We start from the raw sequence: 288358 nt of genomic DNA on the forward strand, positions 1-288358 counted from the left end.
GACTAGATAAAGAAAATGTGGCACATATACACCATGGAATACTATGCAGCCATAAAAAAGAATGAGTTCATGTCCTTTACAGGGACATGGATGCAGCTGGAAACCATCATTCTCAGCAAAGTAACACAGGAACAGGAAACCAAACACCACATGTTCTCACTCATAAGTGGGAGTTGAACAATGAGAACACATGGACACAGGGAGGGGAACATCACACACCGGGGCCTGTCGGGGGTGGTGGGGAGCAAGGGGAGGGAGAGCATTAGGACAAATACCTAATGCATGCAGGGCTTAAATCCTAGATGACGGGTTGGTAGGTGCAGCAAACCACCTTGGCACATGTATACCTATGTAACAAACCTGCACGTTCTGCACATGTATCCCAGAACTTAAAGTAAAATAATAATAATATTCCATAGCACGGACACACCACATTTAGTTTATCCATTCGTTCATCAACAGACACTTGTGTTGTTTCCACCTCTGCCATTGTGCATAGTGCTGGCAATAAACAGTCATGGACAAGGACTTGAGTCTCTTATTTCAAATCCCTTGGGTATATACCAAGGAGTGGAACTGCTGGGGTCATATGGCAGCTCTGTATTGAAGCTTTAGAGGAAGCACCTGAACCCTGGTTTCTCGATGTCCTCTGGACACACTGTGCCCTTTTGCCCTCAGTGTCTTCACACATGCTGCTCCTCCTGCATTTTATGCTTGTCCTTCCTTCCCTACCCGACAAACTTCTATTCCTCTTCCCAGACTCTGCTGGAGTGTTAGCCCCTTTTTGAATCCTTCTCACCCTGTGTGCAAACTTAGTGCAGGTGCTCTAGGCTCTGCGGCGGCTCTGCTGCAGCTCTTGGAATAGATTGCAGCTGCCTGTCTGTGTGCTCTCCCCTCCAGGCTGAACTGGGCATTCTTTGAGCATGGAGACCCTGCCTGGATCATGTTTACCTCCTCAGTGCCAAGGCAGGTGCTTATGAGCTTATGAGATGCTTTTATGGGGACTGAGTAAATGGGGGGCCCATGTGTGTGGCATGGGACTGGGATTGCTGGGCTCTTCAACACACAGTTTCTGGGAGCCTGTGGCTGTTGAGGACCCCAAGTGCCCCAGAATGGCCTCGCTTGGCTCCAGGGCAGTGCTCACATTTGTTCTCCTCCCTCTCAGTATGCGGTGGCCGGCTGTCGGCCCTGCGCAGGCATTGTCATGCTTCATTAGGCTTGCTTTTGTTGCTGCGTGCTGAGGTTTTCACTGTTGCTAGGTTGTCTTCTGTTTCATATACATTTCCCCATTTTTTTTCCTTTGGCAAATAATCAGCACCCAATTAATTCTGAATTTCCCATTGTTTGCTCCAGCTGTCGAGCTCCTTGCACGAGCAAAGAATGATTGTTCAATGTTTTCCTTGTAATGAACTGTGAGAGTCGGCTGGGTCACTTCTGGTTTTGAGGAGAAGAGCGGGTGAGAGACAGAGGCACATGGAGAGCTTGAGAAACAGAGACAAAGAAAGAAAGAGAGGGACAGAGAGATACAGAGGGAGGAAAGAAAAGAAAAATAGAGATGGAGAGAAAGAGAGGGCTGGGTGAAGACACAGAAACAAGCACAAAGAGACAAGAATATTTGGAAATAGATACACACTCAGAAGTGGACAGTCCCACAGATGCACAGAGGGAAATGCACTTACAAAGACACACGGAGAGAGAGAGACAGAGATCCTTTAACACACACAGACCAACAGGGAAAACACAGTGGGATACATAGAGACACACAAAGAGATAAGGAGAGACACAGGACAGTGATAGAGGGGCCAAGGGAGACAGAGAGAGGAAGAAACAGACCCCGGATGATTGAATGATGCCTGTGTGAGTCTGTGTAGCAGCAGACTCTGGTGTCAGCATAACAGTGATCAGATTGGACATTACTGAGTGCCCACCACATATCTGACGCTGTAACAGGATCCACTCACAATCTCTCTGGAATGCAGGCACTGGCATCCCTATTCTCCAGGTGAGGAAACTGAAGCTCAGAACTCAATAAACATACACACGGCCACACAGCTAGCAAAAGGCAAGAGGAAATTTGAAACAAGCGTGTCTGCCTCTAAAGCCCAAGTTCTTAACGCTCATACCCTGTTGCTTCCCAGAAGACCTGCTCTTGGGTCTCAGTTCTGCTACTGAATAGCCAGCTGTGCAGCTGAGAGGTGACAGCCTGCTGGCAGTCCTCACAGCCCTCGCTCGCTCTCGGCGCCTCCTCTGCCTGGGCTCTCACTTTGGTGGCACTTGAGGAGCCCTTCATCCCGCTGCTGCACTGTGGGAGTTCCTTTCCGGGCTGGCCAAGGCCGGAGCCGGCTCCCTCAGCTTGTGGGGAGGTGTAGAGGGAGAGGCGCGGGCGGGAACTGGGGCTGCGCGCGGCGCTTGCGGGCCAGCGCGAATTCCGGGTGGGCGTGGGCTCGGCGGGCCCCGCACGCTGAGCGGCCGGCCCACGCCGCCAGCCCCCGGCAGTGAGGGGCTTAGCACCTGGGCCAGCAGCTGCTGTGCTCAATTTCTCGCCGGGCCTTAGGGCCTTCCCACGGGGCAGGGCTCGGGACCTGCAGCCCGCCGTGCCTGAGCTTCCCCCTCCCCCCGCCCGCCCCGACCTCCGTGGGCTCCTGCGCTGCCGGAGCCTCCCCGACGAGCGCCGCCCCCTGCTCCAAGGCGCCCAGTCCCATCGACCACCCAGGGGCTGAGGAGTGCGGGCGCATGGCGCGGGACTGGCAGGCAGCTCCACGTGCGGCCCCGGTGCGGGATCCACTGGGTGAAGCCAGCTGGGCTCCTGAGTCTGGTGGGGACTTGGAGGACCTTTATGTCTAGCTAAGGGATGGTAAATACACCAATCAGCACTCTGTATCTAGCTCAAGGTTTGTAAACACACCAATCAGCACCCTGTGTCTAGCTCAGGGTTTGTGAATGCACCAATCCACACTCTGTATCTAGCTACTCTGGTGGGGCCTTGGAGAACCTTTATGTCTAGCTCAGGGATTGTGAATACACCAATCAGCACTCTGTATCTAGCTCAAGATTTGTAAACACACCAATCAGCACCCTGTGTCTAGCTCAGGGTTTGTGAATGCACCAATCCACACTCTGTATCTAGCTACTCTGGTGGGGACTTGGAGAACCTTTGTGTCCACACTCTGTATCTAGCTAATCTAGTGGGGACGTGGAGAACCTTTGAGTCTAGCTCAGGGATTGTAAACGCACCAATCAGCGCCCTGTCAAAACAGACCACTGGGCTCTCTGTAAAATGACCAATCAGTGGATGTGGGTGGGGCCAGATAAGAATAAAAGCAGGCTGCCCAAGCTAGCAATAGCAACCCGTTGGAGTCCCTTTCCACACTGTGGAAGGTTTGTTCTTTTGCTCTTTGCAATAACTCTTGCTGCTGCTCACTGTTTGGGTCCACATTGCTTTTATGAGCTGTAACACTCGCCGCGAAGGTCTACAGCTTCAGTCCTGAAGCCGGCGAGACCACCAACCCACCAGGAGGAACAAACAACTTCAGACGCGCTGCCTTAAGAGCTGTAACACTCACCGCGAAGGTCTGCAGCTTCACTCCTGAAGCCAGCGAGACCACGAACCCATCAGGAGGAACGAACAACTCCAGACGCGCCGCCTTAAGAGCTGCAACACTCACCGCGAAGGTCCGTAGCTTCACTCCTGAGCCAGCGAGACCACGAACCCACCAAAAGGAAGAAACTCCGGACACATCCTAACATCAGAAGGAACAAACTCCGGACACGCCACCTTTAAGAACTGTAACACTCACCGCGAAGGTCCACGGCTTCATTCTTTAAGTCAGTGAGACTGAGAACCCGCCAATTCCGGACACACAGCTACAGCCAAGCCTCTTTGCTTCTCTGGGCCAGCCTCTCTGGAGCTGAATCGTGGCTGGCTGGATTTGAGGAGCCTGCATGGGCGCACTCTCTCTTTCTGAATCCCAGCTAGGGCTCTCCTGGCTGTAATTACTAAGACTCAGCTGCTGGGAATTTCCACGCCTCCTACCTCTCTACAGGGCAGTCCCTCCATATTAGGAAACCCACTGGCACGCTCCGCCGTTATCTTCGCAAGACTTCCGTTGTTGCCTCAAGTTGCAGATTGCCTTTTAACAGAGAAGAAAGTGACAGGTTTGTTTCTGGGAAGGGATGTGTTTGCGATCAGGGAGGACGGGACGGTTGTAGCTTGGGTTGAGATGCACAGACAAGCATCTTCGAACCCACATCAGGTGGGACACCCCGTTTGCTCCCAGGAGGGCTACTGCGGGGTAGGATTAAGTGCTTGTTAAAGAGAAGAGCTGTGGTTGGTGCGGTGGCTCACGCCTGTAATCCCGGCACTTTGGGAGACTGAGGTTGGTGGATCATGAGGTCAGGAGATCGAGACCATCCTGGCCACCATGGTGAAACCCTGTCTCCACTAAGAATACAAAAATTATTCGGGCGTGGTGGCGTGCGCCTGTAGTCCCAGCTACTCAGCTACTCAGCTACTCAGGAGGCTGAGACAGGAGAATCACTTGAACCTGGGAAGTAGAGGTTGCAGTGAGCCGAGATCGCACCACTGCACTCCAGCCTGGGTGACAAAGTGAGACTCCGTCTCAAGAAAAACAAAAACCAAAAACCCCATGTGGAAGGCCTTGGGGTGGGGTGTGTGCGTGGGGGGATTTGCTTCCATCATCCGGCTCATCCAGCACATAATGTTTGTTATATCACTATCTAATGTACAATATATCTTATTTATCTGATTTGTCTGTCTCTCTCTCTGTCTAGAATATAAACCCCATGAAGGCAGAGATTTTTGCCTGTTTTTTTCATATATAATATGCACTTAAATGTTTGTTGAATGAATGAATGCGAGTGTGTATCTATCATGAATCTCAGGCCGTCGATAGTACCCAAATTTTCTTCCCTCTGGCTGAGGTGGGTTGGGGGATTCCGGAGAAGCTGGAGAACTGTTGTAGTTTCTTTCAAGAGTAACACCCCAGAAGCTGCAGCAAGGTTTTGAGCAGTAACATTCCATTTGTGTTTTAGAAAGATGTCTCTGCTGGCAGCGTGGGGGGCAGGCTGGCTTGGGGATGCTGGAGGCTGGAGCTCTAAGTAGAGGATGGTGTTATCCAAGACCCGGAGGCATCAGGACCTGCAAAAGTGCTGTCAAAACAGGAAAATGCTGTGAACTTTAACAAAATTGTCAAGTTCACCAACTTTTTTTTTTCTCTGTTAAAGATCTTGCTTGCTTGACTGGTTTTTCCAAATTCCCAGAGCTTCTCTGAAGTCAGTCAATATGGCATTATTGTCATTTGGGGAACAGTAAACCTTTGAAAAATGCCTTTTGCGTTCTGGATTTGTGGAAACCGTTTGAACCGTGGTGAGTCCTTCGAAACACAGTGTTTTGATTTTCTCAATAATTTCTTGAGGATCATTAGAAATGGGAATTCAAGAGTTAGGATGGATTTTTCCCATAGGCTGCATACATGTCACAAAGCATGATTTATTGTGGCACTTCAATAAGAACTTATGGAACAGGCAAAGGTGTCCACTCAGCAGCCCTTAGGAAGCTCATTTTTGAGGCTTACGGGTCCGCTGTTTTCCAGACGCCAGGAGGTGTGGGCAAGAGCCTGTCTCAGGGTGGGAAGATTGCTCTTGGTAACTCATGAGTCCTTCACACCTGGGGTTGAGCCACCTCCACCCCCCAGCCTCCACCTCCACCCCCCAGCCTCCACCTCCACCCCCCAGCCTCCACCTCCACCCCCCAGCCTCCACCTCCACCCCCAGCCTCCACCTCCACCCCCCAGCCTCCACCTCCCACTGCTGCATGGAGCCCTATCAGACCAGGTGACCCTCAAGCATCCTTCAAAGCCTGCAAGGTTTTGGGATTTGGAGTTCAAGTGCAAACTCATTTAGTTCATGCCTTACTAGTCAGTGCCCAGGGAGATAGGGAGTAGGTGGGGTTGGTCGTGCCAGGGTCTGGGATGGTACAGGCTGGTCTGGAGTAGGAGGGAGTAGAAAGAGAATAAACTTGTTTCCTCCTTTTTTATCCCTTCCAAGGAAGGATTGAAAGGGTATGTCCAAGGGCATTATGGAAACTATGGCTTTGCCAGAAGGTGTTGATGAGAGAGACAGTCACGGGTGACTGAGGCCCTGGCTGTGGTCTTCACTGCCATCCCTAAGAATCTGTTTTGGTATTTTATGTGTGGCAGGAAAGAAATCCTATGTTCTCACCAGCCTCACTAGACCCTGATGTCTAGTGTGGTTCTGCACACATGCTGCCAGTCCCTTCTCCGAGCTCCTGCCCATGCTGCGCCTTCTGCCTCAAATGTACTTCCTCGTGCACGTGGCTCGAATCTACTAGTGTTTTAATACTCAGCATGGGAGAACCCCCTCTGTGCTTCCTAGGACTTGCCCCAGCAGAGTTAATGGCTCTGAGTGCCCTTTATACAGCCCGTATCACATTGCAATGTTGCCTGTTTGCCCTCCCAAGAATGCCTGAGGGTGGAGAAAGGTCTCATACATTCTTGCAGCTCCGAAGGCCAGCACAGGGGCAGGCACATAGTAAATGGTGGTTGAATTTTACTAATCTGTCCGGGCTCAGAGTCCTGCAGACCTGAGTTTGAATCTTCTCTCCTGACATTTGTTAGCTCTGTGACCTTGCGCGAATCAACTGGCAAGCTCATCAGCCTGTTTCCTCACCTCTGTACCTGACCAGGGGAAGGTTAAGTAGATGGAATGGGTTCTATAAACTGAAAAAACAAAAACAAAAAAACACACATATAATACTTATTGAGCCACCTGTTATGTGCCAGAAACAGCCCTGAGCTCTTTACATGTATAAACTCTCTAAATTTTCACAACAACCCTACGAGCTAGGTACTATTGTCATCTAATAATAATGTGAGGAAACTGAGGTGCAGGTGTTAAGTCACTGGCCTACGACCACACAGCTAGAAAGTAGCATGATTGGGATTTGAACCTGGAGAAGGTAGCTCCAAAGTCCATGTGCCTAACCATAATCCCAGCTCCCCGAGGACATCGCTATTAATATTTATTGAGTACCTACTATTGGCTGAGCACTTTATTTCAACTCATCCTCACAGAAACTCAATCAGGTATTATTACTCTTATATGAGAGATGAGAAAATTGAGGCTCAGAGAGGTTAAGGAGCTTGTCTAAGGTCACACCGGTAGTGACAGAGTTAAGATGCTAGCTGATGAGCCCTAAAGCCTGTGATTCTTTTCTATTCCTTTCTCATTTCTTACTCCCTTAATTGTATTGCAGAAGAAACAGAAGACCAGGGAACAAAGGTGTTTTGCCTGGAGCCATGCAGTGGCTTCTTGGTGGAGCAGGAATTAAGACTTAGCCTTGGTTAACCACAGCTTTGCAACAACCACCTCCTGCCAAACCTTAGTGACTCAGAACTATAGTAACATCTTATTTTCCTTGATTTGTGATTGGCTGGCTGTTCTGCTGCTGGTATTTCTGGGCTCACTGTGTTCCCTGGATGGTTGGGCGGGCTGGCCTCACTGTACATGTCTGGCTGTTGGCTGGGTTCCTCAGTTAACCTCCATGTGGCCCCTCAAGATCAGTTTTCTTACATAGCGGTCTCAGGGGAGAAAGAGGGAGAAAGCAGAAACAGCAGGACCCCTCAAGGTCTGGCCCAGAAGATCCTGGCATCACTTGGACTGAATTTTATTGGTCAGTGCAAGTCACAGGTGAGCTCAGATATAAGGAGAGGGAAAATAGACTCTGCCTCCTGGAGGGAGGAGCTGCAAAGCCGTCTTGTGGTAAATACATAGGAATGGTTGAGGCCATCCTGAAAATTCTTCCTAGAGGCCAGGCATGGTGGCTCACGCCTGTAATCCCAGCACTTTGGGAGGCAGAGGCGGGCAGATCACCTGAGGTCAGGAGTTTGAGACCAGCCCGGCCAACATGGTGAAACCCCCTCTCCACTAAAAATACAAAAATTAGCCGGGCGCTGTGGTGCATGCCTGTAATCCCAGCTACTCGGGAGGTTGAGGCAGGAGAATCGCTTGAACTGGGGAGATGGAGGTTGCAGTGAGCCAAGATTGCATCAGTGCACTCCAGCCTGGGTGACAGAGTGAGATTCTGTCAAAAAAAAAAAAAAAAAAATTCCTAGAGTTCCTGACTCCCAGCCTGGTGCTCTTTCCCCTCCCGTGTAGTTGGGACATTTTGCTCTTCTTCAGCCCATGCCTGGTATCGGTTTATTGTACTAAAAGACTCGGTTTAGCTTGGCCTAGACTTTTTTTCCTGAGTCAAGTAGTGCAGGGCTCAGGGAGGCCTCAGGCTCCTGCAACTTGCCTCTCCATTCCGAATCCCTTGGTGATGGCCACATTTGGCTTTGAGTGTCCTTGTGGTTTGGGCCACCCCCTGATCTCTGCCCTCTCCACAGCTGGTCTGGGAGGGTACTGCTCATTCTAATGGCCTGGGTCAAGCCAGCTTCACCCCATGGGCTTCTGACCTCCTTTCTGGCCCTTGCTGTCCTGCCCTGCCAAAAGGGCACTTTATTAGTAAGTGAGATTTCCTGGAAAACCTCCAAGGGCCTGGAATGACTGAATATTTCAGGCTAAGTGGGAAAAACTACCTGAAAGCACAGAGGATGGGAATGAGTGTCCAGGGCAATTAAGAAAAAATGTGCAAATCTTGGTTCCCTTTTGCATTTCAGGCCAAGAGGGGGAACTCTGGCCTCAGAAGAATGGCCAGGAAAAAACATACACCTTGAGCTGGGTTCAAATCAGCAAAACTTCAGCAACTGCTTACTTCTGGCCAACTCAGGTCACCTGCAGCCAGGTGCAAAGGTGTGTGCCAGAATGAGAGAGACTGTATTTCAGGAAAGATTTGTGCTATGTGAGGCGCTGCTGTTTTAGGGATGGAGGGTGATGACAGAAGATTTGTAACCCTTTAACTGTGATGCAAAACAGAATAGTGAAAGAAATCCCCCTTCTGGGTGTATATCCAAGAGGAGCAAAAGCAGGGGCTTGGACAGAGATTTGCACACCCATGTTCATAGTAGCGTTATTCACAAGAGCCAAAAGGTGGAAGCTTAAACATGATAAAGTTGCTAAATTATATATGTATGTTTTTACCTCAAATGCTTTAAAAAAAAAGTGAAAACAATCCAAAGTGTCTATTAATGGGTAAACAAAAGGTGGTATTCAGGCTTCAAAAGAAGTGAGATCCTGACACATGCTACACCATGGATGAACCTTGAAGACATTATATGCTGAGTGAAATAAGCCAGATACCAAAAGACTGTATGATTCCACTCATACGTGGTTCCTAGAGTGGCCAAAATCAGGGACAGAAAGTAGAATGGTGATGGCTGGGGTGGGGGAAGCGGGGCAAGGGGGAGTTGGTTAATGGGTACAGAGTTTCAATTTTGCAAAATGAAAAGAGTTCTGGAGGTGGTGGTGATGGCTGCACAGTGTGAATGTGTGAATGCCACTGAGCCGTACACTTAAAAATGGTCAAGATGGTAAATTTGATGTTGTGTATATTTTTCTGCCCAAAAAAAAAAAAAGATCCTTAGAAGTGCAATAGAAAAAAAATGTGGGAAGTGGCTGGTTACATTTCCAGGCCACGTGCCATGTGCAGAGCGGGACTGGGAAAGTTTCGGGGACATCAGGAGGGAGACCCTGGACAAAGGAGGGGAGTGCACAGAGCAGGTTCATTCTCCAAAGCCAAGGTCAAGGTCACACTCCTCTCCACAGACCCAACTGTGAGTCCTGAGATGCCCCAGACAATTAAATAAGGCTTGAATCAAAATGATATTTTACTTTGAAAAAAGAAAAAGCAAGAATCACAGGTGTTTTCTTTCCACCCTTTGGATATATGGCATCTGACTGTGAATGGTATGTAACCACTTTTTAAGGGAAAAATAGGCATGTATGTTTACTAGTGAATCAAGCAAAATAAAAATCAACTGGCCACATTGGCCCTGACCTTTTACTTACCACCTTCTTCCCGTAGGAATTCTTGCTCTTGGAGTGTGTGCCGTCCGAGAGTCTCCACACTGAAATGTTCTTTAATCCAGGGCCTCTTTGACATTGTTCTGCACAGGTTCTACTATGGGAATGCAGGAGGTTCATCTTTAGGATCTGTTTGCCTTCATCAACATGACTTATAACCCTCGTGCTTCCTCCACAGATGGCACAGCCACCTTTTGCTGTTTCTTAATCCAGAGCTTTCATTTAAAGATGATAAAAGAAAACATCTGCCGGGCACGGTGGCTCACACCTGTAATCTCAGCACTTTGGGAGGCCAAGGTGGGTGGATCACCTGAGGTCAGGAGTTCGAGGCCAGCCTGGCCAACATGGTGAAACCCCAGCTCTACTAAAAATACAAAAGATTAGCTGGGCGTGGTGGCAGGTGCCTGTAATCCCAGCTACTTGGGAGGCCGAGGCAGGGGAATTGCTTGAACCTGGGAGGCGGAGGTTATAGTGAGCCGAGTTCATGCCGTTGCACTCCAGCCTGGGCAACAAGGGTGAGACTCTATCACAAAAAAAAAAAAAAAAAAAAAACTTGGGCAGTAAAAGAGCTCATGAAGCACCATGGCCAGCCCCCCAGAGAGGGGAACACTGCTTTGGGAAACATTTTCTAGTGATGCTGCAAATAGCATGTGCCCTGTGACTGGCCTTCCCGTGGTGCTGTGAGTCTGTGCCTGCTCAGGCCTCCAGCATGGTGACAGGCAGTTGAAACCACCACTTTGTTTCCAAAAGCATAAAAGGATTATGCATAAACTGAGAGGTGGGTGGATAAGCAGAGACACAGAAACTCCAGAGTGTGAATGGTCTGGTTGGGGTTGAGGATGAACGTGGGGAGGTGAGGAGTAAAGAGGGACAGGGACCCACCTACTGTGTGCTGAAACCCCAGTAGGCACTTTCTAAAGTCTGTTCACTTCTCACCACAGTCTTGTGAGTTAGGAGTTTATGACAATAAAATAGTTGAGGGCCGGTTGCAGTGGCTCATGCCTGTAATCCCAGCACTTTGGGAGGCCAAGGTGGGTGGATCACCTGAGGTCAGGAGTTCGAGAGCAGCCTGGCCAATATGGTGAAACCCAGTTTCTACTAAAAAAAAAAAAAAAAATTAGCCAGGCATGGTGGCGGGTGCCTGTAATCCCAGCCACTCTGGAGGCTGAGGTGGGAGAATTGCTTGAACCTGGGAGGCGGAGGTTGCAGTGAGCCGAGATTGCATCATGGCACTCCAGCCTGGGCGACAGAGTGAGACTGTGTCTGAACAAACACACAAAAAATAGTTGAGGAAAGTGAGGCCCAAAGTGTAAACAACTAATTAGTTGGGGATGAGGATCTGAAATGTCTGGATGGCCCCATAGTCAACTGGTTCTCACTCCCATCACATTGACACAGCTTCTGCTTTGAACTTTAACCTGTGAGCCACAGGCAACCACCAAAGGGTTCTAAATAGGGGAGTGATGGGTTCAGAACTAAGTTTTAGCAAAAGCCCTCTGGCAGAAAGGTGGATGATGGATGGGAGGGAGTACTGGGGCTAGGGGGCAGAGACCAGTTCTGAGATTTACTGTAGACTCAGTAAAAGCATTGGAAGTAGGGCAGGAAATGGAGGTGGGGTGGGGAAGATGTGTTAACCATAATCGTATATTGTATAACTTGGTTCTTAAAAAACATATTGGGAGGTAAGAATTTTCCTTGCTGTTTTATAAATAAGGACACCAAAGTCATATGACCGGAAGGCTCCCAGCCTGGATCTGAACTTGAGTGCCTATGACTCAAAGGCTCCTGTAATTTCCTCTAAGCCACCTCATGAGCGCTCCCGCGTGGGCGGTGTCAGATTGGATCCAGACGTGAGGAGAAAGGCAAGGTAGAGTGGCTTTAGAGATATAGAAGTAAGCCGCGGTGGTGGAGTTCTTACCTGGAGAAAGAGAAATCAGGAGGGCGTGGGTTTGGACGCAGCAGGGTATCCAGTGGAAACACTAAGCCAGCAGCTGGAAGTGGAAGTTAGAGGCCTGAAGTCTGGAGATCGCAGATGGGCTGTGGGTTTGAGAGTCTGAAGGGTAGACCTGCTGTCTGAAGGAATGGGAGTGAAGAGGAGAGAGGAGATGTGAGAGAGAAAAAGGAGAGACGGGGAGGAAAGAAGAAAGAGAAGAGAGATGCTGATAGGGCCTCAGGGATGCTGGTGCCCAGGGGGTGGTGAAAGGGAGGAGGGGAGAGAGATACAAAGGAGACTGAGGGTGGGGTGAGGCATAGGGAAGTCAAACCAGGGAAGAGTGTGAAGAGGGAGGTGACCGCCAGTCAAATGCTGCAGAGAGGGGAAGAGGATAAGGCAGAGTGGGTGCCTGGGAATTGAGCCTCGGTGGTTGGGGGTCAGGGGTGGGGTTGGAAAGCTAGTGAGGAAGGTGGACCACAGTACTGTGTAGATGCCTGGACGGGGGCTGCCTGGGATCCTCCTCTGAGGGTCTTGCCTGGGGACTCAAACCAGGATTCTATAGACAACGTCTTCACGTGGCAAGTTATTTTTGCTGTGAACCCACGTGGTCGCGCCTGGTAATTATAGGGTAAAAGGAATTAAGCAAGACATAATTTCTCCCCATCAAACCTGACTGTTTTACGTCTCCACCTCGCACCGGCAGGCAGGCTTTCTCCCTTCACAGGTGCCACTTTGATTTCAGTCACGTTGGAAAGGAATTTGAAACATCTTCAAAGTGATTAAAGAGAGGAAGTCATTGCAAATGTGGGCTAAATGTAATAATCACATAAACTGTTTATGGCCATGGAGCTTTCAGGAGGGAAGGCCTTGTGGTAGCTGACAGTCGGGGTGGGGCTGGGGCTGGTGAGAACAGTGGTGGCAGAGGTGGCGACGGCACTGCAGGTACAGGTGGAGGATGGCTCAGGTGCAGGTGGAGGATGGCTCAGGTGCAGATGCAGGTGCAGGTGGAGGATGGCTCAGGTGCAGATGCAGGTGCAGGTGGAGGATGGCTCAGGTGCAGATGCAGGTACAGGTGGAGGATGGCTCAGGTGCAGGTGGAGGATGGCTCAGGTGCAGATGCAGGTGCAGGTGGAGGATGGCTCAGGTGCAGATGCAGGTACAGGTGGAGGATGGCTCAGGTGCAGGTGGAGGATGGCTCAGGTGCAGTGCAGGTGCAGGCACAGATGCAAGTGGGGATGGATCTAATTGTAATATTAATTATTATTATTACAGCTACTGTTTTTTGAGCATTACTACTCCCTTAGTGCTGTCTCCTTTAACCTTCATTAGAGCCTCATGAAGTGAGCATGATGGTCCTTATAATAAGGGGAGCAAGGTCCAGAGAAGTTCAGTCATTTGTTGAAGACACACACCTAGGAAGGGGCAGGGTTTGGATGTGGAGATAGTCCCATCCCAATTCAAAACCACTCAGCCTCAGCTTCACTGTGTGGGGTCCATGGTCCACGTCTGCTCCCTATGGCATCCCAAGGGGACTCTTTCATGTTCAGGGAATTTGACCTTTGAGTCTAGACCTGGGACTGAGTGGGTGAAACCCTGGCTAATAATTCACCAAAGACTCCAAGACATAAGGGTACTCCTGTGACTCCCTCCCTCCATGCAGGCAAGGTCTTGCTCTGTTGCCAGGCTGGAGTGCAGTGGTGCAATCTCGGCTCACTACAACCTCCACCTCCTGGGTTCAAGCAATCCTCCTGCCTCAGTCCCCCGAGTAGCTGGGATTACAGGCGTGCACCACCATGCCCAGCTAATTTTTGTATTTTTAGTAGAGATGGGGTTTCACCATGTTGACCAGGCTGGTCTTGAACTCCTGACCTCAGGTGATCTGCCTGCCTCAGCCTCCCAAAATGCTGAGATTACAGGCGTGAGCCACTGTGCCTGGCCTCAGATGCCTTTATAAAGCAACTTTAGTTTTGCCTCTTTAAACTCACTTTGTAGGACTTGTTTTCCCCTGATCCTAATGAGATCTCCAGAAGGCCCTGCACTTCTCTGACCACATTTAGATCATAAAATGTTATCTGGTTGCCTCAGCCCCTTGGACAGTCTCAGTTCAGTAATTAGTATGTCTAATCTGGGGCAATACCCAAGGCTCCAAACTTCATTTAAAGCTTGCAATCAGGAAAGGGAGTTGGGGGAGATTTTTCTCTCTTTACTCCCTGCAATAGGTTCCTATTGAAGCTGCATCAAATTATCATGAACTTAGAGGCTTAAACAACACAGATTTACTGTCTTATAATTCTTGATTTATTATCTTGTGGTTCAAAAGTCCAAAATGGGTTGTCAGGACAGTATTCCTGTGGAGGGTTCTAGGGGAGAATCTACTTCTTTGCCTTTTCCAGGTCTCAGTGGCTGCCTGCATTCCTTGGCTTGTGGTCCCGCATTGGTCTGACACCACTTCCAGTTTCGTACCTCCTTTCCAGTGCATGCTTTCTTGACAACGAATCCCCTAATTTTGTATTATTTGCAAAATTGTGGATAGGCTGAGAATCTCCCAATTCCTTTTTCTTGACAGTTCTCTCCTCGATTTACCTCTTTCCTCTCATGTTTTACTATAAGCAGCATGAAGAAAACAGGCTGCACCTTCAACACTTTGCTTGGAAATCTCCTCAACTAAACATTCAAGTTCATCATGTATAAGTTTTGCTTTCCACATGACTGTAGGACACAGTTCAGCTAAGCTTTCTGCTTCTATGTAACAAAGGTCCACTTTCGTCCAGTTTCTAATAACACGCTCCTCATTTCCTTCTGAGCCCTCATTAGAAGCATCTTTAAACTTCTATTTCTGCCAATGGGCTGTTCACAATGATTTGGGTGTTTAGTAAAATGCTACATGTTTTATTATTGTGCTCCTTATTTCCTTCTGGTCATTCATGGTGGAGGCTTTAACATCCATCTTCCTATTGGCAGTATGTTCAAGACAATCTCTGCTTTCTCTATTGTGCCCCTCAATATTCTTTCATCCTCTGCCAACTGCCCAGTTCCAAAGCCATTTCAACATTTTTGTGTATTTGTTATAGCAGCACCTCACTTCTAGGTTCCAGAAATCTCTATCAGTCAGAGTTCAACCAGAGTAACAAGGCCAATGGGAGATAAATATTAAGAGATTTATTGCCTGAAATTGGCTTATGTGATTGTAGGGGCTGCCTAGGCAAGCCTGAAACTTGTAGGGAAGGCTTCCAGGAAGGGCAGGATGGAACTTGCAGGCGCGAGCTGATTCTGCTATCTGCAGGTGGAATTTCTTCTTCTTTAGGGAAGTCTCAGTTCTGGTCTTAAGGCTTTCAACTTATTGAATCAGGACCACTCGGATTATCTGGAATAACCTCCCTTCCTTAACATCAACTGATTATGGACTTTAATCACATCTACAAAATACCTTCACAGCAACACATGGATTCATGTTTGTTTGAATACGTGGGGATTGTAACCTAACCAACTTGACACATAAAACTGACCATCACCCTCGCCCATTCTCCTCTCCTCATCCCACTAGCTAATGAGGGATGAGTGAGGCTAGGAGGTGTGGACTAGGGTAAGGAAAGAAGAAAAGGGCAGGGATGGTTTTCATAACTGTGTGTATGGGGTGAGGGGAATCTGGCAATTATTTCCTCTGACATCAGCTGCTGTTTAGAGCCAAGCCTTTCTCTCATAGGTGCTGCTGAGAGTTTTTCAGACCCCTGGTATTATCAACCTCTGCTGGATAATGCTGCATAACAAACAGCTCCAGAACTCAGTGGCTTAAAACCAGCATTTATTCTCATGGTCATGGGTTTGCAGCTGTTTGGCTGGTTCAGACTGTTTGGCTGGTGGGTCTGCTTCAAGCTATGGGTTCAGGTGGCTGTGGCTCCAGGTTGTGGGTTTGGTTCTTGGCCCCTCTGTGTTCCCTGTAGGGCTCAGGCCCAGGTTCATCTTCTCAAGATGGATCACTGGGACACCAGAGGGCTAGCCCTGCCACATGCAAGCATATTTGCAGCCCTGCCTTGCTCACCTTTTCCCTGCTTTCAGAATACCCCTTTGGCCATAGCAAGTCACAGGCCTAGCTCAAAGTAAAGGAGCAAGGCACCTGTGAGCAGTCACCTGTGCTCACCAGGAGTCCATAGCCAAACTGTGACTATTATAAAGGAGTGAATCATCGTGACCTATGATGCCATATACTACCCTCATCCCTATTCTGGGATCTCTTTTACTTGCCCACTCTCTGTGGGCAGTTTATGACATTCTCTGTTGACTTCTGATTCCTGGGGATGCTCTTCCTCACGCAGACTGTCTTCTGGGGTCCTGATGCCCCTCCAGGCAGCCCTCTGGGTAAATTTCTTTTAAGACCACTCTGAACCATCTCACCTCTGCTCTCTACAATGCTGCCACAGGCTACTTCAGCCAACCTTCTGTCCTTTAAAATTTTCAGACACAAGTCAGACACCCATCCACTCCATCCCCCAAGCTCCACGGGAATTTGCAGCAAAACCCCTTGAAGCCCCTTTCACTAGCAACCCTCAACCTCCCCCAAGAGATTCCTGGAGTCTCCATGCCTGGCCAGGTTCCATTTGTGCAAGAAGGATCAATTGCCAAATTTGAAGTAATTGGAATTTTTTTCCCTCTAGTCACAGTCATTTTTCTCATTCCCAGTCAAGCATGTCCCCTGTGCTGCCTGCTTTTTGCCGGACCCTGCATTTGTGTTTGGAGATGAGACATTTCCTGTCAGCCCCGTTGTGCTCCACTGAGCTGGGTGCTGTGTGAGCTGTTCATTAAGACTGCCTATTATCTCGGATTCCCTTCGGTTGCTCAGAGCAATTTATTTTCTTCCTGAAGGAAAAGAACTTTGGCTCCCCCAGGCCTCAAACCCAGAGGCTTTGGACACATGGGCACCAAAAGTTTAGGGTGGAAAGTTCTGGCTGGTGGCTGGATGCACAGATGACACCCAGTCACATAGAGGATTACTTGGGACAATCACAGGGCAGATGTGAACACCGGTTACATCTGCAGGTACCAGCCAAATGAAATGAAGTGTAACTATACAGTGTTAGGGAAATTTAAAGGATTGCTATTTCTACTGGGCCAGATCGCTACTTCCCAGCATAGAAGAATAACCTCTGATGTCAAATTTAAATAGCCTGTTTTATGCTTCTGTGAATCTAAGTACGAAGCAAGAACATTTAGGCTGAGGAACCCAGTCCTGCCGGCCAGCCATCTGTGTTTCTTGACTGTTCCCCACCATCAGGCCCTCTCAGAGTGGTGGCCTGGCATGGTCCCGTTGGGTAACTGGTATCTTTTATCCACGACACGGGGAGAAGCTGGGTACCCCCTACAGGAAGGGAGGGAGCTCACGTGGCTTCCCACGCTGTTTCTGTGCTGGAAAGTTCCATGGTTCAGCAGTTCTGCTGGCCTCCATAGGGGACAGTCTACTGGTGGCCTCATCTTGCCCTAACCAGTCGACTCATCGTTCAAGTCCCCAGGGAAAATCCTGGCTGAAGCCTCCTCAAGAAAGCAGGTGTTTCTTTCTTGGTGCTGACATGGTATGAGTTCCCCTATTTGCTGTGACACTTACCACATAGTGCTGTAGTGACTCGTGTGTTTATCTGTTTCTCCTTCCAAGCTGTGAGCAACTGCAGGCCTGGCTTTGATGTATCTCTGCATCCCCTGACACACAGCTGAAGCTCAGTAAACCCTGGCTGAAGAGCCGGAGACAAGAGGAGAGGAAAGGGAAACATTGTCTTTCTCCCTCAGCATCTAAGGGGCCTAACTTGGACTTCTAAGTGAGGCTGAAATGCAGCCTTGTCCAGGTTTCAGTGGAGTTGCCAGATGGCTTGGTGTTTGTCAGTGGCTTTGAGGTGATTAATTGGACGTTGTTCTTCTCTCCCGGTGGGTGCCTGAGCCTCAGCCATCTCATCACAGCTGCACTTACCTGGTGGTAAAGCCAAGGTCCAGAAGAAGCGAGCAGCAGTTGACTGCCTCAGGCAACCCAGGCTGCTGGGTGGAATAAACTGGAGAAAAAGAACGGTCAAGTTATCCGAATGATGAGCTGACTGTTTTCAAAAATTAATTGTTTCACCTCCCTCGAGAAGTTTATTTGGAGGGGCCACCTTCCTCCACTGGGGAGCTGGGTCTCGATGCATGAGAGGCAGGATCAAACACTACAGTGTGTTTTGGGGAAAAGTCAGAAAGTAGGAGTCTCTGTATTGCTTAGTTGTGTGACCTTGAGCAATTCTTTTCCTTTTCTGGGAAATTCGGTTTCCCTCTCTGTAGAGTGGAGTGGTTAAGAGTAGTACAGGCTCCTTAGATTCCATCTTGCTACTTTCTACTGGTGAGAACTTGGGAAAATTACTTTTTCTGCAAAATGGGGCCACGATTAGAACTACTTCATTGGGTGATAGTGCATGTTAAATGAGTTAGTAGATAGAAAGTGCTCAGGACAGTGCCTCCGATGTACTGATTGCAGTGTAAATGTTTACTGTTGCTATCATCATCGTCACCACCATCATCATCATTCTCAGATTAGGTCATCAGTCCCTACCACTGTGGGTCTCTGGACTGGGGTGGTCTGTGAGGGGAGCTTTCACCAGCTAGTCAAAGTGAGACACGAATGTCCGCATCATGTACATGGAAGGTGGTCAACATTTCTTTTTGGGAAAAGTTGTTATTTTATTCTGAAACAATGTCCTTTCTACGCTTTAAGTGCTAAAATATCATTTTTAAATGAAATAATAATTATAATTTAAAAAATGTCCTATCTGGCAAAACAAGAAGCTGGTGGTACCCACCTTGGGGGTTTGAGGCATCACATGGTCCAATTTCCTCATTATTTATATGACGCTTCTTTGAGGGCAAGAGAGTTGGCCAAGGTCATGAGACAGTCTCAACCCACCAGATATCGGAGAAGTAGACCCTGGTCCTTGTTAGGTTTGTTTATGTATTTATTTGAGTCTTGGTCTGTCACCCAGGTTGGTGTGCAGTGGCATGATCATGGCTCACTGCAGCCTCCAACTCCTGAGCTCAAGGAATTTTCCCCCTTCAGCCTCTGGAGTAGCTGGGACTACAGGTGTGCACCACCATGTCCGGCTTATTACTATTATTATTACTATTATTGACTATTAGTTTATAGAGACAGGGTCTCATTATGTTGCCCAGGCTGGTGTCCAACTCCTGGGCTCAAATGATCCTCCCACCTCGGCCTCCCAAAGTGCTGAGATTACAAGTGTGAGCCACTGCACCTCGTCCCACTTGTTGGTTTGAAATGGCTGTTTCTGTGTCTGGTTTCCTTCCTCCAAAGGAAAGGAAGAAAGTGACTATGATATCCTAGTGAAATTCTCCTCAAATCAGTAGTATGATAGAAAATGTAACTAGGAGAAATTGTAGAAGTCAAGTTCAATTCCATCGAAACTTCACTGAGCACCTACGAATGCCATGTTGCATGACAACCAACTCCTATTAATGCCATGTTGTATGACAACCAACTCCAGTCCTGCCACCACAGCCTCTCTCCAACATTTACTGTACACATAGGAAGCACCAGACATGGTGATAATGCCTCACGTGGATTATCTCACTGTCTTCTGAGGAGTATGAGGTATGTATGGTTGGCCCCATTTCACAGAGGAAGAAACTGAGACTTGGAATAGTGCAGGACCTTGCCCAGGGTTTCACAGTCAGAAGTGGGACCAAGAGAAGTCTGTTTGACACCAAGGTTGGGCTTCCAGCCCCCATATCATGCTGTCATTGTGGGCACCACGCATGGCTCCGGCCGTACCCAGAGTTGGTGACTAAGTCTGAGCTCACATGTGTGATTATGTGATTCGTGTCTGTCCTCAGCAGCTGCTCCAGGGAAAATAGAGTGAGAATGCCTTTTGCTCACCCCTTATCTTCAGCACCCAGCATGGGGCCTGCCTGGCACAGATTAACTGATCACTGAATACTCGCTGATTGGATGAATGAGTGAATGAATGAATTTGTTGAGAATCACCCAGGAAAGAATTCTGCCCCCACCCTGCCTCCAAGATTCTCATTCAAGAACTTGGGAGGGAGCATATAAGTCTACCTTTTAGGCCAGGCGCGGTGCCTCACACCTGTAATCCCAGCATGTTGGGAGGCCGAGGTGGGCGGATCACCTAAGGTCAGGAGTTCGAGACCAGCCTGACCAACATGGCGAAACTCTGTCTCTACTAAAAATACAAAAATTAGCCTGGCGTGGTGGTGGGTGCCTGCAATCCCAGCTACTCGGGAGGCTGAGGCAGGAGAATCGCTTGAACCTGGGAGGCAGAGGTTGCAGTGAGCTGAGATCATGCCACTGCACTCCAGCCTGGGTGACAGAGCAACACTCCCTCCATCTCAAAAACAACAAACAAAAAAACCCAAATCTACCTTTTAAGTTCTGCTCATGCCCCAGAAACTGCCCTCTAAGACACCTGGCTGTAGGGAAATGGGTTTTTCTAAAGATCAGGCAGGGAGACCTTGGTATTTTATTCTGCAGGCAATGGGGAATCACTAAAGAGGGATTTGATGAGGGGATGGGAAGTCCTCCAGAGCTGCGCTTTACAAAAATTGCCGAATGACTTTGCTTGTCCCCTTGCCTAGTGATGCCCCCTCCCTTTTTTTTTTTTTTTCTGTCAAGACTGATTCTGAACAAGAGAGATTCAGGACAAACATCTCCGTGCTGCCGCTGTGGAGCAGTCGGTTCACTTTCAGCCTTTTGCTGCCTCTCTGACAGCAGGCGGCCCGTTAGGGGCTCCCTGACCTTCCGCAATGGATTGTTAGCGCATTTGAGCCCTTTGTAGGAGGATTTCCTCTGCCGTAATTGGACCTTCACTCTGTTGCGCTTCCTGACCACAGAGCTTGTTAGCTGTCAGGCAAGACTGTGAATTTGCACAATGGCCAGCGAGGCTCATTTTTCATAGGCTACCCTGCCACGGGAGCACCCTATGGAAGGACGCCCATAATGCAGGAATACGCCGTATTGTGGGGGAGGAGAGAAGAATTAGGGCCCAACTTGGGAATGGGGAGCATGACAAAATGAAATCTCCCCGCTGGGTTCCCATAGAACTCCGTTCAGTCAGGTGCATGTCTGCCGAGCGTCTGTGTTTAAGGCTATCGTGCTGGGTTTGCTGTCAACCCAGTTACTCCAAGGGAACAATGACAGCTTCTTCCAGTTCTCTGACTCCTTCCCAGGATTTCTTTTAGAAGGAGGTTCATTTGAGCAGTCTGTAAGCATGAGGGGAATCACTGGGCTGAATGGGAGCTAGTGACAGGGCCAGAAGTGGAACTCAGCTTGTTGCTGCCCAGCGGAGAAAACCTGTGCTTCTACAGTCCTGGCTCACTTGCAGAGGGGACATTGCGGAATCCTGCGTCTATCCTAGGCTCTTAGATCCTGAATTTTAGGAGAGGATCCTACGTGTTTTTCCCCCTGCTTCTTTGCCTGACATCACTGAAGTGACCCTAGGCTCTGCAGAGCTGCCTTGGACCCAGGGACTTAGTAAAAACTGTATTTGGGGGAATGAGAGGAAGCTTTGTGAAAAGAGAATAGAAAGGAAATACGGGGAAGACGGAGGGAAAACAGGAAGATTCTGCATCCTCAGGTTTGCCAGTGGCCTTGTAGACCTGAGCTATGAGAGACGAATAGAGATCGTGAAACCAGGACCATGAGTGATGGGCGTTGGGTGGGCACCAGCTTCGGGGAGGGCGAGGCAGGGGCAGGAGAGTAGATGTTTATAACCAGACTTTGCTGGTGCTTGCTATTCTCTGTGCACCCCTGTCCTATACCCTCGAATCCTGTCTGCCCTTTTTGCCTCCCTGACCTGTGCTGTGCCCCAGGAGGACATCACCCAGGGTTTCCTTGCTGACTATCTGTTGGGTTTGGCCAGTGAGGCACTAATAGAAGATTGGAGAGGGGAGAGAGAAAGAGAGAGAGAGGATGAGGCGGGGCTTTCTCTGACCCTCCTTGCTCTGGGCCATGTTCTGGAAGTTGCTGGACCCGTCCATGTCCTGTCTGGTGTCATCTTCAGTGGCTCTAGCTCTCACTGGGTCCCAGTCATATTTCTTTCCTCTTCTCCTTTATGCCTATGGGTGGTGATGCCTCACAATTCCTGCCGCAACACTGAGAGGAGTTCCTTAATTTGAGTTTCTTCCTTTGCATCATCCCTGTTGGATTCTGTGTCCTCATGGGGTCTGATTGATGTAGGGCTTCTGTTTCCTGGGCCTCCTCATCTTGGGCATGGCTTTGTTCCCTAGATAGTGAGCTGAGTATGGCTTGCTCTAACTTTGAAGAAGTTCTTGGCACAATGAAGGGTAGGATAGAGGCTGTGAGGAGAAAGAGAGGCTTCTGGAGGAGGTTGTAAGAAAAGCCTTGGGGCCAGCCCTCAGGGCTAGGTCCAGTGGGCTATTCGGTCAGTGCACTTCTCAGGAGGAGTCTGTGTGGTACCCAGCTCTTGGGCTCTTGGCAGGTCTGGTGGTCATAATTGAAAGTCCTTTTGCTGGAGAGAGGCCAGATCAAAGCTACCTTATGGAGAAGACTCCGTTGGTATTTAAAATGTCAGAATGACATTTCTGATAAGAAAATCAGAGGCCTGTTGAATAATGTTGACGTGGGAAACATTTCCTTTGAGGTGAGAAGCACAATACAAGCAATTAAGGCTGAAGCTGAGAAATAGCAGGTATGTGAGGCCTGCGAAGTGAGAATGCCTGTGGAAAGGTGTGGCTGGGACGACCACTGGAGAGCTGACTCTCCCGCCTGGATGAAAATTCTGGGGAGGGACTCAATGTGGAAGCCAAACAAATGAAAGATCCATACAGCTCTTGGGCGAGAAGGATAGAAGGTTTGTCACCCATGAGATGTGGCAGCATTTACTTGGGGGGAGAAGAAGGAATCCAGGAATGGAAGAAACCTCCTTCTTTGTCTCTTCCCACCTGCCCTCATAATTAGTGTGGCCAGGTACTGGCACACATGCTCCAGTTTCAGCCACTGACTCTGGAGGTTCAGTTGGAAGATCTAGTCCAGAATCCGATGGATCTGATAAGCTTGGTCTTGACTTGGCCAACTTAGACTGGAGTTTCCAAAAGAAGGTGTTGCATCTTGAAGTACCTTTCTTCTGTCTCATGAACACAATATCAGCCACATTCAAGAGTTAATCTTGTTGGTCTCCATGTGGATTCCAGTCTTAACTGTTAAAAAAATCTTCTGTGTTACCAAGTTTCCAAATATTTTCTCTTTAGCTATCTGAAATGATACAGAATAGACTGATTGGGACTGATGACAGCAAATTCAGATGACGGTTGCATTATAGAATGAGCTCTATTTTAGCCAAGTTGATAGCAAAGCAAATCCTAGTTCTCCATTAACTTCTATTATTAAGCCAGAGATGTGTTTTCATGAGGATTTAATGACTTTCTTGTGTGAACACAAAGAACAATACAATAAATGTGTAACAATATAATAAATGTGGGGCACTGACAAATGCTCCACAGACTACCTCAGAGTTCTCAGGGCCTGTGGACACTAACTTCTAAAGTCTTAGGTTGCACTTATGGCCTCTTTGCTGGGTTTTTTTTTTCCCATGAAAGGAGAGCAAGACATACTCTGTCCACCACAGACATGGATCAGTCGTTTCCTGGGCTTCACCAGAATGTCTCTTCTGGTTTTCATTAGTGAAGCGTGTTCACCATTGAAGACCAGAAGGGGCATTTAGGGAAGGACAATGGCAGCACTCATTACCCGGGTGAATCCGTGATTTCTGGACTGTGGGCCTCTTTTCTCACAGGGACCCTTGTCAATGCTCAGCTGAGAAAAGTCTTCACAGCACAGCTTACAACAAATCTATTAGAAGTGCAGAAATCTCCTAAAAGTGCTGTCATTAAGTCACATCACAGTCTTTTTCTCTCTAGTGATTCAACACATACTTTTTGAGTGACTATTATGTTCATATATTAGGTGCTAGGGATAAAATTGAGAACAATGAAGACATCTACTCTCAGGGAATTTATATTCAGGAGACAAAGAAAAAAATTGAATACATATGTACAAGATAATGGCAGGTAATAAGTGCATTAAAGAAAAACAAGAAAGTGCATTGAAGAAATGCAAGAATGACAGGAATTGTTACCATTTTAAATGCAGTGGTCAGAGAAGTCTCTTCTGAGGAGGTGACATTTGAGTAGGGACCACAAAGCAAGCCATGAGAATATATGAGAAGGTGTTTTTGGGCAGAGAAAACAGCAAGGCCAAAGGCCTGAGGCGGGAGACTGCAGGGTATACTTGGGTAGGAAGGCATTGTGGATGGAATGGAGTGAGCAAGTGGTACAGTGGGAGACAACAAAGCCAGAGATGACATCTTTTTCCTTTTCTTTGCCATTTAACTAAATTCCGAACATTGGCATATATTCTTTTTCTTTCCCTGGAAACTCTTTGATTCCACACTGGCAGCTTCCAAAGATGTACTCACTTCTGGGCATGTATAGGGTCTCATAGAGCTGAATTGCAATACCACCTCTCACCAGCAGTTGCCACTAGGGCACCCAATTCCTACAGTTTTGTAATTCTATTTCAAATCTGCAACACATTGAGTGCATGCCAGGGGTCAAGTACTGCGCAGGCTGCTGGGTTACAACAATAAGTTAGATACAGTCTGGTAGGCATAAATTCAAGGCTTCAGTGAAATGACCCATGTGGAGACTGACTTCTGGCTTTGACGAAACAGAATAGGCCGATGCTCATTCTACTTTGGTTCTGTTGCTGGGGACAATGAAGGCTCTATCCCTCTGTCTTCCTCCCGCATCAGCCTGAACTTCAGGTCACCTCCTAACCCAAGACCTTTCTGAAACCTCAGCTACATGACATCATTTTCTGGTGTCATCTGAAAGAAGGAGAGTCTCCAGTCTGGAAAAGCTCCCTTGGGATTTTTCTGACAGGTGGTGGAAAAGAACAATTCCAATTCCTCTCACCTTTAGATTGTACCCTCCAAACCCTGCAATTAGGTCTCTGTCTTGCTGGATTTTCTCCACAACCCTGAGACTTGGGTATTATTATCTACATTTTACAGTTGAGAAAGCTAAAGGTCAAAAGGGCAAGGGGATGTTCCCAAGTTTTTGTTGGTTACTAAGCTACTGCCTCTCACCTTCAGACTTGCCTTTCCACACTCAGCTCTGCAACTTGCAGCTGAGAGTGGGAACAGCATTTTTACTTAGCCAGCGGGTTTCCTATTGGGTTTTGTCATTAGGGGGCACTAGAGGGATGCTGGAGGCAGGAGAAGGGAGAAGAGCTGTGGAGCTTCCTGTTTTGCTTGTTGCCCCTGTAAGTGGTCTGGCCTGAGATCCCAGTCTCTTGGGACCTTACAGTTTCTATGATGTGGTCACCGTTTGGTCCAGCTGCCCAGACTTGCTAAACATCCCTTGGGCTGGTCCTCCAGGCCCTGAGATACCCTCCAAAGGATTAGGGGTGCCCTCTTCTCCCACAGCAGCTTGGAAAGTACCATAAATTCACTTGTTCTCTTAATTTGTGAAACCTCCTGGACTTGTCTATGAAGAGCTCCTCAGAAACACCCTCTTCATTACAATGTTAAATTAAAATTTAGTAGACGAGGCACATAGCAGAATAAACTTTCAATTAAAATATACACACTGCGATGGTGAAGGGAGACTGGAGAGAACTTGCCGGCATCTTTGCCGTGAATGTGCTCGAGATTTAATTTTACTATGACATCTCCTTGGAATTACACAGCTAATTGATCACATTGTGTCTGTCTGTTATTGAAACTTTCAATAAAACTGAGATTAATGGAAGGTGTAATCCTCCCGGGCAGAACAAATATTCCCATTGCTCATGTCAGGTACAGAAATGGAAATGCTCTGCTAACAGCTTTTTGCATTCAATCTGCGCACATGAAGTTAATCATGAAAAATGCAGTGATTCTTTAATGGCTTGAATGAAATTTTTTCTGCCTGCCCCATTTCTCACCCAAAATAGCTGCCCTTGTCAGAGACTCGAGTGAAGTGGCTGAGAGGCAGAGCCAGGTTCCAGGGGCTGGGGCTCAGGACGGGCTGGTGATATGGCTGGTGCCTATATCTGAGGACAGGGTCCACCACCCTTGAGAATCAGTGTGCCTGTCAGATGGCATAGAACCGGGAAGGAACGAAACCCAGCTACTACAGGGGCCAAGGGCACCCCCCATCAAATTGTAATTTTGGCAAGAGTTTCTGTGGTAAGCCATGGGGAAAAGGGCTTGTCTCTGAGACTCCCATGTGGGGAGTAACAGGTGCTGAATCTAGAAGCCACCAAAAAAGAGAAACCTCCTAGTTCTAGCTCAGGTGGGAGGCAGGGTAGTATAGCAGTTAAGAGCATCCCAGCTCTACTATTAACCAGTGACCTTGGACAAGTTACTTAAATTTGCCTTGCTTGTTTCCCCTCCTGTAGATTAAAATGATGTCTTAAAGTGTTGTGATTTATGTTGCTGACATATGCAAAACACCCAGAATGGGGCCCAGCCCATGCCGTGCAAGCGTTGGCTATTATCATTACTATGCTCTCAGCTGAAGCTTTGTCTTCTCCACCAGCATCTCCTGTTCAACGGTATTTAAGGACAGGCTTTGGAGTCAGTTCCTAGGGCCTTGATTACTAGATCTTCCCGGATTCCTATATCTCCAAGCTGCAGTTTTCTTTACTGTAACTTAGAGATGCTATTACTTGCCTCCTAGGGTTGTTGTAAAGATGAAATATGTGTAGAGTCCTCAGCATGCAGAAAACACTTAATAAGTAGCTATTACAATCCCGACCATTGTTTCCATCCAGGCCCTGCAGAACCGATCCAACTCCCAGTATGAGCATGGGAAAACCCTGCCTCAGGTTTAGTTGTGATTGATCTTCCAGTAGCTTCTATCCATTTGAGTTCCTTGAACTAGGTCTGGATAACTGGGCCACGCTGAAGTCAGTTCCCTCTAACCCATGACAGCCCTTCTGATTCTTGAAATTGGTCCTCCTGTTTCCCCAAATCTTCCCTTTCACAGGAGGAGCACTCGTAGCTCCAACGAATGTCCTTCCAACACAGTGGATTCTGGTTGTTCATTTACCTGAGGCTACCCTTCTTTGATCAAGCCTGGTTGACCACATATGTCCCTTTGAGAGTGTGGGGGACTCAGTACCTCGGATGAGTCTGTAGCAGTGTAAAGGAGAGTGATGTGGCCATCACCCATATTCTGGACCCCATGCTTCTATTGATGTGGTCCAGGTAGCATTTATTTCTTGGTAACCATATCACACTACTAATTTCATGAAATTAGAGTTCACTATTATTTTCTAAATTATTTTCTATGCCTGTTGATGCAGAATCATGTTCTTTGCATCCCGTGCCAACACAGCCAGATTTCTGCACTCAAGGATAGGTCTTTACTTTGCTCTTCATAGACTTCCTTTTTTTTTTTTTTTTTTTTTTTTTTTGAGACTGGGTCTTGCTCTGTCGCCCAAGCTGGAGTGCAGTGTTGCCATCTCAGCTCACTGCAACCTCTGTCTCCCGGGTTCAAGTGCATCAGCCTCCCAAATATCTGAGACTACAGGCGCCCACCACCATGCCCAGCTAATTTTTGTATTTTTAGTAGAGATGGAGTTTCACTATGTTGGCCAGGTTGGTCTTGAACTTCTGACTTCAGGTTATCCACCTGCCTTGGCCTCCCAAAGTGCTGAGATTATAGGCGTGAGCCACTGTGCCTGGCCAACTTCCTTACATTCTCACCTGGTGTTATTACTTGGGCTCTGGGTTCTGACATCTGTCATGTGAACTTCATGTTTTTCAAATTTTCAACAAGCAAGACATTAAACCTCTTTCTATACAGATGAGAAAAACAAGACCTACATTTGAAGGCGGGTGCTTGCTTAGGGGTACACAGCAAGGTGGCCAGAGAATCAGGGTAGAAAACCCAGTTTTTCTGAATGTAAGTTCAGGAATCAGGGAAGTTCAGAGTCAGGTGGGGAGGGAGGAACTGTAGAGGGCACCCAAATAGCTCTCCCAAGTCCTCAAGCGTGGGAGCACATCCTCTGCCATATTTCTTTTTCTTTTCTTTTTTTTTTTTTTTGAGACAGTCTTGCTCTGTCACCCAGGCTGTCACCCAGTTATAGCTCACTGTAACCACAAACTGCTAGGCTCGAGTGATCCACCCACCTCAGCCTCCCGAGTAGCTGGGATTATAGGTGTGCATCACCATACCTGGCTAATTTTAAAATTTTGTGCAGAGATGGGGCCTCGCTATAACGCCCAGGCTGGTCTCGAATTCCTAGGCTCAAACAATCCTCCTGCCTTGGCCTCCCAAAGTGCTGGGATTACAGGTGTGAGCCACCATGCCTGACTGCTCTGCCATGTTTCTGACGGGAGGCTGGCTGTCCACTCCCTTTGGGAATGAGCCCAATGAGGGAGGGGAAGCGCATTGTCCCTTGTCCTGCACCTCCCCATTCCAAAAGAGAACGTCTTTAATTGTTAAAATGTTATTCCTTAAATTGGGCTGAAATGAGCTTTGTATGAGCTCTGTGGGAAATTAGGGTGTTTCCAAAAGTTTCAGTGGTTCTGTTATTGTAAGCGATAGAGACCCACTTAAGCTAACTCAAGCACAGGGTTTTCCATGAGGGTTTAAGAGGAATCCCTGTTCCTTCCCACGCTTGCTCCCACTCTCTCAGCGGGTCTGCTCTGTGCTTCTGTCCTGTTCTCTTTCTTGCAGACTTATTCCACCTTGTGCTCACTCCTGTCTCCTGTACTCCTCTATTCAGCCCCAGCACGACGGTTCCTTCCAGCTGCAGCCTCCACCACTGCGTGGCAACGTTCCTCTGGGTCTCTTAGTTCACATTCTTGCGATGAAATCTAATTAGCAAGTGTCTTAGCCCAGGTTCTCTAGAAAACAGAACTGGAGAAAAAGCTTACATGTTATTGGGAAGTGTAGTTTCAGGGAGGCAGGGGTGAGAGAAAGGGGGAGTGAGGCGGAAACAGGGGAGAGCAAATGCAGGAGAGTGTGTCGCTAAGCTGGCTGCAGCTGCCTAACAGCTGATTTCTCGGCGTTGCAGGACATCTTCAGAGAGGCCACGTGAAACTGCAGCATCTCTGGTCTGTCCAGGCTAATGATTCTCAGTCAGGGGTGATTTTGCTCCTCAGGGAACACTGAACAACATCTAGAGACATTTTTTGATGGCCATGTCCAGGAGGATGACAATGGCATTTGGTGATATTGTGGGCAGAGGCCAGAGATGCTACTAAACATCCTCCAAGGCACAGCATCTCCTGCTCTGAACAAAGAATCATCTGGTTCACGATGTCAGCAGTGCTGAGACTGAGAAGCACTGATCTAGGCTGGACTCTTAGGGGAGGAAGGGTAAGAATTTATCTGTGGGCTCCCATATCCTTTTGGTTAGAATTTGCTTCAAGGGATGCTAATTCCTCACATTTCTGGGTTGTTTGTAATGTGAGCTTCAATTGGGTCCCCTGGTGTCTCTTGTCTCTGCAGCAACAAGGACGTCCTGAGGTGGGAGGCAAGAGGCTTGGAGCAGGCATGGGGTGAGGTGGCGATGAGGGTTTTGAGCAAGTCCCCCAGGCTGCTGCAGGGGTAGAGTCCACAGCAACCTGACTCTGACTGTGACTTGACTGTAAGACCACAGGAATGGGACAAGCCACGGCTCCAGCCATTCCAGATAGAAATCAAATGTGCAGATCTGGGGTAGCTCATACACTGAGTGCTATATAGCCTCATCTTTTTGAGCCAAGGTCTCCAAGGCATGGTTTTCTGGCCCTCCTAGGGACTGTCTTCTATTGCGCCGGGTGCCCACCACAGGCCAGTTAGCCAGGGCTACATGTGGGCTAAGGTGGGGAGGGTCGTCGGGTAGAAAACATAGCTGCTTATTCAGCAGAAACTCTGAGTAGAAAAAATCTAATTAGAGTGAGAATGAGTGGGACTGGCAGTGATTAACATCTCAGACACACCGCACTTGGAAAATCTACCTGAAGTCCTTTGTGGAATGAGGTGGGTATGAGCAGTTGTGTGCTAGTAAATGTTAACAACTGGCTCTTTTGGAGGTAGGTCAGGAGATGCCTGGCTTTGTATGTTCATCACTTTTTGTGGTATAAATGCTCCTATTGTGGCCAATTTCAAGCTACCAATGGTTTAACAACCAGCTTGGAACTTTTCTGAAAATTCAACAATTGGCTCTTGAGAGCCAATATAAGCTGGCTGTATAGTAAGCCTGGTATAAGTAAATAAGTTAATTACAAATGAACAGCTTAGCATGATGGAAAAATAGTTGTGAAATATCGCAGACCTTTCTCTCCTCCAGCATGGCCTTCTCTCCAATTTTAAGCAGTCTGATCATTCTGTACTGATTCCTTCAGAGAAAAGGGGTATGTCAGAAAGGAAAGGGTTGTGAATTCTTTTCCTGAATTTTATGTTCTAAAATAACAGTATTAGACAGAACAAAAAGCTCCTTTGAACAGTCAGACAAAAATATTTAAGACCGGGAGACTGAGAAGAGTAACCACCATCTGGTCTCTGGAAGAGCAAAGATTCCAAACGCTAAGGGAAGAAAAGAACACAGGAGTGGAGGAGAAGCTGAGAGTATAGTTCCCTGTGTGTCCCGGGGGGAGCAATCTGGTCCCTACCTCCTGGGCAGAGCCCTGGGGAGGCAGCATGACCCCAAGAGAAGTTTGTGGGATCTGGGAACAGAGAGGACCTGTGCCCCACTCTCTGAGGGGGACCCCAGGGAAGCTTAGAGAAAGAAGTTATCGACAAGGTGGGACCATATGGTCTATCTGTAAAAATCCTGTTCCCTGTTGCGGTGCAGGAGCAGCTGAATGATTGCTGGGTTTTCAGACAAGCCGCAGAAATACAGGCCGGAGCTTGCAGACCTGAAAGAGCCAGATGAGAGACCTGCGAGGGGCAGAGAGGATGATGGGCATCTCAGAAGATGCTCGTGCGGATGGACGACATTGAACACCCAATTGACTTCGAGCTATATAGGAATGTGGCCACAACCCCAGGGAAAGGAGGGGGTCCCCTGAGATTGGTTTATGCACCGTAGCAGAAGCTTGAAATAAAGTTACAAAGAATTTTTTTGTTCACAGTGAAATTTGTGGACCATGATTGAAATTCAAGCCCTTTGCTTTAGACTAGGGATCAGTAAAGTTTTTCTGTAAAGGATCAGAGTAAATATTTTAGGCTTTGAGGGTCATATATGACCTTCTTCCTCTTTTTTTCCCCCTCTCCTTCCTCCTTCTCCTCCACCTTCTTCCTTTTGTTGCAACCATTTAAAAATGTAAAAACCATTCTTAGCTGGAAAAAGTCCCCTCAAAGTTTGTCCTCCTCCCGCTGCTCCCAGTCCACAGAGCTGCTGTCTGAATGAGGTTTTCCACCGGCAACACTACTAGATTTTAGAAAGCCAGGAAGATTCTCCTGCAACGAGATTCAGTTAGTACAAAATGTATTCGCTGACCAGGAGGATGACACTCTTCTCTGGCCACAGGCCACATGATGAAGCCTGCATCTGGCTGTGGAAGGAATCTTCAGCATGGCCGAAGTCTGCTGTTTCTTCCATCTTTGATCAAAACGGGGGCACATTTCCCTCACCCCCAGGGGACCAAATCCTCTCCCCAGGCGCACTTGCTCCACTCAATGCCTTCTCTCTCCCCGTCCCTGCCTTTGGAAGATCATCTTCCGGGACCCAGCAGCCCTGAGAATTCACGACAGGGTGTGGCTAGGGCTGGATGAAGGGTTACTTACAGTTTCTCATAAATGGACTTCTAGGCGGCTGGTTTCAGAAGCCCTCAGTGGGAAAAACCAGTCGGCCCAGTGATTTTTTATTCATTTTCCTTAGTTTCTGATTTAATTTTGAAAGACAACCCATGGACCCAGATGGAGAGATAGACCACACAGTGGAGGAGCTGTCTGGGTTGCCGCGTCATTGTCATGGTGATGTGAGCCACCGCTGTCTCCAGCACACCCTCAGAGCACTCCCTGGGAGAAGGTGCCAGAGCAGGATATAAAACCGACTTCTGAGAGGGAGGCGGGGCTGGCCAGGCTGCTCTGTAGTGCGGACTCAGAGGCAGGTCCAGTGACAGGCGGGTCTGTTCTGCACATGAACAACTGAGGAGCTGAGAACATCTGACCTGGACTGGGCCTCCTGAGTCTGTGGTAAGATTCTGGGGCTGAGGATGCCCAGATTGCTGCTTCTGAGGACTGGGCAGCTGCATCATGCTGCAGGCTGAGCCCTGACCCTGGCCTCAATGAGGACCTTGGTCCTGGCTATCTTTTAAAAAAATTTTTTTAAATTAATTATTATTATTATTATTATTATTATTATTATTTGAGAGATGGAGTCTCGCTCTGTCACCCAGGCTGGAGTGTAGCAGCGCGATCTTGGCTCACTGCAACCTCCACCTCCCAGGTTCAAGCCATTCTCCTGCCTCAGCCTCCTGAGTTAGCTGGGATTACAGGCACCTGCCACCATGCCTGGCTAATTTTTGTATTTTTAGTAGAGATGGGGGTTTCATCATTGCCCAGGGTAGTCTCGAACTCCCGACCTCAGGTGATCCACCTGCCTCAGCCTCCCAAAGTGCTGGGATTACAAGCCTGAGCCACTGCGCCTGGCCCGGTCCTGATTATCAGAGGAGCCCCAGTCTATCCAGACATCCCCGAGATATCCTCTGACCCCTAGTGACCCCTGCAGGTTAGGTCACAAACGTGTGAGAGCTCAGATGACTGTATGGGGCCAAGTTATCTGCTTTGAACAGAACTCAGAGCTGTTTCCTTCATTTTGAGAAAAGGGACAGGTTGGGAGCATTGTCTTTATATGCAAAAGACAATGTATTGGAAGGAAGCTAAGAATTTTCTTCTCAAATTGGGAGGACGGCAGTCCTGGCATCTTAATTTTATTTTTAGGATATTTTCTGCAAAAGAGGGGAGCGGGGAGTGAGGGGGAAAGCCCAATTCGTGCCCTCTTCAATTTTGAAACCATTAAACCTCAGGCAACTTGAGTGATAATCAGTCAATCCACAAGCAGCCTGTCAACTCATCAGTGCTTATGTACTTAACACCAGTGGGTTGGAGCGCGATTCCAGCTCTTCAGGAGGAACATGGATGGCCAAGTTGGGGCCCTGCTTTGGGGGAGTTTCAGTGAAGTTGGGCAGTGCAGTGCAGGATGTGGACATGCTTACAAAAGTCTGTAACCATAGGCTGGGCATTTCAGGGGGTGATCCAAGTGCTAGACTGGAATGGTCAGTGAAGGCTGCAGGGCGTGACTGCTGAGCTAACCTTGCCTCAGGTGGATAAACACATTGGACACTGGTAAGCCCTATTTGTCCACAGCTGCTGTGGATGCTCCGGGCTCGTGGACTCTGGAGCTTGCTAGCAAAGGCCTTGGGGACACTTACACCGAGCTGCTTGTCCTCACCACACTCTGGTGACCCAGCTTTCTAGCCCTCCCACCGCGAGCTGCCTTGCAAGGGTTCATGTGCCTTTGTAAATGCATCCTTTTTTGGAGTGAACCCCCAACCTCAGACTCCTGTGTTGATGATATCCTCCCCCCAAGGGATCTTTCTAAAATAGATTTGACCATGTCGTTCTACTGCTTAAAAGCCTTCAATGAATCCCAGTTGGGTTTAGTGTAAATCAGATCTCTTTATCTTTGTTCTTCCTGCCAAGCTGCCCTCCACCCCAGCATGGGCATGCACGCATACACACACACACACACACACACACACACACACACACACACACACACTCCAAATGCTTTAGCAAATTCTCTTGCATACACACACACACACACACACACACACACACACTCCAAATGCTTTAGCAGACAGAGTCTCTTGCATTTCTCCTTACCTTTATGTGTTCCCTCCACTTGGAGCACCCTGGCATATCCTTCCCTTGGCCTGTCTGGTCAACCCCTGTCCCTCTGATCAGCAGTGATGGTCTTCTCCAGGCCACACTCCTCCCACACTTACCTCTCATCATCTGGCAAACATCCACTCCTCTCTCAGGCTCCAAATCAAATGCCACTTTCTCTGTGACTCTGCCACGTTGCCCTAGGTCTTTTTTTGATGTCCCTCTAAATTCTGGATACAACTCCCAAATAGAAACTTTTAAACAATTAAACATTAAATTGACTGATTTTTCCCATTGTTACCAGAAAAGTTCACATACCCTTTGACCCAGCATCCCCTTTTGGGTACTCTATTCTGTAAAAGTAAAAATGCCAGTACTTAAGGACAGTAGAACAAGAACTTTTTTTTCCTCCAAAAAAAGTTGGCACAGTATTGCCAACTTTGAAGTGGCACAGTATTGGAATGTACAAAATAAGAGTGCAGTTGACTAAATTATGACACATCCATGGTATGGAATACTACGCAGCTGTTAAAAAGAATGAGTTAGATTTCTATGAAAGGATTGTAGCATATTGTTAAGTATAACAGTTTGCTAAGTAAGGTGAGTGGTATAATCATATATTTGTAAAAAGCAAAACAAAATAAAGCCAAAACTCGAACCTATCTTTGTGTGTTTGCCTATGAACAGAGAAAGGGAAGTGAGGATGCACATCAGACTTAGCATTGGCAACCTTGGGGGATGAGTTGTAAAACTGATAGGAAAGAATGATTCTTTCTTTATATAACTCTGTATTCTTTGACTGTGCCCTATTTGGTGCTCATTCAGCTTCTCATACCTGGAGGTTTACATCTTTTGCCAAATTTGGCAAGTTTTCAGCCATTTTAAAAGTTATTTTTCAGCCTGTCCTTTTTCGCCTATTCTTCTGGGACTCTGATGACATGCATGTTGGTTCTTTTGTTATAGTTCCACAGGCCCCTGAAGTTCTGTTAATTTTTTTTTTTTTCAGTCTATCTCCGTTATTTAGATTGGGTAATTTATATTGTTCTGTATTCACGTCCTGATGATTTCCTCTATCTCCTTCATTCTGTTATTGATTCCGTCCATTGAGTCTTTTATTTTGATTACTCTATTTTCAATTCTAAACTTTCCATTTGGTTCTTACTTATATCTTCTATATCTTTTTTGAGACTTTCTATTTCTTTGCTGAGACTTTCTATTTTTTTCATTTGTTTCCATTGTGTGTGTATTTTAAAAAGCTTTATTTTTGAGATATAGTTCATGTATCATACAATTTGCCCATTTAAAAGTGTATGAGTCAATGGTTCTTAGTAGGTTCACCGAGCTTTGCAACTGTCACAACAATTTTAGAATATTCTCATCACGCAAAAAAGAAACTCCCATAACCATCAGCAGTCCCTCCCCAATTCTCTTCTCCCCGTCTCACCTGTCCTCTTCGCAACTCCAGGCAATCACTTACCTAATTTCTGTCTCTATGTATCTGCCTATTCTATTTCCAGTGTGTTTGTAATTGTTCACTGAAGTATTGTTATGATGACTGATTTGAAATATTGGTCAGCTAGTTCCAGCATATCTGTTATATCAGTGTTGCCATCTGTATTTGTTTCCTAAGGCTGTTGTTGCAAAGTATCACAAACTGGGTAGCTAAACACGACAGGAATTCTCTCATGGTTCTGGAGGCTAGAAGTCTGAGATCAGGGTATTGGCAAGGTTGGGTCCTTCTGAGGGCTCTGAGGGAGCCTCTGTTCTAGGCGTCTCTGCTAGCTTCTGGTGACAGCTGGCAACCCTTGGCATTCCTTGGTTTGTACATGCACCGTTCCAACCTCTGCCTTTGTCTCCACACGACATTCTGTGTATCTGCCTGTCTCTGTGTCTGTTTTTATAAAGAAAATGTCATATTGGATTAAGGACCCACGCTACTCCACTATGACCTCATCTTGACTAATTACTTCTTCAAAGGCTTTATTTCTAAATAAGGTCACATTCTGTGGTACTGGAGGTTAGGACTTCAACAGATTTTTTGGGAGGAACACAATTCAATCCATAATGCTGATTATCGTTTTGGGTTTTTTTTTTTTTCATTCAGTTTGAGACCTTCCTATTTCTTAATAGATCGAGCAATTTTGATTGAAGCTTGGACTATTTGAGTGTTATGTTATGAGACTGTCTTGGTTTGTTCCATGCTGCTATAATAGAATACTACAGAATGGGTAATTTATAACGAATAGAAATTTATTTTCTCACATTTCAGGCTGAGAAGTCCAAGATTGAGGGGCTGGCATCTGCTGAGGGCCTTCTTGCTGTGTCATTCCATGGTGGAAGGCAGAAGGCAGAGAGAGAGAGAGGGAGAGAGACTCCTCTTTTTAAAAGGAACTTACTCCTGTAATGATGGCATTAATCCATTCACTCTACCCTCATGGCCTAACCACATCTCATGAGCCCCCACCTCCCATCATTGTTGAACTGGGGATTAAGTTCCCAACACATGCTTTTGGGAGGACATACTGAAACCATAGCTGAGACTCCAGATCTTATCTAAATCTTTGATTTTATCTGGATCTCTCCAATACCATTCCAGCAGTGGAGGGAGACCCTGCCTTGTTACTGCTAGGTGGGGGTTGAATTTCAGGTTTCATACTTGGCTTCCATTGACACCAGAGTTGGTAGAACTCTTTATTACTTGGGGGATAGGGTAGGATTTCTGGTTTCCCACTAGGACTCCACTGATATCTCCCTGGCTCTGTGGGTGTGTGTCGGGGGGTGGGAGGAGGTAGAAGTGCCTCTTTAGTGATCACCAGGTAGCTTCCAGTGACACCACGGGGGTGTTTGTCCTCGTTACTTTTGAGTGGTGGTGAAAGTCCTGATCTTCCCCTCAGCCTCCTCTGACTCCAGCTTCTTGGGGAGGAAGTCTAGGCTTACCATTTGGCCTTTGCTGATGTACATGGGTGGAGGGCACAGTATTTTTATGTGGTGTTTTGCTGGAGTAAAGCACTTGTTATCTTTCTTGGTAGGTTGCCTCTTTCCTGGTCCTTTGGCTTGAGACAGTAGGCTTTGTTCAGGCTTTTATTTATTTATTTAGTCTTCACCATTGGTGTTTACGTGGCTGGCTTCTTCAGCTCTAAGTCTGGGACACATGAGGCAGAACTGTAGCTCAGGAAACTCACCATCATGTTGTTCCTTGGGTCTGAAACTCCCAAGTCAGTTAACCTTCTTCTCTCCACCTTTCAGAGTCTTCTTATATCTATTTATGCCTGTATGCTCAGGGATTTTCGTTGTGCCTCACAGGAGGAATAGGCAAAAGCATGTCTACCCTCATTGTCCTAGAAGCAGTCCATCAGTAGAATTTTTTGTAACCTACGATTATAGTAAATTATGTTAATATTTTTGCTGGTGTTGGATAACCCTTGTATTGTTAGAATAAATCCTAGTTGTACATGCTGAAGGTTTCTTTTAATGCACTGCTAAATTTAATGTGCTAATATCTTATTTAGAATTGCTGCATCTGTATTCATAAGTGAACTGGTTTATAAATTCTTGGTGTGTGTGTGCCTGCAGGTATGCATGCTGTGTTTGCATGCTGTCATTTTCAGGATTTTGCTTATCTCCTAGAATAATTTGAGACTCTTTCCATGTTTCCCTGTCCTGTGGAACAGTTTAAATTACACTGGGTACATTCAGTCCTTGAATGTTTAATAGACATTCCCCATAAAGCCTTTGACTGTGCCACTATTTTTTTGTGGTGTTTTTTGGGCAATTCGATCAGTTTCTTCGGTGCTTCCCCAATCTTCTCAGACTCTTGCTTCATGCCAAGTCAAGTTCGAAATTTTTCTTTTCATTTTTTTTCTTTTTTTTTTTTTTGTGAGCATGGCCCAACGATGACCAGCTGGTACAAGTGCACTGGCTGGTTCTTCTTCTCTCTTTTTTTTAATTATACTTTAAGTTTTAGGGTATCGCAAGCACGAAATTTTTATTTTCCAGGAAAATCATTATTTCAAATTTATTGGCAATATTGTATCTAGTATTCTCTGGTAAACTTAAATCTCCTTTATAATCTCTATTCACTTTTAAAAAATATGAGGTATTTGTGTTTCCTTTCTTTTATCCTTTACATGCCAATTTTTGGTACATTTTACCAGAATTTCCAGATAACCAGGTTTTTAGTTTGTTGAGCTTCATAGATATTGTGTTTCTTTTTAATTCATTCTTTCTTGCTTTCAACTACAAAGATTAAATATTTCATCTACCTTAAAAAATCTCATGGTTTGTCATCTAACTTATTGAATTGAAAGCTTGGTTGATTTGTTTTCATTCTTTTTGTTTGAGAATAAAAGTATTTTGGGTGATCACTTTTTCTTTGAGCTGGGCTTTGGTCTTCATCCCCTGGGATTTTATATATAGTGATCTTTGTGTCTTTAATTTTTAAGTGACCTGTAATTTTAGTTACCTTTGAACAGTGCTTTTCAAATTTTTTTGTGGTTAGTTTTCTGATATTATTCTTTTGTTAAATGTTTCTAGTTTTATTCTTTTCTAGCCAGAGAAGATTCCTTGTTAATGTCCTACATTTTTTGGCATGTACTGAAATTTTCTTTATGCATTTATCCTGGTCAGTCTTTGTAAACATTCAATGCTTTCATTATAAGTTATGAAGTCCTCTACATATCTACTGAATCATATTTGTTAATTATAATTATAACTGAGTTCTCTCTCTCTTTGGGGGGCAGAGGTATGTTAATGTCAATAGGCTAGTAATTTTATCTCTTCATTTTTCTGAAAAGCTTTTTTTCCCTATGTTTTGATTCTTTACTGTTCAGTGATAAATATCTTTTTATCAATGGTATTCCTCCTTGTTTTACAAGGCAGTTATAAGCTATTCTTATATTTATTCTTCTTCTGTCATTTTATTGTGGTTTGGCAGAAAGGGGAGGTATGTACAGGAGAGGACAGGAGAGGGGAGAAGAGAGGAGCACATACTTCCCCTTCCTTCCAAATTATTTTACAAACTCAGTGCTGCAGTTCAATAATGAGCTATTTTTCCAAAAAAGTTCAGAGAGGTTTTCTGTCTGTGATCACATATCAGAAGAGTTTTTGGGGCCCTTTGTGGGGAAAAGTAGAAAATCTGTGTCACAAAATATGTCATGACTATAAGAGACTAAAAAGATGCTCCCTGAGGTATTGCTGAGTTGCAGATTTCTTTTTTTTTTTTTTTCTTTTTGAGATGGAGTCTTGCTCTGTCATGAGGCTGGAGTGCAGTGGCATGATCTCGGCTCACTGCAACCTCCGCCTTCTGGGTTCAAGCAATTCTTCTGCCTCAGCCTCCCGAGTAGCTGAGACTACAGGTGTGTACCACCATGACCAGCTAATTTTTGTATTTTTAGCAGAGACAGGCTTTCATCATGTTGGCCAGGATGGTCTCTATCTCTTACCCTTGTGATCCACCAGATGTTTTTTACATCCGCTCCTTGGATGTGGGGAGGAGGCACTGGCTGCCCGCAGGTTGCTGAGCAGGTGGGACTATGTATAGCCAGGTTAGACAGCAACTCTGTTTGAGAACCTTGGCAAGGTCAAAGCCAAAGCTGTCTCAGAGAGCTGGTCATGGGACTGATTCTAACTCTTTATGAGGACAGCCAGGGACTGCCCTCATAAATACTGAAATAGATGTAAACAGCATGGCTGTTGAGGCACAAGTAGCCCAGGAGTCCTTTTAAATGATATTTCTTTTATATTTCAAGCAGAACATTTACTCCTACTTCAGACAGTTGCATTATAATCAAATTGAATCAGCCTGTTTTATACTTTATATTTAAGGCTGATAAGTTTCATCTAATTTAGAGGTCTGGCGAGCAAAAGGAAAAGACCTGGTCACAAAGTGGTGAGTTTAGGGCACCTGGATCCCAGCAAACAACATTTCCTGGGGACTTCTATCAGTACATGGGTTCACACTTTGGTTCTACCACTTTCTACCTATGTGACCTTAAGCAACTTCACCTTCATAAGCTTATTTTCTCTTCTATAAAATAAAGGTAATAATAATGTCTACTTCAGAGGCTTTTTGTGAAGATTAAGTGCAATAATGCTTGTAAAGCGTTGAACACAATGCTTGACACATAGTAAGCACTCAATAAATATTAGCTATTACTGTTATTATCTTGCACAGTGATGAATAATGTTGCTGCAGTCCTGTGGTGGCAGCTGAGAGCCAGAATGGGTGCAGAAAGCCGCTAGTATTTGGAATTCCTTCAGCAGCCTGGTTTGTTGATGCAGTGTTAAATTAAAGCCTATTAATTCATTGTGAAAACAAGCCTTCAAAAGGGCCTGGAATTTGCAGCTTCTTCTCCTGAATTCATGCTGCATGGCACCACTTTATTTTAAGAGTAATAAATGCTAGCTCAACAGTGGAGAAAACTCCTGCTGCTGGGTTTGCTGGGTGGCCTTGCTGGGTGGTTGCTGTTGCCACCTGCTCCCTGGCTGGAAGCTGCCAAGCACTTTCCTGGCAGTGACTTGGCCCAAGGCCGCAGCCCCCAGCACTCACTGTGGATGTGAAGTGGCCACAAAAACTGGTGGTGAGCAGGTGGTGGAGACAAGACAGGTGCCTGATTAGATGGGTTCTAGGCCATCTTGAAGCAGAAGTTATAAAAAGAAAAACAAATTTTCCTGTACTAGGCTGACTCACTCCAAGGCCCAGAGATGGGCAGGGCTCTGTCAGGGCTCTGATAGCACTATCTGCAGAGCCAGGGCCCAGAAGGGATGGGCTCCAGAGCCTCTCCCTCCTGTCCTGGAGCAGGGATGAGAAAAACAAGTTTTTTCTCTTTCAGCTTCCCCGTTTCCCCTTACTATTCTCATAATTATTTTTGCAAGTTTTATAAGTTCATGTGTTTCCCTTCTGTGCAAGTTCACAAGGTATGTTTGAGTTGCAAAACTTGTCACTGTTTGACCCACTGCCTTTGTTCTGCTTCTGTAAGCTTGCTTGCCTGCCCTACGGGTTTTCTGCCATCAAACTGGCCAGTCCCCTTTTGGATGCATATATAAAAGTCAAGCCCTGTCTTTGTTCAGGGCTCAGCCTTTGGATGCTAATCCACTGGGCTGGTGCACACCTAATAAATCCTCCTGTCTCACCCATTGGTCTCTCTTGTCCCTTGATTCCTGCAACAATCTCTGGGAACATTCATTGCAGCCTCAGGAATATGCATAGTGGGTGATGGAGGAGGGGGCTAGGAGAGCCCCCAGCAAGGGGCATGAGCTGCCCTTGATTTGCTGGAGTCCAAGGCCTGTCTAGGGAAGGAGTTGGGGGTGACTGAGGGGCAGCTGATGTGCACCAGGATCTCATTAGTCCTGTGCTTTACATCGATTCACAGGGCTCAGTGGCAGGGACATGCCAAAACGCACCCAAACTCAATACACAGGGAATGTGACTCTGATCTATTTCTTCACTTAAGGGAGTCATTTCACAAACAGCAAGGGATGCCAGAAGACCTCAGAGTTCAAGAAAACTGCCTATTGTGTTTCCTAAAAATAAGAAATCACTTTGAGCCCTGCACTGTTATAGGTAAAGGCAATTTCAGAAAGCCTTTAGTTCCATTGCCCAAGTTAAAAAAGGGATAATTTGTTTTAGTTTTTATCCAATTTATACATATACCAAATTTGAAGACCCTGATAGGTCTATGAGGCTTGTTATTGGAAACCGTCCTCCCTCTTTCTCATCCCTGGAGGCAAGAACTTTCAAGATTTTAGCCCATTCTTGTGGTATTGATCTCTTTGCTTTATATAATAATCTTGCAGCTATTTCTATATTGTGTAGTGTTGGGCACTATCTCCTGGTTTCCTACTGTGAATAAGATGGATTTAGCTCTTTTTTCTTCTCACTGCTCTTCCCCCATTCTCTTTCCTCCCAAAACATGGTGAAGATTTTGGTGAGATCACCACCAGGTTTATGTTACAATCCCTATGTAAGTGCTTTTATAGCAGGAACGTGCAGTGTCCTATGATTACTTTTTCTTTCTTTTTTTTTCCCCTTGGGACAGGGTCTCACTCTGTCACCCAGGCTGGGTGCAATGGCATGATCTCAGCTCACTGCAACCTCCACTTCTCCAGTTCAAGTGATTCTCCTGCCTCAGCCTCCTAAGTAGCTGGGATTACAGGCATGCACCACCATGCCCAGTTAATTTTTGTATTTTTAGTGGAAACGGGGTTTTACCGTATTGGCCAGGCTGGTCTCAAACTCCTGACCTCAAATGATCCACTCACCTCAGCCTCCCAAAGTGTTGGGATTGCAGGCATGAGCCACTGCACCTGGCCACGATTACTTTTCTGCATACTATGATGGCCCAGCCTTTCATCTTCCATGCAATTCATAACTGTCCTGGGTCTTTCATTTCTCTCGTTTTCTGTGGATTTTCCAATAATCCAATGCCAAGCTCTCTGCCAATTGTCTAGATTTCCCCAGAAGGTGTTCAGACAGATATACTATATGTTTCATTTTCCTGAAGAAACCCCTAACCAGCCTGTCAGAGGTGGGTGTTCTCCCAGCCTGCTGCTTAGTTGACATCTGGGACCTTCCATCACATCATTGTGGAGATTCTCTTTGCCTGTCTCCTGGGTTGGATCTCCTGTGTACTCTGTCCCCTGTATCTCTTTCTCTGTTTACCCTGCTTATTGGGGACCAACCCATCTCTGCTGTTTTCATGAGAAACAGTGCCTGGAAGATAGACTTTTGACATCTTGCATGTCTGACAATATCTTCATTTGACCTTTACACATAATTGGTAGCTTTGCTGGGTAAAGACTTATAGGTTGGTAATTATTTTCCTTTCAATGTGGATCCTTCAGTTTTGGGATTTTTAGTCAATTGTTCCTTTCATCATTTTCTCAGGTCCCCTTTCTGAAATTCCTTTTGTTTAAATATTATACCTTCTGGACATGTCTGCTAACATATTTTTCTCCTTTCCACCTTTTTGTCTTTTGGGAGATATCTCTTCACTCTATCGTCTATCCTAATGAGTTTTTCATTTCTGCATAATTTTAGAAGCTATTTGATAATTTTAGAAGTTTTTTGATGTTTATGTTATTTCATTCTTTTTTTTTAATCGGTGCCATTTTCTGTTTTTTTGAGATAGAATCTCACTTTGTCACCAGGTTGGAGTGCAGTGGCATGATCTCGGCTCACTGCAACCTCTGCTTCCTGGGTTCAAGTGGTTCTCCTGCCTCAGCCTCCCGAGTAGCTGGACTACAGGCGTGAGCCACCATGCCTGGCTAATTTTTTATATTTTTAGTAGAGATGGGGTTTCACCATGTTGGCCAGGATGGTCTTGATCTCTTGACCTCATAATCTGCCTGCTTCAGCCTCCCAAAAGGCTGGAATTACAAGCGTGAGCCACTGCGCCTGGCCTCATTATTTTTTTACAGCAATCTTTCCTCTCTGCAAACCAAAAATAAAATTCTAAGACCCCCACAGCCATCTAAAGGGACCCCTCCTCTTGGCCAAGGGCATTCCAAAGTTAAGCTGAAAAACAAGTTCAGGCCATGATGGGAAGAGGGAGCTGGACATGCCTCATTATCCCCTCTGCCCTTTTGGAATTATGGATAGAACAGACTCTGTACATCTGAGAAGAAACATTTACAGTCTATTCTCTCTGTATCCTGCTACCTGGAGTCTTTGTCTGCATGATAAAGCCTTGGTCTCCACAACCCCTTATGGTTACCCAGACATTCCTTTCTAGTGATTTTTTTTTTTTTTTTTTTTTTTGAGACAGAGTCTTGCTCTATCACCCAGGCTGGAGTGCAGTGGTGCAATCTCGGCTTACTGCAAGCTCCACCTCCTGGGTTCATGCCATTCTCCTGCCTCAGCCTCCTGAGTAGCTGGGACTACAGGTGCCCGCCACCACTCCTGGCTAGTTTTTTTTATTTTGAGTAGAGATGGGGTTTCACCATGTTAGCCAGGATGGTCTCAATCTCCTGACCTCATGATCCGCCTGCCTGAGCCTCTCAAAGTGCTGGGATTACAGGCATGAGCCTCCGCACCCAGCCATTCCTCTCTATTGAGAATAACTCTTTTGACCAATTGCCAGTCAGAAAGTCTTTGAATCCATCTATGACTTGGAAGCCCCACCCTGGTTGTCCCACATTTCCAGATGGATCCAATGTACATATTATATGTAGTGATTAATGTCTCATGTCTCCCTAAATGAATAAAACGAAGCCGTTCCCTGCCCACCTTGGGCACACGTCCTCAGGATCTCCTGAGGCTGTGTCCTTAACCTTTGCAAAATAAGCTTCCTAAATTGATTGAGACCTGTCTCAGATACTTTTGGTTTACACTACTGTGATGGATAGTTTTCTCTCTCTTTAAGTTTCCCTTTTCCTGCAAGGTCTCTGCCTCCTCCAAGCTGCTCTTTTTCCCATGCTTATTTAAGTTTCTGTCTTTCACATTAAAGTTCTCCTCAACTGTCTGGGGAGCCTTAGTTCCAGCTCATATTTGAAAGCTAACTGGAAGCTGCGCTTATGGATACAGCTTGTCAATTGTGAGCTTCACGTAGCTGGTCTCTGGGCATCTCAATGTTGGTATCTCTAGGTTTTTCCTTTGGAGATTGTCAGATGACCTGGAGATCATTTCCATGTCCTGCCTAGCAATCTGGGAGCTGAGGGCGAGAAGAAGTCTGGGAGGTGGGGTTCCGCACTGAGTCTGCAAACCTTTACTAATTCTCCCTGCTCTCTGCTGTATCTGGGGTGCTTCAGTGCCTCTATTTTTTTTCCTTTCCCTAGAGAATAGACCTTCCAGAGACTAAAGCTTCAGTTCTCTGCAGGGGTGAGGAAAAAGGGACTTGCGATCTTCTTACACAGACTCTCAACTAATGGCTTTGTTTCTGTCACATGTTAATCTACATTTCCAGCAGACTATGGTAGTGGGGGCAGGTGGTCTGAGATGTAATCCAGGTTGCCTGTTGGCTTTTCTTACTCTTGATTGAGAAGCAGATTTCTTAGTTACAGCCCTTCCAACTGCTCCTCCAGCTGCTTTCCTGCTTCCAAAATTTTGTTGTAGTTATATCCTTTCACTTACCTTTTAAAACCTAATGGGCTTATGACTTAAAAGAAATCCTTTTATTGTTATTTTAGTGAGGCTTGAGATAGAGCAGTGCTAAATGCATGTGTTTAACCTGCGCCAACTTTAACTTTTTAAAATTACAAATAATACATGTTTACTGTAGCAAAATTAGAAAATATAATTAAGAAAATAACACATAATCCCAGCACTTTGAGAAGCTGAAGCGGGTGGATCACCTGAGGTCAGGAGTTTGAGACCAGCCTGGCCAATGTGGTAAAACCCTGTCTCTACTAAAAATACAAAAATTAGCCAGGTGTGGTGGTGTGCACCTGTAGTCCCAGATACTTGGGAGGCTGAGGCAGGAGAATCACTTGAACTCGGGAGGCGGAGGTTGCAGTGAGCCAAGATCATGCCATTGCACTCCAGCTTGGGTGACAGAGGGAGACTCTGTCTCAAAAAAAAAAAAAAGAAAGAAAGAAAGAAAGAAAATAAATGTAACCACAGTAATAATGCTCTTACTTAGGAAAAATGATTGTTAATATTACAGAGGTAGGTCCTTCCATTACTTCATATATATTAATTCTTTCTCACTATATTATATATGTATGCAATGATTGGAAATCAATAAACACACTATTTTTAATCTTAATGTGAACACCTTTCCAAGTCTCTAAACATATTTCTAAAATGATTTTAATGGGGCTGGGCATGGTGGCTCATGCCCGTAATCACAGCACTTTGGAAGGCTGAGGCAGGTGGATCACCTGAGGTCGGGAGTTTGAGACCAGCCTGGCCAACATGGAGAAACCCCGTCTGTACTAAAAATACAAAATTAGCCGGGCGTGATGGTGCATGCCTGTAATCCCAGCTACTCAGGAGGCTGAGGCAGGAGAATTGCTTGAACCCGGGAGGTGGAGGTTGCGGTGAGCCGAGATTGCGCCACTGCACTTTAGCCTGGGCAACAAGAGCGAAACTCCGTCTCAAAAAAAAAAAATTATTGTAATGGTTCATATTATTTCTTGAAATATTTTACAGTGTAGTGTATTTTTGTCCAGCCCTAAGTCATTGGCTATTTGGGTTTTGTCCACTGATTTTTCAGGATCATGATAGAAACTCTAATGGACAACCCTCTAACAGCACCCCAGAATTCAGAATTCCTGACGGCGGGTTCCAGGCATCTGTATATTTTTAAAGCTCCCAAAGTTTTCTGTGATTCTTGATTATTTCCTCAGGATCAATTCCTAGAATTGCTACACCAAAAGTATACTTAGAATTCTTTTAATTCTTATTACCCAGTTGTCCCTCAGAAAGATAACGTGCATTTCACCATCAATTTGTCAGAACCTGGCTTCTTTACCTTTGCTGATACAGGTATTAGATTTTAAAATGCCTCCCAGCCGAGAGGCCCAAATGGTGCATTGCCAGTGTTTTGATTTGTGTTTCTTGGATTACTGCTGAGGCTGAGCATCTCTTCCTATTCATTGGCCGTGTATATTTCTTCATTTCTGAATGGACCTCACAGTGGATTTAAGATTTATAGTTACACTCAGATGTGCAGCAGAAATGTAACTTTCTTCATTTTTTTTTTATAACCAAGCTTAGCTTGGTCCTGAATTTCTACCATTTCCACTCAGCAGAAACAAGCCAATTTTTTATTCAAAGTAACTTCTTGCTCAGTCACTTCCAGGTGACACGGTCTCACCTCCTGCACCCACTCCCATTCCTTTGGTCTCGATACTACTCTTTGGCACCTTGGTCCTTGGGGGCAGCCTCTGCACCGGCTGTGTCTGCTGCTGCTGCTGCTGCTGCTAGTAGTGTTCCCTGCTGTCCAGACCCCACCCTGGCTGGAATAGGAGCTGCAGAGGCCTGGGAGGTTGGACTGCAATAACAGTCTTTAGAGTCCAGCCCGGCCGGGTCTCTGAACCACACAGGAGGTGAGAACAACTCAGGAAGAGGGTTCCTCCACACCCCCTTCTCAGCTACCACTTGTACTCTCTTGATATCACCCCTCATTCCTCTCAGTGGCTGCCAGGGTTCTGGGTGGGAAGCAGACAAAAGACACTCTGCTCCCAGCCTTTTCTGGGGGCCAAGGAAAAATCTATGGCCACCTTGCTTGATCTTTCAAATTTCTCTCTTCCTTTTTTTTTGAGATGGAGTCTCACTCTGTTGCCCAGGCTGGAGTAGTGGCGTGATCTCGGCTCACTGCAAACTCTGCCTCCTGGGTTCAAGTGATCCTCCTTTCTCAGCCTCCTGAGTAGCTGGGACTACAGGTGCACGCCACCACGTCCAGCTAATTTTTGTATTTTTAGGAGAGATGGGGTTTCACCATGTTGGCCAGGCTGGTCTTGAACTCCTGACCTCAAGCAATCCACCCACCTCGGCCTCCCAAAGTGCTGGGATTACAGGCGTGAGCCACTGTGCTCGGCCAAATTTCTCTCTTCTTCTAAGAGAATTTGATTTGTTTTTGAGTGGAAAAACTGCTCTCGCCTCCTGTTTAGCATCCTCTCAACTCTGTGATCTTGGCTTTAGAGGCTTTGGCTTTGTTTTGTTTTTTTGTTTTGATGGCATTTGCAAAGAAAACTCTTTCTCTTGCAAATAAAAAATACTTTGACTATTGTTACAGGGAGGTCTTTAAAAGCTCCATTTTGAAAGTAAAATATGAGCAATACACTTATTCCTGGGTTTGCACTGTGGGGTGCTCATTAGAATCACTTGGAGAGCTTTTAAAAACCCTGATGCTCAGGCAGCACCCCAGAATTCAGAATTCCTGACAGTGGGTTCCAGGCATCCATATATTTTTAAGGCTCCCGAAGGGATTCAAATGGGTAACCAGGGTAGAGAAGTACTTGTTCCAAGCTGCAACTGCCCTACCCATTTCTGGGGCAATGGACCTAAGTAACCTCATGGCTCTTGAAGGCAGGGCTCCAAAGCACCCGGGGAACAAACTGGGCTGTGCCACTGAGGGCTGGGAATGCTGGCGCATGGGCTTCGCACCTGCATCTCAGGGCCTTGGAGGCAGAAGGGGCTCTCAGCTGGGTGTGGATTCATCTCCAGCCGGCTTGACAGGCCTGAGATGGAGGCTCACAGATGGAACCCTGCTAGGGGGAGAGGGGAGGAGGACTCTGCCCCTAGGTCCTCATTAGGCAGTGTAGGCGGGAAAGGACTTCCTCTGTTGCTGGAGTTTGTCAAAGATCAATATGCTGCAACATATGTTTTACAGCTTCCTGTGGTCTCTGATAAATCTCTGGAGACTCCTTTATTTGTCTTTTTTCCCCCTCAAGGTTATGAAGCCAACTGTTTTCCTCAGTGTACAGATGCGCGGAGGCAGGGAGCTCATTTTCCGTGAGAAACTGGCTTCTGAGGATGGAGGCTTTGGGGGAAGCTGGCACTCGGCCTACAGGACAGAGTGGTTGGGGTGTGGCAGACGGTGGGCAGCGTCTCTCCTCGGTCATGCACAGAACACAGGACAGACCCCTTTGCAAAGACTGATAGAAGCGACTTTGCTGTTTCCTTCACAGCAGCGTGGTTTTTAGCTTTCTACGCGCAAGGCATTTTGATGGAGGAATTAGGCACGTTTCCTGCCCTCCAGACACTTGCAGGTAGCAGGGGAGATAACTAGCTACCATTATTTCCAGCACCAGCTGCATGTCAGGCACAGGTGATGGAGATGATAATAGTATTAATAAAGCCTCCCACTTATTTAGCTGCTAATATGAGCTTGGCCTTTTAAAGCACTCTCTGTGTTCCTCACAGGAACTGGATGTAAGATGTCTTGCTACTGGAAGTGTGGCCCTGGACCAGTAGCTGCAGCTTTGCCTGAGACCTTCTTAGAAAGACAATCAGGCTCATCCCAGGCCCCTGAATCTGAATGCCTAGCCAAACAAGATCCCCAGGTGGTCCTGTATGGCTTGTCATCCCCATTTTACAGACAAGAAAACAGAGGCTCAGTGGGAATTGAGCAACTTGCTCAAGGCCACAGGGCACCTAGAAGTTAAGTGGAGATTTGAACCCACATTCTGGTTCCAAGACCTGCTGGTTTCCCACTCTGCAATGCTGCCTCACGGGACTCAGCAGATGTTGGTAAAGGCTAGACTGCAGTGCTATTGGAGAACTGAGGACTGGAGGAGGAACAGTCCCCAGATTTCAGATTTCAGATGGGGAAACAGCCAGGAGGGCTTCCTGGAGGAGGAGGTGTTTGAATCAGTCCTACAAGAGTGGGCAGGACCTGAAGAGAAGGGGCAGGCTTATTTGAGGTGGAGGAAGCAGCCTGAGCAAAGACAGGGAAGAGTGAGTATCGTTCATTCAGAACCTTCTCTTGGTGGCTGCAGACTCCTATGGCCAGACACAATACAGGATTTGAGATAGGATGGTGGCGATTCAGGAAAGCTTTGATTTCCCATTTGTCTGTGACTGCCAGAGGAAGCAGCCACACAGCCTCTGCCCTGGCTGCAGGGTGCTTAGAAATGGACCTGCCTAGAGGGAGGTCTGGACCCTTGGCCCCTGCTTCTTTGGGTCTGCGGAACCCTTTCCTCCCATGATCCCCTGCTGTGCCATGCCTTGCCTTCCCCAACCTGCCCCATCATCCCTTCACTGCTGAACTCAGAGAAAGGCTCACATAGCCCTTGACCCCTGGACACAGAAACCCCCATCTCTAGGCAATAACCAGTGGTCCAATTGGAGGTCATCATGGGACCTTGTCCCTGTTCCCTGTTCTGATTTTGGCAGTCAGCCATCTTCTCAAAATATAGATACCAACTGTGGTGGTGCCTGTCAAAGACAAAACCAAACACATAGGGAAATGGATTTTATTTATGTAATATGGAGCGCACCCGAGATCCGAAGATGAGAGTGTGTCTTCAGGGTGGTTTATAGACGTTTAGAGGGAGGAATAGCCAAGTTATAGGTAGGGTGATATTACAGTTAGGATTGTTTTTGTATTCAGAGAGTCTTCATCAATCAGCTGAACAGAAAATGTTTCTCTCTGTCTAGCTGGCTTCAGGAGGACAAACAATTCAGCCAACCATTTATGAGAAAAAGAATGGGAATTTAGAAAGTCCGTGTCTGGCCTTGTCCCGGGTTAACAAGGTGGTCATTCGCTAGTCTTATCTAAGTCATATGGGGGAGGGTGGTTCTTTGCAGTGAGCTGTTTTCCCAAACACAGAAGGGATGTGGGTACTTCTTAACCATCACTGTTTTTGCAAAACACAGGGCTTAGGGAAATTTCAACATCATCATGTCAGAATTTCTATACACAGAGGTGGAAGGAGAACCATCTGATTAGGAGGTGAGGGCCAGAGTAGTCCTTTGAAGTTGTAATTCCAGAGAAAGGATGTTGATTTTATTTGGATTGTGTGTTAATACCGATCAATAAAAATAGCAGAGTTTTCTAAGGATGCTCTTATTAATATTTTACATAAGTCTACAAAAGCATGAGTTTCTCACATCTAAAAGTATTTTTACAATCAACATCATATCATGTTAATGATTGACATGTATGTCAAATGGAATGGAGAATATGGAGAGTGGAGGGTGCAGCTGAGGCTCCATGGCTGCCCTCTGAGCTACGCAGTGGCTGAGGTTTCCTGCCAGGGGAGGCAGGACGTTGCAGTGCAGGGCTTCTCAGATCTTCGTTTGTGGATTATGGCTTTGGAACCACCTGGGAGGCTTGCTAAAATGCAGAATCCTAGGCCCCCATCAGGAGCTGCTGAATCAGAATCTGGGCATAGAGTGGAGTGGGGCTAGGGAGTCTGTACTTTTAACCAGCTCTCTGGTCCTTGATGGGGTGAAGTCAGAGAAGCCTTCCTTGTGAGTCAGATGATAAAAGTGAGGCCTGAAGAATGAGTGGAGGGAGAGACGGAGAGAAGGAGCATTCCAGTCCCAGGGAAGAGAATGTGCAAAGGCCCTGAGGTAGAAAGCTGCCTGGGGCACTTATAGATCAGACCAAGTGTCCTTATGGCTGGAGAGAAGCTGGCCAGGAAGGGAAGGCGCAGTGTAAGCCTGCAGGGAGAGCCCTGGGCCAGGTCCAGTGGGGCCCAGAGAGCCCTCCTGAGCATTCTGGACTTCTTCCTGAGAGATGTGGGTAGTCATCAAGGGTTTTAGTTGAGGGTGGGTGGGTGGGAGAGGTGGGAATGTGAGTTGATCACTGGCCCATCACACCCAAAGTGTCCAAAACTAAACCTCCAGCCCTCAACCTACTCTCCTTCTCAGTGAGGGCCATCGCCCACCCAGACACCTCAGAAGGAAGCCTGGCCATCACCTGGATTCTGCTGACTTGTCCCAAACATCTCTCGAATCCATCTACTTCTCCCCCCTCACCCCCTCTCCTGCCATTACCTGAGATTGGGCAGTACCTTCTCTCACCTGGACAATGTCAGCAACCTGGGCTTCCTTCCCCCGGCTCGCTCTCCCCATGCCCACCCATTCTCCCTACGATGTAGACTGGCCTTTCTATTAGGCAGTGGTGAGAGATGAGACTGGAGAGATACTCAAACAGCTCGGTGATCCCCACTGCCTCTGGAAACTGTCCTCAACACCATGTGCTCCGTGCCCCCACCCTGCTCCCCTCTCTATCTCTTACCACTGCCTACTCGACAGCCCTCCTCCCACTCCTACCCAGCACCTCCTCACCTCCAGGCTGCTCCACTCTGCCTGACACTTAGATCACTGACTCCAGCACACAGTCCCAGCTCCAGGCCGCCTCGTCTGGAGGCCTTCCTTGACCCTCCCGGGCTGGGCCAGGAACTCCCGCTATGCAGTCTCCTCCCGCCTGCCTGCTCTTCTTGGGGTCTCTCCCAGAGGACCCTGGCCCCTTCTCAGGGGAGGATCTGGGTATTTCTTCCACTACTCCTGGCATCTGGCAGAGCAACTGATCTAGGAAGTGCTTTGTGGGTAAATGTTAGCTAAGCAAGGGTAGGTTTCTTGGCTTCCCCTGGATTGCCCAGTGTGGGGCCCTGATGGCAGCAGCAATCTGGTGGCCTCGGCCTGGGGCTGTTGCTTTCTGGAATATTCTCCTCCCAGCTCCTCGCCTCCCTGCCTCTTCATCTTCTCCCCTTTGGCTTTAATGCTTGTAAGACCATCCAGGATAATTAAGAGAGAGGAGTTTTATGCTGTTTATGGGACTTTGATCAAAGATTTTAATTAACCTACCTTGCTTTAAGCCTTTAAAAGTTCATTCCCCAGGGCTGACCGTTTGATAATGGAATTAATGCTTCTAGGCAGAGTGGGGGAGTGGGGGAAGCAGGAATCGGGAGGGCTGACAAGGAGGGCCTAGCGATTGTCTCATTAACCCTTCCCCAGATGGATAGATTTCGGCTCAACATAAAAGATTTGTCTCAGTCTGAGCTATTCACCTATGGAATGATGGGGTTGGAGTGGTGGTGAGACCCCCATCGCTGGAGGTATGCTAGCAGATACTAGACAGTCTCCTAGGAGGGAGGTTAGTCAGTCATCGCCTCATTGATCAGACGAGGTCACTTTTAGGGACCTGCCAGACCTACGAGTCATTCTCTCTCTCCCTATGCCATGCTGGGGAGGGGCAGGGTACACAGTCTGACTCATACCTGGAGCTTTGGGTTGAGGTCAAACCAGTAGTTCTAATAAGAAGACAAAGACTAAAGGCAGCAACTCCATGAAGCTAACATACCACTTGCAAAAAAATCACTCTTCCAACCAGCCTTCATGGAAGCTGCGCAGAGGGAATACTTATCTGTGCAGACACCACCTCATGGGTTCAGACCTGTGCATCTGCTTTAGAAGCCCCGAACTAGTTGTCACTGGGGAGGCAGTCCTGCAGGTAGGGGTTCCTGAGCAGACATGCACCAGACACCCCTGGAAAGAGACTTCCTGGAGCACAGGCCCTGCCTGTTCTCAGATGCCAGTGCCTTCCGGTAACAAGCACCTCCTTTAGCTCAGGTGAGGATCTTGGTGAGACAGTCTGCTGTTTTGAACTTGGGGGGAAAAGGGACTGCAGTCAGGAATGTCTGTGGTAGGTGGGGTGGGGGATGCAGGAAGGAATTAGGGTTCTTAGCTAAGATCTATTGAGTTGATTATTTTCCAGACACTGTGGCAAGTACTCTATGTGTGTTAACTCATGTAATCTGGCTGGTATTATTTTTCCCATCTAATAGATGAGGAAATCTAGGCCCTTTGAAATACGGCTCCCCAGGGGATGGAGGATGAAGGTCATAGAGTTTCTGGCCCTCTCTGGTCTGGACTCCAGCATGCTTTCCCCCAGCATTCCAGAAATTTTCCACTTACAAGAACTGGCTCATGTCTTCCCTACCATTCTTCAAGGTTTGGCTGAAATGTTGGTGCCCAGCGGCCCATGCCCCACCCAACTCCTCCCATCCTAAGCCCCTGGGAGCTTTCACTGGATTCCCAAAATACTCACTGGTACTTGTATTTTGCCAGTTATGTCCTTCTTTCTGGCGTTATAAATATCCGTTTTAATGCCCAATGCCCAGCCCTCCGGCCGCTAGACAAAGATGATTTCAAGGTGGGAAGACCATGTTTAATTCATCTTTGTCTTATTCCTCCACCCAGCATAAACCCCACATTTCACAAGTGATGTTGAATAAAATGAAAGAGGAAAAGCTCCACTTCTACATCATTAGGTTCTGAGCTGATAAGTAGAAATATTAAGGTGTCAATCAACAAGCATTTCCTGAGTCCTGGTCAAACGGGCAAGGTTCCCCTGTCCCCGTCGCAGGGTGTGCATTGGGGGTGTGGCTCACCTCTTCAGTGCCTCACTGCTGAAATTCTAGGGGAGCATACAGACAGGCAGGCTGTGGGGGCTCTGACCCCATGGTAGTGTCTAGGGGTGAGTGTTCACAGCTGAAGCCCCAGTGGGCGTGTGTTACAGGGTGCTCTTTTAGTTTGCCGTCTATAGGCGGCTTGTGTTAACCAACTCAATTAGAGCCCCTGCTTTATCACAAGGACAGAGAGATTTCTGTATCCCACAGTTTCTTGCCTTGGTATACCACAAGCATCGGATCACACGTGGGCTTGGAGAATGAGTGCAAGGTTTTATTGAGAGGAAGTAGCTCTCAGCAGATGAAGGAGCCAGAAGGGAGATGGTTTTCCCCTGGAGTCGGGCCAGGTGGACGCCCCACTCTTCTCGGACTGCTCCATCCCAGCTCCGCATTGTTTTGCTGGTCAATGGCCGGCCAGGGTGCTGGTGCCTGACCGTGTGTTCTTCCACTGGTGTGCTCCTCTCCATGTCCTCTCAAGGACATCCAGCTGCTTGTCTCTTCCACCCATGTGCTCCTCTCAACGTCTGCCTGTCTGCCCGATAGGGTCTTAGGTTTTTTTTTTTTTTTTTGAGGTGGAGTTTTGCTTTTGTTGCCCAGGCTGGAGTGCAATGGTGCGATCTCGGTTCACCTCAATCTCCACCTCCCAGGTTCAAGCAATTCTCCTGCTTCAGCCTGGTCAGGCTGGTCTTGAACTCCCCACTTCAGGTGATCTTCCCGCCTCGACCTCCCAAAGTGCTGGGATTACAGGCATGAGCCACCACGTGCCCACCTGGGTCTCAGGTTTTTATAGGCCCAGGATGGGGGCGTGGTAGGCCAGGATGGTCTTGGGAAATGCAACATTTGGGCAGGAAATGCCTGTCCTTACCTAGGTCTGTGAGGGTGGAGCCCTAGCCAGGGACCACGCCCTCCTCTACGCAGCACTTCCCTTCCCCACTTCCGTATTATTTAAAGGGACCGTGCTCTTCCCTTCCCAGCACTTCCCTGTCACTGGAAACTATGTATCACCTGGGGGTGGGGAGGAGATGGGGTTGCTTGTCATCATAAGCCCTTCTACAGCCTTTGACTTTTTTTTTTTTTGAGACAAGGTCTCTCTCTGTCACCCAGGCTGGAGTGAGGTGGCATGATCATAGCTCACTGCAGCCTCAAACTCCTGGGTTCAAGCAATCTTCCCACCTCAGCCTCCTGTGTGGATGGGACCACAGGCATGCATCACCACACCTGGCTAATTTTTTTTTTTTTTTTCTGGGTAGACACAGGGTCTCACTATATTTCCCAGGCTGGTCTCAAACTCCTAGCCTCAAGTGATGCTTCTACCTCAGCCTCCAAAAGCACTGGGATTACAGGCATTAGTTACTGTGCCCAGCCTGAATTTTTAAATTATGTATATATATAACTTTGCTTTAAAATGCATATTTAACAGTGAAATAAATGGCATTTTCTTTCATGTCTTAAAATCACCAACCAGAGGGCAAAAAGCCAAATTCCAAGTGGCTAAGCGTGACCCTTATAAGGGAACTGTCAGTTTCCCATTGGGTGGCCTAGGTTCAGAGGGAAGCCCCTGTTTACCCCAATTATGTCCAATGTCTCCAATGATACAGAGGAAAAGGAGCAATGTTTCTTTTTCTTTTCTTTTTTTTTTGAGATGGAGTCTCACTCTGTCACTCAGGGTGGGGTGCAGTGGTGTGGTCTCGGCTCACTGCAAGCTCCGCCTCCCGGGTTCACACCATTCTGCCTCAGCCTCCCGAGTAGCTGGGACTACAGGCACCTGCCACCACACCTGGCTAATTTTTTGTATTTTTAGTAGAGACAGGGTTTCATTATGTTGGCCAGGCTGGACTTGAACTCGGAGCAATGTTACTTTAGGAAGCCGTTTCTGCAGAGGCTTGTCATGGTCGTAAGATGCCAGATCTGACGAGGAGCCCCTTTCATGCCTGTGCTGTAGGAGAGGCTTGAGGGCCAGGCCTGGGGAGCATGGATTCTGTCTTGAATTCCTTTCCTGGTCCTGCTGTTGGAAAAGGCTATGCAGGGAGCGGGTTCTTGAGGCAGGTATCAGAGATGCAGGAGAAGAGGCAAGAGAGAAAGCAAGCATCTCTGTCTACATCCAGAAATTAGATGCAAGGCCTGAAGTTTTCCCATATCTCTGAGAAATTCAGGTGAGGAAAAGGCACGGTTTCCCTTTTACAAAGATAAGATACATTTAGAGTTTGATTAAGCATTGAGGGAGAACAGCTGGAGTTAGTGGGGACAGTACTTATTATAATGCCTGTTTTAAGAAATAGTCACATTTTGGGGGAACAATACCATGGATTATCTGCCATGGCCTAGAGCATCACGGATAAGAGGGCATGCTCCGGGATCAGTCTGGGCTCTGCCTCTCTTTAGCCTTGTGGCCCTAGTCAGGTTTCTTCACCTCTCTGGGCCTCAGTTTCCTCATCTGTGAAAAGGGAACAATGATAGTACCTACCTCAGAGGTTGTTGTGGGGATTAGTTGAGCTAATACATGTAGCTTATGTATTACTGTATGCTCATGTATTACTGGCATAGTAAGTGTCACATAAATGTGAGTTGCTATTATTTATGATTGCTATTACTATCACGTAGGATCTGCTGTCTGTGATGGGGAGAAGCCAGCCAGGGGTGCACATAGTCAAATCCTAAGGTGCCACCGTCACTATCACCAAAGGAGGACATAGATGACTTCTGAGGCATATCTACATTGCTCAGCCTTGTGCTGGCAGGTGGCAGGGAGGGAACCGCTGCATCTGCCACAGCCCCAAATCTAAAGTGGGAAAGGGGCTTGGGATTGCACATAGATGCCCTGAGGCTGTAAGGAATGCCGCCTTGGAGAGCTCCTTGGAAGGAAAGCTTTGGGGGAGCTGAAGCAGAGGGTCTCAAATTTAGAGTGCATCAGAATCGCTGGGAAACTCATTGAATTTCAGCTTCCCAGGTTCATGGTTATTGGGCGGGGCTGCAGCATCTGCCTTTGAAACAAACATCTCTAAGTGATTATGATGCAGTTTTCCTTAGTCTGCAGTTACCTGGGAGACACAGCACATGTAGCTTCTGAGAAATGAGCACCTGAGCTCCCTCACATGAACTGACTTCCTTCTTGGCTGAGAGAACTTCAGAGGTGCTAGGTTTTTAATCAGGGTTCCTGGCACCGTGACTCTGACCCTCAGCTGAGCCCTTGCCATGAATATAAGCTTAGTTTTTATTCTGATCACAGACAGAGCCACAGGCGGACTGGCCACAGACTGCTCTGGTCCTTGCTATATACTCATCCCTAATCCTTACCACGTACTGACCTCTACCCGTGACCTCGGCATAAATCCTGACTGTGGTCACCAGTGAAGCCCTCATCATAAACATAGACTAGCCTTTGCCTTTGACCCTTCCCCAGGCAGAGTGCCAAGCACAAGCTCAGCCAGCTGACTCTCACATGAGGGGATGTGGATGGTTCTGCGGAGCCTCCTCCTCCCCCAGGGCTGGAGACACAGCTGACAGCCCACACCCTGCTTGGTGGCCTCTGGTGGGGTTGAGGAGAGGGCTCTGGGACACAGGGACTGTGCGTGAAAGGTGACCCTAGCTCCACACGCAAGGCTGATTAACGTGTGTCATGCTTCCCTCATTCCCCAGGCGCCTTCTCCAGATCATTTCTCCTCTGATTAATTCCTCAGAACAAAGCTTGCAGCACTTATGTGGAGATTGACTGGAGGACCCTGAGGCTGTTCCCCAGTCGGCTCCTAGGCCTTTCCTGGGTGCTTGCGCTGGTGAAGTGTCTGAGGGGCAGGGAGGCCTGATGCCCAGAGCCTGGCCAGAATGCAGACAGTGTTCTGCCTCCAGGATGATGGGTTTGCTGGTTTTTTGGAGACAGTTTCCCACTGGAGCCAAATCGAGTGAGTGACATTCTGACTTAGGAGTCACTGACATACTGGGTTGAAATCTGTCAGGAGGTGAAATGGGTTCTCCTTTACAAAGATAAGATAAAAGTAGAGTTTATCTTACTGCTACCAACACCACCATTGTTATCTTTGCTATCTGCACTATGAAAAATTCTTTACTTGAGTAATTTCATTTAACACTTAAATCCCAGGATTAAAACAAATAATGAGTAACTCAGTATATACGAGTATCACTACTGACAGGAGATGACACATCGCTCCATTGAGTTCAGGACCAGGGAAGTGAATTCCTCAGTGGACTTGCAGATTTCCCATTACTATACTCTGAAACACATGAAATCCATATAATTTCCTTTGTTTTCTTGGCTACAAGGAAATTCCAGAATTTCTCAAATTGCTGTAGCTTTCTGCTGTTGAAAGTTCTCAATGTAACTCTTGTCTACCCATCTGTCATTATTTCTTGGTTCCCAATTAGTAAACAAAAAATACATAAAAATTATAGTTTTGATGGTATTTGAGTCTGCACTACAAATAAATATGTGTATAAATGAACTGAAAATGCTGAACATTATTCTAAAGTCAATGTATTGATTGTGTGTTGGTTCTTCTCCAGTATGGTGGAGTACACTGCTAATAGACTCCTAATAGACTGACCCTCCTTCAGGTAATAACCATAAACCCTGGATAAAATATAGAAATCTGAAAGGCTCTGAGTAGTGAACAAAGACAGGCAGATTGTGTAGCGTATTTGAAACTTGGAAGAAGGGACTAGCGTGAAGTGGGTTTCCCCTTTTGATGACTTTTGATTTGAAGGAAGCTACGGTCATGACACAGCACAGAGCATCGAATATTCTGATAGAAAGCCCACTCTCTTTCTGGCCTGAAGAACCAGAGGACAGAGACAGAGGACAGCTGCTAGAAAATGAGGGAATGAATTCCAGAAAGGAAATAAGCAGAGAAAAGAGCCCCAAGTTCTGTGAATAAATTCTACCCAAGTCTCTGGCTGATCCCTGAGTTGTGCATGCATGGTGCAGACCCAAAGAAGCTTGCAGCTAAGGCCAAAACACCTGAAATGAAATTAGATCTGCTGCCCACTTCAGATGAGATAGAGTTTGTAGTTTGAAACTCAACAAGTTCGATGCCTGTTAAATAAAAACATTAACACTCTTCAGAGTAATATGACAGAATCCAGAGTCTCAACAATGTAACAATCCACAAAATTAGGGTATAATCCAAAAGTATTTGACGTATGAAAAAACACAAAAATGGGACCAATTCTCAAAGGAAAAGACAGTCAATAGAGGTCATGACCTAGAGACTGAAATTATCACACAAAGGAGTTAAAGCAACTACAACTGTAGTTGTATTACAATTATGGGAAACGTGGTTATAATGGATTTAAAAAAGGGAAATCTTAACAGAAATATAGAGCCTATAGAAAAAGAACAAAATACAAATTCTAGAACTAAAAAACAATTATATAAAATAAATAATTCACTAGGTGGACTTATTAGCAGAAAGGAAGTGACGGAAGAGTCAGTGAGCTTGAAGACAGATTAATACAAATGACTAAATCTGAGGAAAAAAGAAAAAAGATGAAAAAAAAAAAGAAGAGCTTCAGGGACTTATAGGGGAAATATAAAACTCTCTAACTTATAAATAATTGGAGTCCCAAGGAGAAAACCAGATAAAAACCATGATAGGAAATAACCACACAAATCTTCCAAAGTTTGGAGATGAGGACATACATTTACAAATTCATGAATCTTAGCAAGCCTGAAAGAGAATAAATAAGAAAATCATGCCTAGACATGTCAGAATTTAACTGCTAAAATCAGTGTCAACCAGAAGGGTTTTGGATACGAGTGTATTCATTTATTCAATGAATGTTTCTTGAGCTGCGTATCAGACACTGTTGGTGTGCTATGAGCACAACCTAATGCTGGAAACTTTCGGAGAGGAATGGGGGCAATTACTGGAATTGGTTTAAGATTATGTTTTGTTCAGTAAGATCAAATTTACATGAAGAATACAAGCAGAATAAACCTGGAGTTCGGGACATGAAGACAGTTCAGGAACACCGTTCAGGAGCATCTCAGAAGAAGAGCATCGAAGACTTTGAGGGGAAGGGAGTGAGGTCTGATGGGCGAGGAGACTTTAAAAACTCAGGTGGAGCATTTATGGGCAAGGACAATGAAGTATACTCTGACTCTGGGCTGTTCTGCAGTGACTTCAGTCTAGACAAAAGTCTGGATAAAAGAGGAGGAGGGGTCATTGGATAGCTTTGTGACGGTCCCATAGGCTGCAGGAGGAGTTGTTTTGAGGCAAGTGCTAGAAAGTTACCCTTGTAGTGTTGGTGTCTTGGTGAAACAGGGTCACTCATCAATTCATCATGAAACTGAGTGAGCAAGGGGGTCTCTGTTTAGAATTAAGGATGGGCATATTACCATGGGGAGCCAGAATGGAAGATCATGAGATGAAGGCTAATCAACCAAGAAGGAGGCAGGAGGGGCGAGAAGCAGGCAGAGGCAGTCTTTCCCTCTGAGAACATTCTCCAAAAGAGGCCTCTTTGTCACAAAATATTTAAAGTTAATATGTCCATGTGACAGTAGTTAAGATAATAAAAAAAATACTTGGAGAAATATGAAAGCAAGGGACATGGATTCAACACTTGACTGAAACATCAGTGGCCAGATGATGATCTGTGTAGGGAGAAGAGATAAATGATGGTATCTTTTTCAGTATTCACCTTCCGTGGGGGGCAGAGCTCCTTTCTCAGGTTGCCTCTTGTATTAGGGTTCTCCAAAGAAACAGAACTGATAGGATGTGGGCGTAGATATCGCTATAGGTATAGATATAGATATATCTTAGTTGACAGGATTAATAGGATGTGGATACAGATTAGATATGGATGTTGGTAACCTACAGGTCACATTTGGCAGGCTTCCAAATCAATCTCCTGGGGTAGGTCTCATGATGATTCATGGCTTACATCCTGTCCCTGAGTAAAGAATCTAAAGAACATTTTTTTTTTTTTTTTTTTTTTTGAGATGGAGTCTCGCTTTGTCCGCCAGGCTGGAGTGCAGTGGCATGATCTCGGCTCACTGCAACCTCTGCCTCCCGGGTTCAAGTGATTCTCCTGCCTCAGACTCCTGAGTAGCTGGGATTACAGGTGCCCGCCACCACGCCTGGCTAATTTTTGTATTTTTTTTTAGTAGAGACAGTTTCATCACATTGGTCAGGCTGGTCTCGAACTCCTGACCTTAGGTAATCCGCCCCCCTCAGCCTCCCAAAGTGCCGGGATTACAGGTGTGAACCACCGTGCCAGGCCCCTGAGTCCCTCAAATCCTATCGTGAGTTCCTCAAACTGTCGATACATTTATTAATACATAGCTTACTGCTACTGAAAAGGACACTGATTTCTTTCTGAATCATGAAATTTTACTGATTGTCTTGTGTGCAGGACACTTTAGCATGTATATTGTAAACCGTAGCCAAGGATTGTAACCTCTGTCTTGTACCCTCCAATAAAAAAAATGACAATTCTGATATGTGGAGCTGCCTTCCTTTCTCCTAAACTTTCTTGTAAAGGCATTACAACTTGAAACAGACCTTGGAACATGCTTGAAACAGACCTTGGAACACTGACTTTGTTGGTGTGTCTTCCCAGGTTGCTCCCCACATTTGGCTTCCAGTAAGCCTTTGTCAAGCCTTCCAAAGCCTCAACAACCTTAATTTTGGTTGACAAAATGGCATAGTTGGCAGGATTTCAGAGTGACCTCCCTGGACCACCTGGAGCAGCTTCCAACCTTTGGGCAGGAACTGGCAATGAACCCATTGCATTTTTGAGCTTGGATGCACCTGCTAGGTCTACAAATGAGTTCCTCCTGAAATCAATTAACTTCTTGTCTTAGTAAAAGTTCCGGTTTATTGAATCTGATTTCCTCCTTGGCTAGGACATAGGAGGACTCTCTCAGAATGAGAGTTACTGCTACAAATTCGAGGTAAAGGTTTTTGTTGAGTACTACGGCAAGGGAGAATAGGAGCTCTGTGAATTGTTTCCTGGGAGTTTGGGGTGAGACCACCTTTCCTTAGCTTTCTCCTTTTTTGATTGCGTGAGGGCACTCTTGCTCCACTACATAGCTTGTCTCACTGAAAACAACCAAGATGGGAAGTGGGTCCTCTAGTTGCACCAGCTGGTTTTATGTGTAATCCTTATGGTCCTTGTCCTTGCCAGTACTTAGGTAAGTGGATCAACCTAACTCGGGATGGTCATAAGCAGCAACAGCCAAAATGGGAATTTGTTTGAAATGTCTAAAATGATTTATTTAAACACAAAATTGGAAAAAGCTGGCTTTAGAACCAAACAAATTGAATGGGTGACTTACTTCCAATAGCACCTAAAAGCTTTGTAACCTTCACCTGCTCCCCCTTCTTCTGCCCCTCTGATCTGAACTCACTCCTTTCTGCTTGTTCCCTTGGCTTTATACATCTCTTAGGCAGAGATTTTTGGAATTTCACAATGCTCACATTTTCTTCTCTCAAAAGGGGGAAATATATTTAAATTCGAAACAAAAGAAGCAAATGAAACAACTGCAGAATGAGAATAAAACTGCTGAGATTAAAAAATACAGATTTTTTTTAAACAATTTTTTTATCCCTAAACTTTGTTAATGAGAAACACTCTGGGATTCTCAACCGTTGAGGCAATGCCAGGTTTTCTAGGCCTCCAGCTGGCTACATATTATGGCCCATTCTTGTGCACATTTGTAAATTGATGGGCAAGTTACTTCAAGGAAAATTCAGAACTCAAATAGTCGTTATTCCAAAACCCTGCAACTCTAACGTTAGTATGTAGAATCTTCTAAGTTCTTTATTTCTCTATTTTTTTCTGCTACCTACTATGAATCTGCTGAGTTTTCTACTGGTTTTGAGATAAAACTCACTGCTACTGGTATTACTAATTCAAGGTTGCTTGGAGGTTTTGTTTTTCTTATAGAATTCAGCCAGTTCTAGATAATGGCTAAACATTAAAAATGTAACCCTAAATTCATCTGAAACCAAAGGAAAAAAAAAAGAAGTGAAAGAGATTCTTAAAAATATAAAACTGCCATGGAAACTGCTATTTCCAAAATTTTAGTTCAGAGTCTTCACTATATTATCTATTGGGGCAAACAAAGTTTATTCATGTAAACAGGTCTCAATTTTGTCAGAGATATAATTTGGATCCACTTGTCTTTTCACTCATAAATTAGCCCCAATATTCCCCAAGTTCATGTGACTTAAGTAAATCTTTAATAAATAAGATAGCTTTAAAGTTATTGGTAAAATAGAAATATCTTCATAAGCTGTGAAAATGATTAACATAGAAATAAGTTGAAATAATGCCTAGGTTTGTCAAATATCTCATTTCTCATAATCTGGGTAAACTTAAAATAAATAAATTAAATGTAAATGGGATAAAGTGCTTATACATACAATTTTCATGTACTTTGAAATATTAAAATTGTGTTAAATAATAACTACTTATTAAACGTCCGAGTTATTTCCAATTAAGAAAAAATTATGTTAGAAGGAAACATGTTTCTAAAAATTATCAAATGGTTTTCATCTATAAACTACTGATATGTGACAGATGATTCAAGATTTCTTGCCTCCTAGGTTTTCACCAAAATGTAAGGTTGCTAAGAATAAAAATTCTAAATAATATGTATAATTCTGTATATAAAGTGTACCTAAAAAACAAGATGTGTTTTTAAGAGAAAAAAACATAAAAAGGGATAACATGTTTTCTTTACTGAGAAAAAATAATTTTGTCGAATTTGGAGGTTATTTAAAAGTTGATTCAAAATGTAGATTTAGGGGAAAGATATAAGAAGATAGAAAGGAACCATTAAGTAAGACAGAGAGAGAGAGATGTGAAGAAAGTTGTGGACATAAATATATATTTTTATTAAGTAAGGTTAAAGAAAAAATAATTTTGTGTGAGAAAAAATCTTGAATAATAATTTTTTGTCCTAAAGTAAAATGACTTGGTATTTAAGAAAAAGGAAGTGTAGGATAAAGTAAGCATGTCATAAATGGTCTGTATCAGGTTCATGAAAAGAGAATTTAAGAAAGAAATTTTGTGTGTGTTTAAGTTGGCTATAATTAAAAGGAAATTATTTATAAGTCTTTCTAAAGATTGGTCCCCTATGTTGGAACAAGGTTTTCTTAAAGTATTGATTCGCTCTTAATGACATTGTAAGAGGTTTTGATTTTTAATTCTGTTATCTTTTTCTTTTTGAAACTTCTGAGATTTATATTTTGCAAGTTCAACTTTTGCTGTGCTCGGCTACATGTAATTTGCAGGTCATGTATCATTGCTTTCTGTTTTTCCTCCTCTTGAAAAGATATATCTTTTTGCTTGGCTGGGGTGATAACTCTTTCCACCTTTTCATCCATTCCTATAACTTTTTTCTCTAGTTCTAATTCTGATGTTGTGGCCTGCTGCTGAAATGTTTATCTTGAAGTTCTAGAAAAGCAATGTTTTCCTCCAGTGTAACTTGATTCCATTCTCTTGGCTTTTCTTGATGTGTCTGAATTGGTCAATGTAATTTGGAGACTTCCCATACAAAGAACCATGTATTCCCCTGATCAAGGTAATGGTTTTCTTGTTTACATTCCTCTGTGATGCAGTGTTCACTCATCACCCTGGAAACACTTCCTGTGTCTGCGTCTGTTTAAATTTAAATATCCTTTTCATCAGGCTTGGCTTCCAGGTTATCTAAATTGGCTTCTCATAAGGAGAAGCAATCACACCACAGGAGGTTATTCTTTACCTTTTTGGTAGCTGACTGAAAAACCAAAGATTTTACATTTTGTCAAGATAATTCCTGTGTTGCCTTTATTAGGTTTCTTGATTACTTAGGAAAACTGAGCTGTAAATGGGTTAAGGGTTTTATATTCATGTAACTTTCTGTATGGCCCCTGAGGTCTTTTGATTGTCACACTGGTTAAATAAATAACTATTATTTTACAAAGACAATGACCTGTAATTTTGTTTTGTTCCAATGTTTTGAAACTTCTGACATATTTGACGTATTTTCCAAGGGTGAAAATCCTAAATTAAGTCTTTTTGGATTAAATATTAGGTTGGTGCAAAAGTAATTGCAGTTTTAATTGCAGTTTTTGATCTAATATATGTATTTGGTGAATTATATGGAAAACAATGACAATAAATGATACTAATCTTCCTTCAGTTACATCTATGGGTATGTTGTTGATATAAATGTTCCAAAAAGTATGTAAATTATAAAAACCCAATATGTTATCAGTCATAATTTTGATTATGTTAATTTTTTCTAAAATTATATGGCTATGTTATTAATATGAGTATTCTAAAGATTACATAAAATTTATAAAAGTCTAATGGTCCTGATATGACACTGTCAGTCATAGTTGTGGTTGTTATCTTAAAATGCTACATGCAATGGAAATAACTAAATTTCTTTGTCAATTGGGAATTTTCATCAGATTTAACCTATGGCTATTCAAAGTTTTTGTGATCATAGCTTTTTTTTTTCTTTAAATTGAGACAGAGTCTCACCCTGTCACCCAGGGTGGAGTGCAGTGGTGCAGTCTCAGCTCTCAGCAACCTCCATCTGCCAGGTTTATGCGATTCTCCTGTTTCAGCCTCCCGAGTAGCTAGGATTATAGGCGTGCACCACCTCGCCTGGCTAATTTTTTGTATTTTTAGTAGACACAGGATTTTGCCACGTTGCCCAGGCAGGTCACGAACTCCTGAGCTCAAGTGATCCACCCGCCTCGGCCTCCCAAAGTGCTGGGATTACAGGCCAGAGCTATTGTTTTGAAATCTTCTCTAGAAACATTTGCAATCAGCTATACTCCAAAACTGCTTTCCATGGAAGAGACTCTAACAAGTCCTTTTGAATACAGATTTCCGATAACTTTAAGAATAATAGACTAAATAAAAACTTCCATAAAAAGTTGTACATCAAGATCACTAACCCAACATCAAACAAAACAAGAATTACACGGGACTGCACTCATAGAGGACTAAAATGATTTTTATGACTTTTAAAAAAATTGCTAATTCTTTTTATATTCTGTTTTCCAACGTCAAAAAGTTTTCCTTCTTTTGAGCCACCTTACAACAATTGGGTAAAGTATGCTTTTGTGAACAAAATTAAGACACTTATTTTCTCTTTACCCAAATTCTCCAGAATATGGAAACTATTCCTCAACAGCTAAGGCCAAAATAATATCACCCAGCAACTGTATGTGATTCATTATTCAGGAAAACAGCACATAGCCTTGTGTCATGTTCTGCCCCATGTTGCTAACAACCTGCCTGCAATAACAAGGTTCTTTCTTTGCATTGAGAGATGAGACTTCCTGGGAATGAGCCTTCTCAGTGCCTAGGGATAAAGAATGTCTATCACTCTAACCTAAGTGGAGATTTATCATCAGTGCTTCCACATGAAGATTTTTGATCAAAAAGGGGAAATGATAACTTACAGGTCACCTTTGGCAGGCTTCCAAATTAACCACCTGGGAAAGGTCTTATGATTCATGGCTTACATCCTGTCTCTGAGTAACAAATCTTTTTTTTTTTTTTCGAGACAGAGTCCTGCTCTGTCGCCCAGGCTGGAGTGCAGTGGCGCGATCTCGGCTCACTGCAAGCTCCATCTCCCAGGTTCACGCCATTCTCCTGCCTCAGCCTCCTGAGTAGCTGGGACTACAGGTGCCCGCCACCACGCCCGGCTAAGTTTTTGTATTTTCAGTAGAGACGGGGTTTCACCTTGTTAGCCAGGATGGTCTCGATCTCCTGACCTCATGATCCACCCGCCTCGGCCTCCCAGAGTGCTGGGATTACAGGCGTGAGCCACCGCGCCTGGCCCCTCTGAGTAACAAATCTTATTGTGAGTCCCTCAAATCTTATTGTGAGTTCCTCAAATTTTTGATGTACTGATTAATATGTAACCTATTAACACTGAAACGGACACTGATTTGTTTCTGATGCATGAAGTTTTGCTGATTGTCTTGCTGTAGGACATTTTGGCCAGTATGCTGTAAACTGTAGCCGATGATTGTAACCTCTGAATTGAACCCACCAATAAAAAAGAGCAACTCTGATATGAGAAGACCCCCTCCCTTCTCCTAAACGTTCTTATAATGGCATTCCAACTTGTAACAGACTTTGGAACACACCTAAATTCGTTGGTGTGTCTTCCCAGGTTGATGCTCACATTTGACTTCTGCTAAAGCTTTTTCAATTTATTTCAGCCTCAAGAGCCTTAATTTTGATCAACAGTGTATAGATTTATTTTAAGGAATAGGTGCATGAATAATGGAAGTTGGCAAGCCTAAAATTCACAGGATAGGCCATCCTGCTGGAGACCCAGGAAAGAGCCACAGTTGCAGTTCTTGTCTGAAACCATCTGCTGGCAGAATTCCCTCTTGCTTGGGGGAGAGCAATCTTTTGTTTTATTCAGGCTGTCAGGTGATTGGATGAGGCCCACCGACTCATGGAGGGCACTCTACCCAAAGTCCACCAATTTAAATGTCAAACTCATCCAAAAACACCCACACAGAAACATCCAGAATAATGTTTGACCAAATACCTGGGCACCATGGCCCAGCCAAGTGGACACACAAAATTAACCATCATAGCTCCCTTGATGGGGGACTGAGGTAGGCTTTTGGATCAAGGAGGGGATGTTTTACACCTCAGTGAGGCTTTGCCCTCCACTTGGGACCCTGGATTCTGTTTGTGAAAGGTCCTGATTGAAGACAGGAGAAGGAGTGGTAACCACAGACTGAGGGTGGGGGATCGCAGACTACACGGCTGTGTCCACAATATCAGGTTCCAAAGGTGGGAAATAAGAGATAACACTAGGATGGCCGGGCGTGGTGGCTCATGCCCGTAATCCCAGCACTTTGGGAGGCCGAGGGGAGCAGATCACGAGGTCAAGAGATTGAGACCATCCTGGCCAACATGGTGAAACCCCGTCTCTACAAAAAATACAAAAATTAGCTGGGCGTGGTGGCTCACGCCTGTAGTCCCAGCTACTCGGGAGGCTGAGGCAGGAGAATTGCCTGAACCTGGGAGGTGGAGTGAGCCGAGATCCTGCCACTGCACTCCAGCCTGGCAACAGAGTGAGACTCCGTCTCAAAAAAAAAAAGAAAAAAGATATTAACACTAGAACTAATGACAAATACCTGAATAGTGCCTACCATGTGCCAACAGTGTCCTAAGGACTTTGTATATTTTAATGCAATTAGTCCCCCAGTAACCTTGTGATATAGTACTCTTATTATCCCCACCGTACAAATGGTAAAAAAAAAAAAAAAAAAAAAAACTGAGGCTAAGCTGGGGTTTGAACCCAGGGAGTCTAACTCTAGAGATTTCACTCTGAATTACTGATCTATACTGAAGGGCAAGTTAGGAATGGCTTGACTAAGATTAGAGATAAAAACCAGGAGATAGAAGCATGTTCTAGTGTTAATCTCAAGTAACTATTTTTTTTTTTTCCTCTAAAAGGCTTAAGTTAACTAGTGGGTAACATTGCCTTTGGAGAAGGAGGCCTCAGGGAAACTGTTAACTCTTAGATGAGAACGAAGAATGAGTGTCTCAGGTTTTGGTGTCAGTGCTTGCTTAGAGAGAGAATGTTCAATCTTTGATTCTTCAAAACTTTGGGAATTGTGTACATGTGGCTGTGCTTGTGTGCATTCAGCAGTTTTGGCTTGTTCATTCATTGACTCACTTTTTTTTTTTTTTGATCTCCAGGAATGTGCTGGCACTGATGACACAGTAATGACCAAGGTAAACAAGGACCTGCTCTAGCCTGACAGGCTGGTAAGGAGAGACAGAAAACAAGGATCTTAGATTGTCAAAGTGCATCCTAGTTTGGCTCTATGAGAGGGACTTGGGCGCTGGTAGTTTACCTGGGAAGTGATTTCAAGAAGCACAAATTGGGCCGGGCGCGGTGACTCATGCCTCTAATCACAGCACTTTGGGAGGCTAAGATGGGTGGATCCCCTGAGGTCAGGAGTTCAAGACCAGCCTGGCCAACATGGTGAAACCCTATTTCTACTAAAAATACAAAAATTAGCCGGGCGTGGTGGCATGCACCTATAATCCCAGCTACTCAGGAGGCTGAGGTGGGAGAATTGCTTGATCACTTAAACCTGGGAGGCCGAGGTTGCAGTGAGCCGAGATGGCGCCACTGCACTCCAGGCTGGGCGACAGAGCAAAACTCTGTCTAAAAAAAAACCAAAAAACAAAGCACAAATTGGGAGGTGGGAAACAGACAGGGAAGGGAAAAAAAGCCCATAACACGTGCATTCGTGAAGGGGTATCACTGTGAGCAGGAACTCAGTCCGGTGGGGATCCTCTGAGGAATGGTGACGCTTGCTCAGGATCATCCCAATGAGAGGTGGGAACTGGGAGTGCATCTATTTACTCCCATCTCCCACTGGCTGAGGGTTGTCTCCAGGGCTGGTCACTTCTCCATGCTCATGGGTTGTGCATTTGGGAAGCTGGACACGTTCTGTGGGGGAGAGGACACCCTTAGGCTGAGAAGCAGAGAGACCCAGGCTCTTGTCTAGGGAGGCAGCCAGCGAGCTGGAACAGTCTGCCTCAGCTCCAGATAAACTCAGAAGCTGGCCACAGGGCTGTGGACAGCGTGTCCACTATGAGGGCCCTGTAGTGAGGGACAGTTTTGCTTGTTCAAGGAGCCAAAAGGACTGAACAGGTGATGGAGGACAGGAGGAGCTGGGCTGGAGAGGTGGGTAGAGGCCAGGCCCCCAATGCCCAGCCACCAGCATAGGGGCTGTGGATTTTCTAAGTACAGAAGAAGTCACAGAGGGTTTCAAGCAGAAGTGCAAAATGAGCTGAGGGTAATTTTTAAAATATGAGAGAGGAGTAAATGCCTGGAGAAGGTAAGGAAACTTGGGCTCCAGGGCATATGGGCCTCTGAGAGGAGCAGGGATGCATCTTCTATTAAGACAGGAGCAAGAGTGGGCACCCGCCTCACACAGGGTTGGCCTAGGAACAGGAGGGAGCTTCTGTTGTTATTTTCTTTTCTTTCTGCCCTGGAGAATGAGGTGCCCCCACTGGCCAAAATGGGAGTTGGGAGGGGATTAAAGGAGAGAGAAGTGACAGTTTTCTTTCTTTCTTTTTTTTAATTTTTTTTTTTTTTTTTTTTTTTTTTGAGGTGGAGTTTCACTCATTTTGCCCAGGCTGGAGTACAGTGGCGCTACCTCGGCGCACTGCAACCTCCGCTTCCCAGATTCAAGTGATTCTCCTGCCTCGGCCTCCTGAGTAGCTGGGATTACAGGCGTCCTACACCACACTTGGGTAATTTTGTGTATTTTTAGTAGAGACAGGGTTTCACCATGTTGGCCAGGCTGGCCTCGAATTCCTGACCTCAGGCAATCTGCCTGCCTCGGCCTCCCAAAGTGTTAGGATTACAGGCGTGAGCCTACATGCATAGCCGACAGAACAGTTTTCTAAGACAGCCACAAAGTGAACCCAAGAGATTAATACGGGAGGGCGGTCCAGAGGGCTTAGTCTCTGAGTGAATTCTGTGGTCATGAATTGAAAGTGTAACAAATCAGAATCAGGTCATTTGAAGTGATTTTCTTGGGTGACATTTAGCTGCTCTGGTGTGGGTGAGCAGAAGTGAGACAGTTGGATTGGAGCAGGCTGGGGTTTGGCCAGGAGAGTGCAGCAGAGGCAGCGAGAAAAGGGTGCTGGGGGCCTCTCAAGAGAGCAGGGGGAATGGGGTTGGTGGCTGGAACCCAGGGCCCCCTGTCTGTATGTGCAGGGCTCTTGAAAGATGTGCACCACAGGGAGTCAATTTGGCTATGGTTTTTGAGTTTGTGCTCCACGACTGAAAATTCATTTATTTCCCACACCACCCTCTCTCCACTTCATTCCCTTTCATTCATTAGAGTAATTGTGAAAAGTATATGAAGTATCTCAATATTTTTTTGAGTATAAAAACCTATTTTAAACATCAAATTGTTTTCTAGGCTTCCAAATGAGTTGTTTAACATCCACCGAGATAGAAAATATCCAATCAAAAGCTATACTAGGGGGACATTTATTTATGGAGCTATATATTTCACAGGTATTACCTCAATACAGTCTTATTTTATAAAATTTAAATACAGAGCAAACCATGGTCAGTTAAAATTTCCAAATGCGAGTCAAGGTTTATTGCTTATTAATGAAGGGTTCTAACACAGGTAGCAAAGGGAGTGAGCTGTTCAAAGATCCTGGGAGAGAGATTTGCCTCTCTTAGCTGGACATGGACCTTTCTTTCTTGCCTCGTTGTCACCTAGCTAGACACAGCTTGTTGTCTGGCATCACGTGGTCATAAAAAAATCAGGTTCCTCTCAGTGGTGGGGCATGGATAATTTGGAACCACCATCAGACATGACTCGCTAATCAAAAACACCAAGTCACAGATCTGAGAAGTAAAGGATAGCGAATTGATCTGGGCCTATTAATTGAATGTTTCAAGCAACAGGGTTTATATCCCGTTCACCCTCAGGTATCACTCACAGGCCCAGGGCCTGGCCTTTCACTGAAGCTCTCAAAACATATCTCCAACCTGCTCTCAAAGACGATGAACGCACAATTTGCTTCCACCTCAGTTTTGGGCAAAACATCACTTTCTTCTTCTTTTTTTTTTTTTTTTTGTTTTGAGACGGAGTCTCTCTCTGTCGCCCAGGCTGGAGTGCAGTGGTGCGACTTCGGCTCACTGCAAGCTCCGCCTCCCAGGTTCACGCCATTCTCCTGCCTCAGCCTCCTGAGTAGCTGGGACTCCAGGTGCCCGCCACCGCGCCCAGTTATTTTTTTGTATTTTTAGTAGAGACGGGGTTTCACCGTGTTAGCCAGGATGGTCTCAATCTCCTGACCTTGTGATCCGCCTGCCTCGGCCTCCCAAAGTGCTGGGATTACAGGCGTGAGCCACCGCGCCTGGCCAAAACATCACTTTCATACATGAAAGTCGCCATTTCTTTACTTATTACTCATACTCCCTTCCCTGTGGGCAACTGTATTAGCCAAATTTTGCATGGCTACCTGAGACTAGGTAATTTATAAAGGAAAGAGGCTGAATTGGTTAATAGTTCTGCAGACTGTACAGGAAGCATGACGGCATATGCTTCCAGGTGAAATGGGAAAGGTTCCCTTGTCCCCCTCAGAGGGCACGTGATGGGGGCGTGGCTCCCTTCTTCAGTGCCCCACTGCTCAAACCTCTAGGGGAGCATACAGATGGGCAGGCTGTGGGGCTCCGACCCCAAGGCAGTGTCTAGGGGTGAATGTTGGCAGCTCCTGAAGCCCCAGTGGGTGTGTGTTACAGGGTGCTCTTTTAGTGTGTGGTCTGTAGGCGGCTTGTGTTAACCAGCTCAAGTAGAGCCCCTTCCTTATCAGAAGGACAGAGGGATTTCTGTATCCCGGGGTTTCTTGCCTTGGTGTACCAGAATAATCGGATCACACGCGGGCTTGGAGAATGAGTGCAAGGTTTTATATTGAGTAGAAGTAGCTCTCAGCAGATGGGGGAGTCAGAAGGCAGATGGTTTTCCCTTGGAGTCAGGCTGCTTGGCTGCCAGGCTCAACTCTGACCACTCAGGCCAAACTCCACATCCTTCCTCTGCTCGATGGCCTGCCGGCCTGCCAGTGCCTGGCGGCCTGCTCTTCTGCCAGCATGCTCTCCACGAGCAGGGGGTTGTGTCTTCTTCCGCCGATGTATTCCTTACGACGTCCAGCAGCTTTATGTCTGCCTGCAAGAGTCTTGTTTTTTTTGTCGTTTTGGTACAGAGTCTCTCTCAGAGATTAAATATTAATCAATATTATTAATATATCATATTAATATATCACATTGTATTAATATGATAATAAAATATCACATTAATATAATATAACATTAATATAATATAAATATATAACATTAATATTAATAAATATAATAATATTCATAAATATAATATTAACATATTATATTATATAAATTGTATATTATATATGCATAATATATTTTATATAATATAAATATATTATATTATATATACTATAATATATAATAAATATATAAATATTAATATGATATATATGTTATATATAGTATATAATAATTACATAATATATATGTAATATATGTAATTATATATTATATATTATAATTACATGATATATATGTAATTATATATAATATAATGTATGTAATTATTATATATAATATTTTGTTATAATATATAATATATCATATGTAATTACAATATATGCATTATATATGTAATCATAATATATAATATATGTAATTATATAATATATGTAATTATATATAATATATATTTAATTATAATTAAAATTATATATGTAATTATATTATAATTAGAATTATATATAATATAATATATTATAATTACCTATATTATATATGTAATTATAACTATAATTATAATATATGGACACCCCCTACCAGATGGGGAGTAATATCCCCCTCTCCTCCACTTGGAAATTATGATCCACCTCGCTGGGGGGTGGAAAACCCCTGCGAGATGGGGAGTGATATCATCCTCCTCTCCCCCCTGGATATTACCACCCACCTCGCAGTGGGGTGGGCACACCCTGCGAGATGGGGAGTAATATCATCCTCCTCTCCCCCACTGAATATTACGACCTGCCGTGGACCCACAGCGTGTTTACGATATTGTGAGTAGTATCATCTCTCCCTCTGGAAATTACGAACTATTTCACAGACGGGTGTACACTGTCTGCAGTATTGGGGGTAATATGATCCTCTCCCCTGCTGGATATGAAGAAGAATATCCCAGGAGTGTTTATACCCCCTGCGATATTTGGTGTCATATCATCCTCTCCCACATTGAAGTTAGGAACAATATCACTGGGGGCGTGTACACCCCATGCGATATTGAATGTAATATCATCCTCTTCTCTCCTGGATCATGGGAACAATATCATGGGGGGAGGGTGCACACTTTCTGCAATATGGGGATTAATAACATCTTCTCGCCTTCCGGATATTAGGAACAATGTCACACGAGGGTTTACACTTTCTTCGATATTGGGAGTAATGTCATCCTCTCCTCTTTTGAATGTTAAGAACAATATCACGGGGGGATGTACACCACCTGAGATATTGGGAGTAATGTCAGGCTCTCCCTTTCCTGGATATTACGAACAATATCACAGCGTGGGTGTACACCTCCTGCTATATGGGGTGAATATCATCCTCTACCTTCCTGGATATTAGGAACAATGTCACTGGGTACACAGCCTGCGATATTGTACTAAATATCCTCTCCCCCTCCAGATATCAGGAACAATATCACAGAAGGGTTGCACACTCTCTGCGATATTGGGAGTAACATCATTTTTTCCTTCCCTGAATATTAGGAGCAGTATCCTTGGGTGGTTGTACACCCACTGTTATATTGGGAGTAATGTCATACACTTCCCCCTGGATTTTAGAAGCAATATCACAGGGTGCAGTGACGCGACCTCGGCTCACTGCAACCTCCATCTCCCGGGTTCAAGCGATTTTCCTGCGTCAGCCTCCCGAGTAGCTGGGATTACAGGCACCTGCCGCCATGCCCAGCCAATTTTTTGTATTTTTAGTAGAGACAGGGTTTCATCATGTTGGCCAGGCTGGTCTGGAACTCCTGACCTCAAGTGATCTGCCTGCCTTGGCCTCCCAAAATGCTGGGACTACAGGCATGAGCCACCATGCCCAGCCAGGGTCTTGTTTTTTATTTTATTTATTTATTTATTTATTTTTTTGAGAGGGAGTCTGGCACTGTTGCCAGGGTTCGAGTGCAGTGGCACAATCTCGTCTTACTGCACCCTCTACTTCCTGGGTTCAAGTGATTCTCCTCCCTCAGCCTCCCAAGTAGCTGGGATTACAGGTGTCCACCACCACGCCCAGCTAGGTGTTTTTTTTTTTTTTTTTTAATGTGTTTTTAGTAGAGACGGGATTTCACTATGTTGGCCAGGCTGATCTCAAACTCCTGACCTCTCGATCTGCCCACCTAGGCCTCCCAAAATGTTGGGATTACAGGCGGCCCAGCCGGGTCTTGTGTTTTTATAGGCACAGGATGGGCCCCTGGCGGTCCAGGGTGGTCTTGGGAAATGCAACATTTGGGCGGGAAGGCAGGAGCGCCTGTCCTCAGCTACGTCCATGGGGGTGGAGCCCTAGCCAGGGACCAAGCCCTCCTTTACCCAGCACTTTCCTTCCCTGCTCCCGAATCATGGGTAGGACTCAGGCAGCTTCCAGTCATGGCGAAAGGCAAAGGAGGAGGGAGGTGTCACACATGACAGAGCAGGAACAAGAGACAATGGTGCAGGAGGTACTATACACTTTGTAAGTATATAGTGATCCCGTGAGTGAGATATCGCGAGATCTCACTATCACGAGAACAGCACCAAGTAGACAGTGCTAACCATTCATGAGAAATCCACCCCCAAGATCCAATCACCTCCCACCAGGCCCCACCTCCAACATTGGGGATTACAGTTCAAGATGATATTGGGTGGGGACACAGATCCAAACCATATCAGTAACCAACATCAACACCTTGGGTTCCATTCTTCCAATGTCTTTGTGTGTGTGTGTGTGTATGTGTGTGTGTGTAAGAAAAATATAAACATAAATGGTGCCATACCATGCAAATTATTTTTCAATTTTATTTTACTTTTTGATAAGTGTTGGGCATCTTTCTATGTCAGTGCATGAAGGACTACTACATTATTTTAATGTATGCAGAGAATTCCATGGTCCCACAGTAGGTCAATCTTTAGCCACTCTCCTATTGATACACATCTACAAATTTCCCAACCCCCAGCGTTTTGTGCTAGCAAACCAGGGTACAAAAACTGCTTTTGTATGTATATCTTTGTGCGCAGGTGGGTTTCCAGGAATGAAATTGCTAGGGTAAAGGGAATGCCCATTTAAACATTGGTCGATGACGCCTAATGGGTTCCAAATGACCTCACAAGTTCTCAAATGCTTCCAGCAAGTATCTGAAAGCAGTTTTCACACATCCTTGCTAATATTTGTTACTATCAATCTTTTTAATTTTTTGGCAATATAATGAGTATAAAATAATATCTCATTATTGTTTTAATTTTCATTTCCCTGGTTACTAGCGGAAGCTGTGCATTTTCTCCTATGATTATCGGCATTTCTATTTTTCTTCTGTGAATTGCCTATTTATATCATTTGTCTGATTTTATTGTGTGTTTTATTGATTTGTATATAATCTTGATATAGTTTGGCTATAAATTCTATGTGAGATAAGTGTGTTGCATATAATGTCTTCTATTTGCTGTTTGTATTTTAACTGTATTTGAGGTGCCATTTTTCAACAAAAATGTTTTAAAATTTTATGAGATTAAAAATGTTAATCCTCTATTATATGGCTTCTGGGTTATATGTCTTGTTTTAGGAAAATCTTTCCAATACCAAGATTATAATAATTACATCATAGTTTTATTCCAACTCTTTTATAGTTTTTTTTTTTACATTTAGCATTTTTATCTAACAGGAATTTATTTTTTGTATGGTACAAGTTATGTATCTAAGTTATTTTTTTCAAATGGATATGGAGTTTTCTTTAAACTGTTTATTGAATAGTTCTTTCTTTCCTAGGAATTCAAAATGCTTTTATAGCAAATAATATTTTGCTACTAATAATAAATGCACTTAGAACAGTTTCTAATTCCTTATTATATCATTACTGTAGTCATTGTAGATGAAATTGCCATATATACACAAAACTGTAGATTTGATTCCATTCCTGTGATCCGTATATCTATTTATCTCAGTCAGTTCAGGCTGCCGTCATAGAATACCATAGGCTGGGTGACTTAAACAACAGAAATTTCTTGCTCACAGTTTCGAAGACTGGGAAGCCTAAGATTAGGGTGTCTGCACAATAAGATTTTGTTGAGGAAAAGGTACTTTCTTGGTCCACAGATGGTTGTCTTCTTTCTGTGTCCTCACATGGCACAGAGCAGAGAAAGGAATCAGGCTGTTTGCTGTTTCTTCTTATAAGGGCACCAATCTTGTCATGACGGCTCTAGTCACACGACCTAATGACCTCCCAAAGTCCCCGCTCCAGATACTGTCATTCGGGAGGCCATGGTTTCAACACAGGAAGTTTTGGGGGGACATAAAAATAAACATAATCCACTCCACTATTTGTATGCCTACACCACATCATTTAAATAAATATGTGCGTAATCTTTGTTCTAACATCTATCTGGGCAAATCCTCCCTCATTTTCTATTATTTGGCATTTTCTTTTTTCTTTTTCTTTTTTTTTGAGATGGAGTCTCACTCTGTTGCCCAGGCTGGAATGCAGTGGTACCATCACTACAACCTCTGTCTCCAGGTTCAAGCGATTCTCCTGCCTCCTGCCTCTGAGACTACAGGTGTGTGCCACCACACCCGGCTAATTTTTGTATTTTTAATAGAGATGGGGTTTCCCCACGTTGGCCAGGCTGGTCTCGAACTCCTGACCTCATGTGATCCACCCACCGCAGCCTCCCAAAAGGCTGGGATTACAGGCATGAGCCACTGCACCTGACCTATCTTTTGGCATTTTCTTGAGGATAGTCATACATACATGATTCAACCTCTACTCCTCTGTTGGTTGGAAGTCATATACTCTTCTGAAGTTTTTTTTTGTTTTTTTTGTTTTTTTTTTTTTTTTTTTTTTTTTGGCAGAGTATCTCTCTGTCGCCCAGGCTGGAGTGCAGTTGCGCAATCTCACTGCCACCGCAGTGGCACCATCACTGCGAGCTCTGCCTCCCAGGTTCATACCATTCTCCTGCCATGATCTCTCTAGATAACAATATGCTTTATTGACTTATCGAAGTCTAGTATCAGTTGGTACATTTACTTTCCTCTTGAACAGGGTAAGGATCTCAGAATACTTTTATTCCATGTTCTGCTCTCTTGGCTCATGTGCTGTTGTTCTGCATTTTAATTCTATATGCATTTAAGCCTTCACAGGGAATATTATTAGTTTTTAAAATAAACTCTGTTCATTTTGGTTTATCCATATATTTACCATTTTTTTTAATTCCTTGTTGTTAATTTGCACTATTGCATCTGGGATCATTTCCTTTTATATTTTCTTTAGTTCAAATTGGTTAGTGGTGAAGCCCCTTGGTCGTTTGCTGCTCTAAAAATGTCTTTATTTCAAATTGTTCTTGAAAAGTATTTTCACTGGGTATAGAATTCTAGATTGGCAGTATTTTCTTTTAGTCCATTGGAAATACCACCCTTCTGTCTTCTGTATTCCACTGTTGCTGTTGAGAAGTCAGCTGTAGGTCTGTTTCTTCTTAGAAGTGATACCTTTCGATTTTCTCTCTGTCTTTGGTTTTATGCAGTTTCACTGTGATGTATCTGGGAATACATTTATTTTTATTTATTTTGCCAAGGAGCCATTGGGGTCTTGAATCCATGGATTAATTTATTTCACTAGTTTTGGAGATTTTAAAGCCATTTTACTTGTTTAAATATTGCTTCCAACGTATTCTCTCTACTCTCCTTCCAGGACTTCAGTTAAACCCATGTCAGTCTTTCTCAACACATCCCCTATGTCTCTTACTCTTTTTTCTGTAATTTCCATCTCTTTGTCTTTTGGCACTTCATTCTAAATATTTTACCTAACATATATTTCAGTTCATTAATTGTCTCTTCATTTGTGTCTCAAGTTCTTAATTTTAATCATTGTACTTTTAGCTTATAATATCTATTTGGTGCTTTTTTTTTTTTTTTTTTGAGATCGAGTCTTGTTCTGTTGCCCAGGCCGGAGTGCAGTGGCACAATCTTGGCTTACTGCAACCTCTGCCTCTGGAGTTCAAATGATTCTCCTGCCTCAGCCTCCCGAGTAGCTGGGACTACAGGCACCTGCACCATGCCCAACTAATTTTTTGTATTTTTAGTAGAGACAGGGTTTTACCATGTTAGTCAGGATGGTCTCGATCTCCTGACCTCGTGATCCGCCTGTCTCAGCCTCCTAAAATGTTAGGATTACGGGCGTGAGCCACCGCACCCTGCCTATTTGGTGCTTTTTCAAATCTGCTTTGACATATTTTACGTTGCTAGTTCTTTTTCATTTGGTTCTGCCAGGTGCTAGCAATCTCAGATCACCTTAATCCCATTTCAGGTTTGAAATATTCTAGAACACCTGGTAACTTGAGACTGAGAGGCAGCCTGTGTAATGGTTAGTTTACTTCTGGTTCCTCCTTAGGCTTAGAACTTTGGCATCTCAGCTCTTAGTGTGAGTGTGTCATTAAGGTTCCTACCCCTGTCCCTCTTGTCTTGTGAATATTTCAAAATGGGTCTTAGCTTATAAATTACTTCTTTTGGATTTGTAATTGCTTGGGGAACAAAGGTGGCCTTCAATGGCAGGCTCACCTCTTTCAATTTCTATCTTATTTTAGATCTTGGTGTGATAATTTCTCACTATCTTGTTAGCTCTTGGATGCATTTAGGAAGGTATTTATTTATTTATTTTTAATTTTAAAAATTCCAATAGCTTTAAGAGTACAAATGGTTTTTGGTTACATGGATGAATCATATCGTGGTGAAGCCTAGGATTTTAGTGCGTCCATCACCTGAGTAGTGTACATTTCACCCAATAGGTAGTTTTTCATCCCTCACCCCACTCCCACCCTCCTCCTTTCTGAGTCTTCAGTGTTCATTACAACACTCTGTATGCCTTTGAGTACCTATTGTTTAGCTCTCACTTGGTCTTTGATTCCTGAGTTACTTCATTTAGAATAATGACCTCCAGGCCAGGTGCGGTGGCTCACGCCTGTGATCCCAGCACTTTGGGAGGCCAAGGCAGGCGGATCACAAAGTCAGGAGATGGAGACCATCCTGGCTAACACGGTGAAACCCCGTCTCTACTAAAAGTACAAAAAAAAAAAAAAACCCAAAAATTAGCTGGGCGTGGTGGTGGGCACCTGTAGTCCCAGCTACTCGGGAGGCTGAGGCAGGAGAATGGCGTGAACCCAGGAGGCGGAGCTTGCAGTGAGCCAAGATGGCGCCACTGCACTCCAGCCTGGGCAACAGAGTGAAACTCCGTCTCAAAAAAAAAAAAAAAAAAAAAAAATGACCTCCAGTTTCATCCAAGTTGCTGCAAAAGACATTATTTTGTTGTTTTCTTTAAATGTCTGAGTAGTATTACACACACACACACACACACACACGTATATATATAAACATTATCTGCTCATCAGTTGATGGGCACTTAGGTTGATTCCATATCTTTGCAATTATGAATTCTGCTGCTATAAATACAAGCATGCAAGTGTCTTTTTGATATAGTGATTTCTTTTTCTTTGGGTAGATATCCAGTAGTGGGATTGCTAGATCGAGGTGTGGATCTACCTTTAGTTCCAAAAAGTTGCTTTTAAATATTGTGTCCATCTTTGTTTGTCTCTGAGGTGCGCGTGTAGGTCGGTTTAAAGCAAAATGGTTTGCCATTATTTGAAGTGGAAGTCCTACATTTTCTTTTTCATTTAAATTTTGGAATTAGCGTTGTCAAGTTTAACAATCTCTCTTTGGAATTTCGAATGTGATTACTTTGTATTTATAGATACATTTGGAGGAGAAAAGACATTTTTACAGTATTGAGTCTTTCCATTCAAGCTTATTTAAAATTTATCTTATGCCTTAGTAAAGTTTTATACTTTTATTAATCGATAAATTGTCCACTCATTTATAAATTTATTTCTGAGTATTTTTATAAATTTCATTGTTAATGAGAATGAGATCCTCTATTCCATGAGCTGGCAATCTTTGTTTGTGAAGGGCCAGATAGTAAATATTTTAAGCTTTGTGGACCATATGATCTCTCTTTCAAATAACCAACTGTACCATTGCAGTCTCAAAGCAGCCCCAGACAATATATGAACAAATTGGTATAGCTATACTGAAATAAAACTTTATTTACAAAAACAGGTTGTGGAACGGGCTTGGCCGCATGGGCCATAATGTGCCAAGTCCTACTCTATCCTATTACGTTTTTCCAACTGTGAATTTGTGTTTTAAAGCTATTGATTTAAAAACTTTAATCTTTTTTTTTTCCTGAAATTTTCTTTTTTTTAAAATTTATTTTATTATTATTATACTTTAAGTTTTAGGGTACATGTGCACAATGTGCAGGTTAGTTACATATGTATACATGTGCCATGCTGGTGTGCTGCACCCATTAACTCGTCATTTAACATTAGGTATATCTCCTAATGCTATCCCTCCCCCCTCCCCCACCCCACAACAGTCCCCAGAGTGTGATGTTCCCCTTCCTGTGTCCATGTGTTCTCATTGTTCAATTCCCACCTATGAGTGAGAACATGTGGTGTTTGGTTTTTTGTCCTTGCGATAGTTTACTGAGAATGATGATTTCCAATTTCATCCATGTCCCTACAAAGGACATGAACTCATCATTTTTTATGGCTGCATAGTATTCCATGGTGTATATGTGCCACATTTTCTTAATCCAGTCTATCATTGTTGGACATTTGGGTTGGTTCCAAGTCTGCTATTGTAAATAGTGCCGCAATAAACATATGTGTGCATGTGTCTTTATAGCAGCATGATTTATAGTCCTTTGGGTATATACCCAGTAATGGGATGGCTGGGTCAAATGGTATTTCTAGTTCTAGATCCCTGAGGAATCGCCACACTGGCTTCCACAATGGTTGAACTAGTTTACAGTCCCACCAACAGTGTAAAAGTGTTCCTATTTCTCCACATCCTCTCCAGCACCTGTTGTTTCCTGACTTTTTAATGATTGCCATTCTAACTGGTGTGAGATGGTATCTCATTGTGGTTTTGATTTGCATTTCTCTGATGGCCAGTGATGATGAGCATTTTTTCATGTGTTTTTTGGCTGCTAAATGTCTTCTTTTGAGAAGTGTCTGTTCATGTCCTTTGCCCACTTTTTGATGGGGTTGTTTGCTTTTTTCTTGTAAATTTGTTTGAGTTCATTGTAGATTCTGGATATTAGCCCTTTGTCAGATGAGTAGGTTGCAAAAATTTTCTCCCATTTTTGTGGGTTGCCTGTTCACTCTGATGGTAGTTTCTTTTGCTGTGCAGAAGCTCTTTAGTTTAATTAGATCCCATTTGTCAATTTTGTCTTTTGTTGCCATTGCTTTTGGTGTTTTAGACATGAAGTCCTTGCCCATGCTTATGTCCTGAATGGTAATGCCTAGGTTTTCTTCTAGGGTTTTTATGGTTTTAGGTCTAATGTTTAAGTCTTTAATCCATCTTGAATTAATTTTTGTATAAGGTGTAAGGAAGGGATCCAGTTTCAGCTTTCTACATATGGCTAGCCAGTTTTCCCAGCACCATTAGAGTCCAGGACCAGATGGATTCACAGCCGAATTCTACCAGAGGTACAAGGAGGAACTGGTACCATTCCTTCTGAAACTATTCCAATCAATAGAAAAAGAGGGAATCCTCCCTAACTCATTTTATGAGGCCAGCATCATCCTGATACCAAAGCCGGGCAGAGACACAACCAAAAAAGAGAATTTTAGACCAATATCCTTGATGAACATTGATGCAAAAATCCTCGATAAAATACCGGCAAACCGAATCCAGCAGCACATCAAAAAGCTTATCCACCATGATCAAGTGGGCTTCATCCCTGGGATGCAAGGCTTGTTCAATATACACAAATTAATAAATGTAATCCAGCATATAAACAGAACCAAAGACAAAAACCACATGATTAACTCAATAGATGCAGAAAAGGCCTTTGACAAAATTCAACAACGCTTCATGCTAAAAACTCTCAATAAATTAGGTATATTAATGGGACATATCTCAAAATAATAAGAGCTATCTATGACAAACCCACAGCCAATATCATACTGAATGGGCAAAAACTGCAAGCATTCCCTTTGAAAACTGGCACAAGACAGGGATGCCCTCTCTCACCACTCCTATTCAACATAGTGTTGGAAGTCCTGGCCAGGACAATTAGGCAGGAGAAGGAAATAAAGGGTATTCAATTAGGAAAAGAGGAAATCAAATTGTCCCTGTTTGCAGATGACATGATTGTATATCTAGAAAACCCCATTGTCTCAGCCCAAAATCTCCTTAAGCTGATAAGCAACTTCAGCAAAGTCTCAGGATACAAAATCAATGTACAAAAATCACAAGCATTCTTATACACCAATAACAGACAAACAGGGAGCCAAATCATGAGTGAACTCCCATTCACAATTGCTTCAAAGAGAATAAAATACCTAGGAATCCAACTTACAAGGGACGTGAAGGACCTCTTCAAGGAGAACTACAAACCACTGCTCAAGGAAATAAAAGAGGATACAAAGAAATGGAAGAACATTCCATGCTCATGGGTAGGAAGAATCAATATCGTGAAAATGGCCATACTGCCCAAGGTAATTTATAGATTCAATGCCATCCCCATCAAGCTACCAATGACTTTCTTCACAGAATTGGAAAAAACTACTTTAAAGTTCATATGGAACCAAAAAAGAGCCCGCATCGCCAAATCAATCCTAAGCCAAAAGAACAAAGCTGGAGGCACCACGCTACCTGACTTCAAACTATACTACAAGGCTACAGTAACCAAAACAGCATGGTACTGGTACCAAAACAGAGATATAGATCAATGGAACAGAACAGAGCCCTCAGAAATAACGCTGCATATCTACAACTATCAGATCTTTGACAAACCTGAGAAAAACAAGCAATGGGGAAAGGATTCCCTATTTAATAAATGGTGGTGGGACAAACTTTAATCTTAAAGTTAGCAAATTTAATAAACTCTGATTAGTTCTACTGCTTTTTCATCTGATTCTCCTGGATTTTCCAGAGAGGTGAGTATATGGTCTGTAATGCTGACAAATCTTCCTCTTTTTACCTGATAATTACACATTCTATTTAATTTTTGTGTCTTGTTGCATTGACTAGAACCTCCAGTACAATGCTGTGTAATTAGAGTGATAACAATCATCTTAATATTTTATATTTTCTGTTATGAAAATATTTCAGATGTTTTTACCATTATCTGTGATGTCTGCTGTGAGTGATTGACAGATTAGCTTTGTAAGATTAAAAAAGTTTTCTTCTATTTCTAGCCTACTGGGGGCTTAAGAATGTTGAATTTGATCAAATACTTTTCCACCATCAATTGAGATAATCTCATGTTTTTATTCATTTACTTTATTAATGTGATGATTTACAACGACTAATTTCCTGACATTCAATTGCTCATATATTTCTGGGGAAAATTTTTTCTTTGTGATAATGTATTAGTAGTTTAGTACATTGCTGCATTTGATATGCAAATATATTATTTAACATTTTCACATTCAAGAGCTTGAATGAGATTGGCTTTCAGGATATTTTTTGGTGTTACACTTACTCAGTTTTGGTATCATGGTTATGGATAACTTACAGAATGAATTGAGATAAATTCTATGGAAACTTCATCTGAAATATTTCATATAATTAGGTATTTTCTGTTTATTCAGGATTCGGTATAACTGGTCCCCAAATCTTCATAATGTTGTGCCTATTTGGAGTGTAATTATTGATCATTATTTCAATTTCTTCCAAAATTAATTCATTCAGAATTTCTGTCCGTACTTGAGTACATCGAGGTAATTTTCCAAGAAAATAATTTATTTTTATCTAACTTTAAAAATCTATTTGATAAAATTATCAATTTTTTCCTATACTAAAAAAATCTTTTCCATATCTATAATTTAGGCATGTTTCTGATTCTGAATGTTATTTATTTTGCTGTTTCTCTTATTTCTTCACTGTAATTACTGGAGATCTGTACATTTTATTGGTATTTTTAAAAAGCTTTCATTTTACTGATCAAGTCTACTCTTTGTTCTATTTGGTTTTTGCTTTCATATACTATGCTATTACTACCTATGTCCAGAGGGAAAATATTTTCATATATTATTAGTGAGATTTTGATGGTTAACATTTTAATTTTTCAGGTATTTGATTAATTTGAAAGAGATACTTTATTCCTCTTTGAAAGCCTGTTCTGAGTGCTACTGAACTCTTAGTTCATCTGTGCATTGAGCGTGATTCCTCTCTGACATAGCGTTGGTTTTCTGTAAGTGCTTGATGGGTTTTTATGTGTCCTCACTTCCAGGACACCTGAGCACTGTGTTTCCTGTGGCCCATCTGTGGCTATTATGAAGGAGGGGTGGGGCACACTCAGGAGTGACGGCTTGATCGGGAGCTCGTTTTCCTGAGCGTGCCATCCTTCCTCGTGGTCAGTGTGGTCCGATGGCCTCACTGGCCACGTTGGACACAGCTTCACACTCTTGGCCTCAACACTATCTGTCCAGGGGAGAGGGGCGGGGCTGAGCTGCAAGGAGTCGTGATAACACCTGTGCAATGTGTCTATCAGGGAAGCTTGTTAGAGATTCAGCTACCCTGAGTGCTGCTTCCCACTCATGCCCTCTCTGAATGACCAGAGTCTACTCTCTCTTCTATTGAAGGCCTTTGAGTTTGGAATTCCCTGGAATGACTTCTCCCTTCAATGGGGTCTTCTCCTTCAGCAGTTTCCTGTGGTTTTGTTTCATTTCAGATAAAATCCAGTTTATATTTCTCAAAAACGTTCACCATTTCTGAAATACAAGTATCACTTTTTATTGTTTTCCTGGCCTATTATATATTTTTAAAGTCATTTTATTTTGTTTCATAGAATTATAAATAGCCATGCTCACTACTACACATGCAATTGCACTTTTAAATGGGTCCGTGTTTTATTAACCTCAAACACTTATCCACATTTGAAAGATAGTTGTATATCTCTACAAGAGATGAGAGTTACACAAATATAAACTACATAAGAGTTTTTCTGTACCGAGAGTATTTAGTACTCCTGTGAATTCAAGGCTCTGCAGTGATCTACTGCAGTATACAGGAGGAGAATAATGAGCTAAACCTCCAGACCAAATAGGGTGGCCACAGATTAGTACAGTAAGGCAAGTAAAAAGGAAAATGAATATAATCTATTTGTCCCTGTAATTTCCTTTTCTTTTTTCTGAGACAGAGTCTTGTTCCATCACCCAGGCTGGAGTGCAATGGCGCCATCTTGGCTCACTGCAACCTCCATCTCCCGGGTTCTAGCGATTCTCCTGCCTCAGCCTCCCTAGTAGCTGGGGTTACAGGCGCCCGCCACCATGCCTGGCTAATTTTTGTATTTTTAGTAGAGACAGGGTTTCATCATGTTGACCAGGCTGGTCTCGAACTCCTGACCTCAGGTGATCCATCTGTCTTGGCCTCCCAAAGTGCTGGGATTACAAACATGAGCCACCATGCCCAGCCTGTCACTCTAATTTTCTCTTTTGAGATTTATCAATTTGAAAAATATTTTTTTAATGTTAATGTGGCTTATATAAATTTCTGTATATGTGGGGGTGAAAGTGATGATGTATATAAATTAGGATAAGGAAAAATATGTTTGCTGAATACGGGTTTGATGGCTTTCAGTCTGTTTGCTAGTGATTGTTAAACACGATACGTGTGTTGGAGGTCCCCGAGATCCTCCCCATGGTGGATTTGCTAGGGAGACTCGCAGGACTCAACATGTAGTTGTTGTCACAGCTGTGGTTCATTACAGCAAAAGGATACAAAGAAAAATGAGCCCAGGGAAAAGGCATGTGAGGTAAAGTCTGGAGAAAGCCAGGTGCAAGTTTTCCAAAGTTGTCTCTAGTGAAGCCACACAGGACACACGTAAGTCCTCCAGCAATGAGTTGTGATAACACCTTTGAAATGTGTCTATCAGTGAAGCTCATTAGAGATTCATTACCAAGGGTTTTTATTGGGAGCAGGTCACTAGGTACTCTGTGTCTAGCATGGACCAAATTTGGTTCTGGCTTTCCAGAAGAAAAGCAGGTGTCAGCATAAACCATATTGTGCATGCAAATGGTTTAAGCACAGGGAGCCATTCTTACCCTTTAGGCAAAATTTTGCATCAGGATAAAGAACTGTCTACCATTCAAGTTCCCAGATGCCAGCCAAGGACCGGCTTTGTAAGCAGCCCTTTCTAAGGACAGCAGTCCTGGCCCTACTATGTGAACTCTTTTCTGCACCATCCCTAACCTTTGCTTTTGAGTAGAGTGATGGAGCAAATAACACGTTACTGACTAAATCTGCAACACAGCTTTTTTCCCCTTCTTTTTTCCTACTCAAAAGCCAGGAGCACGTGGGGCTGCTTCAACTTTCTTACAAAATTGGTGTGTGAGAGTTCTTATTGATTGCCATAATCTGACCAATCCATTCAATGACTGATTACTTCTTTCATGAAATACTTGCGGCGTGTCTACTATATACTAGATGCTGATATGGAGACGGATGGAGGGGTGCATTTGTTTAATAGTCAAATGCTTGCACCTGACCCATAAATGTAGGCCTTCCTTCAAGGCCTTCCTTATGTAGGCCTACATAAATGTAGACCTCATCCTTGGTCAACTTTTTCCTGCCATTTTTCTTCTTCTTCTTCTTCTTTTTTTTTTTTTTTTTTTTTTTTTTTTTGAGATGGAGTCTCGCCCTGTCGCCCAGGCTCGAGTGCAGTGGTGCAATCTCTGCTCCCTGCAAGCTCCGCCTCCCAGGTTCACGCCATTCTCCTGCCTCGGCCTCCCGAGTAGCTGGGACTACAGGCGCCCGCCACCAAGCCCGGCTAATTTTTTATATTTTTAGTAGAGATGGGATTTCACTGTGTTAGCCAGGATGGTCTCAATCTCCTGACCTCGTGATCTGCCCGCCTCGGCCTCCCAAAGTGCTGGGATTGCAGGCGAGAGCCATCGCCCCCAGCCCCTGCCATTCTTCTTACAATTCCGATGACTTCAATTTCTCCCTATAAACTTATGCTTCTTGAAACTATATCTCTAGCCTAAATCCCTCTCCCATTTTCCTAAGACCCCCATATCTGACTGTGGACTATCTCCTTAGGGCTCCTCCACAGCTGTCTCAAATTCAGTTTATTCAAGACTGAACTTGGCATTTTCCCCCAAGTCTGTTCCTCCTCTTTATGTTTCATATTCTGGTTAATGGTATCTCCATTTATCCCACTAATAAAATTACCTGGAAGTGATTGTTGACTCTTTCCTCTCCTCCCATCCCTAAAGCCTTGGTCACTTAGCAGTTAACTATTGCTGGGTAACACACCACCCCAGAAGTCAATGGCTTAAAACAATTGTTGTTATCACTGGCGGCTGAGTGAGCTGTGCCGGGCTTAGCTGGCGTGTCTCTCCTCTTCTTCCCAGGTCCATAAAAACACACCAAACCTCTCAAGGCACCAGCTTGGAACGGCATAGTGTTACCTCTGCCTTACTCTATTACCCAAGTAAGTCACAGGGCTGAACCCATACTCTGCCCGTTCAGTGGGAGGAGCTTCAAAGTCAAAAGGGAAAGGGTATGGATAGGAGAAGAGGTGAAGAATTGGAACCAATAGTGCAATTGCCCATGTTCACAAAGCCCTGGAGCAGTTCCCTCTTAAGTACCACCTCTTGCCTTCCATCGCCTTTGCTATGGCCCTCGTTCAGACCTTCTCAGTGCTCTCCTGGCCTACTGCAACATCCCTCTCTTGGATGTTCTTGCTTTTAGACTCTCCATAGGGCATCAGGTCTAGCTAGATGCAAATCTGAACTGAAGTGAAGAGTCCTCTAGGGCTCCCTGTACCCTCGGAGAAAGTCTGAGTTCATGCATGGCTTTCCATGATGCAGACCCTTCCTGGTGCCTGAAGCTTAGTTTCCGCTACTCTCCTTTTTCATCTTTTTATTCTGCCTTGCTAAGTTCTCTGGAGTTCCCACACACACTACGCAGTTTCACACCATCATGCTTTTGCACAGGTTACCTCGTGGGCCTGGAAAGTCCTTTCCCTCTTGCCTGCCCAGGGAGGCCCTCCACACCCTTCATTACTCTGTGGCATATTTTTCCCTGAAGTTTTCCAGAACTCTCCCCAGCCAAGGTGACTGTGCCTCCCTTAGTGTCCCCACCACCCTGGAACCCTGTGGGTTATACATGTATATAACATCTAATCATGTGGCCATGACGTTCTCTAGGCCTCATGTGTTGTATGCACCATTGTATGGCACAAAATTGGCTAATATCAAGCTACAACAGCAAAGCTGAGGTAGATGTGTCCAAGGCCATATGGCCTGCAAAGCCTGAAATATTTACTACCTGACCCTTTACAGAAAAAGTTGATTCAGAGGTTTGCACTTGGACCAGAAAGGCGACTTCCTAGGGTGAGTTGGTGGCTAACAACTCAGTGGGGCTTGGGCTGGATTTCCCCAACATGCTCATCAGGAAGGCAAAACCGGAAGTGCTGATAGCACTCAGGGCAGTGTTCCCGTACTCCTGGCCATTCTGTGTTGATTGGCATGACAAGTGTGGAAGTGTAGGGGCTCTTTTGTGATCTTGGGACAGGCTGGGAGCTTCTGTTCTCATTGTGCATTTCTGCTCTGTGGGCTTGGTGCTGCTGGTGGGGACAACCCAGGTCTGGCCTCCACAGGGACAATCACAGGGCATGCAGGTCTAAAGTCAAGGCCCCTTCAGAGGACTCTCCCTGTGGTCTGTAGACCTTCTTGCTAATTTTAGCAAGAATTCAATATATTTTTCACCAAATGATGGATGAATAGAGGGATGGTTGGTTGATTTCAGGTTCACAGGAAGAGGGTATTAAAGACTGCCTTTATACCTTGTGGGTGACATTAAATTGGAGCAATCATAAAATGAAACAGGGTTATATTTCTTCTAGTATTAATATACAGTAATTCTAATTGGACTCCTATGGTAATTCTTACTGGACTTATTTTTCACTTTGAGACTCAATTAATTTAGCAATTTTAATTGGGTGTGTGGAAATTCTTATAGGCCAATGCAGATATTGTTGTACATGTAAAACTTTTAGAGGTTAATCTAAATATTAGATCTTATTCTCTGGGGAGAGTTTGGGAGCAGCCACCATGGAACTGAATGCTACTAACAATTTAGAGCAGGGGTCAGCAAAATATGGTGGACCGGCCAAATTTAGCTTGCAGCTAATTTTGTAAATAAAGGTTTCCAGGAACACAGCCACACTTATTCATTTATATATTGTCTATGGCTAATTTCAAGCTACAACAGCAAAGCTGAGTAGATGTGTCCAAGGCCATATGGCTTGCAGAGCCTGAAATATTTACTATCTGACCCTTTACAGAAAAGGTTGATTTAGAGGCTTACACTTCAGGGCTTCCTAGGGTGAGTTGATGGCTAACAGCTCTGTAAATGTCCTGTGACCCCTCTTTTTATTTCATTTGGAAAAGATGCTGGGATTTCGCCAATGCTTAGAATTATATTTAATACATATGAGATTCCTGGGAGATACTTTGACAGGCATTATAAAGCATCTACTATGTGCTAAGTGCTAGAGATGCAAAGACCATCGGGCTTGCAAAGTCTAACCTTTTGCTGAGATGTTTTGGGCCCAACACTGCTGTCCAGCCATGGGGCTGTCTGTGAACCTGAGAATCATTATTCTGGGAGGGGTGAGATTTCCAATTGAGGCTTTTATTGACCTTTATGATCTGAGACTCAGAACCAAGCGATATTGGGAAGGACACACAGGCTTATGGAAGTTGTCCAACTTGAACAGTTTGGGTGAGATTTATCTGCAGGAGTGGCAGGCTTATTTCCCCTGACAATTTTTTTATGTTTCATTGGTCTTATTTCACTGCTTGGGAAAGATTTTCCCCTAATATTTTTTTGTTTATTTTTTTATCTGGTGATAATGTTTTTGAAAATACTAAGTGGTAGAAAAGACCACTCGGACACAGGGGATTTGAGCAAACCTAGGGCTTGGAAGAGACCTTTTGTCCTGATGAGTCCCCAGCACCATCATTAGAGCCAATGGCAGAGCTGCCCTGGGGTTCCTGGACCTCCTCCTGGCCAGTGAACTGGAGTCTTGCATCCCGTGACCATGAGAGACGCATTCTTTCCGAGTGTTCTTGGATCTTGGCATCCTTATTAGGGGAATCAGAGTTGAGGGCGATGGAGTGTCCCAAGATCTGGGAGAGAAGAGGCTGCCCCAGGAGGTGCCAATGCTGCTACTGAAGCCTGGGTTTTCAGTGGAGGATATTTGAGCAACTCAGTGACTGGAAAAGGGGTTAAGCTGCAACCAAGTGGGAGGCGGAAGGGCAGTGGGGCCAGGGCTGCAAAACTGGAAAGAAGAGCAAGCAGTGGGGCTTTGGCTGGATTTCCCCAACACACTCATCAGTAAGGCAAAACCAGAAGTGCTGATAGCACTCAGGGCAATGTTCCCCTCCTCCTGGCCATTCTGCGTTGATTGGCATGACAAGTGCGGAAGTGTGGGGGCTCTTTTGTCATCTTGGGACAGGCTGGAAGCTTCCATTCCCAGTGTGCATTTCTGCTCTGCGGGCTTGGTACTGCTGGTGGGAACAGCCCAGTTCTGGCCTCCCCAGGGACAATCACAGGGCGTGCAAACCTAAAGTCAAGGCCCCTTCAGAGGACTCTCCCTGTGGCCTGTAGACCTTGTAGGTTTCAATTATGCATTTGGTTTATTTCTGACTTGCTTCAACCCCTTTAGATCCTAATAGTGGCCATGGAAAATGACGGCTGTACAGTATATATATAATTTGAGATGGAGTCTCACTCTGTTGCCCAGGCTGGAGTGCAATGGCATGATCTCAGTTCACTACAACCTCTGTCTCCCGGGTTTAAGCGATTCTCGTGCCTCTTTTGAGCCTCTTTTGAGCCTCTCCTTTGAGCCTCTTTTTCTTTAGCTGTAAATGAGGGATAACAATTGCCTCTACTTTCCACAATTGCTATGAGGATTGAATAAAAGATGCATGGTAAGTCATTGGCCTAGAGTATAGAGTAATTATATTTTCCTACAGGTTTCCATTTTTCCTATTATTATTATTATTACCCCCACATGATTTTTTTTTTTTTTCGGGACAGAGTCTCGCTCTGTCTCCCAGGCTGGAGTGCAGTGGCGTGATCTTGGCTCACTGCAACTTCTACCTCCCTGGTTCAAGCAATTCCCCTGCCTCAGCCTTCCGAGTAGCTGGGATTACAGGTGCATGCCACTATGTCCGGCTAATTTTTTTGTATTTTTAGTAGAGATGGGGTTTCACCACGTTGGCCAGACTGGTCTCGAACTCCTGATCTCAGGCAATCTGTCTGCCTCGGCCTCCCAAAGTGCTGGGATTACAGGCATGAGCCACAGTGCCTGGCCACCCCTGCATGATATTAACAAGGCTGAGGCTGAGGCTGGTTGGAAAGACCTTGATGCGTTGAGTCGGGGCCTGAAGTCATCACTGGGAGGTGAGGGTCTTATAACCCTATGGTGGAGATGGACATGGGTTATGCTTAGGCAGCTGGGGAAGGAGTGAGCCAAGGAGAGAGAAATATAACATCCATGCATTTCCATCTGAGGAGTCTAAATTCCTTCTTTGTCCTTTTAATCTGGATTTTTTAGACCTATTAACTGTAAGAATGACTGTGTTGATTAAGCTCTCCTAATACATTTTTGAATTCATCACCAAAGCAGTAGGAGTCTGTCCTACATGTCTCCTCACCTCCCCACCCCACAAAACACCCCAGCCTACAACACAGAAGTTGCCCTTTGTTTTTGCTGACCCCAATCACTGTCATAGCACTGGGTTGAGGGCCAGCCCAGCATTTCTGAGGATCATATCTTTGGTAGCCAATCCCTTGTCCCTCTGGACCTTCCTCTTCTTCCAGTATCTCAAGGTCTTGTTGAAATCTTGAGAACACTGTTGACCTCCCTTCCAATGGTATGACCTAATTCATTTGCAAAGGGCTTATCTTCCAAAGGGAGAGAGGTCCATGATAGAAACTCAGCAATGTGATTATTGCATAATGTACTTGTTAAATTCAATGAACAGTAAAAAGTTCCTTGGCATAGCTTAAGCAAAAGACAGGGCTTGATTGGCTGGATGTGTCACAGAACCCAAGGGCTGAACGGCAGTGGACCTTTAAGGCCTGGTACTCAGCAGGAAAGCCATCAGGATACAAGGCTGCCATCTGCCTCATTGCCTGATGGCCTCTTATTTCTATTTTTTTTTTTCTGTATGTGAGCACCTTTTCATTCTTTTTTTTTTCTTAATTTTTTTTTGAGACGGAATCTCGCTCTGTTGCCAGGCTAGAATGCAGTGGCGCAATCTTGGCTCACCGCAACATCTGACTCCCTGGTTCAAGCTATTCTGCTGCCTCAGCCTCCCGAGTACCTGGGATAACAGGCACACGCCACCATGCCCAGCTAAATTTTGTATTTCACCATGTATTAATTTTTGGGTTTCACCATGCTGGCCAGGCTGGTCTCAGTCTCCTGATCTCGTGATCTGCCTGCCTCGGCCTCCCAAAGTGCTGGAACTTTTCATTCTTCTATCTTCAGCCTGATCTTTTCTATTCTGCTTACGGATGGCTCAGATGTGGTTACCTGGGCCCTGGCTTTCCATGACCTCCCAATTCATAATTCTTCAGAGACCGATTACAGTGTATATTAATTTAAAACTTGTAGGAGGAAGACTCTGGATAGCCCAGCCAAGCCAATGGATTGGCTCCCCCTGTGTCAGCTGTGACTCACCAGTCACCAGGTGCCAGGGGATGCAGCGTGCTCCTATATTTCCTGAACATCTTCATGCAAATAGGTTCTGGATAACACACCCCCTTGAAAGAGACTTTCCCCATGTTGGAATGGCATTCTGCACCCTTATGTACAGACATAACCTCCTGCAGGCCGAGCAGCAGTGGCCTGTTTGGAGCAATTTTGTACCGTCGGCAGCATGACTCCTCAGTGGTCTGTGGATCTCCAGGTCAGAGCCGTCTGCCTGCAGGTTACATACAGGCTGAAATTTCACCAGCAGCAGCTAAAGTCAGGTCACAGCCCAGTCATTATAAATGCCAAATGTGTTTGGTCAAAAGATGACCTTTGTTATAAACTACAGGTCCCAAGAACATTGCCAGCTGGGAAGTACAAGATTCTTTTAAATCAAAGAATTGAGAGAAAATGCATAACTGTGCAAAATCACCAGCAAGGGTGCCTGGAAGCTACTGCTTCTTCTAGTCAAATGGAAATCTTTCAATGATGCCAGGTGGTGCTGTTAAGAAGCAGAATTCTTCCCCTAAGCCCACATGTTCATCAGGTTCCTTAAACCAACAGCTTGAGAAATTTAGATTTCCTTCAGCATTCTTTCAAACTCTGGGCCCAGTGATTTCTTCTGTAATTTTAGAAAAGCTTATTATGCCATTTCTTTGGGGGGCCTGGGAGAATCAACCCTTTCAGGTTTCAGTTTTCTCAGGGTGGAAATGGGAAGCTGAACAAGATGATCCCTATGGCCCCCTCAGTCCAGATTTTCTGTCATTCTGTGGCAAGAGTCCAGGCTTGGGTGAAGCAGGACTGACATGATAAACTTTGCATGGCTTAAAATATGAGGGCTCCCAAGCTCCTGGGTCTGTGCTCCTCTTTCATCTGTTTCATGGTCATGCCGTTTGGCTGGTCTTTCTTTCTTTTGTTTCTCTTTTCTTTCTCTCTTTCTTTCTTTCTTTCTTTCTTTCTTTCTTTCTTTCTTTCTTTCTTTCTTTTTCTTTCTTTCTTTCTTTCTTTCTGTCTTTCTTTCTGTCTTTCTTTCTTTCTTCTCTCTCTCTCTTTCCTTTCTCTCTCCCCTGCTCTCCCTCTCTCCCCCTTCCCCCTTCCTTCCTTCCCTCCTTCCTCCCTCCCTCCCTCCCTTCCTCCTTCCTTTTTCCTTTTTCCCTTCCCTTCCCTTCCAAGACAGAACTCACTCTGTTGCCCAGGCTGGAGTGCAATGGCACGACCATAGCTCACTATAGCCTCAACCTCCCAGGCTCAAGCAATCCTCCTACCTTAGGCTCCTGAGTAACTGGGACCACAGGCATGCACCAGCACGGCTGGCTAATTTTTATTTTTTTTAATGTTTTGTAGAGACAGGGTCTTGCTATGTTGCCCAGGCTGGTCTCAAATTCCTGGGCTCAAGCAATCCTCCCACCTCAGTCTCCCAAAGTGCTGGGATTACAGGTGTGAGCCACTGTACCTGGCCACCCTTTGGCTTTTCAAACCATCCTTGAGCAAGCCTTGAGGCCTCTGTTGGAGAGTCTTCTTTGTACTAGTCCATCAACATCTTTTGTTCATTTGGATTCTCTGCGTTGAAGTTAGACTTGATAGTTGATTAGGACAGAAGCTAACCAGGGAGGGCTGAGAGAAGAGGTGTTCGAGAGAGAAAAAGTCCTCTCGCTGCTGCTGCTCCTGCCCCTGTTGCGGCAGGAACACTTCCGTCTTGTCAGTGTCTTGGAGGACCAAACATATTTTGACATATCCTAAGACATCTAGAATGATCCAAAAATTATCAGAAGGCTTGGAAATAAAAGTAGGATTCTATGACTAAAAGGGTCCTTAGAGTAAGTTAGTTTAATGTCCTCATCCAGCCAGGGATTTCTGCTCCATCGTCACCAAGAGGTAGTCAATGAACCTTTCTTTGTATAGCCCAAGTGATGGGGAGCTCACTACCCCCTGAAAAAGCTCATTCAATTTCTGAACATCTCCAATCGTATCAGTTTGTTCCACCTGCCCAGCTCTGATGGGTCCCCCTTAGGAGCTACTCACCTGAAGATGAATCTTGGGTCGCCAGTTTAATCCTGCAGATATTTGTAAATTGTGAGCTCGTTCATTGGAATCTTCCCCTTTCCAGGCTAGGCAGCCTGAGAACCAGCAATTGCTTTTCTAAGCATTCCAATTCCCGCCTCATTTTGGAGGGCACTTTAGAACTCTGTTCTTCAGGTGTGACCTGACTCACACAAAATAAGCAGTTGTGAGCTTCTCCCCAATTCTCTAATGCCTTTGGAAAAGCTGTTTGCTCACAGGTATTTGCCAAGGAGGCAGAGGGTGTGTTTCAGCTTCTTGGGTTCTGTGTAGGGGCATTTAGATCAAGTAGTATGTCAAGAACAGATTGGCCTGGCTCTGAACGTCTGGGAAAATCCTAATGCCCCGTTTGCTGTCAGCTCTTTCCAGGCCTTTCTTATAGAATGTAAAAGCAAAAATAGTTCTCATAGATAATCTGCCTTAGCCTCTCTTCCCATTTTACAGGTGGGGAAGACTGAGTCCCAGAGGGAGGAATTGGATGTCACTCAGTGCTAGAAAAATTGGAGCCAAGGTCTTCTGGTTCTCAAGTTCAGTGAGATCACCTTTCATCTAAAAGAGAAATGCGGATGATCCCTGAATGTCTTTGGTGCCTGGGATCCATAGGAGCTTTGGCCCCATGGAACTTGGATACCCATCTTCTTCCCGTGGTCTGTGATTTCTCCCATGCTGATCCTGTATCTGCACTCTGAGCTCGGGAGTCACTGCCTCCAGCCTTGATCTTTCTTCTCCTGCCCCCACCATCTCTGGAACTCAGCCTCTTTCCAAGTCATCAACTTATTCTCACAAAGGCAAGAATAAAAGAAAATCTGTTAATAGTCAACCAACTTTGCTAAACAAGCAACTCTTTCAGGGTGACTATTTATTGCTACTTATGATGACAGATTATCTTTCTGATTTCCCCCAGCACATGTCTCCAGAGGAAATTAGATACAGTATTTTCCTTAAGCGGGGCCAGGAGAGAAAATGTTTCTATAAATACTTAACAACTTGTCAGGGGAGATTACAAATATTGGCACGTCCTTCACAATGTCATGTTGGTTACTGAAACTGTTATAAGAAATCAGGATGGTTTATTTTCTTCCTGCTCCAAGGTAGCACTACATTTTCTGAGGCTGGAAGAGGTGCTCCCAAAGGACACCAGACTCAAGTCCAGGATTCTGGCCTCCCCCGCCTCTGTCGCCCCACCAGGGTCAGAGAGCTCTGGGTCCATTCGCTCCACTATTTTCCTGCAAAGGGACCTTGAGTAAACCCCTTAGCTCCTTAGCGTCTCAGTTTTCTCTTCTGAATGATAAGGATACTATGACTCATCTCAAGGTATTGCAAAGATCAAATGAGGTGTTGCATGAAAATCCCCTTATACATGGTGGGTGAGCCACACATACAGATCCTGTTGTGTCCCCCTCCTGGTCCATGAAGACCACCCTTATCAACAGATATGGACTGCACAAAGCCTCATTGTCTTCCTACTTCCCGTGTTGTTTAGGAGGAATTTGACCATAACAAGAATAATATGTGCAGTTAATAAAAACTAACACTTCTCAATCTCTTACTCTGTGGCAGGATTGTTCTAAGGCCTTCACGTGGATTAAGTCATTTAATCCTTCCAACAACCTTATGAGAGAGGTACTATGGGTTTAGTATCCCTTATCTGAAAACCTGAAATCCAAACTGCTCCAAAATCTGAAACTTTTTTCGTGTCGACATGAGGCTCAAAAGTGACGACGCTCATTAGAACATTCCAAATTTTGGATTTTTGGATGAGGAGTGCTCAACCAGTATGTATAATACACATATTGCAAAATCTGGGAAAAATCTGAAAAACACTTCTGGTCCCAAGCATTTTCAATAAGGGAAACAGTTTGTAGTAGCATCTCTCTTTTACAGAGGAGGAAACGGAGGCAAAACGACCTGCTCACAGCCACAGAGGCGGAAGTGACGGGGCTGAGATTGGTCTCAGGCTGTGATATTCACTGCACTAAATTAACAAGCTATGTGGTCCCTGAAGGAGGGCTGGTTCTAATTCCTTTCTAGTAATCTCTCTCCTTGGTACCTGTAAGGATTTCCTCTTGATCCTTTATGTTCTGGAGTTTTACCATTATGGATTTATTTTTAATTTTATTATTATTATTATTTTTTGAGACAGAGTTTCGCTCTTCTTGTCCAGGCTAGAGTGCAATGGCTCAATCTCGGCTCACCACAACCTCTGCCTCCCGGGTTCAAGTGATTCTCCTGCCTCAGCCTCCCAAGTAGCTTGGATTACAGGCATGTGTCACCACACCCAGCTAATTTTGTATTTTTAGTAGAGATGGGGTTTCTCCATGTTGGTCAGGCTGGTCTTGAATTCCCAATCTCAGGTGATCCGCCCACCTCGGCCTCCCAAAGTGCTGGGATTACAGGCGTGAGCCACCGCGTCTGGCCTGGATCTTTTATTTATCCTGCTCAGCACCTGGTAGAATTTTTAGATCCATTGTCTCACGTCTTACCTAAGTTCTGTGAAATTCCCAGCTGTTATCTCTTCAAGCACTGATTCTATATTATCTCTGTTTCTCCTGGAACATCCTAGCAGACCTGTATTGAAGCTTTTGGAGTTGATTTTCATGTCCCTCAACTTTTCTTTTGTATTTTTCAGTCTTTTAATCTTTTTTGCTATGGTCCGTTTGCTCTTTATGTCTCCCATTTTGTTCTTTGGCTATGTTCAGCCTTCTGGTCAGTGTCTCTGTTGAGTTTTACAATCTCATTAACTCTCTTTTTTCATTTCTAAGGTTTCTAATTGGTTCCCTGTCATAGCCATTTCCTTTTTATTCCATCATTTTATTTCTTGTGTCATGCTTGCAATCCCCTTCTTGACCTCTTTAAGTCGATGACAATGCTTGTCCTGTAGCTTCTCAGAATGTTCTGTTTGATCTCTTTTCCCTCACACGTGGTTTCATTCATAGAGTTTGTTGTGAGCCCTCCACGGTGGCCACTTCCTCAGCAGCTTTGTGCCCCCTCACTGTGAGTTCACCTGGTGGATCCTGAGCTGGGCTGGCCTCCAGCGGGGTGGTGCCTCAGCAGCCTCCACCTCATTTCTAGGTCCCATCCCCCTTGGCACTCAGGTCCAAAAGGTCTTGGTGCTATCTTGGGTGGACAGGAAGTGATTTCCAGTTCTTGGCCTTCTCTGGGAGGCATCCCTCTTGGCTGCAGCCTGGGGAGGGCTATGTGGTTTTAGCCTCCACATACTGCTACTGTGTTGCTTTGCATTTCATTTCTTTTAGAAGCCTTGCTTTAAAACCTGCAGAGATATCCCTTCCTTATTTTTGAATATGCATGCATTCCCCCTCAACACTAGAAAAGTTTGGAGTGGAAAGTAGAGGTGTTGTTGCTTTTTTGTTGTTGTTGTTGTTTGCTTTTTTGAGACAGAGTCTTGCTCTGTTGCCTAGGTTGGAATGCAGTGCGGCACAATCTTGACTCACTGTAACCTCCGCTTCCTGGGTTGAAGCCATTCTTCTGCCTCAGCCTCCTGAGTAGCTGGGATTACAGGCACGTGCCACCATACCCGGCTAAATTTTATATTTTTAGTAGAGACAGGGTTTTGCCATGTTGGCCAAGCTGGTCTTGAACTCCTGACCTCAGGTGATCCACCTGCCTCAGCCTCTCAAAGTGCTGGGATTACAGGCGTGAGCCACTGCGCCTGGCTGAAAGTAGGGTTTTTGCTTTGTCTTTTTCCACCATCTTGCATCAGAAACTCTTTCTCATTATTATTCTGTGTTAAAATGAAATAATCAGCGTATACAAAAGAATATATATAATATTTATTATAACTCATAATAATATATAATAATAAGACATAGACCTGTGAGTTGGCTCCTAACTTATCACCAAGACAAGACCAGTACTGTTGAGGTCACGGCATGTTCCTTCCGGATCCCATCTCTTTGCCTCCCCTCATGCCCAGGAAACAGCTCCTCTTGGGTATTTTCTGTTTATCTTTCTCTTGATTCTCCCCTCCATTATTTTTTCACCAAATTTTTCTTTTTCTTTCTGTCTTTTTTTTAAAATTGTTTAATTTTTTTTTTATTTTGAGACAGAATCTCATTCTGTTGCCCAGGCTCGAGTGCAGTAGCACAATCTTGGCTCACTGCAACCTCTGCCTCCCGGATTCAAGCAATTCTCCTGCCTCAACCTCTCTAGTAGCTGGGATTACAACAGGTGCATGCCACCACGCCTGGCTAATTGTTGTATTTTTTTTGTTTTTTAGTAGAGACAGGTTTTCGCCATGTTGGCCAGGCTGGTCTTAAACTCCCGACCTCAGGTGATCTGCCCCCCTCGGCCTCCCAAAGTGCTGGGATTACAGGCGTGAGCCACCGTGCCCGGCCTCACCAAATTTTTTTAATGCATGGAAGTGCCATAACATTGGCTCTTTATCACTGTACTATAAATTTACAAAAATAATTATGAAGCTGCAAAAATAATGAAAATACATTGTCACATGAATGGACCAACGAGTCCATGGAACAGAACACAGAAATGAACAGACTCAAGTCTGTAAGGAAATTTTCTCTATAATAAAACAGGTAATCTAAATCAAGGCATTCAAAAAAGATGTAGGGCCATTTGTTACCTATTTAGAATGAAATACATTCTAGATTCTTATCTCACGCCTTACATAAAAAGGAATCGGGAATGTCCAGAAAGACAGTGGTCGAGGCAGAGCTGGCTGTGTTTCTCTGCAGACGTGTGCTATTTCCCCCTCACTGGATCTGTGCTGCACTTGAGTTATTGTGGGGAGAATGGGATCAAGGCACAGGAGAGACCTTGGCAAGTGGGAAAATGGCTATCCACGTTCCCTGAGTCTCACCTGCTTCCAGATCCTGCTGTGTCACAGAAACCCCGCCTGCCGGCAGCCAGTGCCTGGGGAAGACCCTGGGCTTCTGAGCACCCCTTCTCTAAAGAAGCCTGTCCTGCTGGAGGTCCTAATTAAACACAGGACAAGCCAGCGTCTGCAGCAACGCCTTTGACAGGGGAGATAGCTGGTGCGTGGCAAACCCGGCCATTTATCAAACGTACACACTTGCATTGCTCAGTGGGTTTGGGGGCCACATTAATAAATCACTTTTTTATTTGAAAGCACCTCCCAACACACAGTAGAGCCACTTGAGTCATCTCTCTGTCCAGGGCTTGGCTTCCACAGGGCCCTTCCAGCCAGCCTGGTTATTTTTAGCTGTAATTAAAATCACAACATATGGTGTCATGGACCCCATTTCTGCTAACTGATGTGCAAGCAGTTTTTTTTTTAATTATTAAACTGACTGTAAAAACTTTTTAATTTGGGGGTATTTAGAGTGTTCAAGGAGAAAGCCACTCTAACATTCATGCCAGATGACAGCTAGTCAATGAGAGGAAAAAACACCCCACGCTAGCTCCGTCGATCTCTCTGCTCTAGCCGCACTAAATTACAGAATTAATAGGCTCTTAGAAAAGACTGACACACAGTTACTGTGAGAAAGACAATTAAATGTGGAAACCCACTTTTCTCACCGCATTTAATTTTAACAGGAGGCTTTGAGACTCAATAAATCTCTTTTCTATTTCTTCTCCGCTTTCCCATAAGTTCTTCAGAGAAGCACCGAGAACGTTTAAGAGGCTTCTCCCTCTTGATCATCTCTAACTACTCGTTAAGATAATGTTTCCTTCCAGAAACTTTCTTTGGAGATCAAGGAGAATTAGAAATACCAATATATTTCAGAAGCTTTTTAGATGGCCTTCCTCTTCCTGCCTTGACCTTTTTGGTCTAGGTCAGATTCATTCATTTGTTCATTCATCATTCATTTCTTTTTTTTTTGAGATGGAATCTTGCTCTGTCGCCAGGCTGGAGTGCAATGATGCGATCTTGGCTCACCGCTACCTCCGCCTCCCTGGTTCAAGAGATTCTCCTGCCTCAGCCTCCCGAGTAGCTGGGATTACAGGCATGCACCACCATACCTGGCTAATTTTGTATTTTTAGTAGAGACGGGGTTTCCCCATGTTGGTCAGGCTGGTCTCGAACTCTCGACCTCAGGTGATCCACCCGTCTCGGCCTCCCAAAGTGCTGGGATTACAGGCGTGAGCCACCGCGTCCAGCCTGTTCATTCATTTCTTTATTCCCTTGGTCAACACTCCAGCTGTATTGCTTTCTCTAGGGGCTAAGCTAAAGGGATTGGTGGGGCTGCTCTTGCTGTGGTTAAGTTCAGTCTAAAAGAGATATAAGCAGGTGATTAGGTACCTGGAGTGAGACAGAGGGAGCTGGAGGCACCCAGAGGAAGAGTCAGTTGACACACACAGGTGCCCTCCGCCCTCCCTGCGCCCACACCATCCAGCACCATGGCTTCTGCCCGCAGGTGTCCGGTGCTCACCTGGCATGAAATATGCACTTGCTAAGTGGGTCCCTAATTGACTCAACTTGTTAACCTCTTAGTCAAGTCCTACCAAGGTTATGCTTCCAACTCAAATCAGGCTGCTCTCTGTCCCACATGCTCTCGTGATTAATTGCAAAGAAAAATCCTTTCTGAAGAGAAGGGGAAGAATTTTTTTTTTTTTTTTTTTTTGGTTAAGATCCTGCTCTTCTCCCAGCCTCAGCTGTTCAGCAGTCAAGTATTTGTCATATTTGAGTCCTTTAACCACTAGTCATTTCTGACTAATACCCAGTAGGCAGACATGGGGTAAGATTTCCAAGATGATAAATGCTTCCCTTCTTATCTTTTGATATCTGGAAGTAGAAAATTTCAAGGAAAAAGGGTTTTACACCAAGACGACCATAAATCTCATTGTGTTCACAACAGAAGGCTGACCAGAGGAGTTTATTAAATCCGTAAAGGATTTGATGTATATCAAACTGTTACATAAAGTCAATACTTTGGCGAGAAATGGACAATAAATACTCAGCAAGAGGCAATATTTCTATCAGGGAGAAGGCAATCGCATAAAGATTAGGGGAGCAATTTCAATATTGCGTGTCTCTCCGCAGTGAGACAGGTCTTGTTTTCCAGAATGATCACGGGGGAAAGAGTAAAGGTGGGGCAGGCAGCCTTCTGGGCTCAGCTAATCCCACCATCAAGCTCAGACGAGGAGTTATGGACTGAACCTTTTGGTCCCCTCCCCAAATTCATACATTGAAGCTCTAACTCCCAGTGTGGCTGTTTATGGAGATGGGACCTCTAAAGAAGTAATTAAGGCTAAAGGAGATATAAGGGAGGGGTCCTGATCTGGTAGGATTAGTGTCCTTATAAGAAGAGACACTGGAGGTCAGGTGTGGTGGCTCACGTCTGTAATCCCAGCACTTTGGGAGGCTGAGGGGGGGTGGATCAAGAGGTCAGGAGATCGAGACCATTCTGGCCAACACGGTGAAACCCCATCTCTACTAAAAATACAAAAATTAGCTGGGCATGGTGGCAGGCACCTGTAGTCCCAGCTACTTGGGAGGCTGAGGCAGGAGAATGGCATGAACCCCGGAGGCAGAGCTTGCAGTGAGCCCATATCGCACCACTGCATTCCAGACTCCAGCCTGGGTGACAGAGACTCCGTCTCTTAAAAAAAAAAAAAAAAAAAAAAAGAGAGAGAGAGACTCTGATGAACTCTCCCTATCACTCACCTGCACAAAGGGGCCATGGAAGCCACAGTGATTCGGCAGTGATCTGCAAGCCAGGAAGAGAGGCCTTATTAGACACCCACTGGCCGGGCACGGTGGCCTGTAATCCCAACACTTTGGGAGGCCGAAGTGGGTCGATCACCTGAGGTCAGGAGTTCAAGACCAGCCTGGGCAACATAGTGAAAGCCCAGCTCTACTAAAAATGCAAAAATTAGCTGGGCACGGTGGCGTGTGCCTATAATCCTGGCTATTCAGAAGGCTGAGGCAGGAGAATCGCTTGAACCCTGGGAGGCAGAGGTTGCAGTGAGCCGAGATTATACTATTGCACTCCAGCCTGGGCAACAGAGCAAGACTCCGTCACAAACAAACAAACAACCACCATGCTGGCAGCCTGATCTTAGAGCTTCAGCCTCCAGAACTGTGAGTAGACCAATGCAATGGCCCGTCTCCTCTTGGGAAGGCTGATCTCACTTTGAAATTGCAAGATGGCCACCTTCCTCAGCATCTAAAGGCCACAGTGCAGACAGGAAACCCAAATCATATTGCTGTCTAAATAATCGCAGCTTCTACACTTAATCTATGTGCTTTTCAGATATCGTCTCATTTAAGTAGCAGCTTCTTGAGGGAATCCTCACATCAATCTTTAAAATAAATAGTGATGATGCCCCGATTTTCCATCTGGAAACTGCAAAGCTCAGAGATACTAACTTACTCAGGACCACACGGATGATTATTGGGAGGGTCAAGATGGAATCCAGTTTCGGTGGTTTCCAGGATGGTCAAAGGACCATTCCGCTATTCTGCATCTTGAAGTCATCCTCTTTCCAGTGAGACGGTTAAGGCTTGGAGTTATGTCTACAAAGACCAATCATCTAGAAGAGGAAGGGAAAGTTTAGTTAATGCTCTAGATAAGTTATCTATACAACACTAAGCATCTGAATAGTTTGATTCATCCACATATTCCACTGTCTGACCCAGATGTTCCCCAGCAGGGCTGAATGCTCTTTGAAAGGATAGACCATTTCTCTTCCTTTCCTTCCTCCTTTTAATGAGCACAGCCCCTTCCTTCCACCATATGTGTGGAAAATAAATGAAGGAAGTGGTGTCTGAGTGAGCACAGCGATGGTGTGAATATTGAGAGGCCACTGCGGAGAGAGTGAGCACTTGTCCTCTGGGAGTGGCCACTTCTCATCGCTTTTGTGTGTCATGCTTTGTCTTTCCAACAGATCTATGGGCAGTTGAGAGTGGGGCCGTGGCTTTGCATCCCGCGGCCCCTTCCCCTGTGCTGAAGATGCTCTGTGCGGGGTGTGCTCTTGGTGAGGGAGTCCCCTCTTCCCCGTACCCCCTCCTAGGCATGGCTCGGGGGGACCCACAATTGGAATGCAGGGTCCTTTCAGTCTTAGGAATTCTTTGGTGCTTCCAGGTCTCATTTGGGGAGCAGATATTGTTGTCAAAGTTGGGGGGCCAGGCTGAGGGCCCCACACACTCACAGCTATTTCTCCCTGGAATCTTGGTACCCCCACCCAGGTCAGTGTCAGGTAGCTGAGCCCAGGAATCCACTGTTCTAGGACCACAGACCTCTCTTCTTCCTTCACCTCTGGTGGAGCTTTCTCTCTAACTGGTGTGAGAAACCCCATAGTCCCCATTTTTCCTAAACACTCATTGCCAGCAAATCCCACCTTCTTCCTTCTTCTGTTCCATCTGTGAGTCCTCAAAGTCCTCCACTGGGCTTAGGAAAAACCCAAAACCAGAAAGGCACATAGGTCTTTCTGCTTTTTGCTGTGACATAAACCTCCCTGAAGGTTCTGTGCCCTGAGCTGGTTTCCTGCTAGAATAGGAAGGAAATTAGAAAATACAGGAAGGAAAAAAAAAATCAAAGCATGTATTCACAGGCACATGACTGCAGAATATTGTAAGGCTGATTTTTTTCCTCTGTATTTTCTAATTGTGAGTGTGAAGAGTGTGGGGAGTGTGCACATGGGTCTGTATGTGTGTGTGTGTGTATGGTCACTTCTTGTTTGTCCTTGAATTCCTCCATCTTCCTACTCCTCTGCACCAGCTCAGCCTCAGGAGCCCCAGGACCAGCCCCCTAGTCTGCTGATGGGACCAGTGAGTGGAAGCCACTAGAAGTGGAAGGGGGAAGTAGGCTCCTGCTTGGCACCTGCTCTCTGCACTGCTGTTCATGGGGGTGCCCCGACTTGATGCCATCATCTGACCTTCTGGGATACTTCCTCATGCCCCTGCCTTAATGCAATTTCTGTTTCCAGGAGCAATAATTCAAAATGACAGTGGGGACTTTCGGCTGACCGCAGGGCAGCCTCACGGCCAGAGTGGGTAGTGAGGACTCTGACTGCAAGGTGTCAGAGGTTCTAAGCCATCTGTATGGTGACAGCCACATGCCTCTCTGGAGGCCAGGATGGAGGCTGCAGCAGACCCTCCAGCCACAGGAGCTCTTAAGACACACATTCCCAGGATCCTCCAGATCTGTCAGGATGCTGGAATCAGATGAACAGTTTTCCAGGTGACTTCATAAGTCCTCTGATTTAGAGCTACTGTATGGGGGCAGTTGTCAGCCTTACCCATGGTCTGCAGCACTGAGGCTTGCCTCGGCCACCCTGGTCACCACCTTGACCCATTGGTTAAGGTGATCACTTGTCACTTTGACCAGCCACTTGCTGCTGCAGTGGGCCTGACCTGGCCAGCTCCTCTCCTGCCTGCAATCCTGTGGGGCCAGGCCTGGAACATACTTCTTTTAGGCCTTGTCCTTCCTGCTACCTAAAGGTAGAAGTTCTTGGGCTCTCTCCCCTCTAACATGAAATACTCATTCCTGGAAGCCCACCCAGAGTGACTAGGAGCCCAGGGAAGACTTCCTGTGATGGATTGGGACAGGAAACCCCGGCTGTCTCTATGGAGGACCAGCAGGAGCAGCAGCTGCGTCAGCCCCAGGCTTGGATCCAGAACCCTGTCAGTGACAAGATCCATCACCCAGATGATCTCTCTAATGGAGGGAGGAAATGAATGGGCCACTTACCACCCTGAGTTTGGAATACAGTAGAGTGAACGCCGTTAACTCTGGGGGTATGTGTCTTGAAAATCCAGGGTGTGCGATTCCTCTTGCCAGAGACCTCCCCAGACCCCCGAGGCCAGGGTCAGCCCTGGGTGACAGCCAGCTGGCCCCCACCTTCCCTTCCTCTCCTGTTAACCTTGACTCCCCTCATCCAGAAGGATCTCAGAGAGAGGGAGGGCCCTGTCCAGAGCCATCTTCTAGCAGTGGGGGTGCTGATCCTCAGGCCCTGGTTCTTTCTCTCTCTTCCCTGCTCATGTGAATCAAGGATTTGGCCCAGTCTCTCTGTGAGCCCCCAATGGGTCTGGCCAGGCTCTTCCAAAAGTTGTCTTTTTTTCTTCCCAGGAGCAGGAGTTGACTGTCCACAGGGGCACCAGCTGGAGGCAGGAATGGACTGGCCTCCGCCTCGGTTATCCCACCTCCTGATTCGCCTCTGATTGCTGAGTTTGGGTTCTGTTGTCAGTTAGGGCCCTCTCTCCTGAAACCCCTGAAATCCTGGAGGGCCTTCTACCACCTGGCCGTGTAAAAAGCACAAGGGGGTTAATGGAGAATGACCAAAAGGACCACACCACGAAAGGGGGCCGAGCCTGGGCATGACTGAGCGGGGAGCACAGAGGACTCCTCTCATGTGACGCCCAACCCCAGATAAGCCATGTGCCCATTGCGTGTACTGGTAAACTAAGGTTCATTCATGCCACCAGCAGGTACAGGTTGAGTATTCCCAATCCAAAAATCCAAAATCTGAAATGTTCCGGATGTGCCCAGGCGGAGGTCTGTCTGATCTTCCCTGGCTGCCCTTCCCTTTTCCCCACCCTGCCTCGCCGGTTCCCTCTGGGGTCCTGTACCATCTCCCTCCACACCATCACTGTTAGAATGTTAACCTCAAAAGCAAAACCTTGTACAAATGCTACCATATTCTACAAATCATATAAAAATATTTTAGCCTATGTTTTCAAATAGGTACTTGTACATGCAAATTCTAAGACTATACAAAGGGTCAGAGTGGAAAGTACCATTCCCAGCACAGTCTCCCTGCTACCTTAAGGCACACCCTGTCCACAGCTTCACGTGTTGACTTCCAAAGGGGTTTCTATAGATTCATAATATCAAGCCCTGTATAATTTCCACTATTGGAGAGGTTTTGACCTAAAAAAAAAATAACCAGTAATCTCATGTGGATTGACCTAATTTAAGCATATTCTTATAAACTTGAATCATAATTATGTGAATAACAGATTTTAGTACCAATTGCAGAAATAATTATTCATCTCTCTCATTAGGGATCTGGCTAGGGAAACTGTTTGCTTTCCAGTTTATTCCCATCCCTCCTCTGTTTTATTTTTCCTCCCTCACAGGTGGGGTGGGGTTGGATGGTCCCTGCAAACCAGGTTTTCCATGCTCCCTTGACAACTGGCTTCCATTTGGATATGGCCATTAGTCACCCCTCACCAATGACAGGTGGGACACTGGGGATGGGGAGGAGGGGGAAGGCAGGGTATCCCCTGCATCCATCCCATCCCTGGAGCATCTTTGGCCATGGCTGCACCTCCTCTGAGGCTCAGCTCCCACCAGGCAGCTTGAGCAGCTGTTCTAGCCCCCAGGGGCTCCCCACTTGCAAGGTTCCTTCAAGGTTTTGGCTCCTGCTGGGGATCCTGGCTCCCAAGATTTGGAAATGACATCTTCCTTCCATGACCCTCCAACCTGGGGTGGTAGACGTTCCCTAGTTGCCCATCTTTGGGCTTCCTCACCTACGTTTGCCTTTTCAGCTTTTCTAACACCTCTGTTACTGGTTCCTTGTTTTAAATTCCTCTTAGTAAGAATTCTGTTTTCTTTACTGGCCCTTAACTGACACACTCTATTACTGCTCAGAATCTATACTGCACTTCTCAAAAGAATGGCATCTGGTCTTTAAGCCTGAAATCCTTGGCTTCCTTGCTCGCTCTCACTCACCCAAGAAATCACCAAGTCCTGTAATTCTATCTCTGAGTATCTTTTGAACCTGCACCCTTCTCTCCTCCCCAAATCCCCTACCTTAGTTCAAGCCTCACGTCCTCCCTCCAGCCCAGCCTCACGGCTTCCAGTCTTGGCTCCTCGTCATTCACTTTCTACTCGATGGCCAGAGGGAGCATTCTAACATGAAATCTTTTCATGCCACTCTCTGGCTTCAAACATATCCACAGCTTCCATGTCCTTCTGATGACATCCGAAGTCCTCTCCATGCTGTGGTCCTGCTTGCCCCTCAGATCTAATCTCATGCCTCTCTTCTTTTGCCACCCTCTGCCTGATGAGAGCCAGACATAAAAAAAAAAAAAGTTTCCTGTTTGCATCTGCTATCTTTTGCTCCCCGCCCCCCCCCACCCGCCTTTTTTTTTTTTTTTTTTTGAGATGGAGTCTCGCCCTATCACCCAGGCTGGAGTGCAGTGGCGCGATCTCAGCGCACTGCAACTTCTGCCTCCCGGTTCAAGCGATTCTCCTGCCTCAGCCTCCAGAGTAGCTGGGATTATAGGTGCCCACCACCACGCCGAGCTAACGTTTGCATTTTTAGTACAGATGGGGTTTCACCATGTTGATCAGGCTGGTCTCAAACTCCTGACCTCAAGTGATCTGCCTGCCTCAGCCTCCCAAAGTACTGGGATTACAGGTGTGAGCCTCCACACCCAGCCTCTTTGGGCCTTTTAATGGAGCACTTTTATCCCCCTCCCCTTCTACCTTATCATCTGCCTAATCTCACTCATCCTTTATGTTTCATCTTGGGTGCCACTTCCTCCAGGAAGCCTTCCAGGATCTGCCAAGATTGAGTTGGGGGCCTTTCCTTTATATGCTACAGCATCCCGTACTCCCCTGATGATCTCATTGCTTCTATTCTTATCACTCTTCCTTCTAGACTATAAGCTTCATGAGAGTGGGGGCTATGTTGGTATCATTTACAGTCAAGTCCTCCCTTCTTCACCCTGACACATGACAGGAGATCAAAGGGCTTGACTGTGGGGTCCAATTATTTGTGAGCCTGCAGATGCAGGAAATGCCAACTCCCTTCATTGTGTTTGGCTGCAATGAACCCCTGGCCTGGGTATGGAGAGACATCTCATTCCACTTGATTAAAAAATGTGACCTGTGTGTGAGGCTTGGGAGGGACCCAGAGATGAATCGCCCTCAGCCCCTGTCAAAGGAAGCACTGGCCTGGTTTCTGAGGGAAACCCTCTGTTTGGAAGTGTAATCGGGCCATGCACAGATTCGGGATGTACTGAAACGACCTTAGCAGTGAGCTCCCAGTCAGTTCAGAAGTTGGAACATGATGCTTACGAGGGCAGAGTCACAGGGTCAGTCCCACCTGGACGAGGGCCATGTCAGCCAGCAAAGCTAACAAAACAGCATTCTCTTCCAGACCAAGCCTGGCCATGGTCCTAGACTGGGTTCCAGCTGCTGACATGGCCTGAATTCTCCGAGACTCAGATTGCTTATTCCTCCTGCAGCACCACCGGCTGTCAGGGCAAGACGTCTGCATGGCCTCTGCCACCAACTGAGCAGACGGGGGGTTGGAGGGACCAGAAATGCACAGAGAGGTTCAGGGATTCCCCCAGAGTTACCAAACCAGCACTGGAACCAGGCGTGGGCATCAGTAGAGGTAAGTCATGTGCCCGTTGCATGGACCAGCAAGCTGAGGTTAATTACTCAACAAGCAAGCCCAGGTTGAGTATCCCTAATCTGAAAATACGAAATCAGAAATGCTTCAAAATCTGAAACTTTTTGAGGCCCCCACGCTAGAAGAATTGCTCATTGGAGTGTTTTGGAGTTCGGACTTCCAGATAAGGAAGATAAGTGTAACGCAAATATTCCACTTCTGGCCCCAAGCATTTCAGACAGGGGACACTCAAACAACTGGGCCCTCGCTGTGATTCAGGCTTTGTGCCACGTGCCACCTGCAGATAGGATGGTTCCGACGGCCCAGGAGCTCAGCATCCGGCTGGAGCGTGGGACAGGGAAATAAATGATGGTTTTAAAAGGGTCATGAGAGGAAAGACATGACTCAGTATCTTGATGGTGGTGTTATATACATGAAGCTACACAGGCGATAACATTGTACAGAACTCAATCCATGCAGACAAAATGAGAAGCAAAACTAGGGAAATCTGAATAAGTTAGGGGGACTACACCAATGTCGATACGCTAATTGTGATATTATTGTTTAGTTTTGCGAAATGTTATAATGAGCGGAACTGGACAAAGTGTGCAGGCATCTCTCTGTATTATTTCTTACAACTATATGTGGATCTACAATTATCTCAAAACATTTTTTTTTTGAGATGGGGTCTCGCTCTGTCACCCAGGCTGGAGGGCAACAGCACGATCTCGGCTCCCTGCAACCTCTGCCTCCCAGGTTCAAGCGATTCTCCTGCCTCAGCCTCCTGAGTAGCTGGGATTACAGGAGCATGCCACCATGCCTGGCTAATTTTGTATTTTTAGTAGAGACAGGGTTTCACCATGATGGTCAGGCTGGTCTTGAACTCCTGACCTCGTGATCCACCTGCCTCGGTCTCCCAAAATGTTGGGATTACAGGTGTGAGCCACCGAGTCTGGCCTCAAAACATTTTTTTAAAGAACAGGTGTCTCTGCTGAGGCCACTCTCACCCTTCAGTGCGTTAGGAATGGGCCACCTTCCTCCACTCCTCAATAGAGATAGGAAATCAGCTCTCGGCCATGACTTTCAGAAAGGCTAGAGTAACCTCCTTTGCAAATTTTTCCTGTACTTCCTGCAGCCAGAAGCTGGGGGTTCCACTAACGATGAGCCACTGTAGTAATAAGACACCTGTTGCTGATGAGAAACTTGTCCTGAACGGTCCCTTGGCTGCCTGGGAGGCTGAAATAAACAGCAAACACGCATTCGAAGAAAGCAAAGCCTTTCATGAAAGAGAATTGGGTGGAAAGTTGCTTTGCTTTCCTAGAGTCCTTGGGAAAAAGATCCTGACATAATTACTCCCAAGTCCGGGATAAATGAATACAGAAAGTGCTTTACAGAACGCAGTGAGTCTGATGGATTTTATTGATCGGCTTTTCCCCGTGTTTCCTGGGGAAATACTGCACCTTCCTCACTGCGGCTTCCTCACTCCGGCCCAGTGACATAGACACGATTGTTTTCATTACAGGATGGCATTTCCTTTGAATGAAATATGAAATGGGGTGTATTCCGCTCTCACTTCGGGCAGTGTGGTGCCTGGGCTTGGACAGACATTTCATTATTTCCAAACAAATATCACCTTCAATCAAATATTAATTTTGTATGAAACCAGAATGATCACTAGTGGTTTTTGTCACCAAGTAAAAGAGCAATGAACGGCCCAGGGGTCATTAATTTCTTCCCAGAAAAGCAAGTGTGTGTGTGTGTGTGTGTGTGTGTGTGTGTGTGTGTGTGTGTGTGCATGCACGCACGTGCGCGCATGTGTGTGTGTGATACAGGGAACCAAGTGAGAAAGTCAGACTGGAATCGCTTTCATCTTTATATTCTGACCCCTGATGCTTCTGTTCTTGTTTCCCAGGTGGGATCACAACCTTTGTGAGTTTCTTCTTGTTTCTGGAGGTAAACAGACATGTACTGTGGTGCAGGGCCGGAGTGGGAGTCTGGCCACCCTGGCAGGCTCTTTAGCAAAGGGCAGAGTGGCCTGGGAGGCAGCACACCTTTGCCCCGCTCTAAACAGCTCTAAACAGACCTGCTGTGCATCCCCAGCACATACTGGGCCTGTCTGAATCTCCGTGTCTTCAGAGGTGATGGGGATGCAGCCTACATGATCTCTAGAGTCTTCTGGCTCCTGTGTTCTATGACATTCACTACAGCTTGGGGAATTTCCCCATATATAGTCTCCTTTATGAAACCCATCAGGGATGAGGAGTGGCCCCAGCTATAGAAAACTGCAGGAAAGGCCTCGGCCCCATGAGGGCTTCTGACCCGTTCCCAATCATCCCTTTCATGCTATTTCTGCTTCCTTTTGGGTTTCTTCCGCCTTCTTCCAACCTCCTTGTTATCAGAGAACTGCAGCTCTGACCTCGGCTTGAATACCTCCAGTGAAGGGGCGCTCCCCACCTTCCAGGCAGCCCAGGCTATTAGGTATTGGAAAGTATTACTCTTGTAGTCTTTCCTTATGCTGAACAAAGAGAGAGACATTTCCCTATCCGTCTTCTTTCTGCTCCCTGGTAGTACACGGAGTAAGGCTAATTTTTCCTGCAAATGACAGTCAAGTGCTGAAGAATGGTAATCAAGACCCCCTTAGTCTGCTCCTCTCCAGAATTAGTACTCCCAGATCCTGAATCATTTATGGCATGTAGTCATGAGTCTTTATCATTCTGATTTAGTTCTTCTTCTTTTTTTTTTTTTTTTTTTTTTGAGATGGAATCTCGCTCTTGTTGCCCAGGTTGGAGTGCAATGGTGTGATCTCAGCTCACCACAACCTTCGCCTCCCGGGTTCAAGCAATTCTCCTGCCTCAGCCTCCCAAGTAGCTGGGATTACAGGCATGCACCACTATGCCCGGCTAATTTTGTATTTTTAGTAGAGACAGGGTTTCTCCATGTTGGTCAGGCTGGTCTCGAACTCCCGACCTCAAGTGATCTGCCTGCCTCGACCTCCCAAAGTGCTGGGATTACAGGCGTGAGCCACCGTGCCCGGCCTGGTTTGGTTCTTATAAAGAAGTTATAAAGCTAAAAGTGTCCCTTCTTATATATATAAAAATCAATCATAAAGCTAATATAATTATAGAAAAATTAGTTACTCGGGGAAAAAGTTGTCAAAATTTCCATTTTTAACCCACTTACTATGCATATTTTGGTACATTCTTTTCTGTCTTTTTCTCCATATGTTTTTTACAGTTTTGAACTGTAAATTTGAATACTTTTTACCCCTTTCTGCAGTAAATGTCGTGTCAAAATTGTTTTCCGTGTTCCCTCATAGTGTTTACTTTTACTCTTCAATCTATCAATGCATTTATGATAATTTGTTTAAGCTTATACTGTTCAGCACTGAGATTGTTTCTACTTTTATGCTATTATAGCCGATGCTGTGATGACATTTTTGGGTGTGGCTTCTTTGAGAAAGAGGTCAATGAGATGCATCCTGGGGTCAGAAGGTGTGAATATCTACAGTTGCTACATATTGCCCGTTGCTTTCTAGGAGGGCTACTAGACGTCCACGGTAGGAAAGGACCTTTCTCACAGCTCGGTGGCCAGCAGCCAGTGCCTGGGCTGAGCTACGGCAGGATGCTCCCAGGGTGGGCTGGGCAGTGCTGGATGAACAGGGAGGGTCAGCTCACTGAGGCTGGGTCCTGGGTGTCTACTGATGGAGACAGCAAAAGGTAATGGGTAAGAGTGGGCTTACTCATAGAACCTGGAAGGTCTAGGTGGAACCCCCATCCTTCCGCTTACCTGCTTTGTGACCTTGGGGAATTTAGTGAGACTTGCTTTCCTCTTCTGTAAAATGTGGAGAGAACTTACTTAATACCTGCTCTTATCATGTTCACCAATGGCCTTTGTGTTAGTTTCTTAGGGCTGCTGAAACAAATTACCATGAATTTGGTGATTTCACAGAAATTTATTCTCTCATAGTTCCCGAGGCCAGAAGTCTGAAACAGTATCACTGGGCCAAAATCAAAGTGTTGGCAGGCTGCCCTCCCACCAGAAGCTCTAGTGGAGAATCCATTCCTTGCCTCTTCTAGCTTTTGGTGGCTGCCGGCACTCCCTGGCTTGTATCCTTCCAGCCTTCCTCCGTGGCCACACAGCCTTCTCCTTGGTGTTCATTGAATCTCCCTCTGCCCCCGTCTTATAAGGACACTTGTCACTGGATTTAGGACCCAACCAGATAACCCAGGATCCTTCTCAAAGTCATTAATCGAATCACGTTTGCAAAACCTCCTTTTCCAAATCAGGTAACATTTACAGGTTCCAAAAAGTAGAATGTATATCTTTGGGGGCCATTTTAACCTGCTGTATCGTCTATATTGTTATGTCTCTAAACATTTCCTGCCTCAGGACTCGGTCCTTGGGCCTCTTATCTTTGTTACTTCCTCCCTTAGGGACCTCACTGGGTGGCAAGGACCTTTCCCTTTCTGGTAATGATCCTCACTCAGTCACATGACTTTAAATCATCTTGCATGCTGGCGACTCCAGCCCAGTTCTCTGAACTCCATGTGTCCCCCTGACATCTTCACTGACCATCCAATAGGCAACTTGAATGTAGGACATCCAAGCCTGAGCCCCAGATGTTCTCCCCTATCCTGTTCTTCCTGCTGCCTTCCCTACCTTGAAGGATGGAAGTCTGTCCTTGCAGTGGCTCACAGGAAAGCCTGAGCACCAGCTTCCACCCCTGTTTCTCGCCCTACACCCCAACTCATCAGCAAGTCCTGTGGCTGATAGATCCAGATTCTGACCAATTTCCATCACCCCACTGCCACCACCCCACTCTGAACCAGGATGACCTCTTTCCTGGATGAGTGAAGAGTCTCTAAATGGACTTTCTGCATCCGTCCAGGTCATTCTTTGGTTTCTTCCCAACACAGCAGATGGAGTGAGCCTCAGGTTAAAATCTAAGTAAAATCCCATCACTCCTCACTGGCCCTCCCCTCCCCTCCCCTCCCCTGCCTTCCCTTCCCTTCCCTTCCCTTCCCTTCCTCTCCCTTCCCATCCTCCCCTCCCCTCCCGTCCCCTCCCCGCCTTCCCTTCCCTTTTTTTGAGATGGAGTTTTGCTCTTGTTGCCCAGGCTGGAGTGTAATGGGGCGATCTCAGCTCACTGCAACCTCCACCTCCCGAGTTCAAGGGATTCTCCTGCCTCAGCCTCCCGAGTAGCTGGGATTACAGGCACGCACCACCGTGCCTGGCTAATTTTTTGTATTTTTAGTAGAGATGGGGTTTCACCATGTTGGCCAGGCTGGTCTCGAACTCCTGACCTCAGGTGATCCACCCACCTCAGCCTTCCAAAGTGCTGGGATTACAGAGGTGAGCCACCACGCCCGGCCCCTCCTCCTTGGTTTCTTAACCTTATTCAGAATAGAAGCCAAAGTTCTTGTGATAACTTCAAAGAACCCCCCCTCCCCCAACCCGCCTCCATCTCCTCCTGCTTCTGCCTCTGGCACTTCTCTCCAGGCATCCTGCCTCCTTGCTCCTCTGTCATCATGCCTGACACAAGCCTGCCTCAGGGCTTTTGCCCTTGCTGTTCCTTCTGCCTAGAACTCTCTGCCCTCACCCCCTCACTCTTCTTTAGGCATTGCTCAAATGTCACCCTCGCAGAGAGGTCTTTCCTCTCTATCATATTTCAGAGGGCTATGCCCGCCCCTGTATCCTCCAACCCACACTTAACACCACTTTACATGTTACTCATTCATTTTGTTTTTCGTCTGCCTGCTGTGACTAGAATATAAGCTCCAGTAGGGAAGAGCCTTTGTCTCCTTTGTTTACTGCTCACCCCTCCCCATGTGTTTTGCAGTGTTCAGTTGTGACTTTGAATATTGCTTTCCTTCTCCATTTAACGTCATGTCCAAATGTTCACGTTTCTTCATAGTCTTTATAACCATGCTTCGTAAAGGATGTGGGCTCTTAATAAATATTTATTGAATGAGCGAGTGAATGAATGAATCAGGGTTCTGAGATGATGAAACAAGATGTGCATGTGAAGTTCGTGGCTCAGCATCTAGCACAGAGCAAGCATTCAAGAGGGGTTAGTTATCACCATCACCATCAATGTTATTAAGATTCCATTAAGTCTTTGGGCAAACATAATCTGAAAATTCTTTGCACGCACCTGCAACCCCACCCCACCCCGCCCAAGGCTTCTTCTCAGCCTTGTTCTGCTAGTTGCCTTTTTTTTTTTTTTTTTTTTTTTTTTTTTGAGATGCAGTCTCGCTCTGTCACCCAGGCTGGAGTGCAGTGGCGTGATCTTGGCTTACTGCAACTTCCGCTTCCCAGGTTCAAGTGATTCTCCTGCCTCAGCCTCCTGAGTAGCTGGGAACACAGGTGCCCGCCACCACACCCGGCTAATTTTTATATTTTTATTAGAGACGGGGTTTCACCATGTTGGCCAGGCTGGTCTTGAACTCCTGACCTCATGATCCACCCCCTTTGGCCTCCCAAAGTGCTGGGATTACAGGTGTGAGCCACCATGCCTGGCCTGGTAGCTGCCTATTCTTGTGCGGCTGAGTTTCAGGCCCCAGCATGGGAATTTGCATTTCCCATGTGTGTTTCTCCTTGCTGGGAGCAGCCTTTCATCTCACCTCTTGAAGCCCTTTGGAATCTGGATTCTGTTTCACTTCTTTGTGTTTCAGAACACACAAAGCTCTGCAAAAATCTTTCCTAGCTTCCTAGCCGGCTTCCTCATTTGATCTCTATAACACTCTTCATTTTGCAAAAGAAGAAACTGAAGCTGAAGGAAGTTAACTTAATCTCCTCATTCATCCTTTTATTTAAGAAGTAACTATTGAGTGCTGCGCTAGGTGGTAAGGACGCCAGGGAATGGGTCCAGCAGTACTGCGGGACAGTATGTCCTGCAAGGATTGACCTCAGGCGGGTGGGTGTTTCTCCAGCATGAGCTTTTGCTCTCTTATCCCAGCCACTGGCCCGTCCATCCTGGGAGGTCCTTCAGGGAGACATGGGACTGTGCCCTCAGAGTCATGGGCCCGCTTGGTGCCAAAGGGTTCCCTCTGCATCTTCACTTGCTGGACAGTGGCAGAGAAAAGATGCTTGTCCTGTATCCTTTGGGTGGGCTCCATGAGGGACCAATACTCCACTGGACTGTAAGCTCCACAGAGGCAGGGACCTTTCTGTCTTGTGCAAACTGCCTGATCCCTCCCTGCATGGCCCAGTGTATGCTCTGGAGTGGGTGCTCAGTAAGTATTTCTTGGTTCAATCATGAGATGCCTATCATAGAAGAGAAAGCTCCCAAACAATGTTGAGAACCGGGGAACATTATGATGGGGGGCCCACGGCTTGAACAGAGCCACTGCATACCTCCAGCTCCTTAGCCTCTGGGTGCTGTTTCCTCTGCAATGTGAACTGCAAGGCCCACACTGCTTTGCCCTTCCTGCCCGGCTTCCAAGCTCTTGGGCATTCTCAAGGCAACGTTAAAGTAAGCTGCGTACATACTAAGGCTAAGGCACCTAGATCTCCAGGAAAGAGGCCTCTTGACAGAGGGGGTTCGGATGGCATAAGATGGTTGTTCTAGTTACAAAGCCCAGGCTGGGAAAATTTTAAGACGAGACTCTAGACTCAGCATGGCCTCCAACTCACTCTGTAACTGTGGGTCTAGTCTCCCATCTATAGAATAAATGGGGACAGATGTGATGGCTCACACTTGTAATCTCAGTACTTTGGGAAGCCAAGGCAGAAGGATCCCTTGAGTCCAGGAGTTTGAAGCTGCAGTGAGCTATGATCACGCCACTGCACTCCAGCCTGGGTGACAGAGCAAGATCTTGTTTCTCTTAAAAAAAAAAAATTAATTAATTAAAAAAAACAATAAAGGGATTATTTAGGGCTTAGGCTTACTAAAGCTCTGATCCCTATAGCTATATGGATCAGCCAGTCTCTTGAAACAACTGATTTCTGTCACTCCCAGATGGCTGGAGAACAGGTCTTCTCTATGGCAAGCTACAGACATATCAGACCAGTTTTGCTGTGGGCCAGGAAACTGCAGCCTCCCTAGAAGCTATTTTTTCCTGCCGCTAGAAAGCCAGGATGGTGATGGCCCCTCAGACTGGACCCCAGGGAAGGTTGTCCTTCCATAACCATTGCATAATTCCATAATTCCACACTTGTTCAAGGTGGCTTTTTTTTTTTTTTTTTTTTTTTGATAGTGTTTTGCTCTTGTTGCCCAGGCTGGAGTGTAATGGTGCGATCTCAGCTCACTGCAACCTCCGCCTCCCGGGTTCAAGCGACTCTTCTGCCTCAGCCTCCCAAGTAGCTGGGATTACAGGCATGTTCTACCACGTCTGGCTAATTTTGTATTTTAGTAAAGATGGGATTTCTCCATGTTGGTCAGGTTGGTCTCGAACTCCCGACCTCAGGTGATCTGCTTGCCTCGGCCTCCCAAAATGCTGGGATTGCAGGCATGAGCCACCACGTCCGGCTAATTTTGTATTTTTAGTAGAGACGGGATTTCTCCATGTTGGTCAGGCTGGTCTCAAACTCCCCACCTCAGGTGATCTGCCGGTCTCGGCCTTCCAAAGTGCTGGGATTACAGGCGTGAGCCACCGTACCTGGCAAGGTGGCTCTTGTTAAAATAGTTTTCCCTCCTTGTGTCAATTCCTTGAACTTAAAAAAAGTTTTGTTTTGAAATAATTATAGATTCACAGGAAGTTGCAAAGAAATGCACCATGCACCCTTCACTTCTTCTTCCCCAATGTTAGCATCTTGCATGATGTTCGCATGATATCAACACCATGAAGATATGTGTGACGATTTTCTCATCTTTTAGAGCAGAAGTAGGCGAATGATGGCTCATGGGCCAGATTTGACTTGCCACCTGTTCTTTTTTAAAACCACCTGTTTTTGTAAATAAATTTCTATTGGAGCACAGGCCTCCTCATTCATTTACGTGTTTTCTATGACTGTTTTCATACTACCATAGCACAAGTGAGCAGTTGTGACAGAGACCATATGGCCTCCAAAGCCTAAAATTGTTACTATCTAGCCCCTTATAGAAAAAGTTTGGAGACCTCTGTTTTACAGTAAGACACCGAGACAGCTAAGATACCGGGATTAAATATCACTCATAAAATTATAAAGACGGCTGGGCACAGTGGCTCATGCTTGTAATCCCAGCACTTTGGGAGGTGGAGGCAGGCGGATCACGAGGTCAGGAGTTCGAGACCAGCCTGGCCAACACAGTGAAACCCCATCTCTACTAAAAATACAAAAATTAGCAGGGTGTGGTGGCGGGTGCCTGTAATCCCAGCTACTTGGGAGGCTGAGGCAGGAGAATCGCTTGAATCCAGGAGGCGGATGTTGCAGTGAGGCGAGATCACACCACTGTACTCCAGCCTGGGTGAGAGAGCGAAACTCTATCTTAAAAAAAAAAATTGTAAAGACAACTATTAGGAGACTAGAATAGACTTAATGCACTTTCTAATCCATAAGAAGGAAACCATACAGTCAAATACGATAACCCATGTAGGGAATGAGCACCAAGAAAGATTTAAAGCAACACAAATGAGGATACAATAAAACCAAATATGTCTATTACTCATATAAAACAAATGAGACAAATTCAGTTGTTAAAATAAGCCTCAGATTTGGTTAAGCAAACAAATTAACTATAAGTTGTATACAAGAGATGAGTTAAAAATAAAGTGATGCAGGCCAGGCGTGGTGGCTCATGCCTTGTAATCACAGCACTTTAGGAGACTGAGACAGGCAGATCACTGGAGGTCAGGAGTTCGAGACCAGCCTGGCCAACATGGTGGAACCTTGTCTCTACTAAAAATACAAAAATTAGCCAGGCATGGTGGTGCATGCCTGTAATCCTAGCTACTCAGGAGGCTGTGGCAGGAGAATTGCCTGAACCTGGGAGGCAGAGATTGCAGTAAGCCAAGATAGCACCACTGCACTCTAGCCTGGGTGACAGAGTGAGACTCCGATGCAAAGATTAGGAGTTAAAGGGAGGGACTTGTGGTTAAATTACTAGACATTATCTTATCTTCCTCCAGGGATCCAATAAAATGGTAGGTAAAAAAAAAAGTGTAGCTGATGATGTCAAAGACAGTGGGTGGAAGTCTAACAGCCGAGAGGAGGCTTCAATACATTTCTTGCAATTAGAAGGGTGTATTGGCAGTGCAGTGGTCATTGGCAATGCAGGGAAGGGTAGAGCTAGAGTGGAGGGGATACAGGTGAAGGAGATGCCCATCTGCCTTCTAGAACCAAGAGAGACTTTAGACCCTGAAGCCCTTGGTGAACTGAATGAGAGATCTCCTCTTTCTACCCTTTGTAGGTCTTCAGTGTTTTGGCCATCTCCCTACCTGATCACCCTGAAGCAACACCCACAAGCAGACAAGCTCTGCCCAGGTATTCACAGCTTCTCACAACTTTCCTTTTTCTCCTTCTGTGAAAACAACTAAACAGGGCCTTATCAAATATTTGAGGAAAGCCTCTGTATGAGTTATGCTGAGCAATACATTAGCCCCCACACTTAGCAGCTTAAAACAACAAGCATTTCTGATCTCACAGTTTCTGTGGGTCAGACATTGAGAACGGCTTAGCCAGGTGGTTCTGGTTCAAGATCTCTTATGAGGTGCACGTCTGAAGACAGGAGGATCCACTTCCAAGATGACTCACTCACATGACTATAGGCAAAGAGGTCTTAGATCCTTGCTGGCTGTTGGCAGGAGGCTTCAGTTTCTCACTACATGGACCTCTCCACAGGGCTGCTTGAGTGTCCTCATGATAGGCGGCTGGATTCCCCCAGACTGAGTGATCTAAGACAGAGAGAGCAAGGAGGAAACTTTTTACAACCCGGTCTTGGATGCTGCATACCATCATTTCCAGTTTCTTCCATTCATTAGAAACAAATCACTAAGTCCAGCCCATGCTCTGTGGAGGAGAATTGGGCTTCACCTCTTGAGAGGAAGAGAATCGAAGGATTTGTGAACATATTTGAAAACTACCCAACCTGTAACAGGAAAAAAGAAGATAAAAATAAATAAATATCTAAAAATAATTCTAAAATGAAGTAGTACAAGCAGCAAAAGAGAATAAAAAAGTTTAATGGGTGTCTTCAGAGGTATTTGAGAGGATACTATATTCATTAAAAAAACCACAAAATCAATGCCATGGAAAATAAAATTAAGAGAATGAGAAAGAGACCTTGGACATTACAGCATGATTACTGATTTCTTTTTTTCTCCTTCACTTGCTTTTATGAAACATTTATTTTACTTTCTTATTAAAGTGGAATTTTTATTAAAAGAAGTTAACCATTTAAGGCATTTAGTTGTGCAACCATCACTTCTCTCTTGTTCCAAAACAAAACTCCAAAAGAGACCCTGTATCCACTAAGCAGCTACTCCCCATTTCTCCCCAACCCATGACAACCCCTGGTCTACTTTCTATCTCTATGAATTTGCCTATTCTGGACATCTCATATAGATGGAATCATATAAGGTATGACTTTTTGTGTCTGGCTTCTTTTGTTTGGCAAAAAGTATTTAATTGTGGGTTTCTGTTTTTCAAATTAAGAGAAGGATTGGAGGCTAAATCAGAAGAAATCTCCAAGAAAGGAGAACATAAAGGAAGAATGAGGAAAATATGAGTGAATAGCAATGCTAGGAGATCACTCCAGGGGGTCCAATATCTGATAGAAGTTCTAGAATGAGCAGAGAAAAATGGAGAAGAGAAACTTATGAAAGAAATAATACAAGAAAAGTCCCCATTAATAAGGGATACATATACACAAAGAACCAGCATACTGAATGGCAAAAGACTCACATTAACACAAACTATTGTGACATTTCATGTCATGAGGAGTTGAGAGGTGATATTAAAGATTTCTAGATGGGAGGGGAAAATAAAGAGCAGCAAAGAAAAATGTAAGAGAATCAGAATGTGTAATTCTTTTTCTCACACACTATCCTTAGAACCTAACCCCTTTGTAAATTATGACTCCAATGTCTAATTTATGTCATCTGACTTCAATACAATAAAACCTAAAAGCAACATCAAGACAATAGCAACCCTTGCAAATCAATGACCTAGAAACTAAAGAAAAACTTTCTTATATTAACTTCTGGGTTAAAGAATAAATGAACCTGAAAATGAAGAATCTCTGAAAGATAAGAATATATGAGAATGAAAATACTATGTATTGATGCTTAGAAATATAGCTTGGAGAGAAATTTTACTCTTAAAATGCTTAAGACATCAATCACGTGTAGCCAGTAACCAGCATGTTAAAAACTAGGACCTATTTAATTAGAAAACGTCTTTATATTTGACTGTCCTTTTAATTAGCTTGGTTGGGTTGTTCTTCCCTTGACACCCAATGAATGTATGAGCATACTCATTACTTTTCTGATAACTCTCAGGTAGTTAAAAAATTTGATATCATCACTTTGGAGCACAAACATACTTTTAAGTGAGTAAGAGTGTTTCTGACATCTCCCTTCCCACGCCCACTTCCTACTCATTTTGGTTTCAAGCTGAGGGAAAGGAGGAGAAAGAACGTGGTACAGAAAACTCTTTCTGGACTAGAACTCCCCTAAGGTGGCTTCCCAAGTTTTGTACCTGAAATGTGGTTAAAGTTAACTCTTTCTTAGAGCACCTGCCTGGTTCCTTTGGCAATTTCTCTACTGGGCCCCTGCCAGTCTTGTTTCTGGGGCACAGCCTTGTCTTTGCCTGGCCTCCTGAGGACCCCTCAGCTTCAGTGCCCATGGGATGGGAGTGCTGTGGCTTCCTAGTGGCAGACTTCTACCTCGTTGCCGCAGGCTGTGTTAGCTTTCTCAGGGGTGGGTCAGGCACCAGTTCTCTGTGCTCCCAACTGTACAGAACCCACACACTTTCTTCTAACCATCTCTGTAGCTTGGGGTCAGGAGATTGCATTGTTCATGCCACCCTTCAGAGTAGGGTCTGACTTAAAGCATAGCTCTCTACAAATAAATGCTCCTCCAAAATGTATTCTAAGGCTCATCATTCAATCCTGTTGTATCCTTATCGTGGTCATTCACCTAACTAGTTCTAGGCTACCTCCGTTAAATATTCAGCATGGTCTCCATCTCTCATCTTACTTTGGTGTCTGAGAACTAGAATATTTTGTATCTTATTTTATATTTTATTTTTTTTTAACGTTTTGTAGAGATGGAGTCTCACTGTGTTGCGCAGGCTGGTCTCAAACTCCTGTCCTTAAGCTATCCTCCTGAAAGTGTTAGGATTACAGGCATGAGCCACCATGCCTGGCCTTAGAATCTCTTGTTTATTCAATCAAATCTTGCAATATTACAGAGCACATTACACAAGAAAAAAATAAAACAAATGAATTAAACATCCAATATGAAAAGTTAGAGATCAACTGAATCAATGCAAAAAAATTAGAAAAAAGTATTGATGAATTTATAAAATAAAAATGGTAGAGCTAATAAATCAAGAATGAATTTATTTGAGATAAATAAATTCAATAAGTTTATGAGGGAAAATACAATAAAATTGAGAAATAATTAGGAGACGGTTCAAATCCACTGCATTAGAAACAAACAAGAGAAAACACCACAGATCCAAAAGAAATTGAATAGGACAGAAAAACTTAACAAAAAATTTAGTCAAAGTAAATTTGAAAAAATGCGCGAGATAGATATTTTCTAGGAACTATAAATGACTAAAATCAGCCCCATAAGAGGTAGAAAGCCTAAATAGAGCAAAAACAATGGAAGAAATTGAGAAAGTTATAAAAAAGCTACCTCTCCACAAAAGTGCCAGATCCAGATGGTCTCAAAGGTAAATTCTTACAAAAGTTCAAGTAACAGATGATTCTGATACTATTTAAACCCTTCCAGAACCTAGAGAAGTAAGGATGTCTTCCAAATCTTTTTATAAAACCAGCATGCCAAAATTTGACAAAGTTAGCACAAAAACACAAAACTTCAGACCAATGTCACAACCACCATAAAGAACAATTTAAACAAAACGATGGTAGAAATTTCCATAGCATATTAAAGGAATAAAACACCACATTCAAGGGGATTCTTCCTCCAAATTTAAGGCCTTTCAAAATTATGTAATCTATTAATATAGTACATTTTTTTAATGTATCACAGGGGGAAAACACCAGAGGATCAACTCAATGGATGCCAAAAAGGAATTTTAATTGAATTCAATATTCACCACTAATTTAACACAAACCAATGAACTAACCTACGTAATGGGAATAGATGGTGTGCTTCCCACTGTCATCCTTCCCTCCCCCATTGCAAGTATATAAAGGTTTGGGTTGAAACGACCTTCACCGCTTCTCTAAGCCCCAAGTTGGTTAGTGGAGTTCCACTGCCACAGTGAGTAGTTAAGGATGGACAATAGCTAAGCAAGATATTTTCTTGCTTAGTGATTGGTATAAACAATCACTAGGATTGTTATAAACAAAGAGTCCTAGGATGTTCTAATCAGAGTAAATACCAGGACTTTTGTTTTTTTTTTTTGCCTTCAAAGCTTTGAAGAAGAGAAGCCTTATTTTTCTCTGGGTTATATGGTGTGCAAATGTTAGGTCTGGAACAGGGCAGCCATTATTGTTTTCTAAGAGGAAAGCCAGCTAGACAACAGAGCCAGCATGCAGAAGAGGCTGGAGCTCGGAGAATCACAGGGACATGAAACTGGAGCCCCAATCAAGCTGCACCTGAAACTTAACTACCACTGGGCTATTTTTATGCAAGCTAATAAATCATCTTTATTTTGTAAGCCAGTTTGAGTTGGTTTTCTATTACGTGCAACTAAAAACAGTCTAACTGATTCAGACTGATATTTTCTTAGCACCATTTAAAAAGTTTAGCTGAAATCAAAACCATGGTAGAAGATGAGATGCATCCTCATTAAATTCAGGGCATGCAAGATGAGAACAGCATCTGCAAAGGATGGCTGGGGAAAATCCTAGATTTCTTGAGTCTGAGGTCAAAGAGGGGTGGAATAAAGGCGAAGATAAAAGGGCTGATAGCCCTGGGGACTCTGAAATGAAGAGAACAGAGAAGACAGATGCCCTGTGGTGATTTGCTCCAAAGCAGCTCAAGGGGAGGGGAGCCAGCTGCTTTCCCTTAGAACAGTGGTTTTTCAACTCCAAGTGATTTTCCCTCCCAAGAGACATTTGGGAATGTCTAGAGACATTTATGGTTTCACAACTTGGGGTCAGTGTTATTGGCATCTAGTGGGTAGCAGCCAAGGATGCTTCTAAATATCCCTCAATGTACAGGACAGCCCCCGACAATAAGAAATTATCTGGCCCAAGATGTCAGTCATGTTGAGGTTGAGAAGCCTCACCTTTATCCTCTCAGTTTTGCTGGTTTATGTTCACAGTTCCTTCCGTGGCCTCGTGGGTAACCTCACTGTGGAGTTTACATTGTTCTCACAGCACGAGTCAATGAGATTAGACAAGAGACAAAAATATTGAAAAGGAGGAGGTCCAGTGTTGTGATTCACAAATAATGGCCATATACTTGCTGATTCTAAGAGCTGGCTGAGAAACTGTCAGCCATTGTAGAAACAATGGAAGAATTCAGTGAGGTGGTGGATTTCAACATTAATAGTCGAGACCAACAGTTTTGCTGTATGCTAAAAATAGCTAGTTAGAAAATATGGAAAATATAAAAAAGTGTACAAAATGTAGGTACACGTTTAGCCTGAGCTGATCATTACCCTTATGAAGATCATTACCCCTTTTACTCTCTTTTGAGAGGCATACAGAAAAGACTGCTTCAAACTCTCTGGACCTGGCTCTAGAAAGGAATATTCAGCCTGACAGAGATGAGTGTGCTTCTCAAAATTAACTGAGAAACGAAATTCTGATAAAATTTCACAGGATTTTTCTTCTTTTGGAATCTGTTGAAATAAAACCTAAGTTCATCTGGACAAAAAAACTATAAAAAATAACTGAGCCAATTCTGAGAAGAAAACTACTGACATGGGACCAGCCTGATAAGATACCAAAACATCTGAAACTCAGCAATAAAGCAGTTTAATAATGGAGAAGAAACACACAGGTGGATGAAAGCAATAGAGATTCCAGAAATAGACCCAAGTACATGGAAGAATTTCATTTACAGTAAAGGTATAATTTTCTGAAACAATTCTCTAGCCATCTGGTAAAATGAAAGCCTTCTCAGCCCTCATGTCTGAAACTTATATGTCCAACAAAGGATTCATTTTCAGAATATATAAATAACTCATACAAATCAATCAGAAAAAAGATAATGAAAAAATGACTATAACACTGGAACAGCCACCTCACAAATAAGGCAATCCAGATGGCCAATAAGCAATGGAAAAGGAGCTTGCTCTGATTAGTCAAGGAGCTACAAATCAAAACCACAGCTGAGATCCTTTACTCATCCACCAGAACGGCTAAAAGTTAAGGACTGATGATATAAATTGTTGTTGAAGATGTGGAGCAGCAACTGGAACTTTTTTTTTTTTTTTTTTGAGGCAGAGTCTCGCTGTCGCCCAGGCTGGAGTGCAGTGGCGCGATCTCGGCTCACTGCAGGCTCCACCCCCTGGGGTTCACGCCATTCTCCTGCCTCAGCCTCCCGAGTAGTTGGGACTACAGGCGCCCGCCACCTCGCACGGCTAATTTTTTGTATTTTTAGTAGAGACGGGTTTTCACTGTGCTAGCCAGGATGGTCTCGATCTCCTGACCTCATGATCTGCCCACCTTGGCCTGCCAAAGTGCTGGGATTACAGGCGTGAGCCACTGCACTGGGCCCAGAGACATTTCTGGTCTAGCAGAAAAGCCCTGGCTCTTAGACCTGGGCCAGCAACCTTTAATATGCAAATACCAGACATTAGAAACCGGGTCCACCCAAACATGGGGATTCTGCCATCTTCTTCCTTGCCACCACATATGCCTGGCAGCATGGCCACCCCCACATATCCCCACGTGTGTAGAACATCATGGAGCCCTGCATTTGCATATTAAAAGGCTAAAGTGGGAGGGCCAGTTTTTTCATGGGCTATGAGAATGACATGCCTGCTCAAACCAATCCCCCGAGCCCTGTGCAAATCAGACACAACCTCCTCCAGCCTCCTCATAAAACTGGCTAGTATCCGCGGCACATGGGGTCTCCTCCCTCGGCTTTGGAGCCCCCTCCCTCTGTCTCTGCACAGGGGAACTTCTTCCTTCTTTCTTCTCCCTTCTTTCTTGCCTGTTAAACTCTCTGCTCCTTAAAACCATTCCACATGCGTGGGTGTCGTTTTTTCCAATTCAACTCAAAACGAAGAACCTTGGTGTTGCTCCACTCATCAGAGCTGTATCACTGCTTTCCAAACCATTTGGAACACAAAATTTAAACAAAATGCACACACATGATGACACAGAAAGTCCACTGCTAGATGTATATAACCAACTTACTCAAATGATACATTAATTTTGTTATATTTGGACAATGGAATATACAGCCATGGAATGAATGAACATATCTGTATGAACATGAATGAATGATCCAGCTATGAAAACAACTATGGATGAATGAACATGGCTGTATGAACATGAATGAATGATCCCACTATGAAAACAACTATGGATGAATGAACATGGCCGTATGAACATGAATGAACGAGCTATGAAAACTACTATGGATGAATGGACATGGCTGTATGAACATGAATGAAAGATCCAGCTATGAAAACAGCTATGGATAAATGGACACGGCTATATGAACATGAATGAATGATCCAGCTATGAAAACAGCTATGAATGAATGGACATGGCCGTATGAAAATGAATGATCCAGCTATGAAAACGGCTATGAATGAATGGACCTGGCTGTATGAACATGAATGAATGATCCAGCTATGAAAATAGCTATGAATGAATGAACTCCAGCTACGGACAACATACACAACCACATATGACAACACACATGGCAAGTGTGATGTTGAGCAAAAGAATACATCTGGAATGATTGTGTTTACAGAATGTTAAAGCACAGACAGAGCTAATCGATGGGGACAGAGGTCAGGTGACCTTTGGGGAGAAGGAGGTCTGTGCCTGGGAGGAAGCATGGCTGGGGAGGAGGGGGGCTTCTGGGTTGCTGACAATGTTCTTTTATTTTCCGATGTGGGTATGTTCCCCTAGTGAAAATCCATTTTATATTTGGGTGCTTTTCTGTATGGATGCTATTCATCAATAGAAAATTTAAAAAGAAATACAGAGGCTGGGCACAGTGGCTCACGCCTATAATTCCAGCATTTTGGGAGGCCGAGGTAGGCAGATCACCTGAGATCAGGAGTTCAAGACCAGCCTGGCCAACATGGTGAAACCTCATCTTTACTAAAAAATAAAAAAATTAGCTGGGCGTGGTGGTGGTGTGCGCCTGTAGTCCCAGCTACTAGGGAGGCTGAGGTGGGAGAATCTCTTGAACTCGGGAGGTGGCAGTGAGCTGAGATGGAGCTACTGCACTCCAGCCTGGGTGACAGAGTGAGATTCCGTCTCAAAAAAAAAAAAAAAGAAGAAAAAAAAAAGAAATACAGAAATATATAGTATAGTAAACAAGCTTATAGTAAACAAGCGAATGGAAGATTCTGTACCATGTTGAAGGCCATTTATGCAGCGTCGGTGATTCCCAGTCTTCCCACCTAATACATAGAGTGAATAATGCCAAACCCGAGTGGGTTTTAGGAAAATTAAATGAGACAATGGATATGGAAGTGTTTTGTAATCTGTAAAGGCTGGCGTCGTTACGAGTTTTACCATTACCCCACGTTCCCACTGCTGAGAAGGGCACACGTGGAATTATGATGACAAGTGGTGTCCGGGGCCCCTGTGCTCTCTTGTTCAGTTGCTCTTTATCATTTAAATCTGTCCTGGCTTTACTCTCTTCACCACCTCCACTGCCCCACTCCCAAGATGAATTCTTTCCTTAAACAATGGAAGATAGATGGGCTTTGTGTTTCTTGAGCTGATTAAAATCATTTCCTCTCTGTGAGAGTCCATTCATGTGGAAATGGTGCTTCTGAACACTAGCCTCAGAATCTAGCCTCGTGCACTGGAATTGCAGCCTGCGATGTCTAACCATTCCTGTTCCTTCCTGGCAGCATTTCACAGACTCCGCAGATGCCCCTGCAGAGCCTTGAATGCTTTATATCCGGGCGCCAGCTGAGCCCCTCTGAATGCTGCCTGAGTGCCGTGGGTGCAATTGCAGTCGTGCGTCGTGCCGAGTGTGGTGGGCATTCATCAGCTACCATCACGGCAACAGCAGCTTCTGCTTATCACGTGCGTTGTCTCAGTGGGTCCTCACAGCAGACCGGTGGCAGTAGATAACACAATCCCCATTCCACAGGTGGGAAAGCTGAACTGCAGATCAGAGGCAGGAAGTGCCTGGGCCACAGTCACAGAGTCACACATTGCAGAGACAGGATGTGAATGTGAGTTTGTTTGACTCTAGAGCACATGCTGGTTCATTTATTCAATAAACGTTTATTAAACATCTGCTATGTGCCAGGCACTTGGATAGGTTGGTGAAAAGTCTTCCTGCCTCATGAGCTTACATTCTATTGGAGGAGGTGGACAACAACGGCTAAACATAATACATAAATAAATCATGTAATATACTAGAATGCTAGGAGCCTTGGGAAAAAAAGAGTTGGACAGTGCAAAGGGGTATCAGGAGTGGTGAGAGGTTGGGGGCGGGAGTGTCTTGACTTGCTAGTGAAGTTGGCCAAGGGAGACGTCCTTGAGAAGGTGACATTTGACCCGCCCGCCTCAGCCTCCCAAAGTGGTGGGATTACAGGCGTCAGTCACTGCTCCCAGAGTTCAAGACCAGCCTGGCCAGCATGGTGAAACCCCATCTCTGCTAAAAATATAAAAATTAGCCAGGCGTGGTGGTGGGTGCCTGTAATCCCAGCTACTCAGGAGGCTGAGGCAGGAGAATCGCTTGAACCTGGGAGGTGGAGGTTGTAGTGAGCTGAGATCTCACCACTGCACTCCAGCCTGGGCAACAGAACGAGACTCTGTCTCAAAAAAAAAAAAGGGACATTTGAACAAAGTCTTGAGGAAGGCAAGAGGGGTTAGCTGTGTGGATACCTGGGAGAGGAGTGAACCAGATTGAAGGAAAACTTCACATCCAGTCCCTGCGTAGGAGAGGCTGGCGTGGCCGGCGCAGGGTAAGGGAGGGGGCAGTGGCAGTAGCAAGGGTCAGAGAGGTGGCTGAGCGCCAGGTCCCATAGAGTCTCGAAGTCCATTGTAAAGGCCTTGGCTTTCTCGCTGAGTGAAATGGGGGTCCTAGGAGGGACAGAGCAAAGGAGCACACTGCCCCATTTGTGTTCCAAATGCTGTGTGGAGGCTGGACTATGGTGCAGGAAAGGCGCATGCATGGAGGCCAGTAGGAGGCAAGAGGTGATGGCTGGGACTGCAGAAATTGAAATGTAACAGTGAGACATGCCTGGGTCACGGACGTACTTTTATTTATTTATTTGTTTATTTATTTTGAGATGGAGTCTCGCTCTGTCACCCAGGCTGGAGTGCAGTGGTGCGATCTCAGCTCACTGCAACCTCCACCTCTCGGGTTCAAGTAATTCTCTGGTCTCAGCTTCCCGAGTAGCTGGGATTACAGGTGCCCGCCACCACACCTGGCTAATTTTTGTATTTTTAGTAGAGACGGGGTTTCACCATGTTGGCCAGGCTGGTCTTGAACTCCTGACCTCAGGTGATCTGCCCACCTTGGCCTCCCAAAGTGCTGGGATTACAGGTGTGAGCCACTGCATCCAGCATTCTGGATGTACTTTGAAGATAGAGTTGATGAGATTTGCTGAGGGAGTCTGGGGTCTAAGAGAAAGAAGGAGAGAGAAGATGACTCTAGGTTTTTGGCTGGGGCATCTGGAAGGCTGGAGATGAAGAAGGGTGTGAGAGGAATGCGTTTGGGGAGTGGGATGTCAGCGCAGTTTTGGATCTGCTGGGTGTGAGATGATTCTCAGGCCTCTGAGTAGAGATGTTAGGTAGGCAGTTGGATGCAGGAATGTGGAATTTGGGAGAAGTCTAGTGTGAAACCTTATTTGGATTCAGGTTTTCTCTGTAAATAAAAGGGAGAGCTGTAAAGTCAGGTGCTTCCCGGGGATCTTGAGGGAGCCTGAAGCTGTGGCCCTCGGGGAGGGGGAGAGCCTGATAGTCCTGACAACCTGTGAGCTGGGCCTGAAACAGTCCCTCCCAAGCACACACGCTGTGGCCCAGGAATCGTCGGCAGGTGCCAGGCCTATGCCGGGGCTCCTGCACCCCTGATGGTCATGGCAAGTGTCTCACTCTTCTTATCACCAGCCCGCTCTCACTCTTATCCTATTTCTGTCAGCTCCTGGTCCTGACTTTGGGACCCAACTGTGGTTCTAGCCCCTCCTTGAGTCCCCACACTGGGTCCCTTGGTCACCTCTTGTGTCTTTGGGAGAGGCATGCTTGACATCCAACTCATTTGTCTCTTGACCCAACTGCAGTTGGACTAAGGACAGAGGTACTTCCTCCCATCCCCACACTCCAGGAGGGCTTGCGCCAGCTTGGCCGGCTCAGACGCAGATGCTGATTGGAGAGTCCAGTCCGTGAAGGCCTAGGTCACCAGCCTGGCCCTGCCAGAGATGGCTGGGATACTGAACATGGCCGGTGGAACTGGAGAAATCAATAGGCATCTAGTGTCTGACTCTCCCTGGCAGGGAGAAAGGCATGGAGTTACCTCCTTTTTCAGAGTGGCTTGCTGGTAAGGGTTGGGTGGAGGCTGGAGGGGATAGAGGGAGATTGCAAATGGTGACCAAGTCAGAAGAGAAGCACATCCACAATGGAGTGTCCATGAAGGTGGCCTGAAGTGTCCTCTGTGTCCAGGGGATCTCTAGTGACATTGGTGGGTGGGTGGGGGTTCTTCGTCTAGAAGGATGGGACAGAGCTGTGCACTGAAGCCTGTGGATTCTAATCTCAAGGCCACAGCTGGGATCTGCCATCCTCTTTCAGATGGGCTGTTTTTCTTACTTTAATTGTGAATATAAACAAATATCTATGGAAGCTATGAGATGGAAGATAATAAGGGAACAGAGTGGGGTTGTCACTGACACTTCCGCCCTCTGGCATGTGGGATTGTGAAATGCTGGGGGACAAGGACTTCTGGGTTTTTACAATGTTTACACCTGTCTCCTCCACAACAAGAAATGGGCTTCACAGAATTGTCCACATTCTCATCCAGGCCCTTTGGGGTCGGAAGTAGATTCGGGGAGTCAAAAGGGCAGATACATGACTGGGATTAGGGTTCAGTTGTGCCCAGGGTAAGATGTCAGCCGAAGGTCAGAAGCGGGAATAGGGGCAAAGCTCAGTCAATGGGTGGCTCAGGTTGCATCTTGGCCTGGGGACAGGCTAGGGCTTCATGGGGTCAGGATCAGGATGAATCTACTTCCAGGGGACATTCTTGTCCTATGTGTAGCTAAGAGGCCTGCTCCTGGATTCAGCCAGTCTCCTGCCTCCTTTGTTCTGTCTCCTGATTAACTTTTTTTTTTTTTTTTTTCTGAGAAGGAGTCTCCCTCTGTCACCGAGGCTGGAGTGCAGTGGCACCATCTTGGCTCACTGCAAGCTCTGCCTCCTGGGTTCATGCCATTCTCCCGCCTCAGCCTCCCAAGTAGCTGGGACTACAGGCGCCTGCCACTATACCCAGCTAGTTTTGTTTTTGTATTTTTAGTAGAGACGGGGTTTTGCCATGTTATCCAGGATGGTATCTATCTCCTGACCTCGTGATCCACCCGCCTCGGCCTCCCAAAGTGCCGGGATTACAGGCGTGAGCCACCACGCCCAGCCTGTCTCCTGATTCACTTCTGAGCAAACCAAACCTGTCATGACTTGAGAGCAAGTGATCCTTCCTACTAGATAGAGCCTTATCCAACAGGCTCCAGCCTCCTGGAGGAAAGCTGGGCTCTGGCTTGAAATTAACCTGCTCTGGGGTCCTTTCCAGTCCCATGTGGTTCTGCCTGCCCTCTTTGTGGCCAGCACTGTGCTGGGCACTTTCATATGTGAGCTCTCTAGATCTTGAGAACAATTGCATGGGGGAAAGGATTAGCATCCCCATTTCATGTGCAAGGAAAACTGAGGCTCAGTTGCTATTTGTACCCAGGGGCCTATGTATCCTTCTGGCTGTGGAGTCATTTTACCCCTTTTGCTTCTGGATGATGCTCAATCCCACCAGGATTCCCCAAAGGACAGAGAAGCAAACCTGGGTGATCAAGGCGCCATTTCATCTTTTACCTGAGTGCTCAGAGTCAGGAGTGATCAGGCCTGATCTTGTCTCTGCTCAGCCTGGGCCAGCCTTAAAGCCCTTTCCTCAAAGGGGATTCCGTATTGAGAAAAGACATGGCAGAGCAGGTTTTCTGCTCCTGCAGAAAGACCTCAGGCAGATCCCTCCAGGCAAGTTTGGAAAGGGGCCAGGGAGCAGGCTTTCTTGGTCTCTGGAGGGCAGGGAGCAACCCTTCATCAAAGCAGCCAAATCGTTGTCTCTCGGGGCAGTGGCGCCCAGCACCCTCCCGAGGCTGGCCATGACAGTGGGCTCCTGGGGATGTTGGCTGAAGGCAGGGGGCAGTTTGGGTTCATGTGCTGAGTCCAATGTGTCCGCCTCTGCAGAACAAACAGGGGAGGACTGACTGCCTGTGCTTCCTTCTCCTTCTGAGCATCGTCTTGCCTCAGTGGCTAGGGGAGGGGTTGTGGGCTGCCTGACCCATGACCAGGGGTTGGGTGTGAGAAGGCAATTAGACACTTTTGCAGCACAAGTCAGGCTGCAGGAGGGTCTTGCCCTCAGGGAATTCTCCTTGCCGTCTCCTCCCTGAGCGTGGCCTCCTCTGTCTCTCAAGTTTCCAGGCCCCTCCCCCTTTTGAAACCCATGCCTCATCTTTCACCCAAAGACCCACACCTTGCTTGGCTGAACCTACTATACTTCCCTGTGGGCAGGAGGCAGGCAGGGAGCTGGGTCTTGCACACTGGGTCTTGTACAGAACCAAGAGGCCATTCGTTGTTGCTGGCTTTGCCACTGACTAGCAGCCCCTGTCAGGGACTGACGAATGAACGTGGGCACCCTGGGTGACAGAGATGGATGGAGATCCCTGCACACGGCCCTGCACGCACGGCCGGTCTGTGTATTCCTCCCCTTGGGATCAGGCGAATCAGATGGCTGCTGATGGAGCCATTACTCAGTCATTTAGTTGTGCTGGGAGGGGGAATGTGAGTTTCACCACTAGGACAATTAGGACCCCTCCCTAGGGGCTGCAGTATTAGGTGGAGGAGTGTGGGGTGGACAGATGAGTCCCACTAGGGGGTGATGAGGATAACAGCCCGTTGGCTCCAATCAGATCGGAGGCACACCTGTTCCTCCCCAGGGCTGGGCTTGGGCAGACACCACTCACAGCCAGCCCTACTGTGGTTAGGCGTGAAGCCAGACCTCACGTGAGGTCCATTTGGGCTTTCTGAGCTCTGGTGCACCAGCCACAGAGAAAGAGAGCCTGGATGCTCTCTTGGCAGCCTGCTGCCTTTGTTTTAAACTAAAAAATCTGCGTCAAGCGCAGCGCTTGGTATGCAGACAATTCCCTGGGAAGAGATTCTTTTACGTTTGTGCAGTAATATATTCTCCATCCCGGGGCCTGTTATTGTACAATAAAACAAGAAGGCTGGGAATCAATGCAGAAATGTGAAAAAAATGCTCTGAATCATTTTCATAACCAGCAAATGTGGTTTTCAGCTGAGAAACATTTTCTTTCCTATTCTGAAATGGTGGGAGCAATTTTCAGGCCTGGGTACTGGGATTGAAACTCTTTGCTGCTTAAAGGTAAATATCACCCAGAGGAGAGACCACACCATACTGGGCCGCGATGAGCTGAACTTGGCTATAATAATCACAGTACGCACTTCAAAAGCATCTATCATGTGCCAGCTCTGTGCTGGGCACTTTCATATTTGAAAGGTGATATGTTTGGACAAGTCAAAACAGGGTTCTTCTGCTCCAGCCCCCCATCATGGAGGAATTCTCTCCACAGCACTCCCCACAATGGACCTAGAGGCTTTCCTTAAGTGCTTGCAGTGAGAGTAACTCCCTAACTCTAAAAAGCTCATGCTATTTTCTGTTAATAGCTCCAAGTATTAAAAAATGCTTCTGACTTCTTGTCTCAGTGGAGTGGGCACGTGCTGAAGTCTCCCTGCTCAGCTTCAATCACATGCAAATAATACAAACATAGATGTCATGCAAGTACAAATATCATTTTGTCTTGTTTCTGATAGGACTGGCCATATTAAAAAAACAGAATAATTTCTATAGGCCAGAAATGAAACAGAGATACTGATGTGTGGGAGTTGAAACTCTGAGATCCACAGTGTACCAAGACTGGAAACAGCCTGTGAGCCAGGAATTCACTCACACATCAATGGGAAAATGTGACTTCTAGTCAAGGAAAAAACCCACCAATAGAAACTTACCCTGAGATGACCCAGGTCTTAGATTTAGCCAGGCAAAGGCTTTAAAGCAGCTTTATAAATATGTTCAAAGGCTTAAAGGAAAATAGTCTTAATGACTCAATAGGGAATCTCAGCAGAGAATGGAACAAAATGGAAACTCTAGAATTGAACACTATAATAATTTAAAATTTAAAAAAATGCACTGGATGGGCTTCGTAGTAGATTAGAGGGGACAGAGAATGAATAAGTAAATTTGAAGATGGGTCACTAGAAATGATCCAATCACAGGAGAGCAGACAGAGAAAAGATTGAAGAAAATGAACAAAGCTTCAGAAATTTATGAGATAAGGTCAAATAGTCTGACATACATGCAATAGAAGTTGCAGAAGGAGAATATGGGTCTGAAATAATAGATTATATATGTCAGAATATTATATATATAATATAGGTCAGAATAATGAGTGAAAATGGGTCAGAAATAATATTTAAAGAAATAAATAGATGAAAATTGGATAAAATAAATATAGACTTACAGTTACAAAAAGTTCAGAGAATTTCAAGAAAGATAAATTCATACCCACCCATATCATACTCAACCTGCTGAAAATAAAGACAAAATCTTGAAGGGAGCCAGAGGAAAAAAAAGACACATTTTATATAGGATAACAATGATAAGGACTACCACTGATTTCTCAGAAACAGTGGAGGCTGAAAAACAAAGGAATAACATATTTGAAGTGATTAAAGAGGAAAAAAAAATCCTGTTAGCCTTGAGAGTTTTACTGTTTGTATTCAGTAAAAACATACTTCAAAAATGAAGGTGAAATAGAGTCATTTTCAGACAAATAGAAGCTAAGAGAATGTGTTGGCAGCAGACCTGCACAGCAAGAACTGCCAAAGGATGTTCTCCAGGTTGAAGAGGAATGCAACCTGATGGAAACCTGCGTCCCCAGGAAGGAAAGAGCAAAACTGCTTTTCTATTGTATTTTTTAAAAAAGACAATTGACAGTTTAAATGAATAATAATAATAATACAAACCATGATTTAAAACATCTGTGGAAAGCAAAAGATAGGCAACAATAGCAGAAAGAATGGAGGGTGTTCATATAATGATATAATTATACCATTGTAAGATTATTTTATTTGTAAACTGGGAAATAGTAAAGGGGACGTATGAAGGATCCTGTGGGAAGTGGGAAGTGAAACAGAGTTGACTGAGGATGTGTATGATGAGCCCAAGTGTATGGTAAATAACTAATAAAAGGAGCTGGAGCTAACAAGCCAATAGAGATGAGAAAATGAAATATTAAGAAATACTTGATTAACCTAAAGGAAGCTGGTGAAGGGGTAAATGAAGAGCAAAGAACAACAGGAAAAAATGAAAAACAAATGGGCAACTTAAATCCAGCCACATCGATAACTACATTAAGTGTGAACAGAAGAAACACCAAGGTTGCAGGATAGCAAATCAAATTTTAAAAATCCATTGTAGGCTGGGTGCGTTGGCTCCCTCCTGTAATCCCAGCACTTTGGGAGATGGATGTGGGTGGATCACAAGGTCAGGAGTTCAAGACCAGCCTGACCAACATGGTGAAATCCCATCTCTACTAAAAATACAAAAATTGTCTGGGTGTGGTGGTGCGTGTCTGTAATCCCAGCTACTCAGGAGGCTGAGGCAGGAGAATCACTTGGACCTGGGAGGCGGAGGTTGCAGTGAGCCACGATTGTGCCACTGCACTCCAGTCTGGGCCACAGAGTGAGACTCCATCTCAAAAAAAAAAAAAAAAAAAAAAAATCCATTGTATTCCTCCATACTGGCATCAAGGATTGGAAAAACGGAAATTTTAAAATACTATTTCAATAGAGTCAATAAAGATAAAATACTTAGGAAGAAACTTATTAAAAGATATACAAGACCTGTACAATGCTGATTTCAAAGCTTTAAATAAATGGAGAAATACATGTTTGTGGATAGGAAGCCCCATTTTATTAAGGTGTTCATTCTCCATATTTATCTATAGATTCAGTGCAATCTTAAGCATCATCCCAGTAGGAGATGAAAAAGCCAGTTTAAAAATCTATGTGGAAATGTAAAGGATCCAGAAGAGGTAAGACAGTTTTGAAAAAATAAGTACAGTATGAATTGCTTAACAATGGGGAGGCATTCTGCAGAATGTGTCGTGAGGTGATTTCGTTGTTGTGTGAGCATGGTTGAGTGAACTTACACAAACCTGGATGGTATCGCTTACTACACATTTGGGCCATAGGGGACAGCCCATTGCTCCCAGACTACAGACCTGTACAGCATGTTACTATAACTGAACACTGTGGGCAATTGTAACACAATGGTAAGTATCTGTGCATCTAGACATAGAAATGGTATAGTGAAAATATGGAATCAAAGATGAGAAATGGTGCACCTGTGCGGGGCACTCATCATGAGTGGAGCTTGCAGGACTGGAAGTTGCTCTGGGTGAGTCATTGAGTGAAGGCCCGGGACATTACTCTACACTACTGTAGACTTTCTTTTTTTTTCTTTTGATTCTTTTTATTTTTGAGACGGAATCTCGCTCTGTTGCCAGGCTGGAGTGCAGTGGCTCGATCTTGGGTTACTGCAACCTCCACCTCCCCGGTTCAAGTGATTCTTCTGCCTCAGACTCCCAAGTAGCTGGGACTACAGGCACGCACCACCACACCTGGCTAATTTTTGTATTTTCGGTAGAGACGGGGTTTCACCATGTTGGCCAGGATGGTCTTGAACTCCTGACCTTGTGATCCTCCCGCCCCAGCCTCCCAAAGTGCTGGGGTTACAGGCATGAGTCACTGCACCTGGCTGACTACTGTAGACTTTCTAAGCACTGTACACTTAGGCTACACTACTTATGACAAATATTTTCCTTTTCTTAGTAATAAATTAACCTTAGCTTACTGTAACATTTTTCTTTGTAAACTTAAAACATTTTTAAACTGTTTGATTCTTTTGCAATAACAGACTAAAACACGAATACCTTGTACAGCTGTGTAAGAACATTTTTTCCTTATATTCTTATTTTAAAAGTGTTTTTCTGTTCAAACATTTATGTATGTATGTATGTATGTCTGCATTTTTGCTTTTTAAACTTTTTTGTTAAGAACTAAGGCACGAACACACACATTACCCTAGGCCTACACAGGGTCAGGGTCTTCAATATCACTGCCCCCCACATCCATGTCTTGTCTCACTGGAAGGTCTTCAGGGCCAGTAACACACATGGAGCCGCCATCTTTCATGATAATAATACCTTCTCTGGAATACCTCTTGTAGGGCCTGCCTGAGACAGTTTTACAGTTAAAATTTTTTTAATAAGCAAAGGAGTACACTCCAAAATAACTATAAAAAGTATAGTATAGGCTGAGTGTGGTGGCTCATGCCTGTAATCCCAGCACTTTGGGAGGCCAAGGCAGGTGGATCACCTGAGGTCAGGAGTTTGAGACCAGCCTGGCCAACATGGCAAAACTCCATCTCTACTAAAAATACAAAAAAAAAAAAAAAAAAAAATTAGCCAGGTATTGTGGCAGGCACCTATAATCCCAGCTACTTGGGAGGCTGAGGCAGGAGAATTGCTTGAAATTGGGAGGCAGAGGTTGCAGTGAGACAAGATCATGCCACTGCACTCCAGCCTGGGTGACAAGATTGAGACTCTGTCTAAAAAAAAAAAAAAAAACAGAAAAAAAAAGTATAGTATAGTAAATACATAAATAGTCATTTATTATCAATATTATATACTGTACATAACTATATGTACTATACTTTTATACAACCGGCAGAGCATAGATGCAGTCTGGTGGATGTTGCCTGAAATGTCATTACGCAGTTCATGACTGTACAAAGAGGAACACATGCTCTCTAATGTCTTAATCTACCAGCTGCAATCATCAAGACAGTGTAGTATTGGTGTAAAGACAGACATAAAAGATCAATGGGATAGAATAGAGACTTCAGTTCATATATATGGTCACATATATATGGTCAATTTATTTCTAACAAGGGCTCTGGGATAATCCAGTAGGGAAAGGTAACTCTTCAACAAATGGTTCTAGAACAACGAGATATTTGTACAGAAAAAAATAAATCTCAACCCCCTACCTCAAACCACAAACAAAATTAATTCAAAATGGATTATAGACCTAAACATAAAAGCTGAAACTATAAAACTTGTAAAGAAAAACAGAAAATCTTCACGACATTAGATTTCTTAGAAAAGACACAATAAGTGCAAACCACCAAAGGAAAAAAATGAATAAATAAACTGGACTGCATATCAAGGAAAACCCTCCACTTTTTAAATACATCATTAATATATGTGACAAAGGGCTTTTTCCAAAATATATAAAGAACACTTACGACTCAACAAGATAAACAATGCATTTCTTTTAATGGCTGAATGACTTGAATAGAGTGCATATCCAAACTAGCCTTAACCTTTTTTTTTTTTTTTTTTTTTTTTTGAGACAGAGTCTTGCTCTGTTGCCCAGGCTGGAGTGCAGTGGCGCGATCTCGGCTCACTGCAAGCTCCGCCTCCCGGATTCATGCCATTCTCCTGCCTCAGCCTCCCAAGTAGCTGGGACTACAGGTGCCCACCACCAAGCCTGGCTAATTTTTTTGTATTTTTAGTAGAGACGGGGTTTCACCATGTTAGCTAGGATGGTCTCGATCTCCTGACCTCGTGATCCGCTTGTCTTGGCCTCTCAAAGTGCTGGGATTACAGGCATGAGACACCGTGCCTGGCCTTTTTTTTTTTTTTTTTTTTTTTTTTAAAGACAGAGTCTTGCTGTGTTGCCCAGGAGTGGCACAATCTCAGCTCACTGCAACCTCTGCCTGCTAGGTTCAAGCGATTCTCCTGCCTCAGCCTCCCTAGTAGCTGGGATTACAGGTGCATGCCACCACACTCAGCTAATTTTTGTATAGCCTTAACCTTCTAATCATACCTAGGGAGCAAAAGCAGGAGGCATATTAAAAGGCACTGGGCTGGGCATCAGGAGCCCCAGCTTCCGTTTCCAGCTCAGTGACTGACTTGCTATGTGACCCTGGGAAAGCCCCTTTCACACTCTGAGCCCCAGAAACCACATCCATAAAAATGGGGAGAACATTATTATTGCCTCGTATGCATTTTATGTGGCCCAAGTGGCACAGGCTATGGAAAGGAGTTCTGGAGTGCACCAGGATTTCTCTAGATGGAAGGCATATTGGTGTTGTTTTTGACCTTTTAGAGATTACAGATGATTGTTACAATAGGGGCACCCAATCTGAATGATCAGATGTAGTGACCTGGTTATCTGAATACCTGACAGTTTACCAGCGACACTCATGTATGCATATAGACACAAACATAAAACAGGAAACACATGGATGTTATAAGTCACAAGAGTCATCCATACAAACACAAAGATATGTGTATCCACAACTGGCCCACACGGGCACATGGAGGCCCACAGGCATACATGTATGCACACACAGAAAAACACAGGTGCATGTGTACACACATGTTCACATGGACACACATGTTCATAGACCCTCACGCTCCCAGAGCCCACATTCAGTGAGCACACGGATGCACACAGATGGGCCCAGTTGCCGCACACACACTCATGAACAGGCAAAGGCATACCCTTGAACATGAAGAACTGGAATACAAAGAGATTTTACCTGGAGAAGCTGTGAGCCCAAGGCAGAGGGAGGAAGGGTATATCCTGCTGAAGGTGAGCAGGTCCAGGACTCCCTGGAAGAGGGGCTTAAGGAAGGGTTAGAGCATCGGAGGCAGAGGGGCTAGGGGCTGGCAGAGCCGGGGAAGCCACCCACAGATGGTACCCTCTTCAGGGAGTAGGATCTGAGGGATTCCTAGGGCAGGCGGGCCTTGGTTGTAGGCCCTGGAGGTAGAACTGAAGACTTCCGTGCAGTTCTGCTCATGGAGTCACCAGCCAGCCACTCCCAGAAAGTAGAGGGGAGGGGCAAGAGATGACTGTAGCCTGGGGCTGGTGGCCCGGGCTAGGCCTCACCGGCTGCCGCTGGAATGAAAAACTCAGTTTTAGCTTCTATGTCGGGATTTGCCAGTGGGTTCATTTCCTGGGTGCAGATTGGTTGAGGGAGACCTTCCTTTATCGATTCCCCTTTACGGTAAAAATGACCTGCAAATGAAGTCAATCTTCCAATCATACGCCAGGACAGAAAGAAGCTGCGAGTATAGACAAGAGCACTGGACTGGGTGTCAAGAGCCAGCACGTGGGGGTGTAAGGTTTGGCTACAGGCTGAGATGAGAAAGCATCTTAAGAGCCAGAAGGTCCAATTCAGACTCTTGGCAGTACGGGAAAGTGCGGCCCAAAGCTGGGATGGCGACCAGCTCTTTGGTCATAGCAGCTCTGTCCACCTAAGATAATCTCAGAGGAAGGCCAGGATATCTCAAGGTCTCATCGTCGGTTGGGCGCCGTGGCTCACGCCTGTAATCCCAGCACTTTGGGAGGCTGAGGCGGGCGGATCACGAGGTCAGGAGATCGAGACCATCCTGGCTAATATGATGAAACCCCGTCTGTACTAAAAATACAAAAAATTAGCCAGGCGTGGTGGTGGGCGCCTGTAGTCCCAGCTACTCGGGAGGCTGAGGCAGGAGAATGGCGTGAACCCGGGAGGTGGAGCTTGCAGTGAGCCAAGATCGCGCCACGGCACTCCAGCCTGGGCGACAGAGCGAGACTCCGTCTCAAAAAAAAAAAAAAAAAAAAAAAAAAAAAGATCTCATCGTCAAGGCTAGTTCCAGACCTTCTCATCAGCTCCTGCAGAATCACCCTCCTGGTCCTCTCCCCCAAGTGAACCCCATGGAGTTGGACCCGTCATTCCCTGAAAAGGCTCCACGGCTGAGACTGAGCCTGGGTCCATTAGCATTCAGCTCAGCAGCTGGGCAGGAAGGAGAACAGTATCAGGGTGGCAGGAAGAAAAGCAGGGCTGGAAGAAAAGGGATAAGGATGAGGAGGAGGTAGAGGGGGTGCAGGTGCTCTTCCAAGCTGTTTGCCCATGGGCTCAGAGGGGCTAAATAATTCACTCATTTTTATCCAGTTAGTGAGAAGCAGGGCCAGGGATTTGAACCCAGGTGTATGTAAGACTCTCAGGAGAGTAGAGATCATTCTACATGGGAAGAGCTGGAAATCTTCCAGGGGAAAAGACTTGCGGAGTTAGTCTGACTGGATTCCATCAGCCCAGTCCTGGCAAGGTGTGCTACAGAGGGGATCTCCGCTCAGAGACTTCTCTGAGCCTGAGTTAGGTGAGGGGAAATGAGGCCCAGAGTTCCAAGAAGGGGACTGGCCTTGAGCTGGGCACACAGACCTGCATGGGACAAGCTCCTTACATGGTGGGTCAGAAGCTGGGGACTCAGGAAAGTGAGAATGTCACAGTGCACAGAGTGTGGAGCAGGGGCAGGCTAATGCAGAGTTCCTTCAATTCCACACTGCAGAAGAAGCTTCCCTGAGAACGCACCATTGCTGGGCTCCTTATATGCCTCACCTCTGACCTTCTCTCTGGAATCTCGCACCATCGCCCTTAAGGCAGCTGTCTTCATCCTCATTCTGCAGATGAGGAAACAGGTTTAGAGAAGTTAAATTCACTTGTCCTTAGTGAACCAGAGTCCAGATTCTCATGGTCCAGTCCAGGGTGCCTTCTCCTGCTGATCACGGCAGGCTTTTATTCCCCGGAGCCTTTGTTAATGGGCTTCCCTGGGCCTGTGACTGCCAAGGCCTGGCAACTTTGACATGTTTTCGTGGGGTTTCCTCTGTGCTGGTCTCTGGATTTTCCAAGTTTCTCATTTGCAGGTCCAGGGGAAGGAGGGTTGCTCCATCTCAGGCCCTAGGAGGTGGTGCTTTGGCAAAGGGGCAAGAGACCCGTGATCTGGCCCCAGCTCTCCCTCAGTCAAGCTATATGACCTTGGAAGAGTCATTTCTCATCTCTGCTCAAGATAATGTCATGCTGTAGATTGAAGGTTTGCCCTGGGAGACCTCTCAGCCATCTCTCATCCTGGACCATCCATCCATCCATTCACCTTCCATCCAACCATTCATCCATCCTCCAATGATCCATGCATCCATCCATCCATCCATCCATCCATTCATCCATCCATCCATCGATTTTCCATCCATTCATCCATCCATTCATCCATCCATCCATCCATCTTCCATCCATTCATCCATCCATTCATCCATCCATCTTCCATCCATTCATCCATCCATCCACCCATCCACCCACTCAGCCAGTCATCTATTCAACTTTTCATCCACCCATCATGCATCCATCTGTCTCTCCATTAATCCTATCAAACCCTGGGTTGAAAAAATAGCATAAATCTGGCCCTTTATAGGACAAAAGGGCCAGAGAGCAATTACTTTATGTTTTCCAGGACACATGGTCTCTGTTGGAACTATTCAACTATGCCTTTGTAGCACAAAAACAGCCAGATAAGAGGTAAACAAATGGGTGTGGCTGCATCCCAATGAAACTTTATTTGCAAAAGCAGGGGACAGGCTGGATTTTGCCCCTGGACTATAGTTTGTGGCCCTTTGCCCTGGATAATTGCTGGGTGCTAGAGACACAGATACAGACACAGTCTAATAGGGGAGGCTTGCATGTGGACCAAAAATGATAGTGCAGTGTGAAAAGTAGAGATGGCTTAAAGGGTGCACAAGGCACAGAAGGAACCCAGAAGGGGACCTGGGGGCCTTAAGTGATTAGGCCGGTGTCAGTGGTTGAAACCTAATCAGGGTTTCGGTGGATGAGGGAAGAGCTCTCCAGGCAGATGGAACAGCATGAGCGAAAACACAGAGGCATGGTAGTACCTGTTGTGTTGGCAAAGACTGTGAGATTTGATGGCTGGAGAATGCAGCAGAAATGAGATCAAGGAGGATTTTAATTACTGTGCTAAGAAGCACGAACTTTTAAGCAAATAATTCTCAGTTATTTAACTCCTCTTCAATGACTAACATTTTTCTTGGAAAGAGTCCACTCCATAACTGCTAATCTCAGTGAGGGGTATTGGATATGCAATTTCTTCTAATTATGTGGAAATACTGGTTGTTTCTTCTCTGTGGGTGCTGAGGCCCTGGGGGCAGTGATGGATGCCTAGGCGGTAGGCAGAGGGGCCTAGGAACTGAGCATGGCTGATTTGCACCACAGTAGAGCCCTGGGCTCTGATTTCACACTCTGCCCCAGGCCAGAGCGATTCTGCCTGTGTCATCATTATGCTCATCAAGAGATGCTTTGTCTTCCCCTGATCAGCCTAATTGCTCCCCTCATTTGGACAGCCCTGGAGTCATTTAGTAATGAAAATCACCGCGTGCTAATATGGCATCAGGAGCTCACCTGCTTCTTGGCATTTGGAGCAGTGTGGAGAGGGGAAGAGGCTCTGCTTGTCATTACAGGTGCAGAGCCTCGCTGAGCTGCTCATGTGCAATTACCGTCCAACAGCCTGGAAATTACAGTCCAGTTACAGTGCCTGCTAACAAGGACTAATTGTACCACAACAGAGCTTCCCTGGACACTTAAAACAAATGGCCACTGTGGGAACTTGGCGATGAATAGAGAAAAATCCCATCTATTCTTGGAACACAGGACAAATATGCTAGGAGTTGGGCAGGGCTCAGCTGGGGGCTCTTGGGCATTAAAACTTGGTTTCCCAATCAATGTAACCAAGCTAGAATTTGATGCAGACATCCATTCATCCATCCGTCTTTTATCCACCCATCCATCCTCCAGTGATCCATCTATCTGTTCATCCACTCATCCATCTTCCATCCATCCACCCATCCATGTATCCATTCATTCATCAATCCATCCATATTCCATCTACCCATCTATCCATCCTCCAATGATCCGTCCATTCACCTTCCACCCAACCATTCATCCAACCTCCAGTGATCCATCCATTCATCCATCTGTCCATCCATCCATCTTCCATCCATCCATCCATTCATCTTCCATCCAACCATTCATCCACCTCCAATGATCCATCCATCCATCCTCCAATGATCCATCCATCCATCCTCCAATGATCCATCCATCCATCCATCCATCCACCCACTCAGCCAGTCATCTATTCAGCTTTTCTTTCTTTTCTTTTCTTTTTTTTTTTTTTTGAGATGGAGTTTCACTCTTGTTGCCCAGGCTGGAGTGCAATGGCACTATCTCCACTCACCACAACCTCCACCTCCCCGGTTCAAGCGATTCTCCTACCTCAGCCTCCCAAGTAGCTGGGACTACAGGCATGCACCACCACACCCATCATGCATTCATCTGTCTCTCTATTCATCCCACAAACTTCCCCCAAACTCTTGCTTAGAAAAAGGTCTATCCTTGATGCTGCAAGTCAGAAATGTATTAGGAGAAATCCTGCATACAAGAAGATGTAATAGGTACTTAAATATTTTTGAACAAGTGAACAAAAGCAGTCAACATTTTCTCAATGGAAGGGAAAAATAGATTTAGTTAAGTGAGAGGGTGAAGAGGGGGGCATAGATGGTGTGAGAATAGAGAAGATATAAAGAGTTGTTCATCACCGTCATACACATAGCTTAAGTGAAAGACAGGAAAGTAAAAGGGAAGGGGATGTGTGTGTGCTCTGTGTTTAAGTGTGGCAAGTTACTTCATTTCTCTTAGTCTCAATTTCCTTTCCCAGACAATGGGGATAAAAATGCTTCCTACCTCATGGGGTTATTATATGGACTACAAAAAATACTGCACATAAAGTTCCTAGAACAATGCCTGGTATGTAGTAAGCAGGCGCTGCCATTCTGCTGCCTACTCCTGGGGACTTGAAGGTTGAGTTAGAGTCCACCCTACCTAGACAGTAAGAAAGACCATCCTAGGAATTGGCAACGTGTAGATGATTGTAACACAGGGGAGGCTTTGGGGGGAGTGTTAATTTTTGCATCTTGTGACTAGAGCCCAGGGAGTGAGGGGCAGTGATGGGGGGAAAAAGCAGGTCAGAGGCCCCATCAGTCCAGAAAGAGCTGAGGATTGGGATTTGCAATGGGGGAGATGGGGAGCCATCAACACATTTTAAGCAAGCAATTTGTTTTTCAAAATTATTACTGTAGGGTGGGAAATTGATTATTGTTCATTAATTATTGCTTTAAGAGGAGATGATTGTGCAAGGAAAACAAATGAGTCCTGGTCATTCAAGGGCAGAGTCTAGATGAGAACTGCTCTAGCGCTCATTCCTGGTTCTAGCTGCCCTGAACTCTGGCCTCTAGGCTCCCTGTTCATTGTTTTCTGGCCTGTAGCTAAGGGGGTATGGAAAGAATGTTAGAGTTATGAGTTCCCCTGCCCTGACAGGATCTGTGTAGGGTCCGTACATCTCCATGTTCTTCCCCTCAATGCATCCCTACTCACGGAACCCTGCTAAGTGGTCATTTCAACTCTCCTCTATACAGCTCTCCTCTATACTACTTCCTGAGCCAGCCTGCTTCTTCTTTGGCCATCTCTGACCCAAAGTCCTTTATCCTATGAAATGTCAACCCATCTCCCCATGGATTCTAATTATTCACTCTCGTTCTGCTCCTGAGTCACTGGGCAGGATAGGTCTCAATGGCAGCCCATGCACCTGACTCATTCTGGGGCTGAGACCCAGGCTCAGTTTGTGGTCAGTGCTCATTGTGGCCACACGGGTGCTTTGGCTGCAGTGGGGCTCATGGTGGAGCATTTCCCAGGAGGGGTGATGGTGGACTGACCCCTCCAGGGTGCCCTGCCTCCTGGGGATCATGCTTTGGTGTAGTCCCTTCCACATGGGCTTTGGGTTTGGCCATGTGATTTGCTTTTTTTTTTGAGATGGAGTCTCACTCTGTCACCCAGGCTGGAGTGCAATGGCACGGTCTCGGCTCACTGCAACCTCTTCCTCCCAGGTTCAAGTGATTCTTCTGCCTCAGCCTCCCGAGTAACTGGAATTACAGGGCCCCCCCCACCACGCCTGGCTAATTATTTGTATTTTTAGTAGAGACGGGGTTTCACTATGTTGGCCAGGCTGGTCTCGAACTCCTGACCTCATGATCTGCCTGCCTCGGCCTCCAAAAAGTGCTGGGATTACAGGCGTGAGCCACAGCACCCAGCCATGACTTGCTTTAACCAACAGAATGTGTTGGAAGCGATGCTATGTCGGCTCAAGACTTAACTTCAGAAGGCCCCTTCCACTTTCACACTCCTTGAAGCCAGCCTCTGTGTGGAGAAGCTTGAGTTGGACTATTGGCAGGAGAGCCATGGGGAGAAAAGCCACCGGGATGGAGGCTGAGAAATCATCTGGGATACCCAAACCTCAATGGAGCTCTGCTGAGTGCAGCCACTCGAGTGACCTCTGCGAAATCATGTGGAGCAGAACTGCCCAGTGGAGCCCACATGCCCTTAGAATCCTGAGAAATAATACATCATGGTCGCTTTTCCACCATCGCGTGTTGGGATGGTTTGAAGGCAGTAATAGAGAACTTCTACTTGGACTCTGAGCAAGTACTTCCTGTCCACTCCTAGCACAAAGAAAGGTGCCAGCTATAGCCATTGAGTCTGAGTTTCAAGCCAGACTTGTGGCACTCACTCCTACATGGTCCTAGGCATGTCCTACTTGGGACTCAGTTTCTCCATCTGTAAAGTGGAGAGATTGTAAATTCCATGATCTTATCTCTTTTAGCTGTTCTTTGATGAAGCTGAAGGACTCTAGATGAAGCATGACCCCCCACTCTGAGCAGGGGCTCCTTCTGCAGGTGTGTGTCAGCTTAGGGGATGTTTCTCATGCCCATAGCCTCACTGACAGCAGAATAACCTAGGGCCAGTCTTTCTGGCTGATCCACTTGGAATCACACACTTCCATTCCAGGTTGTGCCAAACTCAACCTGATGTTCCTTGTGGTCCCTGGAACGGGGCTGCCTGCTGGGGTGTTGACTAACTGGGCGTGTCAAACTTGGGACCCTCTTCCTCTGTTTCCTTGTTCCTCATTAGGTTCCTCATTGGCTACAAATGATTCACTTAGAAGGCAATGGGAACTGGCAGTGATGTTTGGAGCATTTCTTCCTTGATCAATTAACGGCCTTCTCCCTATTTTATTTATGTATTATTATTATTTTTAGATGGAGTCTCATTCTGTTGCCCAGGCTGGAGTGCAGTGGTGCGATCTCGGCTCACTGTAACCTCCGCCTCCTGTATTCAAATAATTCTCCTGCCTCAGCCTCCTGAGTAGCTGGGATTACAGGCGCATGCCACCACGTCCGGCTAATTTTTTTGTATTTTAGTAGAGATGGGGTTTCACCCTGTTGCCCAGTCTGGTCGTGAACTCCTGAGATCAGGCAATCCGCCTGCCTTGGCCACCCAAAGTGCTGGGATTACAGGCGTAAGCCACTGAGCCTGGCCCTCCCTATATTATTATGATATCAGCAAAAATAAAATTATGAGGTTTATGCAAATCATATTTGTATGATCACGTCTGAGAGCCTTTGGATCAAATTTTCTAGCCAATTTCTCTAAATGCGAGCTTTTAAACTTTTCCTTTATTGTTGACAGAAGATGCTTTTAGAGATTGCACTGTGTCAACTTCAGAGACAACCAGAAGGTTGGGAGGGAAGGAAAAGGCACCCTGTAAGGGATGACGGAGGGGCTGGGACTCAAACTGGAGAAGAGAGGTGAGGCCCAGGCTCCATGTGCGGAATTCATCCGGGCTCTCTCTGGGTCAAGGAAGCAGGTGTCACTGGTTGACACAAACAACTGGCAAACAGAGGCCAACACGGTCAGGCAGAACTTTCTAGAAGTCTGAAGTGTCCAGAGAGGGAGCAGGCTGCCTTTGGAGGGTGTGTGACCCCAAGAGAAGAGGACTCTGAGATTCAGGGAGGGGCAGCATCTTCCCAAGATCACCCAGCTGGTCAGTTGAAGTTCTGGGACCAATGGCTAGAACTGGAAGCTGACACAGTCCCAGAGCCCGAGAAAGGGACAGAGATGCGTCTGTTCCAGCCAGCAGTTGCCCTTCCCACTCGAAGCCTTCAGTGTTGGGCAAGGTGGTGGTCAAGACTCCCTTTCCCTCAATGGTGAGAGGACATGGCCAGGGTTTCAGTGGAAGCCTTTCTTGACTGCTGAGAATCTGATGAACCTCTTCAATATTTATTTTTCCGATAGAACTGAACAATTCTGAAGAGACACAATATTACATTTCTTAGAAGCTTCCCCAATTGCATAGTTATCAGGGAAACCTGAATAAACTAACAAGAGCTTAGACCTATTTATTTTTGTATTCAGTCATCTCTGAGGTGTGGGTTATGCCAGTGTGAACAAGAAGAGACAGTAATTAGATTGTGCTTAGACTGATTCTCCTGCTCCAGGAATGGGAATAGGGCCGGGCTGCCCCAGCTCTGTGGTCTTCCATGCTCATGGTGCTGGTCCTTCAAGTTTATACCTCTGGGATCATTGGTTTCCAAACATGGCTGCATGTGGAATCATCTGGGAAGTTTTTTTTTTTTTTTTTTTTTTTTTAAACTGATGCCTGTATTCCACCTGCCGAGGTTCTGATTTAATTTATCTGGGAACAGCATTGGCATTGGGACTTTTACAAGCTCCCTAGGTGATCCGCTGTGCAGCAGAGATTGAGAATTCTTAATTTAGACTTTGAACCTGCTGGGGCAAGCTACGTTCATGGGTCATCCTTCCTCCTTCCCTAGGTTTTTTTTTTTTTTTTTTTTTTTTTGAGACGGAGTCTCACACTGTCACCCAGGCTGGAGTGCAGTGGCACAGTCTCGGCTCACTGCAAAGTCTGCCTCCCAGGTTCAAGCGATTCTCCTGCCTCAGCCTCCCGAGTGGCTGGGCTTACAGGTACCTGCCACCACGCCTGGCTAATTTTTGTATTTTTAGTAGAGACAGGATTTCACTATGTTGGCCAGGCTGGTCCCTAACTCCTGACCTCGTGATCCGCCCACCTCAGCCTCCCAAAGTGCTGGAACTGTAGGCGCACGCCACCACGCCCAGGAGAATCGCTTGAACCCGGGAGGCAGAGGTTGCAGTGAGCCAAGATCGTGCCACTGCACTCCAACCTGGTGACAGAGCGAGACTCCGTCTCAAAAAAAAAAAAAAGAGAAATAGTTGGGTTGTCTTCAGTCAAATACATTGATAAGCCATAATGACTGGTTGTTTCTTAAATCACATGTTGTTTGAATTTAACTGGGCTAACTTGCCCCCCTCAAATAGGTTTGCATGCTTAGAACTGGGCCCACTCTGACATGGGACAAAAATTGCTGGTGTGTGAACATTCCCATTCTCATTCCCTTCCGCCTCTAAATGAAAATAATTTATTCTTTGCCTGTTCAGTTCCCCAGCAACCCTTTCCAGCCTTCTAGACGGGGTTCCACCTTTGCCAGCTCAGACCCTCAGCTTTTATAATGCAGAGCTGGATAGAAAGGCTGGGGACTGAGGAAGGGCGGTCAGGAGATTTGCATTGGAAAGAAGAGAGCTGTTCCGAGAGAAAAGATTAAAAGGGAAGAGAAAGAGGGTGGGGAGGAAAGAAAATAGGGAAAATTTTAAATTGGGACTGAGGGTGGAGAAAAGGAAAAGATATTTGAGGAATGTCTGCCAGATGTGTGTGTATTGAGAGTGGCAAAAGGAGAAGAAATATTTATATTTTGCTATGCATTGAGAATGTACCCTGTCCTCCCTATATACACGGGCACAATTTCCCTGTAGAGGCTTCCCCAGAGGTGTACATAAATTACAATTGCTTTCAGCTATATTTTGCTGTCAGACTACAGATTCCTTGAATTGATCCTGCACAGGGACTGGTCCATTTGGGCCTCCAGTTATATTTGGAATATGCTGATAAGCCAGGGTTGTGTGGAAATGGCAGCAGGTGTGAGCTGGGAAACCCTTCACCACCTGGTGGAGGCATTTCACAGACTCATGAGCTCTCAGAGTGGGAAGAGATCTTAAAAATGGGGGCCTTCAAAATGGTCTAATGTGCCCGGGCGCGGTGGCTCACGCCTGTAATACCAGCATTTTGGGAGGCCAAGGCAGGTGGATCACCTGATGTCAGGAGTTTGAGACCAGCCTGGCCGACATAGTGAAACCCTGTCTCTACTGAAAAATACGAAAATTAGCTGGGTGTGGTGGTACGTGCCTGTAGTCCCAGCTACTCAGGAGGCTGAGGCAGGAGAATCGCTTGAACCCGGGAGGCAGAGGTTGCAGTGAACTGAGATGTCACCACTGCACTCCAGACTGGGCAACAGAGTGAGACTCTGTCTCAAAAATTTAAAAAAGTCTAATTCCCCCTCCCATTTTGAAATTGATTTTCTAGAGCCCCCCGACCAAGTTCATTCTCTGCTTAAAGACTTCCTATGAAAGGGAATGCATGACTTTCAGAGAAAACTCACTACAACCGTGTATAGACCTAGCAGTTAGAAGTCTGTCTGTGTTCTCAAATGCTATTATCGGTGATGTGAATTATCACAGCCTCATTGAACTTCGCTCTGGCGAGTCCTGGCACAGTTTAAATTATTCTTCTCCTTCGAATCAGCAATTCTGCTTCTAGGAAGTCTGCGTCACTCACACACATACACAAAGATGCATGTCCACGGATGTTTAGATTGAAGCATTACTTGAGAGAGTGAAAATGTGAAGCCAGTTCAATGTATATCTACAGAGGATTGCCAGTAAAACCACAGTAGATATCAGTTGTGGAATAATGGATATGCCTGTCCTAATATGGAAAGATTTCCAAGATATAGTAAGGGAAGAAGTAAGTTGCAAATGATAAGTTAGGAAAGAGTGTGTTAAGACCCCACAGACTTCATACCTATACCTGCATATGAATTAAAGATATGAAGACATATAGAAAAACAACGTAATAAAATTGATAATAATCAGTCAAATCAAAACCGCAAGATACCACTGTGCATCGATCAGAATGGCTATTACTTAAAACACGGCAAATCACAGGTGTTGGTGAGGATGTGGAGAAATCATTCATGGCTGGTAGAAATGCTACATGGTGCTTTGGAAAAGCCACTTTGGAAAATTGGCAGTCCCTCAAAATGTTAAACATGGAGTCACTGCGTGACCCAGCAATTCCACTCCTAGGTATGTTCTCAGGCAACATAAAAACTACATCTAGCAACATGTTTGACGATAGCCAAAAAGTGGAAGCAACTCAAATGTCCATCAGTTGATGGGTCTGTGAATAAAACAGTTCCATCTATAAAGGGGAATATTATTCGGCGATAAAAAGGATTAAAATACTGATGCATGCTACCACATGGATGAACTTTGAAAACATTATCCTAAGTCAAAGAAGCCAGTCACAAAAGATCACATATTGTATAATTCTGTTTATTTATTTATTTATTTTTGAGACGGAGTCTCACTCTGTCGCCCGGGCTGGAGTGTGGTGGTGCAATCTCGGCTCACTGCAAGCTCCGCCTCCTGGGTTCACGCCATTCTCCTGCCTCAGCCTCCCGAGTAGCTGGGACTACAGGCGCCCACCACCACGCCCGGCTAATTTTTTGTATTTTTAGTAGAGATGGGGTTTCACCGTGTTAGCCAGGATGGTCTCGATCTCCTGACCTCGTGATCCACCCGCCTCGGCCTCCCAAAGTGCTGGGATTACAGGCTGAGCCACCTCGCCCGGCCTGTATAATTCGTTTATATGAAAAGTCCAGGATGTGCACTTCTGTAGAGACAGGAATTAGATTAGGGTTGCTTAGGGCTAGAGGAGAGAGGGGTCTGAGAGTGAGGCTGATGGGCATGGGTTTTTTCTCTAGGGTGATGAAAACATTCGATAGCCTGTAATGATGGTTGCATAATTCTGTGAATATACTGAAAACCACTGACCTGTGTGCGCATTAAATGGATGGACCGTATGGCTGTCTGTGAAATATATCTCCATAAACTGTTTTTTAAAAAATGCTAATTGTGTTTGCATTTTGTGTGTGGGGGGTGGAGTGTTGCGTTAGGAGGGAGGAGTGAAGGACTTGCCTTGTCCTGGTGATTTGTTTCAGGTGACAAAGCATGATGACGATTCATAGGCATTCCAGGGAGGCATTTGAGGCAGAGGGCTGCTGGCTACCCAGCCACACAGCTTTGACAAAGCCACACATCGAGTCTCTACCTTCTTTGCCTCTGGGGCCAGTGGCTGTCCCTCCATGGGCAATCAGTGGCCCAGGGGTGGCAGTGCTTATGCAGGGTGACTCATACCACTTTTCCTGGGCGCCTTTCCTGACTGGTGGTTTCTCCTGGGCTCTCATAAGCCCTCGGGTGACTCAGGGCAGAGAATGAGCTCTTTGGCCTGCCCACTTCTGGGGATCCCTCGTGCCAGGGAGGACTGTGAGAAGGGGAGGCTGCCGGGCTCAGCAGGGATTCAGCTGACAGAAAGAAGACTGTCAGAGAAGATGCTAAGTCTGCCTGGATGACAGAGCCGACCCCAGAGAGGCTGGATTGACGTCCCCCCCCCCCACCTTACTGCAAACAGAGGCAGAGACTGGAGCCAAGGTTGAGTGAGGCAGGGCCAATGGCCAAAAGGGGTCAGCACACCTGGGGCCTTCAGTTGGCAGGAGCCCTGTGCAAATCTCCACAGCCCTCCACCCACAGGAACCCAGGCCCACCCAGGCTCATCGGCCTGACACAGAACGGCAGAACGCATAGCACAGCACCCTAGCACGTGGCACCCAGAAAACACACTTGACGTGCACTCGATACAAGCAAAGCACAAAGATACCACAGGGCACACCCAAAGCCACAACACCTGTCACCCAGGCACTTGCATCACACAACAAATGCACATAGACCGCAGAGACACAGAAGCACATGTACAAATAGAACGGCGCCCTCCCCCTTGCCAAGACATCACATGGCACAAGAAACAAATGGACCAACACAAGGGAAGGTCCCTGACAGTTTGTCCATTGGCCCTCAGAGGCCGATCTGGAGCAGCTGAGACACCCTTTTCAATCCCCCAGTCTGGCTTGGGTGCCTTCCTCTCTGTCACCTCTCTCTGTCCCTCCTCTTCTTGCAACAAGTCCACTAGGCCTCTCTAGCACATGGTAGAGAATGTGCTACCACCACACCAGGACTGTTGGCTAACTTGTTTGCTTTCCTCTCTTTCCTATCCATTGGATATAAGGTTCTTTTTTTTGTTTGTTTGTTTTTTGAGACAGAGTCTCAGAGTGCAGTGGAGCCATCTTGGGTCACTGCACCCTCCGCCTCCCAGGTTCAACCAATTCTCCTGTCTCAGCCTCCCAAGTAGCTGGGACTACAGAAACAAGCCACCATGCCTGGTGAATTTTTGTATTTTTGGTAGAGATGGGGTTTCACTATATTGGTCAGGCTGGCTCAGACTCCTTTACCTCAGGTGATCGATCCACTCGGCCTCCCAAAATGCTGGGATTACAGGCGTGAGTCACCGCGCCCAGCCACATATAAGGTTCTTGAAGGTAGAGTCTGTGTTCTATGTATCTCTGAGTCTCTGGCACTTTGCAGTGTCTGGGGTATAGGACAGGGTTAGTGTATAACGAATGAATAAATGGATCAAGCTATCCAAATGTGTGTATATTTACAAAAGGAAATGTTCAACCTTCATCACTATCAAAGAAATGCAAATTAAAATGAGATGCAATTTTACACCTATTAAATTAACACAAATTAAGAAATATAATTATGACACCCAGGACTAACACAGTCATGGTCTAGGCATGGCACCCATACATTGCCGGTGGCAGTGTGTAAATTGGGTGCAGCCCCTTTGGAAAACAGTTTGATTGTATGTATCAAGAGTCATTAAAAGGCTGACAGCCTTTGGTGCAGTGATCGCACCCCTAGGAATTTATCCAAAGGTAATTACCAAAAACAAGAAGGACATTTGCTGATGGTCGTTGGAAGTGTCATTTGCCATCACACAAGGCCTTGATTTCAGAACCCAAAATTGGGATACACATTCTGACGCATTGAACTTGAGGATAGCTGGGAAGAATAGCTGCAGAGAACTGGGAACAGGGGCTGACCATGACTGAATTGGGGACGGCAAAGATAGGGAAGTACATTTCCTGACGTCAGGGCTCTGGCAGGCATTGTTCACTCCTGTATCCTCGGCTCCTAGTGGAGTATCTGGTACACAGTAGGGTTAAGTGATATATACCTTAATATATTTAATCATGATATATGTTTTTATTTATTTAGCTAGCACAGATATACATACACTCTGAATAGGATGCTCTGTGGCCATTAAAGTTCATTAATATGCAAACGTGTTTAAGATACAATGTTGTAAAGAATTGATATTTCTTATTCTGCATAAAAAGGATTTATGTGAAGGGAAACGGAGGTGAAGAGAGGTCAAGCGACTTGCTCATGCCACACAGCCCTGAGTGGGGCAACCCTGGCCCAAACCCCAGTCTGTTGGACTTAACCACTGGTCTTTGCTGTCTTCAGAACACCCTGAGTTATTCTACTCTGAGGGCCTGAGCTCTAAGGGTCCTGGGTCCTGAAGTCCTGAGGTCCTGAGGTCCTGAGTTCTGAGATCCTGAGGTCTTGAGGTCTTGAGATCCTGAGGTCTTGCGGTCCTGGATCCTGAGATCTTGAGGTCCTGAGGTACTGGGTCCTGAGATCCTGAGGTCCTGAGGTCCTGGGTCCTGAGGTCCTGAGATCCTGAAGTCCTGGGTCCTGAGATCCTGAGGTCTTGAGGTCCTGGGTCCTCAGGCCCTGAGTTCTTGAAGTTCTGAGGTCCTGAGGTCTTGAGGTCCCAAAGTCCTGAGATCTTGAGGTCCTGGGTCCTGGATCCTGAGGTTCTGAAGTCCTGTGTTCTGAGGGTCCCATGGCCTGAGGTCCTGAGATCCTGAGATCCTTAGATCCTGTGGTCATGGGTCCTGAGTCCTGAGGTGAAAAGCACTGTTGGGGTGTCTGCTGGAGAAGAGATATTTTCCCATGAGAGTTCCCTTCCTTTGCGAATCCTTAATAATCCGAGCTCCTTTGTAGACATAAACACACTAGCCTTTCTTAATGATGTATGCATTTCATTGTGATGGGTAAGGTACAGATTTACTTTTGAAAGGTGAATAAATTTGCTTTTTGTTTTTTCAAGTATGCATTTTCTCAGAGAAAAGATGCTAAAAGGTTGACTACAATTTTGCAAGCGTCCAAGGGATTTTTTGTTGGTACAATAAAATCCTCACGGTGAAAATGTAGAGAATGCAGATTGAGTGCACTGAACCCAAGGGTGCAGGGGCTGGGGTTACAAGGAGGGAGCAGGAATGTCCCAAGGGGACCCTTCCATGCAGGGTGAGATACTGGGGTCCCGGTCCTGGGACCAGAGAGCTTCTCCTGGCTGACTGTCCCTCTTGCCTGGAGTCCCGCAGGTGCTGGTGGGGAGAGTTGGAAAGGCACTCCCATTAGACCTGATTTTCTGTTTTCTGCTTCTGTCAGTGTCTCTGAGGGAGACTTACCTAGGGCTAGTGGGGCTTTGGACTTAAGAGAGTTTTGCTTCTGATTTGGGAAGAAAGCAGGACTCTCCCTTCTCCCTAAGCCCACCTCATGACCACAGAGTCTCATAGAGTTGTGGAGGAGAGGGTCCTGGGCACGCTGACTCCTGATACTGGGAGATGTGAGTCATGCCCCACCTCGCTTGAATCAATGTCTTTTTTTAGAATTTAAAATATTAAAAAAACTTGGAAATAATTTTAGATTTACAACAAGGTTTCAAAAATAGTACTGAGTCCCTTTGTACCTTTACCCAGCTTCTCCAAGTGTTATCGTCTTCCATACTCACAGTATCATGATCACGACCAGGAATTTAGCATCGATATGATAATCTAACTAATCTGTTCATATTTTGCCAATTGCCTACATTGTGTTTCGTTGTCAAAGTTTCTTGTTTCCTTCAGTCTGAGATAGTCCTCAGTCTATCTTTTATGGTTTGGAAACTTTTGAAGAATACTGGCCATCTGTTCGGCAGGCTGTCTCCTCACTGTGGTTTGCCTGATGTTTGCTCACGATTACATTGAGGATTGCCTTTTTGCAAGAATCCTGCAGAAGTGATGCTGTGTCCTCAGTATAGCCTATCAGGAGACACGCAAAGTCAGTTCATCTTGGTTAAAGTGGTGTCCGCCTGGTTTTTACACTCGTCTCTACTCTCTCTTTTTTTCCTTTGAGACAGGGTTTTGCTCTGTTGCCCAGGCTGGGGTGCAGTGGCACAATTACCATCACCACGTGCTTTAGCCTTGACCTTTCAGACTCAAGTGATCCTCCCACCTCAGCCTCCCAAGCAGCTGAGATTACAGGAACATGCCACCATGCCTGGCTAATTTTTTATTTTTTGTAGAGACGGGGTAACCCTAGGTTGCTTGAGCTTGTCTTGAACTCCTGGGCTCAAGTGATTCTCCCAGCTCAGTCTCACAAAATGCTGGGATTACAGGTGTGAGCCACCTCACCCGGCCTCTTCCTTTCTTTACCTGTGTAATCCCTCTTCACTGGCTGGGCGCGCAGTGGCTCACGCCTGTAATCTCAGTACTTTGGGAGGCTGAGGCAGGTGGATCACCAGGTCAGGAGTTCAAGACCAGCCTGGCCAAGATAGTGAAACCCCGTCTCTACTAAAAATACAAAAATTAGCTGGGCATGGTGGTGGGCACCTGTAATCCCAGCTACTAGGGAGGCTGAGGCAGAGAATTACTTGAACCCGGGAGGCGGAGGTTGCAGTGAGCCGAGACCGTGTCACTGCACTCCAGCCTGGGCAACAAAGCGAGACTCTATTTCAAAACAAAAACAAAAACAAAAAAGACTTTCAGCTCCCCTTGTTTATCCTCACTTTATAGTGGGTGGCACAGAGTCTCAGAAAGGTGAGGAAAGCTGCCCAAGGTCACACAGCCAGGACATGGTCTGCTCCCAAGTCCATGTTTTTCCCTCGTTCTCCAAGATCAAGTCTTGCTCAAAGTCACTGAGAATTTCACTCTGCTGGGACACAAGCCCAAACTCCTGTGCCACCTCCCTGGAGAGTTGGGAACCAAGGAAATAATGAACATAAAATGTATATAGCGCTTTATAATTGACAAGACTGTCCATCTTTATGGCAGACACCTGAGTCAGGTGGCGCTATCTTCATTTCGTAGAAGATGAAGCTGAGGGTGAGGGAGTTTGTGTGTCCTGCTCAAAGTCTCAGCCTGTTTGTGGCAGACCTGCAATTTTAACCCATGTTGTTCCACTCCAACCCCAACCCTTGACTATGTAGATGCCTCCTTTTTCTCCACCTGGATAGGAGAGTGCTGGTTCCTGGGCAGGGTGAGGGGTGCTGAGCCCATGAGGGAGAGGATGCTCATCTCTTTTAGAATAACCAAGATCTCTCTGAGTATTACCTATATCCACAGGCGGTGTCTTACAGGTGATTTGCATGCTTCATAAAAACATAATTTATAGGAATGATAAAATTTTATGTGATTTATAAGACCCGTTAAATGTATGAGGGACCCAGCGGGGCTCATGGATCCCTCTGCTGTCTCTGATTTGGCCAATCAGCAGTTGGCCCTTTAGGAAAGGCTGGCCTGAGTGTTGTCCTGGGCTTGGTGTGGCGGTCCCAGCCTCATGTTGATGAACCAGACAAAGTTCCAGGGATCTGGGGGAGGAAGGGAGACAAGAGGAGGACCCACAGAATCACAAGGCCAGGGTGTGTCTTAGTTGCGAACCCTGCAGCGTTGTAGAAGGCCTCCTGGAGGCAGTGGCACTGCCGAGAAATTGTGACATTGGACAGGATTTAAGCAGAGGAAGGTTGGAGTTGCGTGGCCGTCCCAGTGTTTGCAGGGGTGGGAATGGAGTGTGGGTCTCTAGATTGGGGAAAGGAAGGAAGGCTGGCGTTCTGACAGTTCTTCCTTCTCAGGGAATTGAAGCCTTAGGCAGGGCTGGTCAGAAGCTCAGTGCCTGCCTAGGACACAGAATTTGAAGACAGGAAGGAATCCGGAAATCCTTGTTATCTGTGGCTGGCATGTGCCATAAGACTTCCCCTCATCAGCACCGTAGCCCCCCATATCTGGTAGCAGGAGGAAGGGGATTCTGGTTGAGGAAGAGGGAAGCAGATTAGGCCTTGCGACTGCCTCCCGTGGCCCTGAGCATTGTGTTATGAGGAATGCTCCATTTGTAAAGGGAAGGGGGGTGCAGGTCTACACCCACAGAAGGTGGACTGGGGTCATATACCAGAATCTTTCTACAGGCAGATAATGGGACTAGCCCTCTCTCAGCCTTGCAGATAAAAGGTTATGGAATCTTTTGACAATAAAAGAGAGAGAGACAGAAGGTCAAGCACCCTGTGACTCTCCGGCGGAAGCAGGAAGAGACAAGGTCGTTGCCTTTCCAGCATGTTCTCTTGGTTTTCAGGCAAAATCTTTTAGGTCCACCCTACCTGTTCAGAAGCCTGAGCAGCAGGCTGGAGCCCTTTCTTCCTGTGTCCCCATATAGACACTCATTTGCGACACTGCTCCCCAGTATATGTCACAGACCCTCAAACCTACACGTCCATAATGAGCTCATCACCTTCACCTGAGCCTGCTCCTGTCCTGGGCTCTCAGCTCAGAGGTGACCTCGCTGGCCCCTAAGCCAGAAACAGAGGCATTTTTCTCTGTCTCCCTTGTCCCTCACCCCCATATTCAATCACCAAGCCCTGCCCTTTTGCCCCTCAAAAATCTCTGGAATTTCCCCACCCACTTTTCTATCCACCGTCACTAGCAAAGACATCATGTCTTACCTTGGCCCTTGCATGGCCTAACAGCCTCCCTGTGAGGCCATGGTCGCTCTACTAGACAATCCTTCACACTGCCCAGCAGCAATCTTTCCCACTCACATCTGGCCCCATGTCTCTCGCTTGCATAAAACTCTTCACTTGCTCCCTGGTCACCTATGGCATCAAGTCCTAGGCCTTGGGCCTGGCATTCAAGGCCTTTCAGACATGGCTCTGCTGCTTTTTGCAGTATATTCTCCAGCAGTCATCCCCAGTTGCCTGTTCTATGCCAATGTCACATGTATTTGCCTGAGAACCCCATGTTGTTTCGCTCCCTTTGGCTTTTCCAAATGTAATTGACTCTCCCTAGACATGACATCCCAATATGTCTCTCTGGAAAACTCCTATTCATCCTTCAAAACCAACTCTTGTGACACTGCCTCTCTGAAGTACGCCCTGACTTGCTTCACACCATTCTGCCCTCTCTACTGTCTGTGCATTAGCACGTGTTGTACCCCACTGTGATTATTTGTTTGCACATCCATTCCCATGGTAGTCTGTGACGTCCTTAAGGGCAGAGGCCAAATCTCTCTCTTTTCCTCTTTCCTCCCTTCCCTCCTTTCTGTCCTTCCTCTCCTCCTTCCTTCTCTCTTCTCCCCCCTTCTCTTTTTCTTCCTCCCCCTCCGCCAGTCTTAACCTTCCAGCCGTCAGCTCTTTCCTGAGTGCCAACCGACATGCCAGCTCTGCTCTAAAGTTTGCGCATTCTCACAGAGGTGTTGTCCTTGACAAGGCCCCACATCAATAAATTCCACGGTCCCCTTGGGATGTGAACTGTAACTAGGAGTCGTAGCCAGACAATCTCACAGAAGACGTGCCCTGAAGAAAGCAGAGTAGCGTATTGCACCTAGAGCAAGCGTCAGGTGGAGAGGGGTGGGGTGGAGGAGGTCTCTGCTGAAGAGGAGCCATTTGGGCCTGAACAACAAGAGGGATTTGGCTGTGCAAGGAGAGCAAGAGAGAGAACTGCTTGTTCAAAGGCCTTGCGGTGGGGATGAGCTTGGTGCATGGAAAGAGTAGGCTGGCGAGGCCCAAGAGAAGTGAGCAGGGGAGGTAGGCACAGCCTTGGGAGGTGAGGGCACAGGTCATTCCTAAATCCCTGCCTGTGTCTTGTAATCCCCCAGCTACATTGAGATCCCAGAACCAGAGCCACTAGCAATCTCACCCTAAGAGGAAGAGAAGGAGAGCCAGGCATGGCTGTCTGCAGTGTGCCTCTCACGGATACTTCTTTTACCTGGCGGACAGCCCAGCGCCTAGTTGTCTGACCCGTGATCAAGATGTCCTTCACACGGAAAACTTGTTTATTCTGACAAATGCCTTGGTGGTTGCTGTGTCCAGTGAATGCCTGCCTGACCATCGCTCGGAGCTGGGAGCTTGTGTTATCCACTGCGTCCCGGGGAAAACCTGCTGGGGCAGCCCCCGGTTCTTCCTTTCTTCTCTGCAACTGGGGTTCTCTGTGTTCAGGGATTACCCAAACCACGGCTTTCTTTGGAGACCAGTGATGGCAAAGCGTTCTCTTCTGCTCCTGCCAAGTCGCCCTCACTCAGCTCAAGGCCTCTGGCATTCCTTGGAGACTTCTGCTCACTGCTGTTGGAGGAAGATGCTGATTCAGGCCAGATTCCATCTTGGGGTGCGTGCCCTTGGTCTTCCTCTGCCCCACACGCTCCTTCCGCAGCTCTGTGCATGGTTGCTCCTGCCTGTCATTCAGGCTTTGGCTCAGACAGCACTTACTCAAGAGAACTTTTTTGGTAGACGCATAGCTTTTAAATTTTTTTTAAATTTTTTAATTTTTTAAACGTAGTATTTTGATTCAGGGGATACATGTGCATGTTCGTCACAGGGTATATTGTGTGATGCTGAGGTTTTGGCTTCTATTGATCCTGTCACCCAAAGAGTGAACATAGTCCCCAGCAGGAAATTTTTTAACCCTTGCCCCCATCCCTCCCTCTCCCCTTTTGGAGTCTCCTGTATCTGTTATTCCCATCTTTATGTCATGTGTACTCAATGTTTAGCTCCCAATTATAAGTGAGAATTTGTGGGATTTGGTTTTCTGTTTCTGTGTTAATTTGCTTAGGATAATGGCCTCCAGCTGCATCCATGTTGTTGCAAAGGACATGATTTCATTCTTTTTCATGGCTGCATAGTATTCCATCGTGTATATGTACCACATTTTCTTTATCCAGTCCACTGTCAATGGGCACCTGGGCTGATTCCACATCTTTGCTATTGTAATGAGTGCTGCAATGAATATCAGCATGCAGGTGAGGAGACCTTCTTGATTGCCTTTTCTTTTTCCTTCTTTTTTTTTTTTTGAGATGGAATCTCACTCTGTAGCCCAGGCTGAAGTGCAGTGGTACAATCTTGGCTCACTGCAACCTCCACCTCCTGAGTTCAAGTGATTCTCCTGACTCAGCCGCCCGAGTAGCTGGGATTATAGGCACACACCACCACGCCTGGCTAATTTTTGTATTTTTAGTAGAGATGGGGTTTCACTGTGTTGTCCAGGCTGGTCTTGAACTCCTGGCCTCAAGTGATCTGCCTGCCTCGGCTTCCCAAAGTGCTGGGATTACAGGCACCTGCCACCATGCCCAGCTAATTTTTGTATTTTTAGTAGAGATAGGATTTCACCATGTTGGCTAGGCTGGTCTTGAACTCCTGACCTCAAATGATCCTCCCACCTCAGCCATCCGAAGTGCTGGGATTACAGGTGTGGGCCTTTTCTGAGCGGTGCTCTCGATACTCTTTATCCCCTTGCCTTGTGTTATTTTCCTCCCTGACTCTTCCATCCATGCTTGGGGGATCCACCATTAAAATGCAGACTCCTTGAGGGCAGAGACGTGTCTCTTCCGTTTACCCCTATTACTTATCTCCAGCACCCAGAACAGTGTCCAGCGCATAGCAGTGATCCGTAAACATTTTCTGAGTGAATCTGATGTTTTCCTTTTTTTCCCCCTTTTTAGTGATTAATATGCATGGAATCCTCATCAAAGAGCAGATTGTGTCAAATCCACAGAGTGTGTGACTCTTGCATGGCTCAGAACTCATTATCTTCCAGCAGCAAGTTGAGAGATTCTTGGACAGAGATTTAAACAAACGCTCACGTTGCCGCTTTGACCCAGCTAACCTTCCGGCGAGTTCAGAGTCATAAACCATTATTGTCTCTGCAGGCGGGGAGTACTGCGGGCGCCTCTTGGCACCTGGTGCCTCCGTCTGAATTAGTAGCTCATTCTCTCCATCTGATGCTGGGCCAGGAATGAGAGAGTTTACACTTCCCTGTGTGAGCCTGCTCTTGGCATCTTTAATGGTGTTCTGTGACCAAAGAGACACACTCAGGGTCAGATAATCTGAAGGCATTTGTTGATTTGGTTTTAGAGCCCAGAAAAACCAGTGAATGAAAAAGACAGGCCCAGGGTGGTGTGTGGGCCAGCTGGCAGGGCCCGGACCATTGCCCAGGACCCGACTCCTCACCTGGTGTTTTCCCATTGCTCTGGGCTCCTCTGGCCATCCAAAGATGATTCCCCATTCTCATGGTTTCTGTGCTCATCCCTGCCACTTGGCAGCTGTGGCTTTTCATGAAATTTATGCAGCAAATGGTTTTTTAGTTGTGGTCAAATACACAAAACATAAAATTGACCATATTAACCATTTTTTTTTTTTTTGAGACGGAGTCTCGCTCTTGTTGCCCAGGCTAAAGTGTAATGGTGCAGTCTTGGCTCACTGCAACCTCCGCCTCCCGGGTTCAAGCAACTCTCCTGCCTCAGCCTCCTGGGTAGCTCGGATTACAGGGATGTACCACCACACTCGGAATTTTTTTTTTAATTTTTAGTAGAGATGGAGTTTCATTATGTTGGCCAGGCTGGTTTCGAACTCCTGACCTCAAGTGATCTGCCCACCTCGGCCTCGCGAAGTGCTAGGATTACAGGTGTGAGCCACCGCGCCTGACCTCAAGATATATTTTCAATGGGATGTCAAACCTCTAGATTTCCCCAGATGATGAAGACCTTAGTGGGTTTAGGCACTCAGAAACTTCAGAGAAAATTCCTTCAGTTTCTTTTTGTGTGCTAGGGAGAACTTTCACACTTCCTGTGGGGCATGAGGTAACCAGGAGCTGTCTGGTGCTCCTTGGTTGCCACTGGGCACGGAGCCCTGGCATTCAGAGAAGACGGCATGAGGACTAGAGGAGTCAGGAGGGAAGGCAAGGTTCTCTTGGGTGGGGTTACCTGCAGGTGAGGGCTTTGAGCCCGGGAAAGCTCCTCTTGTGCCTCTGATTGCCTCTTACACCACCCAACTAGCCCACCTAAGGGAGGGGCAGTGAAAATAGGGAAAAGATAACCCTGTCCCTGTTACAGGAATATTGGGGAGGCACAAACTGAGTTTTGTGGGGCCAGGGTCATGTCTCAGCCTAAAGCTGGGGCCAATCCACATATCAGGATTTATCCACTGTAGAATTAGCCCTTGACATTGCAGACCTGCCTCAAGCAAAGAAGATGAATGCCAGAGGACAGAGAGGGCCTTTTTCCCCCTGCATGTCTCAGTGGATAGAAAGGGCAGAGAAGAAAACCCTGGCCTGCTGACAGATCAGCGAGATGGCAGGCAAGGAGGCTGGTCCTGCCCGGGGTTCAGTACTTTATTTGCTGTCAAGCTTCTTCAGGTGCATTAGTGACTCCTTGATGTTAAATACCTGCTAATTAACAACAGCTGCAATTTGCCTCGCCTGGGATTGTCGGGGGAGGGGGGGCGGGGGGAGTTGACACCTGGGCTGGGAGCTCTCTGTCCCGGGAGACAGGAGGGCATTAGAGAAAGCCACAGGCTGGTGGGGAACTGTGCAAAGAAATAGTGCCCTGGTGGCTGAGGTGTCCTGTACCATCAGGACTAGCATGGTGATGGTTCAAATTCCAGCGCTGACGTTTGCAAGCGGTGTGCACTTGGGGAAGTCCCTTCTCTCTGAAACTGGTTATCATCTCCGACATGGGCCTAGTACCGCATAGAGTTACTACAGCCTTAGATGAGATGATGCCTGCAGAGCTCAGCACAGAGCAGGCTTATTGAAACCCTCAACAGCTGGCTGAGCGGTGTGTTTGAGGAAGTTGTAATAAAGTAGAAAATCTGGTGTTTCTCCTTCATGTCTATCCTGCCTCAGTTTCTCTTGGTGACCTCCTTTGAATGTACTGATGGCTGCCTCGGTGGCCAATCTTATCTTGGGGCCTTACCCCACTCTGTATCTTGGTTCCACCAGTTTGAAGAATACTTGGCTGGGAAAAATAGTTTTCTGATCATTAGACTAAAGGTCCAGGGCACTAGGGAAGTCTGCTGTGTGGCTCTTTTGGGGGTTGGGGGCTGAGGGTGGAGAGGGTGCTGGCAGAGGAGAGGAAAGGAGACATCTGAGTCTGGGGGAGCTTCTTGGAAAATGTGAGCTCTGAGCCTCCGTTAGAATTCCCAAGGTCTATCCACAAGGATACCCCCATGTCAACTTTTTTTTTCTTTTTAATTTTACTTTAAGTTCTGGGATACACGTGCAGAATGTGCAGGTTTGTTACGTAGGTATACATGTGCCATAGTGGTTTGCTGCACCTGTCAACCCATCATCTAGGTTTTAAGCCCCGCATGCATTAGGTGTTTGTCCTAATGCTCTCCCTCCCCTTGCCCCCCACCCACTGGCAGGCCCTGGTGTGTGTTGTTCCCCTCCCTGTGTCCATGTGTTCTCATTGTTCAACTCTCACTTATGAGTGAGAACATGCAGTGTTTGGTTTTCTGTTCCTGTGTTAGTTTGCTGAGAATGATGGCTTCCAGCTTCATCCATGTCCCTGCAAAGGACATAAACCAATTATTTTTTATGGCTGCATAGTATTCCATGGTGTATATGTGCCACATTTTCTTCATCCAGTCTATCATTGATGGGCATTTGATTTGGTTCCAAGTCTTTGCTATTGTAAATAGTGCTGCAATAAACATACATGTGCATGTGTCTTTATAGTAGAATCATTTATAATCCCTTGTGTATATACCCAGTAATGGGATTGCTGAGTCAAATGGTATTTCTGGCTCTAAATCCTTGAGGAATCGCCATACTGTCTTCCACAATAATTGAACTAACTATTAATGAAAGGTCTGAATGAAGGTGGTAGCAAGAAAAACCTTGGTGCACAGGGTTTCACCATTTCTCTGACACCCTTCTCTCCACTCCAGGCTCTGATTTGATCCTCATAATAGGCCTGTGAGGTGAGTGTGAAGGAAAGTGGAGGAATTTGTTGTTCAAATAAGTGGAAGTAGCTTCTGTCCCTACGGATGTCTTATGGTTCAACCCTGCATCTGTCTATCAGCCACACAGCATCTTTCCAATAGATTCCTTTTTGGCTTAAGTTAGAGTAGCTTCTATGGCTTGACACACACACACACACACACACACACACACACACACACACGCACGTTAACTGACAACCAGTAATGGAAAATCATGTGACTATAGTAAAAGAATCTTACTCCACTTGTAGCCACAGGGTTGAGATTGCAAAAACCAAACTCAGGGATGGATGTTGCTGTTGCTGCATTATCGTGTCTCACCAGCCTTCACGTGAAGGAAAGGATTTCAGATGGTATCCACTAACAGGAGGAGCAAATCTTGGAGCATCTGGAGACATCATCACACCCACATTGACTGCCCTGTCTTGACCTGTTCATTGGTGTTTACTACCAGCTTTGAATAGACCCCAGAGCATGAAGAAGTTCTTGCTTTAGTTTTCTGTAGTTGCTGTATTGGATTACCGTAAACTCATTGGCTTAAAGCAACACATATTTGTTATCACACAGTTCTGTAGGTCAGAAGTCTAATCTAAGCCTCAAGGGGCTAAAATAAAGGTCTTGGCAGAGCCCTGTTCCTTTCTGAAGGCTCTAGGTGAGAATCTGTTTTCTCGCCCTTTTTCCAGTCCTGGAAACTTCTCATATTCCTTGGCTTGTAGCTCCCTTCCATCTTCAAAGCCAGCAATAACCAGTTCAATCTTGATCACATGACATCACATCACATCCCATCACCCTGTCTCTTCTCTTTTGCCTTCCTTTTCCCTATGTAAGGACCCTTGTGATTATATTGGGCTCAATTGGATGATCTTCCTATTTTAAGGTCGGCTGATTAGCAACCTTAATTCCATCTGCTTCCTTAATTCCCCTTTGGCATGTAACTAACTTATTCACAGGTTCTGGGGATTAGAATGTGGCCATCTTAGGGATGGGGTCGGGACAGAGAGGCATTAATCTCCCTAACAGTTTTCCAGCTCTTCCAGGCTGCAGTTAAATTATTAAATACTTTGTCATTTGGCCTTTTGGGATACTCTATGGTGCCTTGGATGAGCCCTGATTGGAAAAATCACAGTGGAGCTCCTTAAATGTTGGAGCATTAGCAAGTAATTAAACTTCTTTTGTGAAATGCATGCTGAATGTCTAGTCAGGGAAGATAGACAACCATGCAATCTGAGCTGTTCAGGGGTTATTGATTGATTTAGCCATGAAGTTAGGTTTTCCCAACAACACTCCATCAAAGAAAAGTGCTGTATATGGAAACAAAACTTCTCAAATACGTCTTGGATAAGGTATCCATGAAGGCCTGCATAGAGCCTGTGAATGGGTTCAACAATGTGGGTCAAGTTTGTTCTGGAAATCGTTGCTATTGATTCTGATTTGCCAGCAGTAGCAGCTAACTTGATGCTTCTGGTTCTAAAGAACTCTGAAAGGTCTGGGATCTTACTTTGCAAGCTAATTATTTAGTTTGTTACAGTTTCATGAATGCTGGCAGAAGACACGAGACTCCTGGATCAGAGAAAAAAGACTATTACTCACAGCAGGCACAGCACACAGCATGAGCTTCATGTTTGCATCAGCTGTCCTTATCCCCAAGTTCCGTGAGGTGATGCAAAATGGCCCAGGTGGATGCTGCATAGGCAGTAGGTTTGTGTCTCAGCGAAGGAACCCAAGCTTAGGAAGCTCCAACGTTTTATAGTGAGCTGCAGGCAAACCTTCTTCATCCTTTGCCTCAGAGGGAAACATTCTTTTTATTAGTCTGGACAGCAATCAAATCTTCCCTCTTCCCTGGAGGGAGATGGTATATCTTCTAAGGCTGTTTGCTACACAAGCATCCTTGAAAAGATAGTGTGGTACAAAAGCTGTCAATGTCTCTGCTCAGAAGGCCTGCAGAATTGTGGGAGACCCACGGAAAATGTCTGGTATGGTAATAATAATGGTATATAATGCCTTCAAAGTCCACCAGTGCCTGGCCCTATTCATTCAACTCATTTAATCCTTAGTTGATTCTATTATCCCATTTAAAAGATGAAAGAAAATGGAAGGCACAGATAAGTGGATCTACAGAAGGCAGATCTGGGAGTAGAGTAGAGCCCAGACTTTGGGCTCTATACCATATTCTGAGGGGACCAGCCAGCCATGTGGTGGCAGCCTGATTACCTAGTGGGCAGTTTTCATTATGGAAGTGGCTACAATGGGAACTCCCCGGAATACACACCAATTTGCAATTTGGGCTTGTTTTTCTCTGCCTGCATGCCTTGGCCATAACCACCACTTATGAATTTAGCGAATGGCTTTTTTTTTTTTTTTCGCTCTTGTTGCCTAGGATGGAGTGCAGTGGCACGATCTCAGCTCATCACAACCTCTGCCTCCCGGATTGAAGCGATTCTCCTGCCTCAGCCTCCTGAGTAGCTGGGATTACAGGCATGCACCACCACACCCAGCTAGTTTTGTATTTTTAGTAGAGATGGGGTTTCTCCACGTTGGTTGGGCTGGTCTCAAACTCCTGACCTCAGGTGATCTGCCCGCCTCAGTCTCTCAAAGTGCTGGGATTATAGGTGTGAGCCACCGCACCTGGCTTGTGAATGGCTTTTGTAGCACATAGCATCGTGTAAAGATCACCTTCCATTTAAGGAGTTATATTACAACAAAAGACGGGGGTCCATGGACTGAGGCCTATGAATCTCACTGGTACCCCATTTTCAACAAGAAGCTGCCTCTAAAAAGATTTGAATGGTCTATTGAAAAATCAGCTAGAATAACAGTCGCAGCTGGAGACGATAGCTCATAACTTTGGGATGCTGTCTTGCAGGGTGTGAAATATATTCTGAACCCACACCCAATATACAGTGGAGAAGGGGTGTCCCCAAGGGTCCTCTTTCATCATATGCCTTCACTTCCATCATGTATTGATAGGTTTTCGTTCCTGAGGGAGAAATGCTTCCACCAAGAATCACAATCAAATTCCATCACATTGGAACCCAAGATCGTCCCTTGGTTATCATTAGAGGGGAATTTGGCGTCTCCTATGTTGATTGTTCTGTGGAAGGAGGGATTTAGGGATTTTGCTCCGCAAATGAAGCTTGAATGGAAACCCCCCTCTTTCTGCCACTATACCCAGGGATAAAAGTTAACGGGTGCTGCAGGCAGATCAGCAAAGGAGAAGACATTGAAGGATGCAATATTTGTATTGATTTACCCGGTGAGGATCCCTGGTCAACTAAAGCACATAAGCGAGGGGAATTAGGAAGGATTAGCATAGGCGAGAAAGTCATAAATATGAGCTTTGTCATGTGACTTAAGGCAGAAATGAAGGCTATGGCCTTTACTTTATTTTTTATTTGTTTTCTGCTAAAATGTTAAGATGTATCTTTTCTTATTAATATCTGTAAGGTATATAAATGGTTGTTAAACTTCCTATTGTGTTCAGAGGTGGCAGAGTATCAAAACAGAAGGATTATGATAAAACCTGAAGAAGAAGGGACATTTTCCAGAGATCCTAGACTTTATTTTATTTTTTATTTTTTTTGAGACAGAGTCTTGCTCTGTCACCCAGGCTGGAGTGCTGTGGCACCATCTCAGTTCACTGCAACATCTGCCTCTTGGGTTCAAGTGATTCTCCTGCCTCAGCCTCCCGAATAGCTTGGACTACACATGCCTGCCACTATGCCTGGCTACTTTTTGTATTTTTAGTAGAGACAGGGTTTCGCCACGTTGGCCAGGCTGGTCTTGAACTCCTGACTTCAAGTGATCTGCCCAGCTCTGCCTGCCAAAGTGCTGGGATTATAGCTGTGAGCCTCTGCGCCCGGCCAGATCCTACGCTTTAAAGCTGGACACAGCATTGGGTTTTCATCTTTTAAAGGAGGGAGGGAGGTATTGTGTTTTTGGCCAACCACGAAGTGGTTATTTAAATGCAGCTCCTCCAAGATCTTTTTTTTTTTTTTTAAATTTTGAGACAGAGTTTTACTCTTCTTGCCCAGGCTGGAGTGCAATGGTGTGATCTCAGTTCACTGCAACCTCCGCCTCCTGGGTTCAAGCGATTCTCCTGCCTCAGCTTCCTGAGTAACTGGGACTACAGGCATGTACCACCACACCCGGCTAATTTTTTGTATTTTTAGTAGATACCAGGTTTCACCATGTTGGCCAGGCTGGTCTCGAACTCCTGACCTCAGGTGAACCACCTGCCTCGGCCTCCCAAAGTGCTGGGATTACAGGAGTGAGCCACTGCGCCCGGCTCCAAGTTCTTAATGTTAGTAAAAATTGCTGTGTGTGTGTAAAAATTGCTGTGTGTGTGTGTGTGTGCACATGTGCGCACATGCATGTAAAGTGGTAAGCCAAAGACAAATGTAGTGAATGTCTGGTTATGGCCCACCCAATATCCTCCTCCCTTCTTCTGCCAACAGCATTTGGGGGAAATTGCCGATCCCCAACTCTACATTGTCCTGAGGGAGCTGCCAGTCACAGCCCAGGACAGTAACTAACCCTCTTCACCTTCAGGCTCAGTGATCTGAAGACTAAGTCACCATTGTCCAGGGCCTGGAGTGGCTGAGAGGTGTGGCTGTGTCCCAGAGGACTGGCTCTCCACTAAGATTAGACTGAATGACCCACTCTGAGGCCAGGGATGCAGTGGGAACCCGGTGTCTCATTCAGAGGCAGCCAGCTTGGACAAAGCATAATTTATAATGTTCTGCATAAATATTTTATGCAGTTTCTGGTTACCTTCTAGAAATTAAGAAATCAAACCCTTTCTGAATGAAATAGAAGTCAGCTTTATTCTAAAGATTCATTTTAAATATTGGAAAATTCCCCAAGAAATGCACTTTTGGCCACTAAGGAAAACAGTATAATGGTTCATTAAAAAAATTAAAAATAGAATTACCATGTGATCCACCAATTCCACTTCTGGGTATATGTCCAAGAGCACTGATAGTGGGGTCTTGAGGAGATATTTGCAAACCCATGTTCATTGTGACATTATTTACAACAGCCAGAAGGTGGAAACAACCCAAGTGTCCACTGACAGATGAAAGGCTAAACCAAATAAGATATATGCATAAACTGGAATATTATTCAGACATAAAGAGGAAAGAAATTTTGGCTGGGCGTGGTGGCTCACGCTTGTAATCCCAGCACTCTGGGAGGCTGAGGCGGGTGGATCACCTGAGGTCAGGAGTTCGAGACCAGCCTGGCTAACATGGTAAAACCCCATTTCTACTAAAAATACAAAAAATTAGACAGGAGTGGTGGCGGGTGCCTGTAATCCCAGCTACTCGGGAGGCTGAGGCAGGAGAGTCACTTGAACCTGGGAGATGGAAGTTGCAGTGAGCCGAGATCAAGCCACTGCACTCCAACTTGGGCAACAAGAGTGAAACTCCCTCTCAAAAAAAAAAAAGGAAAGAAATTTTGACACCTGCTACACAACATGGATGAAACTGTTACCATGCTAAGTGAAATAAGCTATTCACAAAAGGACACATACTGTATGATTCCACTTATATGCGGTCCCTAAAGTAAATTCAGAGACAAAAAGTGGAAAGGTGGTTGTCAAAGGGGAGAGAGGATGGGGAGTGAGTGTTTAATGGGTACAGAGTTTCAATTTTGCAAGATGAAAAGTGTTCTGGAGACGGATGGTGGTGAGGGTGGCACAGCAGCGTGAATGTACTTAATACCAGAGAACTGTATATTTAAAAATTGTCACAATGGTAAATTTTATGTTACGTATATTTCACCACTTTAAATAAATAAAAGAAATGGGCCAGGCGTGGTGGCTCACGCCTGTAATCCCAGCACTTTGGGAGGCCAAGGCGGGCAGATCACTTGAGGTCAGAAGTTTGAGACCAGCCCGGCCAACATGGTGAAACCCCGTCTCTACTAAAAATAGAAAAAATTATTCAGGTGTGGTGGCACATGTTTGTAATCCCAGCTACTCGGGAGGCTGAGGCAGATGAACCACTTGAACCCAGGAGGCGGAGGTTGCAGTGACCTGAGGTTGTGCCATTGCACTCCAGCCTGGGCGACAAGAGCGAAACTCCAGCTCAAAAAAACAAAACAAAGCAAAAGGAAAAAAGAAATGCAGTTTTGTAATTTTCAAAGATCTATGGTACTATGGTCAGAAAGTTTGTAAAGGGCAGAGGGACTTAAACTAAGGGACAGATTTTCTAGGAAATTGGGATTGGCATGAAGGTTTAAAGTTGATGATGCTGAGTTGGTTTTAAACACCTTATGAAATCTGTGTATCGGGCTTAAGCTCTGATCCTGCTCAGTGAGGCTGATGTTTGCAGAGAACACTGGGCCGTCTCCTGCTCTGTTTCTGTTCCGAATCACACACGCTGAACCTTTTGCCTGCCCACAACAATGCTGGGATCCTTGGACCCACAGGGCTTTCTGCTTTGGGCGAGGCCTTTGGGGAGTGGGCAACACCATTCTATGTAACAGGGCTGCGTGTTCTAAGCTCCTCCCCTCTAGGGCAGGGTGAGGGTGGACTGTAGGCAATTGGGCCTTTGACCTGGCTGTGCCTGTGTGGGCACTGTGGGAAGTGCCTGGGGAGCCACTTTGAGCAGCAGCAACCTGTTTTTCTCCCTTTACAGCATTTCTGGCTTTGTCTCCCACTTCCAGTGTGGGCTATTATGGAAGCTGGACTTGAAGGACCAACTTGGCTATCAGCTTGCGGGGTGACCATACCAAGTCCTTTATCCCAGTGGGCCTTGCCTTCTTGTTTATACAATGGGTGAGAGCAGTGAATCTAATCTCGTATAAACCAGAGCAGGGGCAGTGCAGATGGTGGGGAGAGGATGAAGAGCGGGAACCAGTGGAAGTAGAATTAAATACCATGGATGTGACTCTCATTTCACAAATGCAGGAACAAAACGAATATTACAATTCTTAATTTTATTCTACATCGACCTAAGTCTGAGTCCGTATCTCACCAGGAGGGTGGGAGAGTCAGCTTCATTCATCGACAGGCTCCTCATCCTCCCCATTTCTTGGGCTCCGTGAAGATTTCAGGAGTTTAAGGGGTACCCGGAAAGTAGTCTAGGTGTTTAATTTCTATGCCATTACGGGCATTGTTACAGAATCCTCATTTCCCAGTGTGGTCCCTGGAAGTCCAGCAGCTTTCTGATTCCCTTGGGGGCTGAGAATTTTTTGCCACGGCTGGGAAATTTTAGCATCCAACTTTGCAAGGACAGCATGCAGGAGGAGGAGCAGGGGAGGAGGAGTCCTCCCCAGGACACGCCTAGCACATGGGACACAGCTCCCAGCTACTCTAGAATCGCCAAGGTCTTTCCTATTTCCAGTCTGGTAGAAACCAGCCCCAAACCTCTTGTCACTTCCCGAAGCCATTCTTTCCTTCCCTCTCAGAAATATCAAGCATAACCTCATCAAACAGTTGAGGATTTCACAAAAGTCTGGAAAACCTTTGAGTTCAGGCAGTTTCTGTATTCTGCCAGGCCAAAAAAAAAAAAAAAAAAAAATTGTCTCTAAGACAGGGAATTGCAGAAGAAAAAAAAAAAAAGAAAGAAAAGAAAAGGATTATGGGCCTGAAACTGGGATAGAGAGAAATACAGAGAGAATGACACGAATTCATATCTCAGGTAAGTTTTTTCCAGTCTGCGTGAGCTCTTCGCAGATCATGATGAGCCTAACAAAAAGAGAGAAAGAGTAGTGTAGAAAATATCAGAGCATCTCCCACATGGCAAGTGTGTGGGTTGTTTCATACATTTAGAGGAGTGTTCTGAGCTGGTCATAGCTGAAGAAGTTTATCCTGCCGGAGATGAAAGGGGTGGGGCAGGCATCTGTATGAAAAACAAAACTCCAGGTGAATCTAATGTGCCGCTAAGGCTGCAAACCCCTGGTTTAGACACTGATCAGACGAGAGTGTGTGGGGAACCGAAATGTTGGTATTTTTAGCCTGCCTAGAGCCATTCAGCAAAAAACAGAGACTATAATGGAGGTGGAGGCAGGTGGTGAGGGCAGATAATGAGTTCGAAGGGGGATATGTGTTTATCAGAGCACAGTGGAAATACGTGGAAAGCATTGCTGTCCCTCTAAAGATCTGCAAAGCGCAGCTGTGCTGGATGCTGGGTGGGGAAGGAGCCATCAGGGGAAGCTTTGACCTCTAAAGGGACAGGAAGAGCAGTCAAGAGAAGCCCCGGGACAGGTCTCTCTCGTGTTTCAGACGCAGGCGAAACAGCTGAATTCAGGGCTTGAATTTCTCTCCTTGGCTTTGTCAACCTAAATTTCGGACATCTGAAACAGCACTGCCAGCCGTCATCTGCTCCCACCGTTCACCTGGAAGCTTATCTTTGCTCCTGCATTGATTTCTCTCTGTCAGCTCATCATGAAGACAGATGCTTTGGGGCACTCAACATTGGGTGTTCTTTGCGGAAGATGTTCTGCCTTGCGAGGCCGGACGGCTCCCTGAAGGGGCTGTATCTGGTTCAGATAAGATAAGAAGCTTCTTGATTCAGCGGAGGAACAGCTGAAATCAACAGCATGTCTTGACTGTGATTAGTGAGAAGGAGTTGGGGATGGGGGTGGAAGTGATTCACTTGGAAAAGGAACGATTATTTCTGAAGATGAGTTTGAACTTGCTGATGTGTCCACAGCTGGTGGCGTTGAGATACCAGGGATAGATGGACTCTTTGCTCTTTGCAGAAGCTGAGTTCTTAGGGAGTAGGAAAAGTTCACTTTCTGAAAATAGACCAGCTGTGCTAACAGTGATTGCTTTATCCATTAGGGTTCTTTCCATTTCCAGTGACAGAAAATCCAGACCAAACATATTCAACAAAGAAGCACAAATGTATCGTCATATAATCGCAGTGTCAGAGTTAGGCATGGCCATGGGCTGAGCGTGTTGTGGGTGGGTTACGGCTCAGGGCCTCCCCGGCAGTCTTTCGTGACTGAGCTCAAGAAGGCTGCATGGAGGCTGTGGCTGTGAGAAGCACAGACTGAGGATCCCAGTTTCAAATTCTGCCTTTGCCACTCATGAGCTGGCTAACACGGGGGCAGGTCCTTTAGTTGCATTGACCCTCGGTTGTGTTATCTATAAAATAGGGACAGTGCTGTTGGCAGGATAAATGAGAGATGGCATGGAAAGCCGTCTGCACACAGCTGGAGCTCATGAAATGTTAGTAATTGTAGAGGATAATGGTTGTTTTCCTCTTCAGCACCCACACACCTCCTTCTGCCTGGTCTCCTGGCAACAGTTTCAATTCTGTTTATGGGTTGCCCCTCCCTCGGTCTCAGTCACATACCAGGATGGAGCATACAACCCAGCCTAATGCTAGTTAGTACGCCGCATTATCTGGGCCTTCGTGATTGGCTCATGGATGTCTCCTGACCGAAGCTTGTCCCATCAGAGAGAACATCATGATTTTGCTGTGACTGTCAGGACAAAGATGTGGAAGCATTTCCTCCTGCCCACTGGATTTGAGCCTAGAAGTATAAGTCCCCAGGAGCTTCTAATGGTCATTTTTCAGCCACAAGGGAAGTGCTCAAGTGAGAAAGAAATCCACACAGAGAGAAAAATGAAGACATGAAGAGAGAGACAGAGAAGTTGCTGGTGACGTAATTCAAACCCTTGATCAGCCCGTGCCTGATGCTTGCTTCAGACTCTTTGGTTATATGGCAATCAATTTTCTTTTTTGTCTTAATGAGTTTATTCTGGATTGTCTGTCACTTGCAACTGAAAACAATAAACTTGATTTGAGATATATTTACTGGAAGCATAAAAGAGATTCTTCAAAAAGCCCAAGGCTCTTTTCCTCATTCCTGTTTGGCAGCTAAGAAATTAGGTCCCAATTGTTGCATGTGACTAATTCCTCCCTTCTGTGCATGAGGCTTCTTGTACCTTGTGTGGGTTTGCTGAAAGTAAAAGAAACTGTTCCAACCACCTGTCACTTCAAAAGAGATTAACTACCTTTGCCTAAAAGAACCTCTGCTACCACGGGAAAATTATACTTATGAGCCATACGGAGGGTCCCAGCTGCTCGGCTGCCATCCCAGGTCACCCTTTCATCACATCCCTGGAATGAACAAGGTTCTCTTTGTGGCCATTGCTGCCCAGGCATCCTGGATCCCTCCAAAGCGCAGGCAGGAAAGAGGCTCAGAGGCTGCGAGGTACTGGCCTTGGTCCTTAGTGTTGCGTCTGACTCGGTCTCATTGTGGCTTGGTTTGATGGTTTCTGAGTACAGGAGGCTGACATTCAAGATGATCCCTTGCTACTCGGCCATTGTTCAGTCTAAAGAAGATACCCCTTTGCTCCTCCAAAATGGAGAGGGAGGCTGTGCCCCCAGCCACCTGCTGGACTGCAAACATACAAGAAAGATTGGGCTTGATTGCCACCCAAGTTGCACGTCTGACTGGCGTCACAAATGGAATGGAAATGAGGACACTACTCGGGAGTGGACATAAGCAAGGACAGTCCATGGGCGTTTGGGGTAACAGCAGTCTCTTCCCTCTTGTCTCTGAGAAACTGCCCTTTATGTTGTTAGGGCTGAGAAGCAGAGCTGTTGTTCTGTCTGCAGAAACCCACTGCTTAAGGCCAAAGGAAGGATGGAAGTGCTCTGCTGGCCATTCTGAAGGCTAGGGCCAGGTGTGTGTGTGAGCAGGTATGTGGGATGTTCACAGTGTGCACTGGGAAAGGCTTTTGGGATTGCTACTCTATCTTATTAGAAATCACTATGTGGGCCAGGCGAGGTGGCTCACACCTGTAATCCCAGCACTTTGGGAGGCCGAGGCGGGTGGATCACAAGGTCAAGAGATCGAGACCATCCTGGCTAACATGGTGAAACGCCATCCCTACTAAAAACACAAAAAATTAGCCAAGCCCGGTGGCACATGCCTGTAGTCCCAGCTACTCAGGAGGCTGAGGCAGGAGAATGGCTTGAACGCGGGAGGGGGAGGTTGCAGTGAGCCGAGATCGCACCACTGCACTCCAGCCTGGGTGACAAAGTGAGACTCCATCTTGAAAAAAAACAAAAAGAAATCACTATTTGAAACTTCACTTCCTTATATCAAAACATATGGGTTCATGTCCTTATTTTGGGGGTGCTAAAAACAAAGATAACTTAGGCATGTGAGAGTTATGTGCTGGCTTTCTACACATTTTCCCCTCACTGCTATTCAAACTATTGTGGGTCTCAGTGGGTCCATATTTCCATAGCACAGCCAGGTCTCTGCAGGTCAGGAAACATGCAGGCCTTAGCCTCCCAAATAGATGATTTATTCCATAATTTGCATAACAGGGATAATATTCTTTATTATTAAGTATTGTATTTTTGTCCTTAGTAATTGATACGGTTTGGCTATGTCCCCACCCAAATCTCATTTTGAATTCCCACATGTTATGAGAGGGACCCAGTGGGAGGTAATTGAATCATGGGGGCAAGCATGGAAATGCTGTTCCCATGATAGTGAATAAGTCTCACAAGATCTGATGGTTTTAAAAAGAGGAGTTCCCCTGCACAAGCTGTCTCTCTTTGTCTGCTGCCATCCGTGTAAGACATGACTTGCTCCTCCTTGCCTTCCACCATGATTGTGAGGCTACCCCAGCCACATGAAACTGTAAATCCAGTTAAACCTCTTTCTTTGGTAAATTACTCAGTCTCGGGTAAGTCTTTATCAGCAGCATGAAAACGAACTAATACAGTAATTCCTAGTTTGAGTTGTCTCAGAGTTTGTGTATTAAGAGAGCCAGGCCTGGTGAGTCAGCTCATAGAGTTTCTTTGGTAGTATGGAAGGGATTCCTCTTCTTCAATCAGGCTACTGCCTAGGAAGAAGAGGATTTGATGGAAGGGAAGCCTTTGCCCATGAGAAAAGAAGCTGAAACTCATCCCTTCCATCCTGGAGAAGGGTGGAGAGGAGAAGGATGGAGGGGGAGCAAGGAGATCAAATGCCAGAGTCTTTGTGCCCTTTCAGGCACATGCACCTAACCTGGCAATGCTGAAGAAAGATTCATAGAGATCAGAGAGCTTAAAAAGATGAAGTGGGGGGACTATTCCCCTGGGCACAGTCAGAGGGGTGATCTAGTTCTGAAGGCATAGCCCAGTCTCTGGCTCAGAGATAGGCCACTGTAGACTAGGAAGGAGGGTACAGCTTTGGCTGTGAGTGAGCCCTGATAGAAGAGCCTGGGGAGGTGCCCTGGGCCCCCATGGCCTGTGAGTGCTGTGTGTGCTGTGCAGGGAGCCAGAAGCTCAGGAGATACAGAGGACACTTCAATGCATGGCATGAGGATGAAGCCCCAGAGTGTGCATGGCTTGAACCCTGGACTCCAAGGAAGTGTCAACATGACCCCCTGTCCCTCCAGTGGATGAGACAGTGTGGCTGGCCACTCTGTGACAGAGATCAAGACCAGAAGCCCCCTTATTTTCTCAGCCACAAGGGCACAAGAGCCCCCAGACACTCAGGCACCATCTCAGAGAGAAACAGAGGTAGAGGGAAGAAATCTGAGAGACAAAGATTGTATCTGAAAGGGACTGAGTTATTCAGAAGAGACCATCAAGCTGTCAGAAACCAAGATACTATTGATTGGAAAGTTTAAGGTTTGTCCATTCCGTTCCCCCTACACCTTCTGCCCTTTGTTAGCTGGAGGGATGGAGGATGGTGAGGAAGATTAGATCAGTTGTAGAGAAAGAAATAAAGCTGCATTTTTCATGGCAATTCCCTTTGAATATTCCCCTTTAAAAGCGTACTCCATGGTGCAAATGCCAGATGCTAAGTTATGTCAATCCAGAGATCATATTATTAGGATTTAAGTAATGTTAGTGTTTCTCAGTCATTCAGAAGGGCTGGAGCCAAGACATCAGGTGTGTCCACATTCCTGTCCTAGCACTCAGAGGTATGCTCCCAAGAGGTCACAAGAAGATAAAACCACTAGATAAAACCCCAAATAGATGCTCTTCATATCTACTTATGGGATATTGGTTGTTACGGTGGTTGCCAAGAGATTAAACTGGAATGAAACTGTAAGAGAACTTACCTACAAAACTCTTTCAAAATTTATTCCTTTTGAAATGCTGGTCTTGAATCATCATGTTACTTCCTTCCATGATAGCAGTGGTCACTCTGAAGTCAACACAGGCACAGAGACCTCTGTTTTTACAACATTTTCTCAGAATTCCAGGCAACCATAGTCAGCCTGGAGGCCAATGGGGGACCCTGGTAATGATGACACCTTTTTTTTTTTGAGAAGGAGTTTCGCTCTTGTTGCCCAAGCTGGAGTACAATGGTGTGATCTTGGCTCACTGCAACTTCTGCCTCGTAGGTTCAAGCGATTCTCCTGCCTCAGCCTCCTGAGTAGCTGGGATTACAGGTGCCCATCATCATGCCTGGGTATTTTTTTTGTATTTTTGGTGGAGATGGGGTTTCACCATGTTGGCCAGCTGGTCTCAAACTCTACACCTCAGGTGATCCACCTGCCTCAGCCTCCCAAAGTACTGGGATTACAGGTGTGAGCCACCGCGCCTGGCCACGACGACACTTTTGATTTCCAGTTCATACTTCCAAAGCTGCATTCGTTCTTTTTGCATCAAACTAGGTGCCAGTGGTTAGCTGCACTTGACAATTATTACTGTGGTTATAAATGGACAGGTGTTTTGACCATCAGCAATACCTGGCAGGTCAGGGGGATACTTTATTAGTATTTTGTCTCACATAATCCTTACATCAACTCTGGGATATGCGTTCCACTATCCTTATTTCACAGTTTAGAAAACTGAAGCTTAAACTTATTTAATTTATGTGTGATGGAGGCTGGATTTGAACCCAGATGTATTAGTTATCTGTTGCCCAAAACTTAGCAGCTTAAGACAATAAACATGTTATCCTGTAGTTTCTGTGGGCCAGGAACTCAGGAATGGTGTAGGTTGGTTGTGGCTGAGGGTCTTTCATGAGGTTTCAATCAAGAGGTTGGTTGGGGCTGCAGTTATCCGAAGACTTGACTGGGGCTATAGGATCTGCTTCCCAGATGGCTCACTCACATGGCTATTGACTGTAAGCCTTAGTTCCCCACTGGCTGTTGGAAGGAGGGCTTCAGTTCCTTATCATAGGGTTGCTTGAGTGTCCTTGCGACATGGGAGCTGGCTTCCTTTAGAGTGAGTAATATAAGAGAGATAGCAAAGAAGAAGCTATTATGTCACTTATGACTTTGTTTGGAAAGTTATACACCAGCAGTTCTGCCATATTGTATTCATTCATTCATTCATTCATAGGTATCCAGCCGACATTCAAGGGGAAGGGATTTAGGCTGCTTTTTGAAGGGAGAAGTGTTGAAAAAATTGATGGACCTATTTTAAAAACAGCACACAGATTGTCTGACTCCAGAATCTGCATTCTTTTCAAAGATGCTATACTTTTACTCACAGGTAGACATGCAAACTGTCCACTGCCCTTTCCTATACACATCCTACTCTATACCCCACCCCTCAAGAAGTCTTTCTTCCCCTCCTGGGGTTGATGAGTCTCTGTGAAGACTGAGTCCCATTGCCTTATCCTCATTAGCATCACCCTTTACTGCTCTGGGTGCTAATGCCATGCCTTCGATTTTACCAAAGATCACAGAAGTGTGAAATATACTTCTGCATGTATTGTCAAACTGTCATAAAACCCTTAGCTTTATTTGTACTACAGTGATCTAGTGAGCTGATCCTACTTTTTACATCTATAGCAGAAACGGTACAGGAGCTCACTCTGATCTCTCTGACCTTATGATGTTCCAAATAAAGGTACAGAGTCTACAAGAAACCCCTGAAATATTTCCTGAATCCTTCCACCCACACTTCCATCCTTCATTCTGCCCACTGCTTCCAGAGTTCTTTCTAAAATCCAGATATAATCAAGTCACATTTTGCCCCAAAGCTTTTAATAACTCCCAATTTCTGTTAAGATGATTTCAACTCTGGCTTTGAGATCCTTCACCACCAGGCCCCTGCGTGCCTCTCCCTTCTCATCTCCTCATCACTCTCCAGGCAAACTGGACTATTTGCTATTCTGGGAATGTGTCTTCTTCTTTTAAGCCTCAGCCCCTTTGCATGTTCTGTTCATTCTTTCTGGAATGAGCTTCTCCCCTTTGAACTGTTGTCAAATTCCTTCAAAGTCCAGTTCAAACACTGCCTTCTCATGAAGTTCTTACATACCACTCACACCTTTCTCTGCATGTTAGCCAAGAAAATATATGCAGATGAAGGTGTCTGCTTGAATCATGGCAGCTACCTGCTGGCTTAACTGGGTTAACACTAATGAAAATCACGGGACAGCTAAATTTAATTTTTGACACCTGATAAATGCCAAACATCAATGGATTTTTCATTAACATACTGAAGAGCAGTGTCTTCAAGTCACTGTTATGAAGACACTTTCCTAATTTCTTTGAGGTGGTTAATCTTCTGTGCAGACATCAGAAAGGATTGCATTTCCTGACTCTTTTGGCTCTTGTCATGTCAGTTGTGTAAAATGATTTGAAAAGAGGTGATTACTATGGACCATGACATCCATTTCACCTTTATCAGGAAATACATAAGTGAGATAGTGCAGGTGTTGTGGGCAGGGGTAGGTCACTCTCCTCCCCTGCACCCTTCTCTTCTGAGCAGATCCAGAAGGAAGTGTTTGTTTTGGATGTTGGACCCTGTTCCAGTTCCATGATCATATTTATGTTGCTTCTGAGTTTCCAAAACGATGTATGTTGAATTTGTCAGGTCATATTTTTGCAGCAATAAAGGGTGGTCTTGTTGAAGTCAACTCAATCCCAATGGGCCTTATATTTGTGACATTCCAGAGTGAGGATAACATATGGAAAGAAGCCCACAAAGTAATAAGGAACAAAGAATCCTGAATATGAAAAACCACCCTGATGCTGATTCTGGTTGCCTCTCCTTGCCACGGTCCTTCCTGGACTGGAGTTCAGCCAGCAGATGCATATTATATTGGATGCTTCCTCTAAAGAGACAGGAGGAGTAAGTGGGAATACGGGAGGCACTCAGAAAGTGAGTATTCACACACTGAAAGAAAAGCAATCAAGGCATCGGCAGCCCTGTTCAGAACAAGCCAAGCGGGGACGGCGCAAACCCGAGGGTGGCTTGGGGTTGTGTTAACAGATGGTGGAGAGAAGGCAGAATGCTTCACCTCCCATTTGGCTCCTGTCACCCGACTGAGAAGACTAATCTTCCCCTGTAAAAGGATAGCACAATCACTTTATTCAGAGGAAATTGCAGAATGCGATGTGAGAGGCATTTGGACAAGAGCCTAATCTCTGGGTGTTTTGCTGAAGGATAGGTAATTTAAAGTTCTGCAGGCAGCAAAGGGTTAATCCAGTTTTTGTCCAAGAGCAAGGAGTTAGAGTACAGAGTGTTTATTGCTGTTACCATGTTCATTCATTTGTTCATTCGTTCTACAAACTTTTTTTTTTTTTTTTTTTTTTGTCTATACGATCCCAGGGTGGTGTACCGGGGAGGCTGACCTGGGTTCAAATATCTGCTGCAATGTATTAATATCTGTAGACAAGTCACAACTCCTCTCTGTTATTGTCAAAGACCTTTGGATTTCAAGGAACTGAGACTCAGTCAAGCTCACTCAGGAAGAGGAGTGAGTTGGTCGAGAAAACAGAATCCACAATAGGTATTTCATTCTTATTTTTTTTTTCTGTCTTTGCTACTTGAATCAGAACAGTAGGTATTTCAAACAGAGGAGATTTAATGTAGGAAGTTGGTTACATGCATATGGAAAAATTGAAAAAAGCAAAAAGGGAGGTAGCCTGGAGATCAGTAACTGCAGGAAGCAGTGACCTCCCTACTGCTGGAGAAACAAATGGGACGAAGTGGCATTGCCAGAATCTAGAAGCTTGGAGAAGGGTTGCTGAGAGGGTAGATTTACATCCACTAGCTCCACTGCTTCCCATCAATAGTCTTGGTCTTTCAGTTACATTTGTGAGCAGAGGTAATTTCAGATAATATAACAAATAGAGTGATGGGATATAGGGTTATGAGGGTTGGGGTAAGGCCAGGGGTCGGGAGGTTTTTGTGGCAGAGCTTGGAGAGGACTGCTGAATTTGGATCATTTATGAGTTGACAATAAACTCAAGAAGGGCAAGAGCAGAGCAGGATGAGAATTACATGACCTTTACAATAATCCAAGTGTACAGTTTTTATATTGCCACATAATAAATCACCACACATTTAGCGGCATAAAACAACCTATGTTTATGATCTCACGGTGTCCATGGCTCAGGAGTCTGGATGTGGCCCAGCTGGGACCTATGCTTCAGGTCTCACAATGCTTTGGTCAAGGTGTCAGCTTGACCAAGGTGGTCAAGGTGTCAGACTCTCATCTGAGTCTGGGGATCTCTATCAGCCACAGATCCCACCCACACTCACATGGAGGGGGAGTGTGCACACTGGGGGCAGGAATCTCAGAAGCCATATTAGAATTCTGCCTACCACACCAGGCAAGAGATGATGCTGGCTTGAACTCAAAGTGTAGGCATGGAGATGGGAGAAGTGGTTGCATTCAAAATATAATTTTAAAGTCCTGGCTCAGAGGACTGCCTTTGGAGAGGGAGGGGACTCCAACTCTAATAATCTATGTGGGGTGGAGGGTACTTTCAATGAAGTGGGGTACTCCTGGCATGGGAGCAACCTGGTTGTATTGCTTGGGGGCATGAGTGCTTCAGATAAGAGGACCCTAGATGGGGATGGGGCTCCAAATAATGCATAAACACACCTGCAGGTGAAAGTTAGCTCTAATTAACTGCCAGGCTCAGATGGCGGCAAGCCACCCAGCTCATAAAAAGCTGTTTTACTCCTTACTCCTCCCGCCACCACAATTTTCACTCTAGCAGGGTTTGAAACAGCGGCTAGCAAGTAGGGGGAGGAAGAGAGGAGAGCAGAGAGAGAGTTGGAGATGACTATGTCCCGTCCTCAAAGACAGGGGCTCCAGACACAAGTCTAGGTATGAAGGAAAGGGAGAAGTCTTTGAGTAGAGATTGAAGCACTAATTAATAGATTGGGCTGGACACATTCATATGATTGAATCTAATAGTGTTTTATGATGGAAAATGACCATAGGACTGTCCCTTGCCTGAGAGTACACAGAGAAGTTTAGTATGAGTTTCTATCCAGGGATGGGTGAGGATGACCACTACTGAATACATGGTTTTTTTTTTTTTGAGACAAAGTTTCACTCTTGTTGCCCAGGCTGGAGTACAACAGTGTGATCTTGGCTCACTGCAACCTCCACCTCCTGGGTTCAAGTGATTCTCCTGCCTCAGCCTCCCAAGTAGCTGGGATTACAGGCATGCGCCTCCACGCTTGGCTAATTTTTGTATTTTTTAGTAAAGACGGGGTTTCACTATGTTGGCCAGGTTGGTCTCGAACTCCTGACCTCAGGTGATCTGCCTGCCTTGACCTCTCAAAGGGCTGGGATTACAGGCATGAGTTACCTCGCCCAATCTGAATATATTTTAAAGGTGCATGGTTATCAAAAAATTAAGTTGCATCTTGATCACATCTTACATACTGTGCTTGTTCAATGGATTGGTTATGCAAAAGTCTGGGTGAAGATTTTTCTTGGCAGAGTGACCATCAAATGCAAGGGCATTGGGTGGGCATGATGTTGATATCTCTGAGAAACCTCACTAGAGTAAGAGGAGGGTAAAAGGGGTGAAGCTGGCTGGGTGCAGTGGCTCCTGCCTGTAATCCCAGCACTTTGGGAGGCCAAGGTGGCTGGATCACCTGAGGTCAGGAGTTCGAGACCAGCCTGACCAATAAGAGGAAACCACCCTGTCTCTACTAAAAATAGAAAAAATTAGCTGGGTGTGGTGGCATGTGCCTCTAATCTCAGTTGCTTGGGAGGCCGAGACAGGAGAATTTCTTGAACCCTGGAGGCAGAGGTTGCAGTGAGCTGAGATTGCGCCACTGCACTCCAGCCTGGGGAACAAAGAGCGAAATTTCGTCGCAAAAAAAAAAAAGGGGGGTGAAGCCAAAGGGGTGACAGGGGCTGGCAGATCATGGTGAAGAGTGTGGATTTTCTTCTAATTGTACTGAGATGTCATTGGAAGGTTTTAAGCAGGGGAGTGACAAGGTCTAATTTATATACCAGGTGCTGTGCTGCCGGCTGGAATTCTTTCCCCACTTTTATGGTTGTCCTTCAACCTGCTGGGATTGTCCATGGAGTTTTATAGCCCCAACTACCCCACCACCTCACAAACCCCTTCTAGTTACCCAAGCTCAATAATAGACCAGTTAATGAGAGTAAGCCTGATCTCCCCAGCTGGTGGGAATCATATGAGGATAGGTGCATAAGTTAGAAGCAGCTGCACAAGGGTGAGACAGGAGGAATCTAGGTCTTCTTGATGTGATGTGACATCAATTTTTCTCCATGCTGAGTGATGCCTAGCAGATCCAATCAAATCCTCTCTTTGGGGAGGCTTAATGTGGGCTGAACAATGACTAGGCAGCTTGCTTGACCAGAGATCCTGAGGTCACCAGATACACATCCCTGGCTTGGGACAACTGGGACCCCATGCACCCTGGGCTACTTTCCTGCAAAAGCACAGTGTTTCTTGAGTGACCCACATCATACCTGAGGGCTCTCTTCTCTGAGGCTGGGGGTGGATTGCAGAAGGATTGGGCCCAACTTCTCCATTGTTATGCATTTCTCTTTGTGGGTGTGGTGGAGTATCTTATTTTCTCAAGGTCCCATTGGGATCCAAATTCCCATTCCAATTGGGAACCCAGTCTCATTGCCATCTCACCTCCTGTTCCTGTCCTCTTTCTTCTGCTTAACACTGATAAAACATGAAGTTCAGTGCCTTTTCCAGAATTTCTTCACTCCTCAAAAAGCACCTCCACATGCAAGGTATGGTGAATGTAGCGTATTTTGTTGAGAGCATGGGGTTGGCAGATGAAGCCTACAGTATCATCACTTGGCTTCATGCATATCTCAACTTCTGCTTTCTCAAGTCTCCTTGCGTGGGCACTACCCCTTCTCTAAATCCAGTTCTCCTCTCCCACTTTATCATGCACAAAATGTAACTCTCTACCTTCTACTTAGCTTCCGTTTATTATCTAAGGCTCATTAGTGTCTCTACTATCACAGACTCTAGTGGAAGAGAACAGCATGGAGCTTTATTATTCCATTATCTTTTAGAAGTTACAAGTGGCTGAATTTAGTCTCGTTTTAAACTATATTACCTCCTTTCATTATAATAACTTCCTATTTCTTTCTTTTTTTTTGAGACAGAGTCTCACTCTGTTGCCCAGGCTGGAGTGCAGTGGTGTGATCTTGGCTCACTGCAACCTCCGCCTCTTGGGTTCAGGTGATTCTCCTGCCTCAGCCTCCTGAGTAGCTGGGATTATAGGCATGCACCACCATGCCTGGCTAACTTTTTGTATTTTTAGTAGAGACAGGGTCTCACCATGTTGGCCAGCCTGGTCTCGAACTCCTGACCTCAGGTGATCTGCCCACCTCGGCCTCCCAAAGTGCTGGGATTACAGGCGTGAGCCACCATGACCGGCCCTCTATTTCTAAAAGTAATAGCTCTTCCTGGCCAACTTAAGAAGGAACACAACGTGTAAGGATACTGAGGTTCAGATAATGTGACAGGTTGTATTTTCTGAAGATGGCCACAAAGATATCTCCCATTTCACATGCTCTTCTAGACCTTGCCACTCCCCCAGCAAGAGGCAGGATCTATGTCTCCTCCCATTGAAGCTGGGTGGCCCTTGGTGACAGCCTCAACCAACAGAGGATGGCAGAGTGGTGCTATGTGATTTTAGAGGCTAGGTCATAAAGATGCATGCACTCCCTGCTTGTTCTCTTGGTATGTTCATTCGTGGAACTTGCTTACCATGAGGAACCCCAAGCAGGGCATGCAAAGACCTGCAGGACAAGCAACTGAGGCTCCTGGCCCAAAGCCCTGCTGAACTCCCAGCCATCCATCAGCCAGCAACCACTTGCCAGCCATGCCTGTGAACCATTTGAAATAAATTCCCATCCTTCATCTATAAGGGGCAGAGATGAGCCATCCCTGCTGAGCCCTGTCCCGATTGCAGATTCATGAACTAAACTGTTACTGTTTTAAGCCCTTTCAAGTAGTTTGAAAAACAGCAATGGATAACTGATACAAATAAGTAAGGTAACTTGTGTAAGATCATAAAGTGTAATTTCCAGAGCTGGGACTCAAACCAATGTCTTTCTGGCCCCAAGTCTGTGCTCTTACCACTGTGCCTAATAATAAAATGTTCAGCCCAGTGCCTGGAACAAAGTAAATGATCAATAAAATATTTCCTCCCATCTCTCCTTTTTCTCCTAGGGTCTCATAGTAGAACATGTTTCTCTGACCCAGTCAGTCTTGCCAGAGGTGGCCACATTCCAGCAGAGATGCTTCCTCTTGCAAAACCCACCTAATCTTAGGTGAGGCTGCATCTTCTTGAGTGTAGGGAGAAGATTAGCCCAAGTCAAACAGTGCTGCTTCTTTACCTCAGCATTATTGAACTAGAAAAGCATTTGCCAACATGCACTTTGTCTCTGGCTGCCCCTGAGGCTCGAGAAGGAAGCCCTGCCCTCTGAAGGTGCATCCAGGCATTCACATCAGCGGTCAGAGGAGAGCTGAATTCTAGGCCCTGCTGGTGGGGTTGGGCAATGAGGATCCCCCCAAGGGGGCTCAAGTTGCTTTTTAGCCTACGTGGGAGTTTCAGACAAAGGATTTTCTTCCTCCTCTTCCTATAGGGTTCACTGAGATAGAATGACATTTAATAACAGTGGAATAGGAGTTAGGATCTGAAACTATGCTCATGGCAGGCGTGACCTACTGGGGCTGTTCAGAGCATCTTTCTTCTGAGCGCTCACTCTCCAGACCTTGCTCTGTTGATCTGAATTTTGCTTTCAGGGGCTTGGTGAGGACGATGTGCCAAGTGAATGAATTGGATGGACCCAGGAGGCGGGCACTCTCTCCCACTCCAACTGGCCACCTCATCCCCAGCAGTCACAAACCAACCCTTAGCAGGTCACCTCCCTAAACTTCTGCATATGCCTTTAGCCTGGGCACTGTGCATGTGAGGCATTAACGAATTCATTTATTCATTTGCTTATCTATCTGCATGTCCACCCATCTATTTATCCATCTATTTGCTGAGGACAATATAGCATCGTGGTTTAGGTTATGGGCTTGGGATCTGTATTGTCTGGGTTCTGATCCTGCGTTTGCCACCTTTGAGCTAGTTATTTTCACCTTTCTATGCCTCAGATTCTCCTCTATGAAGTGGGGGAATACAGTAATAACACCTGCCTTGTAGAGCTTTTATGAGAATTAAATACATTATTATGTAAAGCACTTGCCCTGGCACCTGGTTAAGTACTCCGCACACGTTACAGTGTAGTTATTGTCACTGCTGTTGGAGTGTGTTCAGGTCTGTGTGAGTGTTGGGGGAAGCAGAGCAGATGGTCTTCATAAGTTTTAAGCAAAGGTGCTAAGAAAACACAAAGTTTACTTTTCTACTTCCAGGTGGCTTAAATTCCCAAGGAAAACAAGATACTGCCTTCTTGGCTGTTTTTGTTTTTGTTGTTGTTTTTGTTTTTTTGTTTGTTTGTTTTTTGGGATAGGGTCTTACTCTTTCACCCAGGCTGCGGTGCAGTGGTGTGATCTCAGCTCACTGCAGCCTCCACCTCCTGGGTTCAAGCGATTCTCCTGCCTCAGCCTCCCAAGTAGCTGGGATTACAGGTGCACACCACCACACTCAGCTAATTTTTGTATTATTATTATTATTTTTTAGCAGAGATGAGGCTTTGCCATGTTGGCCAGATTGGTCTCAAACTCCCGACTTCAGGTGGTCCTCCCGCCTCAGCCTCCCAAAATGCTGGGATTACAGGTGTAAGCCACCGCACCTGGCCGAGGCTGTTTTAAGATGGGTTAATGATGTGTCACGTGCCAGAGCCATGTGCTCATAAACATTATATCATTCCTTTAATCCCCCAAATTTCTTTGAGGTAAGCTAGGAATATTCTCATTTCAGAGAGGAAGAGAGAGGTGTTACTTTTCCAAAGTTTCCTGGCTGAAAGTGAGAATCACACCCGGATCTGTCTGGTTTGCAGGAAGGGCCGCATCCACCCCACCCTGAGCTCCTCCACAGTGCGATCCTGGGACTGCCTGAGAGGCAGCACAGCCAGCTCACATTCCGGGACACCTCACAGGTGCCGAACTCCACCAGTTTGAAAATGGTTCCGAAGCCACTGTGAAGCCACTTGGTCTCCAGGGTACCAGGGCACTTTCCAACCAGCACCTTCCTCCTGTGAATCCAAGCGTCAGGGCTAAGGAAAACTGCGGGTTTGATTAGCTTTCAAGAACATACTTTATATCATTTCCTCTCCTCATTTGAACTATAAAAAGGAGCTTTCTAGTTTGAATAGCAACTTCAACTTTCTGCCTTATTCTGTAAGAAAGGAAAGCATTCAGTCAGAAATGGGGGTGATTTCATCAGCACTTTTCAATTTCAAATGAGTTTGCGAAAGCTGGTGGCTTCCTTTGGTGGTCAGGCTATGTTTGGTGTCCAGGAGCTGTAAAAGTTGGGTCAGACTGGCTCACAGGGGACAAACACGTGTGGGGGGTGGGGAATGGCACAAGGAGAGTTTTCTGCTTCTGGAGGGGAGAGATTGATGGGCAGAAATGAGCAGAGCCTCTGGGCTATGGGCCAGTTTCTCTTTTTTTTTTTTTGAGACGGAGTCTCGCTCTGTCACGCAGGCTGGAGTGCACTGGTGTGATTTTGGCTTACTCCAGCCTCCACCTCCCACGTTCAAGTGATTCTCCTGCCTCAGCCTCCTGAGTAGCTGGGGTTACAGGCACCTGCCACCATGCCTGGCTAATTTTTGTATTTTTAGTAGAGACAGGGTTTCACCATATTGACCAGGCTGGTCTTGAACTCCTGACCTCAGGTGATTCACCTGCCTCGGCCTCCCAAAGTGCTAGGATTACAGGCATGAGCCACTGCACCTGGCCTAGGCCAGTTTCTGAATCTTCTGCCCTTCATGGGTGAGTCGTGTTGAGGTGGCCTCTTAACCTGGCACTAGGTTGGGCAGATGCACCTCATCAAAGATGAGTTTGGGAAGCTGAATATCAGCTTTAGAATGCAGGTCTTTTCTGTTTCTTCTGCCACAGTGAAGTTGTCCCAGTTGAGGTCAGAGAGAGAGAGAAAGGTCACTGATGTGGTCAGATTTCTTAGAGCAGAGCCAAGTTTTTTTTTTTTTTTTTTCAGACAGAGTTTCGCTCTTGTTGCCCAGGCTAGAGTGCAATGCTGTGATCTTGGCTCGCTACAACCTCTGCCTCCTGAGTTCAAGCAATTCTCCTGCCTCAGCCTCCCGAGTAGCTGGGATTATAGGCATGCACCACCACACCTGGCTAATTTTGTATTTTTATTAGAGACGGGGTTTCTCCATGTTGGCCAGGCTGGTTTTGAACTCCTGACCTCAGGTGATCCACCCACCTTGGCCTCCCAAAGTGTTGGGATTACAGGCGTGAGCCACCACGCCCGGCCCGAGCAGAGCCAAGTTTAAAGATCCAAACCAGGGCTTAGCAAATTCTGTAGCAGGTCAGAGAGTAAATATTTTTGGCTTTGCAGGTCAGACCACATCTGTGGCAACTGCTCAGCTCTGCCATTGTAGCATGAAAGCGGCTGTAGATAATATGTAAATGAATGAGCATGGCTGTGTTACAGTAAATTTTTATTGGATACTTTATAGATGCTGAAATTTGAATTTCATGTAATTTTCACATCATGAAATATCACTCATCTTTTAATTGTTTTCCTCCAACCATTTAGAAATGTACAAACCATCTTAATATGTCATACGAACGTAGGTGGTGGGTTGGATTTTATTCACAGCTGGCAGTTTTCAAGATCCCTGCTCTAAATGTCAAAGGGGCTGCTGGTACCCTGGGGTGGGAGGTGGCCACAGAGGGTACCAGAGCAGCTTTCACAGGGGATGGGGCAGGAGGGGCTCAGGGTAGCAGTGGAGGGTGGCTTCTATACAGCCTAGCTGTGGGCATTTTCTTCTTAGTGGTGGGAGAGAGAAAGAGAGAGAGACTTTTCTGAAATCAGACAGACGGTTCTTCTCAAAAACCATTTGCCGATGTCCCCTTGGGTGTCAGGAAATCTCTACATACTGGGAACGGGGGAATTTTTTTTTTTTAAAGTGCAATTTCTTTTCTTGCCAAAAGGCAACTCAATTGTCAGGTGTTGGTTGCCCCTCCTGTTACATGATCCTCTAAAAGATGTGAAGGACTTTATCCAGTCTATCATTGATGGGCATTTGGGTTGGTTCCAAGTCTTTGCTATGGTAAATAGTGCTGCAATAAACATACATGTAGATGTGTATGTGTCTTTATAGTAGAATGATTTATAATCCTTTGGGTATATACGCAGTAATGGGATTGCTGTATCAAATAGTATTTCTGGCTCTAGATCCTTGGCACATATACACCATGAAATACTATGCAGCCATAAAAATAATGAGTTGATGTACTTTGCAGGGACATGGATGAAGCTGGAAGCCATCATTCTCAGCAAACTAACCCAGGAACAGAAAACCAAACACCGCATGTTCTCACTCATAAGTGGGAGTTGAACAATGAGAACTGAGAACACATGGACACAGGGAAGGAACATTATACACCGGGAGCTGTCAGGTGGTGGGGAGCTAGGGGAGGGAGAGTGTTAGGACAAATACCTAATGCATGCGGGGCTTAAAACCTAGATAATGTGTTGACAGGTGCAGCACACCACCATGGCACATGTATACCTTTGTACCAAACCTGCATGTTCTGCACGTGTGTCCCAGAACTTAAAGTTAAAAAAAAAAATCGTGAAGGACTAATTGGCTGGAACTCCCACCACATGCCGGGAGAAACCCCAGTGCCCATCTCCAAATCTCTGGGGACTCTTGAAGGGATTACATGTCTCCTACGTGCTTTTGGTTCTGCTTTCTGCCTTGACTCACTTACATCCTATGCCACATCAGTTCGCAGTGGCAACAGAGATTCCTTCCCCCACTTCTCCAGAATGCAGATCACCAGGAAGGGTTCAGTGTGGTAGGATTTGCTGAAAATTTGTGGTTAAAAATCCTTTGGCCCTTCTATCCACCAGGATTTCCTTCTGATCATCATCCTCCGCAGTACCCTTCCTCACCCAAATCCTTCTTTCTGGAAGTTATTATGTTCTACAGGGTAGCAGACAGGAACACCACACCCTGTAATAAAAAGTCAGTGTGGTCATTCCGTGAGAGGTGGCCAGCTCTGGTGGGGGCCATGGGAGAGCACCACGGATTCTGCAAAGTGGTGAGTGGACTGGGAAGGTTTCCCAAAGGAGGGGAAGCGAGAAGGCTGTTGACTTGTGAGCAGGAAGCGGGAGAGGCATTGGAGGCAGAGGGGAAAATGAGCAAACGCTGGTAGGACCCGGAGGGAGGAGTCTATCCTTATGAATAGATTTTCACAGGTCTATTTATTAAACCCATCTTTTCTTTTCTTTCCCAAAAGAAAAGCTGCAATAGGTTTCTAATCCTTGCTTCCTTGGGCCATTGAAGTATTTTGAATCAATATCCTTTAGATATTAATTGTCTTGAAATGCCAGAAACAATGAAATACCACATTTTTATCACAATATTAAATTATACATATTAAAATATTTTACTTCTGTAGATTTGTAAATGAATGGTAAACATTTTCTGAATGAAGCACTAGAGTCGAACATCCATATGTGTTTCTGTAGTTAACACTTGCAAAAATAACTCTTTAGATAGACTCCCAAAAAGCAATGTCAAAAAACAGTATTCCTATGGTGGACGTTTGTGGTAACCTTCCCAACATCCACTTTTTTCTTTCCCCAACATCCACTTTTTTCTTTCTAGAAGCTGAATTTCTGTTTGGGGGTCCATGTGGTTCAGGGGAAGTTGACTGCTCTGCCAGCTATGATGGGGGCCCATGACTGGTCTACGCTTATCAATGGATTCCATGCTGCTGGTCACAGTTCAGGGGTGAGTGCCTGACCGGAGCCAGCCCAATCAGAGCAAATAGTACTCCTCTTGGGGATGTTGGGACAATGACATCCTCTCTTCTTCTGAATGGGCCACTGTGTGGACGAGAGACCCACCAGATTGCTGCAGCCCCAAGGGAAGCCAGCTTGAGGATGAAACTCAGCCCAGAACATGGCAGAGAAAACAGGACCAGAGTCCTGAGCCACCATGAACTACTGGATCAAACTGTGCCTGAAGCCTGCATACCTCTGGGATTTTCATTTTGAAGGGATGATAAATTATCTTTAGTGTTTAACCAAGATGGAATTAGATTCCCATTCTGAACTTAGATGACTCTCAAGACTGGACTAGATTTATATCCATCGTTTTGTGGAGACTTGTGAGTTCCTGAACTCAGTTTGGGAACTCAGCTGATGGTGCCTACAGTATCCTAATCTTGGATTAATTACATCAGTAACAATCTAGATCCATTAAAATATATTTAGTGTTTGCATAAAAAGAGAGATTGGCAGTGCAGAAGAGAATCAAAGGCGTGGGGAAGGTTTTGCATCTGCTGTGTTGAGAATTCAGAAGAAAAGCTCCAACCAGCAGCAGCTGTGGTGTTTTTAGTGGAATTTGGAATTAGAACCAGGCAATTTTCCTGCTGGGCTGTGCCAGGCAAGGGTTGACAGGGAGGGTGTTGGAGCTGGCTTCGTAAACCTCAACTGGGTTAACGAGGGACATGGGTTTCAGGAAACCGACTCTTCAAGGGCCTGAAGAAAGTAGCAAATCCTTGTTTTGTTTGTTTGTTTGTTTGTTTCATGATTCTAAAAGTAGTATGTGAGCATTTTGGAAATTTCAGAAAACAGAAAAGTATAACAAAGAAAGTAGCAAACATTAGAATTCCTCAATTCAGGTATTCTTTAATTTTTATCTATACACATTCAATCATTCTGGATATACAATTTTATATCAAAGGTATCTTGCCCTCCAAAATAATGTCTTTGTATTCACATTCATTGGCCGCATAGCATTTTACCATAGGGATTTTCTATACATAACCATTTTTCTTTTGTTGAATCTTTAAGTAATGTGTCAGCCCCTCCCTCCCTCCCTTCCTTCCTTCTTCCTTCCTTCCTTTGTTTCATTCACAGATTTCAGTTTTTAGAGCAGCTTTAGGTTCACAGCAAAACTGAGAGGAAGGTATAGATATTTCCCATATATGTGCTATCCCCACGTATGCATAATGCTTCCCTATTATCAACACTGGTCACCAGAGTGCTAGATTTGTTACAACTGATGAACCTATATTGACACATCGTTATCATCTAAAGTCCATAGTTAGCATTCGGGTCCACTCTTGGTTTGGACAAATTTGTTTTGACACATATCCACCATTATAGTATCACACAGAGTAAGTAGTCTTACTGCCCTAAAAATCCTCTATGTTCAGCCTATTCATTCCTCCATCCTCCCTAAAACCTGGCAACTGCTAATCTTTTTACTATTTCCATAGCTTTGCTTTTTTCAGAATGTCATATAGTCAGAATCATACAGTGTGAAGCCTTTTTCAGATTGGCTTCTTTCACTTAGTTATATATATTTAAGTTTCCTCCTATCTTTTCATGGCTTGATAGCTAATCGCTTTTTAGTGCTGAATATTTCTTTGTCTAAATATACTACCACGGTTTAGTCAGTCACCTACTAAAGAGCATCTTGGTTGCTTCCAAGTTTTGGCAATTACGAATAAAGCTACTACAAACATTCATGTGCAGGGTTTTTTGTGGACATACGTTTTCAGTTCCTTTGAGCGAATACCAAGGAGTATGATTGCTAGATCATATGGTAGAGTATATTCAGTTTTTAAAGAAACCACCAAGCTCTTTTCCAAAGTAGCTGTGCCATTTTGCATTGAATGAGAGTTCCTGTTGTTCCACATCCTCATCAGCATTTGGTGTTGTCAGTGTTCTGGGATTTGTGTAATGGTATCTAATGGGTGTGTAATGGTATCTAATAGGCATGTAATGGTATCTAATTGTTGTTTCAATTTGCGTTTCCCTTATGACATATGATGTGGAGCATCTTTTCATATGCTTATTTTTCATCTGTATATCTTCTTTTGTGATGTATCTGTTAAGATCTTTGACCCGTTTTTAAATCAGATTGTTTTCTTATAGTTGAATTTTAAGAGTTCTTACATATTTTCGATAACAGTCCTTTATCAGATATATCTTTGGTAAATATTTTATCTCAGTCTGTGGCTTTTCCTTCTCTTAGAGTTTCTTTCACACAGCAAAAATGTTCAAGTTTAATGAAATCCAGCTTATTAATTCTTCCTTTCATGGTTTCTGCCTTGGATATATCTAAAAATGTCATCACCAAACCCAAGATCATCTAGATTTTTCCTATGGTATTTTCTAAGAATGTTTTAGTTTTGTGTTTTATGTTTAGATCTATGATTTATTTTGAGATAATTTTCATAGAAGATGTAAGGTCTGTAGCTAGATTCATTTTTTTTTTTTTTGCATGTGGATGTTCAGTTGTTTCTGCACCATTTGTTGGAAAGACTCTTTCCTCCATTGTACTGCCTTTGCCTCTTTGTCAAAGATGAGTTGGCTATATTTACACGGGTCTATTTCTGGGCTCTCTATTCTGTTCCATTGATCTATTTGTCTATTATTTCACTAATACCATACTGTTTTGCTACTGTAGCTTTATAGTATATCCTGAAGTCAGTCGTGTTAGGCCCCTAACCTTATTCTTATTCAATCTTGTATGGGCTATTCTGTTCCTTTTGCCTCTCCATATTAACCTTAGAATTAGTTTGTTGTTATCCACAAAATACTCGTCAGGATTTTGATTGGGATGGAATTGAATCTATAGATCAAGTTAGGAAGAATGCTCATCTTGACAATATTGAGTCTTTCTATCCATGAACGTGAGACATCTCTCCATTTACTCAGTTCTTTGACTTCTTTCATCAGTTTTGCAGTTTTCTTTATTTAGATCTTGTTCCTATCTTGTTAGATGTGTAAATAAGTATTTCTCTTGGGGGATGCTAATGTAAATGGTGCTGTTTTTAATTTTATGTTCCACTTACTTATAGCTGGTATGTAGGAAGATGATTGACTTTTATATATTAGCCTTGTATCCTGCAACTTTGCTATAATCTCTTATTAGTTCCAGGGGCTTTTTTTTGTCCATTCTTTTGGATTTTCTACATAGATAATCACATCATCTGCGTTAAAATACAGTTTTATTTCTTCTTTCACAATCTGTATACCTTTTATTGTATTTTCTTGTTTTATTGCATTAGCTAGGCCTTCCAGGATGATGTTAAAAAGAAGTGGTGAGAGGGGACATTCTTGAGTTGTTCCTGATCTTTTTTTTTTTTTGAGACAGAGTCTTGCTCTGTCACCCAGGCTGGAGTGCAGTGGCTGATCTCGGCTCACTGCAAGCTCCGCCTCCCAGGTTCATGCCATTCTCCTGCCTCAGCCTCCCGAGTAGCTGGGACTACAGGCGCCCGCCACCACTCCCGGCTAATTTTTTTTTTCTATTTTTAGTAGAGACAGGGTTTCACTGTGTAAGCTAGGATGGTCTCAATCTCCTGACCTCATGATCCACCCTCCTCAGCCTCCCAAAGTGCTGGGATTACAGGCGTGAGCCACCGCGCCTGGCCTGTTCCTGATCTTAATGGCAAGACTTTGAGTTTTTCACCATTAAGTATGATGTTACCTATAGTTTTTTTTTTAAATAAATATTTCCTGTTAAGTTGAGGAAGTTCCCCTCTATTCCTAACTTACTGAGATTTTTTTTTTATTATGAATGGGTGTTGCGTTTTGTCAAGGGGTTGTTATGCATCTATTGATATGATCACGTGATATTTCATTAGCTTATTGATGTTATGGATTGTATCTGTTGATTTTTCAAATGTCATACCAGCCTTGTGTAAATCTCACTTGGTTGTGGTGTATGTTTATTTTTATTTTATTTTATTTTTTGAGACAGAGTCTCGCTGTCGCCCAGGCTGGAGTGCAGTGGCACGATCTCGGCTCACTGCAAGCTCCACCCCCTGGGGGTTCACACCATTCTCCTGCCTCAGCCTCCCGAGTAGCTGGAACTACAGGTGCCCGCCACCTTGCCCGGCTAATTTTTTGTATTTTTAGTAGAGATGGGGTTTCACCGTGTTAGCCAGGATGGTCTCGATCTCCTGACCTCGTGATCTGCCCGCCTCAGCCTCCCAAAGTGCTGGGATTACAGGCGTGAGCCACGGTGCCCGGCTGGTGTATGCTTATTTTTATATGTTGTTGGATTTGACTTGCTAATATTTGTTGACGATTTTGGCATCTATGTCCATGAGATACTGGTACCTAGTTTTCTTTCCTTGTAATGACTGTTTAGTTTTGATATTAGGGTAATGCTGGTCTCATAGAATGCATTAGGAAGTAGTCTCTTTGCTTCTGTCTTGTGAAAGAGATTATGGGGAATTGGTGTAATTTCCTCCTCAAATGTTTGGTAGAGTTTGCCGGTGAATCAGCTGGGGCCTGATGCTTTCTGTTTTGGAAAGTTATTAATTATTGATTTAACTTATTTAATAGACATAGGCCTGTTCAGATTGTCTATTTCTTTTTGTGTGAGTTTTGGCAGATTATGTCTTTCAAGAAATCATTCCATTTCATCTTGATTATCAAATTTGTAGGCATAGAGTTGTTGTTAGTACTCCTTTATGATCTTTTTAATGTCCATAGGATCTGTAGTGATTCTCTTCATTCAATTCTGATATTAGTTATTTGTGCCCTTTCTCATTTTTTTCTTAGCCTGGCTAGAGGCTTGTTGATTTTATTGAACTTTTAAAGAACAAGCTTTTGGTTTCATTGATTTTCTTTATTAATTTCCTGCTTTTTTTTACCCTTTCACTTAAATTTTACTAATACTCATAGAATGTTCAAAGAAAGCAAAATGAAAAGAGCATTGAGAATTAGAAGTAACAGATGGTAAAGATACAAAAATATACAAAGAATCAGGACAGTGGTCAAGTATGAGGCAAGACAAAGATAAGTCTTAGAGGGGACGATCAGAAAATTCTTAATGCCTGTCCAAGGCCTAGTTATGAATCTTGATGATAATTCCTATTTTTTTCCAATTATTGCTATTAAAACTTATGACAAATGTTTTATAAAGACTCCATGAAAAGCCTTCTAGAGCTGATAAATGACTTCAGTAAAGTTTCAGGATATAAAATCAATGTACACAAATTAATAGCATTTATATATATCTCAGTAACATTCAAGCAGAGAGACAATTCAAGAATACCCATTCTCTTTCCAAAGCCATAAAAATAAAATACCTAGGAACACATCTAACAAAGGAGGTGAAAGATCTCTATAAGGAGAACTACAAAATACTGCTGAAAGAAATAACAGATAATATAAACATAGGTAAAAACATCCCATGTTTATTGACTGGAAGAATCAATATGATTAAAATGTCCATACTGCCCAAAGCAATATACAGATTCAATATCATTCCTATCAAACTACCAATATTACTTTTCACAGAATTAGAAAAAAATTCTAAAATTTATATGAAACAAAAAACGAGTCCCAATAGTCAAAGCAATTCTAAGTAAAAAGAGCAAAGCCAGAGGCATAATTGTACTTGACCTCAAACTATATTTCAAGGCTATCGTTACCAAAACAGCATGGTACTGGTACAAAAACAGACTTCCTGCTTTCAATTTCATCTCTAATTTTATTATTTTTCTTCTTTTTCTTTTTTAAATTTAAAATTTTTTTAAATTCTATAGGTTATTGGGGAACAGGTGGTGTTTGATTACATAAGTTAAGTTCTTTAGTGGTGATTTGTGAGATTTTGGTGCACCCATCACCCAAGCAGTATACACTGCATGCTGTTTGTAGTCTTTTATCCCTCATCCCCTTCCCACCCTTTCCCCGAGTCCCCAAAGTCCATTGTGTTATTCTTATGCCTTTGCATCCCCATAGCTTAGCTCCCACTTATGAGTGAGAACATATGATGTATATTTTTCCATTCCTGAGTTAGTTCACTAAGAATAATAGTCTCCAATCTCATCCAGGTCACTGCGAATGCCATTAATTCATTTCTTTTTATAGCTGAGTAGTATTCCATCATATATATATACCACAGTTTCTTTATCCACTCGTTGATTGATGGGCATTTGGGTTGGTTCCATGTCTTTGCAATTGCGAATTGTGCTGCTATAAACATGCATGTGCAAGTATCTTTGGTATAATGACTTCTTTTCCTCTGGGTAGATATCCAGTAGTGGGATTGCTGGATCAAATGGTAGTTCTACTTTTAGTTCTTTAAGGAATCCCCACACTGTTTTCCATAGTGGTTGTACTAGTTTACATTCCCACCAGCAGTGTAGAAATGTTCCCTGTTCATTGCTGGTGCCCCTCCTCCACCTCAAGGCCAGCACTGGCAGGCCGAGTCCCTTCCTTCTCCTGCAGCCTCATCTCTGGCTTTCTCTTCTGATTCCCTCTTCCACCTTTAAGGACCCTTGAGATCAGGCCTACCTAGCTAATCCAGGGTAATCACCCCATTTTAAGGTCAGCTAGAACTGTGGATATCTTTAGAGAGCTATTATTCTGCCTATGACGGGGAATAACTATTACGTAGTGATATGGTTTGGGTCTGTGTCCCTGACTGAATCGCAGAGCAAACGGTAATCCCCAATGTTGGGGGTGGGGCCTGGTAGGAAGTGATTGGATATTGGGGGCAGATTTCCCCTTTGGTGCTGTTCTCACAATAAGGGGTGAGTTATCCTGAGATCTGATTGTTTAAAAGTGTGTAGCACTGGCCGGGCATGGTGGCTCACACCTATAATCCCAGCACTTTGGGAGGCCAAGGCAGGCAGATCACCTGAGGTCAGGAGTTCAAGACCAGCCTGGCCAACATGGTGAAACCCTGTCTCTACTGAAAATACAAAAAAAAATTAGTGGGGCGTGGTGGCAGGTGCCTGTAATTCCAGCTACTTGGGAGGCTGAGGCAGGAGAATCACTTGAACCTGGGAGGTGGAGGTTGCAGTGAGCTGAGATCAGCCCTGGTGACAGAGTGAGATTCCATCCCCCCCGCCAAAAAAAAATTCCCTCTAAACACTGCTTTAGCTGTGTCCCAGATATTCTGGTATGTTGTATCTTTGTTCTCACTGGTTTCAAAGAACTTATTTATTCCTGCCTTAATTTTGTTATTTACCCAGTAGTCATTCAGGAGCAGGTTGTTCAGTTTCCATGTAGTTGTGCAGTTTTGAGTGAGTTTCTTAATCCCAAGTTCCAATTTGATTGTACTGTGATCTGATAGACTGTTTGTTATGATTTCCATTCTTTTGCATTTGCTGAGGAGTGTTTTACTTCCAATTATGTGGTCAATTTTAGAATAAGTGTGATGCGATGCTGAAAAGAATGTATATTCTGTTGATTTGGGGTGGAGAGTTCTGTGTATACCCAAAGGATTATAAATCATTCTACTATAAAGACACATGCACATGTATGTTTATTGCAGCACTGTTCACAATAGCAAAGACTTGGAACCAACACAAATGCCCATCAATGATAGACTGGATAAAGAAAATGTGGCATATATACACCATGGAATACTATGCAGCCATAAAAAAGGATGAGTTCATGTACTTTGCAGGGACATGGATGAAGCTGGAAACCATCATTCTCAGCAAACTAACACAAGAACAGAAAACCAAACTCTGCATGTTCTCACTCATAAGTGGGAATTGAACAATGGGAACACATGGACACAGGGAGGGGAATATCACACACCAGGGCCTGCCAGGGGGTGGGGGGCTAGGGGAGGGAGAGCATTAGGAGAAATACCTAACGTAGATGACGGGTTGATGGGTGCAGCAAAACACCATGGCACGTGTATACCTATGTAACAAACCTGCACGTTCTGCACATGTATCCCAGAACTTAAAGTATAATAATAAAAAAAAAATTTTAAGTGTGTAGCACCTGCTTGCTCTCTCTTTTCCTCCTGAGCCAGCCATGTAGGACATATCTACTTCCCCTGTACCTTCTGCCATGATTGAAAGTTTCCTGGGACCTCCCCAGCCGTGATTCCTGTACAGCCTGTGAAACCATGAGCCAATTAAACCTCTTTTCTTTATAAAGTACCGAGTCTCAGGCATGTCTTTATAGCAATGTGAGAATGGACTAATAGACATAGGAAAGAGAAAAAGACAAATATACACTTAGAAGAAATAAGACAAGGTATTTGATAGATCAGTAAGGTGACTATAGTCAACATCCATCCATTGTACATTTCAAAATAGCTAGAAGAGGATAGTTCAAATGTTCTTAGCCTAAAGATAACTAAGTTAATGGATATTCCAATTACCCTAATTTGATTATATGAATGAATTAAATTATCATATGTACCCTGAAAATATGTACATCTAATATGTACCAATAAAAAATAAACTAAAGTAAGGAGTCACAATAAAAGAAAAAAGGGCCGGGCGTGCTGTAATCCCAGCACTTTGGGGGCCCAGGCGGGTGAATCACCTGAGGTCAGGAGTTCAAGACCATCCTGGCCAAGACAGTAAATCCTATCTCTAATAAAAATACAAAATTATCTAGGCGTGGTGGCGCACTCTGGTAATCCCAGCTACTCAGGAGGCTGAGGCAGGAGAATTGCTTGAACCCGGGATGTGGAGGTTGTGGTGAGTGGAGATTGTGCCATTGCATTCCAGCCTGGGCAATAAGAGTGAAACTCTATCTCAAAAAAATAAAATAAAATAAAAATCAAATGAAAACCATTTCTACCGCAGTTGAACCCAGACAGTGAGAAGTGATGGAGTTTGGGAGGGAGGGTGCCACAAATAATGATGTCATTAGGAGAAGAGTGCACCTATCGGGGGTAACTTTAGCTGACACCCCTAGGGTTCTAGGGACCTGGTGCTTCTTCCGCCAACCCTAGTCAAGTCACTGGAAGTAATAAACCGTGCAGGGGCTTACCTACTGTGTCTCTTATGTAATCCTTCCTGACATTGCTGCTTAGAAGGAAATCCCAAGAATCAGGACCACAGACAGAATAGGGGAGTATCAGCAGCAGTAGCTATGCTCATGGTGACCTCAGAAAGAATTCTAAGCAGTCCACAACCCCTGGGACTTAGCCCCTTCTTCCTTTCCCTACAGTTACTGGAGTAGAAGTCACAAGAGGGTCTTAGTACAGAATGCTCCAGCTCAGAAAGAAGGTTCTCAAATCCTCAGTTGTTAATTTACCAATTCATTACAGGGCAACTCTCCTGTGCCCCAGTATAAGGCGTTTGATAGTGAGTGAGATGGTTTCCTGGCCTCACACAGCTCACAACTGAGTGGGGGGTTATAGGCAGTAAGTTAAATTACATGTCGGTGTGGCAGGTGCTGCACAACCAGTCACTGTAGAGTCTGTGGGAAGCGTGTTTACTAATCAGCCCAAGTTGTATCATTTGGAGTTGAATAAACAATGCCCATGTTTGTGTCCAAGAAAAGGCATACTTCAGCCAGGCACAGTGGCTCATGCCTATAATCCCAGCACTTTGGGAGGCCGAGGCGGGCAGATCACTTGAGGTCAGGAGTTCAAGACCAGGCTAGCCAATGTGGTGAAACCCCATCTCTACTAAAAATACAAAAAATTAGCTGGATGTGGTGGTGCGTGCCTGTAGTCCCAGCTACTTGGGAGGCTGAGGTGGGAGAATCACTTGAACCCGGCAGGCAGAGATTGCAGTGAGCTGAGATCATGCCATTGCACTCCAGCCTGGGTAACAGAGCAAGACTTCGTCTAAAAAAAAAAAAAAAAGTAAAAGAAAAAGAAAAAAGAAAAGGCATACTCCAAGTCCTCCATCAGGGCTCATTGCCTCTAATTACCTTTGTTCCCACCTGAGTGATATACCAGAGGCCACCCACATTATTTTGATGCACAGCCCATTTCCAGGAACAAAACCCACTGGAGTTCAAGGTGGGGCAGGGTGTTCCTCACCATGGCACCTGTTTGTCCAGGGTCCCTGGGTTGTAGGGCAGCATCAGAGACCAAGGGCAGGAACCAGAATTTCTAAGCAGCAGCAGTGGCAGGTTCCCTGCTGGGATTTAGCTGGAGAACAAAGTAAGTTTGCATAATGAGTGTGAGAGCTGTAAAGAATAAACTGTGAAGTGCTGTGCAAATATTAGCTCTCCTGTCTCTTCCAGCTCTGGCCTTCCCTTAACAGTGTGGCTGAAAGCCCTTTGTCTGAGGACAAGGACAGATAAGCTAGTTAGAGATGGCTGGAGTCCACAGAGCGGCACCAGGAGTCTCTGAACTTGAACTTGGTCTGTCCTCCCTGGGGCCTCTTCTGACACACTCACTTGGGGGCAGAGAATCCAGGCCCAGTGAGAAGGCAGCAGAAAGAGGATGCAGAAAAATCAGCTGTCTTTGTCCTTGGGGTAACCAATTCACTGGGGTCTCCTTACTCGGCAGACAAGCCTTATTCCTTCAACAGCCCTGAAACCTTCAGAGGAGCTGAAAGTCAGAGGGAAATTAGAAATTAGGCCTCATCCCCACAGTGGGAACAGTCCGCTCGCAGTACGGCCTCCATATGGTTTAATAATTTGAGATTTCTCACACGTCTCAAGGGAAGGCTGGAGGGGTTTTGATGCTCTTCCTATGGGTTCCCAACGTGCATCTCTTCTCATCAATAAAAGATTGGGTTTACTCACTGTGGTAAGCCAAAAGTGAAAGACAGGTGCAGCTATATAATATTTCTCTTTAATTACTGCTTATGGAAAAAAAAAAGCCAAGTATGGAAATTAATTATTCCATATTGTTAGAACAGGATGAACTACTTACTAATTTTAACTGTGGCTTTTGTGTAGAAGCTGTTGCTCAACATCTTATTAATTTGGGTAAATATTAACAAACAGTTTCTGCACCTCCTCCTCCACTACCCTCTACCCTCCCAACCCCATCCCATACAGTACATACTCCTGGGGGGTGTGGTTTGCCTGGGGTTCCTTTTTTCCTTCGTTGTATAGTGTTGGGCCCAGTTGCTACAAAGCTTCCTTTCAAGAAGAAAACCTTTTTGATATCAGGGCTGTTTTTCTGCCTCCCTCTGCTGTCTGTCAGGGTACCCTGAGACTCATGTAGAAATGCAAGAAAATGCTTTTCTATTATTTATGCCCACTTTCACACCTAGCACATTTGTCCTCTCAGTTGGCAGACACCTGCTGTCTGAAAGGCACCCATGCTTCAGGCTAGTGACCCATGGGGCAGATTAACATGTACAAGATGGGTTGGGGAAGACTCCAAAGGCCTCACTGAGTGCGTCTTATTGACTCATAAAGAATCTTTACTTGAAGCCTCAGCAACAGAGAAGAGGAAGGAAGGTGGTGGGGAGTGGCCTTAACACATTTTCACCGGGATTCATATGGTGGGGTTGAGGCTTCACCCAATCTACCTTAAGTTGCAGACAGAAAAGCACAAGCTCCCAAAAGCCTTTCTGCTGGAAGCTGATGGTAGTCTGGAGCTCTTGAAGCTCATGTTCAGGCAATCTATTGCTGTAAGCAAAATATCCAAAACTTAGTGGCTTGAGACAAGTAACTAATTTACTATGTCTCATAATTGCATGGGTAAGGAATTAGGGCAGGGCTCAGCTGGGTGATTCTTCTGCTTCACCTGGGTTAGTTTGGCTTGGCCAAGACGACTTTGCTTATATGTCTGGCCTCTTGCTGGGGACATCTGGATGACTGAACTGAGCTGGGACTGTTGACCAGAGGATATACACATTGTCTCTTCAGAATAGTGGTTTCAGGGTAGCTGAACTTCTCACACGATGGCCCAAGGCACCTCGAGAGAAGGCCCAGAGACCCAGGGAGATGATGCAAGGCTTCTTCTGATGTACCCTCAGTAGCCTTAGTACATCCATTCCATGTCATCAGTTGGTTAAGCAGATCACTAAGCCCAGCCCAGATTTAAGAGGAGGGAGATTAGACCCCACCTGTCATGGGAGGAGTATCAAAGACCTTGTAGTCATCTTTAATCTACCCAGCATATGATTCTGCTCAGGGGCTTACCAAGTCTTGGAGAGCCAGGCGGTGATAGTAAGAGGTTCATAGTCTGATGGGTTTCAGTGTTGCCACTTAACAGTTTAACATTTGATTTTAATAACTGATCCTCAGATTCCTTATCCATGCAATAAAAAAAATAACTCCTACCTTATAGGAGTACTGAGAGCATTAAGTGAGATCACATATAAAAAGCCCAGACTAGGGTCTGGCATCCAGAAGGTACATTCTTCCTGGAGCTCTTGCTGTAAAGATGACTGCTCAATGAGGATAATCATGTGGGAAGAATAAATGAGGTTGTACATGTTTATCAAAATGTAGGTTTAGTCATGAAAAAATTTGAGTGACATTGTAAAAATAGAATAGAAAAGAAAGACCATAATTTAAAAACATCAAGGCTTATCAGTCTCATAAGGGTAGGTACGATTTTTTTGAAACTTCTTTTAGTTTTGTAAAAATATTTGTGTACTGGATCATGATGTAAAATGTATTGTTTTGTTCTTAAGATGTAGTTTTTACTGAGGTTCATGGTTGAAAACATTTGAAAGCTGCTGAGAAAATGAATATGAAGTGCTTTTGCCAACTGTGTTAGTGAACTGTCATTCAAAAGTACAATTCTTATTCTGTTGGGTGTATCTGAGCACCCAGGGCTAGTGGAGATTAGGAGCAGCTTAGTAAATATGCTAAGTCCACCAGGATCCTGGCCTCAGGGATATTTGACTGTCAAAATCAACAAAGTAAAACTACCTGGCAAGCCCAGCATTTGTCCTGGTGCCACTTTTGAATGTCACACATAGCCCCGAAAATTGGATTGGTAGAAGGCAGCATTATAAAATCTCACTCATTCTGCCTGATCTTACTCTCTGCAGTGTCTTCAGGAAAAGGAGTGGTTTTCTCTCTCTGGACCTGAAGGTAGTTACAGAGAAGAAGGAGTTGAGTTGGATATGGATTTGGGGGAAGTGAGGACAAAGACCATCAAAGTGGGCATGTCTGCTGAGGACTCCCACCTTTTCCCAATAATTGTTCCTCTCTGATTCCAGCCATGTGGTTCACATGGGAGCTGCCCTAGGTGACTCTACCTCTCATGCCATATATGACTGTGTTGGCAGTTGCCCCGAAATGGCAAATCAGAGTTCAGAGCTCTTTCCTGGGAGTGTTTTTTCCCCTCTCTCTCTCTCTTCAGTTTGGGGCCAAAGAAAGCGTCTATCAACGTTTCCAGTGGTGGGAGCCCTAAGAGGTAAAATTTGAGAGCTGTCAATGTCAAAATTTCCCTGTGATGGAGGAAGCTTGTCTACAGGGAGAGAGAACAAAGCTGGCATGCCAAGAGAAGCATGGAGAGACAGCAGAGGTGCCAGGTCATGTGTGAGCTCCTGGATACACTTGTTCATGAGCCCAGCTGCACCCCTACCTTGGTTGCAGCATAGCTGTCCAACCTCAGAGTCCATGAGTCAATCCATCCCCTTTGGCCTGAGCTCATTGGAGATGGGTTTCTGTCCTTTGCATCCAAGAGTCTTTCATAAACACTTAAATGGGAGCAACTTGGTGGGACCAGAAGAGACGACTCTGAACACAGTCATTTTTCTAGAGCCTGCATCAGGCTGGGAACAGAGGCTGCCACCTCCTGTCTCTCTCTTCCTGCCCAGGTATCTGCAGGGTGCACATCCCCAGAGCCAAGTGAAGCATCCAGGAGAGAAGCACCAGCCAATTCATTAGGCAGCTCACACACTCGCTCCTGATAGGAAGAGTTGAGGGCAACCAGCCCTCCCCCCACTTGAGTCCTCCAGGCCCCTCTGTAGTTAAATGCTATGATCTCCTTCACGCCAGGGGCTGCCACATCAGGAGGCTTGGATTAAGTGATTTGTCTCCCTCCAACACAGCTGCTCTCTGGTTCCTGTCTGACAAATGTGGTTCATTAGGGCTGACAAAGATGAATGTCCTTGTTTGTGGGAGTCTGCTAAGTGCTGTTCTCAGGGAGCCAGTGGACCTGGATCTGAAGAAAGGTATACATCACATTGGCGACCCAGCAGAGCCTCTCAGTCACAGGCTACAGTGGTGACATGAAGGCCAAGTACGAGCTACCTGCCATGAGTAGGTCCCACGAGAGCTTCCTGGTTGGGGTACAGTGAAATTTGGCAGCTGAAGACAGCTTCTATCATCGCCATCTGAGAGTCAACCTGTTTTTGAAAGTAGTTGCCCTGTGATGTACTTGCAACATACTCACCAGCCAACAGACACACATCTGGGCCACTAACATCTACTAAGCAAATTCTATAGGCTGGATATGTAGGGGGAGGACTGAGAACCTGGGGGTGGTTGTTGTCAAGGGAGGCTGAAGCCTCAGAAACACAAAATGTGGGCATAGCCAGAGCACTTCAGCGGCAGCTACCATTTGGAACCAGAAACAGTGCGAGCAGCTGCTTCCTTCCTGTCCTGATCATTTACTTCAGTCAACAATTCCACGACTCTAGGAGCCCTGAAAAACTAAAGCAATCATTCTCAGCCTGGGCTGGGCAGCGAGACGCCTGCAGCTGTGGCTTCCAAAGATTTGGACCATTATCCACAGTGAGAAACATTGTATATCACAACCCAGGGCACACGTGTGTACACATAGGCACTTTCAACAGTTTTACCAAATACAGTGAAATTCACACTGGTATTCTTTATTCTATTTTCTTCTACTCAATTTCATCTTTTAAAAAATGCTGGTTGTAACCAATAAATGAAATTCCCTGATTGCTTATGGCTCATAACCCTTGGTTAAACAACAACTCTGACTAAATGGTGCTTTTAAAAAAATCCACATTAACCTTGTTAGGACAAGACCTCCTGAGAAGGGGTCCTATAATCTGAGACATACAGGATGGACAATAGTTGGCCAAGCAAAGGGATGTGGAGGAGAAAGCATTTCAGGTAGAGGAGGCAGCATATGCAAATGTGCGACTGAGAGAGCCACATCTGCCATATGGAGAAGTGGAAAGTTCAGCTCAGCTGGGGCAAAAGTGTTGTGGGAGAGGGTGAGGGAGGGGTTGAGAGTCAGTGGTCCATCATAGAGGGCTTCACAAGACCAGGCGAAGAGTTTGGAATTGATGCTGAGGGCAGTGAGGGGTTCTTAAAGGATTTTAAGCAGACGAGCGATATGGTCAGATGAGTGCTTTCTGAAAGACCACTCTGCTGCGTGGAAGATGGATTTGGGGTGTGGAAAACGGGATGGGGAGAGCAGTGAAGGCAAGGCTGGATGCGGGGAGATCAGGTGGCTGAGCCCTTGTGCACATGCGTGATGTGAATTAGAACTAGGTACCCCCTGTGGGGAGACCGAGGCATGAAAAGAGCCTTTCTCGACAGATGCAGGGCTTGTCCAGGTCAGACTTGTGTGGCTGGATTTCAGCCCCATTCACCCTCAGGCCTGGTGTCTCCAACAAGACATGACCCAAATGACTGTGGGTGGCAGCTCTGCTGGTTTGGAGGTAACAGCAAAGGCTCAGGAAAGAGACAATGATGGTGGGGATGATGGTAGGAAAGAACATGGGACATGCAAGAAATAATTATGATGGGAAGGCGAGCTGAGTGCCCTTGAGGGTTTCTTCTGGCCACAAGACTCTGGGATCCTCATCCACCTCTGCCCACCATCCTCAGTGTCCTGGCCTCTTGCTTCATCCTTGTTTGAGTAGCAGAGATACCTACAGCTGTGGCTTGTCCAGGGCTGAACTAACGTGCAGAGGCTGTGTAGTGAAGGGTGCTTAGGGAAAGATGTCTGCAGCCTGGGCCACAGAGGGGAGGCAATGTCTTAGAGGCAGAACCTACCTCTTCTTGCTCCAAAGAAGGGAGTGGGAGGAGCAAAGGAGCAAAAGGAGCCCTCTTCCTACTTCATGGTGAGAACTTGGAATCAGATCTGAATTGTGTGTTTTAAACCCGGCTGACTTTCAGATGCAGAAAGTGGCCAGCAAGTCAGGGGCTCTGCTGCTCAGCAAAGAGGAAGAGTCAAGGCACACAGCTGGACGGTGGCTGGAGAATGATACCTGTGTCTCAGGTTTGTCTCCCACCGAGGTGGGGCTGTGCAATAAACCCAAGTGGTCCCAGCTGTGGGTTTTTGCGCCCTCTGGCTTAACCTGAGCCCCACTCACCCTGCAGTGGGCTTTTATCTCCCATGGGTTGAGGTCATCGGGCAGAAATCTGTCCCCATTTTGGTCCCTCCCAGCCCTAAACAGGGAGGTCTAATGTTGCCCAGCAACTCTACCTAGACCAGGGTCAACTAAATTCAAGGAAAAGGAGTAGAAAGTCCTCTTTCTGCCTCTGGTCAGAGCCATGTTCTCCAATCCAACTTTACAAGGCAGCCCTGAACTTTGGGCAGTAGAGCAGAGGCTGTTTGAATAGTGCTTATTTCAATTTCTCAAATTGTTTAGAAGCCACAGGGACTATGGGTGTGGGTGTAGGTAAAGAACTAGGCTTCCTCAGCTTCAAACACATGCCATTAAACCTCTCTAAACTCCCCTATCCCCATTTTCTAGAATAGGATTCTAAGACTGCCCCGAGGCTTAGCTATAATGCCTATCATACATCGAGTGCAGTGCCTGGCTTGTGTGAATGGTATTTTGACGAATGGACTTCCTTTTTCAGATTGCTCAGGCTGACCTGTAGGTCCATGCCAATATTGGGCGCTTAAGCAGCTGAACAGGGAGGTCTGAGATGGGGAGAGCCAGGGGCTACCTCTCGGCCAGAGTCCATGGGGACAACAGGGGTGGAAAGCCACAGAAAGTACACAGCAAGACCAACGACAGGGCAGCAATAGTAGTAACAGCTGGTATGCTCCTGGAACTCGGCTAAGTACTCCATGTGTACCTAATCCTTGCAATGAAGAATATTGCCCTCATTAGGAAACTGACATCCAAAGAGAGAAACTTACCTACGTTTAGGCAACCAGTAAAAAGAGCCTGAAAGCAAAGCCATGGTTGCCTGGCTCCTAAGCCCAGTGGAAGCATGGATAAGAAACTACTCAGGGCCAAGAGAACACCAGGCTGGGGTGGACAGGTGGAGACTGAGCAGGACAGGGGTCCTGGACACTCCTGCGGACCCCTGAGGGGTTCACACTTTACCTTTAGCGCTGGGGTGTGTACAAATCAAGCTGGCCCCAGCTGGGGGGAGTTACCTGAGGCTCCACCATGTTTGAGAAAGTAACTGATCATTCAAGGGCCCTGGTGTGGTTTCTGGAGGAGGCTCAGTGAGTGCTCCCCATTCGTGGCTTCCTGCACACACACCTCCCTCCCACCTTATCCTGCACTAAAGATTTTTTCTTCTCGCTCCAATTTGTTTTTTTGCTTCTGTTTAAAATAAATTCCACAACACTGAATAACCTTCCCCCACAAGGTTGGAGTTAATCAGGCTGAATTTATTAAGATCTTTACAATTAAATGAGCTCATACCAGGAGGAGGAAAGTTACCTTATTATCCCATTTTAAGAGCTCAAATAATTTCAGTCTCCAACTTTACTGTCGACCCCCAACTACTTCCATCGCGGTCGCCAATGACTTCAGAGGGCGCTGGACCACGGTCTTCTCCGTGCTTCCCATCCCTGATGTGGGGAGAAACGTGCTCAGACCAGTGAGTCACTGCAGAGGGAAACCAAGATGAGAAAGGGCGGGCAGTTCAGCATGGATGGAACCTGTTCTAGTTTTACAGGCAAAACTTGGGCGTGGGAGTCTACATCATGAAGAGACGATTCCTCCCAGGGGCTCATCCTCTGGGGTCAGTGTTGGCCTTGACTGGGTCCCTTCCTGCTCCAGTCCTTGGCCCCCAGCTCTTCTCTCCTCATAGCAGGGCCCTCTTGCCTGACACCTGCAAGATTAGACAGACCCAGACAAGTGGGGGTTTCAGTAGCCTGGAGGAAGGGACTCAGCCCAGAAGGAGCCCCGATGCTGGTCCCATCCTGACCTAGACCCCCTGCCTTGTTCCTGAGTGCCCGATCTTGATTTACTGCATACTCTGGCACTCTGAGGTCTAGGATTCCTCTGTTTTGGTCTTGCCAGCTTTGCTCAACAGAACCCACAACCCACAGGGTTGTCCTTCTCACCCCCAAAGATATGTTGAAGCCCTCATACTCTTTATGTGTGAATGTGACCTTATTTAGAAATAGGATCTTTGCAGATACAATTAAATTGATATAGGGTCGTTAGAGAGGGCCCTAAACCAACAGGACTGGTGCCCTTATAAGAAGAGGAGAAGAGACACACCCAGAGAGTTCACCATGTGATGATGGAGACAAAGATTAGAGAGATGCATCTACAGGTCAAGGTGCACCAAGAATTGCAGGCAACATGGCCAACATGGTGAAACCCTGTCACTACTAAAAATACAAAAAATTAGCTGGGCGTGGTGGTGGGCACCGGTAATCCCAGCTACTCGGGAGGCTGAGGAAGGAAAATTGCTTGAATCCGGGAGGCAAAAGTTGCAGTGAGCCGAGATCGTGCCATTGCACTCCAGCCTGAGCAACAAGAGGGAAACTTCATCTTAAAAAAAAAAAAAAAAAAAAAAAGAATTGCAGGCAACACCAGAAACTAGGAGACAGGCATGGAACGGACTCTTCCTCAGAGCCTCCCAGCAGGAACAAACCTTGCTGAACCTTGCTTCTGGACTTCTAACCTCCAGACCTGTCAATGAATAAATTTCTGTTGTTTTAAGCCACCTAGGAGGCTAATGCAGGACCCATATGCCCACCACTGCTCCTAATAAGCTTCTGAGTTCTATCACCCATGTTCCTGGGTCACCATGTTCTGTCATGTTTAAATTCCTTCCCATTGCCTCCTCCTGGCTCTGCCTCTTCCTTACCAATTCCAATGACCAGTCCAGCCTCAGGGTTTTTTTTTTTTTCCTGTTCTAGGTGCTGAGCCCCCACAGTGAACTCCAGATTATACTGCCCTAACCTATACTGATATATTCAGGAGGTCCGCCCTCAGAGGCTTGTTCTGTGTCAATGAGGGGCCCCGCATTGCCCCTGTGCACAGATATTTGTCTGCTAATCAGTGTTCAAAGCAACTGTCTAAAACCCTCAAGCCCTCCCTCAATTGTTGGCTCACAGTTCTACTCTCATGAACCCCCTTGGGCCTTAGGAAGCACTAAGAACATGATGGAGGCAGCTGGCTCAGTTAAATGCTTGAATCCCTTCGAGGTTTCATCCAGGCAGCACTGCTCATGAGTAGAAGGGTACAGCAATACAGTTGTGCGACCAGGTGGTGTCCAACTTACACTGACTTTAACGAATGTCAGGGACAGACACCATGGGCATACCCAGAAACCCTTTGTTAATGACTTCGGCTCAATTAACCTTTCTGTGGAACTCACACTCTTTTCCTTCATAACTGTGTTATTTATCTTTTCTTTATTTCTTTATTTTTTATTGTTTTTTTTTTTGAGACAGAATCTCGCTCTGTTGCTCAGGCTGGAGTGCAGTGGTGCAATCTCGGCTCGCTGCAACCTCCGCCTCCTGGGTTCAAGCAACTCTCCTGCCTCAGCCTCCGAGTAGCTGGGGCTACAGGCACGTGCCATCATGCCTGGCTATTTTTTTTTTTTTTGTATTTTAGTAGAGACGGGGTTTCACCATGTTGGCCAGGCTGGTCTTGAACTCCTGACCTCAAGTGATCTACCCACCTCGGCCTCCCAAAGTGCTGGGATGACAGGCGTGAGCCACCACGCCTGGACTATTATTTATCTATGCATAGTTCCACTCTCCATTGCAATTATTCCCTGACTTTCCCCAAGATGGAATCAACTAGACAACATTTATTGTTAGCTTCATATGTATGTGTGTTTTCCTTATTACAATGTTATTTTCCCTAGAGAGGGGTTCCACTGACAGGGCCATTAGGAAGTGGTAGAGAAATAATGGCAGGCTTTGTGAAATCTCTGCCAAACCCTGGACTCTTGGCTCAGCTCATGTTTTTGGTCCAAAGAATATAGATATTCTGCACTTTTTACCTCCTGGCTCTATGTTTCTCCACAATGTTTTAGAGATCTGCCCATGTTCTCTAGAGTTCATGATTGTGTAGACTGTCTTTCCGCTAACTACGCCTTACAACTTCTCTTCTGGTCGGTTCCACTCACTTGATCCCCACCATTTTGCCCTGACCCTTGGCTCTGTCTTCTGGTTGCAGTCTCACTCCCGTCCCCTTTGAACTTTACTTTTCCAAATCTAAGTTTTCTGCTTTCAGGTTATGGGCCCCAGAAACACATACCTAAGTACCTGTGCCTCTGCACAAACCCTCATGAGGACTCCATCTGAGCCATTTCCATCTGCTTCCTCCTCACTGTACACAGCTTCCTGAACAGCTCTTTGCTGTCAACTCCAGCCCTGGCCCAGGAGGGAGGAAGGGTGTGAAACGTGGATGATAGGTATGGTGTAGTTCAAACAGGATCAGAGAGAAGGGTTTGATTTTCATTGGAAGAGAAGTTCAGATGGGTATTTCAGGCAGAAAATAAGCCAAGTTTCAGATTTCAAACTTCAGAAGAGCAAATTTCAGTGTGGTCTGGAGTTTTGGGGAGCCTCTGAAACATTTCAGGGGATCCATAAGGTCAAAATGATTTTCATAATGATAATGATATGTTATTTGCCTTTTCCACCGTGAGATGTTTGCACCCACATTGCCAAAACAGTGGGGGGTAAAATTGTTTAGCATAAATCAAGGCAATAGCAACAAATTGCTAGTAGCCACTGTATTCTTCACTGCCAGACACAGGCAGTAACAAAGCATCAATGCCACTTAAGAACGTTTTTCACAGAGCAGTAAATGTTATTAATTTTATTAGCTCTCAAGTCTTGAGTACACATCTTTTTTTATTTTTAAAACAATAGGCCGAGGCGGGTGGATCACAAGGTGAGGAGATTGAGACCATCCCGGCTAACACAGTGAAACCCCGTCTCTACTAAAAATACAAAAAATTAGCCAGGCGTGGTGGTGGGCGCCTGTAGTCCCAGCTACTCGGGAGGCTGAGGCAGGAGAATGGCGTGAACCCGGGAGGCGGAGCTTGCGGTGAGCTGAGATCACACCACTGCACTCCAGCCTGGGCGACAGAGTGCGATTCTGTCTCAAAAAATAAAATAAAATAAAATAAAAATAAAAAAAGATGTGTACTCAAGACTTGAGAGCTAATAAAATTAATAACATTTACTGCTCTGTGAAAAACATTCTTAAGTGGCATTGGTGCTTTGTTACTGCCTGTGTCTGGCAGTGAAGAATACAGTGACTAATAGTAATTTGTTGCCATTGCCTTGATTTATGCTAAACAATTTTACCCACCACCGTTTTGGCAATGTGGGTGCAAACATCTCACGGTGGAAAAGGCAAATAACATATCATTATTATTATGAAAATCGTTTTGACCTTATGGATCCCCTGAAATGTCTCAGAGGCTCCCCAAAACTCCAGACCACACTGAAATTTGCTCTTCTGAAGTTTGAAATCTGAAACTTGGCTTATTTTCTGCCTGAAATACCCATCTGAACTTCTCTTCCAATGAAAATCAAACCCTTCTCTCTGATCCTGTTTGAACTACACCATACCTATCATCCACGTTTCACACCCTTCCTCCCTCCTGGGCCAGGGCTGGAGTTGACAGCAAAGAGCTGTTCAGGAAGCTGTGTACAGTGAGGAGGAAGCAGGTGGAAATGGCTCAGATGGAGTCCTCATGAGGGTTTGTGCAGAGGCACAGGTACTTAGGTATGTGTTTCTGGGGCCCATAAACTGAAAGCAGAAAACTTAGATTTGGAAAAGTAAAGTTCAAAGGGGACGGGAGCGAGATTGCAACCAGAAGACAGAGCCAAGGGTCCGGCCGAGTACACATCTTTTTAATATTCAGTATGACGAATAAAGCACTGGTGCTGCTTAGTACAATGGTTGTCTCAAGGTAAACTTCTCATGTGCTTGTTTCAGTTGTGAGCTCAATTAGCCTCTTTCTCATGAAATGAATGCCGTTTTTACTTGAAAGAATGACTGAGAGCCAGGCTATGGATATTCAAACAGGTATTTTTCAGACACTTCTTGAAAATAAGTGAAGCAAACCTGTTAATTACAAGGGAAGCAATGACAATATTTGTTGCCAATGATAAAAATCAAGTTTTCAATTAAAATTAGAATTTTGAAGATCTTGTAACAGCCACAATTGAGCCTAGCGGTTCTCCATATTTGAAGACTTACATGATGAGGCCTGTGGTGATATTAAAAAATGTGAATTTTTGGTACTGGATAATGAAATGTGTCAACATTTGAAATATCTGTGTGGCTCAGTGGACCAATATTTTCCAAATGACCAATGCATGATGTTACAAAGTAATGCATGGTGTAAGATTCATTCAAAGTTCAAGATAGATGGATGATTTTAATACAATGAAGTACAAAAATGTTTGTTGATATAATTTCAGGTTCCTCATTTAATAAAGATGATTGTATCAAAGGAGAATACCCATAATTATCTTTTTAAAATATTACTAAAACATTCTCCCTTTTCTAACTTCATATCTGTGTGAGGCTCAATTTTCTTCATGTTTTTAACCAAAATGACATATTACAACAGAACAGAATAAATGCTGAAGCAGATAGAAGGATCTAGCCATCTCCTATTAAGCTAGACGTTAAAGAGATTTGCAAAGGTGGATGACAATGTCACTCTTCTAACTAGTTTCTTTTTAGAATATAGTTATCTTTTATTTAAAAACATGTTAGCATGAGATGACCTTATTATGATTTTTAAATGAATGCTTTTATGATTTCTGCTTTAATTTCTAATATAGTGAATATTAATAAATATAACCTATATAATGAAAATATCCTTAAATGTGTAAAGTCATCCTGAGAACAACAAGTTTGAGAATCACTAGCCTGGGAGATAGCCCAAGTCTCTGGAATATAAGGCTAAAGAAAGTTTTAGAGGAGATGAGGTTGGAAGGGAAATTTGTTGTTGTTTCTTTGGCCTTATTTTGTTTCTTTACTTTCTCTTTTTTCTTACATCCCTGGATACTGAAATGAAAAGATATAATGAGACAGTATCCCTATAGCAGTTTGCTGGAAGTCAACACCCGAGACAGGGATTCAGCGACTGTCCCCTGATCCCGTTCAACCCTCTGATGGGGAACCCGATGGTCAGGTCACTGCAATGGCCTTCTGTTTGGCCTGTGGCTTCAACCCATAGTAATATCTCCTCCTTGCTTTAGTACAACCCAAAAGACATCTACTTTCTTTTAACTCTGATATAGACTAAATTGTATTCCCCTAAAATTCACATGTTAAAGTTTAACCTCCACAGGCTGTATTTGGAGACAGAAACTTTGAAGAGGTGCTTAAGTTAAAAAGAGACCATTAGGGTAGGTCCCAATCCAATCTGACTGGTGTCCTTATAAGAAGAGGAAATTTGGGCCGGGCGTGGTGGCTTACACCTGTAATCCCAGCACTTTGGGACGCCGAGGTGGGCAGATCATGAGGTCAGGAGATCGAGACCATCCTGGCTAACACGGTGAAACCCTGTCTCTACTAAAAATACAAAAAATTAGCTGGGCATGGTGGCGGGTGCCTGTAGTCCCAGCTACTCGGTGGGGCTGAGGCAGGAGAATGGCGTGAACCCAGGAGGCAGAGCTTGCAGTGAGCCAAGATCACGCCACTGCACTCCGGCCTGGGTGAAAGAGGGAGACTCCGTCTCAAAAAAAAAAAAAAAAAAAAAAAAAGAGGAAATTCGGACACAGGAGGCACTAGGAAATAACTCAGAGGGATGGTTATATGAAGAGGCCACAAGCTGGTGGCCATCTGCAAGCCAAGGAGAGAGGCCTTCAGAGAAGCCAACCCTGCCAGCATCTTGATTTTGGACTTCCAGCCTCCAGAACTGTGAGAAAATAAATTCCTGTTATTTAAACCACCCCATCTGTGGCATTTTGTTATGGCAGCCCTAGCATACGGATACACTCACATTCTCGTGACAGCAACTTTGTTTAGAGCAGGTACCCCCACTACTCAGTATACTCAAGGATCAAAGAAGGTAAGTGCCAGGCTTGTGATTTCACAACTAGTCCATGGAAAACCCAGGTCTCAAACGTACAGCCTGTCACTCTGAGTATTTTTTTTCCCCACTGGACCACATGTGGTCTTTGACTCTGTTCTCAGACTGGGCACTCCTGGGTTCTCCTCACTGCAGCTGACGTTCAGGATGAAACTGAGTGTTGAGCCCCACTCAAGCTTGTCTCATGCAGTTCCCAGTCAAAATCTGCTAGATTCCATGAATTATCTTTTGATGCCTATCTGCATTCCTTAATAGGGTAGCCAGTAGCTACACGTGGTTACTGAGTACTTGAAAATGGCTAATTAGAATTCAGATGTACTGAAAATATAACATAGTCATTATATTTTAAAGATTTAGTTAGAAAATGGAATGCAAAACATCTCATTGATATTTATATTGATTCCATGTTGAAAAGATGATATTTTGGGTATATTGGGGTAAATAAACTATATTATTAAAATTAATTTCATCTGTTTCTTTCTGATTTTTTAGATGTAGCAATGACAATTGCAAAAAAAAAAAAACATTGATAAGTGAGACCTAATTAAACCAAAGAACTTCTGCACAGCAAAAGAAACTATTAACAGATTAAACAGACAACCTACAGAGTGGGAGAAAATATTCACAACTATGTACCTGAGAAAGGACTAATACCAGAATCTATAAGGAACTTAAACAAATCAACAAGAAAAAACAAATAACCTCATTAAAAAGTGGGCACAGGACAAGAACAGACACTTCTGAAAGACAAACGAGTGACTAACAAATATATGAAACAATGCCTAACATCACTAATCATTCGAGAAATGCAAATCAAAACCACAATGAGATACCATCACACCAGGCAGAATGGCTGTTATAAAAAGTCAAAAAATAACAGATGTTGGGGAGGTTGCACAGAAAAGGGAATACTTATACACTGTTGGTGGGAATATAAATTAGTTCAGCCACTGTGGAGAGCAGTTTGGAAATTTCTCAAAGAATTTTTAAAAAAGCTACCATTGGACCCAGCATTCCCATTACTAGGTACACTCAAAGGAAAATAAATTGTTCTACTAAAGGGACACACGTACTGGCATGTTCATCACAGTGCTATTCACAATAGCAAAGACATGGAATCAACTTAAGTCTCCATCAATGGTGAATTATACACCATGGAATACTATGCAGCCATAAAAAGAAATGAGTTCATGTCCTTTGCAGGGACATGGATGAAGCTGGAAACCATCATCTTCAGCAAACTAACACAAGAATAGACGACCAAACACCACATGTTCTCACTCATAAGTGGGAGTTGAACAATGGGAACACTTGGACACAGGGAGGGGAACATCACACACTGGGGCCTGTTGGGGTTTGGCGGGGCAAGGGGAGGGAAAGCATTAGGACAAATACCTAATGCATGTGGGGCTTAAAACCTAGATGATGCGTTGATAGGTGCAGCAAACCACCATAGCACATGTATACCTATGTAGCAAACCTGCACATTCTGCACATGTATTCCAGAACTTAAAGTAAAATAAAATAAAATAAAATGTGTTACATATACACCATGGAATAATACTACACATCCATAAAAAAAGAACAAAATCATATCCTTTGCAGCAACATGGATGCAGCTGGAGGCCATTATCCTAAGTGAATTAAAGCAGAAACAGAAAATCAAATACCGTGTGTTCTCACTTATCAGTGGGAGCTAAACACTGGGTACACGTGGCCATAAAGATGGGAACGATAGACACTGGGGGATCCAGAAGGCAGGAGGGAGGGATGAGGGGCAAGTGTTGTCTATGTGGTTTGGATGTTTTGTTCCCTCAAAATCTCATGTTGAAATGTGACCTCCAATGTTGGAGGTGGGGCCCAGTGGGAGATGTTTGGGTCATGGGGATGGATCCTTCATGAATGGCTTGGTGCCATCCTCCAATAATGGGCTCATGTGAGATCTGGTTGTTTTAAAAGAGTCTGGGAAGTCTCTCCTCTCTCTTTTACTCCCTCTCGGCCATGTAGCATGCCAGCTCCCCCTTTGCCTTCTGTCACGATTGGAAATTTCTGGAGGCCTCAACCAGAAGTAGATGCTTGGACTTTACTCTTTGTACAGCCTACAGAACTGTGCGCTACATAATCTCTTTTCTTTATAAACTACGCAATCTCAGGTATTCCTTTATATCAATGCAACACAGACTAACACAAGTTGAAAAGCTACCCTTTGGATATTATGTTCACTATTTTGGTGTTGGAATCAGTAGAAGCCCAGACCTCAGAATCATGTAGTATATCCATGAAACTAACCTGCACATGTACCCCCAAATCTAAAAAAAAGTGCTTACTGAAACATAAACGTACGATAAAATAAACATGGCTATGAGTAAATTTACAATTACATATGTCGTATGTAATTTTACATTTACATATGTTGTACGTAATGGTAAATTTACTCATAGCTATGTTTCTTTTATTGTATATCGGACAATAAAATATTCCTATCGGGCAGCACTGATGTACATTTTGCTTCTCTTACAGGTCTGTAAGGTTAACAGTGGTAGAAATCTTGCCTTTTCTTTATCTTAAATCCACTACCACACTGGTACCTAGAACACAGAGCAGGTTTGCAGAGGTTCCTTTTTAGTTCACAACTGTAAATGTGCTTGAAATGATAAAATATTAGTACAAACAGCAAGTCATCAAGGGCCTGCTTACTCCTACCATGACCCAATTTTGCTAAAGGGAACTGTCAGCAAGGACTAAAGTGTTCAAACATCCTGGTGAAGCTAGAGTTAAATCTTTTTTTTTTTTTTAAGACAGAGTCTTGCTCTGTTGCCCAGGCTGGAATGCAGTGGCAGGATCTCGGCTCACTGCAAGCTCCATCTCCTGGGTTCAAGCCATTCTCCTCCCTCAGCCTCCCAAGTAGCTGGGACTACAGGCACCTGCCACTACAACCGGCTAATTTTTTTTGTTTTGTTTTGTATTTTTAGTAGAGATGGGGTTTCACCGTGTTAGCCGGGATGGTCTCGATCTCCTGACCTCGTGATCCGCCCACCTCGGCCTCCCAAAGTGCTGGGATTACAGGCGTCAGCCACCGTGCCTGGCAGAGTTAAATCTTGAAATATAACATTGTATGAGTAGAGAATTATTGTCCAGTGGGAATTAAAGATTAAACAAAGGCTTGGAGGTAGGAATGGCCAGGGAAGGTCTAAGGGACTGAGTTTTGTCCAAGACAGTGGTCCTCAAAATATGATTTCTGCACTAACAGCCAATATTTTGTGGGAATTTGTTTGAAATGCACATTCTTGGATCCTACCACAGACCTACTGAATCAGAAACTCTGGAGGTACAGCCCAGCGACTCACATATTAACAAGGTCTCCAGGAGATTCTAAAGCACACTGATGTTTGAGACCTACTAGGGTACAGAGTTTGGATCATCCATAAGGCAGTGAGGAGCTAATGATGGGCTTTTAATAAAACTGTGATATAATGAGATCATAGGTGGGGAAGATGACTCCTGAGAACCAGATGGGAGCCTGGCCTCCACATCTGGTCTGATGTCTCCACCCATCTGAGTCCCAAAGACATCAGTCAAAGATTGGTCGAGTACCTGGAGACATATAGCACCTTTTCTAATAAATCCCAACTGTGGAAGAAGTATGGCTTTCCTAAAGTATCTAAAAGGCCTTCTTTAAAACCCAGCACAGGTGTGTGATGTTCCCCTGTGCTGGTAAATGACGAATTAATGGGTGCAGCACACCAACGTGGCACATGTATACATATTTAACAAACCTGCACTTTGTGCACATGTACCCTAGAACTTAAAGTATTAAAAAAAAAAATCCCAGCACAGATCCTCTGCTTGGTTCTGCACCAGAAATAGGAATCAGGCTGTGTTTCTTTGCAGTGAGACAGCACAGAAAAGCCTCCCCGGGATGTCTGGCAGCTCCTACTTGGTTCCACTGGAAAGAAAATAAGAGGTCATTATTCACAAACAAGGTAGGTGAACGTGTGTCTTTGAAAGATGTGGGGCATTCTGGAGACTGGCCTTGCCTACAAATGACGTTCTGGTGGAAAGGCTGATTTTCGTGTCATTAATTCAAGGGAAAATCTTCCCAAATTGGTAGGTGGTTTGTAAAGACATTACCCTGCCTTCCTTATGTTTTCCTTCTTCTTCATTTCTTCCTCCCTCTTTCCATCTCTACTTCCTTCCTCCTTTTTTCCTCCCTCCTCCCTTCCTCCCCTCTTTCTCTCCTTTCTTCTTTCTCTCTATCCTCAATCCCTTCAATTGCTGGATTAACTTTTTCTGAAACACATAGCACTTAACATATGCCAGGCATTTTTTTCAAGGACTCTGTACGTATTACCTCACTTAATCTCCCTAACAACTCTATAGATAGGAAGATCACATATTTATCATCCAAACCAAGACAGCTTTGTGAGTATAAAGGGAAGAGAGGACATTAGGGCCAGCCAGGATGTATCGTCACTATAATTATAGAGACAGTTTGACATCCCTATTTTAGAGATAAGGAAACAGGCACAGAAAAGTCAAGTAACATAAAGTTAAATAGTGCATAGGTGCTAGAGCCTGGATTCAAACCCAGGCAATCTGGCTCCAGACTGTGATCTCTTTACAGTAGGTTGTCCTTCCCCTCCATCAACCACAGTCTATATAAACAAGTAGTAGGGCATTCTGGGAAAAGGGAACAGCATTAACCAAGGTATGGAGAGTCATGGAATGAGGCCAATCACCACGCCTGGAACATGGAGCATGTAGGCAGAATGGCATGAGAAGGGGCTTTTCTTTTATCTTCTTTTTTTTTTAAAAAAAAAACAGAAACAACACTTATTGTTTCAATTAATAAATGGCCATGTTTTGTAGTCATTAATCTTTTTTAAAAAATCTTTTCCTTTTGAAGATAGTAACATGACATACTAGAGAAATACTATCTTGCTCTTTTTGGGATATCAATGGGCACTCTATTAATAAATTTTCATTGAAAACAGTAGTCAAGCACAAGAGATTCTAATGTCCATTAATACTGAAATAGGATTAAACACTTAAATGTAAAGCCTAAAACAACAAAAACCCTAGAAGAAAATCTGGGAAATGCCATTCTGAACATAGGCCCTGGGAAAGAAGTCATGACAAAGACTCCGAAAGCAACTGCAGCAAAACCAAAAATTGACAAATGAGATGAAATTAAATGAAGGAGCTTCTTTCTGCATAGCATAAGAAGCTATTAATAAACAGACAACCTAGAGAATGGGAGAAAATATTTGCAAACTATGCATCTGACAAAGGCCTAATACCCAGAATCTGTAAGGACCTTAAACAAGTTAATAAGCAAAAACCAAACAACACCATTAAAAAATAGGCAAAGGACATGAACAGAAAAGGCTTTTCTGGTCATCAGATACCAGATTACAAAGGGTTTCCCTCTTTGCTAAGATGTTTGGAATGGTACCTGGCGGTGGGCGGGTAATGAGGAGCCAGGGAAGGGTATGAAGTGGGGCAGTGATATGATCAGGGAGAAGTCCACTTGGGCACCAGGTGTGGGTGAACCGGCGGCAGACAGACCAATGGGACAGGATGAGAGGGTAGAAATGGGGGAAGAGAGCGAGAAAAGAGAAAGAGAAATATGTTGGTGGTAGAATTTGGTGGGTTTTAACGTCTGGAAATGGGAAGTAAGTAAAGGGAACTTGTGGCTAATTCTCAGGCTTGGGGGACTGGGTACCATCATGAAGAGGGGGCTTGTGGAGGGGGAACATGATGAATTTGGCCTGCACATTAACAGTTTGTTTTAAATCCAGGCTTATTGAAAGCAAAAATATATACAATAGTATTTATATTTTTAGGGTGATCTTTGGCAAAAATATATACAAAAGTATTTATATTTTTGGGGTGATCTTTGGCAATGGATAAAGTTGTATAACCACTACTGTAATCAAGATACAGAACACTTTCATTACTCCAAAACATTCTATTCTGCCCCTTTGTCATCAGTATTCCATACCTCCCACAGCCCTGGCAAACACTGACCTGATTTCTGTCTCTATAGCTTTGACTTTCACAGAATGTAACATGAAATAAATAATACAGTAGTCATTGTCACATGTTTATTCTTTCACTTAGAATACAGTTTGTGATGTATTCATATCGTTTGTGTGTTGGTATTTCATTTATTTGCTGGATAGTATTTCATTACATGAATGCACTACCGTTTGCTTATTGATTCATCTGTTGAAGGACACCTTGGTTGATTCTAGTTTGAGGCCATTATGAACAAAACTGCTCTAAACACTGATATGTACATCTTTGGGTAGATGTAGTTTTCATTTCTCTTTGGTAAATACCGAGGAGTAGCCTTGCCAGGTCATATGATACATGTATATTTCGCATCATAAGGAACCACCAAACTGTATCCAAAAGTGATTGCATCGCTTTGCATTGCACCTTGCAATATACAAGAGTTCTAGTTGCTCTGCATCCTCTCTAGCACTTGCTGTTGTCAGTTGTTTTTTTTTTAATTTTGGCAATTTTAGTGGATACAGAGTGATATTTTATTTTGGTTTTAACTTGCATTTCCTTATGGTAATAACTAATGATGTTGAACATCTTTTCATGTGCTCATTTGCCATCTGTGTATCTTATTTGGTGAAATGTGTGTTTGAAACTTTTGCCCACATTTGTTTTATTTTCTTCTTACTGAGTTGTTAGAATTATTTACACATTCTGAACACAAGTCCTTTATTACATAGCTGTTCTGCAAATATCTGCTAGCACTCTGTGGCTTGTCTTTAAATTTTGGGGGAAGAGTGGGAGGGGCAAGGGATAAAAGACAATAAATAGGTGCAGTGTATACTGCTCGGGTGATGGGTGCACCAGGTTCTCACAAATCTCCACTAAAGAACTTACTCATGTAACCAAATACCACCTGTTCCCCAATGCTTAAGAAAAATAAAATAAATAAATTTAAAAAATTCTAAACAATGTCCTTCAAAGGAAGGACAGTTTTTAAGTTTTATAAATCATATTTATCAGGTTTTTTCACTTTTGGTTTGCACTTTTTGTGTCCTAAGAAATCCTTGACTAACTCAAAGTCATTAAAATTTTTTTCTATATTTTCTTCTAGAAGTTTTTAAAAGTTAGGTTTTAACTTTAGGTCTACAACCCATTTGAAATTAATTTCATATATGGTATAAGTGGAGGGTTGAGGTTAATAATTTTCCATAAAGATATCCAATACTTCCAGAATTATTTGTTGGAAAAGGCATTCTTTCCCCTTTGAATTTCCTTGGCACCTTTGTTAGAAATCAATGGACTGCACATGTGTATATCTCTGATTTTCTAATCTCTGTTACATTGGTATATACGCCCCTCCTTGTGCCAATGTGCACTGTCTTAATTACTACAATTGCATAGTAAGCCTTGAAGTCAGCTAGTGTGCATCCTCCAATGTTGCTCTTTTTAAAAATTGCTTTGGTTCTTCTAGGTCCTTTTCCACATAAATTTTTTTCACATACCTCTTGTAGTCAACTTGTTAATTTTTACAGAAGAAGCCTCCTGAAATTTTGACTGTAATTGTGATCAGTCTGGGGAAAATAAATTTCTTAAAAATATGCTGTCTTTTGATCCATGAACTTGGTATATTTCTCCACTTATTTAGGTACTCTTTATTTTCTCTCAGAAAGGTTTTGAAGGCTTCAGATTATTCTGCAACCAAACTTGATGAATTCACTTATTAATTCAGTTAACCTTTTTGGTACATTTTTGAGATTTTCTATATAGTCAATCATGCCATCTGCTAATATAGAGTTATAGTTCTTCCTTTCCAAAGGATATGCCATTTATTTCCTTTTCTTGCCTTTCATAATGATAGAACTTCCAGTATTATATTGAATGGGAGTGGTGAAAAAAGACATCCTTGTCTTATTCTCTGTCTTTGAGGAAAAGCATTTAATCTGTCAGCATTGGCTATGAAAGTTCAGTTGTCAGTTTCTTCATAGATGTCTTTTTTTATACTGTGAAAATTTCTTCTATTCCTAGATTGTGGATGGTTTAAAAATATCATATATGAATACTGAATAGTACCATCTTCTTTTTCAGCATTTATTAAGATAATCATATGCTTTTCGTTTTTCAGTCTGTTGTTATCATGTATTGCATTGGTTGAGTCTTGAATCAATCTTGAATTCCTGGAAAAATTTTCACTAGATTGTATCATATTATTATTTTCATATATTTTTGATTCAATTTGCTAATATTTAGCTAAAGATTTTTCAACGACATGCATGAAAAACATTGCCCTGTAGTTTTCTTTTCTTGTGATTTCTTTGACTGACATAATTGTTAGGGTAATGCTGGCCTCATAAAACAGATTGGAAACTCTTCCCTCCCTTTCTATTTTCTGGAAGAGACTTAAGGTTCATCTTCTCTGATTTTGTTGTTCAGGTCACTTATATCCTTTGTGGTTTTCAGTCCACATGGTCTTTGATTACCGAGAGAGTGGGGAATCTCCAAGTGTAATTGTGAGTTTGCCTATTTCTCCTTACAGTTTTATCAATTTTTGCTTTATTTGTTCTGAAGCTCTGTTGTTAAGTGCATACACATTAAGATTTTTGTTTTTTGATTATGTAATGTCTCTATCTCTGATGATATTCTTTGCTCTGGAGTCTACTTGGTTTGATATTGACATAGCCACTCCAGCTTTCTTTTAATGAGTTTTTATATTTTTTCATTCTTTTGTGTTTAACCTATCTATGATTTTACATTGGAAGTGTGTTTTTTATATAGATAGCATACTGCTGGGTCTTGATTTTTGTTAATCAAATCTGATATTTCTGTTTTTAAATTGGGCTGCTTAGGCCATTTATATTTAGTTCAGTTATTAAGCTTGCTGGATTTAATATACACATTTAAATATGTGATTTTGCTCGATTTTTTCTTTTCTCTTCTTTCACTTTTAAAAAACATCTGATTTTATTCTGAAACCATCTTATATTTAAAATTCCATTTCAGCCTGAAAACAAATATGTGGTTCCTCTTTGATGAGGAGCCGGAGCCCAGCGTGGGGGAGGAGTGAGGACGCGGAGGTTTTGTTTCTCAGGTGATGTTTCACTGACGAGGGAGCGCTGCACACGCTTATCTTCAGATAACAGGCTTCACTCTGATCCGCCTTTGATACAATCAATAACCTTTTGTAAAGATTCTTTAGGGCTTGAAATGTTCTGTGGCTGTGAATTAATGGATCAAGGCAGAAGGTGCTTTGGCACTTTCAGAAATAGTACACAGAATGGCTGGATGCTGATGAAGGAGGCAGAGGCTCACTAAGAATGATGCGTTCTAAGTTAAATATTATAGCAGGCTCAGGAGGAAAGAAGGCTGAAGGGTAAACCAGGGCTCTTCATATTAATCTTGCTGGTTGTTTGCTATTTGTTACATCTGCTTTTTTTTTTTTTTAAACCTTGTTCTAGTTTTCTGCTTTCATTTGAATCAGTGGGACATTTTTCATAACTCATTTTTATCTCCACTGTTGGTTTGCTTGTTGTACCTCTTTTTCAACTTTTTAGTGATTGCTGTAGGGTTTAAAATATATACCTTTAACTTATCACAGTCTTTCTTCATATAATATTACACTACTTCAGGTATAGTGTACAGCCTTATAGAAGCCATATATTTCCATTTCCTTACTCTCGTTTTTGGTGCCATAGCTGACTTTACTTCTACTTAGACTATAAACTTCAGATACATTGTTACTATTTTTACTTCAGGGAGACATGTATATACATATATATGTTTTTTTTTTTTTTTTGGAGACAGAGTCTCGCTCTCTCGCCAGGCTGGAGTGCAGTGGCATGATCTCGGCTGACTGCAATCTCCACCTCCCAGGTTCAGGAGATTCCCCTGCCTCAGCCTCCCGAGTAGCTGGGACCACAGGCACATGCCACCACACTTGGCTACTTTTTTGTATTTTAGTAGAGATGGAGTTTCACCATGTTGGCCAGGATGGTCTCGATCTCCTGACCTGGTGATCCACCTGCCTCGGCCTCCCAAAGTGCTGGACAATTATTTTTTAAAACAATTTAAAAATTAGTCTTAAAGTGTCTTTTATATTTACCAACATTTTTACACTTTTTGTATTTCATTTCTTTGTATAGATCCAAATTTCCTTCTGGTATTACATTCCCAAAGAATTTCCCTTAACAGTTCTTGGAGTGCAGGTCTGCTAGCAGTACTTCCTTTTGGCTTTTGTTTGAAGAATCTCTATCTTACCTTCATTTCTAAAAGATATTTTTGCTTTATATAAAATTCTAGACTGACAGCTTTTTATTTTAGTACTTTGAAAGTGTCAGTCCATTTTCTTCTAGCTTGCAACATTTCTTTCCGTAAGTCTGCTCAGTTTTTATATTTGCTTTTTGTATGTAATGTTTATTTCCTCTGACTACATTCAAGACTGTCTTCTTCTTTTTAATTTAAGTTTTTAGCAGTTTAACTATGATGCGTCTAGGTGTGTCTGTGAGAGAGAGAGAGAGTGTGTGTGTGTGCTGTAACTTATTCTGCTTGAGGTTCTCTGAAGTTGGATCTATGGTTTGCTGTATTTCATTAATTTTAGAAAATTCTTAGACACTATTTCTTCAAATATTTGCTCCCATTTTCTCTTTCTCTTTTCCTTCTTGGTTCCAATTACATATATGCTAGACTGTTTTATATTGTCTCACAGCTCTTGAACGTTCTCTTTGTTTTTCACTTTGAGTTTTAATTTGGATAATTTTCACCGACATATTCGGGTTCAACAATTCTCCTTCAGTTGAGTCTACTCTACTAATAAGCATGTCAGAGAAATTCTTTATCCCTGACGTCGTATTTGTACATTTATAGCAATTGACTTTTCCCATTTATAAAATAGTTTTCATTTCTTTGCCAAAATTCTCCATCAGTTCCTGTATCTTTTCCACCTATCCCCCACTAGATACTTTATCATATGAATCACAGTCATTTGAAAGTCTTAGTCTGATGTTTCTGACATCAGTATCATCTCTGAGTCTGGTTCTGTTAATTGCTTTATCTACTGATAGTGCGTTGTGCGTTCCTTCTTTTGTTGCATGTCTCACAGCTTGATACTGAATGTCTGACCTTGTGTGTAGAGGAACAGTAGGGGCTGAGGTCAGTGATTTTTATCCCAGGAGTGGGCATACTTCTTCTTTGGTCAGATTCTTAGGGTAGAGGCTGTGTTAATCTGATGAAGGGTTGAGCTGGGCTAAGGTTTTCTGTTGCTATCCCTTCTTTCCGTGTACCACATGCTTTACATTCCTCCAGAGGAGATCTGCTGTTATTTTGTGCTTAGTATTGGGCCTGCCATACCAGGGAGTTTTTCTTGGTTGTCCTGCTTCACCCTCAGATTTTAGCAGCCTCTGCACACCTGCAACACTGAGGGAGTCTTTCTCCATCCTCCATCAGAAGATCGCCGTTGCTGTGCCCAGGGTGAGGCTCGTGATGGCATGAGGGCTCTTCTCACTTTTTGTTGATCTTCAGTCTTGGGAAGACCTTGTGCCTCTGGGCCTCAGGGATGGGACTTTATTGACAGTCTTGGTTCTCTCTCCATGGCAGTCTGACACTCCTTGTGTCTATGGTTGGCACAGGACCCTTTCTTCTCCCAGAATGAGTAAACCTATGCTTTGTGTAAGTGCAAGATTATGGACCTGATACTGTTTCCTCCCCTTCCCCAAGGGCAGCAGGCTTTTGTTTCTGCTCCTCCCCCAGAATCAGATGGTTTGGCTCTTACCTCTTCCCAAAAAAGTAGAGTGTCTTTGCTTAGGCCCTGGGAGGAAGGGGGTTTTCTCTCTGTCATCCCAGTAGCTCAAGGCTTTTGCTTTGGGAAAGAAAGTTCTGAGAAAATGAGAAAGGCTTCGTTCCTGTGACCCAGCTGCAGCTGACCAGCACCTGCATGCTGGTGCCCCCGACTTGAGCCTTCTTCAATCTCCTGCCCTGTGTCTAGTCTTTCCCATGATCACACAGCTGAGACTTCTGGAAAAGAGCTTGCAAGTGAGTGCAAACTTCCCTTGCTTCTGGGGCTCTCAATTTTCTGTACGTTCATGCTAGCCTACACTCATTCTTCAAGGATTCATTCGCGTTTTAGCTGATTTCTTCTTACCTACTTTTATGGTGGCCACATTTTCTTCCAATGTTTTGCCAAAGGTGAAACATTTCATATGACCCATTGCTCCTTAAAAGGATTTGCCACTCTTCAGAATTCAGTTCACTTGGCTGCCTTCTGAGCTCAGCTCTCTAATGGGCTCAAAAAACGTATAATTTTGTAGATTACCTGGATTTCTTTCTCATAGTGAGGATGGGAATGACATTTCTCGGGGGATTTCCGTGTCCAAAGTGGAAGTGGAAGTGGAAGTGGAAGTCCCTAAACACGTGAAGTCTGAAGTGATTTGAGGACATTCAAGCGAACACATGCAGGGACAGTTCAATGTATCTGTCAGGAAAGCAAAACAGTGGTTGAAACTTGTTCCAGTTTATCTATCACTACATAACAAACTACCCCAAAACATAGTAGCCCACAACAATGTTTATTTCACTCATAAATCTGCAGTTTAGACACAGTTTGGTGAGAAAGCCTGGTCTGTGCTCTATGTAGCATCAGCTGATTAGGCTCAACTGAGGGCTACAAGATCCACTTCCAATACGGTGGACTCACTCACAGAGGCAGCTGGGATTGACACGTTGGCCTTGGCAATTGGCTGGGATCTCAGCTAGGTCTGAGTGCTGGTGGGAGGGGCCTCAGTTCCTTTCCATGTGAGCCTTTTCTCACGGGTCTCATCACAGAATATCTGTGCCTGCTCACAACATGGTGATGAGCTCTGAGATTGAGCATCCCAGGAGACTCACATGGATGCTGAAGTGTCTCCTATGACCTACCCTTGGAAGCCACATAGCAACAAACCCTCCCAGATTTAAGGGAAGGGAACATGGACCCCCATCTCTGAGTGGAAAGACTGTCAAAATCAGATTATAAGAAGAGCATCCTTTGAGAGGCCAATGTGGGCAGATTGCTTGAGCTCAGGAGTTCAAGAACAGCCTGGGCAACATGAAGAAACCCCCTCTCTACAAAAAAAAAAAAAAAAATTCAGCTGGGCATGGTGGCTTATGCCTGTAATCCCAGCACTTTGGGAGGCCGAGGTGAGTGGATCACCTGATGTCAGCAGTTCGAGACCAGCCTGGCTAACATGGTGAAAACCCTTCTCTACTAAAAATACAAAAATTAGCTGGGCATGATGGTGGTCACCTGTAATCCCAGCTACTCGAGAGGCTGAGGGGGAAGAACCTGGGAGGTGGAGGGTGCGGTGAGCTGAGATCGCACCATTGCACTTTAGTCTGGGCAACAAGAGCAAAACTCCGTCTCAAAAAAAAAAACAAAACTATCTTTCTATCTGTCTATCTATCTATCTATCTATCTATCTATCTATCTATCTATCATCTATCTACCTATCTATCTATAAATTAGCTGAGTGTGGTGGTAGGCATGCCTGTGGTCCCAGCTGCTTGGGAGACTAAGATGGGAGGATCATCTGAGCCCAGGGAGGTCAAGGCTGCAGTGAGCTGTGTTTGTGCCACTGCACTCCAGCCTGGATGATGAAGTGGGACCCAGTCTCAAAAAAGAAAAAAAAAAGAAGAAAGAAAAAAGAAGAGGAGAAGAGCATGTGGGATTGGAGATATTGATAGACTATTTTTGGAAAATGTAATCTGCTTCACAACTCAGATTTAGAAGTAGGCTAGTGAGGACATTGGCTGGATATTAGGAAATTGACTGGGAAATCTTAGAATCTTCTTTGGTTCACATGGGAGGAGGCTGGAGATAAAATGAAGCAGATTCCAAGCCATCAGTCCTCTGCTTTCATAAAGGTGAGTTTGAACCCCAAAATGTTGAAAGAAATGTGAGAAGGTGATAGAGGACGCTGGTGCCAGAGGTTGAGTGCATGAGTTGGAATTCCAACCTCACTGCTTCTTGCCTGAGTGACTTTGGACAATTAAATAACCTCTTTGGCCTCATTTTTTCCATCAGTAAAACGTGGACAGTAGTTCCCTCTTCTTAAAAGTGTCGTAAACACCAAATGAGATGATTCATATGAAAGGTCATAGCATCGTGCCTGGCATCTAGTAAAAGCATAATATATATTAATCTTTTTTTTTTTTTTTTTTGAGACAGTGTCTCACTCTGTTGTCTAGGCTGGAGTGCAGTGGCACGACTTTGGCTCACCGCAACCTCCGCCTCCTGGGTTCAAGTGATTCTCCTGCCTCAGCCTCCCGAGTAGCTGGGATTACAGGCATGCACCACTACCATCTGGCTAGTTTTTGTATTTTTAGTAGAGACGGGGTTTATCCATGTTGGTCAGGCTGGTCTCGAACTCCTGACCTCAAGTGATCCACCCGCTTCTACCTCCCAAAGTGCTGGGATTACAGGCGTGAGCCTAGTATGCCAGAACAGAGAGGAATCTTGATTCCAAGGGGCTGTGATGAACTAATCCTGGCGACTTTAGGAACTTCCAACTAAAATTTCACAATTTTGAGCTTTAGATAAAAATATATGAGAACATGTTTCTTGGCTAATGATAATAGAACTTGGCATTTTCTGAGCATCTTCTATGTTGCAGCTTTGAAGTTTATCCTCTCACTGATAGTTACAACAACTCAGATGGAAAAAACTTAAAGTATAATAAAAAAAAAAAAAAGAAAAAAATGGATGCTCAGGGAACTTAAGAAATGTGTCCACAGACCCACAGCCAGGAAACAGTGGAGCAGGAACTCAAGATGATCTGACTTTGTTTGGCAAACTTTTTCCTTGACCTAGAGAGGGACTGCTGGGAAGAACAAAGGCGAGACAACCCTGGTGCTTTCCCCTAGAGATTTCCCCCGTCATTAATTATCTATTAAAATGCTTCAGGTTTGCAGCTTCCACTAAGAAATGCAAGAGTATTCCAAGTTATCACGTTTATTAAAAATGATCAAAAGTATCCAGCAATGTTTAATGAGATTCTTTGGAGACAATTACCAAGGCACTGAAAGCTGGGAATAATTTATTACATGCTAATGATAAAAGTTGAAACTGCCTTAATAAAAAGTTTATCACTTCCAGACTTAAAATGTTGGACTCTGACCCTTTTCTTTTCTTGCTATGAGCTTCTTCTTTTTTTTTTTTTTTTTTTTTTTTAGACGGAGTCTCGCTCTGTCACCCAGCAGGCTGGAGTGCAATGGTGCAATCTTGGCTCACTGCAACCTCTTCCTCCCAGGTTCAAGTGATTCTCCTGCCTCAGCCTCCCAAAGTGTTGGGATTACAGGCATGAGCCACCACACCCGACCGCTGTGAGCTTCTTTTAAAAGCAGAAAAGATTGTGGCCTCACATTTTAGGATGGAGTACAGTGGAGAAAATAGTAACTGAGGGGTATTTATGATTTCCTGAAAGGTCTCAGTTTTTTCTACAGAGCATGAAGATGGCCTGGTAATTCTCTCATGGCTCTTGGGATCTCAGTCACTCACTTGTCATGTAGTTTTGTCCTGTCCTCTCTGATTGTCCCATGGGTGCAGGGAGCAGCAGAGGGCTGTGGGTGGAGCATGGGGCTCGAGATCAGGAGACTCGGGTTAGAATCCCAGCTGGGCCAGAAAACCCTTAGGAGCCACGGGTTCCTGTTCCCATCCATCTTCTCCCATAGTGGCCATGAGGACCAATCCTGTGAACAAATGGGCACCAGCGTGCTCCTGTAACCTGGGATATGCTATTAAGAAGCATCCCAAGGCTGGGCATGGTGGCTCACGCCTGTAATCCCAGCACTTTGGGAGGCTGAGGCGGGTGGATCACCTGAGGTCGGGAGTTTGAGACCAGCTTGACCAACATAGAGAAACCCTGTCTCTACTAAAAATACACAAAATTAGCTGGGCGTGGTGGTGCATGCCTGTAATCCCAGCTACTCGGGAGGCTGAGGCAGGAGAATCGCTTGAACCTGGGAGGCGGAGGTTGCAGTGAGCCGAGATTGCGCCATTGCACTCCAGCCTGGGCAACAAGAGTGAAACTCCGTCTCAAACAAAACAAAACAAAACAAAACAAAGAAAGAGAAGCATCCCAGAGTGCCGGGCGTCTTTTTAGGGTGGGGAGGGGCAGACAGTCAGGAAGAGGCTGGTGCTCATAGACCGTGACCCTGGGCCTGCTTGCTCTTTGCCATTCCACATACACTTGGGTTTTTCATTTTCATGGGACTGGGCATTCAGGCCCCGTGTCTAGCCAAAGGCCTGAAGGGTGGTTGTCCTTGAAGTGGTAATTGCTTTAATGGCAAAGGGGTTTGCAGTGTACTTTGTAAAAGCCTCGGCCACAGGAGCGTGGAGGCTGCATGTGACACACACCATTCAGGCCTCTGGCTCTGCCATAAACCACTCCAGCTCCAGGAGTGTAGTAGCGGGGAGCAGGCAGGGGTGCCCAGTCCCAAATGCCATATCAAGATGCACACCTGGAGCTGAGCCCCGGCTGGGCTGCACTCACTGCGTGATCCTGAGTAGGTCACTTGTCTTCCAGGAACCCATCTTCTCATCTGTAAGTTAGCCCTCACATCAAAATCCCAAGAAGATACAAAGGCGGAAAAGTAATCATGAGTGTGAAAGTGTCTCGTAAGGTAGAAAACACTGTCCAGACTTAAGGAGTGGCTGTCAAGTCATTGCCTGACCCACGTAGGCCATTGCCAGGTCGTAGAGAGCACCTGTTGGATCGTCTTGGCCACAGTGGATGAGCCCCTGATTCAACCTGTACCGGTCATGGGGCTTCCCATGGTGTCCACTGCCCTGGTCAGTGTGCTTAGCTCAAGGTTGGGCACTAAAGGTAGGCTGTTTTCCTGGGAATTTGGAAGACATCCTATCCTTGCTCTGGCCATCTCTTTAAAAAAGCAGAATTCAACCCAGCAGTGAGAGAGACCTGTGTTCTGTCTTGGGGTCTGGGGAGCAGAGAAACCAGGCATCTGTGAGAGAGAAAAATTAGGACGGACAGAGAGGAGCACAGAGGAGGGGTGCAGGGAGAGTCCAGGGGGCTTCATTCCTCCTCCAGCTATTTATGTCTTCAGGCCCAGGTGCTTCCTACCTATGGGTTCTCCAGGTTATCCTTGTGTCCTCTCCTTGTATAAACTCCCTCTTTACTCAGGCTGCAGAGGGTCTTCGTTTATTTCAAGGAAAAGTCCTTCTAACTTCTACAGGGCCAAAGCATGCATGTATCATATTAATGTCAATCCTGTGCCAGACCCTTTGTAAAATTAAGTACTTCAAACTTAAAATAATTCAAACTTAAGGCTGTTGGAACATTCCGTTATTCTGAGCCTTGAGAGGAATGTGGCTATGCAGTCTGAGTCATGCAGCAGGCAGCTGCAACTTCTGCCTTTTTGTTTGTTTGTTTTTGAGATGGAGTTTCACTCTTGTTGCCCAGGCTGGAGTGCAATGGCACAATCTCGGCTCACCGCAACCTCCGCCTCCTGGGTTCAAGTGATTCTCTTGCCTCCCAAGTAGCTGGGATTGCAGGCATATGCCACCACGCCCAGCTAATTTTGTATTTTTAGTAGAGATGGGGTTTCTCCATGTTGGTCAGGCTGGTCTCGAATTCCCAACCTCAGGTGATCCACCCGCCTTGGCCTCCCGAAGTGCTGGGATTACAGGTGTGAGCCACCATGTCCGACTTTTTCTTTTTCCTGTAAATAATTAAGACCAAATGGTGCCAGAGATGAAACCATCTCAGATAACTGCCCTTCCTCACGGAGTAATAGTCTTCCTTGGAACGTATTAATAGCAATCTGTAGCGAATCAAATTGCTGTAATGTGTGTACTGCTCTTGTATGGAAATTGCAGTAATTCTGCTAACATCTCTCTGACTCTGCCTATATCAGTAAAACCTTAACTTTTCCACTTTGGAACTCTGACTTCATTCGTTTGAAGTCAGTGTCTTCTGGGCAGCCATCTTCCAGCTTTGTGCTGAAATAAACTCCATACTTAATCATATTTTCTGAATCTCATTATTTAATGTTGACAGCTCTTAAGCGTCTTTAAACTTTTCCATGGATGTTAAATATACGTGCATTAAAGTATGTAAAGTGTATCTCAGGTACACAGCTGGTTAGATTTTGTGTACGCCCATGAAACCACTGGTCAGATCAAGACACAAACATTTTTAGCCTCCAGAAGGTACTTTTCTACCACTTTCTGATCAGTTACAAAATCTCTTCCTTGTTCAATTCCCACCTATGAGTGAGAACATGCAGAACACAGGGACACAGGAAGGGGAGCATCACACACCAGGGCCTGTTGTGGGATGGGGGGAGGGGGGAGGGATAGCATTAGGAGATTCACCTAATGTTAAATGACGAGTTACTGGGTGCAGCACACCAACATGGCACATGTATACATATGTAACTAACCTGCACTTTGTGCACATGTACCCTAAAACTTAAAGTATAATAAAAAAAAAGAAAATGAAATGAATTAAGTTTTAAAAACACAGTAGGCTTTCAATAAATGGTAGCTGTATTTCTTTGGTAGGAAAAAAAAAATCTCTTTCTTGAGGTAACCACTATTCTGACTTATCTAAACAGACATTTTGGGTATGGTTATACATTATCTCACTGGTTCTTTTATATTAAAAAAGCTAATTATAAAATGTTTCAAACATTCAGAAAAGCACAGAAGATAATATGATACCTATGAATCGAATTTCCAGATTTAATAGAATTAAATATTGTTCATATTTGCTTTTCTTTCTTGTCTTGCATATCATATGTCTAGGTGTGGATTTACTTTTTTTAAAAAGAAGTTTTGTTAGTTTCAGATTGAAGAAGTCTGAGGATTCATGTCTTTCATCCGTTATGGAACATTCCAACACATTCTCTCTTCTGTGTTTGTTTATTTTCCCTAACGTTTGTTGAGAACTATAGCACACATATAGAAAGGTCCACAAAAGAAAGAAGTATAGCTCCATATTTTATTGATAATGTATCACAAATTTATCACCCATGAAACTGCTTCCAGGTCGAGAAATAGAGCATTGCCAGCATTCCCAGAAACTGCCCCAAGCTCCTATCCCATCAAAATTAATCATCATTTTTTAATGGCAGTTATTCCCTGGATTTTCTTTATAATTTTACCACTGAAGGATGCATTGCTAATGCCAAGGTTTATTTTTTTCTGCTTGCACATGTCTTTGTTTTTGGTTTCCTGAGCAACTTTTTATCCAACGATCTGTCATTCTTTAAGATCAATTAACCCAGGATCATTAATATCTTTTTTTTTTAGTAAAACTTTCTTTCTGCACTGTTAATATTGTAGTTAATTTATTTAGGGATATGCAGTTTTTAAAAGTAAGATTTTTAACACTGCCACCGACAGTGTAAAAGCATTCTTATTTCTCCACAGCCTCACCAGCATCTGTTGTTTCCTGACTTTTCAATAATTGCCATTCTAAGTGGCTTGAGATGGTATCTCGTTGTGGTTTTGATTTGCATTTCTCTAATGACCAGTGATGATGAGCTTTTTTTCATATGTTTTTTGGCTGCATAAATGTCTTCTTTTGAGAAGTGTCTGTTCATATCCTCCGCCCACTTTTTGTTGGGTTTTTTTTTTTCTTGTGAATTTGTTTAAGTTCCTTATAGATTCTGGATATTAGACCTTCGTCAGATAGGTAGATTGCAAAAATTTTCTCCCATTCTGTAGGTTGCCACATACCAGGGCCTGTCAGGGAGTAGGGGGCCAAGAGGAGGGAGAGAGCATTAGGACAAATACCTAATGCATGTGGGGCTTAAAACCCAGATGACAGATTGATAGGTGCAGCAAACCACCACGGCACGTGTATACCTATGTAACAAACCTGCACATTCTGCACATGTATCCCAGAACTTAAAGTAAAATAAGAAAATATAAAGTAAGCTTTTTATTCTAGAATAGTTTTGTTATTTACAGAGCAAGTGCAAAGATAGTACGGAGAGTTCCTGTAGATCCCCACACTCCATTTCTGTTACTGTTAACACCTTACCTGATGGTACATTTGTCACAATGCGTAAATCAATATTGATTGACACATGATTATTCACTACATTTCAAGTATCATTCTCATTGAATCACGTCAAGGATGCAGACTCTCAACACAACATATCGCTGTTGATGTCAACCTTGATCACTGGCTTCAGGCAGTGTTTGTCAGGTTTTTCTGCCGTAAAGTTACCCTTTTTCCCCCGTCTCTTCCAGTATTGTACTCTTTGGAATGCAGTCACCATATGATGGAGTGGGGAGTTGTGTTCCACTTCCTTGAGGGTGGAGTACCTACGTAAATTATTTAAAATTTTTCTCCACAAGACATTTATCTCTTCTCTACCATTTATTTACTTATTTAATACTTTCTTTATATCAGGATGAACTCGTGAATATTTATTGTATGCTTTGGGTTTTAATCCAATGCTACTTTCTTTATTTTGTGGCTCAAATTGTTCTAGCCATGGCCATTGGGGGTTCTTGCAGGTGACTCCTCTGTCCTTTCAACACCGTCCCGTGTGTGTGTGTGTGTGTGTGTGTGTGTTTTGAACACCCCTTTACTTTCTGGCACTATAACATGCTCCAGGCTCATTTTGTATATTTCCTGCCCTAGTCCTAGAGTCAGCCATTTCTCCAAGGGGTCCTGTTTCTATTATCTGAGAATAGTCATAGAATCCAAGGTCTGGGTACTAGGTGTGTTTGTTGCTATTGGGATACAGTTGCTATTGGGACCTCTCAAACCAACAGAGCAATGCAATATATTTATATATATTAACCCATGTCCATACACATGCCTATAACTATTTCTATTTGTAAACTTCTGTGTCTATTTCAGCTAAACATGCATTCATACTGATGTGTGCAATGCCAATTCTTACAGACTTCGCTCAAGCAATCCTCCACCCCAGGAGTTCGAGGCTGCAGTGAGCTACGATAACACCTTTGCACTCCAGCCTGGGTGACAGAGCACTGTCTCTATAAAAACAAAACAAAACAAAAACAAAAACAAAAAACTTTGTATACCTGAAGATTCACTCTTTGTGCTGTAATATTCTATGGGGTTTTTTTCATGCACCTTTCTGGCTCCTCCCTTTGCTTGTCTGTGAGCTCGCACTCACGGTGAGAAACCTGCCCTCGCCGTCCATTTACTTAATTGTTTAAGTTCCATATACGTGTGTCGTGGTTCAGAACTGATAACCCACACCTCTATGGGAAACAACTTTATCAAATAGAGCGCTCATGCAGAGTGCTTTCTTTTGCCTTTGGTCTTACAGATGCCATTCATTTCCGAGGTTACTTCCGTCAGCACCATTTCCTTCCATCTCCTTCAATTAGGTCCCTTCATATATTCTTAATATAATTAGTTTTTTTGGTCACCTTCTATGTTCCTTCCTGAGATCTCCTAGTGTATTTGTAATTAATTAATTTATTTTTTCAGATGGAGTCTCAATCTGTTGCCCAGGCTGGAGTGCAGTGATGCGATCTCAGCTCACTGCAACTCTGCCTCCTGGGTTCAAGCAATTCTCCTGCCTCGGCCTCCCAAGTAGCTGGGACTACAGGTGCACACCACCACGCCCAGCTAATTTTTCATATTTTTAGTAAAGACAGGGTTTCACCATGTTGGCCAGGTTGGTCTCGAACTCCTGACCTCAGGTGATCCACCATCCTCAGCCTCCCAGAGTGCTGGGATTGCAGGCGTGAGCCACCGTGCCTGGCCTCCTAGTGTGTTTTTTAAAACTTTGTATATGGACTGGGCGAAATGGTTTACGTCTACAATCCCAACACTTTAGAAGGCTGAGGCAGGAGGACTGCTTGAGGCCAGGAGTTCAAGACCAACTTGGGCAACGTAATGAAACCCCATCTCTAAAAACAATTAGGCGGCCATGGTGGCTCATGCGTGTGGTTCTAGCTACTCAGGAGGCTGAGGCAGAAGGATCCATTGAACTCATGAGTTTAAGGCTGCAGTGAGCTGTGATCATTGTACCACTGCACTCCAGTCTGGGCGACAGAGCAAGACCCTGTGGACTAAAGTGTCATATGGAATAATGATGCCGCCTTTAAAAAAATCCCTTGTATTTCAACCATTCAACTCTCCCTTGACTCATCCATCCACTGGCAACCACTGATCTTGGTTTACTGTCTCTAGCTTTGCCTTTCCCAGAATGTCATATATTTGGAATCATAAATCATACAGCCTTTTCAGACTGGCTTCTTCAGCTTAGCAATATGCATTTAAGATTCATCCATATCTTTTCATGGCTTAGTAACTGATTCCTTTTTTCAATGAAAAAGAATTCCATTGTATGTGTATATAGTAAGCCCTCTTATCTTTGAGAGATATGTTCCAAGACTTCCAGTGGGTGCCGGAAATAGCAGATAGTACTGAACCCTACATATACTATGTATTTTCCTATACATACATATATACATAAATGACACATTTATACATAAATAACATTTATCTTATAAATTAGCCACAGATTAGCAATGATATCTAATAAGAAAAATATAAAAATTTTTATAATATGCCAGCATCATTACTTTTTTTTTTTTTTTTTTAGATGGAGTCTCACTCTGTCACCCAGGCTGGAGTGCAGTGGCACGATCGGGGCTCACTGCAAGCTCTGTCTTTTGGTTCAAGCGATTCTTCTGCTTCAGCCTCCCAAGTAGCTGGGACTACAGGCGCCCACTACCATGCCGGGCTAATTTTTTGTATTTTTTTTTTTTTTTTTTTAGTAGAGACAGCGTTTCACCGTGTTAGCCAGGCTGGTCTTGATCTCCTGACCTCGTGATCCACCCGCCTCAGCCTCCCAAAGTGCTGGGATTACAGGTGTGAGCCACCGCGCCTGGCCACCAGCATCGTTACTCTTGCACTTTGGGGTCATGATGAAATAAAGTCAGGGGTACTTGAACACAAGGCTGCAATACTGCAACAGTCAATGATGAGGCTGGCTACTGAATGACTCACAGGCAGGGAGAGTCTATGGTGTGGATTCTCTGGACAAAGGGATGCTTCACGTAATTTCTCCATCCCAGGTGGGATGAAGCAGAACAACTTGTGATTTCATCACACTATTTAGGACAGCATGCAATTTAAAACTTATGAAATGTTTATTTCTGGGATTTTTCATTTAATATTTGTGGACCATGGTCGACTTCATGTAACTGAAACAACAGAAAGCAAAATCTCAGGTAAGTGGGGAATACAGTACCACAGTTTGTTTATCTAGTCACCCACCTGTTAAAGGATATCTTGGTCGCTTCCAGTTTTTCACAATTATGCATAAAGCTGCTATTCACATTTCTGTGCAGGTTTTTATGTTTACATAAGTGTTTAGAATCAGTGGGGGAAAATACCTAGGCAGGAATTTGCTACATGTATTAATAATAAACTTCAAGGGTGTGGTAACTCATGCCTGTAGTCCCAGCACTTTGGGAGGCTGAGGCGGGTGGATCACCTGAGGTCAGGAGTTCGAGACTAGCCTGGCCAACATGGTGAAACCCCATCTGTACTAAAACTACAAAAAAATTAGCAGGGTGTGATGGCGGGCACCTGTAATCCCAGCTACTCGGGAGGCTGAGGAAGGAGAATTGCTCGAACCCGGGAGGCGGAGGTTGCAGTGAGCCGAGGTGGTGCCACTGCACTCCAGTCTGGGCAACGAGAGTGACACTCCGTCTCAAAAAAATAAATAAAATAAATAAAAATAAAATAATAATAATAAACTTCATTTAGGAATAATTTTCGATTTACAAAAAAGTTCCAAAAGACAGCACGGAGAGTTCTGAAGACACCCCTTTCCCAGTTTCTCCTAATTGTTACATCTTTCATAACCTCGGTGTATTTGTCAAAACTGAGAAATTAACACTGGCCCATTATTCCTAAATAAACTCTCGACTGCATTTGGATTTGACCAGTTTTCCCCTGCTGTCCCTCTTCTGCTCCAGGGTCCCATCCAGGACAGCACATTGCATCCAGCCATTGTGTCTCCTCACTCATCTCTTGTCTTGGACGGTTCCTTAGACTTTCCTTGCTTTCAGTAACCTTGAGAGTTTTGAACAGTGCTGGTCATGTATTTTGCAGAATGTCCGTCAGTTTGGATTTGTCTGACATGTTTGTCATGATTAAGACTGGGGTGAGGGGTTTGCAGAAGAACATCATAGAGCTAAACTGCCCTTTGCCTCACATCAGGGATGGATGATGTCCACATGACTTACTCCTGGCAGTGTGAATTTTGATCACTTGGCTAAGGTACTGTTTGCCACATTTCGCCCCTGTTAAGTTGCTATTTTTGCCTTTTCTTTCTTTTTTTCTTTTTTTGGAGACGGAGTCTCACTCTGTCACCCACGCTGGAGTACGTTGGCGCAATCTTGGCTCACTGCAACCTCCACTTCCCGGGTTCAAGCGATTCTCCTGTCTCAGCCTCCCAAGTAGCTGGGATTACAGTCACCCACCACCATGGCTGGCTAATTTTTGGATTTTTAGTAGAGACGAGGTTTCGCCATGTTGGCCAGCCTGGTCTTGAACTCCTGACCTCAGGTGATTCGCTGGCCTTGGCTTCCCAAAGTGTTGGGATTACAGGCGTGAGCCATTGTGCCCGTCCCCCTTTTCATACTCTGTGTTTTGGAAGCAAGTCATCAAATCCAGCCTTCATTCGGTAGGGAGTGTGTTGGGGGATCCTGGAGGAGGAGAATCTATTTATATTATTTGTAATTCTCCTGTAAACAAAAATTTATCTTTTCTACCTCTTTGTTTATTTGTTAACTCATTTGTTTATATCAATATGGACTTGTGTGTATTTATTTTATACTGAGGGTTTTAAACAAATACTAGGCAATTTTGTTTGTTGCTGAAATTGTTCCAGCTTTGGCCGTTGGAAGTGCTTTCAGGTTTTTAGATTGGCTTCTGTGTCCTTTGGCATCCCCTATCCATTTATTTATTATTTATTTATCCTTTTATTTATTTTAGCATTCTTACTTTCTAGCACTATAAGGTACTCTAGTTTCATCTTGTGTATTTCCTGCCCAAGGTCAGCCATTTCTCCAAGAAGCCCTGGTTTCTTTTATTGGAGAATGATTATTTGCCACTGAGATCTGGATTCTCTGTGTGTGTATTGCTAATCGGGGGTCACTGCTTCTAGGCCTCTCAGTGCACAGAGCTGGGAAATGTGTGAGCACTCATTCATCCATGCATACATACATATTTGTAATTATTTCTGTATCCATCCATCTGTGTGTGTATGTGTGTGTGTATAGTTTAATATAAACTAAACATGAGTTCCTACTGTCTGACTCTAACCCAATATCCTATCCCTTTTAGCCTCAGTGCCTTACTTATTAGTAACATTGTTACTTTCTCTGGCAAGGAGAAACCTAGCTTCCATGATCTGTCATTTATTAACTTATTTGATAGACCCTGGGATACATGCAATGTAATTTCAGAATTGTTAGCTTGTGCTCTTGTGAGAAACAAACTTACCAACTAGAGTACAATCCTCAGAGTCAGTTCGTTTTTTTCTTTAGCTTTACAGTTTTCCATCAAAGCATAGTTTTCCAAAATTTTTAAGTTCCCCGCCCCTACCCCTTCAGTCTGTTTATGCTGTACATTTATAATGCTGTTAGATTTGTGTATCGGACTTCATTCAATTCTGGGATCCCCTGGTATCCTGGTTGGGTTTCAAAACATTTGTATACATTAAAGATCAACCTGTGTGATGTAAAGTTCTAGGGTTTTGATAAATGCATAGAATTATGTAAACACCACTCCATTTTCAGACATATTTTTGAAAAAAAATCTGTACTTGAGTTTTGCATAAAGAGATGCAGATTGTGTGTGTTCCTTTGTGCCTCGTATTTCTTTCATTTACCATTGATTGTAAACATCAGGCCGGTGTGTGTAACTAGAGTTTCTTTCTTGTAATCATTTGCATGGTCCATTATTTAAACGTATCACTATTTATCCATTCTACTTATATTGAACATTTGGGCTGTTTCCAATTTGGGGCTATTAAAAACCACGCTGGTATGAACATTCTTCATGTTTCTGGTGAGCATATGCAACCGGGACTGTTGTGTTGTTGATTTCACACATTTACTGCTTTTGTTTCTGGGGATTTTCCTTTTTTGTGAGTTTTTTATTTAAAAAATATTTTGTATTTATCTAACTTTCTAAGTATTTGTAGATGGAGGGATTCTGTATAAATTTAGTTCATCATCTTTCAGAGCATAACAATCTCATTAATCTTTACAATCATTTTCTAATATGGATGTCCTATTGTTTCCGTTCAATCAATTAAGAAATTGCGAGTCAGCAAGATGAATCACTTTGCCTGACTATGTCCTTCCTAGTCAATGGTGCAGCTGAGAGTTGAGTTCAGTCAGCTCTGTCTCCCAAACTCAGGTTTTCTCCTCTCTTTCCCAGCTGTAAAACCCTCCTGACCTCTGACCCAAAGCTGTGACCTAGATTTTTAAAATGTCTTCTTCCTCCCTCTCCTGCTGATCACCTTTTAACAGTGTATCCATGGCCTGGACTTACAAGCCATGCCAATTCCCTCTGCCATAAGCTCAGCACTCAAAGACTTCTACCTGATTCCATGTGATTTTCATGCCTTTGACATTTCACACAGGGGGTGGGGGCTGGAAAGGAGGACAAAGGAGAGGAAGAAAGAGGAGAGAAAGCAGGGGAAATAGGAAGAAAGAGAAGACACTGGATGTGTATACCTTCCTTTCTCCAGTCCAGGGGATAAGGTCAAACCAAGACCCTAACCGAGCTGCTATTTCACAAAAGGGTTGTGAGTGCCACTCTCTCCCCATACCAAGGGGTCTCAAAATCTAAATTCCTTTAGTCACTTCATCGGTGGGGTCCCTTAACGTGCCACTACACATTATGCTGAAAAGTCTTTGTTGGCAAAGAAGGCAGCTCTAAGAATGTCTCCTGCGTGGGTGCCCTCGTATGCTGTGAAGACAGACTATGCTCAGGAGTGGAGGCCTTCATTCTCTGTGGTCACGACACAGGGTGGGGTATGCTGGCCACAGCCTCTACCCTTCCAGAATCAGAGAACCATGCCTTCCTCCTGGTCCAAGACTGTGAGTGGTTGGGACATTTGACTAAAGCCAGAAAAAAATGTATCTCTGCCCCCTTTTCCTCGAAAGCAAAAAGTGAGTTTTATCGGTGATGAAACTCAGAAATGCTCATAACCCTGAATTACCATGTATGGGAGTTGACTGCAACTGTGGTGAAAATCAGACCAGAGGAGGAAGGAGATGCGAGATTCCTGCTTCTACAAACCTTAGAGTCTGACAAAGCAGGACCTTAGAGATTAAAGTTCACGACCCCTGGCCAGAAAGGACAGTGGGCAGGCTGGGAGAGCTTCCTAAGTCCTGGCTTAAGGTTACCTCAGCGGCAGAGCCCAACAAGGGAAGGGAGAAACATCACCCTTCCAATAAGCAAGTTTCAGAATAGCAGGGAGGCTGCGGGTGGTTAGCAGCCCAGAAGAGCTGCAGAGGAGTAAAAGATGAACCAATAGATGCCCAAACATGTGGCCTGCTGGTGTGGCACAGGGTGAGGGCGTGGCTTTACTGGGAGCCAGGGAGACTCCTCTCAGCCCAGAACAGCCATAACCCAGTGGAGAGAATTAGTGAGAGCGTGGACCAGCGACCAAAATCCAGTTTGCCTGACACTTAGCTTCCTCCCAGTCCCTGAAGTGTCCCATCCACTTACAGTCTTGGACCAGGAGGAAGGCATGGTTCTCTGATTCTGGAAGGGCAGAGGCTGTGGCCAGCATGCCCCACCCTGTGCTGTGACCACAGAGAATGAAGGCACCCACTCCTGAGCATAGTCTGTCTTCACTGCATGCGAGGGCACCGACGCAGGAGAGATTCTTAGAGCTGCCTTCTTTGCCAACAGTCAGCTGAGGAACTACGCACCCTGAGCTGAAAGAGGAATATAACCCAGAAGAAAGCAACATCTGTGCAAAGGAACTTTAGGAATAAAAGGAGCAAGGAGGATGATGATCAGCATGTTGATGGAGGCCCCAGAAAAACTATGCCCAAAGCGGGTCAAAATGATGAGTTCGGAGCTCTTCATACCAGTGCTCAAGGCAAGAGGGGAGGATAACATGAGTGGGAACAGTGTGCTTCAGGACTGTCAGTGCAAGGAGAGGAAGCAGGCAGAATTGATCCATAAACTCCCACCTCCCGCTGGGTAGTGGTTCATAGGGTATAAATGCCCAGCACTTCCGTGTCACACATGTGTGGATGCTGCACAAGTTTTCCTGATGTTCCATGCCTCGGCCTTAATAGCAAAGCCTGAGGAGGGAGGTGAGGGGTGCAAGGCTCATGCCTGAGGCAAGGCCCCGTCCGGTTGTGCCTGCAGGAAGCCAAGCCGATGACCACAGATCTGGTGGCTGCAGTGATGCCTAGAGCAAGAGACACGTTGGCTAACATGTGCATAGTACATAAAGTTAAGGAGGTAACCATGAAGAGAAATTAAAATAAGTTTATAAGCTTCTCAAATTATCAGAAGGAAAACATTTGAAAGGAGATAAAGAAAATAGGCCATATAATGACACATTTTTAAAACAACAAGATGCATTAAAAATTTTAAAAAGCGTAAACAAAATGATGAACCAACTAAGAACAAACATGAATGTCTTCTGCGTACATAATTTGCAGATGAGATAAACTCTTATTAAAGGAAAGTGCTCTCAGATTGTATCAAAAAGCAAAATTATATGCTGTAGGCAAGAGCATCTAAACCAGGTGACAGACTGGGCATGGTGGCTCACGCCTGTAATCCCAGCACTTTGGGAGGCTGAGGTGGGAGGTTCACCTGAGGTCAGGAGTTCGAGACCAGCCTGGCCAACATGGTGAAATCCCGTCTCCACCAAAAAATTCAAAAGTTAGCCTAGCATGGTGGCACATGCCTGTAATCCCAGCTACTAGGGAGGCTGAGGCAGGAGAATCGCTTGAACCCAGGAGGCAGAGGTTTCAATGAGCCAAGATCACGCCACTGCACTCCAGCCTGGGCAACAAAGTGAGACTGTCTAAAAAAAAAAAAAAAAAAACAACCAACAAGTGACAAACAGAAAGGGAAGAGGGAAAAATAAAAGGATGGCTGAGCTCATACCTGGCAAGTGCAGTGAAAGGCAAACAGAAGTCAAAGCATCAGTATCCACCAAGGTTGAATTTAAGGCGAAAAGCACGAAGCAAGAGGCCAAAAAGAGCCTTTCACAAATGGATACAATCTTAATGATCTGTCATGAATATTTTTGCATCCGTATGTGGCAATGAATTTATTTTAGAAAAAACAGAAAAATCAAAGGAAAGAAGAGATAAATACAATAGTAATGGGTAACTTCGTTTCTCAGCCCATGATAGATTAAATAGATAAAAATAAGTGAACCTAAAAGTAACAAAGTAATTAATAAAGTAAAATTAATAAATTATGACTAATAAAGTAAAACAATGTAACTGCAGCTCAGCAATGGATAAGACACTCTTGCTATGCCTGAAACATCTGTTGGAATGTTTATCAAAGTGGCCATATAGGATATTAGGACATAAAATAACACTTAATACATTCCAAAGAGTAGAAATAATAAGGAAGACACTCTCTGATTGTAATTTGATAACATCAGATAATAATAACAATAAAATATAACCACCACAAAGGCCTGTCACTTAAACAATCAAACACCCCCAACTCCCAAAAAACACACCGTTATGTTAGGAAATCTAAAGCAAAATTGCAGAATATTTTCAAAATAAGATCAATTAGGCCGGGCATGGTGGCTCACGCCTGTAACCCCAGCACTTTGGGAGGCCAAAGCAGGCGGATAGCGAGGTCAGGAGATCAAGACCATCCTGGCTAACACGGTGAAACCCCATCTCTACTAAAAATACAAAAACAAAATTAGCCGGGCGTGGTGGCAGGCGCCTGTAGTCCCAGCTACTCAGGAGGCTGAGGCGGGAGAATGGCGTGAACCCGGGAGATGGAGCTTGCAGTGAGCCAAGATCACACCACTGCACTCCAGCCTTGGCGACTCTGTCTCAAAATAAATAAATAAGTAAATAAAATAAGACCAATTAAAATGCTATGTGGCCAGGTGCGGTGGGTCACTTCTGTAATCCCAGCACTTTGGGAGGTGGAGGCAGGCAGATCACCTGAGGTCAGGGGTTCAAGACCAGCCTGGCCAACATGGTGAAACCCTGTCTCTACTAAAACTACAAAAATTAGCTAGGCATGGTGGTGTGCACCTGTAGTCCTAGCTACTTGGGAGGCTGAGGCAGAAGAATTGCTTGAATCTGGGAGGTGGAGGTTACAGTAAGCAGAGATCATGCCACTGCACTCCAGCCTGGGTGACAGAGTGAGACTCTGCTTCAAAAAGAAAAAACGCTATGTACCTAAGCTGATGGACTACAACCAGAGCAGTGCTCAGAAAAAAGTCATGATCTTAAGTATTTATGTTATTAATTTTAAAAATGAATATAAATGAATAAATGAATTAGGGGCTTAGCTCCAAAAATTAGGATAACAAGAAGACCAATATAAGCTTAAGAAAAACAAAAGAAGGAACTGCCAAAGATAAGGACAGAAATCCATGAATTAAAAATAGCAGAACTAACAAATACAAAAGCTAGTACTTTGTTGGGGCAGGTGGGGACAATACAATAAGTAAGCACTAGTTAACATAATTAAGAAAATAGAAAAGAGGAAAGCTACAAATATATTAAATTAGAAATGTGAGCAAGAGAAATGGCCAAAGATAAAGTGACACCAAAGGAATAACAGTAGATACAGAGAAACTTAAAATAATCAATTTCATTGACCAACCCTCCTGCAGTTACATTTGCCACCCCAGCCCTGCCTCAATCATCCCCACATTCATACTCTAGTATCGCTATCTCCAGCACTAAGAACCGGTTCAAGCATTCCAGTTCTAAAGCCCCATGGAGACCTCCAGTTGGAGATGACTTACTGTTAACTATTTATCCCCTCCTTTTTTTTTTTTTTTTTGAGACAGAGTCTCACTCTGTCGCCCAGGCTGGAGTGCAGTGGTGCTATCTCGGCTCACTGCAGGCTCAGCCTCCCGGGTTCACTCCATTCTCCTGCCTCAGCCTCCTGAGTAGCTGGGATTACAGTCACCCGCCACCACGCCCAGCTAATTTTTTTGTATTTGTAGTAGAGACAGGGTTTCACTGTGTTAGCCAGGATGGTCTCGATCTCCTGACCTCGTGATCCACCCACCTTGGCCTCCCACAGTGCTGGGATTAAAGGTGTGAGCCACTGCCCCAGCCTATCCCCTCCTTTTGACTTCACTTCCCTCCTCATCCTGCAATAGATCATCATAACAACCATCTCCTCCTTGCCTTTCTTCCCTGTCCTCTTTTCTAAGGAAATCTAAACCCTGACTGATCCAGCATCCATCTTCTAGGTGTCTCCACTCAGGCAACTGACCATTGCTCAAATGCATCACACAACGAGGATGGCCCAGGAAGGCAGGATCTTTCCTCTGTTTTAGGATAGTGTGTGTGTGTTGAGGGGCGGGTGTATGCACACACTCATGTATTTTTGGAACTCCCAGAGCCTCCCAACCTCACCCTAGCAGATTTCAGAAGTTACATGTGGTTTAGGGGAAAAAAAAGCGTCTTCAGGGATGTGGTGGCCAGTTTCCAAGATGGCGCCCTTGATCCCTGCCTCCTGTTATTCATGTTCTTGTGTAGCCACCCCCCACATTGTACCACGGTGGGTCTGTATGACCAATAGAATATTGCAGAAGTGATAATATAGCATTTCTGAAATTAGGTTATAAAATTCACTGAGGCTTTGAGCTTGGTCTCTCTCTGTGTCTGTGTGCCTCTCTTTTATCACTCACCTGGGGGAAGTTGGTTGCCATCCCTTTGGAGAATCCCATGTGGTGAGGAAATGAATGAAGCTCTCTTCCAACAGCCGCATACGTACATTTAGGAGAGATTCCTTCAGCCTCAGTCGAGCTCCAGCTGATACCATCATTGCAGTCTTGCAAGAGACTGAGGCAAAGCAACCCAGCTAAGCTGCCGCCAGATTACTGACCCACAGAAATGGAGGAAATAAATATCCGTTGTTTTAAGCCACTAGGTTTGGGATAATTTGTTGTGTTGCAATAGATAAGTAATGCAAAGGAATACCACACCAGCCCATGTTTGGGGATCATTGCTGTTCACTGTGCTGCAATGTGGCTCATAGGCTGAAGCCCACAGGAATGCTCAGAAAATGGGATCAGAAGCACATGGCTGTCAGCCATGGTGTCACACGCCCCACCTGGACAGTCATGGGGAAATGAGGTATTCTTTGTGAGTGCTTTGAGGCTGACACCTGCCCCTCGGGTGTTACCGGTATCGTCTGTGTTTCAAATGATTATTCTGTGTGTTAATTTCAAATTTTCATTCTGTGTGTGTGTGTGTGTGTGTGTGTACATGCACCCACACAAACACACTTTTTCTTGCAAGTTTATTTGAAAGTAAATTGCAGACATGATGACACTTCACCTCCTGAGTACTTCAACACGTGCCTTCCAAGTGTAAGAATCTTCTCTTACACAGCACAGTTATCAAACAAATGCATTTGGCATTCAAGCATTAACATCGTCTACTATGCAGTCCGTATTCAAACTGTATTCAAACAGTTCTTGAATCTACCAAAACTGTCTCTTCCAGCCTAGGTTCCCCTGAAAAATGAGCTTGAGGCTTGTCCCCTGGCTCCTGTCTCTCCTGGTCAGTGATGACCTCAGGGGCATTAACAGCCTTGCACATCCAGCCTGGACATGGGCATTCCATGCTAGGGGGCTCAGAGAAACACCCAGGCTGAAATCAAGGGGCCCATAGCAGCTCAAGCCTGAAGAGAGACCTTGTCAGCCCGCATCTGCATAAAGCTGATTAAAGCCAGCATGGAATGTTGCTAAAGCAATGGCTAGAGAGAGGGGGAGCTAAGAGAATTTGGAAAGACATAGAAAAGGTGTCTGATGCAATGTCTCTTATACCCTTTCCTCAATTTTGTGAATCCAAGACTAATCAGAGATTTGATTGTCAATCATTTTGCATTAAAAAAGATAGAGATGGGGTGTTGTCATGTTGCCCAGGCTGGCCTCAAACTCCTGGGCTCCAGTGATCCTCCTGCCTCAGTCACCCAAAGTGTTGGGATGATAGGCGTGTGCCACTGTACGCAGCCCACTTTGCATTTGATTGTCAATTCTCATTAGACTCTTTAATTTCAAAATATCTTCCTACCTTTAAATCTTTAAATCTTTATATAAATATATGAAATGCTTTAAATCATTATATATGTATCTATATATTCATATATATGATGACATTGTCATTTTTGAAGAGTCCAAGTCATCAGAATATGCTAATTATGTCTTCATGATTAGACTAAAGTTTTGAGTAGAGTATCATATATATGTTTTGTACTTCCCATTACGTTATCTCAAGAGTTACATAATGTCAGTTTGTCCCAATTTTGGTGATGTTAAATTTGATCACCTGGTTAAGTTGTTATCCACCAGCTCTCCCTGTTGCATGAGTACATTTTTTTTTTTTTTTTTTTTGTAATTAACAAGTAACTGTGGGGTGATACTTGGAGACTGCGTGAATATCCTATTCTCCCACATCATCTCATCCAGTGGTTTTGATGTCCATTGATGATTCTTGCCTATATCTATTATTACATTGTTGGATGCAAAATGGTGATTTGGGCATGCAGATTTGGAGAGATTTGAGATGACGAGGCTAAGGTTCAGAGAGGTTAGGCTAGGACCCAAACATGGGGCTTTCTGACTCAATGTCTAGACTGTTTCCATTTCTCCCTGCTGTAAGATGGCCTGCTCCTTACCCTTTACCTTTGCATGACGGGGCATGGCAGTCTCGCTGCAGGACCGGATGCCATGACACCTGGATCCTCAACATCCTGCCTGTCTGGTAGAGGGCTATGAAGATTTAAGACTCCTCAAGGCCTCAGGCTCCTGCAAAGAGACAGCAAGAGAAGGAGGCATGAAGGATGGTGGGGGTGGTGATTGATGTCCATGACTCACTACAGCTGTTGGGCATGGATACCATCACGAGGAGGAATCTGGAGACCACAGTGTTTGAATCTGCATCTGGGCTGGTGGATCAGGACTTGTCATAGCAGTACCTCTGGTCATGTCTAACATCTCAGCCACCACCTATCCACACACAGGCGTCCTTTTGCCCCAAGAGACTTATTTCAAGCCTGTTGCTCCTCAAGGAAGTACCTCAACATGCCGGTGTGCATATGTGCCACGCTGCTAGTAATTTGTTACTAATAATAAATGACTGGCATTTGCAAATGCTTTCATCTTTTTTAAAAAAATAAAAATTAGAGAGAATTCAAGGTGATCTCTATAACAGTCTCCAAGGTTTGCCTTCTTGCATGGAAAGTGATGACGTTTTATCTGTGAGATGGAAATTACACATGAGAATTTGTCTTGAGTGTTAAGGGGAAATGTGACTAAGAACTGACATTTCAATAGAAAGTATGTGGGTATGTCATATTTTCCTACTCCCTGGATGCTGATAGTCAGTGGTCAATAATCTGCAAGGTACTGACTATTAAGAGATTCAGGGAAAACTCTGGTGACAAAGACCTCTGTTCTGCCCATTATCCAGAAAAGACAGCCCAAATAAGTAGCCCATTTGGCTGGCTGAGCTGCAGGCTCGTAGGTTTGAAAGCCTGAAGGAGCGTGACTAGAAACAACAGCTGTGGAACATTCACAGTTTTCACAACCCATCCTCACAAGTGTCTGGGGTCAGGCAATATTCTCATGATGGTCTTTGGATTTTTTTGGATCACCAGGCTGCTCAGCTCCATGAAGCTCAAGTGGGAAATTCAGGTAACCAACCTTTCTGGTTTGTCTGGGACTGTTCCAGTTTAGTACTGAGAGTTCTGCATCCCAGGAGACCCCCTATTCCCAGACAAAACAGGATGGTTGGTCACCATAACTGGCATAGAATCCTGTCTAGATCTGAGAAAGCCACTTTCACTTATCTGGAAAATATATTGCATCAGTCAATCTGGGATAACTTCTGGCTTTGGTCCCTAGAGGAAGAATGACACTCATAGCGAGTCAAAAGAGGAAATTCTGCCTTGTCTGCAATTCGGTTCACACTTCACACACATGGTATCTTCTGGAAGGTTCTCTGTGCCTCTAGGTCCACATATGCACACCCATGCGGTGCATGGCAAAATTCCTTGCAGTTTAACTTGGCACCAATTTTGTTCGTTCGTTTGTTTGTTTGTTTTACAAAATAGCTCTTATTAAGCTCACAATGTTCTACTGATTTCTAAACCTAGGGGCTCCTCTCTGTCATCATCCTATGTCATTCAACAGTCACATAGGAAATCCAGAGGAATGACTCTGTGGACAATTAATTAGAATTAATAAGTGAATTTTGCAAGGGCGCTGGATTAAAGCTCAATATAAGTCAATTGTATTCATATATACTAGCAATAAACTACTAGAAAAGTAAGTTTTAAAATAGTGTTTATTATAGCATCTAACCCCATCAAACGCCCAGAAAATACCTAGACGTAAATCTAATCAAAGATGTGTAAGAAGGCACTCTCTAACACCGGAGATTCTTAAGCTTCAGCGTTCATCAGAATCACCCAGGGGGTTTATTAAAACACAAACTGCTGGGCCACAAACCCGGAGTTTCTGATTCAGGCGTTCTGGGGTGGGGCTGGAGAATTTGCATACCTTGTTGTCAGGGGGAGCTGGTGCCGTCGGCTGTGGACCACATTTTGAGAACTTCTGCTCAACTCTGAAAACTAGAAAACATGCACCTGTCACTTTCTGAGGGTTCACTCCCTGGAAGTCTTTTCATCCTTAGTTCCCGAGGCACCACATACTCCTGGTTTCAGTCCTGCTCCTTCTCCTTCAGTTGGCTGGTTTTCTCATTCTCCACCCACTGCTCAGACTTTCAGCTCCTGCGGGCCCTGTCCTCAGTGCCCATCTCACTTTGCACACCCTCCATGGGCATATACCCACACTTGTGTTCTCTGATGGTTCATAAGTTTCCAGCCCATGGCTCTCCTGGGAGCTCCAGGTTGTCACGTTTCCACCCACCCCCTGGACAGTTCCAGTTGGATGTTCTGCAGCTTCTTTAGCCTGCACGGCCCAAACTGAACTCCTTTTCTTCTCTATAAACCTTCTCTTTCCCGTCTTGTTCATGTTTGAAAAGAGATCAACTTCCCCGTTCAACTAGTCACCCAAACAAGAAACTAGGGCATCATCCCACACACTTCTTTCCCAATTCCTACCTCACTTCTAGGAGATTTGCAGGACAGAGGGGAGAGGGGCCTGGCTATCCCATAGCACTTCCACTGGTCCCTGTGTTGAGGGTGAGGGTGAAAATTAATCACAACCGTGCGAACAGACACAAGAAGCCATATAATGATCAAGATACAGTAACAACTTTATTACAACAGGGGTGCATTGGTGGACTCATGTTGCACTGAGCCCGAAATATGTCATATAAGTCTTTTTCTCCTGAATTTTATTTACCACCCAGTGAGGGCTGGAATGCCTGAAGAATCTGGGCTCCCCCTGGGTGTGTATGTCTGCTGGTGGATTCGGGAATCCTGCCCCTGAGCCTACTGCATAGCAGAAGCAGCTGGAAGGAGACTGCTGTGGTTCATGAGAAAAGCTGGGCAGTCCTTGGTTGGTGGTTTTTCTTTACACCAACTTCTCCATCAGATAAGAGTTTCCTCTTCTTGAGGGAAGGAGTTAAGAGAAAGATGAAAAAATATTCCCCCAATCCTGTCCCATTCTGGGAAGTGGAATGGAAGCTTCCTCTCCACAGAAACACAAGGAGAGGGTGATGAGCATTCCACCCCTAAAAGGCCCTGTATACTCTTGAATGAGTCACTGAACCTCTTTGAGCCTCAGTTTCCCCATCTGTAAATAAAGGCCCTTAGAACAAAAGCCGTGAAGGTCCTTCCAAGCTTTCAGATTTCATTAAATCCTATGAATATGGAAAGGCTGTGCTTCTACAGGTTTTCCAGCTGAGAGCCTGCAGGTAATTTGTCATTTAATTACTCCATGAGAAGTTGGCAGCTCAGCCCTCTCTGGGGGCCCAGAGAATGCTCCTGCAAAGATCAGTGTGGCTTGCATCCTACATGGCTGAGAAATGAAAGGAGTCAGAACACAATCCAACGCAGTGTCTGGCAGACACAAAAAGGAAGATTCGCATCTCATTTATTCTTTTATTCCTCATGTAGATATCCAGCATCTACTGGGGACCCTTTGTTAAGAGTTGGGGTGGCTGAAATCCACATAGCCTAGGCTGTCAGTCAGGTCAGAATACAGCCAGGGAGTTAAGAGATAGGCACAACCAACTGTTTAAAACACACACACACACACACACACAAAGAGTAATCAGGGCTCTAAGAAAAATAGAAAAGAAAAACCCTGTAAGGTCAGTGCTGGAAGGGCAGGGCAGCTCCTGCTAAGAGGGAGCAGAGAGGGAAGCCTTCTTGGAGAAGGTGATAATAGCTCCTGGGTTAGAAAGCTCTGGGCCTGCAGAGACTGGCTGTGAAGGGGCTTTCCAGGGGGAAGAATGACATGAGCTGAAACAGAAGCCTGGTAGCATGGGGACAGGAAAGAATTCTGTTTCACCTGAACGGAAGGCATGGAGGGGAAGAGGCGTGATGGATCCAAGACAGGACGTTGACCTCACCCTGGAGATCTCCCTCATGCCCATTCCCTGTCCATCCCCCAGCCCCAAAGCAACCTCCAATCTGATTTCTCTCTCCATAGGCCAGTCTTCCTATTCTAGAGTTTCATAGAAATGGGAATCCTACTGCATGTTCTCCTATATTTGGCTTCTTTCATTCGACACCCTACTTTTACCGGGCGTGGTGACTCATGCCTGTAATCCCCACACTTCAGGAGGCCAAGGTGGGCAGATCGTCTGAGGTCAGGAGTTCGAGACCAGCCTGGCCAAAACCGTGAAACCTGTCTCTACTAAAAAAAAAAAAAAAAATTAGCTGGGCCTGGTTGTGGGCACTTGTAACTCCAGCTACTCGGGAGGCTGAGGCAGGAGAATTGCTTGAACCCGGGAGGCGGAGGTTGCAGTGAGCCAAGATTGTAACACTGCACTCCAGCCTGGGCAACAAGAGTGAGACTCTGTCTCCAAAACAAACAAACAAACAAAACCCTATTTTTGATATTCATCCACGTAGTATAACATGTATCAATAGACTTTGTTTCTTTCCATTTTTGCTGAGTAGTATTTCACTGTATGGCTGTGCCACAGTTTATCCACTCTCCTGAGAATGGACATCTGGATTACTTCTGTTTTCTGACTATCATGAAAAAGCTATGAACAATCTCATACAAGGCTTTCTGTGGACATATGCTTTTATTTCTCTTGGATAAATACCTAGTAGAGAAACATCAAGTCCATAGGGTAGATGCATGTTTAACTCTTAAAGAAATTGGCAGAGGGTTTCCCAATGTGGCCCCTGTCCCTTTCTAGCTAGGAATTTCTCTTTGCTTCAGAAATAAAGCTAGGAATTTCTCTTTGCTTCAGAAATAACAGGACAGACACACATTTTAAAAAGAAGCATTCTCCGCTTCTGGGCTTCTCTTGTCCCAGACACCAGTGACTAAGCCCTGGAAAAATATCAAAACAATTCTAAAATTAGGTTCTCGTTGCAACCTGCACGTCCAGCTGTTATGCTTAGCATCCTACCTCCCCTCTCCCGAATGAAGCTCATTCCATGAATATTCAAAATAATCGGTGTTGCATCTTTGAAGACTGCCTCAGTCCCAGCTTCAATCCTTCCAAAAAGACCTGTCATGTGTGTGAGTGAGAGACGGGGTAGTTCAAGTACAGACAGTCTGCTCTGAGCAGACACTTTCTGTGAAAGCCTGAAGACTCTGAAGCTCTGGTGAATTGGCCAGGGAGTGGAGAAAGCCGCTTCTGCCAGTCTGCATTTTCTACAGACTTGTTCTTATACCTTATGTTTATTGGGTTCTTACCCAGCCATCTCATAGGAAGAAATCCCTTAGAGGCCATCTGTATTTTACAAGTGAAAGTTTGGAGAGAAAAATGCCACTGTCTGCGGTTGCCCAGGGAGTGCGTGGCCAAGCTGAAGCTGTGTCTCTTCAGTTCTTTCTCTGCTGTAGACCTCAACTCCTCCCAATTTTAGTGGGTATTCATTGTTCCTCTTCCCCTTATTAAAGCTCATCCCTGCATATTAGTGCTTCTGTCCTTACCTAAAAGCAAGGTCAGGAGGTTGAAGGAGGTCATATTCCAGGTCCAGGTCTGTTCTGCCCAGGCACACAGAATCACTGTGGCATGAGTTTTGCAAAAGAGAAAGGATTTATTTGCAAGGGCACCACGTGAGGATGCAGGAGAACATCTCTCACATCCGTCTCCCCACAGGTAAGCCTTGTGGATATTTATGGGCTAGAGAAGTGGAGTGGTCTAAGTGTGGGGAATGGTGATTAGCAGTGGAGGAAAATGAAGTAATAAGTTCATTCTGTGCAAGCGTAGTCAGGGTTCATGGCATTTCATGGGACACAGGTACAGAAAATGATGGTGTTAGCATGATCTGAGGGTGGAGGGTGGAGTTTTTGGCCCTCCGATATAAAAAGACCACCGCTTGGTCACTTGAGCAGGCCCAGTTGAATGGTTGGTGATGTCCACTGGTTCAGGAGCTAGCCCTAGTTCCTGAAAAACAACTAAAGCAATCATTACCATGTGGCCTGCGAATGTTAGCTATAAAGTAGCCAGTGAAGGTTAAGTTGCAGCATTCAGCCCCAAGGCCTTCAGCTACCTTAAGCTTCATGGAAAAAGAGGAAAAATAATAAGAAGCAAGCAACTAAAAGCAAGCAGGCAGGTAGACCTGGTGAAATTAGCCCCTCAGTTTCAATGGCAGCATGGCAAGAGAGCCCTTCAGGGAGTGTCTATGGGCGAAGGTGCTAAATGCATCTCTGTTGACCACCGTCTCTCTCAGGTTCAGTCCTTCAGTGAGGGCCAACTCTTGAGACACCGAGAACCTTCTTACTCCCAGCCTAGAGGAGATTCCAGAAATCTGAGCTCCTCCCAGAGCCAGAAATGGAGGCGAGTTCTGGTGCCTGGAACCCAGCCCTTTTGCATTCTTCTGGGAATAACAAAAGCCTTCTGCCTATGGCCTGGAGCACAGTGGGTTGTTGAAGGGCCATCTCTAAGGCATATGCAGTGCCTGGCCCAGGCTGAGGGATGGAGAGACCGAGCTCCCTCATTCCCTGATGCAGCGTGTCTGTGCATGTGTGGCTGGGGCAGGCTCTGCTGAGCTCCTTCTGAGGGCAGAGCCAGAGAACATCCAATTCTTCCCGGCATCTTCTTGGACTTCTCTGGGCGTGAGCTCCGCTCTAACCACCCTGTCAAGAAAGAGGGCAGGGGAGGTGGCCGAGCTGCTCCCCACCTTCCTGGAGGGAGGTTTTTATCAAAGTTCTGCAGGTCCAGCCAAAGAATACTCTTCCCTGAGCTGTGCCTCTAGGAGCGCCGGGGTCTATGTGGGGACGCTTCTAGGCAGGAGCTGCCCTTATGGGTCTCACCACTCCTCGCACCCTTATCCTCTTTCCTTCCTTTACCCACCAGGATGGTGTCAGTGGTGGTCAGGGTGGAAAGGGAAATCCCTTCTTCACCACGGGTGTCATGCCCTTGACTCCTGACTGACAGGACCTTCTCCAGGTCAGTGACTCATCTGATAACCTTGGGTCAGTCCCAGCCCCCTCCTCGTTCCTGGCTCCACATAGTTCTGTGTTACTCCAGGGGTGGTGCCAAGGCTTCCATAAGGCCACAGGTATGACTGGAGAAGCTTCTGCCTCTGTGAGGACCCTTGTTGGAGGAATAGGTGGCCTGAGGGTCCATGGGTTGGAGCCCAGAGTGGATGTATCTGAGGTCATAGCTTCCAGTCACTTAAAAAAGCCCATTAGATTTAGGACAGTCAACTCCGTGGCCACACAGAGAGTCCTGACTCCAGCAGAAGGACACCTCTCCCATCCGTCTCCCCACAGGTAAGACTTGGGGATATTTTGGGGCTAGAGAAGCGGAGTGGCCTAAAGTGTGGGGAAAGGGGATTAGCTGTGGCGAGAAATGAAGTAATAGGTTCATTCTGTGCAGCGCTCCAACCCTGGCCCCACTGCATCCCAACCCTGGCCATGGGACTAGGACCTGGGAGCCACAGGGTGGCTGTGTTATCAGGAACACCAGGGACTCACCTGCGCTCTCTCCAATCTGCCTGGCCCTGAATATCCCTGCGGACCAAGTCATAGCTATGACTTCCTAGTGTCTGCCTCCCAAGGTGATTTTATTTTATCCTTTAAGCGAAACCTTGTCATGCATTAGAGCCAGGAAATTACACCCTTCGCTGAGCAGCCTCTGGGCTGAAAGGAAGCCAGGCAATGTGATGAGTGAGGCCAAGAGCAGCATTAATGCAGCTGGTCATGAAAGTCACAGGAACGCTGGCAGCTGCCACCCAGACCAATCCCTGGGGGTGCCACGTGTACCCTGGGCCTTAAGGGGACTCTGCGTCAGTCAGAGAGCTGGTCCAGAGAGGGTACGCTCCTCTCATGCCAGTTTCTCAGGTTCCTTGGAGGGGAGACATAGGAGCCCCTGGCAGCAGCAAAGGTGGCTCCTTAAGCTGCACTACCATGGGTGCTGGCCACGTCAGCGACTGCAGCAGCCAGGCAAGCCCTTCCTGATCCACAGGGCACTCACATTTGAGGCTGCCTCTCAGGAGAGCCATGCGGTCCCTGGCTAAGGACATCAGCAAAGAAAGTGCAAATTTCAGTGGTCCATGGTGAGGCATTAATGTGCTAAGGCAGGGACTTGTATCGGATGACTTTGTGGTGGGGAGGTCTTTTCAAGATCCAGGACTTGTCAGTGTACTGTGGAATATATGAGTTATTAAATGATGACTGAGCGAGTGGATATGTGAATGGAGTAGGCATTCTAGAGGCAGGAAGGCTATCCTGGGGGCTGCCTGGGCAGTGTGATGGAGATGACTGGCCCATTCCACAGCCCCTTCTGTCTGATGGCTTTGCGTATAGAATTAAGCTGAAACCATGGAGCCACAGCCACATCAAGACATAAGATGATTCTTTTAGATCCTGCTGAATTCTTTGCGGGATCAAAGGGCTTTCAGCATTGCCTGTGTTCGTCCTGTGCCTACCTATTGCTTCCAAAAGAGGCAGGGAGAGCCAGAGAACCAAAGTCTGGGGGCTGAGTAAGATGAGATCAGGGAGCTCATTTATCCAGCCCCTTCACTGTTCAAGTGGGGAACCAAGGCCAGGAACATGGCAGGAATTTTTCACCCAGCCAAGGAATGTCCAGAGAGGAAGCAGGAAGTAATAGAGAGTCAGGAAACGTACGTGCCTGAGTGTGCGCGCGCGTGTATGTTTTGGCGTTCTGTTGAGAAAGATCCAGCATTTCAAATCACAGTCAGCGTGGGTCAAAGGAGGGGTAGCGAAGCAAAGATATTACAAAATCTTTCTGCGCTCTGCAATTTGCTTCATTTTCTGGATTCCAATTTTAGACATTATTTCATCATAGAAAGCCAGAAGATAAACCCAATAAACTCAAGTCCTCTATTGATTTTTCCTCCTCTTCAGCAGTCGCTGTATTTTGACTACAGCGTGGTGAAACGTTTAGCTAAGGAAACAGAAAAACAAGGAACAACCCCCTCCACTCCCGAGGCAATAAAATCATCATCAATTCACTGAGACGAATAAATTTATTCTCACCAAAGAACAAGTTATTAAGGATCCGCTGCAAGTATCAGTCGGGTAAGAGCCTGACTGACAATTTCATCTCCTAGAATTTAGTGGAAAAGGTTGGAGAAACTAAAACCTTTTCTCCCCCATCTTTCCTTTTCCAGCCTACCCAGAGGTACAAGCACACCTTGGAGATACTGCAGGTTCGGTTCTAGACCACTGCAATTAAGCAACTATTGCAATAAAGAGAGTCAGGCAATTTTTGTTGATTTTATATGGAACCACAAGTATATGCTATGCTGTGTCTGGCTTTTGGTTCAACATTATTTGTGAGACTCATCCATGTTATTGTAAATGTCAGTTGCTTATTTTCATTGTTTTTTAATGTTTCACTGTACAAATAGATTGAAATTGATTAACCATTCTTTCTAATGGAAATTTGAGTTGTTTCCAGTTTTTTGCGCATCACACATCATATTACTGTGAACGTTCTCATAGTGTATGCTACAGATGTAACTGGATGTTTCTGTCAGTCACGTGCCCAGGACTAGAATTGCTGGTTATAGGGTACGTATCTTCTCAATCTGGGGGAGAAACTCTTTTCCAAAGTGATTGTTCAAACTTACATTCCCTCAAGTGGTTCAAGAGAGCTCCAGTTTTCACATCTTTGTCAGCATTTAAAGTCTTTTACTTTAGACAGTCTAGTGGCTCTTATTGTGATTTTATGTGCGTTTCCCTGATTAGCAATACTTTTGAACATATTTTCATAGTTTATTGGCCGTTTAAATATGCTCTTACATAAAGGGCTGTTCAAATATTTTGCCTAGTTTTCTATTATTTTTTCTCTTATGTATCTGTAGCTGTTCTAAGCATATTTTATATTAGTCATTTGTCAGTTGTATGTGTGGAGAATATCTTTTTGCACATTGGTTTGCCTTTTTACCCTCTTAATGATGTCATTTGACAAATAATGTTCTTAATGTTAATGTAGTCCAATTTATCAATCATTTCTTTTAAGTTAAGTGTCTTTGTGTCCTGGTTGAGAACCCTTTGTTTACCCCAAGGTTATAAAGACAGTTTCCTTTGTTGTCCCCTAGAAGCTTTTCTGTTTTACCTTTCATATTTAAATCTATAATCCAGCTTGAATTAATTCTGTGTATTGTGTGAGGTAAGGTACAGATCAACATTCATTTTTACCATATGGATATTCAGTCATTGCCCTATCAGTAGTTAATGAGAAGACTGTCCTTTTCCCACTGTTGGGCAGTGCCATCTTTGCCATTAACCAATCACGTGTGTACACACATACACACATATATGTGAGTCATTTTGTGAGTTCTTTATTTGTGCCTTGTGCAAATACAATACTATCTTAATTACTGTAGCTTTCTAAAAAATTAATTAATTAATTAATTTGACATCAGACAGTGATTGTCTTGGATGTTTTCAGCCATTTTCTTTTTTTTTTTTTTTTTTTTTTTTTTGAGACGGAGTCTCGCTCTGTCGCCCAGGCTGGAGTGCAGTGGCGCAATCTCGGCTCACTGCAAGCTCCGCCTCCCGGGTTCACGCCATTCTCCTGCCTCAGCCTCCCAAGTAGCTGGGACTACAGGCGCCCGCCACTACGCCCGGCTAATTTTTTGTATTTTTAGTAGAGACGGGGTTTCACCGTTTTAGCCGGGATGGTCTCGATCTCCTGACCTCGTGATCCGCCCGCCTCGGCCTCCCAAAGTGCTGGGATTACAGGCGTGAGCCACCGCGCCCGGCCAGCCATTTTCATTTTATATAAATTTTAGAATGATCAGTTTCTACATACAGCACCTTCTGGAATTTTAATTAATATTACATCAAATCTATAGATTAATTTGGGGAGAATTGATGTTTTTGTAATATGGAGTCTTCTAGTCCATAAACAGAGCTCATTTATTTAGGGATTCTTTAATTTAACTCCATGTCTTACAGTTTTCTAGGTAGAGGTCTCACAAATATTCTATTAGCTTTATTTCTAAGTATTTGAATTTTTTGCTATTATAAGTGTTATACTTCAAAAAAATTTTTTGTTTGTTGCTACTTTGTAGAAACATAATTTATTTTTATATATTGATCTTGTATTAAGTGACCTGACTGAATTCACAATTTACTCTATTAGTTTATCTGTAGACTCTTTTAAATTTTCTATATATGCAATCATGTCACTGGTGAAAAATGAAAAATCATGTCATTGGTGACAAATGATAGTTCAGTATTTTTCTCTCTAATCCTATACAGTATTTTCTTGTTGCACTAACTAGGATCTCTCTAATGTAATGCTGGATAGAATTTGTGATAGCAAAGTATCTCCAAACTCTACGGGACACTTAATATTTTGCTATTAAGTATAATAATATTCCTGTAGGTTTTTTAAACTAACAAAATTCCTGAATATTCTTAATTTTCTATAAGTTTTTCATCATAAATGAATATTAAATTTTTAGGGCTGGGTGTGCTGACTCATGCCTGTAATTCCAGCACTTTGGGAGGATGAAGCAGGTGGTTCACTTGAGGCTAGTTTGAGACCAGCCTGGCCAACATGGTGAAACCTCGTTTCTACTAAAAATACAAAAATTAGCCAGGTGTGGTGGCGCTTGCCTGTAATCGCAGCTACTCCAGACGCTGAGGCACGAGAATCACTTGAACCCAGGAGGCAGAGGTTGCAGTGAGCCGAGATTGCGCCACTGCACTCCAGCCTGGGTGACAGAGTGAGACTCTGTCTCAAAATAAATAAATAAATAAATAGATAAATAAATAAAATAAATTTATATATGCATTTTTGCATTTATTGAGATGATTACATAACTTTTCTCCTGTATTTCATTAACATGGCATTTCGAATCCAGGCTTTAATTGTTTAAAGCTTGTTCTATTTCTGGCTAGCCATTACTCTTTCAAGGTGACCCTTCAGGCGTCCTCACCAAAAGCCTGGGATATGATGAAGCCTCCTCCTCTTTAGTGGAACCTGAATTCCAAATTTTGTCCCTCCAAGTGTATGAGACCATTCGCTATTCTAGAAAATGCATCTGCCTTTATGTTTTTGTACCTGTAATTTACCTCCTTAGGATAAACTCCCAGATGTGAGATTTGCTGACTCCACGTATGACTTGGGAAAGTTTACATTTCTCTCACCTGCCCTTTAGAAGAGCCCTTTCTGATGAGCCACATGCGAGATTCCTGCACATTTCACCACAAGGACTCCAGAGAACCCGGCATCCATGGCTAAAGGGCAAGGTTTTCAGCTTTAGGGAAATACTAAGGGACTAGGCGCAGGGTCACAGGATGAGCAAGCCACAGCAAGGGTCCGGCTAATACAAGGTTATACACCAACAGAATACAGACTGTCCCCTTCTTCCTTCCATGACCAGCTCATGAAATTCTAGCTGAAATACTGAAAACAGAATAAATTCATTCACAAAGCCATCAGTTGTTAAGTTCAGTTTTGCTGTTTCCAACGGGGCAATTTTTTTCTAACTGCATCAGCTTATTTAGTTTTCAGATGGCTACTTGGACACAGACATTTAAACTTGTGTTGATGAATAATTTAAAAGGAAAATCCAGCACGGCTAGCAGTAATCAGCTCCTCATCAGCTTTCCTAATCATGGGTCCTCCCTTCTCGTGCCCTTCCCAAATTCAAGAGAGGTCACCTATGTTTGGACTCAGTAAATGATGGAAATCTGAAACTCTCAGGGATTTGCCTGTTAAGGCCAAAGGGAGACTTAGGTAATAATTTATCCTAATGACCTTTCATTAGAATCCCTGAGGCCGGGCGCGGTGGCTCACACCTGTAATCCCAACAGTTTGGGAGGTTGAGGCAGGCTAATCACAAGGTCAGGAGTTCAAGACCAGCCTAGCCAATATGGTGAAACCCTGTCTCTACTAAAGATATAAAAAAAATTAGCCAGATGTGGTGGTGCATGCCTGTAATCCCAGCTACTCAGGAGGCTGAGGCAGGAGAATTGCTTGAACCCGGGAGGTGGAGGTTGCAGTGAGCCGAGATAGCACCACTGCACTCCAGTCTGGGCAACAAAGGGAGACTCCTCTCAAAAATAATTAATTAATTAATTAATTAAAAATAAATAAATAAAAATAAAAAAATAAAATTCCTGAGAGCACAGGAAAAAGCGCTGGGATCTCATTCCAGGTTAGGCATCGTTTTTGTGACAGGGTTAAGAGCTGGGGAAATGCCTAACTGTCAGTGAAGCGGGGATTTCAAGCCTGGCCAGCTTGATATTGACTCTGAAGAAGATGGTGATCTCCCTGGCTGCCAAAAGGTGTCAAGTTAGTCCAGCTGGGCGTGACGGGGTGTTTTGATAGAGCTCAGGTAATAGCCATCTAGGAGATTGGGTGGGTGATGGAAACAGGACTCTAGTTGTAGACTCCAGCCCCAGGGGAAACAGATGACAGAGAACAGACCTGAAGCCCAGAGTGGACTCTTCAAGCCACGTACAGGCACTGGGGACCAGGCAGTCACTGGGCTGTGGGGCAAGATGGTACTGACTCTCGGGAGGCACCCGGACCCAGGAGGTAGCAGCTCTGGGAATCTAAGTCAGAGCAAGATGAGCCTCTCTTGACCTCCTGCCTCAGGACTCATACAAGGGCCAGAGCAGAACTGAACCTGCAGGTGGGGGATGGGATGGGGGTGGCCTAAGTGGAGAGGAAAAGCCAGGTGGCTCCTGGGTGGGGCTGCCAACCTTGATGGGGGTCTGGAAATCAGATTCCAGAGGCTATTCGGATGTTCAGATACTTGTGTGAAGGCAGCCCTTGCTCAGGTGGCCTTCTTGAGTTCCACTTGAAAGACAGGGAGATGTGGTTTAATGAAACCATACTGGTTGGAGTCATACAGACTAGGTTTGATTATTGAGTTCAGGACTATTCAACAAAAATGTTCTGAATACCTACATGAACCAGTGGCAGGGAAAGACATAGAATATGTAATTACAAAAGAGGCAAATGCTACAAAGTGGGAGCATGTTGGGAAGTAGGGGGATAAGAAAGGCTCCCACAAGCAAAGAGACTGTGGCGTGTGTGTGTGTGTGTGTGTGTGTGTGTGTGTGTGTGTGTGTGTGTATGGTGGTGGTGGTTGTGGTGGTGGTGGTGGTAGTGGAGGGAATTGGGATATCTCAAGCAGCAAGTACAACATGAAGGAGGTTCTGAAGGCCAGACAGCAGCCCACAAGTGAAGAAAATGGTCCTGTACATCTGGAGAGAAGAAAGACTGGGACGTGAGTGGTCTAGGAAGAGGCCAGAGAGGTGGGCAAGAGCAGGATCCCTGCAGGCCTCAGAAGCCTTGTGAAGCATTTTGGTCCTGATGGATTGGGCCGTGGGGTACCACTAAAGTGTTGTATGCAGGACAGTCTCATGATCAGACCTGGGTTTTAGAATCTTGCTATGCAAAGTGTGGACTAGCAGAGTGGCCATCACTTGCGAGTTTGTTGGAAATGCTGACTTTCCATCCTGTATTAGTCTGTTTTCACACTGCTGATAAAGACACACCTGAGACTGGGAAGAAAAAGAGGTTTAATTGGACCTACAGTTCCACATGGCTGGGGAGGCCTCAGAATCATGCCGGGAGGTGAAAGGCACCTCTTACGTGGCGGTGACAAGAGAAAAAATGAGGAAGAAGCAAAAGCAGAAACCCTGATAAACCCATCAGATCTCGTGACACTTATTAACTATCACGAGAATAGCATGGGAAAGACCAGTCTCCATGATTCAAAGACCTCCCCCTTGGTCCCTCCCACAACACGTGGGAATTCTGGGAGATAGAATTCAAGTTGGATGAGGCCACAGCTAAACCATTTCACATCCTCACCCTGGACCTGCATTTTAAGAGGATCTGCATGACTCGGATGCACCTCCAAGTTTGAAGAGCCCTGCTCTCCCAAGTTCTCATCAGTTGTTCTTAGAGGTTGGATGGGAGGGAGCCACAGGTGAGCATGGTGGTGTAGTCAGGAAGCTGCTCTCATGGTTCAGGAGAGAAATATGGAGACTTATACCAAGCCTGTGTCAGGAGGGATGATGTCCCCCTAGGGCAGATCAGAACACATCACACCCCTGCTCATATCCCTCCACTTCTGCCTCTCAAACATCCCATTTCTTGAAATGGAACTCCCATCTCAAATGGAACACTTGCCTAGCAGAGTTCTGCACTGCCTCTCATGTCTGTCTCCTTCTCCAGCCCCCTACCACTGTGGCTCAGAGTCCCTCTCCAATCTCCCCCAGGCAGTGACAGCCATCTTCCAATTGGCCACTGTGGCCAGAGCGGCCCATCAAAGCACAGCATTGACTCAGGAGCTCCCCAGCTCAGGGCCCCTGGTGGCTCCTACCTCTCCTTCATGATCAAGTCCATGCCTCTCACCTGGCCCTCAGCGCCTTTCACAGGTGGGGCCATCCTTCGGTTACATCTGCATCTCCCACTGCACCTGAGTGGATCCTGGCCCTCAAGTCAATGTAACCATCCTCTACTCCAGGAATATGGGTGCTTTCCCCCACTCCCACCTCACGCGAGCCTTCTGGAATGCCCCTGTGCCACCTCGGCCCTACTCTCCATCTCTTTACATGAAAAGATGACATTTGTTATTGCATTTTCTGGTTACTAAAATATTGTGAGCATATTGCCACTGTTAGGAAGACATTGAAAAGTATAGGAAGACAGTGAAGCTCTGCTGAAAGCCCATCTTGCAGAGACAGTCCCTGTGTAGAATTTGCTGTGGCTATTTCTCAGCCACATGCTCTGAAAATCCACTGCTGACAGCAGCCTCCAGCAGAGCTGGGAAAAATCAGGCCCCAGACAGGACACCAGGGTCGCTGTTTTGTGCCTCCTACAGATGTACGGGGCACCACATTACCTGCTCACAAAAGGTGTCTAACACACTGTAAGAAAGTGTATGCACCTCAGGGCTCTGAAAAAGGCAGCTCTATCTCAGTAGAGCAGTGTTGGGATTGTTAATGGCTGGAGAGGTGGCAGGTGGTGCAGAAGGCTGGGCTCAGGGCGCTTGTGGTGTGTGTGTCAGCCCCTGACTTCTCCCACCCTGCAGCTCCAGGCCCCACCATCCCCACTCTGTAGGTTCTCTTCTCTCTGCCCCAACTCTGGCAGCAAGCCAGGCAGCATGCCTTTAGTTCTGTCCAACAAACACTCTTCATGCTCAGCTCTGCGTTAGGAGACACTGGGGACACAGAGCAAGCCAATTATCCCTGTCCTGGAGGAGCTCACAGCCTGGTGGGTGAGGAGCAGCTGTCTCCCCAGGCTCTGATCCTCCACCAGGAGCTTCTGTAAGCTCTGAGGGTAAGCTCTGGACCACTGCATTTCCAAGCAGCCTCTGCCGCCTCCCGGCTCTCACCAGGTGCTTCCACTTTCCAGGCCCCTCACCGGGACAGCATCTTGCTCTGAACTCGGTTTGCGTGGCTGGCACTGCCAACCCTTCTTAGCACTAGTGGTACCTCCAAGCCAGAGAGTTGCAGCAGACCCTGTGAGTGGCAGACAAGCCTTCATGGGGAACTGTGGTCACAATCAAGAGGCAGAAGAGACAGGCTCCCCTCCATCCTCCCATCTTTGTGGCTCCAGGAACACAGAGAATTCCTCCAACATCTCTGCCCAGTTGTTTAAGGGCTCATGGCAGGGAGGTTAGACGTGTCAAAACAAGCCTACACAAAGTAACAAGCATTACAAAGAGAAACACAGGTGTCAAAGGAGTAGCTTTAACTTTGGAAAGGCAAAGAAAGTTCTTACAGATGGGGTAACATTCAAGCTGGGTTTTGAAGGAAGAGAAAGAATTTTACAAGTGACGAAGGAGAGAAGGGCATGTTCAGATGTTTATTCCAGAAAGATTCCCCCATGCTACTTAGCTCGAAGGAGGGACTGGACGAAGGTTCTGGGGAAGCAGGGAAACCAGCAAGGTGGCTGATATGACCCTCCAGCTGGAGATACACTGAAGCCAGCAGAGGATGGGCTTTGAAGGTGAGGGAGGCAGCAGACACTGGCTGGGTGGCTGGTAGCTCCTGGGCAAACGCTGACCTGGAGATCCTGCAGGCGGCCAGGACTCAACGCAGAGCCAGGGGGCCCGGGACTCCTGCTCTGAGCCCCACTGTGGTGGGTGGGGATATCTAGGCATTTGAAGGAATCTCAGCTGGTGGGAGGGCACCTTGTAAGTGATCTTAAGCAATGCAGTGCATCCTTTATTAAGAGAAACGGTGACACCTCTGCTGCTTGCTTTGGGTTTGTTTATCTGCATCCTGTCACCTCCCCCAAATGGGATATAACACAGAACTGCAATTATTTTGAAAACCCTAAATTGGCTTTTTTTTTGGCTAGGAAAATCTCACTTGATACAATTAATTCCTATCCTAGAGGAGCAGTTAGATATCTGATAGGAAGAGGAGTTGAGGGCGAGGTGGCTGCTCCCCTCAGTTCCTCTACTGTAATCCAGTTACTCCAACATTGATCAGGTGCTGCCATGCTTCGAGCAGGCGGCTGCAGAGCCCCACCCCCGGTGAGGACCCCCTCTGGGCCCTATTTGAGCTCACAGTCTAACTGGGAAACAGAAATAAGCTAATAAACCAATAACTAGTTCTGGTACGAAGTCGATTGAGCAGAGAGCCAGGGAATTTGAGGGAGAACTTTGAAGGATGGCTTCCTGGGGAAGGTAAGAGTAGATAGGGCTGGGCCTTGGGACAGGCCAGGCCCACGCAGAGTGACTGGGGAAAGGGACGGCCTGATCAAGGTTCAGAGGTGTGAAAGGAGGGAGTCTGTTCAGGAAACATGGGTAGATGGGTGTTGCATGGTGTAACTCAGGGTTCCCCAACCCCGAGGCCACAGACTGGTAGTTGTCTGTGGCCTGTTAGGAAGCAGGCTGCACCACTGGAGGTGAGTGGTGGGTAAGTGAGCAAAGCTTCCTCTGTCTTTTTTGTTTGTTTGTTTGCTTTTGTTGTTTTTGGAGGCTGAGTCTCGCTCTATTCCCCAGGCTGGAGTGCAGTGGCACGATCTCAGCTCACTGCAACCTCCGCCTCCTGAGTTCAAGCGATTCTCCAGCCTCAGCCTCCCAAGTAGCTGGGATTACAGGCACAGGCAACCAAGCCTGGCTAATTTTTGCTTTTTTTTTCATAGAGATGGGGTTTCGCCATGTTGGCCAGGCTGGTCTCGAACTCCTGACCTCTGGTGATCCACCTGCCTTGGCCTCCCAGAGTGCTGAGATTACACGCAGGAGCCACTGCACCTGGCCTGAAGGTTCAGATTTTAAAGAGCATGGCTAGAGAAGGCCCCGGTGAGAAAGTGACCAAGTGCACACCTACCTGAAGGAAGTGAGAAGGTGAGTTGTGTGGGTACCAGGCAAGGGGAACAATAGATGCAGGGACTTAAGCGGGCACATGCCAGAATGTCTAGGAAGAGCTGGCGGGCCAGTGTGGCCAGAGCGGGGAGGGCAAAGGGACAAGAAAGACAGCTCAGGGGCTCAAGGTGGGGCAGATTCCACCAGCCACTGCAGATCACTGTCAGGATCTGCCTTTTGCTCTGACTTACTCCGATGGGAGGGTTTTCTGCAGAAGAGTGACACAATCTGACTTACTTTTAAAAAGAGTCACTCTGGGCCGGGCGTGGTGGCTCATGCCTGTAATCCTAGCACTCTGGGAGGCTGAGGCGGGTGGATCACTTGAGGTCAGGAGTTCGAGACCAGCCTGGCCAACATGGTGAAACTCTGTGTCTACTAAAAATACAAAAATTAGCCGGGCATGGTGGTGGGTGCTTATAACCTTAGCTACTCAGGAGGCTGAGGCAGAATTGAACCCGGGAGGCAGAGGTTCCAGTGAGCCAAGGTCACACCACTGCACTCCAGCCTGGGCAACAGAGCAAGACCCTGTCTCAAAAAAAAAAAAAAAGTCACTCTGGTCACTATGAAAAACAGACTGCAGAGGTAAAAACAAGTTCAGAGGTGACTGCAATCATCCAGGGGCAAAGTCATGGTGGCTCCGCTTGGACCAGGTGTGGGGGCAGAGGGGGTGGTGAGAAGCGATCAGATCCTGGATAGAGTTTGAAAGTAGAGGTGAATAAATTTGCTGATGGCCCAGATATGAGATGAAAGACAAAGAGGAGTGAAGGATGACACCAAGCTCTTTGGTCTGAGCATCTGGAAAATGGAACGGCCATGCAGGGAGATAAGAATATCCGTGGCAAGGATCTGGCTTGGAGGCAAAGTGTAATGGGGACAGATGATGTGTAAGATGCTTGTTAGTCATACCGCTTCTCCCTACTTCATTGCTGTTACTTCTTCTGCTACCAGGTCATAACTCTCAGTTTTACCCTGTTTACCAAAACCCCCAATATGCTGTTCCCTTTGCACAAAATGTCCTTCTCATCCCATGCCCCCTCCAGCAAAGTCCTCAGTGAGGTGGCAGGTCCCCCTCCAGCGACCCCAGCCAGGTGAATGTATCATCTCTGACAGCCCCTTATTCCTTTTGAACAGGCTCTGTCTTATTGCTTTATAAGTTCTCTCTGGGCCTATTTGTCTCTTGAGACACTGAGCTCTTTGAGGGAGCCGTGCCTAATTTACATCTGGCATTAGGGCTGTTCCGTAGGGTGTGGAGGTTAAGAATAAGGACCACAGAGTCAAACAGAGCTATGTTGGAACCCCAGGTCTGCTACTTATTAATAAGCCACGGTCCTTAAGCAATTTAGTCAACTACTCCGAGCCTCAGTTTCACTAGCTGTAGAATGTCTTAGTCTATTTTGTGCTGCCATAACAGAAATACTTGAGACTGGGTAAGTTATGAAGAACGGAAATATTAATATATTCTCCCACAGTTCTGGGGGCTGAGAAGTCCAAGATCAAGGCCGTAGCATCTGGTGTGGGCCTTCTGACTGTGCCCTCACATGGTGGAAGGTGGAGGAGCAGGAGGGAATGAGCTCACTCCTGCAGGCCCTTTTTATAGCAGCATTAATCCATTCATGAGGGTGGAGCCCTCATGAACTGAACACCTCCCCAAACACTCCACCTCCTAACACCATTGCACTGGGGATTAAGTTTCCAACACATAGATTTTGGGGGACACATTCAGATGATAGCATGGATGATAATAGTCGCTTTGTCCTAGGATTATTTTGAGAAGTGTATAAAGTGCTTGGTGCTGGGCTTGGCATGTATTAATCCCTCATTAAATGCTCACATAACTTAATAATAAAAATAATAACACGTTTTTTTTTTTTTTTGAGACTGAGTCTTGCTTTATTGCCCAGGCTGGAGTGCAGTGGTAGAATCTCGGCTCACTGCAACCTCCATCTCCCCGGTTCAAGCAATTCTCATGTCTCAGCCTCCTGAGTAGCTGGGATTACAGGTGCCCACCCCTACACCAGGCTAATTTTTTTCTTTTTAGTAGAGATGGGGTTTCATCATGTTGGCCAGACTGGTCTCGAACTCCTGACCTCAAGAGATCTGCCTATCTCAGCCTCCCAAAGTGCTGGGATTACAGGTGTGAGCCACCGCACCCAGCCAATAATAAGTGTTCTTTATGAAGATTTGTGAGGGGCCAGTTTGGAGGGTTGGATGGAGGGCCAGGCAGGCCAGTGAGAAGGGAAGCTGAGCAATTGTCCAGGTGAGAATGGTGTGGCCAGGGCTAAGACAGGGGCGGGCAGATGACGTAAGGGCTGCTCTTGGGGTTGAGTAAGCAGGACTTGGTGACATTGGTCATCGGTGGTCGAGGAAGGGAGAAATTTTAGACAACCCAGGCTTGAGCTCTTTCTGAGCCAGCTTTGAAATTTTAAACCGCTGTGTTTTCTCACTTGGTCAAAGTCACTCAGCGCTGAGACTTCCCCCACTGCGGGCTCCAGGAGGCCTGACCTTTCAGCAGTATTTACAGTATCGACCAGCTAATTTTAGACACTAACACCAGCAGGATAATAGGGTAAAAGGCGACCTCACTGGAGCTGTTCTAGCCGGTGCGCTTCCCAAGATAGTGTCATTCATGGATGAAGCCGGGGTTCACTGGATGCCGACTTCGGGCCCAGCCTGGGCATCGGTGGTGTGTGTATAAATAACTTATCCTTGTTAAGTAAGTAAAGAGAAGGCGCCTTTTCCAAGGGGGTGGCCCCCAGCTTTCTGGTTCAGGCTGTTTTCTGGCTGGACAGTGTGCCTTCCCCACACCCCTTTAGCACCTTCCTGTTTCCCAGTGTGCTCTGACCTTCACCTCAGCAGCCCTTCCTCCAAGGCTCTTCTAAGGCTGGGCTCCCACCTTGGCAGGGTCTTCCTGGAGCAGAAGAGAGCCAGAGGTGGGACCACAGCATCCCTGGGGTGGCATTCCAGCAGTCACCAGGCCAGTTATTAGCTGTGGCCCTTAAGCAATTTGCTCAACTACTCCGAGCCTCAATTTCCCTGGCTGTAAAATGGCGATTGTCTTAGTGGAGCAAGTGGGAGAGACACTGGTGTAAGGGCAAGAGCTGGCTCCTTCCTTTTCCGAGAAGGGTTAACCCTCTAAGTAGCTCCTTGGAGCGCAGCAACACATGCTGTCCCCTTGACACCACCTCCAGGTCGAATGCCTCTGTCTCTGTGTTTGCTGGAAACCGTCCAGCACCGTCTGGCCCCGCTGTGAGCAGCCTGTCGAGCTGCATATGGCGGCTCCCCCATGGCGCTGCCACCGGCTTCTGTGTCGGGAACAGGCTGGAGCCTCCCGTCTGGGCTCGGACACCTTGTTCCTCTCCTCTACTATCCAAGGACTCATTCACCTTAAAGCAGTTGGGAAAAGAATGTCCTCTATGCAGGCTCTAAACCTCAAGGGGTGAAGGGCTGGCATGGCCATTTTTTTCTGGGGACAGGTTAATTCATGGAGAAACCCCCAGGGTTTTATTTCTCCCTGGACAACAACAAGATGAAGTCAGATAAACCACCTGTTCGTTTTGCATTGCTGTAAAGGAATACCTAAGGCTGGGTAATTTACAAAAAAAAAAAAAAAGAAAGAAAGAAAAGAAAAAAAGGCTTATTTTTGGCTCATGGTTCTACAGACTGAGCAAGAGGCATAGTGCTGGCATCTGCTTCTGGTGAGGCCTCAGGAAGCTTAAGATCGTCGTGGAAGGTAGAGCGGAGGAGGTGTGTCACATGGCCAGGGAAGGAGCAAGAGAGGGGGTAGGGAGGTCCCAGACTTTTTTCTTCTTTTGAGATGGAGTCTCACTCTGTCGCCCAGGCTGGAGTGCAATGGCACAATCTCAGCTCACTGCAACCTCCACCTCCCAGGTTCAAGCGACTCTCCTGCCTCAGCCTCCCAAGTAATCGGGATTACAGGTGCCTGCCACCATGCCCAGCTAATTTTTGTATTTTTAGTAGAGATGGGGTTTCACCATGTTGGCCAGGCTGGTCTTGAACTCCTGGCCTCTGGTGATCCACCTGCCTTGACCTCCCAAAGTGCTGGGATTTACAGGCGTGAGCTACTGCGCCCGGCCTCCCAGACTCTTTTTAACCGTCAGGTCTCTCGGTAAGTGATGAGCTTGGGAAGGGCACCAAGCCGTTCATGAGGGATCTGCCCCCATAACCCAAATGGCTCCCGTAAGGCCCCCCCTCCAACACTGGGGATCACATTTCAACCTGAGATTTACAGGGGACAAATATCCAAACCATATCCTCACCATTCCCAGATCTTGGCTTTGCCATTTATGTTCTCTCCTTCACCCTTCCCTGTAGGCGGTGGCTTTTAGTGTGAACCCTGAGAAGCCAGAGGGTGTAAGGACACCAGGAAGAAAGACAGGGTGGAAGAGCGCGGAGTGTTATCTATCAAGGCTGGGCTCATGGGCTCTCCTCTGTGAGGAGCACGGATGATCAAGGCAGGCATGGAAAAGCTGAGCACAGCGGAGCAGGGTTAGCAGGAGGCACTTCTGCTGGCAGGGTGGGCCAGCTGCTGGTGGCATTCTCATTATTAGCCACAACGACCCTAAACAACGCTCACATGCACTTAGGAGCACTTTGCAGCTTATAATGAATTTCTGTGGTCATTTCTTCATTGGAAACTTGCAAGAGGCACAGCAAGGAATTAATTAGTTAAAGCATTCATTTATTCAGTTATAGAGCCCTTATTGGATGCATAACGATGTGTTAGACTGTTAACTTACATCATCAGCCCCTTTACAAAGAGGAAACTGGAGCCCAAGGAGGTTAAAAAATCTCACCCTCAGTCTGGAAAGCTGGGATGGGCTTGAACTAACTACTCACCATTTATCTGTGCTTGGTGCCCAGGAAGCTCAGCTGCAGAGTTGAATCTGGCAGGTCCCTACTCTGAAGAGTCCACAGTTTCTGCTTCCCCTGGGTTCTGTGGGTGGAGCAGCTTAGAGAAGACCCAGGAGACGAAACTGGTCATCCATAGCAAGAAGACATGGACTTCCCAGATGATATTCACTAGGGGCAAAAGTAGGCAATGGTGGTGGGCAACTTGGGGGAATATAAGTTGTCTTTGCTTTGGGAGAGATTTCTAGACTCTTTCTTGGAGGCTTTCATTACTGATTGGGGAACAGTTTCTAGCACAAAAAGATTTAGTTCCAAGATATAATAAAACCACATTTAAAAATTCAGTGAACTTTGGAGCATCTAAAAGCTGAAGGAAAAGAGAACTTTCTGATAAAGTAACAATAATCCTGCTCAGAAAGCAGTTGCCATGGTTACGTACAAGTCTCTGGGGGTGTTTTTTATTTGGCAAGAGATGGTAAATGTTTTCCCAGGGTAAGTCCAACTGGCCACACTGGCCTGAGCGATGTGAGGGAGCCCTGGGGTCCAAGCCAAATACTCCTGTGGCAACTGGAACTGCTGCCCAAAGGATGGGCATAGCCAGGCAGAACCTGACACTCAGGAAGCCTTTCCTCTGCTCATTGCTCAAGGGAGCAGGGCAAATTGAGCCCCACATTCCAACAATAATCATTCAGTGACTATGAGGATGGCAGTCACAACCAGCTCCACTGACTGGGTGCTGGGCAGGTGCTAAGCTAAATGCTGTATGTGTCTTAGTTCAGGTGACCTTGACAATAGCCTCGTGAAGGAGGTATTATTCCCATGTTACAAATGAGTCAACCGAGTCTCGGAGAAGCTAAGACACTTGCTAGATATCACAGGAAATGGTGAAGCTGAAATTCCAATGCAGGTCACCTGGACACCAAAGTCCAGAGGATGGGGTATAAACCCTGTTTTTCTTTTTTCTTTTTTTTTTTTTCTTTTTCTTTTTTTCAGATGGAGTCTCATTCTGTCCCCAGGCTGGAGTGCAGTGGCACAATCTGGGCCCACTGCAACCTCTGCCTCTCGGGTTCAAGTGATTCTCCTGTCTCAGCCTCCCGAGTAGCTGGGATTACAGGCACCCGTCACCACCCCTGGCTAATTTTTATATTTTTAGTAGAGACAGGGTTTCACCATGTTGGCCAGGATGGTCTCAATCTCCTGACCTCGTGATCTGCCCATCTTGGCCTCCTGTTTATAACTAAAAGTACAGAACTTTGAGGCAGCCCTTCCTCTGCCTCATCTCTTCCCAGTAGCATCTTACTAGTGTCCTTCTCCTAAGGTGAGGCTAAGCATTATTCGCCAGCCAGTGATATCTCTGTCCCTCTCCTGGTTCACCTGGGCACTTCAAGATGCCTCGCCAAATGCCCGGCTTGTATCTCAGTACTCCATTCCAAGTATTTTCCGCCAATGAGCCACCTGGAAAAATACGATCTCAGTTGGCAGCAGAGTGAGGATGTGAGCTCAGGCTCCTTTTGACTCTCCTGTTTGAGGGACCACCAGATCTGCCTCTGGGGTGGTGGCCCTGGGAGCACCAACACAGAATGCCAGTCCCTGCCTTCAAGGTGCTTACAGTCTGCAGGGGGAAATACACAGGCAGTTACAAGGCCCTCATGGTTTCTCTTGTGATACAGGGAGTCATGGGAAGCTATGGGACCTAGAGGCCATGAATCAGCTTTACCTTGCAGGCAAGAAAAGTGTTACAAAGAGTGTAGTAGCCTTCGGTTTGGGAAAAGAAAAGTGCCGAAAAGAATTAATACAGTAATACAGCAAGCTTGAAGCTTCTATCTTTAGAAGAGCTTGCTTGCAAGGTAGGCCCTTGGCTGGAGTCATAGAACTTGGCTTTTGAAACATCCTTTAACTGCTAAAGTTGCTTTGCTTTGCCTGGACTCTTTGCACAATGTGTTTTATGTATTTTCCTTATGGGAGTATGAAATGTTGGTAGTTGCTAGGCAAAGAGTGCCTATGTGATCAACTCCCAATTACAAACAAAACAAAACAAAAAACGCACCCTAAACTCCGAGTCTCAAACAGGCTTTCCCAGGCTGAAACTTTACATACATGTTGCTGCAATTTTTGCTGCTGGAGAAAAAAGCATGCTCAGCATGTCCCTTCCTCAGTGTGTCATGGGAGGGAGAGGAAGCCTGTGCTTGGGTTTCTCCAGAGTCCGTCTGATGTCTTTTGCCTGCATAGATCTTGTTGTGTTTTCTTTTACTGCAATAAACTACAGCCGTGAAGTCAATTATGCTGAGACCCGTGATTTCTTCTAGTGACCCAGTGATCATGTGGGTGGTCTTAGGCCCCCTAAAATAGAAAAGATGAATGAGATTTTAATGGGAAGAACAGGAAGAGAGGGGATTCCAGGTATAGGAAACAGCATATGCAAACTCATAGAAGCATGAAAGCGTGTGGTTTGGGCAAGGAATGGTGTGGCCTGCAGCTAACTAAAGGGAGGTGCTGACGAACTTGAAAAAGTTCAGAGGAACTGGGCTGTGAGGTGCGTGAGTGCTAGGCCAAGGGATCTAGATTTTATCTTATGAGCAATGGGAAACATTGGGTATACTTAAAGAGAGAAATAACAGTCAGGGGGATATTACTGTTACAACAATTACTCTAGTAGCCAGTGTGTGGGGCTAATCGTGAGTGAGGAAACAGGAGGCCAGAAGGCAGGCCTTGGAGGAGGCCTGGCAGGGATGCAGATGTAACCTGTCTGAGCCAAGTGCTCCTTAGAGCCTCCTTGCCAACCCTCCTCCTGTTCCATCCTTCCCATTGTCCAAGAACCCTAGACCCTTGCTTGGCTCATTCTGATAGGGCTGGCTGGACTGTGCAGACTGTTGCTACTATCCCAGGGCCTTGAAGAAAACTAGCCAAGCCCAGTTGCATTTATGGCCACTCCTGAGCAATGCTCATGATGGTCTATAGGGTCTAACCCAGTGGTTCTCAACTAGGGGCAATTTCCCCTCTTCTCCTAAGGACATTTGGCCATGCCTGGAGATATTTTGGTTGTCACAACTGGGGGTGAGGTGCTACTGGCATCTAGTGGGTAAAGGCCAGAGATGCTGCTTAACATTCTACGTTCACGGGACAGCCTCCCTGAACAAAAATGTATCAGGCCCAAAATGTCAGCAGTGCCAATGTTGAGAAACTCTTTTCTAGATTAGCACTGTCCAGCGGAATTTATTGCAGTGATTGAAATGTCCTATCATTCTGCACCATCTAAGGTAACCACGAACCACATGCGGCAGTTGAGCCCTTGAAAGATGGCTAGTTGGGATTGAAGAACTCAAGTTTCAAGTGTATTTCATTTTAATTAATTTGATTTTTGTCTTAAGTAGCCACACGTGGCTGGCTAATGGCTACTGTATCAGGAGCATGCTGCATCAGATCTGCATGCTCAGCAGGCTGCCAGCAGTTCCTGAGGATAACGTCCTTAGTTTACACTCTCTGGCTCCCGCATTTTCCCCAGAGCACATCCTCTGGGAAGAGGGGCTACCAGCCAGAGCCACCTCTGGGCCAGACCAAAACCACAACCCAGACTTGGGGGTTGAGCACAGCTCAAGGTATGTTCTCCTGGGGCTTCCAGCAGACCTGAGTCAGGCCCATCTCAGACTGCATCGCTGAACCTCAGATGTGAGAAAGAAGCTTGGCTCTTGAGGCCTTTTTTTTCCCCCAACAGACCCCTACTTTGCCACATTTTCTCCCAGTCACCAGCTCTGGAATACTGGGAGGTGCAGCCATGATCAAACCTCAGAAAAGGTCCCTTGGTTCCTTTCTTCTGGGAGAGTGAGCTCCTTGGTGTCCCTTATTCCATTACTAAGGGGGCTCCTTTCAGAGACTTTTTCCAGGAAAGAAAAAAAAATCGGCTTCAAGATGACTTAATGTCCCTACATAGGCAGAGAAGACACTGACAAATTCAAACAGCCATGTCTCTGGCTTAAAAAAATTTAAGTTATGCCTAACAAGGCACAAACCTTAGACAGAGAAGAATATCAGATAAGGCTTGAATGCAAACTGTGGCAGTGGCATGGAGCAGATGTGCATACTGGATATGCATGAGTGATGGTGGAATGAATAAAGCATCATGAGGTTTAGAATATTCTTCTTCCCCTTTTAGAAATGAGGAAAGTAAAGCTCAGACAGGCTAAATGACTTCCCCAAAGTAACAGGACAAGTATATGGAAGAATCAAGATTTGAACCCAAGTTGATCAGGCTCCAAACCCCACACTCCTTTTTATTCTTTTTTTGAGATGGGGTCTTGCTCTGTCACCCAGGCTGAAGTGCAGTGGCCTGATCGCGACTCACTGCAACCTCTGCCTCCTGGGTTCAAGCGATTTACCTGCCTCAGCCTCCCAAGTAGATGGGATTACAGGTGTGCACCACCACGCCTGGCTAATTTTTGTATTTTTAGTAGAGATGGGGTTTCACCATGTTGGCCAGGCTGGTCTCAAACCCCTGACCTCAAGTGATCCATCCTCCTGGGCCTCCCAAAATGCTGGGATTACAGGTGTGAGCCACTGCACCTAGCCCAAACCCTACACTCTTAACCACGGAGGCACCTGTGGGAAGGTGTCTGCAAACTGAAAAGGCAGGGCTGTCCAAGAAATCTCCTGAAGTCACTTGCCCAGGGAAGGATCCCAGATTTTCTGGAGGCCTAGACAGGCTATGATCCGGGCCTACAGCATCCCTAAAACATCCAAAGAAGAGATGAACAGAGATGCTCTCCTGTTCTGCTTGGGAAGGCAGCCATGCCACTAATTGGCTTCAGGGATAAAGATGTGGTAGGGGGATGGCTGTTTACTTCACAGTGGGAAACATACATTTCAATTTGCTTGATCAAAATCCAGTCTGGTGCTCTGAGGAGACTGTGGGTTGGGGCGACTGGGGAGCTAGCAGGGACAGGCACTGGGCTGGGATGGCTGGGAAACGGCTCAGCTTCAAAGTGTTTGCAGAGATTCCTAATTAAAGAACAAGTCCACAAAGAAGGGAGTTGAGTCATGTTTAGGAATTGGAATGTGGACTGCTGCAAATCTCCATGTTGAAAATTAATCCCCTTTCTGGCTCTAAGACAATGTACTTTGGTATTTTCTTAGATGACTGTGGCTTTACCACTATTATCCAATGGGGCTCTCCAGAGTTAAAATGCATGTCCTGGAGCAAGGATGGCAAACACAGAACAAATATCTGCTAGCTACTACCCCGCACCTGTGACAGACATCACTAATCAATCAAAGCACACTTTCCCATGAAGGCTAAACAGAGCTTCAGAATTATTTTTAAGGCAGCACTTCAGACAGCCACTAACAATGGAACCAAATTGAAACATAAAACAAAATCTATTTGCAATGCCTGCCCTTGAAGTCAGGTATGGTCTTAGAGGACAGATAGATCTTGCTTAAAGTAAGTTCACTAGACCAAAGTTTCAAAAGTCATTGTGATGCTGTGTTGGGCCCAATAAAAGACTGGGCGAACCCATAGTCAGGAAACTAGCGAGACTCCAGTTCAGTCCGTCCTTTCAGTTACATCTTGTGTTTTCTCTTAGTTAAGTGATCAACCAAGCCTCTACTTGACCAGCTCAGTGATGCGGAACTCACGATCTTACAAGGAAGCCTATGACTTTTTTTGGTCAGCTCTGAACTATAGGCCATGAAGTCAGCTGGCCCTGGGTCCTGGCTTGTCCTGTTCTGTGACTCTGAGCAAGCCACATCATCTTTTGTCTATAAAGTGTGGGGAAGTCCTGCCTGGTTCAGGGAGGTGTGATGTATAACTGAATGTATGTTAAAAAAAAACTTGCAGAATGCAGGCCGGGTGTGGTGGCTCACACCTGTAATCCCAGCACTATGGGAGGCCGAGGCGGGTGGATCACAAGGACAGGAGATCGAGACCATCCTGGCTAACACGGTGAAATCCCGTCTCTACTGAAAATACAAAAAATTAGCCAGGCGTGGTGGTGGGCACCTGTAGTCCCAGCTACTCAGGAGACTGAGGCAGGAGAATGGCGTGAACCCGGAAGGCAGAGCTTGCAGTGAGCTGAGATTGCATCACTGCACTCCAGCCTGGGCCACAGAGCGAGACTCCATCTCAAAAAAAACAACAACAACAAAACAACTTGCAGAATGCTTCACATGTGGCTGGTGCACAAAGCGTACAGATCTTCATGTCTACATTGTGCCCAGATCTGCCTTACTGAAGCTTCCAACGCTGGTTCCTTGGGGACCCCAGAATATGTCTGCTTCCTCCTCCCCTTGACAGCCTGGCAGATGTTTAAAGACACATTTGAACACAGAGTGTCACACCTTTTCCGGTTCCTTCAACATTTACAGAAATCTTCTGTCTAATGCTCGCTGCCTCTGTACTTGCTCTTAGCATGTGCATCAAACTCTCAGGTTATCTCTGACCATACCTGGGCAGCAGGACTCTCACCTCCCTCCTTCTCTACACTAGACACCGATTCATTCATTCACTAATTCATTCACACGTTCGTTCACTTGATAAATACATCACCAAGTTCCTGCTAGGTCTCAGGCACTTCGCTAGGAACAAGGAATACAATGATGAACTCAATAATTGATACAACTCCCCTGCCCTTTGTTGCTGAATTCGGGCATTGTTCTGCAAATTCATAGATTCCAGAAATATTTAATTGTGTATGTTACCCTGCAAGAAGTTGTAGATGTAGCAGAAAATAAGGGTAATGTGGTTCCTGCTTTTTGTTCATTCAACCTCTTAACAATTATTTATTAATTTGAGCAGACTTGAAGCTGGACAAACAAATAAGAAACCACTGGCATAAATATTATGAAGACATGTAGGTGCTGTGGGAGACTAGGAAAGGGATTTGCCTTGGTCTTTTTATTTTATTAGTGTGGTATATAAACACACACACACACACGCATATATATAGCATATTTATTTATGTATTTATTTGTTTGTTTTTGAGATGGAGTCTTGCTTTGTCATCAGGCTGGAGTGCAGTGGCACAATCTCAGCTCACCACAACCTCCACTTCCTGGGTTCCAGCGATTCTCCTGCCTCAGCCTCCCCGAGTAGCTGGGATTTCAAGTGAGCACCACCATGCACCTGAAATTTTATATTTTATATTTTTATATTTTTAGTAGAGATGGGATTTCACCATGTTGGTCAGGCTGGTCTCCAACTTCCGACCTCAGATGATCTGCCCGCCTCGGCCTCCCAAAGTGCTGGGAATACAGGCATGAGCCACCACGCCCGGCTGCATATGTATATTTATATATAGTATATGTATATATTTGTATATAGTATACATATTTGTGTATATATACACATACACACCCTAGTACATATATTTTGTGCATATATAGTATATATTTTTATATAGTATATATATATTATATATATGACATTTCATATATATTTATGAATATATTTATATTTATTTGCCATTTTAATCGTCCTTAAGTACATATTGGTTACATGTAATCAGTGGCATTAATTACATTCACAACATTATGTAACTATCACCACTATCTGTTTCCAAAACCTTTTCATCCCCCCAAACAAACTGCCCATTAAGCAATAATTCCTCATTCCCTCCTCTTCCAGCCCCTGGGGGCCTCTAATCTACTTTCTGTTTCTATAAATTTGCCTATTATGGATAGTTCATATAAATGGAATAATATGAAATGTATCCTTTGTGTCTGCATCTTTCACCTAGCATAATATTTTCAAGGCTCATCCATGTTGTGGCAGGTATCAGAGCTGATTAATGTTTTTTATGGCTGAATAAAATTTCATTGTATGGGTATACCACATTTTGTTCATTCATCTGTTGATAGACCATTGGGTTGTTTCCACCTTTGGCTATTGTGAATAGTGTTACTATGAACATGTACATGTGAGTGTCTGCTTAGTCCCTATTTTCAAATATTTTGGGTATAGATGGTCTTACTAATACTTAAATTTTAGGTGCACAGAATTGGATTAAGCACAATCCTTAGTTCATGTTGTGGACCAAATGGTGTTTCCCCCTAATTCATATGTTGAACCTCTATCCCCCGGTTTGACTGTAATTGGAGATAGGGCCTTCAAGGATGTAATTAAGGTTAAATGAAGTCATAATGTTGAAGCCCTAATCCAATAGGACTGGTGTCTTTAGAAGGAGATGAAGAGACACCAGGAGCTCAAGCCCACAGAGGAAAGGCCACGTGAAGACACAAGAAGAAGAAGATAGCCATCCCTAAGCCAGGAAAAGTGCCCTCACCAGAAACCAACCCTCCTGACACCTTGATCTGGGACTTTCAGCCTCTAGAACTGTGAGAAAATAAATTTCTGTTGTTTGAACCACCCAGTTTTTGGTATTCTGTTACGGCTGAATACCATAACAGATGAGGCTGAGCAGATGAATACATTTTTATGATACACGTTCATTTTTGGCCCATGTGTGATCCAATTTTATTATTAATTAATTAGCAATTATTTGGTTACCTTGAGTTACGGTAGTAGTTCTTTTTTTTTTCTTTCTTTTTTTTATTTTAGAGATGGGATTTTGTCATGTTGTCCAGGCTGGTATGAAACTCCTGGACTCAGGTGATCCACCTGCCTCGGCCTCCCAAAGTGCTGGGATTACCCGTGTGAGCCACTGCACCTGGCCCAGTTGTAGTTCTTTTCATGTTATTGATACTAATCCTTGTACGTATTACATCTTCTTCTAGCTGTAACTTGCCTTGTTGAGTATGGTATGAGGTGTAGGCATCAAGCTGTACTTCTTCCTAGATGACTACCTAATTGAAATAGCACTATTTATTTAAAAACAAGATAACAAAATTGAAAACAAAACAAAAAAAACCCTTCCCTTTTCCATTGTCGTGATATGTAATTCTATTGTCTATCTGCGTATGAATCTTTTTCTGGACTCTATTAGTCTATTTGTCTATTTTTGCACCATTTCCGTAACTGACTGAATTACTCTGGCATCAAAGTAAGTCCTGTTATTTGTTAGCATTAGTCACTTCTCCTGGATCTTCTTTATCAGAAATGTCCTGGCTATTCTACAGGCTTTACTCCTACATACAAATTTAGAATCACTTTAGAAGCTGCTGTTAAAAATTTAGCACTTTGGAATTTTGATAGGAATTTTATTGGATCTGGGCATCTTCATAATATTAAGACTGTTCCTGTTCATGAATGTTGTATAGCTCTAACTCCATCTTGTGACTTAAAAAATTATTAAAATTTATCCATGTAAAAAAGTAAAGAAGGAGCAAGAGAACGAACCAGCAAACTGCATGTATGAAGGCCCTGAGGCATGAGTGGGCAGAATTCACTGGAGGCATGGGGAGATGGTGAATATACCTGAAGCGCAGGATGAGGAGGGATGGGGAACAGATGAGATTGAAGACGAAGGCAGTGCTGTAAGGATCTGGAGAGTTCTAAGAACATCACTGATATGACCAGAATTTCATTCTAGAAGGACTACTCTGAGGAGAGAAGAATGGACTAGGGGAGGGAAGAATAGAAACAAGGAGACAAGTAAGGAAACTACTGCTGTTGCCTGGGAGAGAGACAGCTTGGACCAGGGTATTGTCAGTGGTGTTGGAGAGAAGTGGACGGATTTGAAATTTATTTGGAAAGTAAATTTGGGGCAGGGCGCGGTGGCTCATGCCTGTAATCCCAGCACTTTGGGAGGCCGAGGAGGGTGGATCATGAGGTCAGGAGTTCAAGACCAGCCTGGCCAAGATGATGAACCCTGTCTCTACTAAAAATACAAAATTTTAGCCAGGCGTGGTGGCAGGTGCCTGTAATCCCAGCTACTCGGGAAGCTGAGGCAGAGAATTGCTTGAACCTGGGAGGTGGAGGTTGCAGTGAGCCGAGATCATGCCACTGCACTCCAGCCTGGGCAATAGAGTGAGAAAAAAAAAAAAAAGCAAATTTGGGATCAACAGGATATAGTGACTAAACAGTCATGTGTGAGGTAGACAGGTAGGAGGAGAGAATGATTCCTTAGTTTCTGGTTTGGGTGACTGAGCAAACAGGGTTACCAGTTGTTAGAAGGGAACTCCTTTTTCTCCACTCCTGGTTCACAGGAAAAGGGATTTTCCCCTAAGCACACATGACCTTTCTCCAGCTTTTCACATACTGACTCTTCTGATAGGTAAACTTGGGAAGAATAACCGTGCTGGGCTTTGTCCTTCTTCTTTTGGTCAAGTCTGACTTCAGAGGGCAAAGTTCTCTGCTCGTCTAAGACATAAGTCTCACTTGGGCAGGACCCTCCACGCTGCAGGCTGGCGCTGCCTGGGACGAGGTGGATACACTGGCCAGGTTCAGGGGTTGAGTAAGAGGAAGCCACTTGTCTAATAGCCCCAAGGCCACATTTTCCACCTGGCTTCTAGGAGAAACAAACTTGATATTTTGGCCTTTATCTTTACTTTTTAATTTTATTTCACAACTTGTTCAAAACCTAGGAGAAGTAGCAGGGTACCACTTGGTAGGGATTTCTCCACAAATCCTTAATATTTGGTGCCCTGGGGAAGAAAAAAAATAGATCTGGAATTCAGGAAGCCACATTTGTACATGGAGTGGTTTCAGGGGCAGCAAGAGCCTGTGGCTGTGACTCTGGGCATCACGCTTTAACCTTGGTAATTTCTAGACACCTGGATTAGTCCAGATCGGTTCTTTATAGTTGTGTGGTTGTCTTTTAACAGTTCTGGTATGGACAGGCAGGTTGTGCCTTATGCCAAGTGATACATTGACTTTGTGGGTGACTGTGCAGAAAAATATTGAGGTCTCTGAACACCTCCCCAATAAATAGCACCTTATTCCTCACTCAAGGTTTGAACAAATTGAACAAACAAACAAACAAAAATAAAGATAGGGGTGCACAAATCTTTCGCTACGGCATCAAGCCAGGCAGAGGGACCTGACTGTGCTCTGCTACCTGGACCAGGGCAGGCGGTGCCCTGCAGGGATGGAGCAATACAGTCCCTGCTTCCTGCGGCCGCTCACTTCTGAGAGGATGAAGGAACAAAGACCAGGGGGCAGCTTTGAAAAAGCCTTCCATGAATCTCTTGGACCCGGGAGGTGGAGGTGACAGTGAGCCGAGATCGCGCCACTGCTCTCCAGCCTGGGCAAGAGAGAAAGACTCTGTCTAAAAAAAAAAAAAAAAAAAAAAGAGGAAAAGAAAAAGCTTTCTGCATGCAAACCAGGAAAGGGGAGAAGACACTCCCTTCAACTCCATTCTTTGAGATGGGAACTTAGGAAGAAGAGCATTAAGCTGGCTTCCTAGAAGTCTACCAATGCACAGAGCCCTTTGCAAAAGCTATAAATCCAACAATCAGCATACTGGGTTTCCTTGGAGGAATCCTGAGCAGGCACACTCTTTTCTTTCCTTTGCATCTTCGCCTGGCCCTGTCCTGCTCTGGGAAGGAGCTAGACAGGGGCCAGTTAGGGTCAGTAGGTGCTGGTTGTAGAAACGCCTTAGGTGCTGGGAATTCCCTGACTACTACTATGCCCTGAGCTCATGGGGCCACTGGCTGTGAAACAGGTCCTCTGTTATTTACTTTGACCTTAGGGCCCAAGTAAATAATTTAGCAGTGTTTCTCCCCCTCTAGCATGTTCAGCTGTGGCAATTAACTAAGGTTCTGCTGGGATTGCCTTGTTTCCAGCATTTTCTGACCTCTGACCCCGGTGAATTTAATTCTGCTCCTTTAATAATTTCTGAGGGTGTAGATTCTGTCGAGTGAGCAGGGTCCATCCTGCAGAAATCAACTTAAATTCTGAGGCTGCACACTAGACATATTCAGGAAGACCGAGCCCTGATTTGTTTTGAGTGCAAGCAGGAGAGGTGAGCCAGACTTGCTCTGCATGCCGCTGAGGGAACAGGCATAGCCCTGCCTGAGTGTATGGGCTTGGGGGGTGGTCTTTTCCTGAGTGGGTTGCTGCCTCGGAGGCTTTTGGCTCTGGGATAGGCCCATTTCCTGGATTCCTGCAGGAAACAGAATAGCTATGAGATTGCATGGTGTTCCAGTGGGACATGCAAACCCCTCCCCCATCGTTCATTCATTCCTTAAGTCAACAACAACATATGTTCCAAGCACTGGGCTTGGTCCTGGAGGTGGTAAAGATGAGAAATGCGTGGTGTTTTAGGAGTCCTTTGTGGCCTTTTAGGGAAAGATAGATGTGTGCGGTAGATGAGTGCAGAAGGATTGAGTTCGGCTGGAGGGTGAGGTCACCTCATAGCTTGGGCTCATTGATGAGCACCTGAGCCTGGAGGGACCAATCAAGCCTCAGTCTGCAGAACTTTGCAACAGAATCAGGAATGACCCAACTTTCCAGTGGCTAGAACCATAAGGTATAGTTAGAAGCCTGCGGGGTGGCACTTTCTTTTTTTTTTTTTTTTTTTAACCGAGTCTCACTCTGTCTCCCAGGCTGGAGTGCAGTGGTGCAATCTCGGCTCACTGCAGCCTCTGCCTCCCGGGTTCAAGCGATTCTCCTGTCTCAGCCTCCTGAGTAGCTGGGACTACAGGTGCATGCTGCCATGCCTGACTAATTTTTGTATTTTTTAGTAGAGACAGGGTTTCACCATGTTGGCCAGGCTGGTCTTAATCTCCTGACCTCATGATCTGCCTGCCTCGGCTTCCCAAAGTGCTAGGACTGCAGGTGTGAGCCACTGCGCGCAGCCAGGGTGACGCTTTTTAAGTTTGTGGCTAAATCGAGGAGGATGCTGGTCTGCAGAGAGAGACAGACAGAGAGGAGAAAGAGAGAGAGAGAGAAAGAGAGAGAGAGAGAGAGAGGCCAATGCTCAGAGAAAAGCAGAAGTAAAAGGGGGAAAGTGGGTAATTGCTGCATTTCCAGAGGTTTTCCAAATTTATATTCCAAACCTTATGGAAGCCCCGCAAGCTAGCTTGAACGAGTGCCTGACGCTTGTAAACAAAAGTGTTTGTAAAGTATTATGACAGGCAGTTGTGACAATACTGAAACAATTGTAACATGGACAGGAGAGGAGGCTGCAGGAGCACGAACTGGGGACCTTTAACTTCAGGTGATGGAGTCAGGCCAGCGAAGAAAGGCTTCACAAAAAATGGATATTCAATCCCAGTCAGGAAGGAATAATACCAGTGACCAACATCATTTACCTCTCACTCTGTGACAGACACTCTTACAGATGCTCTGTGATTATCTGTAAATCTGTTTTGTAGCAACCTAGGAAATAGGGATGATGATGATCCCATTTTTCAGATGGGAAGACTAAGGCTCGGAGAGGCAAAGTTGCTTGCCTAAGGTCATTGCAACTTGGAAGTGGTGGAACTGAGATTTGCACCCTGGCCCCCAGCTTTGTTCTGCCACTGGGTTTGACTACCTCCCTGCCCCCTGTACCCCTCTGCATGGTTTACCACAAGGGCAAGGAGCAGGCAGAGATGCACTGGGGCTGATACTTCGTATAGACGAAACAGCGTGGACAGAGAAAGATAGAGAGGAGGAGGAGGAGAGGACAGTGAGCCTGGGCAGGATCTGCTACATGATTTGTAGGACCCAGTGCAAAATGAGAGTGTTTCAAGACAGCAACTGCAGGGCATTAAACCCTGTGTGGACCTTTCTGGATCCTGGGCCTTGGGGGCCTGTGCAGGTCCCACACCCCAGAAGACAGCCAGGAGTTTGGGCAAGCACACACCATTGCTTCCTGCCAGGGCTCAAGAGGGAACCCTGTGACTCTGGCAGGGGCAGCGGGGGACCACTTGATAATTCCGCAATGCAGCCAGCACAGTCTCCTTGTGGTGGGGATTGTGGTCCCAGATGAGGGCAGGGTGGGCCTTTTTTTTTGCAAAGCCAGAGGGTGTGGATTCAGACCTGTAGGGGATGAGGAACCAGTAAAAGATTCTGAGAAACCAGTGATGCCGTCTAAGATTGCGTTTCCACATAGCAGACCCTACTGGAAGCACTAAAAAGAGGGGCTGGGGGGTGGCAGTCATTGTTCCTGCAGGTAATTCCAACAGGAGTTTTCTTTTCTTTTCTTTTCTTTTGAGACAGTCTCCTCTGTCACCCAGGCTGGAGTGCAACGGCATGATCTCAGCTCACTGCAACCTCCGCCTCCCAAGTTCAAGTGATTCGCCTGCCTCAGCCTCCCAAAGTGCTGGGATTATAGGTGTGAGCCACCGCGCCCA

General features: G+C 45.0%; 1 long non-coding RNA gene across 1 annotated transcript, besides 7 other annotated features; it reads left to right on the top strand.

Annotated features, from left to right (window-relative positions):
• Positions 1-3361: 3361 nt before the first annotated feature.
• On the top strand, positions 3362-161824 carry LOC339166 (uncharacterized). The gene is made up of 4 exons (NR_040000.1): positions 3362-4155; positions 68309-68344; positions 119885-119958; positions 160908-161824. It is a non-coding gene; the product is annotated as an uncharacterized LOC339166 (long non-coding RNA).
• Positions 16771-16960: an enhancer, noted in NCBI's record as "active region_11582". NCBI's record gives its function as "activates an Ori minimal core promoter by ATAC-STARR-seq in GM12878 lymphoblastoid cells {active_cell/tissue: GM12878}" and the evidence as "EXISTENCE:reporter gene assay evidence [ECO:0000049][PMID:35858748]".
• Positions 17127-17176: an enhancer, noted in NCBI's record as "active region_11583". NCBI's record gives its function as "activates an Ori minimal core promoter by ATAC-STARR-seq in GM12878 lymphoblastoid cells {active_cell/tissue: GM12878}" and the evidence as "EXISTENCE:reporter gene assay evidence [ECO:0000049][PMID:35858748]".
• Positions 68639-69140: an enhancer, noted in NCBI's record as "H3K27ac hESC enhancer chr17:5740831-5741332 (GRCh37/hg19 assembly coordinates)". NCBI's record gives its function as "activates a minimal SCP1, AML or CMV promoter by ChIP-STARR-seq in naive H9 embryonic stem cells {active_cell/tissue: H9 hESC(naive)}" and the evidence as "EXISTENCE:reporter gene assay evidence [ECO:0000049][PMID:30033119]".
• Positions 128285-129184: an enhancer, noted in NCBI's record as "OCT4-NANOG-H3K27ac-H3K4me1 hESC enhancer chr17:5800477-5801376 (GRCh37/hg19 assembly coordinates)". NCBI's record gives its function as "activates a minimal SCP1, AML or CMV promoter by ChIP-STARR-seq in primed H9 embryonic stem cells {active_cell/tissue: H9 hESC(primed)}" and the evidence as "EXISTENCE:reporter gene assay evidence [ECO:0000049][PMID:30033119]".
• Positions 129185-130083: an enhancer, noted in NCBI's record as "H3K27ac-H3K4me1 hESC enhancer chr17:5801377-5802275 (GRCh37/hg19 assembly coordinates)". NCBI's record gives its function as "activates a minimal SCP1, AML or CMV promoter by ChIP-STARR-seq in naive H9 embryonic stem cells {active_cell/tissue: H9 hESC(naive)}" and the evidence as "EXISTENCE:reporter gene assay evidence [ECO:0000049][PMID:30033119]".
• Positions 143938-144589: an enhancer, noted in NCBI's record as "NANOG hESC enhancer chr17:5816130-5816781 (GRCh37/hg19 assembly coordinates)". NCBI's record gives its function as "activates a minimal SCP1, AML or CMV promoter by ChIP-STARR-seq in naive H9 embryonic stem cells {active_cell/tissue: H9 hESC(naive)}" and the evidence as "EXISTENCE:reporter gene assay evidence [ECO:0000049][PMID:30033119]".
• Positions 203197-203491: a silencer, noted in NCBI's record as "tiled region #3217; HepG2 Repressive DNase matched - State 9:DNaseU". NCBI's record gives its function as "represses a minimal TATA promoter and a strong SV40 promoter by Sharpr-MPRA in HepG2 cells {active_cell/tissue: HepG2}" and the evidence as "EXISTENCE:reporter gene assay evidence [ECO:0000049][PMID:27701403]".

Source organism: Homo sapiens, chromosome 17 (assembly GCF_000001405.40).
Source record: "Homo sapiens chromosome 17, GRCh38.p14 Primary Assembly".
In the NCBI taxonomy this organism is placed as follows: Eukaryota; Metazoa; Chordata; class Mammalia; order Primates; family Hominidae; genus Homo; species Homo sapiens.